Genomic DNA, 288,358 nt, shown 5'->3' with positions numbered 1-288,358 from the left:
ACCCAATTCTAAAGATGGAAAGAAGGAAATGCGGTTTTGTGTAGACTATAGAGGTCTCAACTTGGTAACCAAAACTGATGCTCACCCTATACCCAGGGCAGATGAGCTTATAGATACACTGGCATCTGCCAAGTATCTAAGCACTTTTGATTTGACTGCAGGGTATTGGCAGATCAAATTATCAGAAGATGCTAAATCTAAGACTGCATTTTCTACCATTGGAGGACATTACCAGTTTACTGTAATGCCTTTTGGTTTGAAAAATGCACCTGCCACTTTTCAGAGGTTGGTGAACACAGTCCTGCAAGGGCTGGAAGCTTTCAGTGCAGCATATGTGGACGATATAGCTGTCTTTAGCTCCAGCTGGGATGATCACCTGGTCCACCTATGGAAAGTTTTGGAGGCCCTGCAAAAGGCAGGCCTCACTATCAAGGCTTCAAAGTGCCAGATAGGGCAGGGTAAGGTGGTTTATCTGGGACACCTTGTTGGTGGGGAACAGATTGCACCACTTCAGGGGAAAATCCAAACAATTATTGATTGGGTTCCCCCTACCACTCAGACTCAGGTGAGAGCCTTCCTAGGCCTCACTGGGTACTACAGGAGGTTCATTAAGAACTATGGCTCCATTTCAGCCCCTCTTAATGACCTCACATCCAAGAAAATGCCTAAAAAGGTATTATGGACAGCAAACTGTCAGAAAGCTTTTGAGGAGCTGAAGCAGGCCATGTGCTCTGCACCTGTCCTGAAAAGCCTTTGTTACTCTAAAAAATTATATGTCCAAACTGATGCATCTGAATTAGGAGTAGGGGCAGTCCTATCACAACTTAATTCTGAGGGCCAGGATCAACCTGTTGCTTTTATTAGTAGGAGGTTGACCCCTAGAGAAAAGCGTTGGTCTGCCATTGAGAGGGAGGCCTTTGGTGTGGTCTGGGCTCTGAAGAAGTTGAGGCCATACCTGTTTGGCACTCACTTCATTGTTCAGACAGACCACAAACCTCTACTTTGGCTAAAACAAATGAAAGGTGAAAATCCTAAATTGTTGAGGTGGTCCATATCCCTACAGGGAATGGACTATACAGTGGAATATAGACCTGGGAGTAGCCACTCCAATGCAGATGGACTCTCCAGATATTTCCACTTAGACAATGAAGACTCATCAGGTCATGGCTAGTCTTATTGTCCTTCGTTTGGGGGGGGGGGGGTTGTGTAGGAAAGTACCATCTTGCCTGGCATGTTACCCCCATTTTTCACTGTATATATGTTGTTTTAGTTGTATGTGTCACTGGGACCCTGGTAACCCAGGGCCCCAGTGCTCGTAAGTGTGCCTGAATGTGTTACCTGTGTAGTGACTAACTGTCTCACTGAGGCTCTGCTAATCAGAACCTCAGTGGTTATGCTCTCTCATTTCTTTCCAAATTGTCACTAACAGGCTAGTGACCATTTTTACCAATTTACATTGGCTTACTGGAACACCCTTATAATTCCCTAGTATATGGTACTGAGGTACCCAGGGTATTGGGGTTCCAGGAGATCCCTATGGGCTGCAGCATTTCTTTTGCCACCCATGGGGAGCTCTGACAAATCTTACACAGGCCTGCCACTGCAGCCTGAGTGAAATAACATCCATGTTATTTCACAGCCATTTTACACTGCACTTAAGAAACTTATAAGTCACCTATATGTCTAACCTTTACCTGGTAAAGGTTAGGTGCAAAGTTACTTAGTGTGAGGGCACCCTGGCACTAGCCAAGGTGCCCCCACATTGTTCAGAGACAATTCCCTGAACTTTGTGAGTGCGGGGACACCATTACACGCGTGCACTACATATAGGTCACTACCTATATGTAGCTTCACAATGGTAACTCCGAATATGGCCGTGTAACATGTCTATGATCATGGAATTGCCCCCTCTATGCCATCCTGGCATAGTTGGCACAATCCCATGATCCCAGTGGTCTGTAGCACAGACCCTGGTACTGCCAAACTGCCCTTCCTGGGGTTTCACTGCAGCTGCTGCTGCCAACCCCTCAGACAGGCATCTGCCCTCTTGGGGTCCAGCCAGGCCTGGCCCAGGATGGCAGAACAAAGAACTTCCTCTGAGAGAGGGTGTGACACCCTCTCCCTTTGGAAAATGGTGTGAAGGCAGGGGAGGAGTAGCCTCCCCCAGCCTCTGGAAATACTTTGTTGGGCACAGATGTGCCCAATTCTGCATAAGCCAGTCTACACCGGTTCAGGGACCCCTTAGCCCCTGCTCTGGCGCGAAACTGGACAAAGGAAAGGGGAGTGACCACTCCCCTGACCTGCACCTCCCCTGGGAGGTGTCCAGAGCTCCTCCAGTGTGCTCCAGACCTCTGCCATCTTGGAAACAGAGGTGCTGCTGGCACACTGGACTGCTCTGAGTGGCCAGTGCCACCAGGTGACGTCAGAGACTCCTTGTGATAGGCTCCTTCAGGTGTTAGTAGCCTATCCTCTCTCCTAGGTAGCCAAACCCTCTTTTCTGGCTATTTAGGGTCTCTGTCTCTGGGGAAACTTTAGATAATGAATGCAAGAGCTCATCCGAGTTCCTCTGCATCTCCCTCTTCACCTTCTGATAAGGAATCGACTGCTGACCGCGCTGGAAGCCTGCAAACCTGCAACATAGTAGCAAAGACGACTACTGCAACTCTGTAACGCTGATCCTGCCGCCTTCTCGACTGATTTCCTGCTTGTGCATGCTGTGGGGGTAGTCTGCCTCCTCTCTGCACCAGAAGCTCCGAAGAAATCTCCCGTGGGTCGACGGAATCTTCCCCCTGCAACCGCAGGCACCAAAAAGCTGCATTACCGGTCCCTTGGGTCTCCTCTCAGCACGACGAGCGAGGTCCCTCGAATCCAGCGACTCTGTCCAAGTGACCCCCACAGTCCAGTGACTCTTCAGCCCCAGTTTGGTGGAGGTAAGTCCTTGCCTCACCTCGCTGGGCTGCATTGCTGGGAACCGCGACTTTGCAGCTACTCCGGCCCCTGTGCACTTCCAGCAGAAATCCTTCATGCACAGCCAAGCCTGGGTCCACAGCACTCTAACCTGCATTGCACGACTTTCTAAGTTGGTCTCCGGCGACGTGGGACTCCTTTGTGCAACTTCGGCGAGCACTGTTTCACGCATCCTCGTAGTGCCTGTTTCTGGCACTTCTCCGGGTGCTACCTGCTTCAGTGAGGGTTCTTTGTCTTGCTCGACGTCCCCTCTCTCTTCAGGTCCAATTTGCGACCTTCTGGTCCCTCCTGGGCCCCGGCAGCGTCCAAAAACGCCAAACGCACAATTTGAGACTAGCAAGGGTTGTTGGCGTCTTTTCGGCGGGAAAACACTTCTGCACGACTCTCCAAGGCGAGAGGGATCCGTCCACCAAAGGGAAAGTCTCTAGCCCTTTTCGTTCCTGCAGAAACCTCAGCTTCTTCTGTCCAGTAGAAGCTTCTTTGCACCCGCAGCTGGCATTTCCTGGGCATCTGCCCATCTCCGACTTGCTTGTGACTTTTGGACTTGGTCCCCTTGTTCCACAGGTACCCTAGATTGGAAATCCACAGTGGTTGCATTGCTGGTTTGTGTCTTTCCTGCATTATTCCTCTAACACGACTACTTTGTCCTTAGGGGAACTATAGTGCACTTTGCACTCACTTTTCAGGGTCTTGGGAGGGTTATTTTTCTAACTCTCACTATTTTCTAATAGTCCCAGCGACCCTCTACAAGGTCACATAGGTTTGGGGTCCATTCGTGGTTCGCATTCCACTTTTGGAGTATATGGTTTGTGTTGCCCCTATCCCTATGTTTCCCCATTGCATCCTATTGTAACTATACATTGTTTGCACTGTTTTCTAAGACTATACTGCATATTTTTGCTATTGTGTATATATATCTTGTGTATATTTCCTATCCTCTCACTGAGGGTACACTCTAAGATACTTTGGCATATTGTCATAAAAATAAAGTACCTTTATTTTTAGTATAACTGTGTATTGTGTTTTCTTATGATATTGTGCATATGACACTAAGTGGTACTGTAGTAGCTTCACACGTCTCCTAGTTCAGCCTAAGCTGCTCTGCTAAGCTACCATTATCTATCAGCCTAAGCTGCTAGACACCCTATACACTAATAAGGGATAACTGGGCCTGGTGCAAGGTGCAAGTACCCCTACAAGCCAGTCCAGCCTCCTACACTCCTATGTAAAATGTATGTGTAATTGATTTTCCATGATTGGCGTATTTGATTTATGAGTAAGTCCCTGGTACAGTGCACTAGAGGTGCCCAGGGCCAGTAAATCAAATGCTACTAGTGGGCCACAGCACTGGTTGTGCCACCCTCATTAGTAGTCTTGTAAACATGGCTCAGATCTACCACTGTAGTGTTTGTGTATGCAGTTTTAAACTACCAATTCGATTTGGCAATTGTACCCACTTGCCAGGCCTAAAACGTCCCTTTTCCTACATTTAAGGCACCTCTAAGGTAGGCCCTAGGTAGCCCCATGGGCAGGGTGCAGTGTATATTTAAAGTAGGACAAATACTAATGTGTTTTATTTGTCCTGACAATTAAATACTACCAAATTCGGTTTTCACTGTGTAAGGCCTATCTCTCTCACGGAGGCTGCCTTTATATATTATTAAAGTGCATATTCCCTTTGGGAGCAGATAGAAATGTGGAGTTTAGGGTCTCTGAACTCACAATTTAAAAATACATCTTTTTAGTAAAGTTTTTTTTAAGATTGTGTGCTTGAAAATGCCACTTTTAGAAAGTAGGCATTTTTTTGCTTAAGCCATTCTGTGACTAGTCTTGTTAATGGACTCCCTGTCTGGGTCAGTTTGACACTTGGGCTGTTTGCACCTCTCCTCTAGACAGTGACAAAATGGGAGCTGGGTTATAGTCTGCATATCCTGATGAGCAATCTGTGCTGGGAGGTAGGGGAGGTGTGGTCACTTACACCTGAATGTGCTGTGTTCGCCTTCATATAATGCAGTCTTCAACCCCCTGGTTTGTGTCTGGGGCCTGGCCTGGGCAAGCCTGGATATTACCAACAAGAAAGACTTTCCTTTGAAGTTTGCCTACTTCAAAGGCAGAAGGAAGTATAAGTAGTGGACCGAAAACAACTGAAAATTAGATCACTTCTGGAATCAATAGAAACCTCTGCCAAGGAGAAGAGCTGAAGAGCTGAGAAGTGCTGCCGCTGCCTGTGACTGTGCTTTGTTGGGCTATCCTGCAGTTGCTGCTTCTGTCTGTGAAGTGGACAAAGACTGGACTTTGTTGTGCATTCCTGCTTGAGAAGAATCTCCAAGGGCTTGATCTGAGCTTGCCTCCTGTTGTTGAAGTCTCAGGGCCATCAACCACTTCCCAGCACCTGGACTCTCTGCTGAGATTCCTGCCCTGCCAAGTGGTATCCTATCCAGCCCCTGGGTACTTGAAAGGTGAAGTTGGCAGACAAGAACTAATAATCCATGCGCAGAACTCTGTGCAGGGAAATTTTCAACACACCTTCCGCAACGCAGCTGATAAGTGACACATCACCAGCTTCGTGGCTGAAATCTACGCTCTATCTGCATCACTCCTAGGAGATTGACGCATTGCTTACTGAGGCTGATAACGGCACAATCCTCACTCAACAGGTTTTCTGATACTGTTCTACCAAATTTTTTTTGCATTATCCATGGACGTCAAAGTGAACCCGACTCTGCCTGGATCCAAGATGTCCCGTCTGGAAATCGACACATCGCTCTCTTGGGAGGGAGAAAAATGACGCATCGCTGATGCGACCGGAGAAGGAAATGACGCACGGTCTCACTTGCGAGTAAGGAATCGACACATTGCCAACTTTACAAACGCACGCTCGCCTGTGCGGCTTGATTTTTTATGCTAACCAGGTACTTTGTGTAAAAACATCATTCTTATTGTTTTCTAAGGATTAAGACCTATTCCTTTGAAAATTCATATCTTAACTTGTGTACTTTGGATTTTTGTCGTTTTGTTCTTGCTTGATTTAGATAAATATTACCTACTTTTTTAAACTGGTGTGGTGTTCATTTTGTAGTGTTTTCATTGTATTGCTCTGTGTGTCGGTACAAATAATTTACACATTGCTTTTGAAGTTAAGCCTGCCTCCTCGTGCCAAGCTACCAAGGGGGTGAGCGGGGGTTAACTGAGTGTGATTCTCCTTTACCCTGACTAGAGTGAGGGTCCTTGCTTGTACAGAGGGTAGCTTGACTGCCAACCAAAGACCCCATTTCTAACATCTTGCATGTGAAACTAACAATCAAAGTAATCCATCCTGAATGGTCCACCATTTAGCAGTTCATGGTAGTGACAGCTATGCAATGGCCCACTACCAGTTCAATTACAAGCAATTCACAGCTACAGCTGTATCCCATACCAAACTATGAAAAGCTCCCCAATAATGTCATATACTCACCTGGGGGGACACCAAAATGGCAAGATGGACCCACTTGCAGTACATGCAGACAGAGGCCCAGGTAAAATGTTAACACCTATATTCTATGCCTGCTCTGACACAATTTTGCATTGTTCAGCTTCTAGTTGACTCAATGATGCCATACACCTTACTAGGAGAAAAATGTACATTGCAGTGTCTTTATTCAGACAAGATATGAGGGTATTAGCAGCCATCCAAACACCAACATACTCCATGAGTTCGGAGCATGCTGTATGCAATTGCAAATCTCTGTGTCCCACATTGCACTAACCCAGATTAAGTAGCAGCAGTCATTGTCATTTCAGGGGACCATGTAAGGGCAATGTGTGCATCTCACATACCATGTTTAGCTGTCTAAATTATACATCCCTTGTTGCATCATTTACACCAACTGTGTGTTCCAGTTCTCCTATAGGTAATCTTGCCATCCCCAACATGAAGAGAACACCAGAGACTGACACTACCCCTATGGATGAAGGTCCCAGTGAGGAAAACACCCCTGGATGTCTAGACACTGAGGATGAAGCTGGCCATAAGGGACACCTGGTCAATCTACAAGTGTCAGCCTCACGCTGCCCACAATGACTCCTCCCAGCCCTGTTGCAACTACATCACAGGCAACCATTTGCCCCCAAACCTGTGTCCTAAGGTAAGTCTCTTCCTTGTGTGCCCTCCAGTACAGGTACCTGAGTCTCCTAATGCCACCCCTGACAATGATGGTCCTGCCACAAGTGGGCGTGGGCACACTGTACCAGGGGCACAGGTATACGAGGGTAGGGTGCATGGGAGGGATCATGTGAGCCAGAGGATGGGGGCTTTGAGGGACACAACTGTTCAGGAGACCATCTCCCAAGTCTTGGGAGCCTCCCAAAATCCCCAAGGCATGATGGATCAGGTACTGACCATAATGGGGGAGATCAGACAGCCGCAGAGGGACAACACCAGGAAGCCATGCAGCAGTGGCAGGCCCAAAATGCCATCCTGGTTTCCATTACTGGGGTGCTGAGGGACATGAACACTACCTTGAGTAGGTTTGGCACCCAACATCAGGCTTCTTTCACTAACAATGAGACATCAGGCCCTTCAACATCTGTGGCTGCTAGTGAAATTGAGGCCCTGCCAGGGGAAGGGAACGTCTCAGAAACCCCACCCTCTGTAGCAAAAGAACCCCTTGCAAATGTGGACACCCACCTACATATCCAGGAGGCACAGATGCCCAGACTAAACCCACTGCCAGGAAGCGAACCTTTCCTGATTAGTTCCCCTTGTGTGTCACTGATACGCCCTGTTGACTGTTCTGATACCTAACTCCAGTTTCCTATCGTACAAGGGCACTGGACTTGTGTTTCAAAATGGTGCAGCAGCTACCCTGGTGATTTCATCCACCATGACTGTAACCTTCACTGACTTTTTTGTCATTTCTGTTTAAAATCACTCATTTTGTTGTGCACTCTCCAATAAATGCCAGTTAATCACAGAGCCTGTGTAAGTGAGATGTATCAACCATAAACAATTGTCATGTATGACAACTATTGTAGCTCCTCTCCAATTTTATACCTTTGTTATGGTCATCACACATGTACATGACCACCAGGACACATACTGCATTGGGAGTGTAACATAGATATGACACAAATCACCTGTATTGTATATCTCCACATATTTATTTGGATAATGGCAATCAGCACATTGTGAAATCATGCTATAGACTTCAGTGTTTCAGCTTAGGTGTCATTCACTACCAACCCACAGAACACAGAAGTTAGGGACATGTCAGTCTAGCACCATCCAATGAGGCAGACAGATTGGTTCAATATATTATCAGCTAAAGCCTTATCATGTACCCATACCTTATCCTTACAATTGACCATACTCCATGAAACAGACAGAGGTGAGTACTAATCTCCCCAGTCATGAAACCTTCCACTTATCATGGTCAGACTTCAGACACATGCACATTGGTCTGCAATGAGTAAATACACTGACAGCTATGCACAAGTTAGGTCACATACAACACAAACCATAATGATGGTAGAGGGTCTAGATACCACATTATGACATATGTTAGACACAAATGGACACACACGGCACCATTTGACCCACCTCCAATACCAACCAGGTCTTTTTTTGTGGAAAAGTGCGCTTCCAAACCACTGTTCTGATAGTATGGGCATACAACTTACACACCACAACTCTCATGCTAAACCGTACCTGGTTTAATCCATGTCCACTTCTCATGTCAGTCTGCAAATCCCATCTGTCTGTGACACCATCTGAGATTGCCAAATGAGGATGAGCCAAACAGCTAATCTGCAAATCTCTCATTTACAAAGATAAGGTATAGGCCAGAGTGGAACACATACATCACATTGTCTATTCATAACTACAAATCTTACATTGATTGTGCATTTTCTAAACAATTGACTATGTACATAACAGTTCTGTACACAACTCCACGTAACATTCTGCACGCACATCTGAGCCATGGCCTTTGGAGCCACTTATGACCCAACTGATGGTGGTAAAAAAAACATTACATGGCATGCATAACCTCAACAATACCCCATGGAATCTCTATTGTAACATAACATCGCATAACTTGAGTCAGGTGAAGTACTGAATGATGACATCTGACCTGATGCCTCCAGCTTCATTCTCATCATGCTCATTTTCACTTAGCAAATCTGCATTTCCACCCACAGGATGTGCTGGTTCCCCCTCATCTGGTAGGAATGGTTTCTGACCTCTCAGGGAAAGGTTGTGGAGCATGCAATAATTATTTGACATACCTTGTACAGTGAGTAGAGGAGGTCTCCTCCAGATTTGTTTATGCTGAGAAATCCTGCCTTCAGGAGCCCAAATGTCCTCTCCATGACACGCCCTGTCCTTCCGTGGCCCTCATTGAAGCAGACTTCCTCTGGCATGGTTGGGTACCTCACTGGTGTCATTAACCAAAGACAGTTTGGGAAGCCAAAGCCCCCTCTAAGGTATAGTTACACCAATCCAAACTTTAATCTTGGACAGCCACATTTATGGTTGCTGGAAATAAAGATACAGACACACATGAAATATATGACTTAATAACCAGCCAGGCTCTCTCTTTGTATAGTCGTGTCATCAGCAGTGGGACTTTGCTTTTCCTTATGATGAAGGAATCACAGACTGATCCTGGATACCTTGCACACACATGTGCAATGTAGAGCTCAGTCAAACAGACCACTTGGGTGTTTATTGAGTGGAGGTTTTTCCTGCTCCTATATACCTGTTCATTAACACTTGGGGGAACCAAGGCTACATGGGTGCCGTCTGTGGCTTTAACTACATGTGGAATGTGTCCCAAAGCATATAATCTGCCTTTAAATGGGACAAGTCCTCAAGTTGGGGAAATATGATGTAGCTGTCCAGGTGTTTTAACAATGTAGACAGTGCAGCCTTCAAAACCAGACTGAACATGGACTGAGATATCCCTGCAGTTAGGGCCACTGTATTCTGAAAGGACCCAGTGGCCAGGAAGTGCAGGACTGACATGACATGAACAATGAGAGGTATGCTATTGGTATTGTGAATGACAGGCATCAGATCTGTCTCCAACTGATGCCATAGATCCGTTATTGTATGCCTAGCCAGGCGATATATTTGGATTACATGTCGTGCCTCCATGGTCTACAGGTCTGCTAGTGGATGGTACACTGGAGCTTGTCTTACTCTCCTCATGCCAGGATAACTGTGTGGAACAACACCAGAATGTATGTGAATGACTCAATCTATGCATCATGAGTAAGATCACAACACCATCACACATATATCTAAATCATGTCACATGAAACAGTGAATATGTTGTATTCAGCACATAGTGAAGCAAAATATGAAAGTGTACCAGATCCAAATCCCCTAAACCCATGCATGTTCTATAAATGGAGATACATGTCACTGACAGTGAAAGTTACATATATTTGAGGCACCTATACCATGTTCTGATTGTTATCTGTATATTGACAATATTGTTTCATGTACATAACCCAAAATACCTAATTTCGCTCCCTCTACTAATGACATGCACCTTGTTACTTGTAAACAGTAAGCAGGACGTAAGACATTGTCATAGATATACGTTTTCAGTAAATGACACAACTTTTATAACTTCATCATGCATATATGAGCCCTAAAATGGCAGCTGCCAGACCTACTGTACTGGACATCAGGAAGTGACCTGACTCAGCCAGCGGACGTTGTCATGGCGATAGGCGGCTACAACCGCGGTGGACATTGTCATTGGAACACATTGCTGCCTTTGGCAGGTTTGGGCCAATGATGACGTCCGCCGGTGGTGACGGTCCTGTACGTGGCTCACGTGACTGCCATTTTCTGCACAATCCCTCACTTGACTCCTGACACTGCTGCCAGCAAGGCCTCCATGGCCTGAGCCATTGTGTACTGTCTCTGCAAGCAATCATGCCACGTCCTGCAGGTGATAGGGCCCCTGCCTTTTCTCCAGAAGAGCTGGGCAAGCTTGTGGACGAGGTCCTACCATTGTATGAACAGCTATATGGTGCATCAGAGGAGCATGTGAGTTCAATGCTGTTACCCCTGATACATAGTAGGTAGTGTGTGATGTATGTATACCCTGATCCACATATGTACCTTACAGCATTTACATCAATGTTAGTGTGACAAATAGTTGTAAAGATGTACCGTTTTAAGGACATACTTGTGGTCTGGTCTTATGTTTCTAACCAAAACCTAGTACTGGGTATGAATTTTGTATGCCTGACTCCACTTCACGCATGGCTTGACTGCAAAGGGTGACTTGAAAAAGAGTTTGAAGTGTGAGGATAATTGCACTAACTTGATTGTTCACCATATTTGCTTTGTGATGGAGCATGTGTACAAGACTTTCTCCTCTTGTCTGTGTCATCCATGCAGACAAAACCCATCCGAAAAATGGGATCTACTGTGCCATCTCCAAGAAAGTGCATATCCTGGGGGTCCACAGCTGGTGGAGCACCAACTGTATAAAGGGGTGGGAGGACCTGAGATGCTGGGCCCGTAAGACCGCTGAGGCCCAGCTGGGGATGTCCTCCCAAGGAAGAAGGGGTGCCTATCAGACCTTGACCTACCCAATGGCCCGCATATTTGTAGTGGCAACATTGAGTTGTATGGGCATTTGAGGGCAGCAAAGCAGCAACAAGAGGGTGAGTACTGACTAAACTCATTTACATCCCTCTGCAAGGTCAGTGTATGATGTGAAAGACTCTGAGCTGTGACAATGTGGTAAGTGCGAAGGTTTAATGTCTCCTAGAAACACCTACATGTAGAGTCCTCAACATTGGTACATATGTGTGCACATTGTATTGTGTATAGGGAAATATAATTCACCTATGTCATCCCTTCTGTACAGTAGCATATGATGATGCAAATGTGACTGTGTCATATGTGTACCACTATACTGCTCTTAATACCCTGCTGGTTGTTTCTTGCTACCTACAGATCTACACTCCCAATATCCTGATGGTAAGTTGTCCTGCTCTTTGCCCTCTGTCCATTCAAATGCCCCTTGATCCACATCTATGTGAAAAATAGAGCCTAACAAGTTGAAAACTTTCCTACTATTTGTGAGGTTTCCAATGAGTGTCAACTTATTGTGAGGGTGTCTTCTCAATCTAACATTTCCCATGCCACACTTGCCACATTTGTTCAGACCTGTTAGGAGGTAAACATTTGTACTTGTGATATTTCATCAGAATGGACATCCTACATGTACTAAACCATGGTAGTGTAACTAGACTCCTAGCGCAACCCATTTATATGAGAGCCAAGAATATTAGTACCATGTATATGATCCCTGGATGGTAAGTGGCTACACAGCAATTTCCTATTCCAATGTGTTGTGGTCATGCTAAATAGGCCACATTATCTGAGTAGTAGGTGGAATCTACACTGTTTTTTTTTTTTGCCAACATCATGTACACATTGTTAAGTTCAGCCATATATCAACATTGTGATGCAACTAAAGACACTTACTTTTGCTATTGTGAGTATGTGTTGAAGGCTTTTGGTATGGAATCATATTGTTTGTACTGACTTAATTGTGTTGCAGGTGTGGTATGGTATGTGTAGTCAGTCATTTCTCTTCCCTCAAGGTGTATGTTTCTGTCATGCTAAGCTCAGAAGTGTGTAGTGGCATTGTAATGTTTATATACAGATATAAGATTGCTTGTGTCTGGAGTGTGGATAGTGATGTTGCCACTTGTATGATGGGCAATTGATGCTGCCACTCATCATGATTAGTTGTACTGTATGTGGCCTTCATGCACATGACAGGTGTACATTGTATTTAAGCTGTTGATGTGGAACCTGGGGTTGTCTGTGGGTAAATCCTGTGGGCTAATGTGGCCACTATAAGTGTACATGACTTTGTTTACTGGTGGAGAATGACTAAGATGAGTAGCTCCACAAAGTAGGTCTCATCCTTTTCTACATGACCACTGCGACATATGTTGGTTACATGAGTTTAGACTGTATCATACTCCAATTTATGAAAAGGCAAGTATAGTTGTGGCATGTTTGCAAATGTCAATTGTGAAGGTTGTGGATTATGTGACATGAAATGATTTTGGCTTGTATGCAACATGCTGTCTTGTGTTTGGCATATGATGAAGTTCCTTTCCTGGTACATTACATCACTAAAATGTAGGAATGTGTGGATTTTGTGGATTTGATATGTTGAAATGAATGTTAGCACTATTTCCCATTGCTTGGTTGTCGGTTGACTATGTTGTGAATAGGGACTCAGATTCATACTGGCAAGACAGGTTGTCATGGAATTGTTTGTTGCTGTGTTGTGTGGCTTGGTGTGTTTTGCCATTGTGCATGTGTGTGTTTAGTGCATGGTATGATAGATACGATGTGCTGTGTGTGATGTGTATGCTGATTGGTAAGTTGTTTATTTGTGTGATTGTGTGTGCTCATTGCCGGTTGGTTGTGTTGTATGTGTGAGGGGTCCCAGTGTAGTGTCTATTGTGAATGCTTGCCAATATATTGTCAAAGGTGTGGTTGCAGTGTTGTCGTGATGTTTTGTGTGTTATTATGGTTGGCTGGGTCTGTGCTGTCTTTACGTGCTTAAATGTGTGTTTTTGACATGTGTCTGTGTGTTGGTCATAGTGTGTGTACTGTGTATGTGCAGGTGTGTGTGGATGTATGTGAGTGTGCACGTCAGTGTGTAGTAACATGTGTTTGTCCCCCTCATACGCTCTTCCTGATTGTATATTGTGTGAGTGTACATACATTGACAATATAACAGTAACAGGTAAGTGTGTGTACTTACGATTCCTGTCCTCGGTGTAGGCGAAGATTCCTTAGTCTTTCTACAAGCAGAAACAGCTGGAATGACGTCTAGTTCTGGTTCAATGGTGGCTCCGGACGAGTATGGCTTCCTGAAGGTGAGTGTCTCCTTTAATGCAGTTTGTTTCCACCTGGATTTATGTGGTGGTGCGACCGCAGTGGAAATCTTGGTGGTATGTTGTCTCGTAATCTGTCCAGTGGAAACAAGTTATTCGTCGGCCTGCAGGTGCCTTCCGTTGTCCATTGCGGTCTGACTGCAGTGGCGGTGAAGGCGGTGCTTTGGATGTATTCTGTTGGGGATAGCGCCATGGTCATAATTTGTGGTCTTCTCTGCCAGCCTGGCGGTGCTGAGACCACCACACTCATAATGAGGCCCTAAATGTGCCTCAGGGTAGCTGATAGAAAAGGAGCAGAGCCTTGGTCCCAAGTATCTGGTATGAAGTTCCTCTCAGTCCTATCACACTGTGCTCTTAGTTTTCATAACATGCCTTCTCATTGTTAAACCCCATGAAAATAAAGCAGAAAGGCCCTTGGCACCCTTTCACTTACCTACATTCTGTGAACTGTGCTCTTTGTTTACTAATAATAATAAAAGAGAAGTGAAATTATTAGAACAGAAAACTCCATTCAGACGCAATAACACACACACACACTTATATGTGTATGTATGTATATATATATATATATTTAGATAGATAGATAGATAGATAGATAGATAGATAGATAGATAGATAGATAGATAGATAGATAGATAGATAGGTTCAGGCAGACTTTATTATCACAGTGGAATTAATTATGCCACAAATATATGTAAATTTTGTATTCATCATTTATATCTAAATAAATAACATATCTAATTGAAAAAGGGAGAACACTAAAGTGAAAAGCCATAAGTAATATTACAAAGATGCTGTAAATTCTCAATCTTTTAAAACAAAAACCTTCAAACAATTGTGCAAGGAATGTATGTTTCAGAGAAATTTTACTTATAAAATTGGCTACTGAGTTACTGGTATTATACAAAATTCATTAAATCTAGGTGTACAATTTCACATTGGCTATCATTTTTACTATATATGTATCTTCTTTGCATCTTCCAAATTCCACATCCTTTCTTTTGTCAACCTTGACAATTCTAAGTAGATTGTGAGTTACATTTTTAGGAGTCTGCATCTACTTAGAAGTGTCAGAGTGAACAAAATATACTAACTTTGCAATGAGCCAGTCAAAAGCGGGAGAACTAGTGGCATCTTACAGACTCAGCTAGAATCCTTACCAATCTATTTAAAAAAGACCTTACAAGATAGGAAAGAAGACTTTTTCTCCTAATCAGACATGCTCAGACATCACACAGCAGTAATGGAAATAAAATAAACTTATTTATCTAAAATATGGCCAAATAGGTGTTCAAATGCCACTCTGTCCAATGACTACATGAACCCACTCACCAGCATCATCTGCACCCTTTGTAATCAGTCTCATATTCTATTTTGACAACACGCAGCTCATACTCTCCCTATACAAAGAGCCAAAAAGCACCTGACCAATTTCCCCCGCAGCATGTCCAAAGTCACAAGATGGGCGAAAACCAACTGCCTCAAGCTCAACGCAGGCAATACGGAAGTGATAATCTTCTGCAATCACACCTTGCCTTAGAATGTCACCTAGTGGTCTGCTTAACGCAACCCATTACCACACAAAGAACCTGGGAAAACTACTCAACATCCAACTCACCATGTCTGACCAATTGAGCTCTGTTCTATCACCTGCTTCCACAAACTCAAGATGCTCAAGACGATCTTCAATGACTCCACATCAACACTTGAAGAAAAGTCACTCAAGCCCTCATCAACAGAAAGATATAGGAACACATGCTCTTCTGGAATTGACTTTCAACTGAAAGTATAAGCCAGCAACAATTGCATTAACAAGCACAAAACCTTCAACGATACTTCCAGACACCACCACTGAGTTGGAATCCTGCTCACACACAGTCCCCACAGTAGCAGAACCAGATATATCAGTTGATCAGACTTATACCTCGCTCCTAAAGCCTTGAGCGACCTGGCCCTGCATATCAGAGTCTCTCCTACAGTTATTGAAAACTGACAACCTGGCTCTTCACTTAGTCCTGACTCTGGCACAGTGAATACAGCTTCTGCTTCAGTGCCAGCATACCCTTCTGGCTGAGTTGTGTGCTATACAAATACACATAACTGTTGTATGATCTCTTCATTTATTTCTGTATTATGCTGATGTATTCCAAATATGTATAGCAGTGATGTGGCCGAGGCCCACACTGATGCACTACAACTTATTAACCTTGTACTTCACTAATGACAATGTTGTCAGGAGAATGAATGTTACAAATTCATCTCAGAAAACTATCGCTTTTAAAAACTACACTTTAATGCACTGATATAATCTGATGTACTAGGGTGAAACAGTTGTCCATGTTAATTAATTTCCCTGTTAGAATTTTGAAGAAACATTTACAAACTTCTCCATTGTTGGTGTTCTGTGGAACAACTCCCAGTTTTGGGCACTTCTTTCTCTCCATGAAACACAATAAAGTCTCAATAACTCTGTGGAAATGTCTCTTGTGGTGAATGCTTACTTAACAATAATATCACATAGCATGTCAAAAATAACAACCACAACAGTAAGTGCTCTCTGGTATTAAGGAATGTATATCAGCAGCAAGTCTGTCAAAAGCAACATGAATGAAAACTCAACCATCAGTTTTAATGAGCAGAAATGCTAATATTTTGCCTCAGAAGATGAGCTTGCAATATGTAAAAATGCACACATTCTGCTCTCAAATAAAGAGCTTTATTTCAGAAAACAGAAGCTTAATATCAACACAATTGCTTGTCATTCTCATGAACAAATCAATGTTTGTTTCCAGAAATGCCAGCTTTTCAGTTTCAGTAATACAACTTTGGCATCCACCTTATAACTAAGAACTAAAGTTCTCCTATACTACTACAACTAATGGACAGGTTCTGCCTACTTATCATTATCAAATTCTATGCATGTTCATCACATGACAGGGGTTTCCAAAACCATGATGCCAAGGATAGCCACACCTATGTTAGAAGTACACACACATTGTGAAGTATGTGTAAACACTATGACAGAGATAGACTGTTGATAAAGTGCATTGTATGTCAATCTCTGGCTACCATTATACTATTGATACCCAGAATGGTGTCAAAAATGTCCCCAATCTAGTGGTGGATGTGTGTGTGGCTGTTTGGGTGGTGTCTGTGGGTATGCCAGATGTGGTGGATATGTCTGTGTATGTTGGGGTGGTGTCTGCAGGCTGTATGAGTTTGGGTGATGTCTGTAGGTATAGTGAATGTGTCTGGGAATTTTGTGCTCGTATATGGGGTTAAGGTGTCTGAGGTATACAGGCCCATTGCTTGTGAGCTGTTTTCTGGGTAGGTGGGTAAGTGTGGTAGATGTGTCACTGGGTATTGTGGTGGTGTCGGTGGGTATGCTGGATGCGGTGTGTGGATCAGTGGAGGTGGTGGGGGTATCTGTTGAAGTGGTGGCTGATGTGGTTTCTGTGGGTGAACATTGAGTGCCTGTGTTTCGGTGTGTCTTCTGGTGTTTGTGTCAATGTATGCTCCTTGTGTGTGTTAAGGCAGGCACGTTTGGATGTGTCTGAGTGCTTGGGACACATGGGGGAATAGGGAATTTGGATTGGGAAGAGAAAGGTGGAGAGGGGAGGAATGTGAAGATGCTAGTTGCCTGCCATCAGTCAAGAGGCCAGAGCCAGAAAATATCTCTGTAGGCCAGGCATGTTACTATGAAAGCCTTCCAGGAAAGCACTGGTCTGATGAAGTTGGCTTGCCAACCCCTGGATGGCAGTCACAATGGCAGTCTGCCTCACAGAGATACTCCTCATGATACCAATAGCCTCCTTACTCAGGGCAACAGGAGTAATAGGCTGGGGCTGAGTTGCCTGGGGCAAAGGAGATGCTCTTGGGTGAGCGGGCACAGCCAACTGGGTGAGGAGCAACAGGGAGGGTGATGATAGAACTGGGGGTGGCAGACAAGGATGGTACAGGAGCAGGTTCTGATGGGTCCACCACCACTAGGGAGTGACCACTGGAGGGAGTGGCCCCTGGAGGTAGAATCCAATAATGATGAGTTTGATCCTTTTTCCTCCAGGCCACTGGGTTCCTCCGTGTCAGTGGTGTCATGACAAAAGGTACCGTGGCCAGATGCTTCCCCACTCAGTTGTGCCCTGTCTCCTTCACTGTCCTGGGCTGATGCTGCAAATACAAAGAGGAAAGTGTCACCACATGTTCCTGATTACAGCTGTGATTAGCAAACATTGCCATAACATCAAGTAGGCCCCAGCAACAAATACATAAAGTGGTCCTACATGTACCATACCATATGCATGCATGCCACATGAACTGTCAGCAGTTGTCCACAGGAAAATCAGGATCCCAGACAGCTAAAATTGCATTTGGTGAAGTTGTGCAACACAGTAACCATTGAATAAGTAGGAGACCACTCCACCTAAAATGTTTTGGCTCATGGAGCATACCTCAGTTACCTGTTATCATACAATAGTAGGCCAATGCCAAGTCCATTCCCACAGACCTCACACAAGGTCATGCAGACATCTATTTGTCACTAGACACAATAACACAACAATAAGAAATGATGCTGCAAAATCATGCAAAGTTGTTGGCAGCAGTACAGTAGCCTGAAGAAGATGATATGGAAATACTCATGTCACACTGGAAGCATATAATCAATTCACACTTCATCAATTTGTCTTAATGAAATTATGGAGGTAGTACTAATATTGCTCAGCTATACTACACATTTTGGCATGGAAATGTACACTGTTGAAAAAATGTGCAAATTATCAGGGAGATATGTCTCTAAAATCCACAACACGATGAATCAGCAAGCCCCAAGGAAATCACCACTACTGTCTGGCACCCCTTACAATACACATACTCTGGATGCATCAGTAGAAGCCATTAGTCCTTTGTATGATGGAGAGGCCCTGAGATTTGTACTTGAAGAAGGCCTTCAACATGTTGCCTAATGGAAGCTACACACTGTCTACATGTTTGTCCTGCAAAGTCAGATGTTCATGGATGAATGGTTGTACCCAACCATATGTGATTCGATCATAACTGCAAGTCACTCTATGATGCATGCCAACAGTCAGGTAACAAACCTTCCCCATTACACATGTGCAGTGCACATTTCCACGTGATGCCACATCAATGGCATGAAAATGCACATTTGTGTTAAAACTCTAGTCCTACCTGTCATTTCCCTCATTGCTACTGCAGTTGTGCATGCCAAAATACATGCAATAACGGGTGAGGGTATGTGTGAGCCAACAATCAATGGTGACACACTCCTGCGTGTGGCACCACTTGACATGTAGCCCCATTGCATATGTCCAATTCCAGACACAGGTTGGCATGCACATATATGTGAGAGAATACAGAAATCACCCCATGAACACAGGTAGTCCCTGCATGAAACAGCAGTTTACACATATTTTCTCAAAAGAGAAAGAGACACATGCTAACATATTGGCACAAGGAATGTTGGCAACAGTGATGGCACATAAATCATGTCAATTTCCCGCTTACCAAGGGGAGGTTTTGATCTGTAACTGCACCCAAATAACAATGTATGCTCTGTTACATGTATGATGGCCACCTTCACAAGACAGACCGTAGTGAGGCACCAGCACTCGATACACACTGAGTACAAGTGCCCTCAGGAGGCAAATGCCAATCTACTCATTTGACTGGACACATGGCTGATAACAGTGATCCATTACTTCTTTTTCTTTGGCCTGTAGCACTGAGTAGTAGTGGTCTGTAGTGTAGAATGTACATCTACTACAACAATAAACATAACTTGATTGATCACTGTACACAGCCATGTGTTGTCCCTGGACAGCAAAGGTTTTGTGGATTGTACCCAGTTGTGTTCTAGGTCCATGGGCTAATAAGCAAGGTACATCAGTATGCCATATTACATATCTATACAAACAGTTACTCATCTAAGCTGTAACACATAGCCCATCTCTAATGGTCAGGGGAGGATGTCAGAATCTAACACATCAGCTTGGCAATATGACAGGTATGAATATGTCCTTTACTTACCACTTTGTGGCTGCTGTGCTCCCCTTAAACGCCTATCAAGGTCCAGGTATGCCACTGCCAGAATGAGGCCCATTAGCGGGCTCGTGGTCAGACGTGCATCCCACCCACATTGAGAGGACAGCACCAGCTGCACCTCCATGATCTTCCAGGACTAGCATCTCAGGTCCTCCCACCTCCTGTGACAGTTGGTGCTCCACCAGCTGTGGACCCCCAGGGTCCGCACCTTTAAGGCACTGGCTGTCCTTCTTCTGATGGACATTGACCTGTATGGATGCAAGAGACAAATCAAGTGATTACAAACACACATTTTGCACAAATGGTTGTGTCACACACATTTCAGAAACAACAAGCACATTTTAAACTTGCCAACACACAACAAGTGTAAAACACACATACCATTAAGTACAGGGAAATGACTACACACTTTTGGATTCATCGGCAGACTAACCCACTACTCTTATCAAGGCCTACAATGACTAAACAAGCCTACTGACACAGGTAGCCTGTGCTCCAGCAACATCTACTCTGATCAGAGCCATAATGAAAAACTATACACCAATGTGATTTCTGGAGAGTAACCTCCTTAGACCTGAGTGGACAAACACATTTACACGCTGCAAGATTTATTCACTGCATACAGTACCAACAGGCAACTACCACAGTACAGGCTTCACCCTTACACTTCAGTGACAATGAAACGGCTAACATGGTGGGTACGGAAAGTGCCTTCCCTGTGTATGTGTGGATTGTGGCTTACTAAATGCAGACTCATGTCACTACAGGGTGGGCTTCTGTGGTATGTTCCTGTACCACAATACATTCCTTTGGACATATGTTTCTAACTCACAGAGATAGCACACAACATACCAAGGTATATGTTGTACAATTCCTGCTATATAACCAAACTACTGAGTCACATGCCATGACCTCCCAGGAATCTATACACTGTCTGCACTGTGGGTCTGGCATTTGTGCAATAAGCTTGTACAGGACAATTATGACTTCTGTGAAGGTGACAACAGAGCTGTGAGAGTAAGGGACCTGTAATGAGTCAAAGACACACAATGGCAATGATGCAAAATGCACATATGGACTAGTTCTGCCATTTACCTAAGTACCCATTCCTAATCTAGTCAATGGACTAAGGCATTCAAGGAAACTGTTACCACTAGAGCTGACCACCTGATAGAATCTGCAGGTCCATAGGGAGTGGGCACACAGCCACAGTTGCATAGCGACAGTGAATCTCTCACAGCCTGGATTATGTGCAATACTGGTCCATACATTTTACAGACCCTGGTCTACATGACACTCACATTTCCATCACTTCCATGCATGACAGGTCATCATCTGGCCATCATCAATGTGGCTTGTGTGGCAACCTAGAGGGCAGAGGGAGTCATGATTTGCCTTCCAGGGTCATAGTTAGTCCTGAGATGCCCACTGACTGCATTCTGGGGAATCAGTTACCCCTGATGGCAGGAGAACGGAAAGGGGTGACCTTTAAGGGTGCCCTGACAATTCAGTTATCTCGAAGTACCACTCCCCAGATGAGGGTACAGAGTCTCCCCTGATGTAGGGTCAAGGTGAGGGAGGACTCACCCTTGTCTCCTGTTCGGCCTCAGGGTACAGAACCTGGGTTGATTGAACTGTGTTGAGATACTACCCCTGACCTGGTGGGAGGTAGAGTGGAGAAGAGGTACAAGACCCCTGGGACTACCGTCCCCCATTTTGAGATGCCTCAGGAGCCCATGGGGAGCTCCCTGCCAGCCTCATGGCTGGAGGAAAGGCTTACCCAATTGCCCCACTCACAGCCTCCACTTAGCAGTGGATGGCCTGGGGCCAGGCTCCTAACACTGACAGCTGTCAGTGGCCTCTGTTGGTTAGTGTGCTTTTGGACAGAGTTTTCCCTGGGTTGGGGACAGAAGTCAGACCCAAGGAGTGGGGTGGGCCCCATCACTTTGTTGGCTATGGTGGTACGGTCTTCCTATTGGGATGCATCTATGAGCAAATTAAGGTTAGGAGGTATACAGATGGGGTTGCCAGGTGAGGAAAAGGCTTCCCCGTGGTTCAGTGCAGTGGCCCCACAGAGTATGGACAGAGAAGCCCGACTGAGCTCAGAAAGGCATAGAACTGACAAGTGTCCCTGCAGTAGTGGGCCATTGTCCATGTTCTATCACCTTCAGCAGGGAAGTTCATCAAAGTATTGATTACCCTACCCTGGCTTTAGGCTGGAAGGGGGATATGTTGGAAATGGCCTCTTTGCAGAGTCACACCCAAACGTTTTGCTTTCCTCTCATTCTTTTTCTGAACTCATTTTTGCTGGCATTAGGACTCAGGACACTTTACAACTGCTAACCAGTGCTAAAGTGCATGGGTTCTCTCTCTAAACACATGGTAACATTGGCTCATACCAAATTGGCATATTCGATGTACTTGTAAGTCCCTAGTAAAGTGTACTACATCTGCTCAGGGCCTGTAAATTGAATGTTGCCAGTAGGACTGAAGCACTGGTTGTGCCACCCATATAAGTAGCCCCTTAATCATGTCTCAGACCTGCCATTGCAAGGCCTTTGTATGCAGTTTCACTGCCACTTCGATTTGACATTTAAAAGTACTTGCCAAGCATTAAACTCCACTTTTTCTACATATCAGTCACCCCTAAGGTAGGCCGTAGGCAACCCATAGGGCAGGGTGCTATGTAGGTAAAAGAAAGGACAAGTACATGTGTGGTTTATCTGTCCTGGTAGTGGAAAACTCCTAAATTAGGTTTCCACTACTGTGAGGCCTGCTCCTTTCATAGGATAGCATTAAGGCTACTCTCAAATCCTGTTTGGGTTGTAGATTCTGATCAAAAGGGGGCAAACAGGTTGTGTTTAGTATGGCCAGAATGGTAATATAAAATCCTGCTTCTTGGTGCAGTTAGATTTAATATTACTATTTTAGAAAGGCCACTTTTAGAAAGTGAGCATTTCTCTATACCTAAAATCCATCTGTCCCTTACAGCCTGTCTCCAATCCACATCTGGGCTGGGCTGGTTGACAGCTCACTTGTGCATTCCACCCAGACAACCACAAACACAGGACACTCAGTCATACCTGCACTCATTTACATACTGAATGGGTCTTCCTGAGCCGGAAGGGTGGAGGGCCTGGCACTTATATTTTAAAGGCTAGTGGCCTGCCCTCACACAATGAATTGCCAACCCTGACAGAACTGTACTGAAAGGGGAACTTATGCACTTCAAAACCACTCTTTGAAGTCTCCCCCACTTCAAAGGCATTTTAGGGTATATAAACTGGGTACCTGACCCCACCAAATCAGACACTTTTGGACCTGAACCTGCAACCTGTCAAGAGGAACTGTCTGGCTGCCCAAAGAACTAATCTGGACTGCATTGCAGAGAAGGACTGCTGCCATGGTGTTGTTCTGCTGCCCTCTGACTTTGCAGAGAAGTGCTCTCCAAGGGCTTTGATTGAGCTTGCCTCCTGTTTTCTGAAGTCTCAGGGCCAACAAAGGCTTCAAGGAGCTCCTTGTGTACCGAACATTGATGCACTGCCTGCCGGAAACGACGCACAGCTAAGGTGAGACAGAGAAATTTCCGCACAGCCGAACTGAAGATGCAGCCTGACTTCCAGAGGGAAGAATGGATGCAGCGCCTGCCATGCAGCATGAAATTCGATGCACAGCCGTACTGGATCAACGCAACACCTGTGAATTCGTCCCACACGCCCAGGATTTCCCCACATAGTCCCTGGGTGTCAAAAAGAACCCTAGATCACAGTGAGGAACCAAGACTGCGTGCCAGAAATCGACGCAAACCCCTAGCAGCGTACAAAGAAACAAGGCATCATCTGTGTCGTGCCTGAAATTCAGATGCACACCCTATTTTTCCACTCATCTCCTCCTCTGTGGTCTTCGTGCGTTATATTTTTTACACAAACCAGTTACTTTGTGAAACCAAGAGACAACTGTTGATTTCTAAGATTTAAGACTCTTTGTAATCTTGCAAAAGTTTTAATTCAACTTGTGCTTATTGAATCTTTATCATTCGACCTTAATTTAACTAGATAAATAGATTAAGGGGCATATTTATACTCCGTTTGCGCCGAATTTGCGTCGTTTTTTTCGACGCAAATTCAATGCAAAACTAACTCCATATTTATACTTTGGCGTTAGACGCGTATAGCGCCAAAGTTCCTGGAATTAGCGTCATTTTTTTGCGTGAACACCTTCCTTGCGTTAATGATATGCAAGGTAGGCGTTCCCGTCTTAAAAAATGACTCCGATGCTATTGCGTCGGATTTATACTCCCGGGCAAAAATGACGCCCGGGAGTGGGCGGGTCTAAAAAACCCGCATTTGCGCCGGATTTTAGCGCCTGGGTCAGGGCAGGCGTTAAGGGACCTGTGGGCTCAGAATGAGCCCAGAGGTGCCCTCCCCTGCCCCCAGGGACACCCCCTGCCACCCTTGCCTACCCCAGGAGGACACCCAAGGATGGAGGAACCCACCCCAGGGACAGAAAGGTAAGTCCAGGTAAGTATTTAAAAAAAAAAAAAATTGTGGCATAGGGGGGCCTGATTTGTGCCCCCCTACATGCCACTATGCCCAATGACCATGCCCAGGGGACAGAAGTCCCCTGGGCATGGCCATTGGGCAAGGGGGCATGACTCCTGTCTTTGCTAAGACAGGAGTCATTTCAATGGGGGATGGGCATCGTAAAAAAATTGCGCAAATCGGGTTAAGACGTTTTTTTTGCCTCAGCCTGACTTGCCCCATTTTTAGACGCCCAAACGCCATTTTTCCCTACGCCGGCGCTGCCTGGTGTACGTGTTTTTTGTTCACGCACACCAGGCAGCGCCGGTCGGCTAACGCCGGCTAGCGCCATTCAATAAATACGGCGCCCGCATGGCGCTTCAGAATGGCGTTAGCCGGCGCCGGCGTTAGCGCAGTCTTGCGTCAAAAAGTATAAATATGGGCCTATATTTTTCTAAACCTGTGTTGTGTATTTTTGTTTTGTTTTCACTGTGTTACTGTACAAATCCTTTACACGTTGCCTTCTAAGTTAAGCCTGACTGCTCAGTGCTAAGCTACCAGAGGGTGGACACAGGATAATTTGGACTGTGTGTGACTTAACCTGACTAGGATTGTGGTCCCTATTTAGACAAAGGTAAATACCTCTGATGGTGTTGATCAGAGTCAATTGTGCACATAAAGTACTGACCTGCTCCTCTGGTGAGCTATAGAGCGGTCCAATTTGGGGAAGGACCTCTCTCACAAGCCTTTCCAGCTCCTCTGGATAGAAGGCAGGGGCCCTTTTACCTGCTGGACATGGTATGATTGCTATCAGAGGAGGCACACAGCAGCTAAAGTAGTCGAGGTGTTGCTAGCAGCAGTGTCAAGAGTCAAGTGACTGATTTTGCACAACGCAGGGGACACATACACCATGTAAGCGGTCATCACCGCAAATGGACACAGCCATTGAGCTGCGACCACCACAACCAACAATGTTACCCTATGGTTGTGTCTGCCATGGTTGGAACCACCTACCGTGCAGACGACTTCCTCTGGTGGCTGGAGGTAGTTCCTAATGTCCAGTGGAATAGGTCAGGCATATGACATTTTGGCGGTTTGAAATACTGTATATGGCCCTGTAAAATGCGTCACACCAACAATATATGTGTAGGATTATCACAAACATACTTATTCTATCTTGTTATGTAAGTCCTAATACACAACCACCAGTGTAGTGTGTTGCAGGGCATAGATGGTACATGACGGCGGTGTACTGTCCACCAAGGTTGATGGTATTTTTGGTGGTTGGAAAATACAGTCACATCTTGAGGGGCAATTGTGTAGAAGATAGCTGGGTGTCGCCTAAATTCATGATGTGGACACGTGCTCACAACTATGTGGGTCCCATTTTACCCTTGTATAGTTGTGTGCTGGATGTCATGCCTCTTCAGTCACAAATGCTTTATCAAATGATATTGTCGGCATGCATCATGTATGTGGCTGTGGACACAGTGACTGATGTTCAAAATCATGTCTTTTCACATATAGGTACCCTGGGAGAGGGAGGATGTGACAACCTCCTGTCTATCGTCCATTGCCAGACTTTCAGACCATGGAGGAATGCCACGACATTCAGCTGTACCATCTGAAAAGGCACAAAATAGTGGATTTATCCCATCAGTTGAAGCCAGACCTGATGCCAGCTAACAGTAATCCATACTGCATAAAACCCATTATAAAAGTCATTACAGTATTGCACTTCCAGGCCACATGGTCATTTGAACATACAGTGGCACTATCTGCTGGCGTGTTCCAACCTATGTTCAGTGTGGTGTTGAGAGATTTCCCATCAGCAATGTTGAAAGACATTGACGGCTGTGTCAGGTTCTCCCAACGTGAGGATTTAGCCAATGTGAAGGCTGACTTCTATGGTCTTGCCAGCCTCCAACATGTTGTGGGGGCAACTGATGGCACAAATGTTGACTTGGTGCCAGTGCAGGCCACTGAAGTAGTCTATAACAACAGAAAAAACTTCAATTCCATCAACGTGCAAGTTGTCTGTTTGGTGGATCTCTACATCTCAAATGTGTGTGCCCATTTTCCTAGATCAGCCAATGATTGCTTTACAATGCAGAACAGCACCATACTCCAGCTGATGTCACAACTGCAACCAGAGAGGGTTTGGCTGGTTGGTAAGTCATGTCTGTCCTGATTGTGTGCGTGCAATGTCAGGAGCCACAGTCATGAAGTTAGTGACTCATTGTTGCACTTATGTACTGTTAGACTATTGATCCTTGGCGTGGTCTCCCTTAACTTTTTGCCTCTGTTTCCCAGGTTGTTGATGTGTGCTGGACTCTGTTTTTGCTCTTTTCGTTACTCTGGGCACTTTACCACTGCTAACCAGTGCTAAAGTGCAAGTGCTCCTTTACAAAATCTGTATGTAATTGGCTTATCCATGATTAGCATATTTGTTTTACTAGTAAGCCCCTAGTAAAGTGCACTAGAGGTGCCCAGGGCCTGTAAATCAAATGCTACTAGTGGGCCTACAGCAGTGGTTGTGCCACCCACATAAGTAGCTCTGTAATCATGTCTCAGACCTACCACTGCAGTGTTTGTGTGTGCAGTTTTAACTGTAAATTTGACTAGGCAAGTGTACCCACTTGCCAGGCCTAAACCTTCCCATTCCCTACTTGTAAGACACTCCGAAGGTAGGCCCTAGGTAGCCCCAAGGGCAGGGTGCAGTGTATGGTTAAGGTAGGACATATAGGCCCTCATTACAACCCTGGCGGTAAATCCTGCTTTCTGCCGTGCAGAAGACCGCCAACATACCGCTGCGGCTGTGGAATTCCGCTACAGGTATTACGACGCACAGCTCGGAATCGGCCACAATACAGACACCCACGCAAGTCCGCCACACCAAAGGTCAGTGATAAACTGGCAATAACAAAACTGACACCGTCACGCCAACAGGAATACGGCCACAGTATCACGACCCACGAATCAACGCGACGGTCTTTCCACCGCGGTATTCCATTGGCGGTACACACCGCCGCGCTCAAAATACACACACATTTACAAAACACACCCACATTGGACAATTCGAAACACACACACCTGATACACATACACACACCACACCCACACACCCAATCCAATATAAAGCACACACCCACATCACCTACAAACCCTTGCAACCAAAATTTAGAAAGAAGGCCAGAGAGAGAGACTACCTAAAACAACACCAGCATCCACAGACACACAACACCATCACTTACAAAACATCCACGCACCTCAAACAACACACACCAACACATCCCCTCACACATCACAACAGACACTACCTCACACATCAACCACACCACATCATGGCACCTCAAAGACACCCCAGGTACTCTGAGGAGGAGCTCAGGGTCATGGTGGAGGAAATCGTCCAGGTAGAGCCACAGCTACTCGGATCACAGGTGCAGCAGAAATCCATTGCAAGGAAGATGGAGCTATGGCGCAGAATTGTCGACAGGGTTAATGCAGTGGGACAGCATCGAAGAACACGGGATGACATCAGGAAGAGGTGGTACGACCTACGGGGGAAGGTATGTTCTGTGGTATCCAGACATCAGATTGCTGTACAGAGGACTGGCGGTGGACCCCCACCTCCTCCCCCACAACTAACAACATGGGAGGAGCAAGTCTTTGCAATTATGCATTCTGAGGGCCTCGCAGGAGTAGTAGGAGGACTGGACTCTGGTAAGACATATCTTTACTACTCTATCCCCCACACCGCACCTACATGCCATCACATGCCCCCACCCTTACCCTCACATCCATCACCCCAGCAACCCACAGATACCCCACTAACACAACCCACAGATCCCAAAACCAAGCCCTGCATGTAACACCAATGCATGGACACCCATCACCAAAGCATGTCCAGTACAGAGATTCACTCATGCCCCAAAATCACCAATCACACAAGGACCAAGGACCAAGCCAATAATGGAAGCACAGGAGTAGAGGGTCACTCACCCATTGCACAAGATGGCACACACACACAGACACAATAACTATGCATTTACACCCCAACAGGACCCATACCCAACGTCACCGGACAGGAGGTGCCAGACATATCCAGTCCCCCCACAGAAGAGACCCATAGTGATGACAGTAGCTCTGCACGCCTGGATCAAGATGACCAGCCCCGCCTATCAGGGCCCTCGGGACAGTCGGTTCCCCTACCACTGTCACAAACCATCACAGAGCCTCCCCCCTCAGGAAACATCAGCACAGCACCCACCGGGCCCATACCTCTTTCCCCAGGACACGTCAATCAGCAGTGTGTCCACCACTAGAGGGAACACAGGACACCCCACAACACAGGACGATCAGGGACCTGGGGGCGGTGGCATTGGGCACATGGTTCAGGGGACAGAGGCACAGGATAACAGGGAAGCTGAGAGGACTGCTGTGTGACAGGGGGAGGACAGGCCCAGGGAACCCACTCTCCATGAGGCACTCTCAAACATCATGGGAGCTTACTACCATTCCCAGGAGACCATGGGCACGGTACTGGCCAAGTTTCAGGAGACCCAGCGGCTGCAGGAGGAACACTACCTGGGGATCAGGGAGGACTTGAAGTCCATCGACAACACCCTGGTCACCATTGCAGGGGTGCTGGCAGACCTTCTCAACACCAGGAGGGACACAGTGGCAAACCAACGGGCCCCTGACACTAACCTGCATGATGAACAGCCCTCCACCTCCGCTAGTGGACAGGAGGCACCGCCACAGGAACAACAGGACACCAGCACCCCACCCCCTGCAGATGGAGAACCACCCCACAAACGGTCCCTGAGATCCAGGAACAAGACAAAGAACATTGCAAAGACCCCCACCAGGAAATAAGACCCCCCTGAATATCACCCTTCTGTCCCACTATGTCACCCTGTCCATCCTTAATCTGCCATTGCTCCACTTACTATGCCCCTTTGGACAATTCACCTGAGAAACTAATAGACTGGACTCTGCCATGGACGTACCTCCACCATCACCCCAGCCCATTTTACAACCCCCTCCACTTATTTGCATAGGAATAAACACATGGGAATCACAAAGCAATCTGGAGTCAGTCTGTGCTTTCACTAATGTGTAATTGCAACATCTCTGAAATATAACAATGTCAATGTACTTGTGCACATACCAATGTTACACAGCTGTAGGCCAGGAGTAAACATGGCAGAGGGCACAAAGTGGGACCCAGATCTGTGAAATGGAAGGTCAAAGTGACAAGTCAGTGTCCAAAAACTGAGTGAAAATGACTGACTTATGCTAGCTCCAACAATAGTATGAGATGTGGGAAGCAGTGACATCTTCTTACCTGTGTCTCACTGGAAGTATTGCATGATGATGTTGTTTCGGTTGTTGATATCCTCTTCTTCTGCCTCCTCTTCTTCACTGTCCACAGGCTCCACAGCTGCCACAAGACCACCATCTGGCCCATCCTCCTGCAGAAAAGGCACCTGGCATCGCAAAGCCAGGTTGTGCAGCATACAGCAGGCCACGATTACCTGGCACACCTTCTCTGGTGAGTAGTATAGGGAACCACCTGTCAGATGGAGGCACCAGAATCTGACCTTCAGGAGGCCGAAGGTGCGTTTGATTATCCTCCTAGTTCGCCCCTGTGCCTCATTGTAGCGTTCCTCTGCCCTTGTCATGGGATTCCTCACTGGGTTTAGTAGCCATGACAGGTTGGGGTAACCAGTCACCTGCAAATGTCGAGGGACAACTGTTAGACACACACTAAGCCTTAGGGACTACCCCATACCCAGACACCTATGTCAACTGTATTGGGATCTTGGCCTCACCTATTAGCCACACACGGTGCCTCAGGAGTTGCCCCATCACATAAGGGATGCTGCTATTTCTCAAAATGTAAGCATCATGCACAGAGCCAGGATAATTGACATTCACATGGGAGATGTACTGGTCTGCCAAACACACCATCTGCACATTCACTAATTGTAGCTCTTCTGGTTTCTGTACATTTGTTCATTTATGCGGGGGGCGAGGGCAAATGCCACATGTGTACCATCAATGGCACCAATCATGTTGGGGATATGTCACAGGGCATAGAAGTCACCTTTCACTGTGGGCAAATCCTCCACCAGAGGGCAAACGATGTAGCTGCACATGTCTTTCAGCAGGGCAGACAACACTCTGGACAACACGTTAGAGAACATTTGCTGGGACATCCCTGATTCCATGGCCACTGTTGTTTGAAAAAACCCACTGGCCAGGAAATGGAGTACAGACAGGACCTGTACTAGAGGGGGTATCCCTGTGGGATGGCGGATAGCTGACATCAGGTCTGGCTCCAACTGGGCACACAGTTCCAGGATTTTTTCACGATCAAGTCTGTATGTGATTATGATGTGTTTCTCTTCCATTGTTGACAGGTCCACCAGGGGTCTGTACACTGGAGGATGCTGCCATCTCATCACCTGCCCCAGCAGACATGCCCTATGGAGAAAAACAGCAAGCAGAGAGTCATCCAACACTGAGGTATCACAATATGTTATTTGCAGAAACGTTGGTAATTCGCAATGTGCCGGTATCTGTCTGTATTCCCGGCCTAGATAGGTGTGATGCAGTTATTATCCATCCCATGCAGCCCCCTGAAATGGCGGCTGCCTGACCTGTAAGGTGGAACAAGGGGATATGAGGTAACTGCGATGGCTTTGTACACCGCCGCAGTAGGCAGTTGAAGACCGCGGCACAATTCAGCATTGGTTAACATCGGTCCCTATGGGTCCCAGGAGCCAATGACGATGTACGCCGGCGTTGATGGTACGCACCGCAGTGGACGTGACCGGCAGTTTCTGTCTATTCACTCACTTGATGCCTGACCTTCAACAGGAGAGGACATACACTGCAAGTGCTGCTGTGACCTGTGTCTGGAAGCGACGATGGCTACAATGTCTGGGGAAAGGGCCCCTGCCTTCACTTCGGAGGAGCTGGAGAAACTAGTGGATGGGGTCCTCCCCCAGTACACACAACCGTACGGTCCTCCAGACAAACAGGTGAGTACACTGTGAGCATGCTGCATGGGCAATGCCTGCTTTGAGTGGTGTGGATAGAAGATACATGGGGGGGCCTGAGGCCTGCATGTGCGGATGGTGAGTGTATGTGCGTCAGGGGATTGGTGGGAACTGGTGGGCAATCAGTATGACAGTCCGGACGGGTGAGTAATTTCCTTTCCCTCTGTACCATTCCTCTAGGTCAGCGCCCACCAGAAGAAGGGTGTTTTTGGCGTGCCATCGCCAAGGACGTCCAGACCCTCAGGGTCTACCACAGATGGAGCATCCACTGCTGTAAAAGATGGGAGGACCCGTACCACTGGAGCAAGAAGACGGCGGAGGTCCAGCTCGGGATGGCCTCCCAACGTGGAAGGGGTGCCCATCGCACCATGACCCCCCTGATGTCCTGGATCCTGTCGGTGGCGTATCCGGAGTTCGATGGGCGCTTGAGGGCATCACAGCAGCCACAAGGGGGTGAGTACACTCTCATTCAGCTGACTCTGCACGCATAACGAGGTGTCTGGGTGGGGGAGGTGGGAAGTGGGTTCCCCTAGGCCAGTCCGAACTTGGTAGGCAAGGTCCCTTGTGAGGCAGGCTATGTGGCACCCCAACCCCACTAGTGGTAAGAGACAACTTCACATCGTCAGGCTCCTGTGACTTCCAGTTGTGCAGCAATTGGGCTTAGGCCTCGTCCCCCATGGTCAGGTGAAATTTCAAGGAACTGTTAGTGCATGGCATAGTGCAGAGGGCTGCTCCATGTGTGTTGTGTCTGCCAACGGTAGTGGTGTTGCATGCACTGAACATGTTTTTCTTCTGTCTTTCCCCCCGCCCTTTTTGTGGTATCCCTGTTCTTGTGTGCAATAGCCTCATAAGGCGGAGGAGCATTGGCACCGGAGCAGGAGGGAGCTGCAACCCACTTGGCCCTGGAGGGTGAAGCAACTGAGTCTGAAGCCACCAGTGGGATGGAGGGCGAGGGGAGCTCCACGACGGGGACAGGACCATGCACCAGTGACAGTGACATCTCCTCTGATGGGAGCTCCCTTGCGGTGGTGGGCACCTCTGAATCAACAGGTACAGCCACCACCCTCCCTACCAGCACCGCCCTCCCAGCAGCCCCTCAGTGTGTGTCTTGTGCCCACTCACCCAGGAGGGTGGGCATCTCCTTCGCCCCAGGCACCCTCAGGCCCTGCCCCAGTCAGCCCTGCTGCCCTCAGAGAGGAGGCTATTGACCTCCTGAGATCCCTCACTGTTGGGCAATCTACCATTTTAAATGCCATCCAGGGTATTTAGGGGCATTTGTAACAAACAAATCCATGCCTGGAGGGCATTCAATCTGGGCAGGCGGCCCAACAGAGAGCATTTCAGGCCCCCCTCCAACTTCCTCCACCCAGACCCAATCCCCTGTACCTCAGCCTATCCCAAGCACACCATCAGACCAGCACGCACACATATCAACACACAAGAGTGGCTCAGGCAACATAAGCACCACACATCCCACAGGCACTCACACATGCACCATCCCCATGCAGAGACACCAACATCCACTACCTCCACTTTGTCCCCCTCCTCCACGTCCTCCTCCTCCCTCCCTGTCTCATCTCCACTCACACCTGCATGCACTACATCCTCAGCCACTACCTCCATCACCAGCACGCCCATCACCACACACTGCTCACGTGCAATCACCACCCCCACTACCATTCACACATCCCCTGTGTCCTCTCCCAGTGTGTCTGTGAGCCCTCCACCCAAAGTATACAAACACAGGCACACACCCACCCAACAGCCATCCACCTCACAACAGCCTCCGGTCAATGCACCTTTACCCAAATTCAGCAGACATACACCTCCTACAAACACTACCTCTTCCTCCACTCCCAAACCCCTCCATCTTCCCGTTCCAGTGTGTCTAAAAAACTTTTCCTGGCAACCCTTGACCTCTTCCCTTCCCCTCCCCCCCATCCTTCCCCTAGGGCCAGGCTTTCCAGGTCCCAGCACAGCACCTAAGCCACCAAATCCCCAGGCACAGTGGTGCCAGCAACTGCGGGGTCATTGAGTGTGCCACCCATCAGGGCTGCCAGTGTGCCACGTAGTGAGGGCAAGGACATTCCGCCACCTGCCAAGGTGAAAAAGGTCCCCACATCCCGGAGGGAGAAACTGAAACTACCAGCCACCAAGGGCTCAGCAAAAACAAAAGGGGGATAGTGGCAAGACAACTGCGGCACCATCAAAGGTAGGGAAGGGCCAAAAGCAGAAGAGCAGGTCAGGAGAGGGCATGGTGGCATCAACTGATGTACCAGTGGCACACCTTCTTTCCAGGACCACACCAACCTGTACGGCGGCGAACACCGCTAGCTGCCCTGCCACCACAACCGCCACCTGCACCGCCACCGGCACGTCTACAGCATCAGCGACAGTCCCCAGCCTCTTCCCCACTGGGCAGCCGTCCGAGGCTGCACGAGACGTCCTGCTGCGTCCCTCAGCCGGTGCTGACCCATGCACCGCCGCCACAGACACTGCCGCAAGCACCGCCACCGGCCCTGCGACGAACTAGGAAAGTGGCACCACCGCTGACTTGGCTACCATCCCCATTGGTCAGTTGTCTGAGGCTGGAGGAGAGTTCCTGGACCCTGGGCAGCTTCCATGAGGCATGACTTCCATCACTGTTTGCACCTGTAGGTGGAAGGCGAAGCATCAGCAGTGTGGGGTATGTCGCTGCCTCCATGGCGTATCATGCTACCTGTACCTCTACAATCTCGTGGCACGCACACCCAGGTGAGGGAATTGTACCAGCCACTCTGCACATGGAGCACTCTGGGCACCATGCCCCCTCCAGAACAAGTGGATAGATACATCCACTACCTCAGTCCTTGACAGGATGAAGCACTCTGGGCACAAGGCCTCCTCCAGAACCAGTGGAGAATGACATCCACTACCTCAGTCCTTGGCAGGATGAATCACTCTGGGCACAAGGCCCCCTCCAGAACCAGTGGAGAATGACATCCACTACCTCAGTCCTTGGCAGGATGAAGCACTCTGGACACAAGGCCCCCTCCAGAACCAGTGGTGAATGACATCCACTACCACAGTCCTTGGCAGGATGAAGCACTCTGGGTACAAGGCCCCTTCCAGAACCAGTGGAGAATGACATCCACCACCTCAGTCCTTGGCAGGATGAAGCACTCTGGGCACAAGGCCCTCTCCAGAACCAGTGGAGAATGACTTCCACTAACTTAGTCCTTGGCACAATGAAGCACTCTGGGCACCATGCCCCCTCCAGAACCAGTGGAGAATGACATCCACTACCTAAGTCCTTGGCAGGATGAAGCACTCTGGGCACAAGGCCTCCTCCAGAACCAGTGGAGAATGACATCCACTTGAGAGACTGTGGCTTTGCACTCCCCAGGATACAGCAGTGGGCAAACCACCCACTAGAGAGACTTAAGAGACTGTGGCTTTGCACTCCCCAGGATATAGCAGTGGGCAAACCACCCACTGGAGAGACTTGAGAGACTGTGGCTTTGCACTCCCCAGGATAATGAAGTGGGCAAACCACCCACTGGAGAGACTTGAGAGACTGTGGCTTTGCACTCCCCAGGATAATGCAGTGGGCAAACCACCCACTGGAGAGACTGTGGCTTTACACTCCCATGATACAGCAATGGGCATGGAGCCCCCTCGTGCAGCAGTGGCGTCGTGCGTTCATCTGGCTGAGGTGCCCCCCCTTTCACTCCCCCTGAGGTGCCTGTATATTTTCAATCTGATGCCCCAGCAATGTTCTCTCCGTTTCCAGTCAGGTATCTAGTGTGGGCTTCTCCCATGCATTTTGGGCCCAGTGGTCCACTGACAATGATTGGTACACTATCTGGACTTGTGTAGTTGGTTTACATATTTGAATATACTGAATTTTGGCTATCTGATTTTTCATGATTACACTGGTTACAATAATTTCCGTTTGTCCTTGCATTCTTCCAGGGGGTGGGGGGGTGTATATGTAATGTTGCTGCATGTGTTTGCGTGTATGGTGTATGGTGTTGTGGGTGAGGGTGGGGGTATTGCGTGTTGCATGTGTGTGTCACTCTCTTCCCCCCCTCCCCTGTGTTGTAGGTGCAGTACTCACTGTGGTCGTCGCCACCGCCTTTCGTACTCCTGATAGATGAGAAGATACACCAACATGGGCAGCACCTCTAACTCGGGCTCCATGGCATCCTGGTTCCTCATTGGGGGTCGAGAGGTGAGTGTTTTCCATTCTGTGTACTGTTTTCGCCGTGCTTTTGATCGCATTGGTTCCGCCCTGGAAAAAATGGCGGATAGGCGTCTTGAAATACAGTGGGTGGTACTTTGTCCTCCGCCTGTCTGTTGACGGTTACCGCCGCGGTGTTTGTTTCTACCGCCGTGGTGGTCGGAGTGTTAAACTGGCTGTCTATGTGGGCAATTTTCGCCATGGTCGTGATCCCATTTTTTTTTCCGCCGGCCTGTTGGCGGTATTACCACCGCTTTAACGCCGACTGCCAGGTTTGTAATGAGGGCCATAGTAAGGTGTTTTATATGTCCTGACAGTGAAATATTGCTAAATTCATTTTTCACTGTTGCAAGGCCTGTCCCTCTCATAGGTTAACATGGGGGCTACCTTTAAATCTGATTAAAGTGTAGATTCCCTTTGGGAGCGGATGGACATGTGGAGTTTGGGGTCTCTGAGCTCACAATTTAAAAACACATCTTTTAGTAAAGTTGATTTTAAGATTGTGTATTTGAACATGCCACTTTTAGAAAGTGAGCATTTTCCTGCTTAAACCATTTCTGTGACTCTGCCTGTTTGTGGATTCCCTGTCTGGGTCAGTTTGACAGTTGGGCTGGTTGCACCTCACACTAGACAGTGACACAAAGGGAGCTGGGGTGTAGTCTGCATTTCCTGATGAGCTATCTGTGCTAGGAGGGAGGGGAGGAGTCGTCACTCACACCTGAAAGAGCCGTGCCTGCCCTCCCACAATGCAGTCTCCAACCCCCTGGTGAGGTCTGGGGCATGGCCTGGCAAGGCAGAATTTCACAATCAAGAGAGACTCTGCTTTGAAGTAGGCCTACTTCAAAAGAGAAAATGGGTATAAGAAGGGCACCCAAAACTACAGACTTTAAAACACTTCTGGAAACCAACAGAAACCTCTGCCTGGAGAAGAGCTGAAGAGCTGAGGAAGAAGAGCTGCCCTTCCTGTGCTTTGAGGAGCTATCCTGCAGTTGCTGCTTCTGCCAGAGTAAGAGGGCAAAGACTGGCCTTTGTGTGGCTTCCATCTTGTTAAGATCTCCAAGGGCTTGATTTAGAGCTTGCCTCTTGTTGTTTGAAGTCTCAGGGACAGCAAAGACTTCTCTCTGCCAGCACCTAGAGTCTCTGGAGAAAAGATCGATGTAACTCCAATCTGTTGCTGAAAAATCAACATGCCATCGGCTTCCCGGCTAAAAATCGATGCTCGCCTGCAACGCAACCGGAAGATCAAAGCCCAGAGCTGGGGAAACAATGTGCATCGTCGCTGACAGAGGTTGGAGAAATCGCAACCTGTGTTGTGTGGTTTTCGGATCATCGTGGGGCCAGATTTCCGACGCAAGTACCGCTGGGTGTGCTAAAACAACGCAAGGCCTGTCCGGACCCGAGAGTGCAGACCGGATTGATGCATGCTCTCCTGCGGAGAGAAGAAACAACACATGCTGACCCGACTAAAGTAGAAACGACGCAAGGTCTCACTCATGAGTGATATCAACGCATCGCAAGCCCTTTATGATGCGCACTCGCCCGTGAGGGGTTTATTTTTTAAAACACCCAAGGTACATTTTCACGCTAACAGCGTTAGCATTGTCTTTAAAATTACATGAAGACTCTTTTTGCATTTTTTGTGATAACTTGACTTGTGTATTGTGAATGTTTGTCATTTTGGCCTTGTTTTGTTTAGATAAATATTCTAGATTTTTCTAAACCTGTGTTGTGTCATTTTGTAGGGGTTTCATTAAGTTACTGTGTGTGTTGGTACAAATACTTTACACATTGCTTCTGAAATTAAGCCTGCCTGCTTGTGCCAAGCTACCAAGGGGGTGAGCGGCGTTAACTGAGGGTGATTCTCCTTAATGCTGACTAAAGTTAGGGTCCTTGCTTGGACAGGGGGTAACCTGACTGCCAACCAAAGACCCCATTACTAACATGTACCATTCCTTAACATTTGACTCAAAATCATGTATTTTCACATATAGGTACCCTTGGAGAGGGAGGATGTGACAACCTCCTGTCTACTGTCCATTGACAGACTTTTAGACCATGGAGGAATGCCATGACATCCAGCTGTACCATCTGAATAGACAAACAATAGTCGATTTATCCTATCAGTTGAAGCCAGATCTGATGCCAGCTAACAGTAATCCATACTGCATATACCCCATTGTACAAGTCATGACAGTATTGCACTTCCAGGCCACATGGTCATTTGAACATAAAGTGGCCCTATCCGCTGGCGTGTTCCAACCTATGTTCAGTGTGGTGTTGAGAGATTTCCCATCAGTAATGTTGAAAGACAATGACGGCTGTGTCAGGTTCTCCAAACGTGAGTATTTAGCCAATGTGAAGGCTGACTTCTGTAGTCTTGCCAGCCTCCAACATGTTGTGGGGGCCATTGATGGCACACATGTTGACTTGGTGCCAGCACAGGCCACTGAACTAGTCTATTGCAACAGAAAAAACTTCAGTTCCATCAACGTGCAAGTTGTCTGTTTGGTGGATCTCTACATCTCAAGTGTGCGTGCCTGTTTACCTAGATCAGCCAATGATTCCTTTTTAATGCAGAACAGCACTATACCCCAGCTGATGTCACAACTGCAACCAGAGAGGGTTTGACTGGTTGGTAAGTCATGTCTGTCCTGATTGTGTGTGTGCAATGCCAGGTGCCACAATCATGAAGTTAATGACTCATTGTTGCACTTATGTACCATTTCTTAACATTAGACTCAGCATATCCAAACCGTTCTTGGTGATTGACGCTGCTGAGGAATCTAGCTATGCCAGGGGAAGTCCACTTCAATGAGGCACATGGAAGAACACAGCGGGCAGTGGGTGGTGCAGGCTTTTTGGCTCCTGATTGCCAGATTTCGGTGTCTGGACAGGACTGGTGGAGCCCTATTCTACTCACCTGGGAAAGTGTGTCAGATAACTGTGGCATGTTGCATGCACCACAACATCACCCTGCAGAGGAATATCCCATACATCCCAGAGGAAGGTGAGCCTGCAGTGCCACTGGGTAAGAATGCTGAAATGCCAACTGATGATGACATGTGTGAAGAGGAAGGAGCTAACTTGGGAGAAGATTTCATTCACAGCTACTTCTCATGAGTGTATGTATGTCATGTGATGTCATGACTGTGATTGTACAATGACCTTTAGCTGTGAAAATGTCTGGAGTTTGGTCCTTCCAAACAGCTAGGGAGCTGATACACTGCAAAAATCAGCAAAAGGCTGATTGATAAGATAGATTTGGCACATCCCCACCTTGATGATGTTGCTTTATTTATGTCAGAATTATAGCAGTGTACTTTATTTTCCAGATGCTTGCTTTGTAACATGTGTCGTGTGTATGATTTCACACATATACTCCTTGTGTTGCTCTTTGTACAGGTACCTTCAACATGACATCTTCATTTGGGTTTTTCAGAGTTGTGACATTGGCAGGTATGTGATGCTGTTCTGACATATGAAGTGGACATGGATTGTTGCAGGTAATGTAGGTCTCATAGTTTTGGTGTATGAGACCTGTGCCAGGACAGCTTGCACCGTGTTTGAATGGAAATTCAGAAGTGCCCATTGGACTTGTTTTGTGTCCTGTAGTGGGCCTGAAACTTCATGTGTGTCATCACTTGGTCATAAAATATGTAGTCCTAGCTTACGAACAAGTCATTGTCCAATCACATTGGATAAACACTCTTTTTGTATGAACTGCATAATACCTGTGAATGTGTTTCATCACTGTAGGCCCCAGTGCCTGTGCCAAAACACTGACAAATGTTTGTGTCATACCACCTGATGAATGAGCATTGGATTATAATGATCCTGTGATCAGGAACTGTTCCACTACCATTTGTCTGAATCTTGAATAATGTGATGTTGGAGTACATTGCTGTGCCATATGATAAAGCTCAAGCAGATGATATTAACCACTTCAATGCTTGCCTATTCTACAGGGCAATGTCTGACAAATCACTTCCTTCCATAGTCTGGAGGTCTGTGCCTGTAAACATGTTAATTTACTCAGTATGAGACAATCATTTAAGTTTCCACTAGTTCAGACATATTGACAGTCTATGTATTGAACACTGCAATAAATTGTTCAGTTTGACCAGATACTTGTATAAATGTGTTCGTGTGGGATGGTTGTAAGCCTGAGCTGGAATCTGTGTATATGCAACATAACACATCTTGGTTCAAATGGTCTGACATGTCTATGTGGCTCAATACGAAAGCAAAATCAGCAGACAACGAATCAGTGATCGATGATTTTATTGTAAAGCTACAAATAAGAAAAAATATATGTCATGAAGCAAGCAAAAACAATGTGAAGAAGTCAGTCATGGTGAATTACCTCATTGAAGTAGATGCCACACCATTGGAAGTCCACACCCTAAAGTGCTCCGCTCATTGGAACTGGGATGTAGTTCAGGATTGGTACACAGAGTGAATGTATGGCACACCAAGGAGGACATTAAGGCAGAGGTCACTTGCTATCAGTGATGGAAGTCTCACTATCTGCACCTCCTGGATTCTCTGCTTACGGTGGGTGATCAGCTCCTGCAGAGGCAGGGATGTCTGTGCCTGGTTCTTCCTTTGGCAGGGTCTCCCTTCCTGTGGCTGGCATAAATGTTAATGGGCCTGCTGTTGATGAGCCAAAGGAAGGGCTACGGTAGTTTTAAAAAGCCGTGCTCAGGGTGATATGTATGTCCCTAAACACCCCTGTTAGGGAGATCATGTTGGAATTGTGGGCCTTCATCTGTTCATGAATGTTCCTCTGTAGCTGTTTGATTTCCCAGAGTTCGGTCAACACCTGACCCATCACGCCTTGGGACTCCTGATAGACCTCCAAGACATGGCTGATGGTGTCCTGGCCAACAGCAGCCCTAGTGGATTCTGTCTGTCCGCTGGCCCATACTATCCCCCCATGCACCCTACCCCCACTGGCCTGTGACCTTGACACAGGGTGCCCTATCCAACTTGTTCAAAGGCCCCCATTGTCTGAAGTATTGCTCTGAAACTCAAGATCCAGGATTAGGGGCACAAGATGGTGTACACTGTGCTAGGGACACAGGTAGGGGAGCAAGTGGTTTCCTGTGATGTTGATGGAAGGAGGCTAGGAGGTGACTCTGTTGCTACTGTGAGACTCACTGTTGCCACCTGACCAGGTTGCCCAGATGGTCCAGAACCATCCTCCACATCCAGAAGTCCAGGAGTGTCATCGTCACTGAGGGCTTCATCCAGGTGGCTAGTGATAGTCTGTTCGCTGCCTCCATGTGCCGAGCGCCATCTCAACCTGTTGATGAAAAACTTTCATTGTTACTGCCTGAATTGTGACATCTACCTCCAAAGGTTTGGTGTTACCTTAAGCAGAGACCTTGGACAAAGTTAAGTTGTAGGAAATCCAATTGTGCCAAGTAACCATGGTATGTGGTGATTTGACATGACGTGTGCAGCAAGCCAATCCAATTTGACTCAAGCAGCTGATGAGATATGCCAATCAGTTGCACTTTGGAAGATGGCCTGAAAATGAAATTTTACCACCAGTGCAGGCAACACAGTGGAGAGGCAAGATATGGCCTTGACCTTTTGGAGAGCTAGTTGTGTGGGATGCAGACAAACACTGTACTACGTGGTATATGCAACTCTAGTCATCATGTGCAAAGTGCTGCATCAAAGTGTCTGCTGCTGATACAAGTCTGGTGATGCATTTTGAGGTCTTAAGAATACTTATTGTAAACAGTGCGTAAGGTGTCATTCCTATTCTCAAAAGTTCCATCTTGGGTTAGCAATTCAAGATGGAGCTAGGTAGACGCCCATGTCTCTAAGTTGAACATGATCTGTATCTTGATCACTCCCAGGTGAGTACACTTAAATTGAGATTAGACAGACAGGTGTATTTGAGCAAGTGAACACTGTGCTTGTGGCTGGAGTTAGAGAAACAGGGCCTATTGGACTTTGCAGTCAGGTACCTCCCTCTGCTTCCCAACATCTGACAAATGGTATGCTCCCAGGTGAGTAAAGAGCACTAGAGATATTACAAACAGGTGTATTTGGGCAAGTGACTACCGGGCTGGTGGTTGGAGTTACAGAAACAGGGCCTCCTTGGAGTTGCAGTCAGGCCATTCTCTCTACCACACGCACTATACAAAGGGTATCTTCCCAGGTAAGTACATTACAGTTTACAGTTTAGGAACAGGGGTATTTGGCTAAGTGAACACTGGGCTGGTGTTTGGAGGCACATACACAAGGCCTCCTGGGACATGCAGCCAGGTCACTCTCTCTACTACACACATTATAAACATGGTATCCTCCCGGGTTAGTGTACTTCAATTGAGAGTTAGCAAACAGGGATATTTAGACAAGTGAATATTGGGCTGCTGCTTGGAGTTAATGAAACGGTGCCTCCTGGGGGTTGCAGTCATGTCTTTCCCTCCACTAAACACACTATACAAATGGTATCGTCCAGATGAGTAACTTCAATTGAGAGATTACAAAAATTAGTTTGGCAAGAGATCACGGTGCTGGTGGTTGGAGGTCAACAAACAGGGCCCCCTGGGAGTTTCAGTCAGGTAACTCTCTCTACCACACACATTAGACAAATTTTGGGTATTACATATCGGTATGCCAGCTGCATTTAGGTTTGCGTATACATTTTCATGTTGAGACATATCAGGAGTGCTGGGATGATTTTTTGGTGTTGTAAGACTTAAAGGTACCATGTGGACATATGGCATATGCTAGGCCTTGGTAGCTGTGGTGTTGGCTCCAACAATACAGATCAACAGTGTTAGCACTCACATACTCTGGGTATTGAATGCTGGTGAAGTACATGTACAAGACAGTGGCAAAAGCTGACCTGTGAGCATGCATGACATTGTAGTTTTGTGACAGTTTGTGTGTTGTGACTTACCAGACTCCACTCCCCCAGGTGTTCCTGTCAAGCCCTCAGGATGCAGAATGGCCAAGACCTTCTCCTCCCAGGGCAAGAGTATTAATGGGGCACTAGAAGGTCCACTGCCAGTCTTCTAGATGGTACCAAGAGACCAGGGAATGTACCTTGCCCCTGAGGTCATTTCACCTCTTCCTGATATCCTGTCCCACATTTCAATTTTCCTACTGAGAGGGGTGTGCTGAACTTGGACTCCAAACAATTGTGGCTCTACTCTAACCATTTCATCCACCATGACTCTCAACTCACTCTCTGGAAAAATTGATTTTTGGACCGTGACATGACTGAAAAATAAAGGGAGTGACTAACTAATTAAGACAAGTGAATATGGGGAAAAATATAGACGATGTGTGTAGAGGGTGTAAAATGTGATGGTGGAAAAAAGGGCAGCCTTATAATGAAAAATGGATGACAAGATGTGTGGTCTCTCTTGCAGTGAAAATGTAAAGGATTGTGGTCTGTGGAGAGATGTGTTTTATAGTGTGATGTGCAGGTGTGTCCACTTGGCCAATGTACCTCAGCTGTGGTGTTTTTTAATTCATCCAATGTGTACTTCTCTGTTACTTTGGTGGATGCGGATTGCTTTGTTCAACTGCCATTGGCTGACCACTGCATGGAGACTGCCACAGAAACTATGTGTTTGTAATATGCTCGGTGGTTGGATGCGGCGTTGGAGGTCAGACCATCTAGTTACAAGCCACTGCACCTCTGGCAGTCTGCATTTTTTGCTTGGTGCATGGCGGTCCTGTCTGTGTAACCTGTAATATGGTGGTCTTGGGAATTCTGATGTTGCTGTTTTTATAGGACCGCTGACATGGTGGTCTGTCGGTCCTACCGGCAAACTCATAATCAGGCTCCCACTATTTATATGTAAAATCTTTTCTCTGAAGGTATACCACAATTTGACCCTATCAAACTGAACATTCAATAGAGAAATTTTTGTTTTAGAGATTAGTGTCTGCTGACACTAATGCGTATTACTGTATTCGACTGACATCTCTGTGTTCGACCGCCATTGGCTTATCGCTGCTAGGGTACCGCCACAGAAACTGTGTGTTTGTAATAGGCTTGGTGGTTGTCGAGGCACAGGAGGTCAGACTGCCTAGTTAGAAGCAAAAGCACCTCTGGCAGTCTGCATTTTTTGCATGGTGGATGGCGGTCCTGCCTGTATAACCCACAATATGGTAGTCTTGGGACTTCTGGTGTTGCTGTCTTTTTAGGACCGCCGACATGGTGGTCTGGGGGTCCTACCACCAAACTCGTAATCAGGCCCACACTATTGATATATAAATTATTTTCTCTCAAGCTATATCACAATTTGACCCCATCACAATGAACATTCAATAGAGGCATTGTCGTGTTAGAGATAAGTCTCTGCTGACACTAATGCGGATTGCTGAGTTCTACCGCCATTCCGGTGTTCGATGTCCATTGGCTCACCGCTGTGTGGAGACTGCTACAGAAACTGTGTGTTTGTAAAAGGCGCGGTGGTTGCCTGTGGCCTCTGGCAGTCTGCATTTTTTGCTTGGTCAACGGCGGTCCTTCCTGTATAACCATAATATGGTGGTCTTGGGACTTCTGGTGTTGCTGTCTTTTTAGGACCACTGACATGGTGGCCTGGTGGTCCTACCACCAAACTTGTAATCAGGCCCATACTAATGATGTATAAATTATTTTCTCTGAAGCTATATCACAATTTGACTCTATCACAATGAACATTCAAAAGAGGTTTTGTAGTTTAAGATTAGTGTCTGCTGACATGCAAAAGATGAAAAGCATACAATACCTGGGTCTAGCCCACATTAAGGGTGATATTTGACCTTTGTGAATTTTCCCTATGTTTGTCCCCTGTACTTTGTAAGATAAGTCATTGTTTGCTTTGTTTAGCTTTTTTTATTGCCATCTTGTTCACATTTGGAATTGTGTATTTAGTATTTACTTTTATGTGTATTGAAGTATGTTAATTTTTTAAAGAAAAAGCAGTGGCTGAGTACTAATTTTTTGAGTTTTGTCTTCTGCACTGCTGATTTCCGAGTCTCTAAAATCAGCACATCCCTGAGTAAGACTTATCAAGTGCTAAAAGGCACACCTAGGGGCATATTTACAAGCCCCTTTGTGTTGCCGGAACATTACTTTTAGTGATGGTCCGCCGGCTCAAATTGCAGGTCCATATTTACAAGGCCACATAAAATCACCCTGCTACAGGGAGGCGTGCCATGGGTGTTACACCTCCCCAGGTAAGGCATGTGGGGGGCGCAAAGATGAGAACTACCGCTATTTCTCCTTATTTACCCTTTTTATGTGTGCTGTGTTCTGCAGCACACACTGAAAGAGAAAAAATCCTCTTGTTATTGTTTTTGTGCAGCAAGATGTCCCTTCCTGGATAAAAACAATCATCCCTGCAAAGCAGAAACCCTTGCACCTTGGTGCAAGGGTGCCTGTATTGGTACATGGCATCCCATTGTCCGCAAGCACAGGAGAAAAGGATAGGAATGCACTGTATCTTATATATACAGAGCGTTCCTGCCCTTTTGTTTTGATGCAGAACAGCACAGAAAGAACGCTTGCGGCGCTGCCCTGCATCAAAATATTGCAAATATGCCCCTAAGTTTCCAGTTTAGGCGTCCAGAGCATGGGTGGGTCAAGGAAACCAGAAAGGAAATACCCTGGTTGTAGAAATTGGTGCAAAGTAGTTGCTGTTCGCCCTTGGAACCTATTACCTAAATATCTCACAGGAGTGATTAAACCTGTCACCTTAGAAAATGCTTCCAATTACCACTTGTTTGGAAGAATTTGTAAGGTGTAACAATATAACCTTGATATTAGGAAAGGTATTGATTGAACCAAGAAAATAGACCAATTATTTTAAAGGAGAGAGTATATATTTAGGGACAGATTTAAGAGAAAATGAGGGTGCACGTTGTTGCGCCAAAGTTGGCAGCGTCACACACCATCATTTTCAAAATCCAGAGATGTGCTGTATTTACAAGAATACGGTGCACCCCTGTGTTTCCCCCTGCACTGGCGCTAAATATGCTGCCATGTGCCAACGAAGCAACCCTTGCACCATAGTGCAAAGATGGCTACGTTGAGAGGGAGATTGTTTTGTGCAGGAAGGAACACCTTCCTGCACAAAAAACAATCTTAAATGGCAATTTGCTCTTTCTATGCAACACACATAGAGCAAAAAACAAGGAGAAAATAAATTATTTCACCTCGTTGCGCCATGCTAACGCCACCCCTGGGGTGTTGTTAAGTTTTGGCGCTGACTCAGGTTTAAGAAAACTCATGAATAGGGGGCAGAGTAAAAATGCAACGGATGTTGCTATGGCACTCCCACAGCAACACCCATTGCACTCCAATTCAACTGAAAGTGCTGTGTGTGAAGGGGCCATATTTACAAGGTGGTGTTAAGCCACAAAAAGTGGCTTAGTGCCACCTTGTAACTGCAATGCAGTGCATAGGGCCACTATAGCATCACTGAAAGTGACGCTCCGGTGGCGCTAGGAGCTTTTACATATACACCCTTTAGTTTTCAACTGATAGAATAGTCACAAATATAATGTAAATGTATGCTTTTCAGTAGAACACACATTCAGTGAGGATCCTGAAAGAGGGACAAGACCACACTCATGTTTCGTAGATGATGTCGCTATTTTTTTGTACTTGACTAGGAAGTTAGTTTACTTGATATTGGACTGCTGAGTAAAATACATGGAAAATATTTACTACAATTTAAAACTCACAATGCACATTGGGGATGTCAAAAAGAAAATAAAAAAGCTGTGTTCAGCAGTTTCATCCCGACATGATGAATGAAGCACCATAATGGGAGCAGATATCAGCTGCAAAACTCTATAATTTGCAAAAGTCAAACCTTCTTACCAATACAAGTAGGAAGTGTAGAAAAAATACTTTGAAATAAAATGAGAAAAAAACAAGTTATTTGATTGCAAAATGCCCATAACGCCCACCCTGTTGTCAGTCATAACAATACCCATTCATGATGAAATAGTTGAAAATATAAAAAAAACTACTTGATATGTTCTCTTAGACCTAGTAATACTACTCAGCCTGCCTGCTCATCCCATATCCCAGCATGGGTGTGGGGCAGTGTAATCTCCCTAAACACTACTAGTATAATTTACGCTGCCCTGTTGCTGTGCCCACTAATTGGTCTTTGGATCTTTGGAGTAGCTGTTAGGTATGCAATATGCTGCAACATCAACATTGTTAATCACAATTAATTCTATGGGAGACAACGAAGAGAGTTTAGGATAGTATAATATTTATTTAGAAATAAAGTGATACATTTTATTAATCAATTCAGCGTACAGAACAATTGCCAGTAGCATTTCCTGAAACTGTTCCTGTTCTATTTGTCGAACTCTATTTGACAAATTATCCCAGCGCTTATGCCAAGTATAGCTGCAGTTTGGTCTAGTCTCATTGAAGAAGTCTGGGAAAGTACAGTAAAGAATTAAAGAAAGTTATTCTTCAATCTATCTCTAAAACAGTCCTCACAGCAATCAGCTCAGTAAGATTCAGTTATGGTGCTATTCTGCAACAGTCTATCCAGCTCCCAAGCAAAATAGATAAAATTACTAAGTACAATTTGAGTGAGAAAGAGATGCCATGCACAACGAACCCAAGCAGCACCCTCTTGTATCTGTCTTGCTCTGCCTTGGGTGCCCCTACTATTTCCCTTGGACACCTTTTATAACTAAAATTAATCTACAATCTAACAATTTAACATAAATGTAATATCTCTTGGCGTGTTGAAACTTTCAAAACACTAGGGGCCTGATTATGACCCGCCAAGGTACCGCCGCTGAATGACCGCACTGCGGTCAAAAGACCGCGACGGCCATTTAGACATTTCCTCTGGGCCGGCGGGCGCTCTCCAGAAGAGCGCCCGCCGGCCCAGAGGAAATGCCCCTGCAACGAGGACGCCGGCTCAGAATTGAGCCGGCGGAGTTGCAGGGGTGCGACGGGTGCAGTTGCACCTGTCGCGTATTTCAGTGTCTGCTTAGCAGACACTGAAATACTTTGCGGGCCCTCTTACGGGGGCCCCTGCCGTGCCCATGCCTTTGGCATGGGCACGGCAGGGGCCCCCAGGGGCCCCGCGGCACCCCCTACCGCCATCCTGTTCCTGGCGGGCGAACCGCCAGGAACAGGATGGCGGTAGGGGGTGTCAGAATCCCCCATGGCGGCGCAGCAAGCTGCGCCGCCATGGGGGATTCTAAGGGCAGCGGTAAACCGGCGGGAGACCGCCGGTTTGCCTCTTCTGACCGCGGCCGAACCGCCGCAGTCAGAATGCCCTGCGGGGCACCGCCGGCCTGTCGGCGGTGCACCCGCCGACCCTGGCCCCGGCGGTCTTAGACCGCCGGGGTCAGAATGACCCCCCAGGTTTGTTCAATTTCAGAGGTGAATGGCACATTTTTTCAGGTTCTCATGCATTGTTTACTTAAGAAAGAATAAGGAACATACATGAATACAACTGGCATCTCTCTTCCCATAGCTGTCACACTATAGATCCATTCATAAAAGAAGCAATTCGGTAAGTATGCGCATTCCAAAGCAGGTTAGCAAGTAAAATATTATACATAATACTGCTTCCATAGTTTAAGATTGAAGAAGTTTGCAACATGCATAGGACATGCATGACAGACGCAAAATATTTGTTGAGCAAAGAAATGTGTTAACGTTAACAGTTTTTCCTCAGCACATCAAGCAGCATAGGTAACACAGAGTTTAAAATGAGTTTATGACTATGAAAAGCAACTGCAATTAGACCTAGCTTGATTCTCTCATTTTAATAATTTCATATTGATTTATTTTCTATTGGAAGCTGTAGCAGGTGAATTATGTACAAGTCAGAAAAAGAGTTAAAGGCTTTGGTATTAATCATATTTTTCTCATGGTGCTAGAAGACTGAAGAGATTAAAAAAAAGACACATGACTGGGCATATTTAATATGAGGTACTCTACAGTATTCCAAATGTGATATAAAAAAATTGAATTTAAATTTGATTGGCAATTTCAAAGGTTACGTATGTGTAAAATGAAAGAATCAGTTGTTTTAAGAAGATGGAACCTATAATATTACATTTCATAGAGGGGTTGGGGTCCTACATAGTTGATCATATGGAGCACCAACAACGTCTAACAACACACATGTCCTTTTAGTTGTGGCTCATGGTGTGTTTGTTGTGAGGTAATATGGTACTATCTGGACTATGTGCTCATCACAGGGTATTGTGACATGAAAAAGGGTATGAGTACTTGTAGGAGGCTGGCCTGGCTTGTAGTGGGTACCAGAGGTACTTACACCTTGTGCCAGGTCCAGTTATCCCTTATTAGTGTAGAAGAGGTGTTTCTAGCAGCTTAGGCTGATAGAAGGTAGCTATGGCAAAGCAGCTTAGGCTGAACTAGGAGACATGTAAAGCTCCTACTATACCACTGGTGTCATATGCACAATATCATAAGAAAACACAATACACAGAAGTACTAAAATGAAAGGTACTTTATTTTTATGACAATATGCCAAAAGTATCTCAGTGACTACCCTCAGTATGAGGATAAGTTATATACAAAAGATATATTTACACAAACCCAAAATTATGCAGGCAATAGCAAGAAAAGTAATGCAACCAGTGTAGAATTACAATAGATTGCAATAGGAGCACATAGGCATGGGGGCAACACAAACCATTTACTCCAAAAGTGGAATGCGAACCACGAATGGACCCCAAACCTATGTGAGCTTGCAGAGGGTCGCTGGGATTGTAAGAAAACAGTGAGGGTTAGAAAAATAGCCCACTCCAAGACCCTGAAAGGTAGGTGTAAAGTGCACCTACTATCCCCAAAGAGCACAGAAGTCGTGATAGGGGAATTCTGCAGGAAGAACAAACACCAGCAATGCAACAGCAGTGGATTCCCGGACCTGAGTACCTGTAAGACAACAGGACCAAGTCCAATAGTCGCGACAGTGTCGAGAGTGGGCAGGAGCCCAGGAAATGCCAGCTGAGGGTTCAAGGAAGCTGCCACCTGTTGGAAGAAGCTTGGAGTTCTACAAGAAAGAAGAGAACTAGGAACTTCTCCTTTGGAGGATGGAGGTCCCACGTCACTACGAAGCTTGCAGAGGTATTCCCACGCAGAAAGACTGCAAACAAGCCTTGCCAGCTGCAAGGGTCTCAGTAGAGGTTTTTGGGTGCTGCTGTGGCCCAGGAGGGACCAGGATGTCGCCACTTGGAGGAGCAGACAGAGGGGGCACCCAGCGACTCAGGGAGTCCTCACAGAAGCAAGCAACACACACAGAAGTACCTGAACAGGCACTTGGGAGAAGAGTGAACCAGAGTCCACACCAAGTCACATAAGGGAGTCCCACAACGCCGGAGGACAACTCAGAAGGTTGTGCACTGCAGGTTAGAGTGTCGGGGAACCAGGCTTGGCTGTGCATGAAGGAAATCCTGGAAGAGTGCACAGGAGCTGGAGCAGCTGCAAATCATGCGGTACGCAGCAATGCAGTCTAGCATGGGGAGGCAAGGACTTACCTCCACCAAACTTAGACTGAAGAGTCACTGGACTGTGGGAGTCTCTTGGACAGAGTTGCTGAGTTCCAGGGACCACGCTCGTCGTGCTGAGAGGGGACCCAGAGGACCGGTGATGCAGTCTTTTGGTGCCAGCGGTTGCAGGGGGAAGATTCCGTCGACCCACTGGAGATTTCTTCAGAGCTCCTGGTGCAGAGAGGAGGCAGGCTCCCCCCAGAGCATGCATCACCTGGAAACAGTTGAGAAAGCCGGCATGATGAAGCGATACAAGGTTGCTAGTAGTCATCTGGCTGCTTTGTTGCAGTTTTGCAGGCATCCTGAGCAGTCAGCGGTCGATCCTTTGGTAGAAGGTGAAGAGGGAGATGCAGAGGAACTCTGATGAGCTCTTGCATTCGTTATCTGGTGAGATCCCCAAAGCAGAGACCCTAAATAGCCAGAAAAGGAGGTTTGGCTACCTAGGAAGGAGGATTTGCTAGCAAGAGAGGTAAGAGCCTATCAGAAGGAGCCTCTGATGCCACCTGCTGGCACTGGCCACTCAGAGCAGTCCAGTGTGCCACAGACACCTCTGTTTCTAAGATGGCAGAGGTCTGGGACACACTGGAGGAGCTCTGGGCACCTCCCTTGGGAGATGCAGGTCAGGGGAGTGGTCACTCCCCTTTCCTTTGTCCAGTTTCGCGCCAGAGCAGCGCTGGGGGATCCCTGAACCGGTGTAGACTGGCTTATGCAGAGATGGGCACCATCTGTGCCCATCAAAGCATTTCCAGAGGCTGGGGGAGGCTACTCCTCCCCCGCCTTCACACCTATTTCCAAAGAGAGAGGGTGTTACACCCTCTCTCAGAGGAAATCCTTTGTTCTGCCTTCCTGGGCCAGGGCTGCCTGGACCCGAGAGGGGCAGAAACCTGTCTGAGGGGTGGCAGCAGTAGCAGCTGCAGTGGAGACCCCGTAAAGGCAGTTTGGCAGTACCCGGGTACTATGCTAGAGACCCGGGGAGTCATGGAATTGTCCCCCCAATGCCAGAATGGCATTGGGGTCACAATTCCATGATCTTAGACATGTTACATGGCCATTGTTCGGAGTTACCATTGTGACGCTGTACATAGGTATTGACCTATGTACAGTGCACGAGTGTAATGGTGTCCCCGCACTCACAAAGTCCGGGGAATTTGCCCTGAACGATGTGGGGGCACCTTGGCTAGTGCCAGGGTGCCCATACACTAAGTAACTTTGCACCTAACCTTCACCAGGTGAAGGTTAGACATATAGGTGACTTATAAGTTACTTAAGTGCAGTGGTAAATGGCTGTGAAATAACTTGGATGTTATTTCACTCAGGCTGCAGTGGCAGGCCTGTGTAAGAATTGTCAGAGCTCCCTATGGGTGGCAAAAGAAATGCTGCAGCCCATAGGGATCTCCTGGAACCCCAATACCCTGGGTATCTCAGTACCATAAACTAGGGAATTATATGGGTGTACCAGTATGCCAATGTGAATTGGTAAATTTAGTCACTAGCCCGTTAGTGACAAATTTGGAAAGCAGAGAGAGCATAACCACTGAGGTTCTGGTTAGCAGAGCCTCAGTGAGACAATTAGGTATCACACAGGGAACACATACAGGGCACATACTTATGAGCACTGGGGCACTGCCTGGTAGGGTCCCAGTGACACATAGACTAAAACAACATATATACAGTGAAATATGGGGGTACCATGCCAGGCAAGATGGTACTTTCCTACAGTACTTCATTCCGTGTTTTAATAGATTTGAGTAATAAACAGTGCAGAGATATCCTCCCCATTACACATTAACACGTTCATCTATCAAAGGTTTGGGTGATGTTCTTGGTAAATTCTACTGTTTTCTTATTGAAGATGTGATGAGCTGTGACTGCTCTGCAGTACAGAAGTATCATCAATGTTGGTGCTAAGAATGTGTGCAGTGATAGTTTCCACATGGAGTCGATGACATGTCATAATGAAAGTACTACTAACTACATTGAACAGCCTCTATTCTTTAAACTCGTTAAAAATTTGGTAACTCTCTGCTATGACGTAGCAAAAGTTTAATACAAAACTCGTCATTTATGTCTTCCATGCCAGGCAGACAGCTTTCTCTGAGAGCTTGTCAGTGCACCGGTGCTTGTTTGCTTTTACTGAAAGCAGTACGTACAGCTGCAGGAGGGAGAAGGAGAGCAGGGAAGGTGTTTGCTGTTCATTAAGGGTGGGAGGCAGGTATTTATATGTTATGTATGGCTCCTGCATTGCTCCTCTGTCCCTGTGTAGTGGTTGAAAACAGGGACAGGTGATTTTGGGGGCCAAACATACCATAAAATTATAGATGGATAAAAAGTGAAGTGAAGTACAGGGATGTTTTTCACCTCAGGGTTCTGAGTACCATCTTCATACACAATTTAAGCTACACTCTTGTTGTATATTTAATGGCACTCAGAACCCCTCAGTGAAAAACATCTCCATAATTCACTATTACCCATCTATAATTCTATCAGTTTTCTCTGATCCGTGACCCTGGGTGAGAGATTACCTAGATGGAAATGAAAATGTGTGCTGCCCCCATCCAGAGAAGCCTTTGCTGATGGAGTACAGGCTTATTCTGGTTGTTGTATGCATAGGAAAGTGTAGTTGTTGCAGTATGGCTAAAGTTGTGTGATTGAGTGATCACTGGCCCCCTTTAGTCTGTGGAGAGAAGAGACCAGTGGGTTCTCAAGCCTTAGTGGCTGTGAGATGATGTGGTGGTGGATGTGTAGAGAAGACAGGGTGGGCTAAATGGTAGACTGAGCTTTCAAGTTCTAGTAGTATTAGCAATTCTAATTCAAGAGTTTCAGGTCTGGGTAGGGTTGGTTCATCCTTCTGAGGTGGATGTTTTCAGATTGAACCATGAACATTGTTGAACTGCAGCAGTTAGAAACAACAAACAAGAGAGGTATTTATAAGCAGGGGACTAAAAACAAGGTCTTCACGGTGCTGTGGTAACAGAGTATATCAAATGAACTAGTGTTGTTCTGGGCTGCCCCATATGACTGACGGAATTATGGCCCTCATTACAACCCTGGCGGTCGGTGATATAGTGGTGGTAATACCACCAACAGGCCAGCGGTAATAATTATGAAATTATGACCAAGGTGGAAACCGCTCAGGCAGACAGCCACTATAACACACCGACCGCAAGGGCGAAATCAACAGGCACCCCGGCGGTAACCACCTACAGCCAGGCGGAAGACAATGTTCTGCCCACTGTATAATGACACACCAATCCCCCACCTTTTCTGGGGCGGTACCAAGGACATCAAAATCCTGGCAGAAACACTGCACAGAAGGGAAATGACTCACCCCAGGATACTCAAGGAAGAACTGACTGCAATGGCGAAATCAACAGGCACCATGGTGGTAACCGCCTACAGCCAAGCAGAAGACAATGTTCTGCCCACTGTATAATGACACACCAATCCACCACCTTTTCTGGGGTGGTACCAACGACATCAAAAGCCTGGCAAAAACACTGCATAGAAGGGAAACAACTCACCTCAGGAGACTTAAGGAAGAACCATGCCGCCATGGAGCCCGAGGTGCATGTGTTCCCCATGCTCTTCTAAGTTCTGCTCCACTACGAACACCAACGCCAGCGAAGACGACCACGGTGAGTACTGCCGCCTAGCACACGGGGTGGGGGGCAGGAAAAAGAGAGTGACACACACACACGCAACACCCCCCCCCAACACCATACACACAAGCAGATGCAGTAACATTACATATTCACCCCGTACCCCTCAGGAATAATGCAAGGACAACTACTATAGAGTAAAAAGAGTGTAATAAAATAAATATAGTAGTAACACATGCATCCAAATCAAAAAGTATATACATATTCACAAATCAAGGGACACTGCCCAGTTCTTAATGTCTGTGGGCCACAGGGCCACATCACAAAGTCGAAGGCGCCACCTCACTCCTGCAACAACACAGAGAGAACACTGCAGGGGCATCAGGTCGAAAATAGGCACCTCAGGGGGACAGGGAATGGGGGGGCACCTCAGCCGGAAGATGGTACAAAGACACTGGTCCTGGAGGTAGCACCATGCCCATCACTGTCCTTAGGAGTGTAAGGCCACAGTCTCTCAAGTGGGTGACTTGCCCACTGACTTGTCCTAGGGAATGCAAGGCCACAGTCTCTCAAGTGGGTGACTTGCCCACAAGCTCTGGAGGGGGCAACATGCCCATTACTCTGTCCTGGGAGTGCAAGGCCACAGTCTCTCAAGTGGGTGACTTGCCCACATGGTCTGGAGGGTGCAACATGCTTGGACATGGGGAGTGCAAGGCTACAGTCTCTCAAGTGGGTGAGGTGCCCATTGGTCTGGAGGGGGCATCATGCCCTGTGAGCTTCATCCTGGGAAGGACGGGGTGAGTGGATGGCTTCTCCACTGGTTCTGGAGGGGGCCTCGTGCCCTGTGAGCTTCATCTTGGGGAGGATGGGGTGAGTGGATGGCTTCTCCACTGGTTCTGGAGGGGGCATCGTGCCCAGTGAGCTTCATCTTGGGGAGGATTGGATGAGTGGATGGCTTTACCACTGGTTCTGGAGGGGGCATCGTGCCCTGTGATGCAGATCTTGGGGAGTGCAAGGTCACAGTCTCTCACCTTGGTGTCATACCCACAGGATTTGCAGGGGCCAGGCCGCACAACAGCCCATGGATGCAGGACTACACAGTCCGCCGGCAGTGACGGCTGCTCATTGGAGGCAGTGGTGCTTCTGCTGGTGGAGCTGGCAGTGGTGGGCGAGGTTCCAGCCCATTCCCTGCAGCCTTGGATGGCTGCCCACTGGGGCTGCTGCTGCTGGTGGCGGTGCTGTCAGTGGTGGGAGGAGGCTCAAGCCCATTCCCTGCAGCCTCGGACAGCTGCTCATTGAAGCTGCTGCTTGTGGTGCTGGTGGGGGTGCCGGCAATGGTGGGGGGAGGCCCCAGCCCATCACCTGCAGCCTCAGATGACTGCCCACTGTGGCCGCTGCTGCTGATGGCAGTGCTGGTGGCGGTGCTGGCAGTGGTGGGGGGAGGCTCCAGCACATCCCCAGCAGGCTCGGACAGCCACACCACCATGGTTTGTGGTGGTGGCTCCGACTGAGTTCCAGCACCAGGCCCCTTGTCTCTACTGCCTGCTGTTTTAGGCCACTTGCCCTTCCTCCTGCAGCTTGGACTGCCACCTTGCTCTTCCTTCCAGCAGCTGGGGCTGCCTCCTTGCCCCTCCTTCCTGCAGCTGGGGCTGCCTCTTGCCCTTCCTTCCAGCAGATGGGGCTGCCTCCTTGCCCTTCCTTCATGCAGCTGGGGCTGCCTCCTTGCCCATCCTTCACGCAGCTGGGGCTGCCTCCTTGCCCTTCCTTTCTGCATATGGGCTGACTCCTTGCCCTTCCTTGATGCACTTGGGGCAGGCACCCTTTTCAGCTGGTTGGCTGGTGGCCGGGATCCTTTCCCACCGGGAGCAGCTGGGGACACTACTGTGCCCGTGGACTTTGTGCTGAGGTGCTTGCCTGGGTTTTGACCACCCTGGCCTGATGTGAGGGACGTGTGGGAGGGCTAGGGAAGAGGTCAATGTTGACGAGGAAAAGCTTCTTAGGGACTTTGGGGCAGAGGTGTCAGTCTGCTGTGTTTGGGTGCAGGTGCATGGGCTGGATGCTGTTGTGAGGTGGATGGCTGTTGGGTGTCTGAGTGCTGGCGTTTGTGTACTTTGGGTGGATGGGGCACAGACACATTGGGAGAGGACACAGGGCACGTGTGCATGGATGTGGGGATGGTGACTGCCAGTGAGGGGTGTGTAATGATAGGTTTGCTGGTGATGGTGGTAATGGATGAGGATGTGGTGCATGCATGTGTGAGTGTAGATGCAACTGAGGTGGAGGATGAGGAGGAGGAGGAGACAGTGGAGGCAGTGGATGTTGGTATGTCTGTTTCTGGATGTTGTTTGTGTGAGTGCCTGTGGTATGAAATGTGGTGCTTGTGTTTGCCATGTCCACATTTATGTGTTGTCCTGGGTGCCTGCTCATCTGCCTATGTGCCTGGAATAGGTTGGGTTTGTGGGGAATGGTATTGGGTGGAGGAAGTTGCATGGGGCAGGGTGGAAACAGGGAAAATGGCTTCCATCAGAGAAGAGGCCAGAGCCTGGATTGATCTCTGTTGGGCCCCCAAGCCAGTGTGAATGCCCTCCAGAAAGGCATTGGACTGTTGCATTTGGGCTGCCAGCCCCTGGATGACATTCACCATCGTTGACTGCCCAACAGAAATGGATCGCAGGAGGTCAATAGCCTCCTAACTCAGGGTTTCAGGGCTGACTCGGGCAGTGCCTGAAGTGCCTGGGGCGAAGGAGGTGAGCGGGCACGGGAAACCCACTGAGGGGCTGCTGCGAGGGTGGTGCTGGTACAGGGGGGTGGTGGCAATACCTGTAGCTGGGGTGGGCACAGTGTGTCCGCCACCACCAGGGAGCTTCCATCAGAGGAGTAATCCGTGTCCGAACTGTCCCCTCCAGTCTCCAACATGGTGCTCCCCTCACCCTCTGTTCAACTGGTGCCTTCATCCTCGTTGGATTCGGCCTCCTGGGTCCAGTGGGATGCATCTCCCTCCGTCGCCAGTGCCTCTGCTCCTCCGCTAGATAATGCTAATGCACATAAGGACACAGTGACAAAACAAAAAGGGGGGGAGGAGACAAAGGATACACTCTGTCAATGGTGGAAACAACACCACCGTTGGTGTACACAACACTCTCACACACAGGGAACAGCCCTACGCATTAGGCAATGGACTACTAGTCACAATGCTAGTCACCAGCCCATGGAGAGGAACATCTAACGCAAATTGCAGCATACCTGAGACCACAGACCCCTGCCCAGTAATGGATGCCTACTAGCTTGGTTGGAGGACTTTCACATCAGAATCCTGCACAACATGGGACCTACTCTGCAATGACAGGCCTAGCCTAGGGGCATCCACAGGGCCCACAGCCCCCACCTGTATACCAACCCCCTAGGTGTAAGTTGTAAATTAGGGCACTGTACTCTCCCCCTTCTGGCTGCTGTGATGCCCCCAAGTGCCCAACTAGGTCCGGATAGGCCACCGCCAGTATGCGGGCCATCAGTGCGGACAGGGTTTTGACAGGCACCCCTACCTCGTTGGGAGGATATCCCCAGCTGTTCCTCAGCCATCTTCCATGCCCAGTGTCTCAGGTCCTCCCACCATTTCTGACAGTGAGTGCTCTGCCTACCGTAGACCCCCAGGATCCGCACGTCCTTGGCAATGGCACGCCATATACCCTTCTTTTGATGGGTGCTGACCTGCAAGGAAATAGACACAGGGAAAGGTATTAGTCTGACCGTCCTGCCTGTTACACTCATGGCCCACCATGCCCCTTGCCATCCCCATTAGAACAGACATGGCCCACGGTACATGCTCTACGCTGCCCAGGGCCCATCCACCAACCCTACCCTACATGAGGCCTTCACACACAGCACTTCATGCACTCATGCCCCATGCATCGTACTCACGGTGTACTTGCCTGTTGGTCTGGAGGCCCATACATGAGTCGGTACTGGAGTAGGACCCCATCCACCAGTCGCTCCAACTCCACTGAGGTGACGGCAGGGGCCCTTTCCCCAGTAACACGAGCCATGGTCGGTTCCAGACACAGGTCACAGCAGCACTTGCAGTGTAGGTACTGTCCTGTTGAAGGTCAGGAAGCAAGTGAGTGCACAGATAGAAAATGGCGGTCACGTCCACAGAGGTGCGTACTTTCACCACCGGCGTACATTACCACTGGCCACTGGACCCCATAGGGCCCAATAATAACCAATGAGGAGCTGCACAGCGGTTCTCGACCGCCTCCCGCAACGGCGCACAACATCAGCAGAATTACCTAATTTCCACCTGTCCCTTCATACAGGACAGGTGGATGCCATTTCAGGGGGGGGGGTGCAGGCCATGGATCCTAACTGCGTCTCCGTACACAAATGCACTATTTGGACATCTCCAACAAAATAATGTTACAATCACAATATGCACTGAACTGTAATGGTTGGAATGAAGAGATAATGACCAGCTGCTCACTCTTTTGCCCCATAGATTACAACCCCTGGGGATGAATAGGAGATGTAGACATCCCCTGTGTACAGACCCCTGGTGGACTTGGCAACAATGGAGGACAGGTACATTATCCTCACCTATAGACTTGACAGGGTCACAATTACAGAGCTGTGTGCCCAATTGGAGCCTGACCTAATATCTGCTATCCGTCAACCCACCGGGCTCCCCCTCTTGTGCAAGTCCTATCAGTGCTCTATTTCCTGGCAAGTGGCTGTTTTCAAGTGACAGTGGGCTTGGCAGCAGGAATGTCACATCCAATGTTCTCAATAGTGCTGACTAGAGTGTTGTCTGCCCTGATTACACACATGTGCAGCTACATCGTTTTTCCCCAGGTGGAGGATTTGGCCACAGTGATAGCTGACTTCTATGCAATGGGACATAGCCCCAACATCATTGGGGCAATAGATGGAACACATATTGCATTTGTCCCCCCGGCGAAATGAACAGGTGTTCAGAAATTGAAAGTTTTCACTCCATGAATGTCCAGATGGTGTGCCTGGCGGACCAGTACATCTCTCACATCAACGCAAAGTATCCTGGGTCTGTGCATGATGCCTTTATCCTGAGGAATAGCAGCATCCCAAATGTGATGGCCGAACTCCAGAGGCACAGGGTGTGGCTAATAGGTGAGCCCTGGTTCCCACCAAGTGGATGTTGGTTTATGGGTATGGTATGGGCCCTATCGGTGCATGTGTGGCTAACAGTTGTCCCTTGATATTTCAAGGTGACTCTGGTTACCCCAACCTCTGTGAGGAATCCTAGGACAATGAATGCCAGGACAAGGGTAGAGGAACCCCTGAGAGGAATGCCAGGACAAGGGTAGAGGAACATTTCAATGAGTCACATGGGTGAACAAGAAGGATCATAGAGAGGACCTTCGGCCTCCTCTGAAGGCCAGGTTTTGTTGCCTCCATCTAACAGGTGGATCCCTGTGCTACTCACCCAAGAAAGTCTGCCAGATCATCGTCGCATGCTGTATGTTGCTCAACCTTGCCTTGCGTCACCACGTGCCTTTTCTGCAGGAGGAGGAGGCTGGAGATGGCTGTGTGGTAGCAGTGGATCCGGTGGACAGTGAAGATGAAGAGTCAGAGGAATGAGGATGAAGACAACAGAAGTGCAATTATTTGTCAATATTTCCAATGACACACAGGTAAGACAGTGTTAATACACATGAAACTGACAATTTGATATATGACATTGTCACTGGCAGGCTGTGTATTCCTACTTCTATGCCCACTCATTGTACCCTTTGGCATCTCTTTTTGCAGATGTTGGTGCGCCACTATTGCTCCTGGTGTGTTCAGTGCAGCCAACTACAGGTCTTTCCATTGTAAACATTACTGTACAGTTGAATTGCAAAGTTTGAACCTGGTTAAACAAATACATTTTGAAACCATTTGACATACACCATAATTGCATTTGCTCCAAGTGTGTTTATTGCAGTGTTCTGAAGGAGAGGTGGTAGTGGAATGGGCTGGGGTGATGAAGGAGGAAAGTCCAGATCATAGTCCAGTCTATTTGTATCACAGGTGCATTGTCAAAGGGGGCATAGGAAGGGGAACAATGACAGTTCAAGGTGGACAGGGTGACAGAGTGGGACACAAAGGTGACAATCAGGAGAGTCTCATTTCCTGGCGGGGGTCTTGGCAATAGCCTCTGTCTTCAGGCTGGATCATTTGTGGTTCTCCTTCTGCAGGGGTAGGGTGTAGGAAAGTACCATCTTTCTTGGCCTAATGTGTGTGTCTGTATAGTGCTTAACTGTGTCACTGAGGCTCTGCTAATCAGAACCTCAGTGCTTCTGCTCACTCTGTTTTTAAATTCGTCACTATAGGCTAGTGACTTAATTTACCAATTTCAATTCGCACACTAGACCCCCCTTATAAGTCCGTAGTATATGGTACCTAGGTATCCAGGGCATTGGGGTTCCAGGAGATCCTTATGGGCTGCAGCATTTCTTTTCCCACCCATAAGGAGCTTAGACAAACCCTTTCACAGGATTGCCATGCAGCCTGCGTGAAATAACGCACGCATTATTTCACAGCCATTTTCACTGCACTTTAAATTATAAGTTACCTATATGTCTAACCTTCACTTGCTGATGGTTAGGTGCAAAGTTACTAAGTGTGAGGGCACTCTTGCACTGGCAAAGGTGCCCCCACATAGTTCAGGGCCATATTCCTGGACTTTGTGAGTGTGTGGACACCATTACACATGTGCACTACATATAGGTCAGTACCTATATGTAGCTTCACAATGGTAACTCTGAATATGGCCATGTAAGGTGTCTAAGATCATGGAAATGTTCCCCTATTCCAAAATCTGGTATTAAGGAGCCAGTTCCATGCATCCTGGGGGCTCCACTGTGGACATCCTGTACTGCCAAACCAGCTCTCTGAGGCCTGCACTGCAGCTACAGCTGCTGCCACCTCACAGACAGGGTTCTGCCCTCCTGGTGTCTGAGCAGCTCAGTCCCAGGAAGGCTAAACAAAGCACTTCCTTTGTGAGGAGTGTGTTACACCCTTTCCCTTTAGAAATAGGTGTTACAGGCTGGGGAGGGGTAGCCTCCCCCAGACTCTGGTAATGCTTTGAAGGGCACAGATGGTGCCCTCCTTGCATAAGCCAGTCTACACCGGTTCAGGGACCCATTGTGCCCCTGCTCTGGCACGAAACTGGACAAAGGAAAGGGGAGTGACTACTCCCCTGTCCATCGCCACCCTTAGTGTGGTGCCAAGAGCTCCTCCAGTGTGTCCCAGACTTCAGCCATCTTGCTTTGCAAGAGGTGTGGGCAGCCTGGAGGGCTCTGAGTTGGCAGTGCCAGCAGGTGTCGTCAGAGACCCCTCCTGATAGGTCCTTATCTAATAAGGTAACCATTCCCCCTCTCAGGGCTATTTAGGGTCTCTCCTGTGGATTCCCTGCAGATTCTACTTGCAAGTTTCCATCAGGAATCCTCTGCAACTACTACTTCATCCTCTGACCTCGGATCAACCGCAGCCTGCTCCAGAAACCACTGTAACAGCAACAAAGTATCCACAAGGGATACTTTTCTTCTGCAACTTCAGCTCCAGCCAGCAACTGCAACAGTTTCCACAGTGTGCATGCTCTGAGAACTCCCTGTCTTCACCCTGCACCAGAAGGACCGAAGAAATCTCCCGTGGGGTGACAGAGTCACTCCCTTGCTCATGTAGGCACCTTCTAAGTCTATGACCGGTTTTCTTGGACTCCTCTCGCAGTGACAAGCGTGCTCATTGGAACACAGAGGGTGGACCCCATCGACACAGACTGTCCTAAGGTCCTGCTGTCACAATTTGGAGGAGGTAACACCTTGCCTTCTCCCAGAACGACAGTACCCCTGTGCACCGCATCTTCTTCACCTACTGAGGCCTCTGTGTGCTATTTTCAAATGTCCTTAGTGCATAGCCTGGCTCAGGTCCCCGGCACTCTATCCTGTGACCCTCAACTCACAACTGCGGCGGTGTGGGACCGTCCTTTCTAGTGCTGCACCAACCACATTTTGCACCTCCTTTGTCCCCGTGTCTTGGAACACCTGTGGTTGATATCGTGTGCTCCAAGGGCTCTCTGAAGTGCTGAGAGCCCCCTCTTCCTCCTCACACAGAGTTGAGGCCCCCAGGTCCCTCCTGGGTACAGATAGCTCCTAGTTGATGCAAAACGGGACTTTGCTGGAACCAAGGCTTGTTGGAGGAATCCAGCTCCAAAACACACCTGCATCCAACTTCACGACGTGGGACATCCTTTGCATCATGCAGGAACCTGCTGGCATCATTATGGGTTGGCAGGGGCTCCTGTTCTTCCTGGAACTTCTTTCGACTTCTGGACTTGGTCTCCTTCTTTTGCCGGTCTTTTGGTCCAGGAATCCACTGTTTTTTGTTTGCAGACATGGTTGGTTCTTGCAATGATTCCAATCACAAGGTGTAGTGCGTCCTAAGGAAACTTGCAGTATTTTACTACTGCTTTTCTGAGATCTGGGGTGGGGTAATTTACTTACCTTTACTGTAATCATACTCTCCCAGCAATTCTGCACAAACTACACTTGTCTAGGGGGGGATTCATGATTCACATTCCACTTTCTTAGTGTATGGTTTGTGTTGCCTCTAGACCAATTTTCTCCCATTGCATTCTATAGCATTTCCTATTGTTTGCACTATCCTATGTCTAATTACTTGCCTTATTTTAGTGTCTAGTGTATATATTGTGTATAATACTTACCTGCAGAAGGAGTATTGCCTCTAAGATATTTTCGGTACTGTGTCACCCAAATAAACTACCTTTATTTTTGGTAACACTGAGTATTGTCTTTACTTGTGTAAAAGTACTGTGTAACTATAAGTGATATTGCATGAGCTTTGCATGTCTCCTAGTTCAGCCTAAGCTGCTCTGCTATAGCTACCTCTATCAGCCTAAGCTGCTAGAACACTACTACATTTCACTAATAAGGGATAACTGGACCTGGTATAAGGTGTAAGTACCCAAGGTACCCACTACAAACCAGGCCAGCCTCCAACAGAAGGGTGCTGGTGGCCTGTCGGTCCTGTGGCGGGGCCTCCTATCTACTAGCGGCAGCGGAGTTGGAGGGCTGATCAGTGGTTTGGCTAGTGTTAGGGGCCATGTGGTGTGCCACTGCCTCCCTCATACTGTTGACCATGACTGCCAGCACCACTGCAATGGAGACCAGGGTGGTGTTGATGGCCTTCAAGTCCTCCCTGATCCCCAGGTACTGTCCCTCCTGCAGCCACATGTTCTCCTGCAACTTGTCCAGGATCTGGCCCAGCATATCCTGGGAATGTTGGTATGCTCCCAGGATCGCGGTGAGTGCCTCCTGGAGGATCGCTTCCCATGTCGCACAGCACTCCTCCCATCTTCCCTGTTGTCCTGTGCCTCTGTCCCCTGAACCGTGTGCCCACTGTCACTGACCCTAGGTCGCTGATTGTCCTGTGTTTGTGGTGTGTCTTAGGGTCCCTGTAGTGGTGGACACACTGGCTGTATAGTGACGGATTGGTATGTGTGTGTCATAATATGGTTGGTGGATATCCGCCGCAGCAGCAGTATGTTGACGGCAGTCGGCATAGTGGTAAGTGGGATTTACCGCCAATGTCATAAGGAGGGCCTAGGTGTGCCATCCAGTTACATGTGTAGCATCTATTCAAAGGAGCATGTGGTGGAATGGCAGAATGGTAGGGGATGAAATATCAGGAAGGGAAATTGGTTGCCATGCTATAATACTTTGTAATACAACATGCTGTTAGCACTTTACATGTGCATCTTGTTATTAGCACCATCCACAGGACTTTGGGCTTGCTTACCTGCAGCTCTGCGGACTCCAGATCTGCTACCGCATGGCCTCCCAGGTAAGTGAATTGACTTTACTTGCCTACCCTGGCTGCTGGGTGTCCCAGAATCATTTTTGTTTGGGGCAGTGTCAGCGGTTGGGTTGGTGGCAGGCGGTGTGGGGATAGGGGGAAATTATGGTTGAGAGACAGGTTCTGTGTGCCTCTCATTCATATCTCAAGACCAGTTAGCGTTTCGCTGGGATTGGGTGGCAGTGGTGTAGAGCCTTTTTGTAAGGATACTGTGTGGCATGTGGTGATCACATTATGTCACAGCTCTGGCAGTTGTGGCAGTTTGGCTTCTGCACTGGTGTTGGCATTGGCATCACTGTTGGCCCTTAGCTTGAGCACGCAGAGGACATCTTGGTGTCCTTGTCTGTTTGTTTCTGTGCCACACACCATGTAGGAAAATACAACTTTTCTGTATTCACATGTTTATTTACACTTTCCTGCTTTGGTTTACTACTGGTTACTGGTAACTTGTAACCCCAACCTGTCCACATAGTTGTAATCAGTGTTTTTGAGACCTAATTCTGACTGATAGCCAAGATAAGAGTTGATCATGAAAACCCACAACCAAACCTTGAAACGCCAGGAATTCCTAGAGTCCCTGTACTCGAAGAAAATAAATCAGTCTTTTTCTCAATACCACCCAAGAACCGGTCTGACTCAAAATATGGATCTTTTGTTAATGTTTTTGAGAACATTTTGGAAAGCCAGGAAAAGCTCAATTTCCAGCTTTACCTCTCTCAATCAATAATCACACGTTGTAGCTTCTATCTGCCCTAGCTTCACCAATCTCTGGTGACACTGATCTTGTCAAGGTGAATGTTATTTGTAACACTGTTTCTGCTCAGAAATCCAGCACGCAGCAACTCATTAGTAACTGTTTTGAGCCTCTTATCAAACTGTGCGCACTTTCACTCTTAAATCCAGGTGATATGCCCACCACCTCCAGTGCTCCTTTTAAATACTTTCTCACCACTGTTGAATTCAACTTATCCCCTTTGTCTTTCTCTGGAAAGTGACTCTATTTGTGGTTGTGAGGGTGTTGAAGATGAAATTCTGGAGGACATTGCCAGCACAGAATATCTCAACAGGCCTGTTAATGCTGTGAGAATAATTACAACAGTTGATATGTTGGTTAATTCTCTTGACAATTTTGATAATTGAATAAAACTAGACCATCTCTCTGCCAGAGTACTAGGCCAGCATGCATTATTCGTAAATAATCCATTTAAAGAAACATTATAGTTGAATAATGCTATCTGACACATTGATGAACCTTTGACTCCTCTGCCCTATCAAGCACCTGAAATGCTGGGAGCAATCAGCTTCACTCTAACTAAGATCTCCATACATTAATCAACTAGTTTCCCTTGCATGCCGAACAGGTCTCGTTCTTGAGACTCTGAAACTATCACTTTGAATAAAAAATCAATAGTACTAAACTATTTCCTCTCTTTGCTCAATCAGTTACTCATACTCACATTGCATTGACAATTTATGCTGCCATTTAAAGTATCACCATTTTGAACTCCACTTCTCCAGAAGCGTATGTCTTGAACTGACCGATATCACCTCCTCTAACAGTTTCGAATAACCTTCCTGTAACATTTCCTCAGATGGTAGGTTAGGGCTGAATTTTAGACTGAGTGAGACCTAATGCAGTGGAAATTCGGAAGAGTCTGAACTCAGAGGACAAGTCTAATAATCAAACCCTGACTCACTATACATTATCTTCGTCCACTGTTAACAAACCATCCATGTCCTCTGCAGTGACTAACAGCGACTTGAATAATCCTATATGCTCTTCACAAGCCAACTCACATGTATGCCTAACCGTTTGTCTACATTCCAAAGCTGGGACCAATTTGATGAGAGTTTCAGACACTTCTGACATATGTAATTGGAAAAATCATGCAGCCTTCACAGAATCCATGCAATATGGAAGAAGGGACTATCATGAATTCCCTACAGAAAATCAACTGAATGTGGATCCACTAGTAGCTCGGTCTGAAGATAACCTTAACACCAATATTCTTCCTTTTAAAAACTCTCATGATCCATTTACTCTGGTTTTCTCTCCCTTGTACTCCTCAGAAGGCCCATGACATCCTGGATAATCAGAACATCCTTAAGCTTCTGAGATGTTACCCAGAAACATGTGAGATCAAATTTATTGACTTACTAAGTGATAAATTCCTTAATAGTAACAAAACGTATAGGTATACAACTCACATGTGCTGGACATAAAGGCTTATTGCTAATTGTATTTAGGAAAGAAGAGAAAACATTTTATCAAGGGGTAACCTGTTTTTTTCATCCACCAAAAGCTAAATACCCTGACATTTTAAGGACTGTGGCTGCTTTTTATTCTTTTTAGTTTGATAAAACACAACTTGCATAAAACCTCTCATGATCCATTTACTCTGGTTTTCTCTCCCTTGTACTCCTCAGAAGGCCCATGACATCCTGGATAATCAGAACATCCTTAAGCTTCTGAGATGTTACCCAGAAACATGTGAGATCAAATTTAGTGACTTACTAAGTGATAAATTCCTTAATAGTAACAAAACATATAGGTATACAACTCACATGTGCTGGACCTAAAGGCTTATTGCTAATTGTATTTAGGAAAGAAGAGAAGACATTGTATCCGGGGGTAACCTGTTTTTTTCATCCACCGAAAGCTAAATACCCTGACATTTTAAGGACGGTGGCTGCTTTTTATTATTTTTAGTTTGATAAAACACAACTTGCATAATAACAGTCATTTCAAAGGTCCAGATTACCCCAGGTTTACCAACCAGGGACATTTTGAATTTGTCCTTGAATTTAGACTCTGATAGAAGCATCAGACAAAGACAAATTGTGTGTTCCAGAGATTCCTCCTTGTAACCAGAGAGTCTTCAGGTTTGGGACTTGGGGCCTTTAAAACTCCATGATTTGCCAAACCCCAAGAGTGGAATATATGAGAACCTACAGCTCATATACTTGTGTTTTATATGTAGTTTTACAACAGAAGTTAAATAAGCTTGGAAACCAGAGCTATAGGTATCAAGTATTGAATCTGTGTTTTTCCTATTTTAAAAAGGCAAGTAAGTTGCTAAGGTGATCCTTGTATTTCAAGGCATTCCTTATGCAATGTTTATGTTCCTGCCCGTGCCCTCTTCAAAACTTGCATTATCCCCTTCCATTCACTCATCACCTCAGGAACTAGGGGGCATATTTATACTTTTTGACGCACAACTGCGCCAATGCAGTTGTGCGTAAAAAATGTTACTGCCGGCTAACGCCATTCCAACACGCCATGCGGGTGCCTTATTTAAGGAATTACGTTAGCCGGCGTAGGGGAAAATGGGGGTTGAGCGTCAAAAAATGGTGCAAGTCAGGTCTGAGGCAAAAATCATGCCTCAAACCAGACTTGCACATTTGTTTTGACGCACAATCCCCATGACATGACTCCTGTCTTAGCAGAGACAGGAGTCATGCCCCCTTGCCCAATGGCCATGCCCAGGGGACTTCTGTCCCCTGGGCATGGTCATTGGGCATAGTGGCATGTAGGGGGGCCCAAATTAGGCCCCCCTATGCCACTTTAAAAAAACTTTAAAAAATACTTACCTGAACTTACCTTTACTTACCTGGGATGGGTCCCCCCATCCATGGGTGTCCTCCAGGGGTGAGCGAGGGTGGCAGGGGGTGTCCCTGGGGGCAGGGGAGGGCACCTCTGGACTCCTTCCAAGCCCACAGATCCCTTAACGCCTGCCCTGATCAAGGCCGTTTTTTAAGGCCCACCCCCTCCTGTGTGTCAAAATGTCGCTGGGGTATAAATAAGGCGCACAGGCCTTGAAGTCATTTTTTGGGCGGGAACGCCTACATTGCATATCATTAATGCAAGGCAGTTTCCCGCTCCATAAAAATGCCGCACATGGTGGAATTTTGACGTCTGCGGGGTCGGGCGTCATTGTTTAAATATGGGGCAAGGTTTGCGCCGAATGTGCGTTAACATTTTTGATGCACATTCAGCGCAAACAGAGTATAAATATGCCCCTAGAGGTCTTCCACCAATTTGCTCTCACTGGGGGATGGGAGATGCCAGGGAATCACCAACACAGTTGAATCCCATGACTACAATCATTGGCTGAAAATATTGCCAGAAATGCATCAGGAGAACAAACTGATACTCTGCCCACACAAGGACTTAATTGCAGGCCTAAACCAAACAATTTATCTGTACTTTCTTCATGTCAAAGTTTGACTAACAACCGTTGTACTAAGCCAGGATTACTTTATTGATTTTTCCCTTCATCTAAATGAATGTGATGTGATTGAGCACATGTTGTCCTATCCTTTAAAAAAATATTTCGGAATACCTTTGCAAAATTGTCAATGCTAATAAGGTGTATTAGACCTTCCAAAATATAGCATTATTTAAAGCATTTACTATTTGTCATTCACAAAAAAGCAATGTGAACTGTATTCAATAGAACTGTCAGTGTAGTTACATAGTTATGCTAAAGTTGAACATCTGAGTTAACTGCTTAATTAGACCTGGTGGTTGCAGGTTGGGCCCACCAGCAGTCATTTTTGGAGACTGGCACTTATTTTTCCTCATAACACTTTGACCCACAGCCAGAGAGACATAAAAACATAATGGGAATGAAGAAAGAAGAGAAAGATATAAAAACCTGTGACAAAGGGAGAAAGCAGGAAAGGTGGTGCATGATATAATCATGAGGTGAAATCAAGACTACACCACAGCAATGATATTTGGCACCACAATGCTGAGTAGTGCCGGCTGCTTCCTTCTAAGAAAATCTTTGGGTTCCAGGTAGGCCTGGGCAGAGCTCTTGGAGTTCTGCTGTGCGGAATTCCAAAGAGTGGAATAAAAACTCTGCAAGCTTACATGAAATTTAAAGCAACGGGTCGAATTGCTCAATGTGCCTGTTTATGCTATGTTTTCTATGTTTAGGAGTGTGATGCATATTCTTATGCTGAAATATTGCCCGAAAGGCACCATGCCATTTGCATATGCACATCCATTTTCTTTTCTTCTCTTTTTCTGTGCATGGTGCTGGGCCTAACTTAATACACCCTTAATGCTTCCAATCCCACTCTCATGTAATTCATCTACCCCTCATTTTTCTTTATTAAATTCGTATGTTTCTTTATGCTTGTGTATTTTACGTTTTTGTCATTTTTTTGTGTTTTTCGTGACGTTTGATACTTTTTTTGCTTTTCCCTTTACTTCTTCATCTTTTCTTTCTTCATTCCTTTCTGTCTTCTATTTCTTCCCCTTTTTTTCACCCAGTGCCATGGCAGACCAGGTGGGCAGAGAGAGTGTCAGCTCCGGTGTGGCTGCTAGCTTTACACCTTGAGGTCATTGGCGCCATCAAGGGGTGCAGCCCGACCGATTTTTACTGAGGTGCAGGTGACAGTTTTTTGTGCAGCACGATCTCCCCTTCATGCTGGCAGCAGGCGGCAGACCTGGGAGCGGTTACGCCCTGGGGGAGTGTCGACTGCTATGAGAGAGAGTGTGCCAGTATGTGCGTCGGCACAGTGGGGTCCACTGCATCCAGCTGCAGTTGACGCACCGTTGGGCAACCATTCTGGACCACAAGTAGGACCTGCTCAACCTGCTGGGCATCGAGGTGCCAGGGCTTAGTGAGTAACTAATGATATATTTGTTGTGTGTGTTATACAAAGGCATTTTATTCAAATAGCAGTACTGACTCTGGGAGGTAAGTTAAGTTTATGTTACGATCAATATTACATGATCCAATTTGAGCTACACAGGAGCTCAGCGCTACCTAATTGTAGTGATTTTCACTCATTTGGGCTTACTATTTAAGAAGCCATACAGACTGTGACTTCTCTGTACTGTCACTAAGATAGTTTTTGTTGTAATATGTAATATCAGTGAGTTAGCATTCTCGTCTCTGTGCCTTACTTTATATAGCTTATGCATTCCCAATCACAATCTCACAGTGATGTGTAGCATGCATCTATGCATTTAAAAGGGAGACTGAGTTGGCCGATCTAAGGCGGTTGAGGAGCAACGATCATTCATTGTAATGCATCAGTAGCTGTAAATGTAGTTTAAGTTTAGGAAATTTTGAATAGGGCTTAGTTTTTTTTTATTAATAGGTCAATTCGATAGTAGTAGAATAGGCAATCTGATTTAGAAAAGTACAATGCCGCTGTGTTTGCCTTTTCCTCTCAAAATATTTTTGGGGAGATTAATTGTACGACTAATCTTTTTATTTTAACTTATTTATTTCTTACCTCAGCACCCAAGGGGAAGAAGAGGGCAGGTTTTGAAGTGGGTCCTACGAATCTTAGTTCTATCTAAGCTTTGTTAAATTCTTTCTGAGTTATCCTAATTCTTCCTAAATTATCCCTACATTGTACTGTTTTGTCTCTATATTTCATGTTTCTGTGGCTGACTTCCTACTGTCTGCACTAGTAAGTAGCTTTCTTCTGTTTTGTTAGTAAGCTTAGCGTTCCCCTCTCCCCTTATATGTCTACCAAGAAGATTGAATGCCCAATTAAACTTTTTTACGCATTTGTATTGAGAAAGCTTTCCTTTCTTTGCTCATGCTCAAACAATAAAATGAGAGAGTGGCAATTGTCATGATGGCCCCCATGTTGGGTGTATGTATTATTTATTTATACAGTAGTATACCATTTCATATGAGGGTTATATTATTTATATCATAAGTTTAGAAAGACTGGGACCAGACTACCATGATGATGACATACAGCAAAGAAGACCTGATGTCATTACAGAAATTAGTAATATCAACGTTTTCTGACAGGGGAGCTATTATTCAATGAAAACAAAACTTATCAAACGAAATCCTTGAGTCCAGAGAACTGGGCTCAGATTCACGGGTGGATTGAACAAGGTTAAGGGTTTACGCAACACAACCCGAATGATAATGTTGACAAATGATGTGTGGTAAATGGGGCCAGTGTGGGCTATTGCTCAAGTAAAAGAAGATCATGCAGTGAGTTGGAGTTGCTTTCACCATGTCTGTCCCAGCAACTGTGTGATCCATTTATGGTGTAAAAATAAGTCACCCCTCAATAAATCAAATAGGCTGGGGAAGAGGGTTATGGTTGTGATGAATGGATGCAAAAGAGAATCAGGTGAACGGTGTGACAAAGACAAACACTACACAAAACGACAACAATATTCATTGGGGCGCAGAGCAGTACACCATCATCAATTTGTTGTGGAAGGAAATGAAGGCATAAGTAAGACACCGTTCTGTTCAATGCATTGCGAACAATTCTTCAGCCTCAGAGAGACCCAAGATAGTATATAACTAAATGTTTAACCATCTAGGTTTGTAAAATGCAAAATATGGAGGAGTGAAGTGAACCAACCCAGTTCTAAAGATTATGGCCCTGATTCTGACTATGGCGGGCGGCGGAGGCCGCCCGCCATAGTCCCGCCGACAAATGACTGCACCGCGGTCAAATGACCGCGGCGGCCATTCTTACATTTCCGCTGGGCCGGCGGGCGCTCTCCAAAAGAGCGCCCGCCGGCCCAGCGGAAATGCCCCTGCAACGAGGATGCCGGCTCCGAATGGAGCCGGCGGAGTTGCAGGGGTGCGACGGGTGCAGTGGCACCCGTCGCGTATTTCAGTGTCTGCATGGCAGACACTGAAATACTTTGTGGGGCCCTCTTACGGGGGCCCCTGCAGTGCCCATGCCATGGGCATGGGCACTGCAGGGGCCCCCAGGGGCCCCGCGGCACCCCCTACCGCCATCCTGTTCCTGGCGGGAGACCCGCCATGAACAGGATGGCGGTAGGGGGTGTCAGAATCCCCATGGCGGCGGAGCGCGCTCCGCCGCCATGGAGGATTCTGTAGGGCAGTGGTAAACCGGCGGGAGACCGCCGGTTTACCCTTTCTGGCCGCGGCTGAACCGCCGCGGTCAGAATGCCCTTGGGAGCACCGCCAGCCTGTTGGCGGTGCTCCCGTGGTCGGTGACCGCCGCCAGGGTCAGAATGACCCCCTATGATTGTTAAAAAATGTGAGTTACCAAAGAGGGTGATGCATTTGCATTCTTCTTGGAATGTCTGTCACTCTTGGGTGCCTGGCTGACCCTTACAGGTGGATAAGCAGAAGTGTTGAGCTTTCACCAAGTTTTGCTTGTGCAGGAGATGAGAAGGGTAGGCATAAAGTGGATTCAATGGTCTACAAAAAATACACAGAGGTGGAACAAGAGAATAAGAGGAGTTTCATGTTTGAGACAGCAATGCAGCAAACACACTCAACAGCATCTTCCAAATAAACACACCTCTAACCAGTCCACAGATTTGAGTGAGTACTAGGTGTCAGTCACCATCATCATCATCATGATTTCTGCTTGAAGTCGATAATTTCCTTCTTCTAGCTGTTGAGGTAGTCCACCCTGAGTTCCTCCATCCTCCTCCTGACTCCGAATAACTCTGTCCCACTCACAACCTGAGCAAGATAGACCTGTAGTGTACTCCTGCTGAAGAACAAATAGACAGACAGAAATGGAGTACTTTGTGTAGATTTATGTTTGTTAACTAAAGTGACTTGTCTGGTCTTTTACGAAACAGAAGAAATGAGTGGACCCTGCAGGTAAATTTTGTTAAGTTTGAAAGGCCAATCACCTTCAGGAAAAATCATCATCCATTAGGCCCCAACCTTGCGAATCATTGAAATCAAGTTTACAAATAAACACCATCCCTCACTGATGTTCAATCCTCACTCACAATCACTCAATAATAAATCATCACTCATTGGTGCAAGAGTGAGTAGTTACCTCTTCAAAACCAAGCATGGTAGTTGATAAAAAACTGTATCTCCTCGTTGATGCAAGCAACATTTTGGAATTTGGCACTAGCATTGGCAGTCTTGAAAATCAATGATCTTCTGGCACAGCTAAGTGATTCAAAAAAAGGATAGGAAATGGTATGCGAGGGAGGCAGGCATTGGCTCAAAGGTCCTGAAAAGAATGTGGAGGCTTCTTCACTGTATAGTAATCTAAATCCAATCTGGCTTTACATGTGACTAAAAAATAGTGGAGCAGGTTCAATTAGACACAAACATAATGATCCACTAGCTAGATCTTTTATTTTGGTGAGGGCAGAGAAAGAAGTTCAACGATAAATAATTAAAAGGTTCTATGATGGCATACTCATTCAGGGAAGTATAGTTCATCCTCAGACTCAGGTGGTTTGCCCAGAAGTTGATCAGCTAACACACTTGATTCTGACCAATCATTCACCTCCTCTACCAGTGCTGTTTCAAGAATAATATAATGACAATAATGTCAGAAATGTTGGTTCAGTTTGATCAGAGTCAATCACTCCACATTTGAGGTAAGAGACTGTTCATTTTCAATGTGACAATTGTGCCAGGTACATTGATCACACACTCAGTAGACATATTAGCTTAAGGACAAGCCAGATACTTTATTGCCTGTCTGCTAAGTTGTGGCCGTTGGTGTATCCTCCCCTACCAATACTCAAATAGGTTTTGATTCACATAGACATCTTTTGGATCATCCTGATACCCCTGGAACATCATCTGAATGGTCTTTGTTGCCGTCACTCACATGACCTCTCTTCCCTTCGCTTCTGTAGTGGACTTAAAACCTGACACTTGAAACCAAGCCAATGCAGAGGTTGGATCCAATTCTTCTGTTGCTATTATTGCCGGTCTTCTTGTTGCTGGTGTTGGCTGCTGTGAGACAAGACATCCCTCTCTGGAAGTTGAAGGCAGCATCCCAGAACTGCAGAGAGGGACTCTGATTTCCAGCCGTTCTACTTTCAGGTCTCCAGCTTGCTCACCAATCCCTCTCTTAAATTTTGAAGTACCCCTTTCAGAAAAAGAAATGAAAGTGGGCAGAATTTTTCATACCATGGATCAAGTAGAGTGGCACAGATGTACTCTTTGGATGAGATTATGTGATTTTGCAGACTTGCATTACAATCCAAGCAAAATATTAAGTTCTCAATTAAGGCATAAACTTCTGAGTTTTCATTCAAACCTGAAACTTCTAACCTTTCAGACACCTTCTTCAGCTGGTCCTGCAGCAAATGCAACAACGGGATAGCTTGGCCCATCATACTGTCCTCCTTGCCAGCTTCCCATGTGAAAACCACAAAAAGGAGTAGAATCTGTGTCAGGCATTTGACTAGGCACCATTTGCCCTCATCCATTGTCATAACTTTCCAAAATACATCCTCTCCTCTTTGAGTGACATAGTCATTGATCTGGCTTTACTGCTCAAACAGACATTGCAACACATAATCGGGCAAGTTCCAAATATGTTTGCACCTCTTGTATCAGGCCATTAGCTGGTATATTAGCATGCTGCATAATCTGCAACTGTTTCTGGGATTTAAAAGAATTGCTGAAATCAGTGCAGATTCTTCTGCAGGTGGTCAGTATGTTGCTGACTATGTCTTCTTTTTTTAGAAACTCTCATACAACCAGGGTGATGCAATGTGCAAAACACAGGACCCCGAAATAGCCACCATCTGCCACGGCCTTGACTAACTTAATGCCATTTTCCGTGCCAACTAATCCAAACTGGAGACCTCAAGGTGCAGCCATTCAGACACCTTGCTGGTAAATTTGTCCAAGATGATTGCAGCGGTATGTGATTTGTCCATGGCAAAGATGGCTATTGTTGCATGCCGCCAAATGCTCTTAAAACATTCCTCTGGGCTAAAAGATGTGGGTAGCTGTTACCTTACCTCTGCAAAAGAGATCCAGTGTGCAATGATGCACATGTAATCAGACACCTGACAACTGATCCTCATGTCTGCCGTCAGGTGAAGTGTGAACAGTACCCTTCTGCAAAGCTTGTCCAACCAATTGCAGCACATCTTGATGCAGCACTGATACAGCAACTCTGGCAAAAGAGGTTCAACTTAGAACCTTTCCTTTTGGCCAGATAATGAGTACAAATTCTAAAAATCCTACTCTATCCTGAAAAGAAAAAGGGAGGAAGTCCAGCGCTAACATTGTTTTCTGCATTTCACCATACAAACAAGTAGCTTAGAGCGTGCTGTCACAGGGCCCCTCCTGCCTAAACGTGCCCACAATAGCCTGGGTTTTCTGCTTTTCTCAGGCCACTGACACAAGTAACTTTTGAGAAGTAGGAGGTCGTAGACTCAATGTGCGTTGTAGTGCAGTCACTGCATGCTGTTGTGTCTCCATCAGACTTTGAGTCTTCCTGTGCCATTGTGAGGTCGCTGAGGCATTTGATTCTAGTGCACTGCTGGGGTAAAGGCTGCTATGCATTAGGAAATCACCCTGTTCTTCCTCATAACCTCCCACTGTGATTAGGTTTGTAGCTGAAGTTTCCTGGCTTTCCTCAACTTCCCCACCATGACCACATTTAGCAATGTTTGAAAGATGCTTCTTCCATTAGATTGTTCTTGCAAATAGGTGTTTTGACTTCTACAACCATAATGTGTAACAGGCTTAACTTAACAAACATATGTATGGCAAATGGAGCCTCTTGCAATGGTCTCCTCCTGTTTACTGAGCATATAAAAGTCCCAAACTGGAGAGAAGTACTTTCTAAAGGAGAACTGGAGGTTGGTGGGTGTGTCATTGATTGCCTCTCTGCAGTGCATACTTATACTGAGATAGGAGTTGGTGCAGGTGTCAGCTGGGGCTTTCCAAATATGGAAGCCTGCAGTGGTATCTGTGCCACATCCCTAGGAGCAGGTTGAATAGGAGGAATAATGTTGGACTCCTCGTGCCAGCTTCCACAATGACTGGCTCATTGTCGTCATCCTCCTCATCACCCCCTTCCATAATTCTAAGGCTTTAAGGAACTTCTATTTTCCCTTGTTTCTACTGGCATCTCTCACACTCTGTCGGGGCTCACTCATAGTCTTTATCATCTTATTCAGAAGCTGTAGTTGGAGAAGATGGTGGAGTACTTTTCCTTTTCCTTGCTGGAGATCTGACAGCAAATGATTCTAATAGAGGTGGTTCTTGTTCAGAAGGAAGCTCAACCTCCTTTTCTGCTCCATCTTCAAAAAGATCTACTATTGCTGACTCGGCTGCTGTCCACTTTTCTCTGTTTCCTGAAATGATTGGGTACTATTTTGCGAAAGGGACAAATTCAAATCAGCGTCACTGCTTGTCAGCGTCACCATGATTGCATTGTCTGTCTCACAGACAGACATAATCTTGGGTTTAGGTTGGGGTGGTGCTGTGGCCGGTGCAGCAGGCATAGGCCTCCTGAAAAAGGTTGTGTTTGGAACAGCACTGTTGGAAAGTTGCTTACTCTACTGACCACTTTCTTGGGAGCAACTTTCTTTGGGCCCATCTTAAAGCTCTCAGTTGGCATTGGCACTAAGCTGCACAAGAATAAGAGATTGGAGGATTGACATCACTGTACAGGCCTTCTGTTTAGTAGCACTGCTGGTGATATCTCTTCTTCTCTTGTGCACCTAAAAGCAAACAAGCAAGAAAAACAGTTACTTAGTGAGACATGGCATTGTTACAGTTTGAATTAGTAAGACAAGAGATATTAGTGTAGTTGGTTACTTAGGCAATAAATAACAATTTATCCAAACATTTTAAAGTCAAACCACACCACCATACAGTAAAATGTAAGTTCTAATCAGGATAAGAGAGCATACATATATAGCTCTTTGCTTTATATTTATCTATTCTAAAGGAGGCACCTGTGACAGTCAGGGGGATGCATTGGTAAATGGAATACACCTTAAAAATAAAGTTTAGTGTGTGCCTATGGCAGACAAGGTGGTCTGGGGAAAACAGAATGAATATTTTTAAAAAGAATGATGCTGTTGTGTCTGCTGTGCGCTTACTCAATGGCAGGCAGGGTGTCCAGGAAGAAATGGAATTAAATCTAAAAAAATGAATGCAGTTGTGCACCTATGGTGGATGGATGGATAGGGGCAAAATGCATAAAAAAGCCAAATTAAATAAATACATAAAAAATAAAATAAAAATGGAAGCATAAAAAAATATAAAAATATTAATTAAAAAAGTTACTTTCATCTATTCAAGCCTTTGGCAAAAGCACACTGGCTGGATGCACAAAATGACTGCCAGCCATATGGTCAAACAACAACGCGATCAGGGAGACATGAGGAACATAGAAGACATGCAAGCCTCTGGCAAAAGCACACTGGCTGGATGCACAAAGTGGCTACCAGCCACATGATCAAACAACAACAGCAAACAAGGAGGCATGGAGAACAAAGAACACATTCACATACCTGACCACCTGCCACCCACCATCACCACTTCCGCAGCACATCTAATATGACCATTGCCAGGGCAGGCATGAAGCACAAATGCTGCTGATCCCTATGACACCTCAAAAAACATATCAGTGCAGACGTTTCTAATGAAAATCTTTTATTGAACATGATATAAGAAAGAGGGTTTTAGACACAAAAGTAATAGTAGATTTGCAAATATTACACATTTTATGAATAGATAAACAAAAAATGTTTTGTGTTATGTGCACTGATCCAAATATTGTAAAATAGTAGATTGTAGGAATTCACTAATCCCAAAAGAAAGCAGCCACTGAATGAATTGTTAAACTTCATGAAGACATTTAAATCCACAGAAATATTAAGGACTAACTGCAAAGCCAACAGGAGGCCACAAAGTGAGCTCCGTTATTAACTCATTGCCATCCTTGAAAAGAAACACTAAAGGATAAATCACTGACAACAGTGAAGGACACCGGAAGTATTAGAAGATTTCCACAGAGGAAGACTGAACATTTTTCATCGAGGTGGTGTCCAAAGAAAATGACAAAGTTTATTGCAACAGCCTATTGAAGGTCCCAGAGAGCACTGTAAACGCCCTTCTGGACCAGTACGGAGAGCAAAGTTAATACCCTCATTGTGAGACAACATGAGGTGGACAAACTACTGCATAATTTGGGGTGTAAGCTGAAATCTTGCACAAAGAAGAATGGAGTAATACACCTGCTGTGCTGGTGACTGACTAGGGGCCACACCCTCCATAACCCCACTGTGAGCCCAGGAGCAGGAGCTACTTTGCTTAAAAGCCTGCTGTTAAAACGAGGGCATAGGGCGCTGCTGCTTCTGTGCTGGTCACAGGCTGGGGGACCACAGCCTCCACAGTCCCACTGTGAGCCCAGGAGGAGAGGCTACTTTGCTTAAGAGCCCGCTGGAGACCTATGAGCACAAGATGCAATTGGAGTCAAGACCGGGCCTAGGGTGGGCCTGTCCGTGCCTGTCAGAACCCAGATAAGGCTGGTTTGGGCCCCTTCTCACTGGCCTGCATTTTGGAAGGTAATCTCTCTTCATCCTCTATAGTTTGTGGTAGAAGCGTTATAGTGCCAGATGGGAAAAGAAGATCACTGGTGTTTGAATGACTTTCCTGCTAATAGCACTTCCAACGGCAAGATGTTGGAAAAGGCTGTGGGGGTTATTAGCATGGGACTTGGCCTCACAGAGTGATGGCTCTCTCTGAACTCTGGTGCAGGCATACCTCCCATTGTGGACCTAGCACCCTCTTCTAAGTTGCTGTCACCTCCTTGTACTCTTGCAAATGCACCTGTTAAGGCCACATTGCAAACCAAAAGCTTGGCTTAGGCTTCCTGTAAGAGCCCCACGCAGACAGTCACTAACAAGAGGTTACAATGGGGCAGCCTAACCCAGCCTAACCGACAGAGGCTAAAAACTAAACTAACCATCAACATCTTCTTCCTGGTAATGAGCACTTTATGAAGGGTTGCATCAACAAAATCAAAGAGCTGGTACACACTGAACTTCCCCCTCAATTCTCTGATTAGAATCACAGCTCACTCTCTTATTGTTGGTGAAGCCTCCTCCTTATAGTGCTGGTGTTGGGATTCTCAACAATATTTATTCCCTGTTGCAACTTCAGGCTAACCCTAACAGCATGAATGTTCTGAGTGAGGCAAAGGGTGTCTCAATGACCAATTTCCAGGCAAACTCATAACCCTAGGAGCCTGGACTTATTCATTATGTGACTGTGCAAGCGACAGCCACAGTCAGGCAAGTCCTTACTAGCCAAAGAGGGGGGTTAATTTCTGGACCAAAAAGGATTGGGTAAGCTCAGAATGTAAGAGGCAGCAACTCTTTCCTAGCCAAGAGCATATTAACCTTCTGCCTGCTGCTTGCCCTTATGTTACCATTCTCATAGGAGTGCCCCCCACCTTCAGGAAAATCAGATGGAATCCCAAAAGGAGCTTTTTAAAAAAGACCATTCCTGGTATGTTCATCTCAAGGGTTTCCCTTCACATCAGGCACAGAACATCTTGTTAACCAGGAGGATTTGCTGGATTGGCCTCGGACCTACTGAACTTTGGGACGACTTTGTTATCATGAATTTTAGATCTTCACAATTGTTACAAAGGCTGCTGTTTGGCAACTTGAGCAATAGTCTTGTGAGGAGCTCTATCACCCTGGTTTGACTTGGCTTCTTTTATAAGCCCCGCCACTACCAACACTCACATCAAGATCTAAGGCCCTCATTATGAACTTGGCGGTCAAGAACCCCCCATGCTGGTGGTGGCGGAAATTGCCACCGCCGGCATGGCGGTCTCCTCCGCCACATATTGAAGGCAGTGGGGACCACCACAGGTGGCCTTCCACCACCACCAGGCTACCGCCGACAAGCAGCACTGCCATGCGGATAAAGAACCCTTGTTCCACCAGCCATTCCCTCATGGGTTTACCCACAAGGGAAAGCCTGGAGGAAGGGGAGCTCTGGGCCCCTCCAGGATAGGCAGTGCAGGGGCCCCCGTGCAGTGCCCTGTTGCGCAGGTCACTGCCTGATTTACGGGCAGTGATCTGCACGACCAAGTGCTTCTGCACCCGCCGCACATTGGCATTGACGACGGCTCCATGTGCAATGTCAGCAATGTCCCTGCCCAGCAGAATGTCTATTATTCCGCCGGCAGGGTCTCAAGGGGGCTGGCGGTTTGTGATAAAACTGTCAGCATGAACACAGCGGGGATTCCTGCCGTGTTCATAATGACCCCCTAAATCTAGTGGCAGAGGCCTTACTAATCTGCGGAACCACCTTCTGGGACCATAGCTCCACAGCAGCCAGGTCCACTTATTACCCTTGTGGATCAAACAAGGGATTGGTTTATGGTGCTAACTGATTTGATGCTCTATCTAATATTGACTGACCAGCACCAAGTTTCCCAGCATCTCTGCCTTTGGTGCACAGTAAAGGGTCTGTGGTCTCAGCAGGGGCTAACTCTTTGGTGGCATTATGCACCAGGTGCCTCTTTTCTTTTTGAGTTAGAACACTGCAGATCTTAAGGTCAGGATTACTGACTCATATTGGCTCCATTTTATAGAAAATTATGATGTTGTTTCCCTTCAGGAAACTTGGGCCACTTTACCACTCTCCTGTCCCAGTTTTGACTATTAATGAATTAATGAAGCCCAACTGTACCATCTACACGGGGAAGAGCTAGGTGTGGACTTTCATTTAGTTTCAACTGAATCTTAATGTAAAAATGTGACAGTTATCAACATGTGTTTTGTTTCTTTTCATGCTCCCTGTAGGAAGGACAACTTGAGCCATTTTTATTTTTAATTGATTAATTTCTATGACAATGATTTCTCTAACTCTGTTTGTGTTTACTTTAGGGAACTGTTTAGTTTTTTATGTAATTTGAACTTTACATCGTCTGTAGCTACTTTGTAACCAAAATACATTCTTTGCTGAGATTTTAATGCCAAGTTCATAGCAAGTACTTAGGTGATTGAAACCAAGGGCCCTCTTATGTACAAGGGTTTAAGAGAGTACAGAGGGAAAGAGTTGAGTCATTACCTAGCTGAGAATGATTTGGTGGATATGGTTCTCTTTTTTTAATGGGGATGGTCTGAATTTACAATGTTTTCAAGGTAACAGGTGGGCCTAGATTATAGATTTTATCTTTGCTATCAGAGATTTTTTGTTCCCTGGTTTTCCCAGAGTACATCTTAGAGACCCGGTGGGGGACCATAACGCACTCACAGCAGTTGGGAATATCCCAGTTTGACAGGATAATATCTGGTAGTAGCCTTTGAGATCTCCCAATAGTCAGGTTATGGATTAATATATGGTTTCTAAAGAAACCCAGAGTAACCCTTTGTTTTCTTGTAAATACATTTTTGCCATCCTTATTGGGCTCTTTAGCGGAGAAGAGTGGGAAAGTACTTCTGGCCCGCTATAGTTCTCTATGTACTAGTATCAAGAACTATCTGATGAAACCTATTAGACCAGCTCTGAAATGTCCCCAGTGGTTTTATGGAGCTTGCTCGGCCGCAAACCACAGGTTGAAAAGGGTTCTTGCAGCTACACCATGGAATCTCAAGGAAGTCTATGAGGCAATGAAATCTTATAGATACACTCTAAGGAGCAGGATGAATTTGTTGATTAATCAGGACTGGTAACAGCTTGTGTGGGGAGCTAAGAGAAACTGTGGCAAAGTGTTCGGAGACACAGTTAATAAGGTATGACCGAGAGACACCCCACTTTTAACTTATAAAATTACACATTCTGCTAGGGTCACACACTTTTGTTCCATCTATCAACTAGCAGAAAATATGACACTATCAGAACTAGTGATGGTTAGTCTGAGTGATATTCTTCCACTGCAAAACACTCTGGCCCTCATTCCAACCCTGGCGGTCTATGACCGCCAGGGTGGAGGGCAACGGAAGCACCGCCAACAGGCTGGCGGTGATTCCAGGGCCATTCTGACCGCGGCGGTAAAGCTGCGGTCAGAAAAGGGGAACCGGCGGTTTCCCGCCGGTTTTCCCCTGGCCCAGGGAATCCTCCATGGCGGCGCTGCTTGCAGCGCCGCCATGGGGATTCCGACCCCCTTCTCGCCAGCCTGTTTCTGGCGGTTTACACCGCCAGAACCAGGATGGCTGGAACGGGTGTCGTGGGGCCCCTGGAGGCCCCTGCACTGCCCATGCCACTGGCATGGGCAGTGCAGGGGCCCCCTAACAGGGCCCCATGAAGATTTTCACTGTCTGCTTTGCAGACAGTGAAAATCGCGACGGGTGCTACTGCACCCGTCGCACCCCTGCAACACCGCCGGCTCCATTCGGAGCCGGCTTCTATGTTGCAGGGGCTTTCCCGCTGGGCAGGCGGGCGGCCTTTTGGCGGTCGCCCGCCGGCCCAGCGGGAAAGCCAGAATGGCATCTGCGGTCTCCTGACCGCGGAGTGGGCATTTGGCGGTGACCGCATGGCGGGCGGCGACTGCCGCCCGCCGCGGTCAGAATGACCGCCTCTGTCTGAGGTGGAGGAAGCGTTAAGGAAACATCCGGCAGTACAGCTCCAGGGCCAGATTGGGTTCCCATGGAACTTTTCAAATGTAGCAGCAATCTCTGGAGCCCCTTGCTTACGAATGTATTTAACAACTACTTTAGCTGTAAGATTCCAAGGTCTTGGGTGCTTTTGATCATTATCCCTATCTTTATGGAAGAGATCATATTTTGGCAATAAGTCACTGCCCAATCTCCCTTATTGATAGTACAGTTAAGATTATTGGTAGGGCAATATTCAAGGGTAGAAGAACCTGGTCACATTGGAATAATTTCTTATCTCCCTTTCAATATGGCTTAAGCGCTGGGTTTGGCATGGAGGAACAGTGACTGATCTTGGGTAAATATACTATTGTCAGACACTACCCACTTTATGTAGATTTCATGGATCTATCTACAGCTTTCAATCCTGTTAATAGGATAAAGCTGTGGCTAAAGTTGCCTAATATGGAAGTTGAAATAACTCTTTTAATTTTTATTCACATTCTGCATGGGGACCTAGCAGCTAAGGTGCACTATGGTCCAGCTGGTGGCACCTCTGACGTTTTTCCTCTAGCCCATGAGGTACGATTTATTTTATAACTATATTGAGTTATGTCCTCACCTAGGAGTTTCTACTGATGGCTAGGACCCAGAGACCCTTGTGTAGATTAGTGGAATGTTTGCTTTATTAAAGGAGAGTATTGACCCAGCAACGACCTTCAAGAAATCCCATATTATGGCGTATAGCCCATGAGTAGTTTTTGTCATCTTGGGGTCATTTTCAACTCGGCCGGTTCTGGCATTCAAAGATCAATGTCTCACATATGAAATTAAGTAGGGCAGCATGGGCCATTTGGAATGTCTCACAGCCTACCTTGAGAGGCTCAGTTTCACCTTTTCTTCAAATATATAACCCATCTGCTTTACAGATTAATGAAAATTTTATCTGCAGTCCTACCAGCTCTCTTTTTATTTTACACTCAAACCTCCTGTATGTTTTTGAAAGGGTGAGTTTGGCCTCCCTTTTCTGTGGCTCAGTGTTTAGATTAACAAAGAGACAGGTTTTAATAGGGAGGTAATCTCAGATTGAGTTAAACTTGAAAGAGGCCTCTCTATCCCTTGGTTGAATTATGTTAACAGGGCCTTTAGTGAACTTAAGGGCATATGTATGGAAAGTGGCACTGCACTTACTGCAGCGCTACTCTCCCTCTGCCCCTTAGCACCCCCCTACCTCCACCATGTCTGCACAATATTTAAAATACGGCACACCATGGCGCAGGGTAGGGGGCAATAGCATAATTTCTCATGACGCTATTGATGTACTATTCAGGAGTAGTGCCAAAATATTGGTGCTAATCCTGCAGAGTACATAGGGCCCTATTCTAAAGAATGGAAGCCCTCTTTTAACACCTGCTCTTGAGCAAGTATTAAAGGTGCCATAAAAAATGGCGCAAGGAAATCTCATAGATTTCCTTACATGATTTTTCCGGCTCCCCTAATGGGGGTACACCCCTTTGCATACATTATGTCTGCTGCAGGCGCCACCCTGTAAAACCTGGTTGGGGACTTTGGCCTTGTTGGGCCACATTAACGTAAAAAATAATGACATTAATGTGGCGCAGGGTGGCACTAGGGCATTCTAAATATGCCCCTTAGATTACCTGAGTTTTTTTTTTCACACTGGCTAAATCATATAAATTACTGGTGAAGACCAGTTTTAGGGATTCTTGTTTTAGCCATCAATTGGATTTGGAATATACCCAAGGCTCTGTTAGGGACTATTTTGTAACCTTAGCATCATCATTGTTATCATTTTAACTTACCCTGGATTTCACCAGATGAGAAGGAGCACTTCTTTTCTGTCTTATGACTGGTACAGTGCGGAGGCTACTATTCTTTCAGGGTGAAGCGCACCCATGGGGAACCACTTTGCTTGCCTGCCCCTGTGAAGGGACCTCTTAAGCAATCCTTGCTGCACTTTTTGTTGTTTTGTTGATTTTAGCGGCACTATTTTGTTCTACTTGTCAAACTAATTTTAAAACATCTAGCATTTGTGAAGTGCTGCGAAGCCCTACTAAAACTGCAGCCTTTTAGGAAGCCCTTAGATGTGTTTTAATATTTTTCTTTTCTTGAATTGCCAATAGAGAGCAGGAAGACAATAAAAGGATGATAAGATGGTTTGATGGGTGTGTGTAATTCTTGCTGATGGGATTTACCTTGGTATGAGAATCTCTTTTCTTTTCTTTTTATGAGAGTTAATTGAATGAATACACTTTAAAGGAGATATGTATTTTTAGTGCTTAGTATTTATTATTGTGCTAACATCTAGTTTGTATTATCATGTTTTAGTGCTAATACGTTGCACTTGATTTTTTTATCTTTTATGGTTTGCTACAAACCAAATAAAGATTGTTTTGACTTTGACCTTGAATTGAACTATGGGCCTGATTTAGAATTTGGCAGTCTCCTGCAAGCTGTGTCGGTGGCGGACCCAAGAAGACCATTAAGTCAATGGTGTTCTGCTTGCCGTATTTAGATGTTACAGAACAGGTGGTGATTGGGTGACAGAGGGAGTACATCAAAGGGCCCAATGGACAGCAGACAACAGCAGTGGCTGTGGAATAGAGGTAGGAGGCACACACACACACACTGTACCTTTGCCATATGTGTCAACACACAAAAAAACACACAATTATCCATTGTCATTCAGCTACAACACAACACGTACATGCATACATTCACCATTGACACTGCACCTACACACAACACAATCTCAACAACCAACACATTATACACTCAGCTACACAAACACAGGCATACACAAGCATACCTACACACATGACGAAAATGACAAACACATAACATCACTCACCAGACTATTGCACGCAGCAACATAATACAACACAAACATAAACAACAACATCACAGCAATATGCATGTGGCACACATACTGACACAGCCTCAACACCCACTCCAGCTCCCTCCCCATCACCCAGCCAATCGCATTGCATGCACACACATGTACTAACTCACACACACTACTTGCAGCACAACATGACAGGTACAGGTCCCCTGGCAATGTGTACAGATTGACACAGCTAACAGGTGTGAGTGTACTGTCATTGTGGTTGCAGTATTCATTTGCCAATGAATACTGGCACCATAATGACAGTTGGGTATGTGTATGATATGTATTCTGTACCAGTGTGTCCCCATGTGTGTCTGACCCACTTGTGTTCCCGTCATATGCATATCACAGTAACTTTAAAAATATACTTGACATGTATATGCCTGCAGTGGTCCTGACCTCCAGTGCAGTGCCTACCGAACGTATCCTGGCAAGGCGGTATCACTACCTTTGGGTCTGGCGATGGGGAGGAAGTGTTTTTTTTCTGTGGGTCACTGGCAGCAGTGACAGCAAACATTGTCCAGTCATGTCCAGTTGGAAACAAGGGTTTAGAGTGGGGAGAAAAAGTGAGTGTTCACCCCTTTTCATCTCCAATCCTCCAATTCAGAAGTGTAGGTAAGATTGCCACTTTTTTCCTTTTTGATAAGGCACATCCAGATTTTCACAGTGGATGGCATTTCTTGGCAGAGACAGCTGTTTATATGTGAGCTTTCATCTATGTCACTGGCAACATCTAAGTACGGCAAGGGGATTGCCACAGTGGCAGACAGGTTTCCGGTCAAAACGTTGATGGCTGAACCATTAACACCAACATCTAAATCAGGCCCTTAGTCTGAGAGGCTCATGGATATGTGGTGGGTCTCTAAACAAGTTCCGTTAATATTTATAAGGACCTTTTAAAGGTATGCCTTAGACCTGAAGCTGTGCATGGACAACCTGGCATGAACTAAACTGCAATTAAAGTTGTGGAGGGGATAAAGAATTCAGATGGTAAGTGTGGATGTATATAACCCTTTGTGCTTTGTATTGCTCATCATATCCTTCCCATCCCCTCAGTGAATTCTCATTGCCTCTTCTCTCTTTTCCCCATTTTTATTAATGACTGCTCATAATGACGTCTCTATATCCTCCCTTCTGTTTGTCCCTATATCACCTCTTTTACTTTTACTTCCACCTTTCTCAGTACTCTCATCTTCTTCAAATGTATAATCATCAAGTTCCTTCAAGTAACAAAGAATATGTTTATTTTGCTCTCTAATCCAGTCATGATTTCCATCTCAGCTGTGATTATGGTACCTGGTACAATGTAGGAGAGATTTCTCTCAGTTGCTAGCTATCTCTGAAGTGCAGGGACACCACTGTAGTTATGCTGAGGTATATAAAAATGTAAAATAAATAAATTAGCAGTGAAAACACACAGAGTTTGGATGCAAAGCATGATCTCAAGCAATCAAGAAAATTAATGTTGTGAATGCAAACAAAATATTATTCGAAGATCCATTAATATTGTCTGCAAAGTACAATTAATCTACATATGAGTGCACATGGGCCCTCATTACAACAAGGTTGATCCACCGAGTGGCCGCTATGTGGCTGCAATCCTGCCGGCTGCATTACAACATCCCCGCTGGGCCGGAGGGCAGAAACAGAGTTTCCACCCGCCGGCCAAGCGGGGATGTCAGCCGTAACATTGGAGCCGGCTCCTGATGGAGCCGGCGGTGTTGTGGCTGTGCGACGGGTGCAGCTGCAGCTGTCGCGCTTTTCATTGTCTGCTGTGCAGACAGTGAAAAGCATGGTGGGGCTGTGCCTGGGGGCCCCTGCAATGCCCATGCCAAGTGCATGGGCAGGGCAGGGGCCCACAGGGGCCCCGCAACTCCCCTTTCCACCAGCCTTTCCATGGCGGTCTCTACCGCCATGGACAAGCTGGCGAGAAGGGGAGTCATAATCCCCAGGGCAGCGTTGCCCAAGCGAATTAAAACCACTGGGACAATGATGGTGGGAAACCACCAGTCCTGGCGGTGGGCCACAGACAAAATATGGCAATTTGTACCACCAACCTGTTGGCGGTATGATCGCCAAAACAACCCTGCCGGTCATTGACCGCCAGGGTTGTAATGAGGGCCACAATGTGTTAAAGACTTTATCCAATCTGGGATGTAATGACATCAGAGCAAAGCATTATAGCACATGAAATTCCAATTATATCCATGTCATTAACCTTCTGCCTGTATTAACTATTTGTATCTTAAATTTTGATAACCCAATACTTGCATTCTGTATTCACAGTAAACTAAAAATATTGGTGTAATGTAAACAGCACTTTACATCTCCTCAGGACCAATGTAGCATGAGGTGCACAGAAGGATGAGACTTTGGCTATGGTGAACATACAGGTGGAGAAGATCACTTCATCAAAAGCAGGCCCTGGCACTGCAGCCATTAACCAAACATATAAATCACAAAATCATTATCATTACACAGTGGCACACATCTATGGTGTGTTTGTCCAACACCCACGTCATAAAACAATGTGTGCCTACACTTACACCAATTTGTGTGTTTGAAAAATATATTAAATATACGGAAGCTGAATTAGCGAGCCATGAACTTCATTGGCCATTAGAAAGGTGAATTTGCAAGTACCTTTACAGAGGTAAGTTGTGACAAGAAGCATTAGGTGCATGAAGGCAAGCAGGGCATAAAGTAAGCTGTTGCCCCGATGACAGAGAACAGTGTTCACATATGCCCAGATAGGCGCATGGCTTAAAATGTGGCACAGCCACAAATGTGACAGTGAGTGAGTTAGATGGCAGCACTACCTCATACTATGCACATTCAGACTTCATGAGTACCTTGTCAAGGGCAATGCAGATGTAGCAAGGGAGCTATTGTAGTTTCCACCTGCACGTTTCAGCCACAGCTGAATTTCTACCATACATACTGGAAGGGAGTCATCAAGTATTGATAATGTGCTATCTTTCACATGCTCAAGCACTATGGGCCACAAAAGAGTATGCAAAGAAAGCCAGAGAAGTGATGTTGGCCCCTTGGAACATTAATGCATAGGCATTGGTTAATCATTGGCAATCTTTACTGTGCAATTTGCACATGGTTAAATTTGTTGATGTTCATTTCAGTTATAGTAAAGATGTGTTCATTAAAGTGAAGAACGTTTAATAATGTATCAAAAGATTATTTGTTGCTTGAATTGCTAAACTATTGGTTATGTATCCCAAAAATAAGTGTGAGTAACTTAATTCTTCCCGGCACATCCTTCCAGGGCTTTATTGCCTTTATACATCACACTACTAAGAATTTCACGGTACTGGCTGGATGAAAACTCTTCACTTATAAAGGCTGGTACCTTGCGAAAACACCATACAAGTATCGTGCAAGTATAAGAAAATCTCCGGGGAGTAACCATAAAAAAACATTTTCCCCAATCCTAGCTTTACCATTTTCTTGCAGATCATCACTACCCGTTTCAGCTGATTTATATTCGGCCCCAAGTGAGGTCTAGCTGTGTTAGTCAGTTGTGATGCATGTTAGCCTTTATTTATAGTTTGCAGTTGGCCTAACTAATACAAAGCTTGATCATTTTACTCACAACTGTGTACTAGTTAAAAACATTGGGGGCATATTTAACAGCCCCTAGCGCCATTACAATGACACATTAGCGTCATTTATTTTACTATAATGTGTTGTTAGAAGGCCAAAATTGCTGCACCATAAAAAGGGGTCGTTGCCCCAATAGGGGGTCCAAAAAAATGGGTTCTCTGTGCTGTTTTTTCGGCACTTTAACGCCTGTTTCCATTGCTTACAATGGGCCTCTGGGTGCGTTGCAGGATTAGCATCAACATTTTTTACGCTAATCCTGCAAAGTGCTGAACTAGCGTCCAAAATTCTGATGCTAGTCCCCTAACTACCGCCATGGTGCGTGGTATCTTAAATACAGCCAACACATGGTGGTGTTAAGGGGGTGCAAAGAGGTGCAAGAAAAGTGGCGCTGCACTGTGTTCAGCGCCACGTTTCTCAAATATGCCCCTTTGTATTCATATGCATGCCCATGGTGATTTGTAAAATGGATTTCCCGTCACTATTTTCTTCACATTTTCGCTAACGAGGTTGAAATGCAATCAGATGCTATGTGCTGTGACTTTATAAAGCATTTTGCACGTCCTGTGGGGATTATAAATTTCCTTTGCATTGTTGCAAAGCCATTCGCGAGTTTTAGAAAATTTGCAATGATTTTGTGCATCAGGAATAGTGGTTATAGTAGTGACATATTCATGGGCATCTCATAATTTGATCCAGAGTGAGACTTTGTGTGCTGTAATTTATGTGTTCTCTTTTTATTGCCATGTTATGGGCATTCGTATGCAAGAAAAATATAAACAAACAAATTAGCTTTCAACCCTGGTCCCACAGCTGCTGCTAGATCATTCACCTGATTAGCAATTAGTTTCCTTTTAATTATCTTCAATATTTTGGTAATAGAAGATTTGCTGTAGCTAAGATTATTTTATATTGGAACATTCGCTGAGAACATTATTCTTTAATCAACCATTAACATTTGAACTATTTCCAATGTATATATATATAGCACTGAAATTCAATTACCTTTGTATTTTTAGTTATTTAATATTTCAATCACTTAATGCTTTGTTACCAAATACCAAGACAGGACTGGTGACATAGTGGGCATCACAAGTTTCCCTGGGAGACTTAAAGGCTAGGGGTCACTTTTGTTAAAGGGGGACAGCTTCTGTAGTGTAACAGTTTTAAAAGCATTGCAGCGTTCCTTGTACATCCAACAGTTTTCAGGCTACAATAAAAGTGCCAAGATAACTCAGGGTGATTAATGTTCCTGCTGGAGAGAGATCAGTGTTTTGTCTAATGGCAGTTTTGACTGATCTGAGGTAGCTCAGAGAGTTAATATTCCTGCTGCAAAGAACGGTAACTATGCAGGTTACAAGACAGTATTTTATGTGCATAGCTCAGATGGATGCTGCTTTTGTCAGCTCATGTTACAATCATAATGTAGCACAAAGAGCTATGAACTGCCATCAAAGAGGTCCATGCAAACTGAATGGTACAGGTTAGAAAGTTAAGTTTATTCCCAGTCCTTAATTTTGTTAAAAAGGTTCATTTGAGCAGAAATAAACTGCTTTTAGTAAAGTCAACCCTAACTCCTGTTACAGTCTGAATCCTAAGTTTATACTTCCCCAGATCAAGCACTCTTAACAAATGCCTTCCAGTATGGACCGCATGTGAATCCTATAACGTGTAGTCCCTTTTGTCTTATATAACATTTTCTTTTCACTGATTTACAAATGTATGATTAATTGTCTCTGTATGTGTGTGTGATGTAAAGGGCTCCAAAACATTACACTGGTAAGAGAGGTGCCATAAAACAAATTGTAAGAAGACAGGGCTGATTGCAGAGGTCCGCTAACTTTTTGGCCCCATTCTTCACTTTTTGCTAGTGTTTTCCTGACTATGATGGTGCTCTGGGTACTGCTAACCAGTCCCAGGGCCTGTGTTCTGTAAAAAATAAGAATGCAAATTAGGCTAATTATAATGGCTATGTCTACCTCCCTATATGTCCCCCGTATATGGTAGAGCATGTAGGTTTAGGGACATTAGCATTGGTGGTGCACCCATAGATGAGGTGCCCAGGGTCATTTTAAAGGCAGGCCTGCCTTGCTTGCTGCTTTTAAACTACAGTTATATGCAAATTCAGCTTTGGAATGAAAAGTACTTCCAAAGTCTTAAACTTTCTTATTTTTACATATGTTACCTTCAAGGTATGCCCTAAGTGCCCCTAGGGTTGGGTACCATGTAACTATAAGCAGGGATCTCATAAGCATATAAGCCCTGATGAGGTAAAATAGCCACACTTGTTTTCCCCTCCCTGTAGTGAATAAGCTCCATAGGCTAAAATGGGGAGACTCTATTTTAATTAGTAAAGACTCCAAAGGAGCAAGATATGGCAAGTTTGGTCTCAAGTAAATTTTTATAATAAATCCCACAACTTGCCATTGTTGGATTTAATGTAACTAGTTAAGGGAAGTTACCAGTTTCAGCTCTGTAGTGCCCTTCTCTGATTGGCCAGCCTCTGGCAGCCGGGCCATACTGCCTTGATGAAGTGTGAACTGGCCTTGACTGAACACAAAGGACGTGCTGGAGGAGGAGATCTGCCTCAGTAGATGGTGAAACATGATGGGGAGGACAGCTAACATGGTCTTCAAATGAGGGAGAGATATTTGGAGCAGCTCAGGACCTCCCCCTTTTCCTGCAAACCCAGACAACCAGGTGCCCTCTTGATTAGATTAGGGGAGGGCAGGAGAAGGGTGTGTTTAGGATTTTTAGCCACACCAGTGGGTGGGCCCAGCCAGGCCCAACCTCCAAAAATCTGTTTCTGCCATTTTTGAGTTTTAAGGAATGTTGCTCCCTGGGATTGCTTTTTGCCACATTCCCAGGAAGTGATCATCCAAGGGGGTAGTGTCCTACCTGTGACTGGACAGTCAGCCCCTCTTGCTTTTCACCCCGGAAGCAAAGATAAATATGGCGGAGCTGTACCCATCCCTCAGATCCCTACAAGGAACATCATCATCAGATGAAGGACTGCCCTGCTGGACTCCTGACCTGCACTTGGACAATGCACTCTGAAGGACGCCCCAGCTGCACACTTGGACTTTACCACTAAACGGACTTTGCCTGTCTTCATCTGGTTCAAGAAAGGACTTGCAAAAGGTAAAATATAGCTAACTAGAATCCCCTGCATCAAAACCTGAAGGAACTCACCAGTGGCTAGTGGTATTTTTTGGATTTGAACCAGGTGAACCAGGTGCATTCTGGGAGTTGGAGTCCTAACTCTCAAGGAGCAACTCAGAGCCTCTGGAACCTTGGGGTGAGTTGTAGACTCCTAAAGGACCATCTAATACCTTCTGGAAAAAGCTCAAAAAGTTTGGAGAAGTTTGGAGAACTTTTGGAAGAAAGCTCGATATAGGGACCGACCCACCGTGGTGAGCAGCCTTACTTAAACAGTGACCTGGCCTGACATGCAGATTCGTCCCGCTGAAAAGCTCCGGAGCCCCAGAGTTCCAGGATTTCAACAGAGGCTCCTGGAAAGGTGATCTGATGACCTTGCATCAAAATCGGCTTGCTGAGGGTGGTTGACCCCCATCAGAAGTAAAAAGCTCAGTAAAAGTGACAAAGGCTGAATGAAAAAAGTTGACCAGGACTTCCCGCACAGCGTATCCAAAGAGGGCTCCAAGGACATCGGATCAAGATTCAGCTTTGGCCCAGATGAAAATTTCCATTCTGAAAAATCATCTAAGTCCGAAAGTAGAATTCTTCACTGAGGTCTTCTGCAGTGCGTAACTGAAGAGGGATCCAGGGAGGTCGGATCGGATTGGTTACCTTGTCACTCTGAAGAAAATCTTCAAGAAAAAGAGTAAGGCCCTCATTATGACATTGGCGGTAAATCACGCTTACCCTCGCGCTGATGGCCGTCAACTTACTGCCGTGATGGCGAATATCTGTTCACCATATTATGACACACACACACCAATCTGACAGAAGACAGCCACATACACAAATCTGCCAGACCAAAGGTCAGTGATAAACTGACGGTCCCAAAACCCATACTGTTACAGGGGTAAACCATTGGTGGTGCATACTACCGTGCTCAGAATGGACACCCACATACAAAACAATACTACATTGGACAAAACTAAAGACACACTCCTGACACTCATGCACATACCACACACACCCACCAAAACCACTATAAAACACCCACCCACATTACCCACAATCCCTTAAGTACAACAATTGCCACTAGGAGAATGAGAAGGAGAGCACAGAGACAACTAGACACACACACCACATAAACCCATACACCCGTCACGCACTCCACATCACACACCCCACCGCATTACCCAATACACCCTCACCAACACACATCACACAACACCCATGGCACTACAAAGGTACCCCTGTTTCACTGAGGAGGAGTCAAGTGTCATGGTTGAGGAAATCATCAGTGTAGAGCCACAGCTCTTTATAGCAAGGAAGATGGAGCTATTGTGGAGAATCATGGACAGGGTGAACGCCGTGGGACAGCATGCAAGAACAAGGGACGACATCAGGAAGAGGTGGAATGAACTACAAGGGAAGGTATGTTCCATTGCAGCAAGTCATGAGCTCGCCATACAGAGGACTGGTGGTGGACCTCCACCTCCTCCCCCACAACTCACAGCATGGGAGGAGCAGGTACTATCAATACTGCATCCTGAGGGACTCACCGGATTTGGTGGAGGACTGGAAACTGGTGAGTCAACTTTCAACAGTTATAACCCCCCCATACCAGCATGAAATCACAAACCCTCACTCTCACAACTCCATCACATCCCATAAACTCCACCAACACATCTCACTAATCCCAAATCCAGGCCCTACATGCTGTACCAATTCATGGACACCCCGCCCAACCCTGCATGGGCACTCATCACTAAAGCATGCACAGCATAGGGAAACTAACATAACCACAATACACCAACATACACAAGCAAAAGCTGGCAGGGCAACACCAATCATAGAGGAGAAGCTACAGAAGTACAAATGTCATAAACTTGAAGCTTAATACATCATTTACATCACCACAGGTCCCCCAGCCAATGTCACTGGAGAGGAGGTGCCACCACTATCCAGTCCCCCAACAGAAGAGGCCCACAGTGATGAAAGTAACTCTGGACTTCTGGATCCGGACGACCTACCTGGCCCATCAGGGACCACTGGACAGCCAGTCACCCATGCCCATACACAAACCACCACAGAGCCTCCCCCAACAGGAACCAACACCACAGCACCCACCCAGCGCACCCACGCATCTGTCCCCAGGACACGTCAATCAGCAGTGTGCACACCTGTACAGGGATCCCAGGACACACCTCGCACACAAGACAATCAGAGACCTGGGGTCAGTGGCAGTGGGCACACCATTCAGGGGACAGAGGCACAGGCCAACAGGGACACTGGAAGGGCTGCTGCGGCCCAGGGGGAGGACAGGAGCAGGGAACTGACTCTCCGAGATCCTGGGAGCCTACCAACATTCCCAGGACACGATGGGCCAGATCCTAGACAGCGTGCAGGAGAACAGGCAGCTGCAGGAGGGACAGCATCAGGGGATCAGGGAGGACTTGCAGGCCATTAACAAAACCCTGATCTCCATACCAGGGGTGCTGGCAGACATGGCCAACATCATGAGGGAGGCAACAGCACACCAGCAGGCCCCTACAGACTAGCCAGACATCTGAACAGCCCTCCACTTTGGCTGCTGATAGTGGCCAGGAGGCCCCACCACAGGACTCACAGGCCACCAGCACCCCTACCCCTGCAGAAGGTGAACCACCCCACAAACATTCCCTGTGACCCAGACAAAAGCCAAAAGCCAAAGACTCTTGCCAAGACAACCGCCAGAAAATCAGACTCTCCTGATTGTCCCCCTTGTGTCCCATTCTATCACCTTGTCTACCTTGAACTGCCAGTGCTCCCCCTCCTACGTCCCCATGGACACTGCACCTGTGCTACAAGCAGACTATAACAATACCCTGGACCTCATCACCCCATTCCATTGCACTTCCCCTCAATTTCTTAGTACTAAAATAATCTTCAACTACTAGTATTTCATGTACTGCAAATTTGTAGTGATTGAAACAGCTACAACCATTGCAAATGAACTGTACATAGTAAGGGCATAGAATAAATGACCTATTGCTGGCTGTTGTGATCACATAAGGACATTGTTCTCATATCACCAACATCTGTAAAATGACAATCCATAGGTAACAGCAAGTAGGGGAAACAAGTGGGTAACACCAGCATGCCAATGGCACACAGAACACAACAATAGTCATAGAAATGTGAAGTTGCACTGTCTCACCTGTGTGTCATTGGAAATACTGATGGATCACAAATGTTCTGTTGTCCACATCCTCATCCTCTGCCTCCTCATCTTCACTGTCCTCAGGGTCCACTGCTACCACAGGGTCATGTCCAGTCTCCTCCTCCTGAAGAAAAGGTACATGGCGCCTGAAGGCCAGGTTGTGTAACATGCAGCATGCCACTACTATATGGCAAACCTTCTCGGGTGAGTAGCACAGGGATCCACCTGTCAAATGGAGGCACCTGAACATGGCCTTCATGAACCTGAAGGTTCTCTCAATTATCCTTCTGGTTCACCAATGTGCCTCATTGTAATGTTCTTCTGCCCTTGTACTCACAGGGGTCAGCAGTCACAATAAGTTTAGGTAACCAGAGTCACCTGCAAATATTGAGAGAACATTTAGCCACACTCTATTCTATTTGGTCAACAGCATAGGCATACACCAACATACACCGGGTGAGGACCAAGGCTCACCTATAAGCCACAACCTGTGCCTCTGTAGTTGGGCCATCACATTTGGGATGCTGCTATTCCTCAGAACAAAGGCATCATGCACTGACCTAGGATACTTAGCAATGATGTAGGAGATATACTGGTCCGCCAGGCACACCATCTGCACATTCATGGAGTGGAAACTCTTGCGATTCCTGTACACCTGTTCATTTTTGCAGTGGAGAACACCATATGTGTACCGTCAATCACCCCAATTATATTGGGGATATGTCCCATTGCATAAAACCCGGCCTTCACAGTGGCCAAATCTTCCACCTGGGAGAAAGCAATGTAGCTGCCCATGTGTTTTATCAGGGCGACAAATCACTTGCCAGCACTATTGAGAGCATTGGCTTTGACATTTCTGCTGCCAAGCCCACTATCACTTGGAAAGAACCAGTTGCCAGCAAATGGAGCACTGATAGAACTTTCACAAGAGGGGGATCCCAGTGAGATGACGGATAGCTATGATCAGGTGAGGCTCCAACTGGGCACACAGGTCTGTGGTTGTGGTCCTGTCCAGTCTATAGGTGAGTATAATGTGCCTGCCCTCCAGTGTAGCCAAGTCCACCAGGGGGATGTACACAGGGATATGTCTCCATCTCCTATTAATCCGCAGCGGTAGGTATCTAAGAGACAAAATAGTGAGTAGGCTGTCACAATTTGAACAACTATACCACAACAGAAGTCCACATCGTGCAATCATGTTTTGGGACAGTGGAATTTCAAAGTATGTGCGTTTTATCGTGCAGCGCAGCAATTATCGATAGTCCTGTCCCCCCCTGAGATGGTGACTGCCTGTCCTGTGTGGAGGAACAGGTGGAACTGAGGTAATTCTGCACACGTTGTGCACCGTCGCAGTCGTGAACTGCCTTGTAATTCTTGATTGCATAATATTGGGCCCTATGGGGTACAGTGGCCAATGCGAATGTACGCCGGCGGTGACGGTATACACCGCCGCAGACGTGACCGTCATTTTATTACTCAATCATCACTTCCTTCCTGACCTTCCACAGGAGAAGACCTACACTGCATGTGCTGCTGTGACTGTGTCTGAAACCTACCATGGCCCGTGTGACCAGGGAACAGGCCCCAGCCTTCACTTCTGAGGAGTTGGAGTGACTGGTGGATGAGGTCCTACCACAGTACGGACTACTGCATGGGCATCCAGACCAACAGGTGAGTACACTGTGGGCAGGATGCATGTGGCATGAATGCATGGAGTTCTGGGTGAAGGCATCGTGTAAGGGTGGGTGGGGGGGGGTTCTTCCCTCTTGGCATTGTACATGTTGTGAGCTGGCCTATGTGTTTTTCCAGTGTTGATGGGATTGGGTATCGTGGGCCATGTGTGTGACAGGCTAGACTGTTCGTTTAATGGAGTTCTCCCATATGTATTACCTCTGCAAGTCAGCGCCCATCAAAAGAAGGGATTATGGCATGCCATCGCCAAGGAGGGGAAGACCCTGGGGGTCTATAGCAGGCAGAGCACCCACTGTCGCAAACGGTGGGAGGACCTGAGATGCTGTGCACAGAGGACCACAGAGGCCCAGCTGGGGATGGCCTCCCAATAAGGAAGGGGTGCCCATCAGACCCTGAGCCCCCTGATGGTCCACATACTGGTGGTGGTCTACCCTGAGCTGGATGGGCGCTTGAGGGCATCACAGCAGCCACAAGGGGGTGAGTACAGTAGTTTATTTTTACAACTTATGGCTGGTGGGGTGGTATCCAAGTGGTGGTTGTGTGTTAGTGGGTGCCGTTAAGGCCAGGTCAGACATAACAGTGTAGGTCCTCTGAAGGGTCAGGGTTGCATGGAAAATACAGGTAACTTAGCTTATTAGTATTCACTTCTAGGCAGGGCTGCATGGGTCCCAGGTGTGCTGCAGTTGGCGGTGTGTGCTCCTCCTCATTCCTTGGTGACGAGCCATATCACTGGTAGTGCAATGCATAGTGCGTAGGCCTGTTCCCTGTGTGTGAGTGTGCTGTGAATGCCAACAGTGGTGTTGATGCTGACTCTGACCCAGTGTATCATTTGTCTCTCCCTCCCCTCCTTTCTTGTTTTGTCATCTTGTCCTTATGTGCATTAGCATCATGTGGTGGAGGTGCAGAGGCACTGGCAAAGAGGGAGCTGCATCCTACAGGACCTAGGAGGCAGAGTCCACCAACGATGAACCAGTGGGATGGAGGGTGACGGGAGCACCACGGCGGAGACAGGAGGGGACAACACAGACTCAGATACCTCCTCTGATGGGAGCTCCATGGTGGTGACAGACACCTCTGTGACCACCCCAGCTACAGGTACAGCCACCACCCCCATCCCAGCACTGCCCTCCCAGTAGCCCCTCAGTGAGTTGCCCATGCTTCCTCTCCTTGGAAGGTGGGCATCTCCTTCACCCCAGGCCCCTCAGGCCCTGCCCCAGTGAGCCCTGCTGGCCTGAGTGAGGAGGCTATATACCTCCTGAGATCCATCTCTGTAGGGCAGTCTACCATTGTGAATATCATCCAGAGGCTGGCATCCCAGATGCAGCGATGCAATGTGTTCCTGGAGGGCATTCACAGTGAATTGGCAGCCCAACAGAGATCGATTCAAACTCTGGCCTCCACACTGATGGCAGACACTGTCCCTGTTTGAACTGTCACCCCACCAACTCCCATTATCCTCAACCCCAACCCATCCCAAGCATACAAACAGACAGGCATGCACACAAGACAACACCCAAGAGTGGCACAGGCAAACACAAACACCATACTTCATCCAACGGGCACTCACACAAACACCATACTGTTGCATACACAACAACATCCACAGCCTCCACTGTTTCCCACTCCTCATCCTCTTCCACCTCCTTCCCAGTTATGTCCACACGTGCATGCACTACAACTACATCCACCACCAGCATCACCACACCAAGCAGAACACACACCTAACTGGCAGATACCTCTGTAACATCCATGCTTGTGTCCCCTGTGTCCTCTCCCACCTTGTCTGTCCACCCTCCTAAAGGACACAATGCAAACACTCAACACCACAGCCATCCACCGTACATCAGTATACAGCCCATGCACCTGCACCCAAATCCAGCAGACATACATCTCCGACAACCACTCCCTCATCCTCTACTCCCATTACTCCTCCCTCCTCCTGCCCCAACGTCCCTAAAAGGCTTTTCCTTGCCCAACTTGACCTCTTCCCTACCCGTCACCCAATCCTGCACGTATGGGCAGGGTACCAAAGTCACAGCCCAGCACCTCAGCCAAACAGTCCACGGGGACAGTGGTAGCACCACCTTCTCGTGGTGGTAAGGTTGTAAGACCTACAACACTGAAGGGGAAGGAGCCAGTACCACCAGGGATGAAAGGGAAGAGTCCTGCTCCAGCTGTGAGGAAAGGGAAGGGGTCTGCCCCAGCTGTGAGGAAGGGGAAGGAGCCAGCACCAGCTGTGAAGAAGAGGAAGGAGCCTGCATCACCAGGCAGAGAGGGGAAGAGCCCATCCACCCCTGCCAGGAACGGTGAGGGCTCCCCGACCCATGAACAGGAGGAGAAGAGGCACTCGACGCCAGCGGAAGCTGTCAGGCACACACTGCCACCACCACCAGCTGTCACGGGCACCCACTGCCGGCTGTGGATGTGCAGCCATCAGTGAGTATAGGGGCTGCCCAGGAGCCTCTCCCAAACACCACCACCATGCAGCCATCACCGCTGGCTGATGCAATGCAGTCCACACTCCAGCGGCTGCTGTGCGGGCTGCCCCCTCCAGAACCAGTGAGCAAGTCAGCAACTCAAGAGACTGTGGCCTTGCACTCCCCAGGACAAAGCAATGGGCATGTTGCCCCCTCCAAAACCAGTGGGCTTGTTCCCGCATCGGGCTGAGGTGTCCCTCCCAGGTGAATGCCTCTTTGCAAACTGATGCCCCTCTAGTGTTCTATCTGGATGTGCTCGGGATTCGAGTTGAGTTTTAGATTGTGCCCTTTGGCCATGTGGGCCCTTTGAACTTTGGACTGGGCAGCACCCCTTTTATGTACATGTGTACATATCTGTTTAATTGCCAAGTCAAATTATTAATTTTGATGTTGATCTGATTACAATCACTTTAGTCAATTCCCGTTGTCCTTGCATTATTCTGCCATTTTTCGGGGACAAATAGATTTTCTTGTGCAGCTGTTGTGTGTATGGTGTGTGTGTGTATCAGGTGTGTGCTGTGCGTGTGTGTGTAATTCTTGTTTGCCTCCCACCCTCCCTTGTATGCTAGGCGGCTGTACTCACCGTCATCATCTTCGTTGGCGTGGGTGTTTCAGGTGTAGCATAGAAGATCATTAAGAAGACTTGCAGTTCAGGTTCCATGGTGTTGTGGTTCTTCCCCGTGTGTCCAATGGTGAGTCCTTTCACTTCTGAGCTCTGTTTCCGCCAGGATTTTGTTGGCATTGGTACCACCCCAGAAAAGGTGTCGGTTTCCTGTGTCAAAATATGGTGGCAGTACTTTGTCTTCTGCCTGACTGTTGGCAGCTACGGCCGTGGTGGCTGTTGTTTCTGCCCTGGCGGATGGAGTGGTATATTTGCTGTCTATGGGAGATATCACAGCCATGGTCATAATTTGGCAGTAATTACCACCAGCCTGTTGGATGTATTACCGTCACTTTATCACCCAACGCGAGGGTCATAATGGGGGCCTTATTCTTTAAAAATTCATATCTCCGGTTCCCCTTATCTGATTTTCATTGTTTTGGTGTCATTTTAAAGATAAAAACATACTCTTTGTTTATAAATTGGTGTTGGAATTTTATTGTGTTTTATATTTTACTTAATTACTGTTTTGTAATTTTTGAATGCTTTTACACACTTCCTACGCTAAGCCTTGTCACTCATTGCCAAGCTACTAAGGGTTGAGCTGGGTTTAATTTATTGAGACGTAACTGGACCTAAGTGGGGGTTAGTGGCCTATTGCTAAGTGTAGCAACTTACCTCCCCTTGCGAGTAATCCACTTTCAAACACAAATGAAATACATGTGAGAGAGAGGCTATGGAGAGATGTGAGGCACTGTTAGATGGTGATAGTGAGGGAATCATTGAAGAGTCCCAATAAAGATTGATGTATCCCGGTGCTCTGTAAAGTCATCTTTCCTAAGATTTAAAAACGAATACAATTGAAAATATAACAAAAAATATGTTGTAGAATGCACAGTTTTTACCATTTCTTTTTGCATTTTATTGGGGGGAGAACCCACTAAAACCGTGTGTGGTGGTCAGGGTCGCTTGTTATGGGTGCTGATCTAACAAAATTTGCCAGGGCTGCTTTGGGTTCCCAATCCAGCCCTTCTAAATACAACTGTACACACAGAGGTACAAACACTAATTGCTGAGTAGAAGGAAAATCACAGCAAAGGTTGAAATATTACAATTCACAAATTATTCTTCAGATGTGAGTAACATTTTTAATCTACAAATATTTTTTCGAAGCCCCGTCTGCAGAGTATCATTTGAAGCATTGCCAACTAAGTAACTCCAGAGAAATGTTCAGATAAAAGTTAATCCCCATAGTTCAGTCAAAGTCAATTTGACTTACATTGCTCTTAGAAGACAAAAACAACACTTTAAACAACGTGATGGAAGAGCTTAGAAAACTTAACCCATACAACGGAAGAGCACAATTTGTTTTACTAAAGGGTTAACAACTATAATATTCAGCATGGTTCCCCTATAGCTATCTTCTCATCACTTAGGACTGTGCCCACTTCTTAGACTAATGTAAAATTCTAGTAACATTCTCTACAAAACTAAGGATTCCTCTAAACATATTTACTTTTTGCTGATTATCTCTGTACACAAGTTTTTGGCAAACATGGAAATCATATGAAATTGTGTTAATTGAACTTTTTCCTATAGTGACCAGTATTTTGCTCTGTCACAAAGTGTTGCAAAGTCATGCAAAGAAGTTCATTGTTTTTTCTGCTACAACTTTGCCTTCCTTTTCAGCAAGTGGGTGTTACTGGGACATTCAGTGCTTAATTTGTGAAAGCAAATATGTGCCAGGGCATTGTCAGGATACCACTGCTGCTTCAACCACCCATTGCCCAAACTACCACTGCCAAAGACAGTACCAACACAACTACTAATCATCACACTCCTACTAGTGTGACTAATCTGTCCATTTCAGGCATCCAAAGCTAATAAGAAATGGATAGGCAGCATGTTATAGTTTTAGTAATTTGTTATGGTTCTTATCTCTAGATTAGGTGATAATCTCTAAATTAACAAACATCACCATCATGTGAAAACCCGCTTTAATTGTTGGTATTGACAATTAAGTGCCTCTTGAAGGTTCAATAATTCCATAGTTTCAGATGCCTCTTTTCTTACTTCCTATACTGCTTTCATTAAGGAATACTTCCAGTTCAATGATAATAATCAATCGCCACTCCACTCTGCTTGGGATGCCTTAAGGCGGTTCATCATAGGTTTTGTTCATTCTAAGAAGTTTGTGCAGCACAAATCTGCTTCTATTCTTCCACGTATAATTCCCTGAAACATTATTGTTCTACTCATAGAACCAATAACCTAGATCCTGACGTCTTAATTTAATTACAGCTAAATTAGAATTCAACAAGTATACAACTGAAGAAATTTGTGGTACATTTCTTAAAGTTAACACCAAACATTACGGTGGAAACAACAAAGCTGGTTCTCTTTCAGCTCTTTCTTTAAAATGCACATGGGAAAAAACAACTATAAAATCAATTTTTGACAACAATGGCGTTAACCTGTTCAGGGATGCAGAGATTGTGACACGCTTTGCTTCTTATTATAAGGATTTATAGAGTCCTGAACACATAATAATTTCTCTAAACTTAAACCTAAAACATTGCCACTAGTTGGTCATTAGAACAACCACTTCAAATTGCAGAACTTTATACAACCTTAATGTCTCTTCCCAAAGTCAAAGCACCAGGTCCAGTTGGTTTCACAGTTGAATTCTATCTCCACTTTGTAAAACTCCTCTTTCCCAAACTCTTTAAACTAGTTAAGTACTTCACAACTTGAAACTCAACTTCTAGCTCCTTTGCAGAGGCTATGATGTGTTTAATTCCTAAAAAGCATCATGATCTGACCCAATGCAAAAACTAGAGACCCATTTCCATAATCAATCAGACTGTAAAATATTTGCCAAAGTCTTATTTATTCGCTAGCTCCCTTTCATGTCTGATCTCCCAGAAGTAACCCAATCTGTCTTAATTCCCTATAGATATGTTACAGATTATTCTCAGATTTTTTAAACATCATTAATAAAGCTTATAATATGAAGGATCCCTTAGCTGCATAATCTTATTATCTTTAGATGCAGAAGGGCATTTGACAGGGTGATTTGGAGTTTCTCAGTAAATGTTTTAAAATGGCACAGTCTTGTTCCTAATTTTCAAAACCTTATTTCATTGTTGTGCTCCTAATCACAGTCCTCGGTTATAACAAAAAGTATTTCATCGCCCTTTCTTCCTCCTAATATGGGGACACATCTGTGATGCCCCTCATTTCCCTATAATTTGTTTTTGTTGTCGTACCTTTTCTTCACCAACTGAGGACTTTGGATGAATTTATAGGTTTCAAAATTAACAAAACTCACATTCAGATTACTGCATATGCTGATGATATTGAGTTTATGTTACATCCAGAGGGTTCCCTTCCTGCTTTCTTTCATGAAATGAATCTCTATTCTACTATAACAGGATGTAAACGTAATGTAGATAAAACAGAGAAATTAATACTTAATAAACACTGTTCTAAATATGTATTTGTCAATGCTGGCCTCTCTTCGAACTCTTCCAAAATTCAATGTTTGTGTATATGGTACAGCAATACCCTTAAGGGCACACTTAAGATTAATTCAGATGTCTTATCAGACAAACTCCTAACTTTCTCTTGGTCCCTGCTGCATCTCTCCTGGTGGGGTTGCCTACCCACTATCAAAATGATGTCCCTTCCTATCTTCAACTTCTTTCTCATGATGCATCCTATGAAGATACCCAAGTCCATTTCTGGCTTACTTGATAAGATCTGTTCAGATTTCTATGGCAGGGTAAACCCACTCAAACCTCTCTCTTGAAATTAACACTACCTAAATCCCTGGGTGGAGTTAACTTTCCAGATTTTCTCAACTATCATAAGGCTTTTGGCATCAAATGCCTACAATTATACCTGCCTACACCATCTTATGTTCCATAAAAGTTGTGTTTGTCTCTGGAGCAAGCTTTGCTTTCACCCTTTCTCACAAACATGGTCTTTTTATGTTTAACCCCCAAGCCTATGCTTACCTAGCACTGTCTCTTATGCATGTACTATACTGAAATCTTACTTTATTTCACACCTCACCCTAACAATCAATTCTTTAATAGTGCCAATTGACAAGTTTCAAGTTTATTTTTATTTATGTTGCAGAACTTTGTAAAAGTCCACATAAAAATCATCAAGGCATAAATTTACAGAAGAGATAAACAATTGTCATTTGTATGGTGCAATAAAACGACCTTGATATATTTGTCCTAAAAAAGTCTTTAAAATATCCCATAATAAAAGGAGACATCTTATCAATTACATCCTCTCCATTTCATCTTATCAATTTTATGGTGTAGCCAAACTAATGCACATATGGAATAGATAAAGTAACTATTGTGCACAGAATAGAATGACATGAGCCTTATCTGATTACAGGCAAACACTAGTGAATTACATCTTATCACTTCCACAGTATGATCAAACTTTTAAAAAATAAAATAAGTTTAAAAAAAATAATATCATACCTCTGGATAAAAAAACGGCATACACCTTATCCGATTACAAACACTTAATAAATCAAAAAAGGATGCCTAGTATCCTCAGTTTCTATTATGTCAAAACATCAACAGCATCAATACTACATCTTTAAAAATCACTTTAAAATGTTTTAAAGTCTATAACAAAACATTTCATTATTAGAGACACAGAGGACATTTAACAACATTGGGGCAGAAAGAATAGACAATTGCAGGCAAATAGGCCTCAACCACTTACAGGTTAATAAAGCTGGGTATAGAAAGAGAACATGATTGAGCCATTTTGCCACAAATTAAAAATCAACGAAGTACATACCACTTAGCCAGCAAAGGGTTTAGTGAAAGGATACCATGCCTTAAGAGACACCAAACACTTCTCAATCCATGAGGAAAATTCCAAGAAATATAAGGTTGCACTTTATTTATCAATCGAGGAATCTATTTCATTTTGACAGCCTTCATGTCTAGACAAAAACTCAAGGACCATGTAGCTTGTTTTAAACTAGCTTTTAATTACTGAAGTGATAATAAAAGAACCAAAACAGGATCCAATTGCAGCATTTCAATCACAACAACAAATTCCTTTGAATCAATGATTTATCTTTTAGACCAGTCAATATTTTTTTCTTTACACATAACCTTAAGGAGCCTTCATCGCTTTTTACAAGGTACACAACCGAACGCACCCCCTTGACAGACCCTGGACAAAAGCACTTCTCGGGCCAAATTCTAGCATTTGGGCTGCTGCAGAGAGGTTGTGTGCACTGAAGCTAGGTTTCTAAAAACACGACCTTCCGACACATTTAGAAAACTCCTTTTGGCGATATAACTCAATTCTAAGCCGTACAGCAGGGAGGCAGAGATTTTAGCTGGTTAGAACGGCAGCAAAAATGAGAAATGCTTCGCCCTACAGCCTTACATAGCACACCTAAGCCTTTAGTCTGAGAGAGGGCTTTGATCTTATTATTTCCTATATGTGCTTTCTCACTTAGATTTACGCATACTGTCTTACCCAGAAAACCATACGATTTTACAGTTTCAAATTCTTGGGCACCCTGGGATCATATATAATTTCCATATTTCGACTTCTTGCTTCAGTGAAAACACATGGTTTTACTTTTGGACACATTGATCTTCATGAAATATGTACCAGCAAATTGTTGTAATGCCTGCAGATGACTATTTAATCCTTTTAGGGTAAGATCAAAGATTACGATGTCATCTGCATAAAGCAAGCAAACAATAGGATCCAATAGGATCCAAGTAATGGAGCCATACCCTTTTTTCGAGACAAGTAGTTTAGAAAGTCGGAGGTATAAAGGGTAAAGAGGAGCGGGGCTAATAGACAGTCTTGCTTTATTCCATATAAGGTGGGAATAGCTTAGGACAAAACCCCTATCCCCACCCAGAATCACCCTACACCAAGTACCCCAATGAAGGGAAATAACTAAGGCGGTCATTACAACCTTGGCGGTAAAAGCCGCTTACCGCCGTGCAGAAGACCGCCAACACACCGCCGCGGAATTCCGCCACAGCTATTATGACCCACAGCACTGAATCTGCCAAAATTCAGACACCCACACAAGTCCGCCACACCAAAGGTCAGTGATAAACTGGCGGTAACAAATCCTCCACCGTCAAGCCAACAGAAATACGCCAACGCTATCACGACACACGAATCCATGCGGTGGTCTTTCAACTGCAGTATTCCATTGGCGGTACACATTGGCGCGCTCAAAATACACACACATTTACAAAATACTACCACATTGGACAATTACAAATACACACACCTGATATACATATACACACAACACCCCCACACACCTAATACAATATAAAACACACACCCACATCACCCACAAACCCTTACGACCAGAATCACCGAGAGAAGGCCAGAGAGAGACACTACAAGCTACTACCAAGCATCCACAGGCACACAATACCCTCACCCACAGAACTTCCCCGAACCTCACACAACACACCACTACATATCAGCACACTTATCACCACACACACCACCCCACACATCACCCACACCACCCCATGGCACGGCAAAGACACCCCAGGTTCTCTGAGGAGGAGCTCAGGGTCATGGTGGAGGAAATCATCCGGGTAGAGCCACAGCTATTCAGAGCACAGGTGCAGCACACCTGCATAGCTAGGAAGATGGAGCTATGGAGAAGAATAGTGGACAGGGTCAACGCAGTGGGACATCACCCAAGAAATCGGGATGACATCAGGAAGAGGTGGAATGACCTACGGGTGACGGTGCGTTCCGTGGTCACAAGAGACACCACCTTGCGGTTCAGCGGACTGGTGGTGGACCCCCACCTCCTCCCCCACAACTAACAACATGGGAGGAACAGGTCTTGGCGATCCTGCATCCTGAGGGCCTCGCAGGGGTAGATGGAGGAATGGACTCTGGTAAGTCAAAGCTTTACTATTACATCCCCCACCCTACCTGCAGGCCATCACATACACCCACCCTCACCCTCACCCCCATCACTCCAACTCCTCACAAACCACACATCCCAACACCAAGCCCTGCATGCAACAACAAAGCATGGACACCCATCACCAATGCATGCCCACTGCACATACCCATACACACCCCTAAACCACCATCACACAAGGTCCCACACAGGAATGCAAGCACTGGGGCACACGGTCACCCACCTATTGCACATCATGCCACACACAGATGTAATAAACATCCTTTTATACCCCTGCAGGACCCCTACCCAAAGTCACCGGATAGGAGGGTCCACACAGGTCCACACCACCAACAGAAGAGGCCCACAGTGATGACAGCACCTCTGTCCAACTGGATCTAGATGACCAGCCCGGCCCATCGGGGACCTCGGACAGTCGGTTCCCCTCACACAGTCACAGGCCACTACAGAGCTTCCTCCCTCTGGAAACACCAGCAGAGCACCCACCCAGCGGTCCCATACCTCTGTCCCCAGGACACGTCAATCAGCAGTGTGTCCACCACTACAGGGAACCCAGGATAACCCACAACCCAAACAACAACAGGGTCCTGGGGGCAGTGGTAGTGGGCACACGGTCCAGGGGACGGAGGCCCAGGAACACAGGGGAACTGGGAGGGCTGCTGTGCGATGGGGGAGGACAGGCCAAGGGAACCCACTCTCCACGAGGCCCTCTCTTCCATCATGGGAGCCTACCACCACTCCCAGGAGACTATGGCAATGGTACTGGCCAAGTTTCAGGAGACCCAGCGGCTGCAGGAGGAACAGTATTTGGGCTTCAGGGAGGAACTCAAATCCATCAATTCCACCCTGGGCACCATCATAGGGGCGACCTCTGACCCTGTTCACCAGGCAGGTCGCTCCCCTCACCGCCACGCAGCCCCTGTGTGACCGCTGACCGCTGCTCCTTACCTGTGTCCTGTTGCCGCCTTTTTCGCTTCCTCACCTTCTTTGGTCCTGTTCCTGGGTCCCTGCGCCCAGCGTCTCCCCCTGTTTCCTGCCGCCGTTTCCCGCCACCGCGACCCGTAGCTCCGCCCCCCTCGCTCCCCATTGGCCGCCTCGCTCCCACCTCCCAGCTGCTCCTCCCTCCCTCTCCCACTCTTATGGAGGCCGCGAAGCAGTAGAGAGAGCGACCTCTGACACTGTTCACCAGGCAGGTCGCTCCCCTCACCGCCACGCAGCCCCTCTGTGACCGCTGACCGCTGCTCCTTACCTGTGTCCTGTTGCCGCCTTTTTCGCTTCCTCACCTTCTTTGGTCCTGTTCCTGGGTCCCTGCGCCCAGCGTCTCCCCCCGTTTCCCGCCGCCGCGACCCGTAGCTCCGCCCCCCTCGCTCCCCATTGGCTGCCCCGCTCCCACCTCCTAGCTGCTCCTCCCTCCCTCTCCCACTCTTATGGAGGCCGCGCAGCAGTAGAGAGAGCGACCTCTGACCCTGTTCACCAGGCAGGTCGCTCCCCTCACCGCCACGCAGCCCCGGTGTGACCGCTGACTGCTGCTCCTTACCTGTGTCCTGTTGCCGCCTTTTTCGCTTCCTCACCTTCTTTGGTTCTGTTCCTGGGTCCCTGTGCCCAGCGTCTCCCCCTGTTTCCCGCCGCCGCGACCCGTAGCTCCACCCCCCTCGCTCCCCATTGGCCGCCCCGCTCCCACCTCCCAGCTGCTCCTCCCTCCCTCTCCCACTCTTATGGAGGCCGCGCAGCAGTAGAGAGAGCGACCTCTGACCCTGTTCACCAGGCAGGTCGCTCCCCTCACCGCCACGCAGCCCCTTTGTGACCGCTGACCGCTGCTCCTTACCTGTGTCCTGTTGCCGCCTTTTTCGCTTCCTCACCTTCTTGGTCCTGTTCCTGGGTCCCTGCGCCCAGCGTCTCCCCCTGTTTCCCGCCGCCGCGACCCGTAGCTCTGCCCCCCTCGCTCCCCATTGGCCGCCCCGCTTCCACCTCCCAGCTTCTCCTCCCTCCCTCTCCCACTCTTATGGAGGCCGCGCAGCAGTAGAGAGAGCGACCTCTGACCCTGTTCACCAGGCAGGTCGCTCCCCTCACCGCCACGCAGCCCCTGTGTGACCGCTGACCGCTGCTCCTTACCTGTGTCCTGTTGCCGCCTTTTTCGCTTCCTCACCTTCTTTGGTCCTGTTCCTGGGTCCCTGCGCCCAGCGTCTCCCCCTGTTTCCCGCCGCCGCGACCCGTAGCTCCGCCCCCCTCGCTCCCCATTGGCCGCCCGCTCCCACCTCCCAGCTGCTCCTCCCTCCGTCTCCCACTCTTATGGAGGCCGCGCAGCAGTAGAGAGAGCGACCTCTGACCCTGTTCACCAGGCAGGTCGCTCCCCTCACCGCCACGCAGCCCCTGTGTGACCGCTGACCGCTGCTCCTTACCTGTGTCCTGTTGCCGCCTTTTTCGCTTCCTCACCTTCTTTGGTCCTGTTCCTGGGTCCCTGCGCCCAGCGTCTCCCCCTGTTTCCCGCCGCCGCGACCCGTAGCTCCGCCCCCCTCGCTCCCCATTGGCCGCCCCACTCCCACCTCCCAGCTGCTCCTCCCTCCCTCTCCCACTCTTATGGAGGCCGTGCAGCGGCCGCGCCGAAGGCAAGCCCGTCCGCGCCCATCTGCGCCCGTCCGCGCCTGGCCCGCGCCCAGCGCCAGATCCCCTGGCCCCCACAGAGGCCAGCCCACCCGCAAGACCTACAGCGCCACCACCCTCCTCGCACTCAACACCGGCCGGATCCCCGGGTGCTGCCGTGCCGCCCCAAGACGCACCCACGGACCCTTCACCTGCCAATCCTGCAAGTTCTCCTGCATCCAGACCCGCACCGCGCCCGCCAAACCAAGCACCAGCAGCAACCCCCTGAAGTGCATCCTGCTCAACACCCGCTCCATCCACAGACACGCCGTGGAACTCTGGAACCTGCTCGACACCACATCTCCAGATGTCGCCTTCCTCACAGAAACCTGGATGAACGCCTCCTCAGCTCCCGACGTCGCCATCGCCATCCCGGACGGATACAAGATCACCCGGAGGGACCGCGTCAACCAGACAGGAGGAGGCATCGCCATTGTCCACAAGAACACCATCCGCATCACGACCAACTCCGACGACACCCTCACAGCTGCCGAACATCTCCACTTCCAGATTCACACCGACCCCAAGACCACACTCAGAGGCACCCTCATCTATAGACCCCCAGGACCCCGCACACAATTCAGCGAAGACATTGCAGACTTCATCAGCCCACACGCCCTCCCCTCCGCTGACTACATCCTCCTAGGGGACCTCAACTTCCACCTGGAGAACAACAACGACAACAACACCACCACCCTGCTGGACAACCTCGCCAACCTCGGACTCAAGGAACTGGTGAACACCCCCACCCACTACGCCGGACACACGCTTGACCCAGTCTTCTCCTCCAGCAAGTACATCTCCTTCAGCCACTCCACCGGACTCCACTGGACAGACCACAGCTGCGTCCACTTCAGCTTCAGAAAAACCACGACTCACCACCACCCACAACAGGCTCCCCGCAGGAGCTGGAACAAGATCACCACCGACCAGCTCTCCACATCACTGAGCCAGAACCCTCCCGCCAGCTCAGCGGACCCCAACCAAGCAGCCAACAACCTCACAGAGTGGATCACCAACTGCGCTGACAACCTCGCACCTCTGAAAACCCATCCCATCAGGCCCAACGGCAAGAAAGCCTCCTGGTTCAACAACGACCTCAAGAACTCCAAGAAGAACTGCCGCACCCTCGAAAAAGCCTGCCGAAAAAACCCGACTACAGACAACATGACCGCCCTCAAGTACGCGTCCCGTAAACACCACCAGCTGATCCACACCACCAAGAAGACAGCATTCAAAGAACGACTAGACAACAACGCACACAACAGCAAGGAACTCTTCAGCATCGTCAAAGAGCTCTCCAACCCCAGCGCCGGAAACAACAACATCACCCCCTCACAAGACCTCTGCGACTCACTCGCCTCGTTCTTTCACCGCAAGATCACCGACATACACAACAGCTTCGGCGCACAGACCACGCCCCCAACCACCAAACCGACGCCCCTCAACACCACCCTCCGCGCCTGGACACCGGTCAGCACCGAAGACACCATCCATACGATGAACACCATCCATTCCGGATCACCAACCGACCCATGCCCCCACCACGTCTTCAACAAGGCCGACTCGGTCATCGCACCCCATCTCCGGGACATCATCAATTGCTCCTTCAACACCGCCACCTACCCGGAGAGCTGGAAGCATGCCGAACTCAGCGCCCTCCTGAAGAAACCATCAGCAGACCCCACCGACCTCAAGAACTACCGCCCCATCTCGCTCCTCCCGTTTCCTGCCAAAGTCATCGAGAAGACCGTCAACAGACAGCTGCCCGCCTTCCTCGAGACTAATGGATCCCTCGACCACTCACAGTCCGGCTTCCGAGCCAACCACAGTACCGAGACCGCTCTCATCTCAGCCACTGACGACATCCGAGCCCTGCTCGACAACAGGGAAACAGCGGCCCTCATCCTCCTGGACCTCTCCGCAGCGTTCGACACTGTCTGCCACCGCACCCTAGTGCAGCGCCTCAGCAACATCGGAATTCAAGAGAAGGCACTAGAGTGGATCATCTCGTTCCTCACCGGAAGAACCCAGAGAGTCCGCCTCCCCCCGTTCAGATCCGAGGCCACCAAAGTCATCTGCGGCGTACCACAAGGATCATCACTCAGCCCCACCCTCTTCAACGTCTACATGAGCCCCCTCGCAGCCATCGCACGCCATCACAACCCCAACATCATCTCCTACGCCGACGACACCCAGCTGATCCTCTCCCTCACCAACGACCCAGCCACCGCCAGAACCAACCTGCACGAAGGGATGAAAGACGTAGCCGAGTGGATGATGAACAGCCGCCTGAAACTGAACTCAGACAAGACGGAAGTCCTCATCCTTGGATCATCACCCCCTGCCTGGGACGACTCCTGGTGGCCCCCTGCCCTGGGCAGCGCACCCAAACCAACGGACCACGCACGCAACCTGGGCTTCATCCTGGACTCCTCCCTCTCGATGACCAGACAAGTCAACGCCGTCTCATCATCATGCTTCAACATCCTACGCATGCTCCGAAAGATCATCCGATGGATCCCCACCGAAACCAGGAAGATGGTAACCCAGGCACTCGTCACCAGCCGACTGGACTACGGTAACACCCTCTACACCGGAACCACGGCCAAACTACAGAAAAGACTCCAACGCATCCAGAACGCCTCCGCACGCCTCATCCTTGACATCCCCCGACACAGCCACATCTCCGAACACCTGAGAGACTTGCACTGGCTCCCCGTCAGCAAGAGAATCACATTCCGCCTCCTCACCCACGCACACAAGGCCCTCCACGACCTGGTTCCCAGGTACCTCAACTACGGCCTGACCTTCTACACTCCCACCCGCCAGCTACGATCGACCAGCCACGCCCTCGCCGCCGTGCCACGCATTAGAAAAGCCACCATGGGAGGAAGATCCTTCTCCTACCTGGCAGCCAAGACTTGGAACTCCCTCCCCATCCACCTCCGTCTGACCCAAGACCACCTCTCCTTCAGGAAGCAACTCAAGACCTGGCTGTTTGAGCAGTAGCGGTCCCCCCTCCCCCAGCGCCTTGAGTAGCGCGCTATACAAATTTCTTGATTGATTGATTGATTGCTGAAGGAAGTACTCAACACCGGGAGGGACACTGTGGCACAACAAGGGGCCCCTGACACTACCATGGACGATGAACTGCCCACCACCTCCGCCGGCGCTAGTGGACAGGACGCCCCGCCACAGGACCACCACACCAGCACCCCACCCCCGCAGAGGGAGAACCCCCCGCAAATGGTCCCTGAGATCCAGGACAAATATAGAGAATGATGCAAAGACCCCCGCCAAGAAATGAGACCACCCTGAATGTCATCTTTCTGTCCCACTTTGTCACCCTGTCCATCCTCAAACTGCCCCAGCTCCACTTCCTATGCCCATTTGGGCAATGCACCTGTGAGACGAATAGACTGGACTCTGCCATGGACATTCCTCCACCATCCCCCCTTACCATTTTACAACCCCCTCCAATATTGAGCACTTAAATAAACACCCTTGAAGCACAAAACAATCTGGAGTCAGTCTGTGATTTCAAAATAGTATATTAGCAATTATAGTGACAAAATGCTCTTTCAAATGTAATGTCAACATACCTATGTCACACAGCTCTAGTCCATGAGGAAACACAGCAGATGTCACACAGTGGGACCCACATCTGTGAAATCGTAAAGGGAATTGACAACTCAGTGACCATACACTGGGTGAAAACGACAGACAGTAGAGAGGTAGTAGTGTAGGCAGCACTGTATTCTTACCTGTGTCTCAATGGAAATATTGCAGGATCACCGAGTTCCTGTTGTCCATGTCCTCTTCTTCTGCTTCCTCGTCTTCACTGTCCACAGGCTCCACCGCCATCTGGACCATCCTCCTGCAGAAAAGGCACCTGTTGTCGCAAAGCTAAGTTGTGAAGCATAAAGCAGGCCACGATGATCTGGCAAACCTTCTTTGGTGAGTAGAATAGAGATCCACCTGTCATGTGGAGGCACCGGAACCTGGCCTTCTGGAGGCCGAAGGTCCGCTCTATAATCCGCCGAGTTCGCCTATGGGCCTCATTGTAGCGCTCCTCTGCCCTTGTCCTGGGATTCCTCACTGGGGTCAGTAGCCATTACAGGTTGGGGTAACCAGAGTCACCTGCAAATGGCGAGGGACAACTGTTAGACACACACTAACCTGTAGGGATATCCCCAGACCCAGACAACCATTCCCAATGTCTTGCTCCCAGGTGCTCACCTAATAGCCACACACAGTACCTCTGGAGTTGACCCATCACATAAGGGATGCTGCTATTCCGCAGGATGTAGGCGTCATGCACTGAGCCAGGGAACTTGGCAATCACATGGGAGATGTACTGGTCTGCCAAACACACCGTCTGCACATTCATGGAACAATAACTTTTCTGGTTTCTGTACACCTGTTCACTCCTGCGGGGGGTACCAAAGCCATATGGGTCCCATCAATGGCACCTATGATGTTGGGGATATGTGCCAGGGCATAAAAATCACCTTTCACTGTCGGCAAATCCTCCACCTGAGGGAAAACGATGTAGCTCTGCATGTGTTTCAGCAGGGCAGACAACACTCTTGACAACATGTTGGAAAACATAGGGCCTGATTCTGACTATGGCGGACGGCGGAGGCCGTCCGCCATAGTCCCGCCGCCAAATGACCGCACCGCGGTTAAAAGACCGAGGCGGCCATTCACACATTTCCTCTGGGTCGGCAGGCGCTCTCCAAAAGAGCGCCCGCCGGCCCAGAGGAAATGCCCCTGCAACGAGGACGCCGGCTCAGAATTGAGCCGGCGTAGTTGCAGGGGTGCGACGGGTGCAGTTGCACCCGTCGCGTATTTCAGTGTCTGCAAAGCAGACACTGAAATACTTTTTGTGGCCCTCTTAAGGGGGCCCCTGCAGTGCCCATGCCATTGGCATGGGCACTGCAGGGGCCCCCAGGGGCCCGCGGCACCCCCTACCGCCATCCTGTTCATGGCGGGTTTCCCGCCATGAACAGGATGGCGGTAGGGGGTGTCTGAATCCTCATGGCGGCGGAGCGCGCTCCGCCGCCATGGAGGATTCCCCCGAGCAGCGGAAAGTCGGCGGGAGACCGCTGACTTTCCGCTTCTGACCGCGGCTGAACCGCCGCGGTCAGAATGCTCATGGGAGCACCGCCAGCCTGTTGGCGGTGCTCCCGTGGTCGGTGGCCCTGGCGGCCACCGGCCGCCAGGGTCAGAATGACCCCCATAGGCTGGGACATCCCTGATGCTATGGCCACTGTTGTTTGAAATGACCCACTTGCAAGGAAATGGAGTACTGACAGCACCTGCACTTGAGGGGGATTCCTGTGGGATGGCAGATAGCTGACATCAGGTCTGGCTCCAGCTGGGTACACAGTTCCTAGATTGTAGCACGGTCAAGCCTGTAGGTGATGATCACATGTCTTTCCTCCATTGTCGACAGGTCCACCAGCGGTCTGTACACCCGAGGATGCCGCCATCTCCTCACATGTCCCAGCGGACGGTGCCTATGAAGGACAACAGCGAACACAGAGCCAAACAACTTGGAGGTACGTACCCACAGCTTACACAGAACACGACTCATAATCTGAAAAGTGGCCTGTATATGTGCTGAGGCTAGGCCTAGGTATGTGTGACGCAGATAAAAAATTAAGCAATGTGGGCCCCTGATATGGCGGCTGCCTGACCTGTAAAGTGGGACAATGGGATGTGAGGTAACTGCGCTGACGTTGTACACCGTCGCGGTAGGCGGTCGAAGGCCGCAGCGCAATGCTGCATTGGTTAACATTTGACCCTATGGGTCCCAGGAGCCAATGACGATGTACGCCGGCGGTGATGGTATGCACGGCCGCGGACATAACCGCCATTTTCTATCTGTTCAATCACTCTATACCTGATCTTCGACAGGGGAGGACCTACACTGGAAGTGCTGCTGTGACCTCGGTCTGGAAGAGACAATGGCTCGGGGAAAGGGCCCCTGCCTTCACATCGGAGGAGTTTGAGAAACTCGTGGATGGGGTCCTCCCCCAGTACACGCTACTCTACGGTCCTCCAGACAAACAGGTAAGTACACTGGGAGCATGCTGTATGGGCTATGCCTGTGTGGAGTGGGGGGGTGAAAGTTGGGGGGGGGGAGATTGAGTCGTGCATGAAACGATGATGAGTGCATGTGCCACATGGCAAGGGTGGGGATGGGGGCCAATCACTGTGACAGTGCAGTTGGTAATAACTTTTCTTTTCCCCCTGTACAATTGATGTAGGTCAGCGCCCACCAGAAAAAAGTTTTTGGGCGTGCCGTCGCTGAGGACGTCCGGACCCTGGGGTTCTACCACAGATGGAGCACTCACTGCCGGAAAAGATGGGAGGACATTCGCCGCTGGAGGAAGAAGACGGTGGAGGCACAGCTGGGGATGGCCTCCTAACGTGGGAAGGGTGCCCGTGCACCATGACCCCCCTGATTTTCAGGATCCTGGTGATGGCTACCCGGAGTTGGATGGGTGCTTGGGGGCATCACAGCAGCCACAATGGGGTGAGTACAGTCTCATCCTGCTGATTTTGCATGCAGTGGAGGTGTCTGGGTGGGGGAGGTGGGCTGTGGGTTTCCCTAGGCCAGGGCGAGTTTAGTAGGCAAGTTCTCTCCACAAGGCAGGCCATGTGGCACCCCACCTCTGTAGAGTGCCAAGTACACCTAGTCATGCTCCTGTGTCATCCATGTGTGCAGATGTCGTCCATAGCCTTGTAGGCCATTTCCCAGGGATTGAACAGTGGAGCCCAAGAGCGCGGTATAGTGCAGGGGGCTTCCGTGTCTGTCGTGTCCGCCAACGGTAGTGGTAATGCATGCACTCAACATGTCTTTCTTCTGTCGTCTCCCCCCTTTTTGTGGTCTCCCTGTTCTTGTGTGCATTAGCATCATCAGGCGGAGGAGCAGTGGCACCGGAGCAGGAGGGAGCTGCATCCCATATGGCCCTGGAGGGCGAGACAACAGACTCGGAGTTCACCAGTGGGACGGAGGGCGAGGGGAGCTCCACAGCGGGGACAGGAGCTGACACCAGTGACACAGACTCGTCCTCTGATGGGAGCTCCCTTGTGATGGGTGCAACATCTGTGCCCCCCGCATCTACAGGTACAGCCGCCACCCCTCCTACCAGCACCGCCCTCCCAGCAGCCCCTCAGCCTTTGCCCGTGCCCGCTCACCCAGGAGGGTGGGCATCTTCTTCGCCCCAGGCACATCAGGCCCTGCCCCAATCACCCCTGCTACCTTCAGTTCAGGTCCCTCACTGTTGGGCAGTCTACCATTTTGAATGCCATCCAGGGTGTAGAAAGGCAGTTGCAACAAACAAATGAATTCCTGGAGGGCATTCATTCTGGTCAGGCGGCCCTTCAGCAAGCTTTTCAGACTCTGGCCTCAGCACTGATGGAAGCCATTGTCCCTGTCTCTAGCCTCCCCCGTCCAACTTCCTCCAAGACCTCCTTCCAGACCCAATCCCCTGTACCTCAGCCTATCCCAAGCACACCTTCAGACCAGCATGCACACACGTCAACACACAAGGGAAGCTCAGGCAAACATAAGCCCCACACATCCCACAGGCACTCACGCAAGCATCACACACATGCAGACACACCAACATCCACTGCCTCCACTGTCTCCCCCTCCTCCTCATCTCCCTCCTCCCTCCCAGTCTCGTCTACACTCACACTTGCATGCACTACATCTACAGCCACTACTGCCATCACCAGCACACACACCACCACACCCCGCTCACGTGCACTCACCACCCCCACTACCATTCATACGTCCCCGGTGTCCTCTCCCAGTCTGTCTTTGACCCCACCTCCCAAGATACACAAGCGCAGGCACACACCCACCCAAGAGCCATCCACCTCACGACAGCCTCCAGCGTATGCACCTTCACACAAAGTCACCAAACAAACACCTCCTTCAACCACAACCTCTTCCTCCACTCCCAAACCCCCTCCAGCTACCCATCCCAGTGTCTCCCAAAAACTTTTCCTGTCCAACCTTGACCTCTTTCCCACACCTCCCCCACCCCGTCCATCTCCTAGGGCCCGACTCTCCAGGTCCCAACCTAGCACCTCATACACAACATCTCCGGGACCAGTGGTGCCTGTAGTCACCGGAATATGGAGTGCACCGGGCACCAGGGCAGTGAGTGTGGCACGGAGCCACAGCACGGACATTCCCCCACCTGTCAAGCATCAAAAGTTGGCCAGTGCCCGGCGGGAGGGGTAAGACTCCAGCCACCAAAGCCGCTGCCAGGGGTCCAGGTGGGAGTGTGGAGTCAGCTGCGACACCTTCCAAGGTGGGGAAGGGCCACAAGAAAGTCAGCAGGTCTGGGAAGATCAGCACGCCGGAGAAGACCGCCATCATCTCCGCTGCCCAGGAGGCCACCACCATCATCCCTGCTGCCCAGGAGGCCACCGCCATCATCCCCTCTGCCCAGGAGGCCACAGCCAGCACGTGCCCTGCTGCCCAAGAGGCCACCGCCAGCACAAGCCCCGCTGGGCTAGAGAGGACCTCCAGCACAAGCCCCGCTGGGCTAGAGAGGACCGCCAGCACAAGCCCCACTGGGCTAGACAGGACCGCCAGCACAAGCCCCGCTGGGCTAGAGAGGACCGCCAGCACAAGCCCTGCTGTGCTAGACAGGACTGGCAGCACAAGCCCTGCTGGGCTAGACACCGCCGCCACAAGCACCGCTGCCAAGGACACTGCCGCTACAAGCACCACTGAACAGGGCACCGCCGCCACAAGCACCGCTGAACAGGGCACCGCCACCACAAGCACTGCTGCCAAGGACACCGCCGCTACAGGCACCGCTGAACAGGGCACCGCTGAACAGGGCACCGCCGCCACAAGCACTGCTGCCAAGGACACCGGCGCTACAAGCACCGCTGAACGTTACACCGCCGCTACAATCACCGCTGAACAGGGCACCGCCGCCACAAGCACCGCAGGCCCATGAGCACCAAAAGCTCTGACGCTACTGAGGCCAACACGAGCAGGATGAAGCACTCTGGGCACCAGGCCCCCTCCAGAACCAGTGGAGAGATACATCCACTACCTCAGTCCTTGGCAGGATGAAGCACTCTGGGCACAAGGCCCCCTCCAGAACCAGTGGAGATTGACATCCACTACCTCAGTCCTTGGCAGGATGAAGCACTCTGGGCACAAGGCCCCCTCCAGAACCAGTGGAGAGATACATCCACTACCTCTGTCCTTGGCAGGATGAAGCACTCTGGGCACAAGGCCCCCTCCAGGACCAGTGGAGACTGTTATCTACTTGAGAGACAGTGGATTTGCACTCCCCAGGATGGAACAGTGGGCAACCCACCCACTGTAGAGACTTGTGAGACTGTGGCTTTGCACTCCCCAGGATGGCACAGTGGGCAACCCACCCACTGTTGCCCCTCATGGATTTGGTGTCGTACACTCAACCGGCTGAGGTGCCCCCCCTTTCCCTCCCCCTGAGGTGCCTGTTTTATTGGTATCTGATGCCCCTGCAGTGTTCTCTCCGTCATGGTCGGGGATCTTGTGTGGGCCTCACCCATACCGTGTGGGCCCAGTGTTCCACGGACTTCAATGGAGCACTACCTGGACTACTATTGTTGGTGTATATATTTGTTTATAGTGTGTATATATATTTTTGCGTACTGGATTTTAATATATTACAATGGTTACACTAATTTCCTTTACTCTTTGCATTTTTCCGGGGGGGGGTTAGGGGGTGTAACTGTGATGTATCAATATGTATTTGTGTGTGTTGTGGTGGGTGAGGGTAGGGGTGTTGCGTGTATGTGTCCCTGTTTTTCCCTCCCCCTCCCCCTCCCCCCGTAGGTGCAGTACTCACCGTTGTCTTCGCCGCCGGCATTCATGCTCCTGGTAGATGAGCAAGAAGATAAGGGCTGGCACGATATGCAGCTCTGGTTCCATGGCGTCCTGATTCCTCGTGGGGTGTGTAGAGGTGAGTGTTTTCCCTTCGAAGTCCTGTTTCCGCCGTCTTTTTGTCCGCTGTGAATCCGCCCCGGAAAAGGTGGCGGATTGGCCTGTTGTGATACTGTAGGTGGTACATTGTCCTCCGCCTGTCTGTTGGCGGTGACCGCCACGCTGTTTGTTTGTACCACCGTGGCGGTCGGAGTGTTAAAATGGCTGTCTTTGTTGGCGGTTTCCACCAGGGTCATAATTCCCTTTTTTTTACCGCCGGCCTGTTGGCGGTCTTACAGCCGCTTTAACACCGTCCGCCAGGGTTGTAATGACCACCTAAGTCTAAAAAAGTTTATGAACCACCTAGTTACAGCATATTGTTCAACTAATACCTGAAAGGCAGTTAAGCTATCAAGAATTCCATGTCTACTCTTAAACCCTGTTTGCTCCACTGGGATAACTTTATTCTTTTCCACCCATCCATTGTGAACGGCAATACACATTTAGCAAAGACTTTGCTCACAACATCAAGGAGGGTAATCAGACGATAATTTTCCAGCAAATTACGGTCTCCCTTCTTGAAAAGAGGGACTATAACACTTTCCGTCCAAGATGAGGGAATCGCCTAGTACTGATATAGGGATTCCACTGGGCCCCAATGCTGCCGAGGTACACATTCCACGGATTCCCTGGGTCTAAACTTGTAATGTAGGTGGGGCCACACAGCCCCCCCACAACTTTGGGGAACTCCACCTTCCTGGGGCTAAAAAAAAAAAATTAGTGGGGTCCCTGGGGCAATATACATTAGAGTAGTCAATGATGGCCTGGGGGACTGCCAACCACCGGGAATGGCTGCTGGTATGTCCTTGGGTGCCCACCCCTGGGACACAACAGTTTGCTCAGATTTGTCAGGAGCTTTGAGTCAGAGCAAAAACTTGACTTTCTGCAAGTGAGAGCTGTCAAACAGAAAGTGAAGTTTTCATCTGTGTCCCTGCACGCAAATATGTATGCAGGGATACAAATGAAAACATTGCTCCTGCAAGGAGACAGCTACTATTTAAAGCAGCTCCCTGCTTTTGGGAGCAATGCTGGCTCCCTCAGGATGCAGGGAGCAGGCAAGGACCGCTCCTCCTGCAGTCCTGTCACTCTCTGTCTTCCATCCCATAATAGCTACCTCCGTGGGGCTATAAATTGAAGGGAGTCTGTGTGGACCCCCTCGAGGAGCCACAGATGGCCCGTGGACCGCCACCCCCCAGGGACAGCTTCTGCTATGTCCTGGGCTGCCCATACCAGGACATAGCTGTTTGCTCTGACTTGGCAGGAGCTTTGACAGCTCCCACCAAGTCGCAGCAAACACTCTGCTCACAGCGAGGGAGAGCTGTCAAACCTTTTTCTTGGCCCACACAGGGACATGTGGCAGGGGTTCCTGCAGCTGAAATCAGCCTAGAGAGGCTTATTTCAGGAGTAATTGGGCCTAGGGAGGTGGTGGACCTGGGGGCCTGGGGATTCCTTGCAGTCCCCATACTTATTTTTAAAATAGCCCTAGGGAGGTAGTGGTCCCTGGGGCCCATGGGGGTCCTCGCAGCCCCACTATATATATTTATAAAATCACCTAGGGAAGGTGGTGGTCCCCAGGACCCAGGGAGTGTCCGTGCTACCTCCCACATATTGTTTTAAAATGGGGCCTTGGAGAGGTACAGGTCCCTGGGGCAGGGGGCATCAATGCAGACCCCCATATATTTTTTTTAATGTTGACCCGGAGTGGTGGTGGTCCCCAGGACCCAGGGGGTCTGCGCAGCCCCCCTAAGATTTTTTACTATGTCACCCCGGGTAGGTGGTGGTCCCTGGGGCCTTGATGATTCCTTGCAGTCCCCATACCTATTTTTAAAATAGCCCTGGGGAGGTACTGGTTCCTGGGGCCCAGAGACTCCTTGCAGCACTACTATACATATTTATAAAATAGCCAAGGGGAGGCGGTGGGCCTCAGGGCCCAGGGAGGGTCCGTGCGACCTTCCACATATTCTTTTAAAATGTAACCCTAGAGAGGTAGAGGTCCCCAGGGCACGGGGGCATCCATGCATGCCCCCATATCAGTTTTTTTAACGTTGACCCCGGGTGTCCACAGGACCCGGGGGTCTGAGCAGCCCCCCTACGTTTTTTTTATTATATCACCTCGGGTAGTTGGTGGTCTCTGTGGCCCAAGTTGGGTCTGCGTGGCCCCCAACAATTTTTATTAGGTGGCCCTGGGAGGTGCTGGCCCCTGGGGGACTCTGAGGCCACCCTAAATATATATATTTAATGTTGTCCCTTTAAGCTCCAAACCCCTTTGGCCGTGCAGGGTGTGGGGTGTTAGCTGCAGGGCCTGGCTGAGTGTAGCTCTGGTTTGATTAAGGTATCATAATAAAATTACTTTAAGGTGAAAAACATACACATTTACCTAAAAAACAAAGGTTACAGAAACAATATAGTTAGGAAATACAATTAAAATATAGATATTCACTTAAAAAAACAAATCAAGGACATTACAGTTGGGCTCACATTTTAAACATACAAAACCTTAGAAATTCATCATTGTAGAGTTATTTCAAGTAACTATAACTTGTGCCCTAAGGTAACTATAACTTGTTCCCTCGCCACACACTGCTAATTACCCAAGCTATTACAGAACTCATAAAATCTTTTATAGTACCATTGATAATGTCACATTAACATTTGCAGTAAAATTATTGAGAAGATAACTGTGCATGGGGGGTCACAAGTTATAGTTACCTTATGACACAAGTTATAGTTACTTGAAATAACTGTAACTAAAACAAATTAATTTCTATGGTTTTGTACATTTAAAATGTGAGTCTATATAACTATAACTATGGCTGGGCAGAGTGCATGGAGTCACGCTACTCAGAAGTCCACAAAGTTTAAAAAATACTACACCATGCTACGCGGAGTTCTGCGAATGGGCGGATTTCTCTGTAGCACCCATTCGAGTTGCGTTTGATATCAAAAGCAATATGACATACGTATTCAAGTTGAAATTTGCGCACAAACAACACCATGCTGTTCACAAGGTCACGGTCATCTTGTTTTTCACTCTGCTTATGGTGCTGGGCCTGTTTTTCTATCCCTTTGTTATCCAATTAATCCACCCGCCTCCTAAACTATCTATCCCCATTTTTATTTATTTTATTATCCTCTCTTATATTTAATCTATATTTTTACATTTTTTAACAAACATTCCTGTTTTTTCTGACTTTTTGTCCTTTTGTTTATTTTTACTATTTTGTCCTTCCTTCATTCTCTTATCTCTTTATTCCACCCCACCCAGCATCATGGCAGATTACGGCAGCAGCAGCGGCCTACCTTGTGGGTGGTGGCGCCACCAAGGGGTGCAGCATTGCCCCATCTTCATTGAGGAGGAGGTGTTAGCACTAGTCTTTTTGTGCAGTGCTACCTCCCCTCCATGCTGACATCAGGCAGCAGGCCTAATTTGGTTGCGCCCTTCGGGAGCCTAGATTGATGTAGGGGAGGGTGGACCTGCTGATTCGTCTGCACACTGCGAGCCAGGTCTCCCAGCAGCATTTGATAAAATGTAGGGTGGACATCATCGACTGTGAACAGGACCTGCTCGACCTGTTGGGAGTCAAGGTGTTGGGGCTTGGTGAGTAATAGTTATTTCTTTTTATTTATTGTTGTGTGTGTTGTTCCACAATGCTGTGTTGACTCACCCTGCAACAGGGAGGCATGGAATGGTTGTTGTGGTGAAAAAGTCATCTTGAAATTGTTTTTTCTAGTAAAGTGTCCCTTCTTGGACACAAACAATCATCCCCTCAACTTATCCAGCCCTGCAGCATGGTGCAGGGTGCCTGCATTGGCTCATGGCAGCCCACTGTGCAACTACACAGTAAAAAAGGAGGACAGGAATGGGCCATACCTATTGTAGGTGCAGCACATTCGCACCCTATCCTCTTGACACGGGGAAGCACTGCAAGAAGGCTTTCGGCGCCATCCTGCATTAAAAGTTTATCAATAATTATATGACTTGTAGTTTAGGAAACATGGAGTAGGGTTTAGGTGTAGTAATTAGGAAAGTAAAAGTAATAGGTCAACTTGAGTTGAGTCCATATTTTTGGGGATATTAACTGCACCACTAGGGCCAGATGTAGCAAACGTTTGCGAGTCGCAAATGGCCCGAATCGCTATTTGCGACTCCGCAAAATCGGAAATGGGATGCAAAAATCCCATTTCCAACTCGCAAAAAGCGATGCGAGCCGTTTCCGACTCGCAAAATTTGCGACCCCTTTTTGCGACCCGCAAATAGGAAGTCGCAATTTGCGAGTCGCAAACCATATGCAATAGCAACACGCAAATTGCGACTAGTCGCAAAAAGCCCAGTTTGCATGTCCAATTTACCACTAACTCAGAGCTGGTGGTAATCATTACCAAAGTATAAAAGGAGACCCAGAAGCCATCTGGGTTACCCAAGATGGCGGAGATATACCTGATAGCAGTGAGGATGAGAGCCCACGCAGCCCAGCAGAGGAGGAGAAGGAGCCAGAGACAGGAGAAGATTTACAGAACAAGGCAGACACTCTTCCAGCAAACTGAGGAGGAAATATACGATAAATATAGACTTAGCAGCGCAGCTATACTAGATTTAATTGAATTACTCAAACCACAGCTAGAATGCCAGACTCTGCGCGGCTGCGCCATCCCTACGCATGTGCAAGTGCTATGCTCACTGCACCTCTTGGTCTCGGGAAGCTATCAGGGGGCCATTGCTGTGGCAGGTGGGGTATCCCAAAGTGCACTATCAAGGTTCCTCAGGGCTTTCCTAGATACCTTACTCACACACATGTCCCAATACATATACCTACCCAGGAATGAGGCAGAAATCAACAGCACCAAGTTGGACTTTTACCGGATTACCAACTTTCCCCATGTCATAGGGTGTGTAGATGGGACACATATTCAAATATGCCCTCCTGCAAACCTGGAATATCTGTTCTGCAATATAAAGTGTACCCACTCACTCAATATTCAGGTTGTTTGTGACGCCCATTATGTCATCACTGACATTGTAGCTAAATTTCCAGGCAGTACTCATGACTCCTACATTTTTAGGCACAGTGGGATACACCAACGCCTGGAACGTGGGGAGTTTGGAGACGGATATCTATTAGGTAGAGCTGCATACACCTTGTAGACATGCACACAGATCAATGTGTACACCAACCAGGACTTTCTAACAGTGTACTTTTTGTGCCCAACAGGTGACAGTGCATATGCACTACGGCCATGGATACTGACTCCGTACTAAACACCCAGCAATGAATGCGAGAGGCGATACAACAGTTCACATAAGAAGACCAGGAACCTGATAGAACGAACCTTTGGATTGCTTCACCGAAGTGGAGGTGCCCTCCAGTATACCCCCATAACGGCATTCAAAATAGTTGTCGCATGCGCTATCCTGCACAACATTGCCACCCGACGTGGGCTACTTCTCACCCCTGCAGACCCAGATTCTGAGGATGAAGAGCAAGAGCAACCACATCGCCATCATGGGGATAGGAGCATCGCAAATCAAGGCAGACTGAGACGGGAACACATTGCAACACAATACTTTGGCAGGTACGTGCCAACTTCTACCATACTCACCAATTGAACAAACACTCCATTTGTTAAGTGGAACAAAAAACGTATTTAAAATGTGCAAAAACCGAACTATATACAATGAAAAACTGTTCAGGGACTTCAAAAAGCCCACCTGGCATGGGACACATTGCCATCATGTGCCCCAACATCAGGGACAGTGTTTAGTTTACAGCCTATGGTGGCCTCTGCCAGCCTGGCTGGTACCAGGTTGCTCAGCAGTGCTCTGCCTCGTACTCCCACTCCGGAGCACCCTGGTGTCACCAGCAGAGACACTGCTGACAGTGGAGCCCTCCTCGCTGTCTTGTGGGGTGTCACCTGTACCCCTGGACACCTGCCGTGCCTCCATGAGGTCTATCACACGGGTGATCCGGCCCAGGCCCCTTGCCACACCACCCGCAAAGTGGCCCATTTCGACCTGGAGGCCGACTGTTCTCCTTGACAGCCCAGTAGTGTTCACTGCCAGTCTGCAAATAGAGGAGGCCATCCTGTCCAGCCTTTGGAGCAGCTGGCGGTCCCTGCGCCGCCCTCCCTCGCTCTGTGTAAGCAGTCCAGCCACCAGATCACGCATTGACAGGGCTAGGTCACCAGTGTTGTTGCCAATTACCTCCAGTTGTGCATGAACCTGCTGCATGCTGTTTTCATTGTGCCTTACGAAGCGCTGCAGAACCCCACTAATCCGCCCTAACATTTGATTCTGCAGCCGCTGACCACATAGCAGTTGTGCCTCTGTCAGTGTGGTGGATGGAAGCCCTGACTCTGCCTGCAGCCCTGCTCTCCTCATCCTGCGTCGCCTGCGCAGCGGTGGATGCCCTGTGATGTGTGCTGTGGCACTCCTGGTTGTTGCTGGTGCAGGCTCCGAAACCACTGTTGCAGCGGGTGTTACCATAGAGGGGATGGTGTTGGTGGTGCAGGTGGGAGTGGTGGCTGCTCCTGTTGTCTCCTCATGGGGCTGGCTGACCAATGGCACCTGGCTGCTGTGGCTGGTGGTGGGGTCTTGTGGGAGACCTGTGGGACATGGGGAAAACACTGTCAGTGTCTACTATCTGTTGCACACTTCCTAATAAAAAATTGCCTATTAACTGCCTACTTAACTACATTGCCAATAATGCATCATGCTGGTATCTGCTACTCTAAATGGAGCTATCTTGGTTGTGCATGCCCCTGTGTACATGGTGGGTGGGGGTATGGCATTGATGGGGGTACAGGCATATCACATGGTACTCACCAGTTGATGTTCTGGGCTCAGAGGTGTCCAGTTCTCCAAATCCTGTTACAGACTCCGGCTCCAGGGTCTCCTCCACCCTTTCCTCCAGGGGTGTGGGTGGTGGTATGGAAGATGGTCCCCCTCCTGTGCCTCTCATCTCCCGGAGCCTTTCTGACACCCTCTCCTTGGTCCGGAAGCGGAGGTCATACCACCTCTTCTTTATCTCATCGACACTCCTGTGGCTGACCCCCAGGGAGTTTACCTTCTCCTGAATTTCCTGCCAAATTCTTTTTTGGCAGAGTCTGGCACATTGAGGGCTGCCTTCCCAAATAGCTCATCATGGTGCTGACAGCATTCCTCTGTGAGCACCTCCAGCTCCTCTGCAAATTTCAGCTTTCTCTTTCTGGGAGTGTAAGCCATGGTTTCTGTTGCTCTGTTAGCTGTGCAGCAGTTAAAAAGGGTGTGGTCCTCCCTCCTCCCAGGTGTATTTGTAAACTTCCTGGCTGTGATGTCATCATCATGTGCCAGGAAGTGTTTCCAGAGTGTTCTGGAGTGGTTTCTGGAGTGTTCTGCAGCACCTGCAATCAATTTTCAGAAAAGTTGCAATTTGCGACACCCACTCGCAAATTGCAAGTCCGTTTTTTGCGTGGTCGCAAAAAGCAACCTCGCAAACAGCGGACTCGCTATCTGCGGTGCGACTCCGGGTGCGAGTCGCAATTTGTCCCCGCAAATTGTACCTGCATTCCAGTTAGCGACACGCAAATTGCGAGTCGCACATGCTTGCAAATTGCGAGTCGCTAATTTTTGTGTACCTACATCTGGCCCTTAGTCTTTTATTTTTATCTTCTTTATTTCTTACCACAGCACCCTGAGGGAAGGAGAGGGCAAAAGCATCCAGGGGTCTAGAAGGAGAGAGTGCCAGTACTTCCATTGCCACCACCAGTGTGGATGCTGGCAGATCATCTGGTCCCAGTAAGGCTTACTGTTATATCATTTTTATTTCTCTACTTTTATTTTTAACCTCTCCTAATTTCAAACCATTTTTTACTGTGCCTGTCTATTTTTATGAACTTATTTTTGTTCTATGTAAGCTTTGTTAAATTCTTGTTATCCCTGCATTTATGTTTTTATTTACATGTTTCTTCTGTACCTGAATTTCTCCTGTCTGCAGTCTATATTAGCTTTCTTCTGCTTTGTTACTATTTACTAAGCTTAGCTTTCCTTTCTCCACTTATATATCTTGGACTGGTACTTAATGCTAAGAAGACATATTTTTATGACAGGTACCCTACCAACAAGATTTCATGCAAAGTCAGCTTTTCTACACATGTTTGTTAAGGTTTTCTTTGCCTCGCTCAGGCCCATTGCATTTGCCAACCAAGACCTCATCATAGGTTCTCCTGGACTGACCAAAGTATTAATGGTGCTGTTAGGAGGCTGGAGGCACTGGCAGCTGGCTGGAGGAGCTAGGGCTGGCAGCCATAAGTGCTGCCTAAGTCTCCTCATCCTCCTCCTGGAGGTCTACCAACCACTAATATTCATTCCTGATGCCCTCTAGCCTTTGTTGATGGAGCCGTGCTGCTATCTCCTGGCAAGTTGGATGATAATGTCCACCAGGACTAGCTATAGCAGGAAGGAAAAAGGAAATGACAAATTATGAACCGTGCTCTGGACAAACAATTTAAAAGAAAAGTACAGTGGCACAGTAGCAGTAAGTTGCTGGGTCCTAACCCCATCCCAGTTCCACCACTGCTGCCCCCCATCCCACACAAGGCCCAGGACCGCTTATCCCAGTGCTGCATCCTACAACACCTTGCGTGACTGGCTTCTAGGTGGAATGCATTGAGGCAGCCCTCAATAATATCCAGACCTTACTCTAGTGAACTTGGATGAGCCCTCTTCGGACCCTTTTTTAGATTTTATGTTTTAGTGGGAGGGACACTCGTTGTGGGTAGAGAAAGTGATGAGGGAGTTGGCACAGGACTTACTTGGACTTTTCGTTGTACTTTTTAGGGACAGGGCTATTTGGGGAGAGGGGTGGCCTGTTGTGGGTGGAAATGGTGGGTGTTGTTCTATTATTTATGCCTCAGTCCAAAGTTTATTTTGGTGTCTTTTAGTATGATCTGTCTTTTAGAGTAGCCTGTCTTTTTAAATCTGCTAAACAAAGTATATGGCATTTATTTACACGGTTACCCTTGCTCTATTGCCCTCTGCAACTGAATTATATTGATCATTAGTGGATGATTGCCAGTGCCTATTTTGCCTAACAAAACTTAGATACACATAGGCAGGTAAGATAGCATTTTTAGTAGGAGTTAAATTACTAACTAAAGAAACTAACTACTTCAATCTATAGTTCTTTTCTTACCTGAATAGATAAAGTCAGGGAATCGTCTTCTTATTGCAGGGTGTTTCCAAAGATATCATTGTAACTCTTAAGGGGGTGGTAGGAGGCTAGCATGCTAACAGAGAAGAACTTCACAGAAGGTGCCACTCCCACTACAGGATTAATTAAACGGTTATGCATCACTGTCAACTCAATTGAAAGAAAAGTAAAACGGTGAGTGAGTCATCATATCATATCTTTAAGAAGTCTGAGACCAGACTACCACAATGCCAGTATTTGACACAGAGCAAAGAAGAGTCAGACCTGATATGATAAAAAAAATCCAGCAATATCAATTTCTTCCAAGCAATGATCGGAGGCTATAAAATCTAAACGTAGGAAATTAAATCAATGAGTCAGGAGAAGTGGGTTCAGACTCACGTGGCTGGACCAGGTTAAGCATTTACAGAACACACATAAAAGGCTTGAATGATTATGATTTGATTGGGCTAGTGTGGAATATTGCTCAGGTAGATGAATGCAGAGTTTCATACAGCAAGTGTGTGATTCATTTACGGTGTGAAATTAATTCACATCTCAATAAATCACAAAGCCCAGAGGAAGAGGTTTAGGGGCTCGATGATTGGATGGGAAAGGGAATTTGTGGAAAGGTATGACAAAGAAAAACACTACACAAACCCACATCAATATTCTTTGGTGCACTGAGCAGCACACCATCATCAATCTGTTGTGGAAGGAAAGTGGAAACAAAGGGATAAGAATGACACAGTTCAGTTAAATGCATGCAGCAAGCTGCCCTTCTGCCCAGAGAGGCACCAGATAGTGAGCCTCATTTAGAGTTTGGCAGATGAAAAACTCCATGAAAATGCTGCTGAAGAACAAGGTCATAATCAATAGGGCATCCCTGGCGGATTAGGATCCCAGCCATCACCGGGAACCAAGATCCTGGCTGAGCTGGGGGTTCCCAGGCAGTCGGACCGTCAGTGTTGTTATGTGGCGGTCGGACCGCAGCATGTGCAGCAGTCCAGACCGCTATGCAAGTGTGGCGGCCGTAAGACAGCCACACTCGTAATGAAGGCCATTATATCCTAAAAGTTATGTCTTCTATTTTTGAAAAATTTAAATTATGGAAGATTAAAGTTAACCAACAGAGTTCTAAAAATCATGATTGTTGAAAGGAAAATGATACTGTATTGCCAAATTGGGGTGATGCATGTCTCCATTCTTCTTGGAATGTCGGTCACTCCTGGGTGCCTGTCTGAAGTCTGAACTTGTGCAGTAGGTGAGTTAGGGTCTTGAGCTTTCCACAAGTTCTGTTCATGAAGGTAACAACTAGAAGAAGACTTGCATATTGAGAAAAAACAGCAGCTGTATTATAGAGTGAAAGAGAAGGACAAAAAGAAGCAAGGTAAGCTTCATTAGGAGTCAGGCTTGTACCAGGAAGACTTAAAGGCACAGCAAAAATATGAAGAGTTTCACGTTTGAGCCAGCAATGCAGCAAACACATACTACAGCATTTTCAAATCAAACGCACCTCTCTCCAGTTCACAGAACTGAGTGAGTGAGTACTAGGCCTCAGAGCCTTCGTCATCATCATGGTTTCTCTTTGAAGTCAATATCTTTCTCCTTCTAGCTGTTGACATAGTCCCACTCTGAGTCCTTCAATCCTTCTCCTCCAGATTCTGAGTAATTCTGTCCCAGTCCCAAACCGAGCAAGGTAAACCTGTAAATGTGCAATGCAGTTGAAATGAAGATTAAAACAAATAGAGAAACAGAGCTGAAGTATTTCGTGTAGATTTGTGTTTGGTAACTAAAGTGGCTGGTCTATTCTGAGGAACCAGAAAACACTAAGGAATGGATCCTTCAGGTAAATTATACTAAGTTTGGAAGGCCAATCACTTCCAGGAGAAAATGATCACCCATCAGCCCCCAAACATTGCAAATCCTTAGAAAGAAGTTTACAATTTTCTAGAACTCCCTCCCTCAATGTCAGGCACCACAAACATCAGTCATCACTCACAAATTTAAAAAAAACACTTAATATATCACCACTCTTTGGAGCAAAAAGAGTTACTTTAGTAATAGTAGTAGTTACCTCTTCCAATCCGAGCACAGTGCTTGAACAAAATATCTCCTTTTTGATGGCAACTCAACACATTGTTGACACTGTCACTGACAGTCTTTTGCTGTATGTTCTCCTAGGGCAGCCCTGCTAGGTGATGTAAAAACAAATAGCATATGCAATGGCATGAGAGGGAGGGAGGCATCGTCTCCAATGTCCTGAAGGGTATGTAGGGGCTTCTTCACAGCACACGTGTCCAACTCTAATCTGGGCTTCAGATATCGGACTATAAAATGGTGGGGCAACATAAAACAGACCCATATATAATGTTCCACTTTTTTTTCAAATAGGGAAAGACAAAAATATTTGACACAGACATTTTCAGTCCGGGAAGTTGAGTTTGTCCTCAAACTCTGGTGGTTTACCCCAGAAGTTGGTCAGCTCACACACTTGATTCTGACCAATCATCTACTTTCTCCTCCTGTGGTGTTTTGGGAACGGTGTAATCAGGTAATATAAAATGCTGGTCCATTTTAATAATGGTTAATCTCTACACATATTGAGGTGAGAGACTGGTCCTTCTGACTGTTACAACTGCACCAGCAACACCGAAAAAAGTCCAGTAGATGCGCTGGCTACAGGACAAGCTAGATACATTATTAGCAGCCTTCTGAGCTCTGGCCATTGGTGCATCTTCCCATCCTAATACATCGATGGGTTTTGATCCACATACATCTGTTTCCGATTATCCAAATACTCCTGGAACATGCGCTGAATGGGCATTGGTGCTGCCATCTTCTCAACCGCATTTTCCTTTGCCTCTGCACTGGACTTAAGATCTGCCACTTGAAACCAAGGCAGTGCAGATATTGGGTCCTATTCTTCTGTTACTGTTGTCTCTGGTGTTCTTGTTGGTGTGGTTGTCGTATGTGAGACAAGACTGCCCTCTATGGAATTTGAAACAGCAGCCCACAACTCTGGAGTGGGACTCTAAGTTCCAGCCATTCTTCTTCCATTTCTCCTGTTTGCTCAACATTCCACCTCTTCTATTGTGAAACATCCCATTCAGAAAAAGGAACAATAGCAGAAAGAATTTGAAGCATAGCTCAAGTAGGCTGGCACAGACGTATACCTTGTACAAGTTGATGTAATTTTGCAGCCTTGCATTACAAGTCAAGCGATAGCTTAGGCTACACTTCTGGGTTTTTGTTCGCACCCCCGAATGTGAACCTTTGAGACACCATCATTAGCTGCTCCTGTGGCAGATGCAATTACAGGATAGCTTGGCCCATTGTATTGTCCTCCTTGCTAACTTCCCATGTGAACACCTCACAAGGGAGCAGCATCTGTGTAAGGGATTTGACTAAACCCCATTTGTCCACATCCATGGTCAAAGCTCTCCCAATTGCATCAGCTCCTCTTTCAGTGGCATAGGGGGTCATTCCGACCCCGGCGGGCACCGCCCGCCGGGCGGAAACTGCCAAAAGACCGCACCGCAGTCAAATGACAGCGGCGGACATTCTAACTTTCCAGCTGGGCCGGAGGGCGATCTCCAAAAGATCGCCCGCCGGCCCCGCGGGAAAGCCCCTGCAAAGAGGAAGCCGGCTCCGAATGGAGCCGGCGGGTTTGCAGGGGTGCGACGGGTGCAGTGGCACCCGTCACGAGTTTCAGTGTCTGCAAAGCAGACACTGAAACTCTTTGAGGGGCCCTGTTTGGGGGCCCCTGCACTGCCCATGCCAGTGGCATGGGCAGTGCAGGGGCCCCCAGGGGCCCCACGACACCTGTTCCCGCCAGCCTGGTTCTGGCAGTGTAAACCGCCAGAAACAGGTTGGCGGGAAGGGGGTCGGAATCCCCATGGCGGCGCTGCAAGCAGCGCCGCAATGGAGGATTCCCTGGGCCAGGGGTAAACCGGCGGGAAACCGCCAGTTCCCCTTTTCTGACCGCAGCTTTACCGCCGCGGTCAGAATGGCCTGGGAAGCACCGCCAGCCTGTTGGCGGTGCTTCCTCTGCCCTCCACCCTGGCGGTTTCAAACCGCCAGGGTCGGAATGAGGGCCATAGTCATTGATCTGTTTGTACTGCTCAAACAGATTTTGCAACATGTAATAGTTTGAGTTCTAATATGTTGGCACCTCCTGTATCAGGGCTTTAACTGGTTCTCTGTTATGGCGCTAAGTTATTCACAGCTGGATTCAGACTTTAAAAGAATGGCTGAAAAGGGTGCAGATGCATCTGCTGGTGATCAGTATGTTGCTGACTGTCTTCTTTTTTAAGAAAGTCTTGTCCAACCAGGTTGATGCAGTGCGCAAACAACAGGGCCCTGCAATAGTCACCGTTTGTCATGGCGTTGACTATGTCATTGCCATTGTCCTTGGCAACAAATCCAACTCAAAGACCACTGGGTTGGAGCCATTCAGACACCTTGCTATTAAATTCCTCCAGGATGTTTGCAGTGGTGTGTAACTTCTTCACGGTGAACATGGCTACTGTTGCATGCCGCTGAAAACCGGTAAATATTTCTTCAGGGCTAAGACCTGTAGATAGCTTTTGCTTTACCCCCAAAAAAGAGTTCCAGTGTGCAGTGATGTACATATAATTAGTCACCTGACAACTGATCTACATTTCTGTTGCCACATGGATAGTGTGGACAACACTTTGCTGAAAAGCTTGGTAACCAATTACAGCACATCTTGATGCAGCACTGGAACATCAACTCTGGCAAAATAGGTCTGGCTTGGAACCTTCCATTTCAGACAGAGGGCTGCCACAAACTCTAAGAATCCCATTCCTTCCACAAAAAAAGGGAGGAGGTCCAGTGCTAACACTTTTGCCTGCCAGCTTGCCATTTTACAAATGTGCCAATGGGTGGCTGCGATCATAGGGCCCCTCCTGCCTAAATATGCCCGTAATTGTAGTCCGGATCTTCTTTTTTTGTGGGGCCACTGCCCAGGTGACTTTTCAATTCACGTCGTAGTGTAGTCACCATACACTGTGGTGTCTCCATCTGACTCTGAGTCTTCCTGTGCCATTGTGAGGTCGCTGAGGCAGGTGATTCTGGTGCACTGCTGGGGACAGGGCTGCTTTGCATGAGGATGATGTCACCCTCTTCTTCTTCACCTTCCACCGTGATTTGACTAGGTGTAGCAGATATTTCTTGGCTCTCCTCTCCTTCACAACCGCAACCACATTGAGCCGTTTTGTTTAAGGTGCTTCTCCCACCAGATTTCTTGTTGTTTTTCATATGGGTCATCTGGCCTCCAGTACCATATTGTGAACAAAGCTTACCTTGATGAACACTTGCATGGCAAATGGAACATATGGCAATGTTCTCCTCCTGTTTGCTAATTGTAAAAAAGTCCCAAAAATGGGAGGAGTACTTTCTTGTTGGGCCATTGCCAATGCATGAAGAAGAACTGGATGTAGGTGGTCATGTGTGTGTTCATTGCCTCTCTGCAGTGCATACTTGTACTGAGGTAGCGGTTGTTGCAGGTCTCTGCTGGGGCTTTATAAAGTTTGGAGCTGGTAGTGCCTCCTGTGCCACAACCCTTGGAGCAGGTTGGATAGTAATGTTGAACTCCTCTGTGCCAGCTCCCACAATGACTGTGTTGTCTTCATTCTCATCATCCCCTTCCATGATTCTAAGGCTTTCTGGATCTTTTCTTTATCCTTGCCTCTCCTGGCGTCTCCCGGAATCCGTGGGTGTTCACTCCATGTCCTTATCATTGTCATCAGAAAAGCTGCTTGGAGAAGATGCTGAAGATCTGGAAGCCCTTGATTTCAGAAGAGGAGGTTCTTGTTTGACAGAAATCTCAACCTCCTGTTCTCCTCCAACTTCAGGAAGATCTGGCTGCGGCTGCTGTCCACTTTGCTGTTTCCTGAAAAGATTAGGTGCTACCTTGCGAAAGGGACAAATCCAATTCAACATCACTGCTCCTCGGTGTCGTCATGATTGTAGTGGCTGCCTCACTGACAGACATGAGCTTGAGTTGGGGTGGTGCTGTTCATGTGGAAGTGCTACCTGGTTCCTCCCAAGAGGCCGGTGTGGCAGCAGACACATGTTTCACAAAAAAGGTTGTGATTAGCATGCCACTGGTAGAAAGCTGCTTCTTCTAACTGTCCACTTTCTCTGGAACAACTTTATTTGGGGCCATCCTAACTAACTCTAGGTTGTCAGTGGCACTAAGATGCACAAGCAAAGACATTTGGTGCCTGTGGACCAAAGAAACTATAAGGCCTTCTCTCTGGTTGTACTGTTGGTGATGCAGGGTCTCTTCTCTTGAACACCTAAAAGCAACCAAGTCAGAAAAATATGTAATTATTGAAATGTGGCATTGTTGCAGCAGGTTTAAAATAGTACAGAGAAATGCAATCTTTGTGTGGTTGGTTACTTATGTAGTACCTAGTATTTATTCAAACATTGTAAAGGCAAACCACTCCACCACACCATAAAAAATACATTTCAAATCAGACAGTACAACAGGCAGATCTAGCTCTTTGCTTTGTTTCCATCTCTTTTTAGTAGACACCTGGGGTACTCGGAGAGAGGTGCATGGATAAATGGAATAATCCTTTAAATAACCTAGGGGAAATGGAATTATCACTAACAAAATTAATTATGCTGTTGGTTTGTCTCATAGCCAGGGTGTCCTGGAGAAAATGGAATTACACCTAAGAAATGGAATGCTGTACTGCAGCTGTGCATCTTTGGTGGATGGATGCTTGGATGGAGAAACAGAATGCATCAGATGGATGGATCAAGGCAACATGCAAAATTTAAAACAAATAATATTACAAATACTAAATTATAAAACATAAAATAAAACCAAAATATAACAAAAAAATGTAAAAATCAAAATTACTTTTTTTTTAAATTAAAAAAGTAAAAACAAATATAAAAATTAAAATACAAAATAAATTAAAAAAATAAATTAAAAAAATGAAACAAATTATAAAATATAAAACTAAAATGTAAAATTTAAAATAAAAAAATAACCTCCCAAGAGCTCTAAAGAACTATAATGCGGGGGCCACTTGGCCCCCAAACAACTCTGGAGAACACCACCTCTCCAGGGCTGTGTGACATTGGAGGAGGGTCGTGTGGCCCCCCCTGAGGTACCACTTATGGCCCTGGGGACCGCCATCAACCAGGTCACACTCCTGCTATGTCCGGGGGTAACCACCCATGGGACATAGTTGCTTGATTGTGCTTGGTGGGAGCTGACAGCTCCACCCAAGCAAAAGCATTCAAAGTCTGCTTTATGACAGCGGTAGCTGGCAAACATCTCCCAACTTCCGAAAGCCAAGTTTTGCAGGGAAGATAGATGAAAACATTGCTCCTGCAAGCAGGAGCTGCTATTTAAAGCAGCTCCCTGCATTTAGGAGCAATGCTGACTCCTGCAGGTTGCCGGGAGCTGGGTAGGACTGTGATGTTAGTCGTCAGATTGTGCTTTTGTGATCAGGTGTAATCCCGTTCAGAAGCTTTATAGAAATTAAGGGTCACAAATGTTTGAATATCTGGATGGTTGGGTGTGCAAAAGACTTGAGGAACTCACATAGGAGTGACAGTTCAGAAATAGAGTGTTCATATTGGCTCAGGGAGCTTTTGTACCTTAGGCCAATTTGTTCCCACAGGAGACAGACATTGTTAGCAATACAGATATCAGGGTGCAGAGTAGGGAGCTCTGCCCACTCAGGCGCCATCGGGTGATCCAGAGAGACCAATTACTTGAGCCATTTTTTTTTTAAAAGAAGGTAATTTTTGCTGCGAACCTACAGGATTCCTATGAGATCAATAAAAATAATAAACCACAATGGTGGCCCAGGGTTGCATTGGTAAATTAAGGGAGAGGGTGTGTGTGTGTCCCTAACATGAGAACATGCATATACCAGAAAGCTCACCCCAGAAAGCTCATGGCAGGGGTGCACGTTATAGTTAGTTCGGCTAACGGCAACTATTAAATTTCTTTTTTTTTTTTTTTTCAAGGCGTTAGCGTTGTCACTAAAAAATTCACCTAATGTTACTTTAACCTTTGTTTTTTTCAGTGAATTTCTAGTTTAAAAAAAAAGTAAATTAGTTATTTTTGTGAATTTATGTATGATAGAACAAATGAATAATATATAAAAAATTAACATGTTGTTTAAGGTATGAAAATCAATTGTGTATTGCTCTATAGAAGATATAAAGGAAGCATTTTTTTCTCACAGTCTGCATCACGTCATAAAGGAAAACTACGTTAACGTGGCAAAAATGACCGTGAGCCGGTACACGGGGATGCAAACCGGATACATGCCGTTTTTTTACGCAATTGCGTCAAAAAGTGCCGCAAACACTGCAAAATGTGCATAGGAGAGCCAAAATGGATCACAGATGCTTGCACAGACCCCAGAAAGATGACAACAGACCAGGAACCAGCCAGGAGGACCCACACAAGACCCAGGACAGGGAGAAGAGAAAAGAAAGTGTTGCTTCAGTGCAGAGGAGCAGGAAATTCTGGTTAAAGAGGTGACGGAACACCAGCACCAACTGTTTGTCACCTCAAAGTTGCCAATCAGTAGGAGAGAGGCAATATGGCAATCAATTGTTGACAAGATCAACAGTGTGGCAGAATTATGGAGAAAAGTCATCGAGTGCAAGAAACGCTGGCATGATTGCAAGCGCAGGACCAAGGAAAAAATGGCCAGGAACAGGAAGGCATCACTGCAGACTGGAGGTGGGAGTCCAGCACACAAGTAGACCCTGGACCACATGGATGAGATGGTCGCAGCCGTCATCCCTGAGGAGATCGTCACAGGGATTCCAGGACAGCGCCGACTACCAGGAGACAATGCACATGCAGGGTAAGTCGCATGGGGAATTAAGATGCACAAATGTTAACTGTAAGCAAGGGGGGTGGACATACCTACTACAAAATGCATGTGAGTCATGATATTCAGGGAGTGGAATAGGTAAAGGGGCACGGCACGGGGCATGGCCTGTTCTGAGGAAACCTGGGGCACACTACTACACAACACCAATGACCTTTGCATGGGGGTATACTACCATGCCAAGGATGTTGCTAAGGTAAAGCCAGGCCAGGAGGACAGGGTTCAACGTAAAACTGGCAGCCCGTCACAAGTCAGCCAGTATTCTCCCTACAGTAAATAGGGCCCAATTAACAACCTCTGGCCATACCTGCAAGTGGAATGTAACAATGACAACAGTTGCCACTACCACCTCTTCTTTGTGTGCAAGTCAAGTAGCTAATGGCAGTAACGTACCCATGGATCAAACACAACCAAATTAGAGGATTCAGGATGACAATGTTATCAATTCCCTGAAATCAAGACAAATGTTCCAATCCAGTCAAATGTGATTGTCCAAAGTTGCTGCAAACATCAGCCATTGTCAATAACATTTGGAGGTACACAGCACTAATGTCATACCCATGCTGCATATGTCAGGGTCCACCCTGTGCCTGGGTCACAATAGCTCCAATGACACCATGCAACATCCCAAAATATCATACTGCTCAGACAACAGCATTCAGGGGGAGGACACATGTAACTGGTTACAGAAATACACCTGCACAGTCAGAGGCAGAAATAGAACACTGCCACAACTATCAGAGCAATCCAATGTACCACACATTCCCCAACATCAGCAGTACACATTACCAATGCTGACATCCATATTGTGCCATAACAAAGCTAGACATAGTATATGCTACATCTCAACTACATATAGGTGGATGTGAAAGATCAGAGACTGGGGCAGGTCCAGATTGTTAAGTGTGGTGCTAGTACCATCAGACCACCCAGCCAGTGAAAGGCCTCACCATGAGAATGGAAGTAGACGGAGGGTTGAGTAGGACAAGAAGGTGGCAAATCACAATTTGGCCTGAACCAACACCTAGAGGATGTGATGCTGACAAGTCCACAAACTGACCACAATACATGTGACATGCAGGTGGGGCATAGACTGGGGAGAATGCTAATATGAAAGACAGAAACAATGAACAGGAACCAAGATCACAATGTTAAAATAATCGGAAGGCAGGCACGTCACATTACAAAGCCCATAACACAGATACACTAATTGTACCGTATCTCATTGCAGAGGACGATGGCTCTCCTACGGATATGCCTGTCCTTCCCTGATGACATGGATGACACGCTGACAAACATCAGCCAGCAGCCCATCCAAGATGTCCTTGGAATCCTCTAGACCCCACCTTCAGTCACAAGGAGGAGCACAGCTACAGCAGCCATCACAGAGGACTCACCCACCACCCCAATTGTACGCCCTGCCAGCTCCAACCCAGCTGAGGACTCTGACGACCCTGGCACCAGCTTTGAGCGAACTGTAGTTGGAGTACAGCGGGAGCTGGCCAAGGAGGTACGGGTGGGAATGCAAACTATGGCAGCCAGGCTAGAGGGGGTGCGTTCGTGCATGATGTCAACTGAAGAGCAGGCAGCAGCTATGCAAGGGTGAACAACAATCTTGCAGGAAGTTGAAAAAAGGTTGAAGGAAATCAGCACAGCTGTAATAGAGTTGACCAAACACCTACAACAACAATCCTGTCAACCGGTGCACAAATGCAATATTGAACCCCTCGGGGCCGACCTGGCTGACTACCACTGCAATTCTCAAGAACCAGCCGCTCCTCCTTGCTGCAGTACTGCCCTTAGGACCCCCAGAGTTAGCAGCTACCGGGATGTCTGACTCCACGTCTTCAAACACTGAGGTGTGTGTTTCCCCTTCACTACCACCACCACCAAGGGCAGAGGAGACTACACACACATCAGAAGATGAAGTCGTGGAGCAGATCACCTTCACCCGTAAGAGTACCCGGTAGCACTAGTCCCTGCCACATGGCCACCTATTACCAAGGTCTAGTGCTTTGTGACATGCCAGTCTTGCAACAACTGTACTTAAGCACTGTTCTTCAACCCATTGTTTATCTTGTCAGCCTGCCCTGTGATTCTCTCTCACTAACTGATTGGCAAATCCTGTCCCTCTGCACTGTCTGACAATTCACCCCAGCCTTTCCAAGGACATGTCCTTTTGCACTTGTGTAGGATCACAATGGAAGATGTCACACTAATGGACTCACAATCATAGACAATGTATATATAGCACTACAGCACTTTTAAATAAATAGCACTTACACAACAACTTTGTCTCTGTGTAATGTGACACATCAACCGTGATGGCCATCAGTGATGTCAACCTCAGGTCAAGGATCATTGATTGTTTATACACCTGACCTGAATGATTCTTGGCTGATAACTATGCACAGTGGCCTGGATTGTACCATCATCTGCCCTCCCTGAAGGTTATTTCTGAGGAAAATATTAACTATCCACCAAAATGCTGTGTTGTACAGAATAACGCCTCCTCAAGGGATGTCTAAGCCAGAAAATAGTGCCTTCGATTGTTACTGAAAGTCAAAACTTACGTATGTGACATTTTCACCAATTTTTACCTAACACATACCAAACAGCATGAAGGGATGTGTATGAGTTTCCATACAAATAAGGAACCATGCTGAACATTGTAACAAATGAAATGTGTAAGTTATGTATACCATACTACATGAGAGCATACTACCACTCACCTTATAAGGATTTGCTTGGACATCAGGCTGCAGGGAGACTTAACACAGTGTCCCCAATACCAAATCTGGTAGCAAAGTATGTGACATTGAAAACATACAGCCCAAAATAACCACACTTTGGAATCCTTAGTAACCGTGAGTGGTGGGTGCAATGGATGGCCGAATCTTAGCTAAGAACCTTTGGTGTAGCTGCCAATGTAACAGCTCAGTTTGGATATGGTTGCAGCATGGGACACAAAAGCTAATACAAAAGAGACACTGTTCACTCATGGCAAGGCCCTGATCTACAAGCATTATGACACAGACTGTAAAGGGTTACCTAGATATTTATTAAACTGTAAAAACAGAAGCTAAAACCAGGGGAAACACCTAACATAACCTAATCTACTCTAACTACACATTACCCACAACTGTCCCTAACTAACCTAAGCTAAACTTACTTATCACATTTAACTAAACGATCTAAACATCAACCCCCCACCCCTCTTATAAGACGGGACACATGGAGGACAACAGATACTAACCTAAACACATACTATCTAATACTAAACAAATATATATTTTTTTGTATTTTGTATTTGTTTTCTCCATTTTTTTAAACACCAAAACCCCAACATTGCCCACACACATAATAAAAAACAGTTGAAAAAAGAATGCAACCTCCACCCCCACCCACTACTACTAACTAAACTAACAGCCTATACTAACCTAACACTAAGCCCCCTAAACCCACTAAGTTAAAGGACCAGGAAAGAGGAGGGAGGGGAGGGAATCATGTCTGAGTATAAGCCTACAAGTTGGCCCTCCTCAGGGTCTTTTTGATGGCATGCACCCTCCCGTTAACTTGTGCCACCTCCGGCTGCAGTCTGGTCATTTTCCGTAGGACACAGTCCAAGTTCCTTTGCATCTGGGCAAAAGCTGCAGGGTCTATGGCTGCAACAGGGGTGGTCTGGGTGCCAGTGGATAAAGTATGGGCCCTTGTCGGTGCCATGTCCGTAGGCTGAGGTGCAGGTGGTGCTGTGACTGGTTCTGGAGCTGTTGCTGTAGATGGTCTAGCAATGGTTCCAGCTACTGTTGGTGTCACCTGGGTTGTAGTAGTGGTGCTGGTGGTGATGGCTGTGGTGGACACAGAAGGGCCCCCTTGTGCAAATGCCCTCCCATTTCGGAGGCTCTTTCATGGTGATATCGTCTTGCCACGTTGCGGTACCCAGAATCCACATCCAGAATGTGGCAGTAACGCATTGCCCTGTGCTGAAACTCTGGAAGCTGAATGGGAGTCATATTGGCAGCTGTTAAGACAAATAGAAAACCAAACATTAGGTACTGCATTGTGTGAAATGGCTCAAGAAGTAAATCAGACAATGCATCTAATGTACCTGTAACAGCCCACATCATCATACAGATCACTGATAGTCCCAGAGTAAGTACATGGCAAGCCAGCCTACACATGTCCTATCATCAAATAGCACATCCAAACCCTACAAGATGGGTAACAACTGGAATGACTTTGACATCATTGTTCTGCCAGTTGTCAGTTAAAAATCATGCTGCACATCCTCCACCACTGACAGGCCAACAGATTTCTATGTTCTGGATGGCAATCTAGGGCCGCAAGATCTGTGAGTTGTAAATGGAATTGCCAGTATAGACTGCAGGTGCTAATCATGAGTGGGTATCCTAGGTTTGGACAAGTGATTTACTGATTTACATGTCTGTGTACCAAACATGGATCATCAGTCCTAAGTACACTATTCATAACCCTACGCATGTGTCTGAGGGGGGGTGGACAAGCAACTAATAATTTCTAACAACAAGGACACCCAGGAAGCTTTGGAAAGCTGTACATGGGTTTGGCCAGCACACCACAGGTAAGGAGGAACTCCAAATAGGATACACCCAAACCTTGGACAATCCCATCAACACTTATATTTGGAAATGCAGTCCATTGTCTACATAATTTCCTACCAGTAAGCCATGACTTACAAAAAACAGATAGATGCAAGCACACCTCTGGTCATGAGCTGCATGCACACCTAGGCCATTGTACCCAAGTGCCTCATACTCTCAGCACAACATGTGGAGCTACATGCTGTTAGGAAGTTAAACATACAGTCAAACATGTTCATTAGTGAATAGGGAAGCTGAAGTCCCTGGGTAAGACTTTGGCAACCCTATTCTGGGAGAATCAGGGTCTGACTGGCTGACTAATTAGCTAATATGACCACTGCTACATTTTCTGATTTCAAGTTTTATCCACATAACTCATCCCTATTCACATTGCCGTGCCTACAGGACTGACCTAGAATCCCAAAATATGACAATACAATAAGGATTGGCAAACTCAAAGATGGTGATAAAATAATACTCCACTCAAGGAACAAAACAAATGATTGACCAGCGCATCACACCTTGCTATGTGCCCAACATGCAGGAGTCAATCACACATCATCAGCAAACACAACACAGAACAGAAATATCAGCACGTACTGGAGATGTCTGGGTCCGCAAATCGAGCCACCCCTCCAATAGTGTAGGGTGCACGTCCACCTGTAAGGCATGAAAGGGAGAAATGTGCTCAATGTCCGTGCACTGTACAACTCTTCAAAATACAAAAACTATGTGTAATATTGACTCAGAAAGTAAAGCCTCTCAGACATGATGATACTGCATCCTACAAACAACTGCAAACATGTACAGACCCGGGGACTCCGGTGAGTGATACACACATATCCGCACACATGCAGTGGCCCTCACTATCATGTGGTGGCAAACATGCTCCTTCATTAGTGAGCAGACAAAATCATGGAGTGTATTCCTCTCATCATGTGTATCCATGAGAGACATCCAAAGCCACCTTCTGTGAGGACTGCAATACCAGTCACCCAGACATTGTGACTAGGACCAATTTTAGACACACAGGTACAATGTACAGAGGGCCAGGGACAGTTGTTAGCCCTCAATTTGTTTCATTTTCTTCATTTGATGTGCCACAGCTATGGTGAGTTGCACCAACGATAGAGATATGAACCTGTGTGCATACCTTTTGCCAGCCATCCCTAATTTAAATGTTGCACTACAAACTCAAAATATCAGTCTAAGATGTTACCTGAGGTAAGCTATAACTTGTTACGTATATGTCAGAATCCAGTTCAGACATGTATCCGAAAACAATTGAGGGACACAATATTTTTGGAAACTTTCTGGATTTCCAAGATATGTTTCATGATACACTCACCGACCACACATGAAACATATGTTTGAGGCACATTGCCATCATCAATTGATGTGAAGCCAGCACTAATTTTCAGTCTCCTGTTGTGTTTAGAAAGTTAGTCTGGCTGTTGCGTCCTACGGTAATGTGTAGGAAATTTGTATACCTCACAGGCAACTGTGGCCCATATCTATACATATTTTGCACTGCATTTGTGTTGCTGTTTGACACAAAGGCGGCGCAAACTTACAAATTACAATTGTATTTTGTAAGTTTGTGCCGCTCTTGCTTCAAAACAGGTCGCAATTGCGGTGCTAACAAAGTTGAAATATGGCCCTGTATGTTTCACTAGCATTCCACTTCTTCAAAAACATTGCCAGCATAATATGAAAAAATCAGCTACTGTCACTAGAGAGCATTTAAACATGCACATTACTCTGATTTGTACTCACCAACAGGGCCACCAATCACAATCCCCAGGTGGTCCAGCAGGCAACAAGTTTAGCCCAGCGGTGCTTCAGCTGGTGGTCATTTCGCGGTGTGTTGTATATTCTCTGCAGATGATACAACACCTTTGCCCACCGGAGTCTCCTTGCCTCTGTGTGATAGCCTTGGATCACACGACCACCTGCCTCTATCATCAGGGGTAAGAAGTGGCACACCAGCCAAATCAACCCACCCAGTTCCTCCTCTCCCACCCTCCAAGACGAGGCCTACCCAACATTATTGAACCAAAAATAAAGAGGGAATAAAAGGGTACAAAGGAGAATAGAGGGAAAGTAGGACAGGAAAATGCAAAATAACTACGAACACAGCCCAACTATACCCATACTACCACTACTCACAGCAGACTCCCAACAAAACAAAGACAAATGTTGACAACACAAATGACCTCAAAAACACAGGATACCACAGACAGTTATTATACACAAAAAAGACAATTTAAAGACCACACTGGAGACAAAATCACAAAATGCACAAAGAGACAAGTCTATACAGAGCCACACAGTCAGGAAATACCACAGATTGTAAAGTGAAAGTACACCTACTGTACCAAATCTGTAAACAGGATATCCTATTACATCACTTCCTGCCTCAAATGCGGTGCATTTTTCTTGTTATGCGTCAAAATATTATGCCAACTGTGGCTCAATGTTGCACAGCAGCTGCTGAATGGCTTGCCAGTTAAGCCTGTACCTCTGAATGATGTCTTGTTGGCAAAGTCCCAGAAGGGTTGTCCTGGTGCAGAATATCCTCTCCTGCCTTCTGCGTTGCCTATGGGGTCCCTGCTGGTGTTGTGGAAGCTGCTGTTGTTGGTCCTGTGCTCTGCGTCTGCGTGCATGCTGGATGAAAAGCACCTCCATGTCTTCCTTTTGGAGCTCTGATGTTGCTTCTGTGTGTTTTCCTTAAGTAGGGATGTGTTTACCCCATTTTAACGCCTGCCCTGACCCAGGTGTTACTTTTTGAACCAAATCGGGTTGTGCATCATTTTCTGACTCCACCTCCCGACCGTGCGTCAGTTTTGAGCTGTAGCATAAATAAGGCGCACAGGCGTTTAAGTCATTTTTTGGACGGGAACGCCTACCTTGCATGTCATTAATGCAAGGCGGTTTCCTGTATCCAGAAAATGATGCACACAGCGGGATTTTGACATTCGCGGGCTCAAGCGTCAAAGTTTAAATATGGTGCACGGTTTACGACGATTGTGCATCAAAATTTTTGACACACATTCGCAGCAAACAGAGTATAAATATGCCCCTTAGTGCATATGCAGGGGTGCCTGTGTTGGTGTTAGGCAGACAAAATGGCACCAGCGCACAAACAAAGACAGGAATCCACCATAACCTTTAAAGTACAGCACATTCCTGCCCTTTCCCTGTGACACAGTGCAGTGCAGCGGGGTGACTTTCTGCAATGCATCACAATCCTATCAATATGATCCTACATTTATAATCTCGCCACTCTTTTGTCTCTCCTCACATAACTTCACGTAGCTCCTGAACCTTACTCATTGTGCTGAGCACTCCTCTTATTACTGAGATCTCCATACAACACCATGTGTCTCCTCTAGATGTTGGGACACAGCTTTATACACTGGCATTAATTAACATGCCATTAATTGTGGTACTGACAAAAAATTTGGATTTCCAAACATAGCCATTAGTTGGATTGTCCATAGAGTTCTGAAGCAGCATCAATTTCTACAAATGGTTGAGAGCATTTTGGATTGTGAGTACCCAGACCTGATGATAGTGCATTGTGGTGGCAATGACCTAGGCACAATCACAGGTGTTGCAGCTGAAATCCAAATGGGGACCTTTTCACAATTGATGTCTCTCTTTCTTCAAACTGCCTTTGTATATTCAAACATATATATGACAATGGCAAAAATGGCAATGGTCAAAACTTTTCATCGAGATCATTGAGAAATCTCGGACGCACATCAATAAAACCGTTTCTGCATGTCTTTGTGACCATGGCATGGGCTCTACATATCACAACAACATTTGGTTTGATATGACAGGTTTATAGGCAAGATGGTGTGAACTTTACTGCAGAAAGGAAAAGAATCTTCCTTAATAACATCAAGTAATGCATCCAGTAACTGAACATTACACACTATAAACACAAAAGCTCTTGCCAGAGCCACGCTATTGCAACGTTGTATGTGACTATTTCATAGTATTATCCCATTTGTACAATTCTGACATCCACGAGAGTCTTGCGAGACAGGGAGCACTTAAACACCTGGTCTTATTTGTATATTTGTCCAGCTCTTGTGAAAGTCTCACAAGCATAAACAGTCAAATTATGTTTAATGCATAATAGTTCTTTATCGTAGGATGTGATTATTAGACTGTGCAAACCCACAAGCCTCTGTTCTGTAACCTTTCTCCTCAGAAAGGTTTTCTATACCCACTACTTTTTTTTGATCCCACAAGAGTCTTGTGAGTTTTTAAGAAATAGTTCAAAGCAATGTATATTTACAATCTTCACAATAGTTATCCTTAGACACCTCCTCTCTATAGCTAGGGGGACAACATGGCCTTCTACGGCCTTCTAATATAGCTTTTTTAACTTCATTTCCACAACAGATCCAATTTTCCACAATAAGCAGTAATGGTGACCCTTTCATTTCTAACATTTGAAAAGCCAGCCATTCAGAGAACTCGCTCTTGCGAGACGCGTGGGAGCCACTTGTGCCCCCAAGACTGTGAAGGTTCACAGGAAAAGCAGGACTCTCAACCAATCACAGGACTCCATTTTGGATTTTGCTCTCTTGCAATATACCCCCGACACTATTGTGAGCCAAACTGACAAAATATACAATTATTCTTGAATCTTAATTCCTCAAAACCTACTGAATGGATTTACATCAAATCACAAAAAGCACAATCTACGCACCAAGATCTAGCTTCCTGGTGTAATTGCGTTCAGCAGCAACCCACCATGGACAGTTTTCTCATCAATAATTTCACTTCAAATGTTGCAGTGATATTATCAATGATGTCATAGAAGATGTAATGACTGATGTAATGTGTGCAGCAATTAGCAATGCATGGCAAGGGCATGAGTTATAACTACCTTAGATCATGAGTTGTAGTTACTTGAGAAACTATAACTATACCTGCTAAATTTCTATGGCCTTTGTTTGTAAAATTTTAACCTAACTGTATCATCCATGTAACTTTTGTTTTTTTAGTGAATTTCTAAGATTTTTTTTCTATTTCCTAACTATAACGCCCCTTTAATCTTCATTTATTTCAGTGATGTTCCATGTTTTTTAATACTATTTCCTAACTACAACATCACTCCAACCTTTTTTCAGTAAAAGTCTAGGTTTCTTTAATGTGAAGTAATAATTAATTACCATACTTTAATGCAACCCTGTGCCCAACCCCAAAAATGCAGCCAACCCCACGCTGTGCACAATCTCTGACCATGTGCAGAGGGAGGTTAGCTGCAAGGCCTGGCCTGTAGCAAGGCCCTGTGACCAACCTCCCACATAAATCCATGTATACTTATATGTATATGCATCTATATATGTATATCCATAAAAGTAAACAAAATAAAAACTGACATAACTTATACACACATATAATCACATGACACTTCATAAGTTGGTACTATGTAAAAAAGTCCCCTCTATATAAATTACCATATGTGCACAGAAGTAGTAATATTTACATGGTATGAGGTGCACATTTTATCTTGTCATTTTTTAGAGTTTTATTAATAGACATAAACCCTTCTATTTATGCACCTATACGTACACAGAAGCAGCACTTATGACATTGTCTGATTTACACAAGCCTCTTGTGGTGTAATGCACAATTTTTCCTTATGTGAATGTATCTGATTATGACAGGAAGCATAGTTCAATGTACAATGATATGTATAACAACAACTTCATCTGTATACTGTCAGAAACATAGTTGGTCATGGCTGAGTATACTGTTGTGGCACACTGTTGTGTTGAGAGTAAGGTTGCCATGTGAGGAGAGCAAGCTTTTGAGTAACGTTCTTAAGCTACGATGGTTGTGAGCGGATCTTATAGGCATAGGCAGTGTATTCTAGCTGGATGCTTGAACAGTGAAATATGTTTCATTCATGTTTTTTCTTGTATGCAGGAACGCTGAGGCAGGGAGATCAAAATGCACCACATGCTGTGGTACAAACTGGATTCTTATGCCTGAGAAACGTAGTTCAGCACTGAGGACAGAGGTCCCTAGAAAGTCTTCATTTCCCTCCATTCTCATGTTATTGAGCACAGAAACAATCACAAGCTGTCCATATGTCTTGTCTAAAGCATGCTCACACATACACACATATTGTGAGAGAAAAAGCTTTACCTCATAGCCACAAATTGCACGCTTGTGATATATCCAAACATCCAGGTAGGATGTATGTCGGAACAAAGCATGGTGGGAACGGCACATGCCTGAACAGCGCGGTCGGAACAATGACAGTGTTGTTACCACTAATGCCTTTACCACAAATGCCTTAACAATGAGGCATTCATGGTAAAGGCATTAGTGAACAGCATGCATGGTTCCAGCATGCGACCACCATGGCCCCCACCCTGCCCCTAAAATTACCGCGACCCCCACCCCCGCATCTAAAATCTAAAAACACCCCACCCACCACCCCTGCCCATGAAACTACCCCGACCTCCCACACTTCCCCTAAAATTACCGCAACCCCCACCCTGCCCCTAAAACCTAAAACATCCTCAACCCCTCACCCCACACCCAAAAACCTAAACTACCCCAATGCCCCACTCTTACCCCTAAAACTACCGCAACCACCCACCCCAGCCTCTAAAACCTAAAGCCACTAATATTACTGTGACCCACCACCCCGCCCCTACAACCGAAAACCACCCCAACCCCACCCCACCCCTAAAATTACTTTGACTCCCCACCCTGCCCCTAAAACCACCCCAAACCCCCACCCTGCCTGTAAAACTTAAAACCACCCCACCCCCACCCCTAAAATTACCACGACCCCCCTCACCTCAAAAACGTAAAACCACACCAACCCCCCCACCCTGCCCTTAAAACCTAAACTACCCCAACCCCTCACCCCTCACCCCCAAAAAGCAAAAATACCCCAGGCCCCCCGTCCCCACCCCTAAAACTAGAAATGCCCCGACCCCTCTCCCCCACCCCTAAACCTAAACCAACCCAAACCCCACCCCCAAAAACAAAAAATGCCCGAACCCCACCCCGCCCCTAAAACTAAAAATGCCCCGACCCCCCTCCCTTGCCTCTGAATCTAAACCGCCCGACCCCCCACCCCTAAAACTAAAAATATCCCAACCTCCACCCCAGCCCTAAAACTAAAAATACCCCAACACCCCTGCCCCCACCCCACCCCTAAAACAGCTCCAGTCCCAGCCCCACTTACATGATCACGTCCTCCTCCTCAGCTGACTCCCTTCTTCTGTGCCTTAACCACGCATGTGCGTGGTTTAGCATCTGCGTGGTTAAGGCACCGAACAAGGAAGTTGTGGTTAACAAAAGCGTTGTTCCGCTTTCATTGTCCACGACTTCGTTGTTCGGGCATCGTGGTTTAGGCCTCTTCCCATCCAGGTAGGATCACTTCCAAAAGTGGAGGGTCCCTAGCAAGTAGGAAAATCTATTGTAATGGTAATGTTTCTATATTGTGCTCCAGTGACAGGATGCAGCACAAAGAATTTCATGCGAAACCGTTTGGAATACATAGGAAAATACAAAGATGACCCTTATGTACGATACTTCCATCCTGTTAACCATATTAATACACAGGCACAAGCAGCTTTGGTATGAAGGTGACAGAAATCAAGTTCATCCTTTCTGCTGAGGACATAATTCCTATGATGTCTTTAATTGAGTGCTCAATGTTAATTTGACGGTGGGTGGAGTTGTGCCAGAGGACACAGTCAGGGGACGCCCAAGGAAATATCAAATATTTTTACATAAACTTCATAGAGAACTAGAAAACGTAGAATGTGTTGATGCCCCTGTGGGCCACGCTACAACTCGAGCTCAAGAGAAAGTTAGAGCGACTATTCTGATAAGGATACAAACTAGGGTGAGTATAATGCACATTTCCATTCTATCCCCTAACAAATACGCCAAAAAAGCAAGAGCTTGTCGCACAAATAGCTAAGTCTGATGGCTCAGATGACTAACACATCCATATCAGATTCTGTATTTCACAGCATGGTTAAATTCATTGATCCTCGTAGGTTCACCAAACCTTTCATCCTACTGAGATTAACAAAAAATGACTAACATTAAGTTGGATGTCAATATACATTTGCTATTCAGCAATAAGAATAAATAAATGTGCACTTAATATGGTTCTTTTATAAGGGAATATAATAATAGTGACAATTTACACTATTATTTTTTTCTATTGGTGTCTGAAATTCATATTTTTAAACCTTATAGCTATGCGACAGTGACGTGAATGAGCATACTCAAGATGTGATGTAATTGTAGAGCAAGCACTCTCATAATAAATCTTGTGGTAGGGGCTATGGGTAGTGAATCTTGATCAAACAAATACGTTTCCCATCTTTTACAGGATGGTAAATGCAAACAACGATCTACCAGTGGATGTGAATTCAGTACTTTGAATCGCATTTGCCGTAGATAGACACAGATGTGTATTGAAACTGAAATGAGTGAGTGAGTTATGCTGGGAATACATGTGCTGTATAAACCTAGTGAACCAAAAGCAAGCTGTGGGCATAACTTGATTTGATTATGATCCTATTCATATAGAAAGCCCGATCAAGTTAACGGTAGACTGTTGTATCAAATATCAGTTCCTGCAAACTGAAACAACGCATTTTATGCAGATAAAAGATAGGATATGCAGGTATTTTCAGAGACTTCAATAGGTGGCCATGGAGCGCAACATATCCACCAGGCAGCTAAATTAAATTCAAGATTGGACTGTGGAAAACAGTAGTACTGACCAGATCCTAAACAAGGCCAACAGTAAACGCTTGTGTTATCTCCCAAATATATGTGTTTTTAAATTTCTGTTAAAGTTGTGTTTTTTTTCTAGTTTGTTCATATTTCTATGTTTGTGTTTTTGCGTACTTATGTTACCCTCCATATAGAAGACGTATTGTCCAGTCATCAAGTGATTTATAGTTTGATACTCTGTGGTGGAAGGGTTTCAAAGTCCTCAAATAACATTAACTTCCTTTCAGGAAGCCTGCAAAGTGTGCACGTCTTTGATGCGGCTCAATTAATATTCATTGCCAATTGTCATATTGGCGTTGCTAACCTGTTTAATCCTCTGCTGCATCTCATAGAAGAAGCCTCTATAGGCAATTAATATTTGGTTATACTCTAGTGATATGCTACTGACCCTTTCATACTAAGGGCTGTATTTATAGGCCGCTAGCACCACAGGAGCGTCACTTTTTGTGACGCTTCTGTGGCGCTAAGCACAGCGCCGTATTTACAAAGTGGCATCAAGTCACTTTTTGTGGCTTAACGCCACCTTGTGAATACAGCCCCTTCCCACTAGCACTCTGCGTGGAAGGGGCATGCAATAGGTGTTGCTGTGGGTGTGCCACAGCAACACCAATTGCATTTTGATGCTACCTCAGATTTATGAAATTTTGTAAACCTGAGGCACCGACAAAATCAAATGCCACCCCCAGGGGTGGCGTTAGCAGGTCGTAACGAGGTGGACTACTTTTATTCCTCCTCGTTTTTTGCTTTTACTATGCGTGCGGCATTCTGCTGCACGCATAGAAAAAGGCAAAATGCCAGAAATTATCGTTTATGTGCGGGAAGCTGTCCCTTCCTGCACATAAACAATCATTTGAAAATGACGCTTCGGCACTTCTGTGTGTGCTGCATTGTGCAACACACACAGAACTGCCAAAGCGCCATTAGTGATTGTTTATGTTCAGTAAGGGACACCTTCCCGCACGTAAACAATCACACCCCTCAACACAGACATCCTTGCAGGATGGTGCAAGGATGCCTGCATTGCTGCTGGCAGCTGAATTTAGCACTAGCGCAGGAGGAAACGCAGGGGTGCTCCATATTCTCATAAATATGGCACATCCCTGCATTCCTAAAGTGATGCAGCACCGTGATCCCAATTTTGGCACAGCACTGCTCTGCGCCACTTTTCTTTAAATCTGGCCCTAATTCGTGGTCTATAAAGATTATATTGGTATTAAGATGTTATCCAGTATTATAATGGTGCATACACGAGTAATTGATGACATCTTGTATAAGGGAGCTTCAGCAACTAATTGAATACTTCACAAATATAAAAATGTGTGCCTTCCATATTATATATTAAACCTGAATCGTCAAGTGTTTCATTATGTTTTTATATTTATTGCACCTACTTTAGAACTATATTGCAGGATGCTGTGGGAAACAATACATTTCTTGCCTAAAGCAATGATTACAAATAACGCTTGCTTTAAAAAATCATTCAATATTCCTCTAAAAATACATAAACTGGGTGTGACAAACAATAGGAATACAAGTGAAAGAAATGGTGGAAACACTGGCAGTAGGGGTATAATTTGTTGATAAAAAGGAAAGAAGTAATTGCTTTGAAATTTAGGATTGATTTTGTCCCCCAGCTCCTGAGATTTGAAAATTGCGTCTTAGCACGCTAAGGCCCTATTTACTATTCTACTGTACTGGCATCCAGGGGCCTTATCACACAAAGTGCCCGGGGGTGCAACAGGCATTTGTACCCACTTTGCACATTCCCGGGAAACTTTAGTATTACAGGAGGGACTGCAAACACTTGTTTGGCACTTTCTGTAATATAGATAGCACTGGTGCACATATAGCACCAGTACTATCATCAGAGGGTGTTCCCTCATTTGCATGCAGACCTGGACCTGTGCAAATTAGGGAATCCCTTTGCCTCTGCTCCCCTGCAGTATTATAGCCTCAGGTGCAGAGAAAAAGAAGTTGTCAGGAGGGGCACTGTCAGTGTTCCCCTCACGGCAGCCCTCTGGACCACCCCAGACATCACCTTGCAGGTGGATCCCACCTTTAATCCACCTTAAAAGTGCAGTCGGGTTGCCGCCTGCACAGTGAAACACAGAACAGCTGCTTCAAATCTGCTCTGTTTTTCACTTGAGTGCACTGCCCGCAGGGCAGGGCTAGTTTGCAGCTGCCCAGGGACAGTGCTTTCATGAAAAGGAATACCCGGCACAAACAAAGAAAATGTGCTGTATGTGTGATACGGCCCAAGTTAGGTAAAGAGGCAGTGCATGATGGAAAGTAGATCAAACAGCAGGTCAATCGAATTCCATGAGCAAAAGTATTTTGCAACAAATAGTTGACATTAATTCACCGCAAAACAATTGTGTCACATAGAGTCAGGCCTGGTCAATGTATAAAAAGAAGTGTAATGGAGTGGGAACAGCAAAAAATAACATACCATTACCTTGCTTTGCACAACGTCATACTTTCAAAATAAAGTAGGTGCAAATAACGGGCAAAATTAAACTGTAAAACTTTTCCTATGCAAAATATATGTAAATACCCTGAGTACAAAAGTCACAGAAGGCAACTTTGTGATGTGTACATACAACACTTAGCATTGCATACAAATTGTTCTACTTGACCAAGCACTGCTGATGACATCATCAGCATGTGGCTCCATAAATATGCCGCTGCACAATACTTTTACCTTTTAGGCAGCTACTCACTTTTTAGGAAAAATGTTCATTGATAATGTAGCCTTCTCAACACATATTTGGATGTGGCTGCTTTCTTGTTGTGTTCAATGCACACTCTGCTGAACTATCTACTATAACTATGGGGGTCATTCTGACCCTGGCGGTAAAATCCGCCAGGGCCAACGACCGCGGGAGCACCGCCAACAGGCTGGCGGTGCTCCCTTGGGCATTCTGACTGCGGCGGTACAGCCGCAGTCAGAAATGGAAAACCGGCGGTGTACCGCCGGTTTTCCGCTGCCCTGGGGAATCCTCCATGGCGGCGCAGCTTGCTGCGCCGCCATGGGGATTCCGACCGCCATCCTGTTCCTGGCGGTTTTGGCCGCCAGGCACAGGATGGCGTTATGGGGTGTAGTGGGGCCCCTGGGGGCCCCTGCAGTGCCCATGCCAATGGCATGGGCACTGCAGGGGTCCCCATAACAGGGCCCCACCAAGATTTTCAGTGTCTGCCATGCAGACACTGAAAATCGCGACGGGTGCAACTGCACCCGTCGCACCCCTTGCACTCCGCCGGCTCCATTCGGAGCCGGCATCCTCATGGAAGGGTGTTTCCCGCTGGACTGGCGGGCGGCCTTCTGGCGGTCGCCCGCCATCCCAGCGGGAAACCCAGAATACCCGCGGCGGTCTTTTGACCTCGCAGCGGTATTCTGGAGGTCCCAGCCAGGCCGGCGGCTTCCGCCGCCGCCCGGGGTCAGAATGACCCCCTATGTGTCTATATCATTCCTATGCCTTCATGCAGGCCTAGGTACCCGAACAATACAAAGATGGTTTGCAGGTTGGACCCTGAATGTATGCTGGCTGTATGCTGGCTGCAGCTCTGCTGTTCCTCATATAAGTGAAGTGTAGCCCAGGTCTAAGGTACCCCTGCACCTGCTGCCAGCACAACAGCACCTGAAAGCAGTGAAAGAGGGTGAAGTACCACCTTCAGCACCACACTTGAGGGGCCTCCACACAGCTGATTCTCACTGTAAGAGGGGAGAAACCCCTGCACTCCTGAAATGCCCATGTGGAAGAAGAGACTGCACTCACAGTGAGGTGGCTGAAGTGCCCGGAGATGAGAGGTGCGGAGATTGGTCATGCCACATCCACTAGGAATGTTGCCCACTGCAGCCATGAGTACGCAGCCCTCATAATAAGGCAAGGCAGGCAGCACTGGGAAGGCTGCCATGGTCTATACTTGAAGAGGGACCATTTACCAGAATGACTTGAGGAGGTGGCCCCCACCGGTGCTAACTTTGTGAGAAGAGCTGCCCACATTGTCAGCCTCCATCTCTAGATCCAGCCCCGTGCAGCCTATATCTAGAGAGAGACTGCAGCCGTGGTGAAGGAGTAACAGCAGCACCATCTAGTGGAACCCACTGCAGCGCACCAGGGTCCAGTAAGGGACTACAAATGAAGGTGGCCCTGACCAGCTATATGAGGGGAAAAGGATGAGTTGCACAGACATCACATGCCCCAGCTCCTGCATCTCCGGCACCTCATGTCCTGAGGCTTCAGGAAAGACTGTCACAGCCTCATGCAGCAGAGCCACTTAACGATTGCTCATTAAATTGCACCAGGCATTTGAGGCAGCTTTGCACTCAAAATGGCTTCAACTTGACCCACATTACCGGCACAGCAGGTTCAGGGAGGCTGCCATGGCCAATGAGAGAAACTGCACAGAACCTAATGGCTGTTAACAGTACTGCACCTGACTACACCTAGGCCTCTGCCTAACTGGATAAAGCAAAGGAAATTAATGCCTACAGTGTACCCCTTAATTCCATTTGTATACGGCAGCGGCCAGGCTTCCCTTTCAGTGCTGAGGTCTGCAATGAGAAGTCAAAACATGTGTTGTGTGCTCAGCTCAACTTCTAGTGGTAACAGGCCACTACAGCTCTGCCACCACAATAAAAAGGCTGCTCAACTGAGTGCCACATGCCCCATGTGGGCTGCCTATCATTTTGGAGGGGAGAGACTGATAACCCCCACAAAGCCCAAAGCTACCCACCCAAGAAAATTGAACCAAAAGCAGTGAAACCCCAAGTAGTAAAGCCAAAGGCAGCAAGCCTGGCTAGTCAGCCAGCAAGCCCACTAAAGGCATGAGGAGCACTGTGTTCTGTGGGTGCACCCCGTAGAAGCCATCTGCCACCACCGCAATCAAGAAGACAGCTCTGCATGCCCCCTAGTGATGAACGACTAGCCTGGCAAGCAGGAAGAGCAGACATGCAAAGAGGCAGCAGAGGGCACAACTTCAAGGGGCACAGAGACAATATACCTTTGCACCGGAGAGCCCCACTTGAGAATCTAACAGCAAGGGCAGGATTCCTGGAAAGAAAGAGCCCTCAGAGAGTGAGAGGTAATGCTGCATGACAGAAGTTGCGCCAGCTTGCCACCGCAGAACAAAAAGGCCACCATTGGCCTGCCATTGAAAATGTCATAGGAAGTGACTAACACTTCCAAGCATGCTAGAATTTAAGGAGGACAAAGCAGCGCAACAGCGCAACCTTGAGGCACCTTGAGGCACAAGCACTATGCCTGTCAGAGAACCTGTGAGAGTTCGACAAGGAGAGAAGAGACAAGTCCTACTGACAGGTCTAGGCCTGTGAGAGGTCCTTGGTGAAGTAGGATACACAGCCCTCTGAACAGGACACGACCAGCGAGAGGTCCATGTGAAGCCCACATGTGACACATGGCAGGATGCCACATCACAGTGAGAGACCTGGTCAGAAGAGAGAAGAGTGTGTCACAACACCGCATCAAGATTAGAATGGGAAAGGAGAAGAGAGTGGCATGATGCCATGTTGTGAAGGAGATGTGAAGAGGAGAGAAAGGTGTGTGAAAGACTTATCACGCAGAAATTCCTGACACCCACAGGTGCACAGGAGAAATGAAGAAACATGACAAGATTAAGGACTTGTGCCACTACCCGAGAGTGCATCTATCAACTCAAGCCAGCCAGTGGAGTGGAGCGACGTCACTGGAGCCAGTTCAGCGGGAGCACTGAAAGAAGGACACGTTAGTGTGCATATTGCGTATCTGCCCCATTCTTCACAGTGCAACTATCCAGCCACCTGTCACCGGATGCTTGAGGCAAATAGCATGCCTGCTCACAACCACACAAGCCAAAGAAGGAAAGAACCACACCAAAGATGCAACAAGTCAAGTGGCCACGAAGTCCCTGCAGTCATCTACACTCCAAACAAGTCAGCACCACCTGTCATACGAGTTGTCAAATGGTTCAATGTCATCATTACACCGTGCATCACCACAGACAACTAAGGAGCATCACACCACCAGAGTGGAGTCTTATGCCTTCGAACAATCAGGAGACCGATGATGTGCTCCTGGCACTATGGACGACGAATCGTCCTAGAGACCATCTAGTAGACCCAACGTGGACTTGAGTCCTACTGGCAAGAGCTCACCGGACCATGACTCACCTATCCTTGCGGTTGCATGAGCAATTTGGCCATAGCTCTGTTGGTGGCTCTGCAGTGACCCCTTCATGCGGGCTATGAGAGGTCCTGCACAGTCCATGCGGTGCTGTGGCAGCCCAGCAAGAGTAGCTTCAAGGGATTTCCTGCAAGAGGGAATCCCGGCAAGACTGTGTGGCATGCCCAGGTGAGGAGATGAGATGTGTTGTCTTCTCTCCAACTTTCAAGCTGAGACTCCAATGGATCCAACCATTGGGACATGTGCAGTCTTCAAACCAATCAATCAATCAATCACTAGTTAAGAGCGCTGCTCACCCGTTAGGGTCTCAAAGCGATGGGGGGGGGGCGCTACTGCTCGAATAACCAGGTCTTGAGACATTTCCTGAAGGTTGGGAGGCCCTGGGTCAGACGTAGGTTGACAGGGAGAAAGTTCCAGGTTTTGACAGCGAGGTGGGAGACGGATCTGCCGCCGGTTGTGGTACTGGCGAGGGCGAGGTTGGCGGAGCGAAGCTGGTGGGTGGGAACGTGGAAGTTGAGATGCTCATTGAGGTAGGCCGGGCCTGCGTCATGGAGAGCCTTGTGAGTGTGGATCAGGAGTTTGAAGATGATCCTCTTGCTGACGGGGAGCCAGTAAAGGTCTCTGAGATGTGTTCGAGGTGTGGGAGGTTGAGGATGAGGCATGCAGAGGCGTTCTGAATGCGCTGAAGTTTCCTCTGGAGCTTGCCCGTTGTTCCCGCGTAGAATTCATTGCCGTAGTCCAGTCTGCTGCTGACGAAGGCGTGTGTGACTGTTCTTCTGGACCGTTCTTCTGGTTTCTCCTGGTTTCAGATATCTTCTGCTCTCTGATGCTTCAGCACCCAGGTGCAAGGAGCAGAGGTCAGAGAGTGAAGATGTCTTGACAGTCAGAGGAGACTCTCCTGAGGAGAGGTCAGTGCCATGTATTCCCTCCCACCTCTAAGCATTGTATTAAAATGTATTGCAAAAGCACTTTGATAGTGTTAGTTTCCCGGGCAAGCCAAGAGACTACAATCACGCTGGACTTGTGAGTTAAAATCTGCAATAAAGATATTCTGGGCCCTGTATTCCCCACAGGCATCAGGGTCCCATTGGGTCTAAAGAAATTGAGCAGCCAGTAGAAATACAAACGTCTCTGGCACTGATGGCTCAATTCAATTTTTTTCCCTTTATGCTTTTGGTGGTGCACTCCAGCCCCCAGAAATGCTAACATAAGACCTCCTGACTACTACAATTTTGGTTGTTTCACTCTTAATGCTTTGTACACAGATGTTTTCTCTCTCTTAGCAGAAGGGACTGTAAGGCTTGATACCCAGCTTCCTGTTCTAACCCTTGGTAATCCCCTGACCTGGGGTATTCCTGTAGCAGTAGCCCATAGTTCCCATGTCTTCAGGCACATTATTCTCCCTAGCTGCACTCCGAGGCACCTCAGGCCTTGCACCACTCCAAGAGTGTCTATATGTCCAGCAGCAGCCTGAAATACTTCGTCCCAGGGCTCCTCCTACAGTGACCAATTTTTGGTCGTCCAAAAGGACCGCCTTCCTTTAGGTTCCCTAGCATATCCATCTCCTACTTTCCCTAGAGGTAGTGTGGGAGCCAGGTTTATTGGCTATTGAGGCAGAGTTTAATAGGATTTTATGAGGTACAAGTCCAGAGTACTTGCTCCCTACACAGGAGTCATCATCAAGCTGGACCATCCTTCTTCTGTTTCCAGACTCTCCTCAAAGTCTCTTCTCTTGTACAGAAATTGAAAAATGGAGATGGAAAATTCTAGAAGTAGGGAGTCCCTACCCAATAAAGAGAAGCCATATCATTTATTCACCATTGGCTGTAATTTGTATGGAGCAGCCCATCGGCTTTAGACCATCCTACACAAGAATTCAAACATGATTGTTTCAACTAAGGTTTAAGAAGAACAACCTGGTTTCTTCAAAGGGAAACTATTGGGTGACGTGTATGCCTGTCTTTCCTATGTCACTCTGAGAATAACTTACTCAGGCTTGCCTGAGGGAGGCAAAAAATCAGGATATGACGATATCTACCATGCCTCCTTTTTCTCAGAAAGGAAGGCTAATCCAACCTAATGAGCCCAGTTTTTCAGGCAGGGACTAGGACTGCCAGCTTGCCAACTGAAGTTAATTTGGCTTAAAGGAGAGCAAAACCAGAGTCTTATTAATTCTGTCTCTGGGAAACTCTGCAAATTTTAAAATAGGAAAATGAGAGTATATAGGTCAGATTTGATACTGAATATGCTTTTGGGACCCAGGAAAATAGATGAAAGGTCATGTTAATGGCTTTTATAAATGTTGCCAACCAATACCTGCATTTTAGCCTTGTTTTGGTCAAAGCATTATTTTAAAAGGAGGGCACTATCTGTGACAGATAAGGTCCAAGTACACTACCTGTAGAACTACGCAGCATGTCATCCCCCTCCAGCAGATAGGCAATACATCCAAGAAGGCGATTTCCATGTAAACTACAGCTTGCCATAAACTATGTCTGGGACTTCTATCCAATTCATAGAGAAATGGAATAAGACTGATGTGTTTTTCAATGAAGAAGGAAGGAAATGAGCAACAGTAAATATTTTACATCAATTGGAATTCAGTTACACTGACTACCATGTGTTGTAGATAATTTCATGGATTGAGAGTTACATATTGGAGGGGATAGTTGTAGGAAAGTACCACCTTGTCTGGCATGTTACCCCCATTTTACTTGTATGTCACTTGTGTTTGCCTGTCTCACTGGGATCCTGCTAGCCAGGACCCCAGTGCTCATAGTTGTGGCCTGAATGTGTGTTCCCTGTGTAGTGCCTAACTGTGTCACTAAGGCTCTGCTAATCAGAATCTCAGTGCTCATGCTCTCTCTGCATTTAAAATTGTCACTGCAGGCTAGTGACCATTTTCACCAATTCTAATTGGCACACTGGAACACCCTTATAATTCCTTAGTATATGGTACCTAGATACCCAGGGTATTGGGGTTCCAGGAGATCCCTATGGGCTGCAGCATTTCTTTTGCCACCCATAGGGATCTCAGACAATTCTTACACAGGACTGCCACTGCAGCCTGAGTGAAATAACGTCCACGTTATTTCACAGTCACTTTACACTTCACTTAAGTAACTTATAAGTCACCTATAAGTCTAACTCTCACTTGGTGAAAATTAGGTGCAAAGTTACTAAGTGTGAGGACACCCTGGCACTAGCCAAGATGCCCCCACATAGTTCGGGGCAATTTCCCGGGAATTTGTGAGTGCGGGGACACCATTACATGCATGCACTACATATAGCTTCACAGTGGTAACTTCGAATATGGCCATATAACATGTCTAAGATCATGGAATTGTACCCCCCCATGCCAACATGGAACCCAGGTACTGCCAAACCAGCTCTTAGGGGTTTTCACTGCAGCTACCCCTGCTGCCAACCCACAGACAGGCTTCTGCCCTCCTGGGGTCTGGGAAGCCCAGTCCCAGGAAGGCAGAACAAAGGATTTCCTCTGAGAGAGGGTGTTACACCTCTCTCTTTGGAAATAGGTGTTAAGGGCCTGAGAGGAGTAGCCTCTCCTGGCCTCTGGAAATGCTTTGAAGGGCACAGATGGTGCCCTCCTTGCATAAACCAGTCTACACCAGTTCAGGGAACCCCCAGCCCTGCTCTGGCGTGAAACTGGACAAAGGAAAGGGGAGTGACCACTCCCCTGTCCATCACCACTCCCTGGGTGGTGCCCAGAGCTCCTCCAGTGTGTCCCAGACTTCTGCCATCTTGAATCCAGAGGTGTGAGGGCACAATGGAGGCCTCTGAGTGGCCAGTGCCAGCAGGTGATGTCAGAGACCGCTCCTGATAGTTGCTTACCTGACTAGGCGGCCAATTCTCCTCTGAGGTCTATTTAGGGTCTCTCCTATGGGCTTTTCCTCAGATAACGAATGCAAGAGCTCACCAGAGTTCCTCTGCATCTCCCTCTTCGACTTCTGCTAAGGATCGACCGCTGACTGCTCCAGGATGCCTGCAAAACTTCAACAAAGTAGCAAGAAGACTACCAGCGACATTGTAGCACCTAATCCTGCCGGCTTTTTCGACTGTTTCATGGTGATGCATGCTCCTGGGACTGTCTGCCTTCACCCTGCACTGGAAGCCAAGAAGAAATCTCCCGTGGGTCGACGGAATCTTCCTCCTGCTACCACAGGCACTAAACATCTGCTTCACCGGTTCTCCGGGTCCCCTCTCATCGTGACGAGCGTGGTCACTGGAACACAGGAGCTGGACCCAAGTGACCCAGACAGTCTAGTGTTCAATCTGTCCAAATTTGGTGGAGGTAAGTCATTACTGATGCAACACCACACTACTTGGTTATTCTCCTTAAATTAACTGAGCCACATGATGTTTTGTTGAATATTTATTATAACAATGTTTTTGATTCCTCAGACATTAACCTAATCAACGGTCTTGAGACAAGGGTGCATAAGCTACAGAAGAAGGAACCTTTGATTATCTGGGTTGAAGATTTTAACACCCATTTGTGTGAAACTAAATGTTTATACTGTTGCGGGATCCCTGATGAGTATGATTGTCCCATACAGCACTTTAAACATTCCCCCCATGGGAATGCACTCAACAGAATGCTGGCTGCAACCCTATGATCTTTCCATCCCCAGAAGTCAAGGGGGTCCCTATGTTTTGGGTGGAAGTGCTGAAATCCAAAATTGACTTTATAGTTGATTCAAAAGATTTAACCCCCTCTGTAGGAAAGTTTAGTGTGACGCTAACTTATATGAGTGATTATAACCCCCCTAACTCTGGAAACTAGGATGGGTTTGGATGAGAATTCTGGCGTTGAAGTCCGGCAACCAAAGTTTAGGCTCAATGGATAGAAAGGGCTGACCATCAAGTGGGAAAACATTGATAAATGTAGCTTTTATAGAGACCTGATGAAATCAAATAAGAAGGAAGAGGTCATGGCTGCTCTGGGGGACAATACTTCTGAACATAAAATTATTGAGGCATTTTCTGCCTCAACAAGCTGTATGGCAGATAAGTTACAGCGAGTAGGTGTCAATAATGATAGGAGCCGTTGTTGGCTCAATCATGCATGCACGCCCGCTCTCAAAGCCTTAAAGAAGGCTATTAGCACTTCCCCACGTAATCAGACCGATATCAGATTGGCAAGAAAGACACACAAGGACACCCTTGTTGCCTGAAAGAAAGAACAGAGGGAGAAGGCTTGGAACAAGTTAATCAAAGCAAGTAATAATAAAGATATGAAGACTTTTTGGCGAGTGCTTGATTCCACCCCATTGGCTGACAAGGATAGTGCTGTAATAGATACTGTCATCCCAGCCCAAGTGTGGGTGGAATACTTGGTTTAAAATGTTTAAAACCGGGGATAATACCTTTCAGGAAGCAGTGAATGGCCCTATTGATGGGATTAATGTCTCTCTAGCCAAAGCCGTTAGTAACTCAATTGAGGTATCTGACGTTCTTCAGGCCATTCAAGATTGCCCTCCTGACAAAGCCCCGGGACCTAATAGAATCCCTGATGATGTATATAAAACTATACCAGAATTTTGGGGGCCACTACTTACCAATGTTTTCAGATCTGCTGTGATAGGCCCCCTGATAGACACCCAATAGTACAAAAATTTACAAAGGGCCAAAAAAGACTGGTCCATCTAGCCTTTATGGATCTGTCCTATGCTCTTAACACAGTTGACTGTGGGCTGTTATGTCAGACATGGGGGTGGATAAAGGTATAATTTATCTTCTCAGCAGCCTCGATGTCTATACTGCTGCTAGGGTCCGTTTCAGTCAGGGGGGCGATCTGACAGTGGAATTTCCCTCTTTAAAGGGCGGTAGACAGGGATGTGTGCTGGCACCTTTCCTTTTCCTTCTCTATATAAATGGTCTGGATTATTTTTTGTGTGAGGTGGGGAAGGATTTGCCACTTATTAATGCCCAGCAAGTCCCAGTCTTACTCAATGCTGTCCTTATTTCAAACACTGAGTGCACTTACATGCACTCAGGCACACCCATGCAAACGCTCACACGCACACGAACACCCCCATTCATGCGCACACACACACGCACACATACATTCACATTCACTCGCATACACACACGCAGACACTCTGCCCCCCATCCGAATACACATACTCACGCACTCACACATGCAGACACCCCTCCCCCTGCATTCAATACATGAACACACACACTCACACACACAGACCCCCCCTCCCCCACATTCAATACATTCACACACGCACTCACACATGCAGACACACACACACATAGACACCCCCGTTGGACGATCACTTACCTTATCCAGCGAGGAGGCAGTCCAGGAGGGGGTAGGTCTCGGCGCTTCCACCGCCAGCATCGCACCACCATCAGGACACCGTTGTGCTATATTATGGGTCATAATACAGCCGGTGGAGTCCTTTTGGTGTGGCAGTCCCAGCAGTGGAACTGCCTCTCCATCGCCATAAGCCAGGCCGACTGCTGTCGAATTTCCACCTCAAATCAGGCAGAAATCTGACAGCAGTCATAATATGGCAGTCTTTCAGCGCCCGCGGCTTCAGTGGTCTTTGTAAAAGACTGCTGAAGTCGTAATGAGGGCAAATGTCTTTTATGGCTCTTTTGAGTTGAATAAAGTATGATTGACTGAATGACTGAAATTGTAACATTTCCTGCCAAATACATTTTAGATATATACAATGCCTCATGGGATTAAAACATGTTGCATATATATACTTTAGATTATAAGAAGGACAGAAAAGACAGAAAAATAAAAAAAGAAAGAAAGAAAGAAAGAAAAAGGGAGGGATATGGGAAAGTGTCAGAATATCTATTGGAAAGAAGGAAATAGGAGACTGAGGAACAACAATGTGTAAATATCAAGGCACTGGCAGCATTTCATCAATAAAAGTATTTAAAAGAGTACACATATATAAAATGGATATTAGTAAATTTACAGAGGTTTGGAAACTTCTTCCAAACGAGGATGATGTTTTGCTTTGAAGTTTGGGCACAAAGTAAAAAGATAGCAACAGGTTACCAGTGAAGGAGTGAAATTGGAGTAGCACGTGATCCATCTAATCGATGATTATAATATACACTATACTTCCATTCTTGAAAATAAATTTGTGAAGAGTGTTTCGAGTTTTTTCTAATCTGCTTAAAAATGCAACTGCAACTAATATGTCTAGTATAATAGTTTTAGGATCAATATTTTGCCAAACTTCTGAAAGACTTCCAAAAGAAACATTTGAGAAGGAAAATGGTATGGATGTACAAAGAATAGCATTGATTTGGACCGTACCTTTAACTAAAATTGGTAAGTATGCGGGCAAGCTAAAAAAATATGGTCTATAGCTCTGCTCCGCCGACCTCGCACTCACTGCTGTTCCACACTTCCAAAGTGCCACAGCCAGAGGAGGATCCTTCTCCCACTACACCGCCAAGATCTGGAACTCCCCTCCCATCCACCTCAGAAGATCTCCCACTCTGTTGCAATTCAGAAAGGACTTCAAAACTTGCTATTCACCTGATCATCAACAGCCTCTCACTTACTGCCCTCCCCCAGCGCCTTGAGAACCTAGCGGGTGACCAGTTGTGCTTCACTAGTATTATGATTGATTGATTGATTGATCTTTGCAGAAGTAGTTTTACATGACCAACATTTAGATAAGAATTCTATGTTCAATTTATGCAAATTAGCTTAGCTAAAAATAAGTCTATTATAGACAAAAATAGAGTTTGCGTAGTGGAGGCAGATTTTGAAATTTTGAGTGTTTTCAACCACAGTTTAGCTCAAAAGTCAGTGGTCCATGAAGCCTGGAAATCACATTCCCATTGTTCTGATTTGTCCCTGTATTCTGGAGTTTTGGTAAGTATTTTGTAAATGGATGAGGCAGTAGTATGAAGAGATAATAGAAGGATAAGACAAAGTATTATCAGCTAGGGTAGGATTGTGTGATGTTAATGATGCTAAGATGTGAGCAATGGTTTCGATTAAAGTATTACATTTATTGTTATATTATTGTGGAAAGTTGAAGAGTAATTGTGCCTGTGGAAATGTAAAAAATGAGTTATTTGAGTATAATTGGGGAATCCAAAGTAGACCTTAATCTCTCCCTGCTTTCCCAAAAATTGATCTATTAGTGATTTTTAGAAGATTGTTGTGCAAAACAGAAGAATGGAGGATTTCTTCTCTTGCTGAGAGATGTGAGAAAATTAGTAGATTTATGAAATGGGTGAAGATAGAAAACATGTTGTGCTAGAAAAGATGGAAAATTCCCTGAATGAAAAGGTGATTAAAAGGGATAATTCAGTATCTTTCCAAAGAGGAGAGAATTCTGTTGAAGATTCAATTAGGCATTTAGGAATCTATTTCAGCAGAAATGCTCTATGATAAGATTTTAAATCAGGAAAATTAACACCTCTTTGTTCTTTACTACGTTTAAATTTGAGGGAGGATATACAGGGCTTTTTGTTATTCCATAAAAATGTGGAGAGTATAGAGTGCATTTTAAAAAGAAAAAGTAATAAGGAATAGTAAAAGGCAAAGTAGAAATGGAAAAAACAAAATAACAGGGGCAACCATAATTTTCATTGTATCGAGTCTTGGCAGTTAAAGTGGATTAGGTAGTGATAACTGCATTAAGATTTAGTAATAATGTATTTTTAAGAGTGGGAGAAAACCATTGCCCCAAATATTTAATTTTATGAGGACTCCATAGAAAGTTAGAGTGATAGAAGTCAGGTTTGAAACAACAAATGTTGAGTGGCAGAATCTCTCATTTATTGCAATTCATTTTATAACCACAAAGAGTGGAGAAAAAATCAACTTCAGTAAGAAAAGCTGGAAGAGAGGAATCAGGTTTGGACAGCAACAGTGTAAACCCTAAGTTTAATTTGAGTATTCCCATTTTGAAAACCAACTATATTAGGGTTTTGTCTAATCCTTGCAAAGGAAAGATTCCAATGTAAGAATAAAAAGAAGTGGGGATAGGGTAAATCTTGCCTCACTCGCCTTTGTAAAGAAAAGGAAGAAGGAATTAGATTGTTTGCAAAAATGAAAGATTTCGGAGTAGAATATAAGAGGGATATCTTTGAAGTAAAGTTAGGGCCAAAATCAAACCAGGAAAGCGTATGAAAAATAAAAGTCCAATCCATACGGTCAGAAGCTTTTTCTGCATCCAGAGAAATAGCTGCTAGTGAATGTGGGTATTTATTAGATTTACTTAGTATATTAAAAAATACTCTAGTATTATCCAAAATATATCTACCTTTGCTGAAATCTGATTGTTCTTTACCAATAAGAAGTCTTCAAAAGGGGTCCATACAAAGGGCAAGAATTGTATATATTTTATATTATATTTTATAATCAGAATTTACTAAGGAACTCGGTCTGTAATTTTGATGCATGTGTAGGTCCCGGCCCTCTTTAGGAATGAGGCAAATAAGCGCCTCTTGAAAAGTGCATCTGATGTTTTTGGAGATATAAAATGATTGAAAAGATCATAAAGTTTTGGTAGTAAAACATTGAAAAAATGCAAATAAAATTCAATAGGAAACCAGCTGGTCCTGAAGCTTTTCCTTTTTTAATTAGCTTCATAGCTTGAAAGATATCTTTAATGGATATATCGGCCTCTAATGAAAAAAGATCTGATTGGTGTAAAACTCTTTCTGAACATTGGATAGATAATAAAGTATGTTATCTGGAGTGTGAGTGGATCCAGGGGTATAAAGAGTAGCAAAAATGATGTGCATTCTTCTAAGATTTCTGTATCTTTAAAAAACAAAAGGGGGAATTTGGTTTCAAAATGAATTCAAATTTAGTTTGCTCTTTCTTTATTTTAAGGTAAGTAACAAGTAGTTTGCTTGGTTTTTTTTGACCCTCATAGTACTGAGCAGTACAATTGAGGAGGTAGGAGGCAGCATTTTCTATGGAAAGTTTATTATATTTGAATTTTTCAACAACGAGGTTATTAAGGTGAGTGTTAGAATTTGATATAGTATAATGAGTTTCCAAATATTTAATAATTTCATAATATCAATTGCTTTTCAAGAGTTTATTTCTTTCTTTTTAGAGTCATAAGAGAAAATAAAATCTCTAGCCAAAGCTTTAAATGAAACCCAAACAATGTGAAAGGGAAGACTGGAAGATAAATTAATAGAAAAAAAATGGTAATGAAAGATTGAAATGTGGAGGTAAAAACCAGGTCAAGTAACAAAGAAGTATTAAAACACCATCTTCTATTGCCACTGACATGAGGGAGTAGCTCCAGATCAATTATTACTGGAGCATGGACTGATATCATTATAGGATCAATATCTGCATGTATAATGTGTTGTACTAGTGGATTGGGGACAAATAAATAATCAATTTGCGACTGAGACAGGTGTGTGGGAGAGAAAAAGTATACTCACGTAGTAATGGATTACATCATCTCCTGGAGTCAATGAAAGGTTGATAGTTGTGAATTATTTATGCACAGTAGATAGAACAAAAGTAGTCTGAGATGTCCGATCTATTTAAGGAACAAAAAACAAATTGCAATCCCCTCCAAATATTACATATTCTGTGGATATAGACATTAGTTTGGTGGAAATAGCAAGCCAAAATAAATAATCAATTTTATTGGGGGCATATATACTAAATAAATAAACAGGAATATTATTAATCTGAAGATGTGTAATCACCCATCTTCCTTCATTATCTTACTTTTGGGAAGGGAGTGTAATTTAAAGTATTTTGGCAGAGTATAATAACTCCATCACTTTTCCAAGATGCAGGGGAGGAAAAACATTTCCTACACACTGATCTTTAAGTTTTGAACTTTCTGAAGCAACAACATGAGTTTTATGCAAAAAACATCTTTGTCTGCCTTAAGTTTGGATAAATGAATATGTACTTTTTGTCGTTTAATAGGTGATCCATGAGTTCCATGAGATAATGTCATTTAGTAAAGATTACATTTCTTAAATATACTTTGTATTTATTGTGCAAAACTGAATCAATATGATAATATGAAATGACACTCTACAAAGAATATCAGATAATGAGTAAATGATAGATGTGGTGAAGATATATACAAGGACAAAAAAGAGAAAGAAGAGTATGAAGAAAGAAAAAGAAAAATAGAAAGAAAGAGGAGATGATATAATCTATATAGAGAATAAACAAAATGACATTCCAAAAACTCAAATAAAAATCAAGGGTGATGAGGCCACATTAGTGATATGACATGACTGGGTCGAGCTCCAGGGCAGACCAGAAGGAGGACGGACCATTCCAACAAATGAAGAATGAATGATTGATCAAACAAGAAGACATCACCTAACGAAGACAAAGGAAAGAACATGATGAATTTTGTTCAGGACAGCTTACGAGTATATCAAACAAATAAAACCTTTGATATTAGAACTTTACCCAACATTAATAAAGACTATATAGGCCATGAAAATTGTCATTTATCAAGCAGCAGAAACTCTTGTAAAATCCATTTCTTCCTCTCTGCAGTTGTCTAGGAAACAGTGTAATAATGCAGGATCTTCATAGGTCATACTTTTATTTTTGTCTGTAACTTTAAAATGACAAGGATTAAAGAGAGCAAGGGGCTCATTATGAACATGGAATGGCAGTTCAGACCGCCATACTGGCGGTGGCGGAAATCACCACCACTGGCATGGCCGTCTGGACCGCCATATTACTAACAAAGGCGGCCCTCTGCCACTGCCAGGCTACCGCCGACAGGTAGCCTGACGATGGCTGATTTCTTTATCTGACAGGGCAGCGCTTCAAGAAGTACGTGAACTGTGACATAATCTGTGTGCCTGCTGAATATTTAATACTGGTGATACAGGAAGATTCAAAACATTTTGGAGAAAAGATTGAACAAAGGAGATAGGTTTGGAGCCTTCCAAACCTTCTGCTAGGTCATAAATAAGTACATTATGACATCTATTGTGGTTTTGAATTTCCTCTACCTGTTTCTTAAGATGTAATATTTCCATTAATAGAATTGAAAGTTGATGAGCAATGACTTGAATAGATTGCTGTTTTTGTTGTATATTCGCAACTTCAATGTCAATAGTGGACCATTTGTCATCAAGATTTTGAATGCAGAGTTTCGTCTCTTCCACATACGACTTAAGGGCTCGTATTTCTTCAAAAAGAAGTTCCATGGATAGTGGCAGAGGTGATTTAGCGGACGAAAGGGGATCTTTTTTGAAACTTTTATTTGAAGAAGCTGCTGATTTTGAAGATTGTTTGGTAGCTAGGAGTGGTATACTTAATACAGAACCTCCTGCGGACGAATGTTGATTACGAAGTTCCAAGTCTTCCATGACTTCTTGTAATATAGAGAACTGATTAGATTTTAACAGAATATGGGACGTAGGAAGTTATATCCAAGAGGCTTTGGCCTTCATTTCGACCCGAGCAGCGGGTGACAAAGTGGCGGCAATACTGCCAACGGGCTGGCGCAAGTACTGCCAAATTATGACCATGGCGGTGATATCTCCGATAGACAGCCAATGTACCACACCAACTGCCACAGCGGAAACAACAGCCACCATGGCGGTAGCCACCTTCAACCAGGTCGGAAGACAAAGTTCCACCCATCATATTAAGACCCTGCAAACCACCAACTTTTCCGGGGCGGTACAAAAGCCTGGAGGAAACAGAGCACATAAGTCAAAGGACTCACCATTGGAGACACAGGGAAGAACCACACCACCATGGAACCCTAACTGCAAGTCTTCCCAATGATCTTCTACGTTGTGCTCCACATGGAACACCAAGGCAGATGAAGATGATGATGGTGAGTACATCCGCCTTGCACACAAAAGTAGGGTGGAAGGAAAAAGAAAGTGCCACACACACGCACCACAAGCCGCTTACCGCCGTGCAGAAGACCGCCAACATACCGCCGCGGAAAACCGCCACAGCTATTATGACGCACAGCACGGAATCCGCCAAAATCCAGACACCCACACAAGTCCGCCACACCAAAGGTCAGTGATAAACTGGTGAATACAAAACCTCCACCGTCACGCCAACAGAAATACGTCCACACTATCACGACACACTAATCCACGCGGCGGTCTTTCAACCGCGGTATTCCATTGGCGGTACACACCGCCGCGCTCAAAATACACACACATCTACAAAACACAGCCACATTGGAAAATTCAAAATACACACACCTGATACACATACACACACCACTCCCACACACCCAATACAATATAAAACACACACCCCATCACCCACAAACCCCTACAACAACAAAATCACAAACGAAGGCCAGAGAGAGACACCACCAATAACAATACCAGCATCCAAGGCACACAACACCATCACCCACATAACTTCCACGCACCTCACACTACACACAACTACATATCAGCACACTTATCACACCACCCACACCACCCCACACATCACCTACACCACCCGATGGCACGGCAAAGACACCCCAGGTTCTTGGAGGAGGAGCTCAGGGTCATGGTGGAAGAAATCGTCTGGGTAGAGCCAAAGCTATTCGGATCACAGGTGCAGCACACCTCAATTGCAAGGAAGTTGGAGCTATGGCGAAGAATAGTGGACAGGGTCAACACAGTGGGACATCACCCAAGAAATCGGGAGCACATCAGGAAGAGGTGGAATGACCTACGGGGGAAGGTGCGTTCCATGGTCTCGAGACACCACCTGGCGGTTCAGCGGACTGGCGGCGGACCCCCACCTCCTCCCCCACAACTAACAACATGGGAGGAGCAGGTCTTGGCGATTCTGCATCCTGAGGGCCTCGCAGGAGTAGGTGGCGGAATGGACTCTGGTAAGTCAAATCTTAACTATTACATCCGCCACCCTACCTGCAAGCCAGGACATACCCCCACCCTCACCCTCACCCCATCACTCTAACTCCTCACAAATGTTCCAACATCACAAACCACACATCCTAACCCCAAGCGCTGCATGCAACAACAAATCATGGACACCTATCACTAAAGCATGGCCACTGCACATACCCATACACCCCCCTAACCCATCAACACACAAGGTCCCACACAGGAATGCAGGCACTGGGGTACACGGTCACCCACCCATTGCACACCATGGCACACACAGATGTAATAAACATCCTTTTATACCCCTGCAGGACCCCTACCCAACGCCACCGGACAGGAGGGTCCACATATGTCCACAGCACCAACAGAAGAGGCCCACAGTGATGACAGCACCTCTGTCCAACTGGATCTAGATGACCAGCCCGGCCCATCGGGGACCTCGGGACAGTCGGTTCCCCTCACACAGTCACAGGACACCACAGAGCTTCCCCCCTCTGGAAACAAGAGCACAGCACCCACCCTGCGGGCCCATACCTCCGTGCCCAGGACACGCCAATCAGCTGTGTGTCCACTACTACAGGGAACCCAGGCTAACCCACCACCCCAACAACAACAGGGACCTGGGGGCAGTGGTAGTGGGCACACGGTCCAGGGGACGGAGGCCCAGGAACACAGGGGAACTGGGAGGGCTGCTGTGCGACAGGGGGCGGACAGGCCCAGGGAACCCACTCTCCACAAGTCCCTCTCCAACATCATGGGAGCATACCACCACTCCCAGGAGACGATGGCAACGGAACTGGCCAAGTTTCAGGAGACCCAGCGCCTGCAGGTGGAACAGTATTTGGGCTTCAGGGAGGAACTCAGATCCATCAATTCCACCCTGGGCACCATCGTACGGGTGCTGAAGGAAGTACTCAACACCAGGAGGGACACTGTGGCACTACAAGGGGCCCCTGACACTAGCCTTGACAATGACCTGCCCACCACCTCCGCCGGCACTAGTGGACAGGAGGCACCGCCACAGGACCACCACACCAGCACCCCACCCCACCCAGCAAGCGGTCCCTGAGATCCAGGACAAAGACAGAGAACGATGCCAAGACCCCCACCAAGAAATGAGACCACCCTGATTGACATCCTACTGTCCCACTTTGTCACCCTGTCCATCCTTAAACTGACCCAGCTCCACTTCCCATGCCCAATTGGGCAATGCACTTGTGAGACTAATAGACTGGACTCTGCCATGGACATTTCTCCGCCATCACCCCTCACCATTTTGCTACACCCTCCAATTTTGAGTACTAAAATAAACCCCCTTAAAGCACAAAACAATCTGGAGTCAGTCTGTGATTTCGAAATAGTGTATTAGCAATTACAGTGTCAAAATAATCTTTCAAATGTAATGTCAACATACCTATGTAATACAGCTCTAGTCCATGAGGAAACAAAGCAGATGTCACACTGTAGGACCCACATCTGTGAAATCGTAAGGGAAAGTGACAACTCAGTGACCATACACTGAGTGAAAAGGACAGACAGTAGAGAGGTAGTAGTGTTAAAGTACATGTAGTAGGCAGGTTTGTATTCTTACCTGTGTTTCACTGGAAATATTGCTGGATCACTGAGTCCCTGTTGTCCATGTCTTCTTCTTCTGCTTCCTCGTCTTCACTGTCCACAGGCTCCACAGCTGCAACAACACCGCCATCTGGACCATCCTCCTGCAGAAAAGGCACCTGTTGTCGCAAAGCCAAGTTGTGAAGCATACAGCAGGCCACGATGATCTGGCACACCTTCTTTGGTGAGTAGAATAGGGATCCACCAGTCATACGGAGGCACCTGAACCTGGCCTTCAGGAGGCCGAAGGTCCACTCGATTACCCTCCTAGTTCGCCCATGGGCCTCATTGCAGCATTCCTCTGCCCTTGTCCTGGGATTCCTCACTGGGGTCAGTAGCCATGACAGGTTGGGGTAACCAGAGTCACCTGCAAATGGCGAGGGACAACTGTTAGACACACACTAACCTTGAGGGATAACCCCAGACCCAGATAACCATTCCCACTGTCTTGCTTCCAGGTTCTTACCTAATAGCCACACAGGGTGCCTCTGGAGTTGACCCATCACATAAGGGATGCTGCTATTCAACAGGATGTAGGCGTCATGCACTGAGCCAGGGAACTTGGCATTCACATGGGAGATGTACTGGTCTGCCAAACATACCATCTGTACATTCATCGAATGATTACTCTTCCGGTTTCTGTACACCTGTTCACTCCTGTGGGGGGGTGGACCAAAGCCACATGTGTCCCATCAATGGCATCTATGATGTTGGTTATATGTCCCAGGGCATAGAAATCATCTTTCACTGTAGGCAAATCCTCCACCTGAGGGAAAACGATGTAGCTCCGCATGTGTTTCAGCAGGGCAGACAACACTCTGGACAACACATTGGAAAACATAGGCTGGGACATCCCTGATGCTATGGCCACTGTTGTTTGAAATGACCCACTTGCAAGGAAAAAGAGTACTGAAAGCACCTGCACTTGAGGGGGTATTATTGTGTGATGGCGGATAGCTGACATCAGATCTGGCTCCAACTGAGTACACAGTTCCTGGATTGTAGCACGGTCAAGCCTGTATGTGATGATCACATGTCTTTCCTCCATTATCGACAGGTCCACCAACGGTCGGTACACCGGAGAATGCCGCCATCTCCTCACATGTCCCAGCGGACAGTGCCTATGAAGGACAACAGCGAGCACAGAGTCAAACAACTCAGAGGTACATACCCACAGCTTACACAGAATACCAATCATAATCTAAAAAGTGGCCTGTATGTGTGTTGGGTCTGGGCCTAGGTATGTGTGACGCAGTTGAAAATGAAGCCATGTGGGCCCCTGAAATGGCGGCTGCCTGACCTCTAAAGTGGGACAATGGGATGTGAGGTAACTGGGCTGGCGTTCTACACCGTCGCGGTAGGCGGTCAAAGACCACCTACAGCAATGCTGCATTGGTTAACATTGGACCCTATGGGTCCCAGGAGCCAATGACGATGTACGCCGGCGCTGCCATTTTCTATCTGTTCAATCACTCGATACCTGATCTTCGACAGGAGAGGACCTACACTCCAAGGGCTGCTGTGATCTCGTTCTGGAAGAGAAAATGGCTAGAGTGTCTGGAGAAAGGGCCCCTGCCTTCACATCGGAGGAGTTGGAGAAACTCGTGGATGGGGTCCTCCCCCAGTACATGCTACTCTACGGTCCTCCAGACAAACAGATTAGTACAGTGGGAGCATGTGGTATAGGCTATGCCTGTGTGGAGTGGGGTGGATGAAAGATGGGGGGGTTGTTTGAGGCGTGCATGAAACGACGGTGAGTGCATGTGCCACATGGCAAGGGTAGGGATGGGGGACAATGACTGTGACGTTGCAGTTGCTATTAATTGTCTCTTCCACCTGTACAAATCATGTAGGCCAGCGCCCACCAGAAAAAATATATTTGGCGTGCCATCGCAAAGGACGCCCGGAACCTGGGGGTCTACCACAGACGGAGCACCCACTGCCGGAAAAGATGGGAGGACATTCGCCGCTGGAGCAAGAAGACGGCAGAGGCTAAGCTGGGGATGGCCTCCAAACTTGGGAGGGGTGCCCGTCGCACCATGACCCCCCTGATGTTCAGGATACTGGCGGTGTGCGTACCCGGACTTGGATGGGCGCTTGAGGGCATCACAGCAGCCACAAGGGGGTGAGTACACTCTCATTCTTCTAATTTTGCATGCAGTGGAGGTGTCTGGGTGGGGGAGGTGGGTTGTGGGTTTCCCTAGGCCAGGGCGAGTTCCGTAGGCAAGGTCCCTCCGTAAGGCAGGCCATGTGGCACCCCACCGCATCTCTGTAGAGTGCCAAGTACACCTAGTCATGCCCCTGTGTCATCCATGTGGGCAGATGTCGTCCATAGCCTAGTAGGCCATTTCCCAGGAATTGAACAGTGGAGCCCAAGAGCGCGGCGTAGTGCAGGGGGCTTGTGTGTCTGACGTGTCCGCCAACGGTAGCGGCTATGCATGCACTCAACATGTCTTTCTTCTGTCACCCCCCCCCCCTTTTTTGTGGTCTCCCTGTTCTTGTGTGCATTAGCATCATCAGGCGGAGGAGCAGTGGCACCGGAGCATGAGGGGGCTGCATCCCACATGGCCATGGAGGGCCACACTACGGACTCAGACTTCACCAGTGGGACGGAGGGCGAGGGGAGCTCCATGGTGGGGACAGGAGCTGAGACCAGTGACACGGACTCGTCCTCTGATGGGAGCTCCCTTGTGGTGGCGGCAACATCTGTGCCCCCCCATCTACAGGTACAGCCGCCACCCCCCCTTCCAGCTCTGCCCTCCCAGCAGACCCTCAGACTTTGCCCCGTGCCCGCTCACCCGGGAGGGTGGGCATCACCTTCGCCCCAGGCACCTCAGGCCCTGCCCCAGTCACCACTGCTGCCCTCAGTGAGGAGGCCATTGACCTCTTCAGGTCCCTCACTGTTGGGCAGTCTACCACTTTGAATGCCATCCAGGGCGTAGAAAGGCAGTTGCAACAAACATATGCATTCCTGAAGGGCATTCATTCTGGTCAGGCGGCCCTTCAGCGAGCTTTTCAGACTCTGGCCTCAGTACTGATGGCAGCCATTGTCCCTGTGTCTAGCCTCCCCCCTCCAACTTCCTCCACCCAGACCCAATCCCCTGTACCCCAGCCTATCCCAAGCACACCTCTAGACCAGCATGCACACACGTCAACACATAAGGTAAGCTCAGGCAAACATAAGCACCACACATCCCACAGGCATTCACGCAAGCATCAGACACATGCAGACACACCAACATCCACTGCCTCCACTGTGTCCCCCTCCTCCTCGTCTCCCTCCTCCCTCCCAGTCTCATCTACACTCACACCTGCATGCGCTACCTCTACAGCCACTACGTCCATCACCAGCACACCCACCACTACACCCCGCTCATGTGCAGTCACCACCCCCACTACCATTCACACGTCTCCTGTGTCCTCTCCCAGTGTGTCTGTGACTCCCACTCCCAAGATACACAAACGCAGGCACACACCCACCCAACAGTCATCCACCTCACGACAGCCTCCAGTGCATGCACCTTCACCCAAAGTTAGTAAACGAACACCTCCTACAACCACAACCTCTTCCTCCACTCCCAAACCCCCTCCAGCTACCCGTCCCAGTGTCTCCCAAAAACTTTTCCTGTCCAACCTTGACCTCTTTCCCACACCTCCCCCACCCCGTCCGTCTTCTAGGTCCTGAACTAGCACCTCAGCCACATCTCCGGGACCAGTGGTGCCTGTAGTCACCGGAATCTGGAGTGCACCGGCCACCAGGGCAGCCAGTGTGGCACGCAGCCACAGCACAGACAGTCCCCCACCTGTGAAGCATCAGAAGTTGGCCAGTACCCGGCGGGAGAGGGGGAAGACTCCAGCCACCAAAGCCACTCCCAGGGGTACAGGTGGGAGTGTGGAGTCAGCTGTGGCACGTTCCAAGGTGGGGAAGGGGCACAAGAAATTCAGCAAGTCTGGGACGAGCAGCACGGCGGAGAAGACCGCCATCATCCCCGCTGCCCAGGAGCCCACTGCCAGCACCAGCCCAGCTGCCCAGGAGGCCACCGTCAGCACCAGCCCTGCTGCCCAGGAGGCCATTGCCAGCACCAGCCCTGCTGCCCAGGAGGCCACTGCCAGCACCAGCCCTGCTGCCCAGGAGGCCACCGCCACCAGCCCAGCTACCCAGGAGGCGACCGCCATCATCACCGCTGTGCCAGAGAGGACCGTCAGCACAAGCCCAGCTGGGCCATGAAGGACCGTCAGCACAAGCCCAGCTGGGCCATGAAGGACCGCCAGCACAAGCCCAGCTGGGCCATGAAGGACCGCCAGCACAAGCCCCGCTGGGCTAGATAGGACCGCCAGCACAAGCCCCGCTGGGCCAGAGAGGACCGCCAGCACAAGCCCCGCTGGGCCAGAGAGGACTGCCAGCACAAGCCCCGCTGGGCTATGAAGGACCGTCAGCAGCTGAGTCACTGCAAAGGAGCCCGCCGCTCCAAGCACCGCTGAACAGGGAACTGCCGTCTCAAGCACCGCTGAACTGGGCACCGCCGTCTCAAGCACCGCTGAACAGGGCACCGCCGTCTCAAGCACCGCTCAACTGGGCACCTCCATCTCATGCAACGCTGGCCCATGAGCGCCAAGGGCACTGACCCTACTGAGTCCGTCACAGGCAGGTTGAAGCACTCTGGGCACCATGCCCCCTGCAGAACCAGTGGGGAGGTCCATCCACTACCTCTGTCCTTAGCAGCATGAAGCACTCTGGGCACCATGCCCCCTCCAGAACCAGTGGAGAGATCCATCCACTACCTCTGTCCTTAACAGGATGAAGCACTCTGGGCACCATGCCCCCTCCAGAACCAGTGGAGACTGTTATCCACTTGAGAGACTGTGGCTTTGCACTCCCCAGGATTGAACAGTGGGCAACCCACCCACTGTAGAGACTTGAGAGACTGTGGCTTTGCACTCCCCAGGATGGAGAAATGGGCAACCCACCCACTGTAGAGACTTGAGAGACTCTGGCCTTGCAATCCCCAGGATGGAGCAGTGGGCAACCCACCCACTGTAGATGGATCAGTGGGCAACCCACCCACTGTAGAGACTTGAGAGACTGTGGCTTTGCACTCCCCGGGATTGAACAGTGGGCATGTAGCCCTCTCGTGGATTTGGCATCGTGGACTCAACCGGCTGAGGTGCACCCCCTTTCCCTCCCCCTGAGGTGCCTGTTTTGTTGCTCTCTGATGCCCCTGCAGTGTTCTCTTCGTCATGGTCGGGGATCTTGTGTGGGCCTCGACTTAATTGGAGGACTACCTGGACTTCTATGCTTGGTGTACATTTTGTTAATGGTGTATACATATATTTTTGCCTACTTGCTTTTAATATATTACAATGGTTACACTCATTTTCTTTGGTCTTTGCATTCTTCTGGGGGGGTTGGGTGTTGTAACTGTGATGTATCAAGATGTATTAGTGTGTGTGTTGTCGTGGGTGAGGGTGGGGGTGGGGGTGTTGCGTGTTGCGTGTCCCTGTTTTTTCCCTCCCGCTCCCCTGTGTTGTAGGTGCAGTACTCACCGTGGTCTTCGCCGCCGGCGTTCATGCTCCTCGTAGAGGAGCAGGAAGACTATCGCAGGGAGAATTTGGAGTTCCGGATCCATGGTGTCCTCGTGGGGTGTGTAGAGGTGAGCATTTTCCCTTCGGAATCCTGTTTCTGCCGTGTTTTTATTTGTGGTGAATCCGCCCCGGAAAAGGTGGCGGATTGGTAGGTTGTGATACTGTGGGCGGTACTTTGTCTCCCGCCTGTCTGTTGGCGGTGACCGCCGCGCTGTTTGTTTGTACCGCCGTGGCGGTCGGAGTGTTAAAGTGCCTGTCTTTGTTGCCGATTTCCGCCATGGTCGTAAATGCAAAAATTTTACAGCCGGCCTGTTGGCAGACCACCAAAGTCTTTCTTTATCCCTGCGAATATAGAGTTGCTGCCAGAACTACCACGGGGAACTCAGTTGGAGTCTATCATATCAGAAACCCCTGCCAATTTTAAAGAGAGCCCCAATCTGAGCATGTCTAACCAGCAGGATAGCGCGTCACCTCCCATGAATTGTTCTAATCGTTTCCTACTCCTTGTCTCCCTGACAACCTCTAGTATAGAGAAGAGCGCACCAAGGGAAGCTGAGGAGGAATTAACACACTTAGTCACTCAGGGGGAACGCCCTGTTGAGGTACAGCTAATACAAATAAGAGCAGAGATAGTGAGCCTAAGAGAGTATCTTACATCCTTCAGTTACATGATACATGAGAAGCTGGACGACATAACCGCCGTAATTGGGGACATAAGGAAATCCTCTTCTAAATCTGAGTTTAACTCTCTATCTATGCAAACCCAGCAAATTGAAATATCTACGGCAGGAAAACATAGGGAGAAGAGGGCTGGAGTGACATCACAAAACTGCCAATGGGATGATTGTGTAGGCTCCGAAGCGGCTAATTTAAACAAACGTGATACCAACTTGATAAGAGGGGTAGACTATGAGGTGTATAGAAATAAGCCTTTAGATAACAGCAATAAAGACCCCCCCATGGAGTACTTTGTCAAGTCAGATCAAGCATAGTCAGTATGATGTATATATGATGAATATTCTAAAGTTAAACTTCGATTCAAAGGAACAAGGAGACTCACTCAAAAACAAAGTAATTCACTGGATAAGGGGTGTAAAGAAATGCAGGTCCGTTATAAGGAATTACATAGTTACTGCCCTGAGATATTCAAGTGACAGCTCAGAAACGGACCTCATAGGGCTGAAACTGAACAGCCAGAGCCTAGTAAAGGGTTTTCTAGCGCTTGAGCAAAGATTGAGACCTGGTACTTTATCCCAAGTGATTCTTACCCAAACGATCCCACCACTAATGGCTAACTTGTTTTTTAGAGGCCGCCCTAACAACCCACTGCTTTCCAGTATATGTACCTCAAGGTGGGGCCATAGGAGTAGCCCAACTTCAACTGTGGATTGACGCAATGCCCCCAAAGCGAAGGCAGGGAGGGATGATGTACTTATTAAAAGGGTTCTGGAACCCTGTGCCCTAAGCAATCTGTCACTGGGCATTGTGGGAACAGAGATAGGAACGCATTGCAATGACCAAGCAGAAGGGAGGGACCGTGGACTAGCATCCTCTATAAATAAGACCAATGAGAGATTGCAAAATACCGGGGATGGTAATGATCCCCTAATTAAATTCTTATCCTGGAATGTGGCAGGTGTCCTATCAAAAACAACCAACCCAGAGTGGTGCAGTTTCATAGACCAACATCATATCATTCTACTACAGGAGACATGGGCCCCTTCTATGATCTATAGAGCAGGTTATTGGACCTTCCAGAAGGTTGCTCTCCCATCGCCATCTGGGAGGGCATCAGGGGACCTGATAACTTGGCTAAAGCACGATCTGCTCCCCAAGGCAAAGGAGCTTTTCACCCCAACCAGGGATATATTAGCTGTGGAGGTTGAATTTAGCAGTCCAAGGGGGCCTATTCTCATAGTATTTGTAAACATATATATTAGACCTGGCCCACAAAGCACTCAGGGGCTAAGAATAGTAAATGGAAACACGGAGTCGGACACTCCGGCGTTGCCTACATATAGAAAAGGACCATACTCGAGCCACCTAGATTATATCTCAGTAGATGATATACTCTGGAACTCTCTTATTGATATGGCTGTCTCTCCAACAGACGATAGTGACCACAAAGCTCTCTGTACAGCCTTCTAAATTTCTGCATTTAATTGTAACACACTGACTAAATGGGTGAAGGGTAACGTTTTAATCGCGACAAACGATTATAAAAACGTGAGCTGGGAAATGGTGGCAGAAGATGTAAATTTTCAGATATCAATATATAAAGTAGTTATATCAACGCTTCTCCCCCTGAAGTAAACTGATTTTGTACTGGTTGACCTGATTTATTTGCATGATACCTTGGTCAACCAATTAAGACCATATTTTCAGGTAGCAAGGAGGCGGATAGAAACTAGGGACAGATCACTGAGATGGTTCTCTAGCACCTGCCGACAGGCCAAAATACAGCTATTGGGAGCATTGAAGGCAGGGAGTCGCCAAGAGATAAGAGCAACCTGGACTGCATATAAAACAACACTGAAAAATGCCAAAAAAGAGTGGGAAACCAAACATTGGAATGCTTTGGTAGATGCTCTCCATGAGAAGGATACAAAACTGTTTTGGAAATTAGTGGCAGAAAAAGACATTCCCAAAACGTGGAGAGCTATCCAGCAATCCAGCCAGAAATCTGGGTGTCACACTTTGGAAATTTGTACAGAGTGGCTCAGACTAGCTGCATTACTGTTCCTCTATCAACACCAGAGGGGTCTCCTATTTCTTATACACCAACCTCTGGGGTAGCTATTTCATCTAATTTTGATTTGGACTTTTTCTCCCTTAAAGAAATAACCTTTGCTCTTCACACATTACGCGAAGGAAAGGCTCCTGGGTTAGCTGGTATCCCAGGTGACTTGTAATTGTCTCGACCCAGAACTTGGTCTTTATATCTAAATGCACTTAGTAACGCGATTCTGAGGGGTGGTGGGCTTCCCCCCACATGGCAAGGAGAAGTCATAGTTCCTATTTTTAAAAAGGGGTCTAGGGAATTACCAACTAACTACAGACCAATAAGTTTAATTGATGTGAGCCAAAAAGTATTCTGCAAGCAGGTCCTGACCAGACTGCACACATGGATAGAGGACTTTCAGATCCTCTCCAATTTTCAGGCAGGATTCAGGAAAGGAGTGAGTACAGTAGACCAGGCGTTCAGGTTTAACCTCCTTTGCTGGAAATACCTGATACTCAACAAGAGCCACTTGTATGTGGCCTTTATTGATTTACAAGCCGCCTTTGATATGGTCCTACGGGACTTATTGTGGAATGTCTTGGAGTCTTACAAACTTGATAAAGAACTGCTGAGATTGATAAAGTATATCCATGAGGGTACTTATGCTCAGGTACGCTGGTCTCAAGGTGGAGATCTTACAGAAGCCATACCCATTGATAGGGGGGTCAGACAGGGGTGTGTCTTGGCTCCAAAACTGTTTAACCTCTTTATCAACGGTGTGGTAGATCAGCTGATGCATTGTAACCATGATGCCCCGAAGCTAGCAGGAGTCCCTGTCCTTATTTTAATGTTTGCGGACGATACTTTACTGATTTCAAGAACCCCAATGGGCCTCCAAAATGAACTTGATGCTTTTTAAAATTTCTGCAACGAGAGGGGCCTTGAAATAAATCCAACTATGACCAAGTTTATGGCCTTTAATCCGCATAAGCCATTCAGGGGGAAAATGACCATAGCTGGACAATTGGTAGAGAGAGTTAGCCAATTTGATTATTTGGGGATCAGACTAGCGGGTGACCAACAGTGGTCGGCACAGATTGGAAAGAGTTTGTCTGTCCTTCGTCAGAGGTCATCAGTGATAGGGAGGAAAATTGCCAACATCTCGGAAGGGGAAATTTCACCTGCCATGACAGTATACAGTGTGCAGTGGCTGCTTCAATTTATGGTGCCGAGCTATGGGGGTATTATAATTCCAGAAGTTTGACAATGGTAAAAAATTGCTTTATGCATAACTTTTTGCGGTTGCCGATGAGCACTCCTCTCACACCCCTCAGATTTGATCTAGCTCTAAATGAGATTCATAATGAAATTGCCCTAAGACCTCTTTTGTACTGGGTGCGTCTTTGGACATCTGAACACCTGTCCAACTATCAAGCAGCAGCAGCTGAGCTTTTAGCGGATGGTGGTGCATTAAAAATTCCTTGGTTTAAATACATTAGAGACAAGAGTCAATTCATTAAAATGGAGGAGGTGCGGAGAGATCCTTGCAATTTAACCAAGGAAGTAAAAGCATGCTTAAGGCGGTGCTACTGGGAGACTATTTTGGTGCAGACTTGGACTAAAAAGGCTTAAGGTAGTAGGACACTACAGTTTTTAGATCATAAATGCAGTCCCAAGTTTGAGGCCTTATGGACAACATAAATCCTCCCTACACCAAAAGCCTTTTTATTAAATTCAGGCTAGGGATTTTGCCACTCAAGACATTCACTGCAAGGTGGAGTAAGGAGGACAACAACTCAAGTTTTTGCCATTTTTGTCATGAGCAACCAGAGACACTTGCACACTTTATGTTTTTTTGCCCTAGACATTTGGCTTCTAGGAAGAAGTGGATTATTCCTCTATGTAGATCAATGGGGATAAGGAAATACAATACATCCTTACGAATTTTGATAAGCGATACAAGTGATAATGTAATTTTCACAGTCGCAAGATATCTCCAAAGGGCATGGGCTATAAGAACTAGAGAAAATCTTGCTGACTGATTGGCAAAACCAAAAAGTACTCAAGGCAGAAGTAGATTATTAAGTGAAATCAAGATAGAAAGGTTCTTGTGTTTTAATAATCTATTTTAGAAGAAACTGTCAGGGCTTTTTAATGTATTGTGTGGCACCCTTCTTTTTTATTCTTAATTATTTTATTGTACGATTATGGTATGTTGTTTTGTTGGATACTTTTATGGCTTTCAGCCGAAATAAAGTTATTTATTGATTATTGATTGAACAGGACTTGATGAAAGTGATTGGAATCAGTTCAGAATCCAAATTAATAATCAGATTTCGCCATGAAACAGATATGTACATTTGTATAGAAAAGGGACACTTTCCAGTCCAAAGTTCAAAGGGCCCACATGGACACAGGGCACATTCCAGGGCCAACTCAAAACTTGAGCACATCCGGATAGAATAGTGCAGGGGCATCATTTTGCAAATAGGCAGGCACCTCAAGGGGAGGGGGCGCACCTCAGTTGGATGCAGGAACAAGTCCACTGGTCCTGGAGGGGGCAACATGCCCATTGCTTTGTCCTGGGAAGTGCAAGGCCACAGTCTCTCCAGTGGGTGACTTGCCCACTGGTTCTGGAGGGGGCAGCCCGCACCATAGCCCCTGGAGGGTGGACTATATGGCGTCTGCAGGCAGTGATGGCTGCATGCTGATAGTGGTTGGGGGAGGCGCCTGGGCAGCCACTGCACTCACTGATGGCTGCATGCTGATGGTGGTTGGGGGAGGCTCCTGGGAAGCCCCTGCACTCACTGATGGCTGCATGCTGGTGGTGGTTATGGGAGGCTCCTGGGCAGCCCCTGCATCACTGATAGCTGCATGCTGGTGGTTGTGGGAGGCTCCTGGGCAGCCCCTGGACTCTGTGATGGCTGCATGCTGGTGATGGTTGAGGGAGGCTCCTGGGAAGCCCCTGAACTCTGTGATGGCACCACATCCACAGCTGGCGGTGGGGGCCCAGTCACAGCGGCTGGTGGTGGCGGTGTTTGCCTGACAGCTTCCACTGGCGTAGAGTGCCTCTTCACCTCCTGGTCATGGGTTGGGAATCCCTTACCCTTCCTGGCAGGGGTGGATGGGCTCTTCCCCTCTCTGCCTTTGTGGTGTAGGCTCCTTCCCCTTCTTCACAGGTGGTGCAAGCTCCTTCCCCTTCTTTCCAGATGGTGCAGGCTCCTTCCCCTTCTACCCCGCTGGTGCACGCTCCTTTCCCTTCCTCACAGTTGATGCCGGACTCGTCCTTTTCATCCCAGGTTGTCATGCTTCCTTCCCCTTCAGTGTTGTTGTTCTGGTATCCCTACCACCACGAGTAGGTAGTGCTACCACTGTCCCTGTGGACTGTTTGGCTGAGGTGCTGTGTTGTGTCCTTGCTACCTTTCCCATATGTGCAGGGCGGGGGGAGGGGTAGGGAAAAGGTCAATCTGGGAAACAAAAAGTTTTTCCGGGACGTTGGGGCAGGAGGAGGGAGGAGTAAAGGAAGTGGAGGATGAGGGAGTGGTTGTCAGATGTGTATGTCTGTTGGATTTGGATGCAGGTGCATTGGCTGTATGCTGTTGTGAGGTGGATGGCAGCTGGGTGTTTGAGCGCTTGCGTTTGTGTCCTTTAGGAGGGGGGGACAGACACACTGGGAGAGGACACAGGGGGCACGTGCATAGATGTTGTGGAGGTGTCTGCCAGTGAGGTGTGTGTTCTGCTTGGTGTAGTGAAGATGCAGGTAGTGGATATTGATGTAGTGCATGCAAGTGTGAGTGTGGACGTAACTGGGTGGGAGGTGGAGGAGGAGGAAGGGGGGAGACAGTGGAGACAGTGGATGTTGTTGTGTCTGCAACTGAATGGTGTTTGTGTGAGTGCCTATGGGATGAAGTGTGGTGCTTGCGTTTGTCTGTGACACTCTTGTGTGTTGCCTTGGGTGCATGCTTGTCTGTCTGTGTGCTTGGGATGGGTTGGGGTTGAGGAGTATGGGACTGGGAAGTGTAAGTTGGTGGTGGGACAGTTGAAACAGGGACAATGGCTGCCATCAGAGAGGAGGCCAGAGCCTGAATCGATCTCAGTTGGGGCGCCAGTCGACCGCGAATGTCCTCCAGGAATGCATTGCATTGCTACATCTCGATGGCATTCACAATGGTTGATTGTCCTACAGAGATGGATCTCAGGAGGTCAATAGCCTCCTCACTCAGGGCAGCAGGGCTTACTGGGTTAAGGCCGGAGGTGCCTGGGGCGGAGGAGATGCCCAGCCTTCTGGGTGCGCGGACACAAGCAACTCGCTGAGTGGCTACTGGGAGGGCGGTGCTGGTATGGGGATTGGTGGCTGTACCTGCAGCTGGGGTGGTCACAGAGGTGTCCGCCACCACCATGGAGCTCCCAATCGGAGGAGGTATCAGAGTCTGTGTTGTCCCCTTCAGTCTCTGACGTGGTACTCCCCTCGCCCTCCGTCCAACTGGTTCGCTCAGCGTCAGTGGGCTCTGCCTCCAGGGTCCTGGGGGATGCAGCTCCCTCTGTCACTTGTTCCTCTGCTCCTCCACCAGATGATGCTAATGCACATAAGGAAAGGATGACAAAACAAGAAAGGTGGAAGAGAGACAAAGGATGCACTGGGTCAATGACTGCACCAACACCACCGTTGGCGTACACAGCACCCTCACACACCGGGAACAGGCCTATGCACTGTGCATTGCACTACCATTGAAATGGCTAGTCACCAAGGCATGAGGAGGGGCATGCACCGCCAACTGCAGCACACCTGGGACCAACGCAGCCCTGCCCAGAAGTGAATACTAACAAGCTAGGAAAGCAGTATTTTCCAATCAACCCTTAGCCTCCAGGGGACCTGCACCGCTATGTCTGGCTTGGCCTAGGGGCACCCAATGACACATAACCACCTCCCGGATACCACCCCAACAGCCGTAAGTTATAATGATAGCCACTGTACTCACCCCCTTGTGGCTGCTGTGATGCCCTCAAGCACCCATCTAGCTCGGAGTAGGCCACCACCAGTATGTGGGCCATTAGGGGGATCAGGGTCCAACGGGCACCCCATCCTCGTTGGGAGGCCACTGGGCCTCCGTGGTCTTTCGTGCCCAGCGTCTCAGGTCCTCCCATTGTTTGCAATAGTGGGTTCTCCACCTGCCATGGACCCCAAGGTCTGCACCTCCTTGGCGATGGCACGTCATATTACCTTCTTTAGATGGGTGCTGACCTGCAGAGGTAATACAGACAGGAGAACACCATTAGACAAACAGTCCAGCCTGTCACACAAATGGCCCTCCATACCCGTTTGCATCACCATTGGCACACACTTAGCCCAGGGCACAACATGTACACCGCCTAGAGGACATCCACCCACCCCCTTACACGATGCCTTCACACACAACTCCATGCAGTCATGCTACATGCAATGTGCCCACTGTGTACTCACCTGTTGGTCTGGAGGCTCATACAGCAGTCTATACTGGGGTAGGACCCTCTCCACCAGTCGCTCCAACTCCTCAGAAGTGAAGACTGGGGCCCTTTCCCTGGACACACGGGCCATGGTAGGTTTTCAGACACAGGTCACAGAAGCACATGCAGTGTAGGTCCTCTCCAATGGAAGGTCAGGAAACAAGTGAGGAATGTGAAATAAAATGGCAGACACGTCCGCGGCGGTCCATACCGTCACCGCTGGCGTAGATCCCCATTGGTTACTGTACCCCATAGGGCCCAATATGAACCAATGAGGAATTGCACAGCGGTTCACGGACACCTACCGCCATGGCACACAATGTCGGCAGCATTACATCACTTCCACCTGTCCTGCCACAAAGGACAGATGGTCGCCATTTCAGGGAGGGTGAACAGGCCTATCTGTAATTGCTGAGTCACAGGATAAAGAGGCACATACATTTTAAATTACACTGTCCCAAAACATGTTTGAATGATGTGGACTGCTGTTGTGGTATAGTTGTTCAAATTGTGACAGCCTACTCACTCTTGTGTCCCTTAGATAGTTAACGCTGTGGATGAATAGGAGATGGAGTCATACCCCTGTGTACACCCCCCTGGTGGACTTGGCTACACTGGAGGATAGGCACACAATACTCACCTATAGACTGGACAAGACCACAATCACAAAGCTGTGTGCCCAGTTGGAACCTGACCTGATGTCAGCTATCCGTCATCTCACTGGAATCCCCCATCTTGTGCAGGTTCTATCAGTGCTCCATTTCCTGGCAACTGGTTTTTTCCAAGTGACATTGGGCTTGCGAGTCTTCCCTGATAAAACACATGTGCAGCTACACTGCTTTCCTCCAGGTGTAGGATTTGGCCACTGTGAAGGATGGCTTTTATGCAATGGGACAGATACCCAGTATAACTGGGGCGATTGACGGAACACATATTGCAATTGTCCCCCCTCCCTGGCAAAATGAACAGGTGTTCAGGAATCGTAAGAGTTTCCACTCCATGAATGTGCAGATGGTGTGCATGGCGGGCCAGTTCATCTCCCAAATCAATGCTAACTATTCAGTGTCAGTGCATGATGCCTTTGTCCTAAGGTATAGCAGCATCCCAAATGTGATGTCACAACTACAGAGGCACAGGGTGTAGGATGCTGGCCTAGTTTGTAGTGGGTACTTTGGGTGCTTACTCCTTATACCAGGTCCAGTTATCCCTTATTAGTAAAGTAGTAGTGTTCTAGCAGCTTGACTGATAGAGGTGGCTATAGCAGAGCAGCTTAGGCTGAACTAGGAGACATGCAAAGCTCATGCAATACCACTTATAGTTACACAGTACTCACACACAAGTAAAGACAATACTCAGTGTTACCAAAAATAAATGTATTTTTTTGGGTGACACAGTACCAAAAATATCTTAGAGACAATACTCCTTCTGGCGGTGAGTATTATACACAATATATACACTAGACAGCAAAATTAGACTTGTAAATAGCAATGCAAGCAATGGGAAATGCTATAGAATGCAACAGGAGAAAATGGGTCTGGGGCAACACAAACCATATGCTAAGAAAGTGGAATATGAATGACAAATTCCCCCTAGACAAGTGTAGTGTGTGCAGAATTGCTGGAAGAGTACGAATATAGTAAAGGTAAGTAAATCACCCCACAGCCCAGAAAAGTAGGAGTAAAGTACTGCAAGTTTCCTTAGGACACACTACACCTAATTTTTGGGATTTTGCAGCAGCCAACCAAATCTGCAAAGAACAACTGCTGGATTATTGGACCTGAAGACCTGCAAAGGAAGGGGACCAAATCCAGAAGTCGAAAGAAGTTCCAGGAAGGACAGGAGCCCCTGCGAACCCAGAGGAGGGTGCAAAAGAAGAGGCCCCGGTTAGTCAAAGACTGCAGAAATGCACCCTAGGAAGATGCCAGCGGGTTCCTGCAAGATGCAAATGTTGTTCCACGGCGTGAAGATCGTTACAGATGAGATTTTGTGTTGGAAGGCGCCAACAAGCCTACGCTACGACAAAAGTGCATTTTGCCTCATCATTTCACTGGAGGGACCTGGGGGCCTCAACTCTATGTGAGGAGGAAGAGAGGGCTCTCAGCACTTTAGAGAGCCCTCAGAATGCAATCTAGCACCCCCAGGAGCCACAAAACCTGGGTACACGGTTGATGAAGCACAACAAAAGAAGGAGCCACGCCGCTGGAGAACAACTCAGCGAGTTGTGCGATGCAGGATGGAGTGCTGGGGACCTGGGCCAGGCTGTGCACAAAGGAATTTTGCAAAGAGTGCACAGAGGCCTCAGAAGGCAAAGAAGACGCAGTACACAGGGTTACTGTCACTCTCAGGGAAGGCAAGGTATTACCTCCTCCAAATTGCATCAGCAGGACCTCAGGACAGTCTATGTCAATGGTGTCCACCCTCTGTGTCCTTAGGAGCATGCTTGTCACTTTAGGAGGAGTCCCAGGGTACCAGTCATCATCTTGGAAGGTGCCTGCTTGGAGCAGGGGAGTGACTCCATCACTCCACAGGATATTACTTCGGTCCTTCTGGTGCAGAATTAAGACAGGGAGTCCCCAGAGGGTGCACACCATGGAAACTGTTGCAATTGATGACTTGGAGCTGAGGTTGCTGAAGACAAAAAGGTCTCTTGTAGACACTTTGTTGCAGTTACAGCGTTTCTTGGAGCAGGCTGTGGTTGATCCGAAGTCAGAAGTGTCTGAGGTTGTTGCAGAGGATTCCTGAAGGAAACTTGCAAGCAGAGTCTGCAGAGAACCCACAGGAGAGACCCTAAATAACCCTGAGAGGGGGATTGGCTACCTTATCAGCTAAGGACCTATCAGGAGGAGTCTCTGACGTCACCTGCTGGCACTGGCCCCTCAGAGGCCTCCAGCGTGCCCCCATACCTTGCAAAGCAAGCTGGCTGAAATCTAGGACACACTGGAGGAACTCTGGGCACCATCCCTGGGGTGGTGATGGACAGGGGAGTGGTCACTCCCCTTTCCTTTGTCCAGCTTCCCACCAGAGCAGGGGACAAGGGGTGTCTGAACCGGTGTGGACTGGTTTATGCAAGGAGGGCACCATCTGTGCCCTTCAAAGCCTTCCTAGAGGCTGCCTTCCCAGAGGCTGGGGGAGGTTACCCCTCCCCAGCCTGTTACACCTATTTCCAAAGTGAGAGGGTGTAACACCCTCTCTCAGAGGAAATCCTTTGTTCTGCCTTCCTGGGACTGGGCTGCCCAGACCCCGGGAGGGCAGAAGCCTGTCTATGAGGTGGCAGCAGCTGTAGCTGCAGTGCAAGCCTCAGAGAGCTGGTTTGGCAGTACTGGGGGTCCCCAGGATGCATGGAATTGGCTCCCCAATACCAGATTTGGAATGGGGGGACACTTCCATGATCTTAGACATGTTACATGGCCATATTCAGAGTTATATTGACCTATATGTAGTGCATGCGTGTAATGGTGTCCCTGCACTCACAAAGTCTGGAGAAATGGCCCTGAACTATGTGGGGGCACCTTTGCTAGTGCAAGGGTGCCCTCACACTCAGTAACTTTGCACCTAACCTTCACCAAGTGATGGTTAGACATATAGGTGAATTATAAGTTACTTATGTGCAGTGAAAATGGCTGTGAAATAACGTGTGCGTTAATTCACACAGGCTGAAATGGCAGGCCTGTGCAAGGGTTTGTCTGAGCGCCCTATGATTGGCAAAAGAAATGCTGCATCCCATGTGGATCTCCTTGGACCCCAATGCCCTGGGTACCCAGGTACCATATACTAGGGACTAAGGGCCAGATGTAGCAAATTCCGATTTTGGGAATCGGAAATTGCGAGTCGGTGCGACTCGCAATTTCCGATTCGCGAAATGGGATGCTGTACGGTGTCTCAGACACCAACTGTGAGTCGCTATGGTGTCGCAATGACCCACCTCATTAATATTAATGAGGTGGGTCACATTTTGCGACCCCATAGCGAGTGCCTGCACTCACAGGGATGGTGGCCTGCTGAAGTCAGCAGACCTCCATGTCTGTGACTGCTTTTTAAATAAAGCAGTTTTTTTTATTTATTTTGCAGCCCGTTTTCCTTAAAGGAAAACGAGTTGCAAAATAAAAAAAATAACGAAACCTTTTGTTTTTGATTTCTCAGAGCAGGCAGTGGTCCATTGGACCACTGCCTGCTCTGAAAAACCCTTATTGGCAACATTCACAAAGGGGAAGGGGTCCCATGGGGACCCCTTCCCTTTTGCGAATGGGTTACCACCAGTGTGACACTGGTGGCAACTGCGAATTGCTTTGCGACCGCATTCGCGGTCACAAAGCAATTTAGCATAGCGATGCAAGTCGCAAATAGGAAGGGAACACCCCTTTCTATTTGTGAGTTGCATTCACAATTTGCGAGTCGGTACTGACTCGCAAATTGTGAATGTGCATCGTAAAAGGCTTTTTGCATGGCGCAAACTGCGATTTTCGCCGTTTGCACCATGCAAAAAGCTTTCTACATCTGGCCCTTAGTTCTAGTATGCCAATTGAAATTGGTAAATGTAGTCACTGGCCTACAATGACAAATTTAAAAGCAGAGAGACCAAAAGCACTTAGGTTCTGATTAGCAGAGCTTCAGTGGCACAGTTAGGCCACAAACACAGGCATACAAATTCAGCCACAAACTACGAGCACTTGGGTCCTGGCTAGCAGGATCCCAGTGAGACAGGCAAAACACACTGACATATAGGTTTTTATCTATGAGCAATGGGGTCCTGGGTAGCAGGATCCCAGTGACACAGTAAAAACACACTGATACACACTCACAAACAGGCCAAAAGTGGGGGTAACCATGTTAGAAAGAGGCTACTTTCCTACACAGGGTGTGGCTAATAGGTGATCCCTGGTTCCTACCCAGTATATATTTGTGTATGCCTATGCTGTTGGCCATATAGGATAGTGTGTGGCTAAATGCTGTCCTTCAAACTTGTCATGGCTGCTGACCCCTGTGAGGAATGCCAGGACAAGGGCAGAAAAATGATATTATGAGGCACATGGGCAAACCAAAAGGATCACTGAAAGGACCTCTAGCCTCCTGAAGGCCAGGTTCAGGTGCCTCCATCTGACAGGTGGATCCCTGTGCTACTCATCCAAGAAGGTTTGCCAGATAGTAGTGGCATGCTGCATGTTGCACAACCTAGCCCTCAGACGGCATGTACCTTTTCTGCAGGCGGAGAAGACTGGAATTGACCCTGTGGCAGCAGTGGACCCTGAGGGCAGTAAGGATGACGAGGCAGAGGATGAGCATGTGGACAACAGAACATTGGTGATACGTCAGTATTTTCAATGACACAGGTGAGACAGTGCTACTTCACATTTCTATGACTATTGGTGTATTCTGTGTGGCATTGGCATGCTGGCATTACCCACTAATTTCCCCTACTTACCGTTACCTATGGATATTCATTTTACAGATGCTGGTGATATGACAACATTCTCCTTATGTGATCACAACAGCCAGCTACAGGTCATTAATTCAATGCCCATACTATCTACAGTTCATTTGCAATGGTTATAGCTGTTTCAATCAATACAAATTTGCAATACATGAAATACCAGTAGTCAAGTTTTATCCAAGGGTGTTTATTGTTGTGTTAAAATATAGAGGGAAATGTGCAATGGAATGGGGTGATGATGGAGGAGAGTCCAGGGTATTGTTCCAGTCTGTTTGTAGAACAGGTGCATTGTCCATGGGGACAGAGGAAGGAGAGCAATGATGGTTCATGGTCGACAAGGTGACAGAGTGGGACAATCAGGAGAGTCTCATTTCTTGGTGGTGGTCTTGGCAAGTGTCTCTGGCTTCTGTTTGGTTCCCAGGGAAAATTTGCGGGGTGGTTCATCTTCTTGGCCACTAGCGGCAGCGGAAGTGAAGGGCTGTTTAGATGACTGGCTAGTGGTAAGGGCCCGCTGGTATGCTGTTGCATCCCTCATGATGTTGGCCATGTCTGCCAGCACTCCTGCTATGAAGATCAGGGTGTTGTTAATGGCCTGCATGTCCTCCCTGATCCCCTGATACTGTCCCTGCTGCTGCCACTTCTTCTGCACGTTGTCAAGGATCCGGCCCATCGTGTCCTGGGAATGTTGGTACGCTCCCAGGATCACGGAGAGTGCCTCATGGAGAGTCTGTTCCCTGCTCCTGTCCTCCCCCTGGCTCACAGCAGTCCTCCCAGTGTCCCTGTTGGCCTGTGCCTCTGTCCCCTAATGATGTGCCCACTGCCACTGACCCCAGGCCCCCGATTGTCATGTGGGTGAGGTGTGGCCTGGGGCCCCTGTACAGGTGGGCACAGTGCTGATTGACGTGTCCTGGGGACAGAGTTGTGGGTACGCTGGGTGGGTGCTGTGGTGTTTGTTACTGATGGAGGAGGCTCTGTGGTTGTCTGTGAGTAGTCTTGGATGACCGGCTGTCCAGTGGTCCCTGATGGGCCAGGTAGATCGTTCTGATCCAGAAGTCCAGAGTTACTGTCATCACTGGGGCCTCTTCTGTTGGGGGGCTGGATAGTAGTGGCACCTCCTCTCCAGTGACATTGGCTGGGGTACCTGTGGGTATGTAAATGATGTATTATGCTTCAAGTGTATTACATTTGTACTTTTGCAGCTTCCCCTCTATAGTTGTTGTTCCCCTGTCAGCTTGTGCTTGTGTATGGTGGTGTATTGTGGGATTGTTAGTTTCCCTGTGCTATGCATGCTTTAATGATGAGTGTCCATGCAGGGTCGGGAGGGATGTCCATGCATTGGTACAGCATGCAGGGCCTGGCATTGGGATTAGTGAGATGTGATGGTGGAGTGTGTGGGATGTGGTGGAGTGATGGGAGTGAGGGTGAGGGTGTGTGTTGTCATGCAGGTTTGGGGGGTGATAATTGTTAAAAGTTGACTTACCAGTGTCCAGTCCTCCGCCAACTTCGGCGAGTCCCTCAGAATGCAGTATTGCCAGTACCTGCAACTCCCATGCTGTAAGCTGTGGGGGAGGAGGTGGGGGTCCACCACCAGTCCTCTGTATGGCGAGCTGATGTCTTGCTGCAATGGAATGTACCTCCCCTGTCGGTCGTTCCATGCCTCCTGATGTTGTCCCTTGTTTTTGGGTGCTGTCCCATGGCATTCACCCTTTCCACGAATCACTGCCATGGCTCCATCTTCCTTGCTATAGATATTTGCTGCACCTATGCTCCAAAGAGCTGTGGCTCTACCCTGACGATTTTCTCCACCATGACCCTTTACTCCTCCTGAATGAAACGGGGGTGCCTTTGTGGTGCCATGGGTGTTGTGTGATGTGTGTTGGTGAGGGTCTGTTGAGAAATGTGGTGGGGCGTGTGATGTGGAGTGCATGAGGGTTGTGTAGGTGTAAGTGGTGTGTGTGTGTAGTTGTCTCTGTGCTCTTCTTCTCAGTCTCCTGGTGACAATTGGTGTTCGTAAGGGATTGTGGGTATTGTGGGTGTTTTATAGTGTGTGGGTGTGGTGTGTGTATGGGTGTCAGGTGTGTGTTTTTGTTTTGGTATGGGCCAATGTAGTGTTGTTTTGTATGTAGGTGTCCATTCTGAGCGCAGCGGTATGTACCACCAATGATTTACCGCTGTTGTATGTCCGTCATGGTGACTCGTGGGTCATAATGTGACAGGTGTTTTCTTGTTGGTGTAACGGTGTGGTTTTGGGACCGACAGTTTATCACTGACCTTTGGTCTGGTGGATTTGTGTATGTGTCTTTATTCTGTCGGATTGGTGTGTGTGTCTCATAATATGGTGAATGGATATTCGCCAGGGTGCCGGAAAGTTGGCAGCCGTCAACAGGATTTACTGCCAATGTTATAATGAGGGCCTTTGTTTTCCCCATAAACACAATATAGGGTAGCAATAACTTCCTATATTTTTGTATCTAATGGCAATGTTTTTAAACTCCCAGCATCATTTAAAAGATGGAGAGGCAGAAATAGAGATGCAGTAATTTCATGAAGAGTCACTAACGTAAATTAGAACAGTGTCCATTTCTGATAATGAAGAGGTAAAAGTCATGGGTACCTGCCCGAAGGTTTTGCTATGACTTATATATTAACATGAACTGAAAGAGACCAAATTGCTAATACATTAGAAACAAATCTGATATATTGAAGAGGGTGTCTTTGAATACCATTAGACTGAAGTTAGAGGCTTATTCATGTGCATTTGCTGGTATTTAATTAGTTATTTTGTTTTGTTTTAGTTTCTTCATAGCATGTCACGAGGAGACATAGGCCCTCATTATGATTCCGGCGGGCGGCGGAGGCCGCCCGCCAGAATTCCGCCCTCCATAATACCGCTCCGCGGTCAGAAGACCGCAGAGGGTATTATGAGTTTTTCCCTGGGCTGGCGGGTGGTCTCCAAAAGACCGCCCGCCAGCCCAGGGAAAAACTCCCTTCCCACGAGGATGCCGGCTCGTAATAGAGCCGGCGGAGTGGGAAGGTGCGACGGGTGCTGTTGCACCCGTCGCGTATTTCAGTGTCTGCAAGGCAGACACTGAAATACTTTGCGGGGCCCTCTTACGGGGGCCCCTGCCGTGCCCATGCCATTGGCATGGGCACGGCAGGGGCCCCCAGGGGCCCCGCGACCCCCCCCTACCGCCATCCTGTTCATGGCGGCTTTCCCGCCATGAACAGGATGGCGGTAGGGGGGGTCAGAATCCTCATGGCTGCGGAGCGCGCTCCGCAGCCATGGAGGATTCACACGAGCAGCGGAAAGTCGGCGGGAGACCGCTGACTTTCCGCTTCTGACCGCGGCTGAACCGCTGCGGTCAGAATGCTCGTTGGAGCATCGCCAGCCTGTTGGCGGTGCTCCCGTGGTCGGTGGCCCTGGCGGCCACCGGCCGCCAGGGTCAGAATGACCCTCATAGTGTATCAAGCGGTGTCGCTCGAAGAGAATAGCAGAGATCAGACGCAGCAGAAGAGAAAATGGCTGGCGCCACTCCTGAAGTGAGTGCCCGGTCAAAAGAACAAAGAATAGCACAGTGTTTACCGCTTACCAGACAAATGTCACCAGATATTCATATCTGGGCAACATTGGCACAACATACGGGCACATTGTAAAGCTGCAGAAGCATCTTGTCCGGAAGGAGGTTGACAATCTCCTTGAGCCTCAGTGGGGCTGCAGAGTCAAGCGGCCATTCCAATCAGCGTCAAGCCACGCCCTCCCCCATATGGACTTAACTACTCACAGTTTAAACTGCTTCAGACTCACATACATTCTGTGAGTCATGAGCCAAAATGTTATAATTTTCATGTTATCTGCATCTCACTTATGCTTCGAATTTAGTCAGTGGTAGAATTATTTTCTCCAATTTTGATAACAGTCCTGTATCCATCTGTAATGTACAAAGACTCTTCAATATTTGAGGAATGCAGCAAGATTGCAAATATGATGTGTAACCATTAGAGCTACCAAGGGGAGAAAAAAACTGTGGGGACGTGGAGTGGCAAGAAGCTAACAGTTTTCTTACAGCTTCATCATCTACTTATAGGTTTTCTGAAGCATGGCCATCCTTACTAATCTTACTGATTCTTGGAAATGTGCAAATCTACAATAAAAATGATTCCAGAGGACCTTAGGTTAGCCATTACAATCATCCCATGGTAAATTATTTTAATCTATTTCAGTTCAGAGACATTTTCACACATTCCACATATGAAGATTATGTTGCAGTTCACTTTGAAATATAGTAATGGTGTTAAATGATAAAACATTATTTTAATGTATTATTTTAAAACATAACAATTAAGGGGCATATTTAGACTCTGCGCTGAATTAGCATCAACTGTTTTTGCGCTAATAGAGCGCAAACTCAACTCCATATTTATATTTTGACGCTAGACCCATCTTCATTTTTCAGATGTGTGAAGCCTCCTTGCGTCAATGAGATGCAAGGTAGGCGTTCCAGTCCAAAAAATGACTCAAACTCCCATCACCATATTTATCCACCCATGCAAAAAAGACGCATGGGTGGGAGGTGGACCCAAAAAATGATGATAACACCGATTTACATCAAAATGTAATGCCTGGGTCAGGGCAGGCGTTAAAATGAGGCAAACACATCACTACTTAAGGAGAGCTCACACAAGCAACATTACCAACCCACAGGAGAAGATGGAGGTGATACTGATCCAGCTTGCGAGACGACGCCGAGGACAGCAACAACTACAGCAATCACCACCACTACAACACGGCCCACAAAGTCAAGGCAGAAGGCAGGAGAGGGTCTTCAGACTCAGGACAACCCTCCTTGACCTCAGGGACCAGGACATAATTAGGACCTACAGACTGAACCAGAAATCCATACTACACCTACTGCACCTCATTGAGACAAAAATTACAGCCAGCTTGCAGACTCCACACAACATACCACCAGTGATAATGCTGATATCTGTCCTGCACATGCTGGCAAGTGGCTCCTTCCAAACAACAGGTGCCCTGGTTGCTGGGGTTTTACAACCATAATTCTATGCAGGTGTTAGATGCTATCATCTCTGACACCCCGCCACATCAGCTTCCCCAACACCGAGCAAAATCAGCAGGAGAACAAACAGGGTTCCATGAAATCCATGGCTTCCCACATGTGCTCGGTGCAATTGACTGCACCCATGTCCGGCTCCTACCACCTGCAGCAACAGAGCACATATACCGGCATCGCAAGCACATGCATTGCATTAATGTGCATGCCATAGTGAACCACAGGGGACTATTCATAAGCATTTTATTCAAGTATACCGGGACTGTCCATGATGCCTACATATTCCGGCACAGCAGGATCAATGAACAATTCCAGGATGGACAATTTGGAAAAGGCCTTCTTGTGGGTAAGTCAACAAACCTAACAATATACACACAACACACAAACCCTGTTGGACACACAAGACATACATCAATACATTAATACATGGCCCGGGTAACACAGGTGTGGAACTAACAACACATATGCACCATGCTGCAGTACAGCACAATCAGTGCACACCACAAACATGCACCCACATGTACATAACACACCCACAACTTGACAGGCACACCACAGGAAGTACAGGTGCAGACATGTACCCTTTGTTAAAGAACAACTACGCAGACCTCTACAAGAGCCCATAATTTGCTTACTACCTATACTTCTCACACAGTACACCAAAGAATAGCACAGACATGTCAATGGCATACACCATGTCATGTAAGTTCCATATAGGCACAGATCCCTCAAGTCATGCCATGCAAATTACTGCCAGAACAAACATCAAATACCAGACAACCTGCGCCTATACCAACTACATCACATTAACACATACCTGACTTACCTGTAGTGTGCAGAGACATCTGCCTGACGCATTGGCTCAAACACATAGGAATACAAAATGAATGCCCATCACATACCATGTGCCAGATGTGTGATAAGTAGTACCACACCTACTGTAGTGCCACCTCACATGCAACACTCACTGACTCACAACACCATCATGTCTGTACCAGATACAATAAATGGCTAACCATGGGGCAGAGTCTCTGTCAGACAGTGCAGATCAGGGATGGCATAGTGGGACCCTCTAGGAGAAAACAGAAAATCACTGACCTCACATGCACTGTGCCAAGGGACACATTTGCTAAGTAACTGAGCTCCGTCCCATAGCCTGCACTGTGCATGTGTCGCCAGTATAAATGCTGATTCATGGGTTGGAAGATAGGAGAGACACTGGTAGTTACGTTGATCATCCTGTAACAATGGGCTACACACCCTTGGATACCCCTCATGGCTGTCACACACATTAGCTGCCAATCTTGATCACCAAGGGACCTATGTAAAAGCGAACAGTGCCATTGTCATGGCCTGCACTGTATGTTCAACTTGGCAGATGACCATTTCTTAATGACTTTAAGTCACATTGTAAAAAGGCCACCCTCCCATGCTGTATGTAGTGTGGAAGTGGGGTGCAATGTGTGTCGCTGCAGGTCTGTCACCACACGATCCATAGCATGATGATGCTGACTCAGATGTAGCTGTCACCTAAAACCTGAGGCAGTGCCAACAACAAACATCACCCCAGGGGTGCTGTATGCAGGTTGCAATAAGGAAGTAGACTGTGCTTTGAACTCAGATGATTGTGCCGCCAATGCATGCTGCATACTGCTGCACACACAAAAAGAGCCAATTGGCCATCAACACAGCATATGTATAGGGTGGTGCCCCTGCCTGCACAGATACATATACCTCCACAAGACAGCTAGCCAAGTACCCTGGTGCGAGGTAGGTAGTGTAGGTGCATGGCTGCATATGAGCAACTGGCTCAGAGGACAACAAAGGGTTGCCTAGCAACATGCAACACATGGTGCATTCTTGCATAGTCTAAATGTTGCAGGACAGTGCAGCCAATTTTAGAGACGTGTTGTGCATTGTCAATTACCAATTTCAAAATTCCTAAGTGTCACACATCATCGCCAATGACACATGTTAAAATGGATGGGATGTCCAGGCTCTGTAGTGCTACCATGTTGCCACCACATCTGACCCCATTGTGTTGTGAGGATGCGTCATGTCCCCTCTAGTGATAGCACACTGATACAAAGGTGCACTACACAAAGCATGGTACATACATTATGACAATCAGTTTGAAATCCAAATCATATGTCCCAGGTCCATGAGCCAAACACAAGATTATCATGTCCAACAACCCAGTGCTGAGGAGACATTACACAAGGATAGGAACTCACAGCATACCACAAACATATATGAGTCACAACCAACTCAAAATATCAACTGCCATGCTACATGACAAACCTGTTGCAAGCCCTAACAACAACTTACTCCTTTAGGGGCATATTTATACTCCGTTTGGGCCGAATTTGCGTCGTTTTTTCGACGCAAAACTAACTCCATATTTATGCTTTGGCGTTAGACGCGTCTAGCGCCAAAGTTCATGGAGTTAGCGTCATTTTTTTGCGTGAACACCTTCCTTGCGTTAATGATATGCAAGGTAGGCGTTCCCGTCTTAAAAAATGACTGCGATGCATACGCGTCGTATTTATACTCCCGGGCAAAAATGACGCCCGGGAGTGGGCGGGTCTAAAAAACCCACATTTGCGCTGGATTTTAGCGCCTGGGTCAGGGCAGGCGTTAAGGGACCTGTGGGCTCAGAATGAGCCCAGAGGTGCCCTCCCCTGCCCCCAGGGACACCCCCTGCCACCCTTGCCCACCCCAGGAGGACACCCAAGGATGGAGGGACCCACCCCAGGGACATTAAGGTAAGTCCAGGTAAGTATTTTTTTTAATTTTTTTTTGTGGCATAGGGGGGCCTGATTTTTGCCCCCCTACATGCCACTATACCCAATGACCATGCCCAGGGGACAGAAGTCCCCTGGGCATGGCCATTGGGCAAGGGGGCATGACTCCTGTCTTTGCTAAGACAGGAGTCATTTCAATGGGGGATGGGCATCGTAAAAAAATGGCGCAAATCGGGTTGTGGCGATTATTTTGCCTCAGCCTGACTTGCACCATTTGTGGACGCCCATACGCCATTTTCCCCCTACGCCGGCGCTGCCTGGTGTACGTGGTTTTTTTTTAACCCACACCAGACAGCGCCGGTGGCTAACGCCGGCTCACGCCATTGAATAAATACTGCGCCCGCATGGTGCTTCAGAATGGCGTTAGCCGGCGCAAATTTTTTTGGCGCAAAACTGCGCTAACGCAGTTTTGCGTCAAAAAGTATAAATATGGGCCTAAATCTTTTGCAGCAGATCAGTGTTATGGCATACAACCATGAATAATGACCCCATTTCCCAACCCAAGCACAGCAGCAGAGCGTGCATATAATGAGGGACATCAGAGGTTACGGACTATTGTGGAGAGGACATTTGGCATCCTGAAGTCCGGATTCAGGTGCCTGGACATCACAGGAGGCAGACTCCTATGTGCCCCACACATTGTCTGCAAGATTATATTGACGTGCTATCATTATATGAGCAGCTTGATGACCTGCCTGAGGAAGAGGAGGAGGATGGTGGAGAAGAAAATGAGCGGGAACAGCACAACACAGCTGCTGGGATACGCTGTAGACTGCACATTGTTGAGAACTTCTTCACTTAATAATTAGATAACTCACCTTGAGCATTTTCTCAATAAACACCTCACTTATTCACACAATTCGGGTTCGGTCTCTTCGATCTTTACAACATGTACTTCAGGATTGTGAGTCTAACCTCTGGGAGCATTTTACAAACACTAATATGAAGAGTAATGTAGCAACATCACATGTGATTTGTAAGATTGAACTGCTACTATCACACACATCACCAATAGCCTCATCACTTGAATATGACAACTGAAGGACACAATCTATGGACCACAACATATTATTTACATCCACGTTGCCAACTTGTACAACAGCAGCTCATCACACAAAACTACAACATGTTCAAATAGGAGGTAAACAATGGGCCCACACATGAGCCAGGTGATGTCAAAATATGGTGAGACTGTAATGTTTGAACAGACCACTGACCCCAACTCAGTGTAAGAGTTGCAATGGCTGCATGGCGCATGTGTGACAAGAGGAGGACATCATTGGTGACGATGGTCATCATGATTAGCCCAGGAATGACAAGCAGTGGAAGAAGTTGAGGCTGTGAAGTACATCCATGGAAATCAGTCCTGTCACTGCCATAGGGCCCAATCCTGACACAGGTACACATGACCTCACATTTTGCACGAACACGCCTGTGGAATGCAAGTCAGAATGGATAAGAAAATATACAGCTAGGGCTGCAGGTCCACCACACAAAAACAACAACAACTGCTAAATGTAATTACTTTAATCGGACTAGTGTGTTCAAAACATGATATGGGTAGAATGTAGGCAGAGTGTGTCAATCACAGTATGTACCAAATATGTACACGTCAGTCATATGTGTATTCCACACACAAGTCACCATATACTCAAGATCAACATGTGGAGACAGTTATCGGGTAACATTTTCTAGATAGCATTCATCAGCAATCATCACCAATGCCGTAGCTGTGTATGCCATCTAAAATGTTATGATCTGTAAGACAAGTAGACACATCACATAAGTAAACACAATTCACAATGACATACCACAACTGTTGCATAGTGCTGATTGCCATACATATATGGAAAAATAGACACTGTTGTCACACATGCATACATATACATGATGTGAAAATATTTGCATGTGTTGATTCTGTAACACATGGGTACTCACAAACTTTTTCTCGGGGGCCAAAATTGCAGTAGGGTTTGCGGCCGAGGGCCGCACTGAAGTGACAGCGGGGGGCGGGGCTTAGAGGGGGTGGGGCTTAGAGGGGGAACAACCACCCCACCCCCTTTTTCAAAACAATGCCCCTACCCCAGTAACACACACAGCGCGCACACATACAGCGCCATCTGCTCTCACCCCTACCCCAGTAACACACACAGCGCGCACACACACAGCGCCATCTGCTCTCACCCCTACCCCAGTAACACACACAGCGCCATCTGCTATCACCCCTACCCCAGTAACACACACTGCGCCATCTGCACACAGCGCCATCTGCTCTCACCCCTACCCCAGTAACACACACGGCGCCATCTGCACACAGCGCCATCTGCTCCCACCCCTACCCCAGTAACACACACAGTGCCATCTGCTCGCACCCCTACCCCAGTAACACACACTGCGCCATCTGCACACAGCGCCATCTGCTCTCACCCCACCCCAGTAACACACACACACAGCGCACACACACAGCGCCATCTGCTCTCACCCCTACCCCAGTAACACACACAGCGCGCACACACACAGTGCCATCTGCTCTCACCCCTACCCCAGTAACACACACTGCGCCATCTGCACACAGTGCCATCTGCTCTCACCCCTACCCCAGTAACACACACTGCGCCATCTGCACACAGCGCCATCTGCTCTCACCCCTACCCCAGTAACACACACAGCGCCATCTGCTCTCACCCCTACCCCAGTAACACACACTGCGCCATCTGCACACAGCGCCATCTGCTCCCACCCCTACCCCAGTAACACACACAGCGCCATCTGCACACAGCGCCATCTGCTCTCACCCCTACCCCAGTAACACACACTGTGCCATCTGCACACAGCACCATCTGCTCCCACCCCTACCCCAGTAACACACACAGCGCCATCTGCTCTCACCCCTACCCCAGTAACACACACTGCGCCATCTGCACACAGCGCCATCTGCTCTCACCCCTACCCCAGTAACACACACACACAGCGCACACACACAGCGCAATCTGCTCTCACCCCTACCCCAGTAACACACACAGCGCGCACACATACAGCGCCATCTGCTTTCACCCCTACCCCAGTAACACACACAGCACGCACACACACAGCGCCATCTGCTCTCACCCCTACCCCAGTAACACACACTCACAGCGCAATCTGCTCTCACGCCTACCCCAGTAACACACACTACATTAAAAACAAATAAATAAATAACCAAAGAGCCTTACCTGACTCAAAGCACTGTAAAGATGCCACAAATGTGGAACAGCAGGCAGGCAGGCGGGCAGCAGACGACCAAAGCCCCATAAAAGTTAGCTGCAAGCGCTGACTTTTATGGGGCTTTGGCTTCCAGGATCGTCAGGGCAACGCCATAAACAATGGCCGCCGTATGTAAACATAGAGGAGGGCCGCGGGAGCATGCTCCCGCGGCCCTCTTCTATGTTTACATACTGCTGCCATTATGATGTGGCGTTTGGTGTGCGTCTCGCGGGCCGCCAAGCTAGGTCCGTGGGGCCGCTGGCGGCCCGCGGGCCGTACTTTGAGTACTGTTGCTGTAACACATACATCGATGTAACAGACTAATCACACCCAAATCACATTGCTGTATGGACTACCACATGTGGCCATACACAAAATGCCACTGCAGCCCAGTCCATTCCATTTGTATGTTGATAGAGGGTGCATCCATAGTCAATGGAACAAAATCACGCAATCAGAAATAGAGTTAAAAAAAATATGCAAAAGTGTCAAAAACATCTGCAAAGTATATGACCCATGGGCCCTTAGTGTGAATTCCACCTTCGCACTCATCTCAGTGCTGATTTACAGTTAAATCGATGCATAAAGGTAATGCATCAAAATAAAAGACGCATGTAGGTCACGCACCTGAAATACTCACGTAACTATCAGATGTAATAAATAAATTCATGCATGACAGAAAACGTGACGCACGGGGTCAAGACGTGGTACAATAGGAAATCCTTTGTACAGGCATGGTACAGTGGATGTACTTTTACTTTCTCTTTACGGTCTGTGCCTCATTTGATTGTGTGGTTGTGTCCTGGAGTTGGTGGTGTGATCTTGCTCTGTATTGTATTTTGTGGTGTCCCTCCTGTTGTGTTTTTTGTATTTTTGACTGTACTTTGTCCGATTGTTAGTACATTTGTGTGTTTTTTTGTATCTGTCACTGAACTTGTACTGTGGGGTGTCTGTCTGGGATAATTGTTAAGTTGGGTTAGTTGGGATTATTTTTTTGGGCCTTAAGTTTTCTTTAATTTAATTTTGTTTATAATCATAATTGTTGTCAACCTGAACCTAAGAGATATGTCTGGCAGGGGGAGTCTGACAAGGACGGGGAAGGAGGAACTGGGAGGCTTTGTGTGGCTGGTAGCCCACTACCTCCCATTAATGTTAGAGATGGGGAACGTGTGATCCAGGGCTACCAGATGTGAGAAGGTAGCCTCCACAGGGAAGTAACCATATAGTGGATGATAAAGGGAGTAACCAGTCTATTGCAGAGCTACTCTCTACTTATCACCACTTAGACAATAAAGTCTCAACTGGCCAAGGTTAGCCTTATTGTCCTTCGTTTGGGGGGGGGTTGTGTGAGAAGGTAGCCTCTTTCTAGCCTTGTTACCCCCACTTTTGGCCTGTTTGTGAGTGTATGTCAGGGTGTTTGTCACTGTTTTCACTGTCTCACTGGGATCCTGATAGCCAGGCCTCAGTGCTCATAGTGAAAACACTATGTTTTCAGTATGGTTATTATGTGTCACTGGGATCCTGCTGGTCAGGACCCCAGTGCTCATAGGTTTGTGGCCTATATGTATGTGTCACTGGGACCCTGTCACACAGGGCCCCAGTGCTCATAGGTGTGCATGTATATGTTCCCTGTGTGGTGCCTAACTGTCTCACTGAGGCTCTGCTAATCAGAACCTCAGTGGTTATGCTCTCTCATTTCTTTCCAAATTGTCACTGACAGGCTAGTGACCATTTTTACCAATTTACATTGGCTTACTGGAACACCCTTATAATTCCCTAGTATATGGTACTGAGGTACCCAGGGTATTGGGGTTCCAGGAGATCCCCATGGGCTGCAGCATTTCTTTTGCCACCCATAGGGAGCTCTGACAAATCTTACACAGGCCTGCCACTGCAGCCTGAGTGAAATAACGTCCACATTATTTCACAGCCATTTTACACTGCACTTAAGTAACTTATAAGTCACCTATATGTCTAACCTTTACCTGGTAAAGGTTAGGTGCAAAGTTACTTAGTGTGAGGGCACCCTGGCACTAGCCAAGGTGCCCCCACATTGTTCAGAGCCAATTCCCTGAACTTTGTGAGTGCGGGGACACCATTACACGCGTGCACTACATATAGGTCACTACCTATATGTAGCTTCACCATGGTAACTCCGAATATGGCCATGTAACATGTCTATGATCATGGAATTGCCCCCTCTATGCCATCCTGGCATTGTTGGTACAATTCCATGATCCCAGTGGTCTGTAGCACAGACCCTGGTACTGCCAGACTGCCCTTCCTGGGGTTTCACTGCAGCTGCTGCTGCTGCCAACCCCTCAGACAGGCAGCTGCCCTCCTGGGGTCCAGCCAGGCCTGGCCCAGGATGGCAGAACAAAGAACTTCCTCTGAGAGAGGGTGTGACACCCTCTCCCTTTGGAAAATGGTGTGAAGGCAGGGGAGGAGTAGCCTCCCCCAGCCTCTGGAAATGCTTTGTTGAGCACAGATGTGCCCAATTCTGCATAAGCCAGTCTACACCGGTTCAGGGACCCCTTAGCCCCTGCTCTGTCGCGAAACTGGACAAAGGAAAGGGGAGTGACCACTCCCCTGACCTGCACCTCCCCTGGGAGGTGTCCAGAGCTCCTCCAGTGTGCTCCAGACCTCTGCCATCTTGGAAACAGAGGTGCTGCTGGCACACTGGACTGCTCTGAGTGGCCAGTGCCACCAGGTGACGTCAGAGACTCCTTGTGATAGGCTCCTTCAGGTGTTAGTAGCCTTTCCTCTCTCCTAGGTAGCCAAACCCTCTTTTCTGGCTATTTAGGGTCTCTGTCTCTGGGGAAACTTTAGATAACGAATGCATGAGCTCAGCCGAGTTCCTCTGCATCTCTCTCTTCACCTTCTGATAAGGAAACGACCGCTGACCGCGCTGGAAGCCTGCAAACCTGCAACATAGTAGCAAAGACGACTACTGCAACTCTGTAACGCTGATCCTGCCGCCTTCTCGACTGTTTTCCTGCTTGTGCATGCTGTGGGGGTAGTCTGCCTCCTCTCTGCACCAGAAGCTCCGAAGAAATCTCCCGTGGGTCGACGGAATCTTCCCCCTGCAACCGCAGGCACCAAAAAGCTGCATTACCGGTCCCTTGGGTCTCCTCTCAGCACGACGAGCGAGGTCCCTCGAATCCAGCGACACCGTCCAAGTGACCCCCACAGTCCAGTGACTCTTCAGCCCAAGTTTGGTGGAGGTAAGTCCTTGCCTCACCTCGCTGGGCTGCATTGCTGGGAACCGCGACTTTGCAAGCTACTCCGGCCCCTGTGCACTTCCGGCGGAAATCCTTCGTGCACAGCCAAGCCTGGGTCCACGGCACTCTAACCTGCATTGCACGACTTTCTAAGTTGGTCTCCGGCGACGTGGGACTCCTTTGTGCAACTTCGGCGAGCACCGTTTCACGCATCCTTGTAGTGCCTGTTTCTGGCACTTCTCCGGGTGCTACCTGCTTCAGTGAGAGTTCTTTGTCTTGCTCGACGTCGCCTCTCTCTGCAGGTCTAATTTGCGACCTCCTGGTCCCTCCTGGGCCCCAGCAGCGTCCAAAAACGCCAAACGCACGATTTGCGTGTAGCAAGGCTTGTTGGCGTCCATCCGGCGGGAAAACACTTCTGCACGACTCTCCAAGGCGTGGGGGATCCATTCTCCAAAGGGGAAGTCTCTAGCCCTTGTCGTTCCTGCAGTATTCACAGTTCTTCAGCCTAGTAAGAGCTTCTTTGCACCAACCGCTGGCATTTCTTGGGCATCTGCCCATCTCCGAGTTGCTTGTGACTTTTGGACTTGGTCCCCTTGTTCCACAGGTACCCTCAGTCAGGAATCCATCGTTGTTGCATTGCTGATTTGTGTTTTCCTTGCATTTTCCCTCTAACACGACTATTTTGTCCTTAGGGGAACTTTGGTGCACTTTGCACTCACTTTTCAGGGTCTTGGGGAGGGTTATTTTGCTAACTCTCACTATTTTCTAATAGTCCCAGCGACCCTCTACAAGGTCACATAGGTTTGGGGTCCATTCGTGGTTCGCATTCCACTTTTGGAGTATATGGTTTGTGTTGCCCCTATCCCTATGTTTCCCCATTGCATCCTATTGTAACTATACATTGTTTGCACTGTTTTCTAAGACTATACTGCATATTTTTGCTATTGTGTATATATATCTTGTGTATATTTCCTATCCTCTCACTGAGGGTACACTCTAAGATACTTTGGCATATTGTCATAAAAATAAAGTACCTTTATTTTTAGTATAACTGTGTATTGTGTTTTCTTATGATATTGTGCATATGACACTAAGTGGTACTGTAGTAGCTTCACACGTCTCCTAGTTCAGCCTAAGCTGCTCTGCTAAGCTACCATTATCTATCAGCCTAAGCTGCTAGACACCCTATACACTAATAAGGGATAACTGGGCCTGGTGCAAGGTGCAAGTACCCCTTGGTACTCACTACAAGCCAGTCCAGCCTCCTACACCAGACGGAGGTGAGGCAGCTGCGGTGGGGCAAGGCACTCCACCACCTGAAGAGGGTGTCCCGCAGCAGCAGCAATGAGACCAGCTGAAGCATCGCTGGCAGATCTGGTGGCCAGAGAGCAGGATTTGCTTGACCAGCTAGGTGTGGTGATCAGTGGCCCTGTTGGTGAGTCTCCCATTGGTATACTATTTACTGTTCACTGCTCTTGAATGACAGTAGCAGATGTGTTGGTGTGCTGCTTGCAATGATTGTGGACAGGTTGCGTACAACCAGAATGAAGTGCAACTGCACCAGTATGGACATGGAGTTCATCTGTCCTACCATTTTACCAAAGGAGATCATATGTTTGGTGAGTCTTGTACAACCATCACTAAATCACACATTTCAGCGGCCATGGAAACATCTGTGCCCCAGCATTTGTGTCATGTATGATAAGCCAAGACACCGCCAGCATACCATATGTAACTGAATTGTGATGACAAAGTCGGGCAATCCATGTATAGCGCTACATTGTCATCATTTCACACACATTATCCCTGCCATTATGTTAGCAAAGGAGCATACCCGCCTTAGGGGGCACTGGCAATGGGGAATTTGATACCATCAAACAACTTTGACACATCAGACATGGATTACTCAATGCATGTTCATTGCAGACTAAAAATTGAGCCACTTGTCCATCACAAAGTGCCTCTGTGTGCCTTGCAGGGTAAGCTAGATTACCTGAGTCAGTTGTTTTGCAGAGCACCAGGGTAGTGTCATGTATCTGTCACCCAACTCCCCCTCATACCATCGAGTTCCATTTTTTATAGATTGCTCACATATGGTTGTTGCAGGGTGTAGCACTACATGAGTCTCAGGCCCAGTGTAAGTATACAGATGTGTGGCTCCCACTCACCTGAGTGTAAGTGTCATCATGAATTTGCAATGGTGTGTCTGTTGCACTGTCTTCAACCTGGATAATTAGCTCACTCCTCTAAAATAGTACACACTGTAATATGTTGTCCACTAGTAGTGACAGTGATATGGCACTAAGCATGGTTTTCCATCCATATCTTACTAATGTACAGGTGGACCTGCCCCCTACACCATTGGCGAAGTGGCAAGATTAGAGGACCCAGATGTATCCAGTAAGTGTGATAATGTCTGTCCTGTTTAGTGAGTGAGGTTTTTGTGTGAGTGTGTCATGTGTGGTGCACACAATGCTAGAAGTGATGAGCTGTCAGATGATCAGATATCAGAGTAGACTGGATGGTGACTTTGTGTCCCATGTAAGGGTTACCCATGCACGAGAAGAGAGTTACAGCTTGTTAGGCTTGTGGTTCTCAATTGGCAGCATCGTGTAAACAAGGTGATGACAAGCCACATGTAGGCCCATGTGTGACTTAGAAGTGCATTGCTGTGAGAATATTGGCACTGGGACACACCGCCATTCTCACTATACAGTGATGCACCATTTTGAACACAAATTGGTGCATCCCTGTATTGTAATGTACTTGTGGGACTAGGTGGGCAATTGTCCCCCCGCATGGTGCCCCATATTTTGTACTCCATTTATGTGACACATATATAGAATGTAATAGGCATGCATGCAGGTCAAGGCCAGACGTGTGCTGGCATGGATATGGGTGTGTATGAAATAGTATTGGCTGATCAGGAATTGATGGGTGTCTACACCTGGACACATGAATGTAGATGTGAACGACTTATGGATACCAGCTTCCTAGTTGTCAGCCCCCCTTTAATATGGTCTACTTCCTGACTCCATTTATGAGTGGGCATGCATTGGTGGATGACCTGGACAGTTCAGATGATGAATTGCAAGGCCAGCCCCCCTGCGGCACAGGGGGTGAGGAACAACAAAGTTGGTAAGTAGATGTGATGCTCACAGTGTAGGTGACAGTCCTTTTGATCGGGCTTGCATGTCTACCTATCATACATTGTTACACATGGAACAAAATCAATGCTCACCTAATTTGGTTTGGTTCCTAATCTTGTTGTGAATGGCTTTGGTGTCAATAAAATTATGCTAAGGCAGCATTGTCATTTCATTCATCGGGCCATTCTTTTATCCGGAATGTGAGTTGCAGTACATGTGCAATTCGATGTAGAGTGTAAGCTAATAATCTGGTCATACTCCACACAATGCTGACACTGATGGTTGCCTGTCTCAATTTAACAGCTGCCAACATGAACAATGAGGAAATATCTATCCTGCTAACCTGCTAAACTGACCAGTGGCAATTACAGATGAGGTTAAGTACCTTTGTTTCACACCAATGTGTTCTACTGGTGCTCCCAACTGATGATAATGCCCGAGAACGGTTTCACAGCCATTCCTGCCATATGTAGTGGGTGAAGCATACATGTATTGAACATTTTTGACATACTCATGCAGGCATTCATCATGTAGGTACCTTTTTCATAGATATGTGCCCCCACATTCCAGTACCCTTGTACTGACACTCTGTGACTAAAGACATATTACACACATCACAATTCATAAGCCTAGTAGACGTGTCACAATACACAAAGACATGCTGGTTGTGTAGGTGGTGTTTAATTAAAAGTGTCGTGGTACAATATTTACAATGTCCAGGTCTGTGATCACATTAGTGGAATCCATCCAATTGTCACACAACACAAGTCCAGGGTTGAGGGACATGTCATGGGACATGCTTGGGTAAAGTGTCTTTCAGTGCAGGGGAACAGAAATTGCCAATTGAAAAGGTACAGGCAATTGCAGCCCATAGCAGAAAGGTCAACAGTGTGTCAGTGAAGAGTGCATATCTGCATCAGTGGTAACACTGGCATGATGTCAAGCACAGGACAAAAGAAAACACTACCCATGCGGCATGGGCTGGTGCTACCGGGAACTCCTAAGGGTGAAGATGATCTGTTCTACATATTCATCCTCCGATGTGTATGGTGTCTACTCTGCCCTTGATGGTGGTAATGGGAAGGTAGAGGGAGCCAAACACACTTCAGTGTTTGGCGATGTGGACTCCCAATTCCCAGCAGCTGAGATCTATGGAACTACAAATGGCTTCACTGCAGCAGGAGGAGCTTCTGTTTTTTGAGTATAGCAGCAACATCCCTGTGGTAAGCAGCCATGTCTGCCCTGAGTGAGACCATTTTCCGTTGCATGGAGTCCATTTGTCCTCAAGAATGCTGATGCTTGTTTGGGAGGGCAGTTGTTGTGGCCTCCCCCTCATGGCAGCAGTTATGTCCCTCAGACACTTCTGGACCCCAAGTATTGGGGAGTGCGTTCCTCGGTTGGCTGCAGTCTGTTCAGTAGCCATAATCATGCACGTGCGCATACCCTCCAGGCTGACTGCCATAGTTTGCATCCTCACCTGCACCTCCTCGGCCAGCTCCCGCTGGACTCCAACCACTGTCCTCTCAAAGCTGGTCCATGGGTCCTCAGAGTCCTCAGCTGTGTCGGTGCTGGTAGGTCATACTATTGAGGTGCTAAGTGGGGCATGTGGGATGTCTGCTACATCAATACTCCTCCTTGTGACTGGAGGTGGTGTCTGGAGGTTTCCAAGGACTTCTTGAATGGTCTCTTGGCTGATGGTTGCCAGTTGGTCATCCAGATCATCAGGGTACTCCAGGACAGGCAGATCCGCAGGAGAGCCATCATCCTCTGCAATGAGATGGTGTAAAATCCATCTGTCTGTGTTGTGGCAGTTCATATGTCACGTCAGTGACTTGATATTTGAGGCTCATTGTCATCTTAGGGCCAGATTTATGGAAAAGTGATGCAGCGCCAAAATTGCCAGTGCTGCGCTGTGTCACTTTAGAAACGAAAGTTATGTGCCATATTTAAGTGAATACGGTGCACTCTTGTGTTGTCCCACGTGCTAATGCAAAATTCAGCTGCCAGTGCCAACGCAGGTATCCTTGCACCATCATGCAAGGATGTCTGCGTTGAGGGGTGTGATTGTTTATGTGTGGGAAGGTGTCCCTTCCTGCACATAAACAATTACTAATGGTGCTTTGGCACTTCTGTATGACTTGTAGAATGCAGCACACAAAGAAGTGCCAAAGCGTCATTTTCAAATGATTGTTTATGTGCAGGAAGGGACACCTTCACGCACATAAACAATGATTTCTAGCATTTTGATCTTTCTATGCGTGCTGCAGAATGCAGCATGCATCGGAAAAGCAAACAAAAGGAGGAATAAAAGTATTCTTCCTCGTTGCACCCTGCTAAAATCACCCCTGAAAGGTGGCGTTAGATTTTGGCATTTGCCTCAGGTTAATAAAATTCCATAGAACTAAGGCAGCATCAAAATGGAATGGGTGTTGATGTGCCACCCCCACAGCAACACCCATTGCATGCCCCTTCCATGCACAGTGCTGCATGGGAAGGGTCCATATTTACAAGGTGACGTTAAGCCACAAAAAGTGGCTTAACGGCACCTCGTAAATACGGCACAGTGCTTCCCGCCACAGGAGTGTCACTAATAGTGACGCTCTTGTGGCAGTAGAGGCTTATAATGTGCCCCTTAGTTCCAAAGCATTGTTCCTGTACATCATGGCTGCAGTCTACAGCCCTATGCCCCACCTGTATGTAACATGAGGGAAGCCAAGTTGGCACAATTGGCTGTGTCATATCTTCTAGGTGTGATGTCTATCCTTTTAGTGGCTTGACACCAGCTTGTCGTTGTCAACTCTCCCTATGCATCCATTTGCATAGTGAAGCCTTGCAATGGATGTTGCTATGCTCAGACCACAGCACCACAAATGACAATTTTCACCGGTCATAGTCTTACATGTTTCACATACACCCATGCAGTGCTGAGACTTTTCACCACCCCAGGGATGGTATTGCCAGGACACTATGCTCTTGTTACCATTGATGGCTTCTCATGTTGCTGTTTGTGTATATGTCCTACATTGCATGGCACTCATGGACCTTGCAGAGTTCAATTTAATCTTATGTCTGTGTACGTGTGTTTACCTTCCTACACACCGATGTCCTCTCCCTCAATGCAGCCCTCCTTGCACTATAATACATGAGTGCTGCATGGTGAAAGTGCAGCTAATTTGACACAAGCACAGGGTTAGACCCAGGGATGGCCAGGATGGGTATGATATTTCTGCTGTGTACATCATTCTGTATGTGACAGTGCCTGATGGTAAATGATTCTATGGACATAGCCAGTTAAGAGGAGTTGTACTTAGGTCAAGGCCTGAAGCTAGTTTGAGGTGATTCTGGAGGTACTCATACTGGTCCCTCATTTCAAGTGCGTCAGTCCTATGGGACCTGACTGCCATTCTGTATTTGACCACCTCAGCAGCACAGGTGGTGGCAACTGTTGTCAATGTGGAATGCCCCATGGGACAATGGGCTGGCACTGCCAGGTGTCCAGCAGCTTACGGACTGGCAATGACATCTGTCCTGTGACAATAGACCAGTATTATGTTGTCGCATTTCCACCAGCCTTTGCATTGTGGTGAAACCCCCATGCAAAGGTTGTTGGTGATACGGTGTGGTGTGCCCCTGGGTGCCCCCTCACAGCCCATGCACTTGGCATGGGCAGTGTAGGGGTCCCATGCCCTGGCCCTTTGCCCTTTTTACTGCTTGATTTGCAGGGCTGAGCCCAAAACTGTTACTGAATCTATTTGATCCATCAAGAATGATGTAGTAAGTGCCTCACAGAGTTACCATGAGCAGACAGATTTCCAGCCGCCATCCCAATGTGTGACTCATACTGGCAACTGCAAAGAGTACACTGCACTGGCACTCTTACCAACACTGGACTTGCCCATGCACCATCCCCCGCCCATCGATGTGGAATTATACACCATAATGTTCACAGTCATACCCCATGTGTTGTATGTGTGTGTTTATTTCCCCATTTACAGGTGTCTGACATGGTTGTGTCAGAGTAGTTGTGGGCTCAGCCTGTGACTGTTGTGACCTACTATTTTCTATCTGTGGTACATATTTTCTGTAGTAGCACATTTCAGTTCAGCATCAAGATGTGTGGTTCAACACAACTTCAGTTTAGTTGGTCTGGGTAGTGGCATGTTACCAATGATACAGGTCCAGCCTGCTATTCCCCCAGCGCCTGTTCAGTGCATTGTTCCATGCACCCAGGGGACACCCTGACTGCATGATGGAGTGGTGGCTGCCTCAGGTGGATCTGTTGTCAATGTGCAGTGTGGGAGTGCTACCAGCACATTGTCAGGGTACTGTTGGGATAGTTGCAATGACTGGTGTGCTGTGAGATGCAGCACACATGCATTTGGGCAATGAGGCAAGGCAGTTGCAAGGTGTTACTGCAAGGGACTCCACTATGACGTAACCCCAGGAATGGCATTGACTGTCTACCTAGTCTCTGAGATCTTGGTCGTGTTGGTGATGTTCAAATGAGTAAATGCAAGGGATGTTGTGATGACACAACCAGTGGCACAGTGTTTATACATGCAATCCATCCCATGTGCTGCATATGCACATGTAGGATTCAAGCCCGGTGTTCAACAAATGTCCAGGTTGTGTATGTGTTATCGTGCATGGCACTACCAAGGCGTAGGTACATGTGCAGCTTATATCAGCATGGTGCAACTTGCTTAGTGTGCATTGTGTCCCTCTGCGCTCCTTTGACATGTATTGTGTGAGTCCTATGTGCCTCTCTCTTCTTGCACTTAACATTTTAGCATAGATGCCCCGCATGCAACTTACCCTGCATTTGTGGTGTTTCCTGGTAGTCTGCGCTGCCATGCGATTCCTATGATGATTTCCTTTGGGATGACTGCTGCAACCATCTCCACCATCTCGTCCAAGTCCTCTTGTGGTGCTGGACTCCCACCTCCAGTTTTCAGTGCTGCTTTCCTGTTCCTTGCCATTTTTTCCTTTGTCCGCTTGCAGTCATGCCAGCGTTTCCTGCACTCAGTTACAGTTCTCCTGACCTCTGCCAATCTGTTAATCTTATCCACTATCTGCTGCCAGAGAGCCTCTCTCCTTTCAATTGGCAATTTTGAGGTGACGAAGAGTTGATTTTGATGCTGCGTCACCTCTCTCACCAGTATTTCATGCTCCTCTGTACTGAAACAACACTTTCTCTTTTTCTTCTCCCTCCCCTGGGTCTTGTCTGTGTCCTTCTGGCTGGTTCCTTGTTGGATGGGGTCTCCCTGGGGTCTCTCCTGGTTTCCTGGCTCCATTTTGCCTCTCCTTTGCACTGTTTTCTCCGTTTGCATCTATATTTGATGCTATTGTGGGCAAAAATGGTACATTTCCGCTTTGAAATGTGTTTACATAACGTAAAGCGGATTAGAGTCATTTTTCCTCTGTTAGTGTAATTTTGCCTTACGACAAGGCGCAATAGTTAACATCGGGAAAAATTACTCTAACCTATTTTTAGCACCACCCAATGTAATAGTATAAATATTATGCTTAAAAAATGGCGCTAGTCAGAGCTAAACTTTTTGACACAAAACTGCGCTAGCACAGTTTTGTGTCAAAAAGTATAAATCAGGGCCGAAGTGTGTGTATTGTGCTGTGTATTTTAAAATGTACACAAATATAGGCACTCATTACAACCCTGGCGGTTGGTGATAAAACATGCCGGAGGTAAAAAAAATGGAATTATGACCACGGTGGAAACCGCCCAAATATACAGCCACTTTAACACACCGACCGCCAGGGCGGTAGCAACAAGTACAGTGGCGGTAACCGCCAACAGGCAGGTGGAAGACAATGTACCACCCTCTGTATTAGAACAGGCCTATCCGCCACCTTTACCAGGGCGGTACCGACGACATCCCAAGCACAGCAGAAACAGAACACAGAAGGCAAAGGACTCACCTCTGTACACTCAAGGAAGAACCACGATGCCATGGAGCCACAAGTTGCACATATTTTCCATGGTTGTATACCTCCTAATACACTACGAACATCAACGCCGGCAAAGACGACCACAGTGAGTATTGCCGCCTAGCACACAAGGGAGGGGGGAGGAAAAAGAGAGTGACACACACACATGCAACACACGCAACACCACCACCCCAACCCCCAACACCATACACATAAACAGATGCAGTAACATTGCATAAACACCCAATAACCCCCCAGGAATAATGCAAGGACAAAGGGAATTGATTAAAGAGAGTGTAATAAGATACAATACTAGAAATTTGTGATTCAAAATCAAAACAGTTTGCACATATATGCAAATAAAGGGACACTGCCCAGCCCTCAATGTCCATGGGCCACAGGGCCACATCAGATAGGCCCACAGCCCCACTTGACTCCTGCAACAACACGGAGAGAACACTGCAGGGGCATCAGGTTGAAAATACACAGGCACCTCAGGGGGACAGGGAATGGGGGGCGAACCTCAGCCGGAAGATGGTACAACACCACTGGTCCTGGAGGGGGCTACATGCCCTGTGCGATGTCCTGGGAAGTCCAAGACCACAGTCTCTCAAGTGGGTGGTTTGACCACTGCTTGGTCCTGGGGAGTGCAAAGCCACAGTCTTTCTAATAGGCGGTCTGCCCACTGCTTGGTCCTGGGGAGTGCAAAGCCACAGTATCTCAAGTGGGTGGTTTGCCCACTGCTTGGTCCTGGGGAGTGCGAGACCACAGTCTCTCAATTGGGTGGTTTGCCCACTGCTTGGTCCTGGGGAGTGCAAGGCCACTGTCTCTCTAATGGGTGGCTTCTCCAATGGTTCTGGAGGGACCCTTGTGCACTGTGTGCTTCATCCTGGCAAGGAGGGGGTGAGTGGATGGCTTCTTTCACTGGTTCTGGAGGGGGCATAGTGCCCTGTGTGCTTCATCCTGGCAAGGAGGGGTTGAGTGAATGGCTTCTTCCACTGGTTCTGGAGGGGGCATTGTGCCCTGTGTGCTTCATCCTGGCAAGGAGAGGGTGAGTGGATGGCTTCTTCCACTGGTTCTAGAGGGGGCATTGTGCCCTGTGTGCTTCATCCTGGCAAGGAGGGGTTGAGTGGATGGCTTCTCCACTTGTTCTGGAGGGAGCCTTGTGCCCTGTGTGCTTCATCCTGGCAAGTAGGGGTCAAGTGCATGGCTTCTTCCACTGGTTCTGGAGTGCATTGTGCCCTGTGTGCTTCATCCCGGCAAGGAGGGGGTGAGTGGATGGCTTCTTCCACTGGTTCTGGAGGGGGCCTTGTGAGCTGTGTGCTTCATCCTGGCAAGGAGGGGTTGAGTGGATGGCTTATCCACTGGTTCTGGAGGGGGCCTTGTGCCCTGTGTGCTTCATCCTGGCAAGGAGGGGGCAAGTGGATGGCTTCTTCCACTGGTTCTGGAGGGGGCATTGTGCCCTGTGATGCAGATGTTGGGGAGTGCAAGATCACAGTCTCTCACCTGGGTGTCAGACCAACAGGATTTGTAGGGTCCAGGACGCAGTACAGCCCACGGAGGTAGGACTACACAGTGCCCACCGGCAGTGACTGCTGCTTAGTGGTGGTGGTGCTGGTGTTGGGCTGGCAGTGGTGGGGGAAGGCTCCAGCCCTTCCCCTGCAGCTTCGGACGGCTGCCCATTGGGGCTGCTGCTGCTGGCAGTGGTGCTGGTGGTGGTGCAGGCTGTGGTAGGGGGAGGCTCCAGCCCTTCCCCTGTAGCCTTGAGGGCTGCCCAGTGGGACTGCTGCTGTTGGCAGTGGTGCTTGCAGTGGTGGTGGTGGTGGTTCTGGTGGCGGAGCTGGCAGTGGTGGGGGGAGGCTCCAGCCCTTCCCCTGCAGCCTCGAAAGGCTGCCCACTGGGGCTGCTGCTGCTGGCAGTGGTGCTGGCAGTGGTGCTGGTGTTGGGGATGCCAGTGGTGGGGGGAGGCTCCAGTCCTTCCCCTGCAGCCTCGGACGGCTGACCCACCATGGTTGGTGGTGGGGGCTCAGAATCAGTCCCAGCACCAGGCCTCCTGTCCATCCTTCCTGCAGGTGCAGGCCCTTTACCCGTCCCCTTGACAGCTTGTGGTGCCTCCTTGACCTTCCCCTTGGCAGCTGGTGGTGCCTCCTTGCCCTTCCCCTTGGCAGCTGGTGGTGCCTCCTCACCCTTCCCCTTGGCCGCTGGTGGTGCCTCCTCGCCCTTCCCTTTGGCAGCTGGTGGTGTCTCCTTGCCCTTCCCCTTGGCAGCTGGTGGTACCTCCTTGCCCTTCCCTTTAGCAGCTGGTGGTGCCTCCTTGCCCTTCCCCTTGGCAGCTGGTGCAGGCACACTGTCAGTGCTGATGGTTGGTTAAATGGAGCCTCTCCCACCTGCAGTAGCTGCCAACACTACTGTGGCTGTGGACTGGGTGGTGGAGGTGCTAGCCTGGGTTCTGACCACCTTGGTCCGACATGAAGGATGGGGGGAAGGGGTAGGGAAGTGGTCAACGGCAGAGAGGAAAAGCTTCTTAGGGGCACTGGGAAGAGGGTGAAGGTTTGGGAGTGGAGGAAGAGGGAGTGGTTGTTGGAGGTGTCTGCGGTGTTGGGGTGCAGGTGAATGGGCTGGATGCTGTTGTGAGGTGGATGGCTGTAGTGCGTGCAGGTGTGAGTGGAGATGCCATAGGGAGGGTGGTGGGGGACACAGTGGAGGCAGTGGGTATTGGCATGTCTGCATCTCGATGGTGTTTGTGTGAGTGCCTGTGGGATGATGTGTGGTGCTTGTGTTTGCCTGAGCCACTCCTGTGTGTTGTCTTGGGTGCATGCTGATCTGAATGTGTGCTTGGGATAGACTGGGGTTGAGGGGAATGGGACTAGGCAGAGGAAGTTAGAGGGGGAGGCTAAAGACAGGGACAATGGCTGCCATCAGGGAGGAGGCCAGAGGCTGGATTGATCTCTGTTGGGCCGCCATGCCAGAGTGAATGCCCTCCAGGAATGCATTTGTTTGTTGCAAATGGCATGCCAGCCCCTGACTTGCATTCACTATGGTTGACTGCCCAACAGAGATGGATCGCAGGAGGTCAATAGCCTCCTCACTCAGGGCAGCAGGGCTAACTAGGGCAGGGTCTGAGATGCCTGGGGCGAAGGAAATGCCCACTCTCCTGGGTGAGCGGGCATGGGAAACTTGCTGAGGGGCTGCCGGGAGGGCGGAACTGGTAAGGGAGGTGGTGGCTGTTCCTATAGTTGGGGTGGGCACAGAGGTGTCCGCCACCAACAGGGAGCTTCCATCGGAGGAGGTATCACTGTCCAAACTGTTCCCTCCTGTCTTCGCAGTGGTGCTCCCCTCGCCCTCCATCCCACTGGTACCCTCACCGTCCGTGGATTCGGCCTCATGGCCCCTGTGGGATTCAGATCCCTCCGTCGCTGTTGCCTCTGCTCCTTCGCAATATGATGCTAATGCACATAAGGACAGGGTGACAAAACAAAAAGGGGGGGAGACAAATGATACACTTATCAATGGCAGCAAAAACACCACTGTTGGTGTACACAACACACACACACACAGGGAATAGCCCTACGCACTAGGCAATGCACTACCAGTCGCAATGCTAGTCACAAGCCCATGGACAGGAATACCTAACGCCAATAGCAGCATACCTGAGACCCACAGACCCCTGCCCAGTAGTGGATGCCAACTCGCTTGGTTGGACGTGGTGTTCATCAGCCCCTGCCCAACATGGAACCTACCCTGAAATGTCCAGACTGGCCTACGGGCATCCAGAGGCCCACATCCCCCACCCGGATACCACCCCACCACGCACAAGTAGTATTTTTGAAAACTGTACTCACCCCCTTGTGGCTGCTGTGATGCCCTCAAGCGCCCATCCAGCTCCGGATAGGCCACCGCCAGTATGCAGGCCATCAGGGGGTCAGGGTTCGACGGGCACCCCTTCCTCGTTGGAAGGCCATCCCCAGCTGGGACTCCACCGTCTTCCTTGCCCAGCTTCTCAGGTTCTCCCTCCGTTTGCGACAGTGGGTGCTCCACCTGTCCTCACATCCTTGGCGATGGCACGCCATATACCCTTTTTCTGATGGGCACTGACCTGCAGAAAAAGATACATAGAAAAAGGTATCAGTCATACCGTCTGGCCTGTTACACTCATGGCCCACCATTGCCCTCACATGCCCTTACGCACAGACATTGCCCAGCATACATGCATCAGGCTGCCCAGAACCCTTCCACCAACCCCCCCACACGAGGCCTTCACACATACCACTCCATACATTCATGCCCCATGCATCGTGCTTACAGTGTACTCACCTGTTGGTCTGGAGGCTCATACAGCATTCGGTACTGGGGTAGGACCCCATCCACCAGTCTCTCCAACGCCACAGCGGTGAAGGCAGGGGCCCTTTTCCCAGTGACACGAGCCATTGTCGGTTCCAGACACAGGTTACAGCAGCACTTGCAGTGTAGGTCCTCTCCTGTCGAAGGTCAGGTAGAAAGTGAGTAAACAGATAGAAAATGGTGGTCACGTCCACGGCGGTTCGTACCATCACCGCCGGCATACATCACCTTTGGCCACTGTAACCCATAGGGCCCATAGACAACCAATGAGGAGTTGCACGGCGGTACTCGACCGCCTTCTGCAATGTTGCACAACGTCAGCAGAATTACCTCATTTCCACCTGTCCCTCCAAACAGGACACATTGACGCCATTTCAGGGTGGTGCAGGCACTTGGCACCTAAGTGTGTCACAGTACACATAGACACTATTTAGGCCTATCCAATGACATATTATTACAGTCAGAACATGCAATGCAGTGTAGTGCTTGGAAATGTGGAATACTGACCAGCTGCTCCCCGTTTTGCCCCTTAAATTACACCCACTGCGGATGAATAGGAGATAAAGGCATTCCCCCATGTACAGACCGCTGGTGGACTTGTCAACAATGGAGGCCAGGCACATTATCCGCACCTATAGACTTGACAGGGCCACAATCACAGAGCTGTTTGCCCAACTGGAGCCTGACCTGATATCTGCTATTCGTCACCCCATCGGGACCCCCTCTCTTGCGCAAGTTCTATCTGTGCTCCATTTCGTGGCAACTGGCTCCTTCCAAGTGACAGTGGGCTTGGTAGCAGTAATGTCACAGCCAATGTTCTCAATAGTGCTGACCAGAGTGTTGTTTGCCCTGATTAAACACATGTGCAGCTACATTGTTTTCCCCCAGGTGGAGGATTTGGCCACAGTGAGAGCTGAATTCTATGCAATGGGACATATCCCCAAAATTATTGGGGCAATTGATGGCACACATATTGCATTTGTCCCCTCCCAGAGAAATTAACACGTGTTCAGAAATTGAAAGAGCTTTTACTCGATGAATGTGCAGATAGTGTCCCTGGTGGACCAGCACATCTCCCATGTCAATGCAAAGTATCCTGGCTCTGTGCATGATGTCCATATGCTGAGGAATAGCAGCATCCCATATGTGATGGCTCAACTCCAGAGGCACTGTGTGTGGCTAATCGGTTCCTATCCAGTGGATGTTGGTGTATGGGTATGTTGTGGGCCCTAAGGGTCAGTGTGTGTCTAACAGGTGTCCCTCAATAATTGCAGGTGACCCTAGTTACCCCAACCTCTCATGGCTACTGACCTCTGTGAGGAATCCCAAGACACAGGCAGAGGAACCTTACAATGAGGCACATGGGCGAACAAGGAGAATAATTGAGAGGACATTCGGCCTCCTGAAAGCCAGGTTTCAGTGCCTACATCTAACAGGTGGATCCCTGTGCTCCTCACCCAAGAAGGTGTGCCAGATAATCGTGGCATGCTGCATGTTGCATAACCTTGCCTTGAGACGCCAGGTGCCTTTTCTGCAGGAGGAGGAGGCTGGAGATGAGCGTGGGGCAGTAGTGGACCCTGTGGATAGTGAAGATGAGGAGGCAAAGGATGAGGATGAGGACAATAGAACAGCTATTATACGACAATACTTCCAGTTACACACAGGTAAGACACTGTAATTTCACTTTGCAGTGACAGTTTTGTATTTGACATTGTACATGGCAGGCAGATTCTCCCACTTCTATGGCCACTTACTGTACCCTTTGGCATCTCTATTTTCAGATATCTGTGCCCCACTCTGGCGCCTGGTGTGTTGAGTGCAGCCAACTACAGGTCCTTCCTATGTATACATTACTGTACAATTGTATTGCAGTGTTTAAACCTTTTTAAATGAACTCATAGTGAAATCATTTGACATACTCCATACTTTTTTATATTTTTTCAAAGGGTGTTTATTTAAGTGCTAAAAGGTAGAAGGGGATGTGCAATGGGCTGGGAGATGATGGAGGAAAGCCTGGGATAGAGTCCAGTCAATTTGTATTACAGGTGCATTGTCCAAGGGGGCATAGGAAGGAGAGCAATGGCAGTTCAAGGTAGACACGGTGACACAAGGGTGACAATCAGGAGAGTCTTATTTTATGGCGTAGGTCTTGGCAATGTTCTCTGGCTTCTTCCTGGATCACAGGGACCGTTTGTGGGGTGGTTCTCCTTCTGCAGGGGGAGGGGTTCTGGTGGCTTGTTTTTCCTGTGGCACGGCCTCCTGTCCACTAGTGGCAGCAGAGGTGGAGGGCTGTTGATCTGTTTGGCTAGTGTCAGGGGCCTAGTGGAGTGCCACTGCCTCCCTCATGGTGTTGGCCATGTCAGCCAGCACCCCTGCAATGGTGTCCAGGGTGTGTGTGGATGTTCTTCAGGTCCTCCCTGATCCCCAGGATTTGTCCCTCCTGCAATCGCTTGGTCTTCTGCAACTTGTCCAGTATCTGGCCCATCATCTCCTGGGAATGGTGGTATGCTCCCAGGATGTTGGTGAGTGCCTCGTGGAGAGTTGGTTCCCTGGGCCTATCCTCCCCCTGTCGCACAGCAGTCCCCCCAGCTTCCCGGTTGTCCTCTGCCTCTGTCTCCTGAACCAGGTGCCCACTGCCACTGACCCGGGTCCCCTGACCCTCCGGTGTTTGTGGGGTTGCCTGAGGTCCCTGTGGTGGTAGACACACTGCTGATTGACTTGTCCTGGGAACAGAGGTATGGGCCCACTGGGTGGGTGCTGTGCTGGTGTTTCCTGAGGGGGGAGGCTCTGTGGTGGTATGGGACTGTGCCTATGTAACCGACTGTCTGGAGATCCCTGGTGGGCCAGGTTGGTCATCCTGTTCCAGGTGAGCAGAGCTGCTGTCATCACTGTGGGCCTCTTCTGGGGTACTGGATGTTGCTGGCACCTCCTCTCCGGTGACGTTGGGTGGGGGACCTGTGTGGATGTAAATGCAGTGTTATAGTTTCTGTGTGTGACATCTTGTGCATTGGTGTGTTGCCCTGTATAGCTGTGATTGACTTGCGTGAGTAGTGATTTTGTGGGCTAGGTGATTCTCTCTAATGTGCATGCTTTAGTGATGGGTGTCCATGCAGGTCTGTGATGGGGGTCCATGCATTAGTGTTGCATGCAGGGCTTGGTATTGGGATGGGTGGGTTGTGATGGTGGGGTATATGTGAGTTGGTGGAGTGACGGGTGAGGGTAGGGATGGGAGTTTGTGATGGCATGCAGGTGGGGGGGTGATAGTAGTAAAGAGTTGACTTACCACAGTCAAGTCCTCCTGCTACTCCTGCCAGGCCCCCTGGATGCAGTATTGCCAGGACTTGCTCCTCCCATGTTGTTAGTTGTGGGGGAGGAGGCGGGGTCCATCGCCAGCACTCTGTAATGCTATCTGGTGTCTTGCAACAACGGAACATACCTTCCCCGTAGGTTGTTCTACCTCTTCCTGATGTCATTCCTTGTTCTTGGGCATTGACCCTGTCCACGATTCTCCCCCATAGCTCCATCTTCTGGCAATGGATGTCTGCTTCACCTGTGATCCAAATAGCTGAGCCTCTACCCAGATGATTTCCTCCACCATGACCCTTAACTCCTCCTCTGAGAACCTGGGGTGTCTTTATGGTGCCATGGGTGTAGTGTATGTGGTGTGTGTGAGGGTGTGTGGGGTGATGTGTTGGGGTGTGTGCTGTGAGGTGCGTGGATGGTGTATGGGTGATGGTGTTCTGTGGCTCTGGTTCTGTGGGTGCTCTCTGTGTTTCTCTCTCTCAGTTGTCAATATTTTTGAGTTCTAAAGGGTTGTGGGTAATATGTGTGTGTGTTTTATAGTGGTGTAGGTGTGTGGGTGTGTATGTGTGTCAAGTGTGTGTTATTCAAATTGTCCAATGTGGTATTGTTTTATATGTGTGTGTATTTTGAGTGCTAATGGTTTACCGCGGTTGAATGTTCGCCGCCGTGATTCGTGGGTCAAAATGCTATGTAGTTCTGTTGGCGTAACGGTGTGGGTTTTGGTACCACCAGTTTATCACTGACGTTTGGGCTGGCGGACTTTTGTGTGTGTCGGGTATGGGTAGGGGTAAACCGTTGTGGCGATGGTATGTTGCCGGCAGTCAGCATGGCAGTAAGCGGTACTTACCGCCAATGTCACAATAAGGGCCATAATGTCTTAATTACTTACTGGTAATTCCTATGATCTTAATTCATCTTCCATGTCTGAATAACTGCTGTGATGAGATTTTTGTCTTCACCTCAAACCACCCCACGTCAGACCTAAAACAAAAAAGCTGTCCTGAATCCTCAGGCACTATATACACAGAGCCTTTCCCACCACAACTCATGAGTGGTATTCTAAACTCTAAACAAAAAAGGCCTTACGTCTACTCCAGGGCTGTGTCAGTATTTGTTTTGTACACATTAGTTTAAGGAACATGGAATGAGAAGGATTTTATTATTTATGGGAAACTTAATTATAGTACATATATATGTGAGGATATAATCAAGAGTTATCAGTATAAACCACCATATTAGGAGGCAGAATGCACATAGCAAAATCAAAAAATTGAACTACTAAGCATCACCACAAATAACAACACACATGAACCAATGATCCCTGTGCCTGCTTCCACAACAATGCTCTCATCAGCCTTGTGTGTGAACAAATAGAAGAGGAAGAATGCCCAGCAGCAACATCACAGACGACTAACAAAGAGCCATTAATAGCTGTTACCTGGAAGATATTCAAACTCAAAGAGGAGCACTCCAGTACACAGAAGACAAAACCCAAGTACCTTACGTTATGGGGCTGAGACTGCTGGATTTGTGCTGCAGCGCCACCTAGAATGGGGATCTGAGTCTTATCCCACACCATCTAATAGCTGTCAGCCTAACCCTTTTGCCACACTAAAACCCAGAAAAAAAAGTAGATTTGTGGCAGTCTGACGCATGACACTCTATGACTTCTCAGGGAAGTTGTGGTGGAACAGGTCTGACCCCTTTCCCTCAATGTAACATTCAAAAGAGAGACAGAAGCAGGATTTGGTTTCATACATTTTACGGAAGCAACTGCGTTCTAAGCATGGATTGCGATTATTAGGGCAATGAAATACATAGCTATTATTACGGTGACCAGATAGAAAGTCCCAACAGCCTGTGACATTAATGAATCTAAAATCTCTACCTGCACTGCAACACATCTACATGAGAGTGATAGCAGAGTTAGCCCTTATCTGCCCACACTAGTCTCTGAAAGGAAGCCCCATCCCCCATTCCTCAGCAATGTAGGGATTTTGCCTATTGGTCTTCTGGCAGTCCTACCAAGTGGATGGAGTGATGAGGCCAAGCTCAGCATAGCTGCTATGACATGTTACAGCAGAAGATGGCTGGCTGGCTGGCTGGCTGGAATACTTCCTTTCTAACTTAGTTTCTGGCATCGTCTTGTTTTATAATAAAACATGTTGTGGTTCTGAGAACTGCCCTGACATCATAATGCGTCTTTCCTCTGTAAGGTAGACATTGTACTCTTTGGACCATCAATACTCAGTAAATAATCAGATGGAACCTTCTACAGCCTTGGGCTGAGCACCAGAAATAATGTTGTGTAACAGAACTAATAACAAGTTCTGCACAAAAAGGCAACAGATAAAAATAATAAAACATCATAGCTAAAAGGATGCTTTTGCTAAAATAATTAAAAAGGAATAAACTAAATGAACTAGGTAATATGACACATGCCACAGGCCCAGAGCTAAAATAAATATGCCAGTACAAATCACTAAAATAACCCCATGATGGCCTCCCCATTGCCGGCGGAAGAATGCAGAAGTCTATTCTAAAAACTCTGCACTAAAATCACTATTCCTACATTATTATTTACAGCAGGCTAAAATATACATAAAAGAGATTAAAATGTGCATGTTGACAAGCAGGACAGACCGAAGTCAGGCCAAATGAAAACATAGACTTTGATTATAAGTGAATGAAAATTAAGGCCAAATGTCAATGTTCAGCAATAGTTGTGATTCTAAAAAAATCACCAATATCATCAACAGTGATGGAATCCAGGAAAGATCCCACTCTGACAGTTGATAAGTTAACCAGCTCGTTAGCAAGGAAAACGAGGGAACACTCAAATTCTGGTGCCTCAGCCATAGGTCCGGCAGAGGAGGCAGCATTAGGTGCAGTGGCAGGTGTTGTAGCACCAGGAACCACTAGATTTACATAGGGCGGCTCATCGAAAGTACCCCACACCAACTACAATCTCAATGGACAAGTCTGGCAGTGAACTCTCAGCAAGAACACAATCAGAACTGCTTCCAAAGAAAGTACACACTGCATAGCTTCTGGTGCATGTTTGAATGGGCACTACAAACACTGATAAATGGGTTCCATGTAATTCAGAACTGGCCTGAAAGACAATTATCAGTTCAACTCCAGCTCTTCCAGGAGTGGCACTTCAAAGTACCGCATCATACAGTCGCAAAACAGTTGGGATGGTGGAAGCACATTCATTTGCGTCTTTTTTTTTTACGCAAATCCGACGCAAAACTAACTCCATATTTATACTTTGGCGTTAGACCCGTCTAGCGCCAAAGATCTTGGAGTTTGCGATATTTTTTAGCGTGGACACCTTCCTTGCATTAATGATATGCAAGGTAGGCGTTCCCGTTTAAAAAATTACTCCGAGGCATGTGCGCCGTATTTAAACTCCCGGGCAAAAATGATGCCCGGGAGTGGGCGGGTCAAAAAAAATGCCGTCCAGCCGCTTTTGCGTCATTTCTTAACGCCTGGTCAGGGCAGGCGTTAAGGGACCTGTGGGCTCGGAAGGAGGCCAGAGGTGCCCTCCCATGCCCCCAGGGACACCCCCTGCCACCCTTGCCCACCCCAGGAGGACGCCCAAGGATGGAGAGACCCATCCCAGGGAACTTAAGGTAAGTTCAGGTAAGTATTATTTTATTTTTTTTGTGGCATAGGGAGGCCTGATTTGTGCCCCCCTACATGCACTATGCCCAATGACCATGCCCAGGGGACAGAAGTCCCCTGGGCATGGCCATTGGGCAAGGGGGCATGACTCCTGTCTTTGCTAAGACAGGAGTCATGTCAATGGAGGGTGGGAGTAAAAAAAAATGGCGCTAATCGGGTACAGGCAGATTTTTTGCCTCAGACCGATTTGCCCCATTCTTTGACGCCCAAGCTCCATTTTCCCCTACGCCGGCGCTGCCTGGTGTGGGTCATTTTTTTTTACGCATACCAGTCAGCTCCGCCGGCTAACGTCATTCCATAAATAAGGCGCCCGCATGGCGCTTTGGAATGGCGTTAGCCGGCGTTACATTTTTTGACGCACAACTGCGTTGGCGCAGTTGTGCGCCAAAAAGTATAAATACGGCCCCATGTGTTTTTTAAAACAAAAAAGCCTTCAGTCTGCTCAGCTTCAAAATTTACATTAGAAGTAGAAATATGAAGTCATAGGTCTGCTACGTTTATCTCCTGTGTGGGGGGAAAGCACATTTCCGAGACAAGTCCCAAATCAGGATACCAAAATCAGCCTGCATCCCACAAAGCTTTCATCGTTCAGATTAAAAAAAACTCCTACTTGAGAGCACCTGGAATGCTGAGCGATAACAAGCTAAGTCTGCTACTGAAGCATTACATGCTCCATGCAAGGACAGCTGTTTACAAATCATTGATTGGCGCACAGAACTCTCATATTCACTGCCCCAAAGAAATACCTTCTTCATCACATTGAAACATTTGCATGTAAAGGGTAGCCCCTACACCTCATAAATGTAATTATCTCCTAGCCGCTCAAATCTGCTTACTGGAAAGTGTTTCAAACATGAGGTAAACTGAAACATTCAAATGGCCAAATTAATTACCCTCTATATTAACCTAAGGGATGATGGTTTTTCCCCCACCTTAAAAGGCATTTGTTTAGGGGCGTGGCCAAGGCGTGAAGATGGCGGACACACTTCTGTAGTGCTCCAGACCCGTCCATCTTCCTCCTTGAGTCCACCCAGAATCCTTCCTCATAGATGACACCCTCCTGCCGGGAAGACCTTGCAGCTTTCCCTTCCCGGGACTGGTGGCGAAGATCGGAGCCTGGACCCGGCAGAGGGGCTTGGCGGTGTCCGGAAGATTCACAGCCCAGAATCGGCCTCGAGGCGCGGCAGACGATATTGGGAGCGCTGGAGGCCCCGGGAGCGGCGCTGGTCTTGGTGGGGCTGCTCCGGAGATGGGGGTCGCCGCCTGCCTTTCTTCCTCCCCCCCCAGAGGACGAGGAGCCGGGCCGGATTCCTGATCGAGACCCTCGCTAAAGATGGTGACCGGGCAGGCGGCAGGGCAGGAGAAGCCCGATAGGAGGGCCGGCCCTGGTCGCGGCCGCTGAGTGAGAACACCGGAGCTGCTGGAAGTGGCGCGTGACTAGGGGAGAGCGACTCGCCGCTTGAGCGGCCGCGAACAGAGGTATCGAAGCTGGGGCCCCTGGGGGTCAGGGATGTGATGGAGAATCTGGCACTGACCCTCGTGAGAGAGGGGCCCCTTTCCTCAGAGGCAGGCCCTTCCTCTGTCCCCCTCCGCCCTCCCTTGGGGCCCCCTCTCTTTTTCTTCCCCCTGGGGGGCGACGGGGAAGAAAAGGTCCAACGCCCAGTGCCCAGTGGGGCCAAAGGATGGAACACATAGTGGGGTGCTGACCCCCCCTCTGCTTCTCCTTCCTCTCCTGCCCCCCTTGCGATCCTGCACTTCCCAGGCCAGAGCGGCGGCTGGGGCGCGGTGGGGCCCAGAGACTGCGCTGCATTAATAGGACGTCTGGACGCCCCCCCGGCGAATAGTTGGAGGAGGGGGGGTCGGTGGCCCTTGAAGACACATCAAACCCCGGCCTGGCACCAATGGATTTCACCCCCGGGCCCGGACGGTGAACTGCTGGAGACAGACAGGTGGAAAGGGCGGGGACCTGGCTTAGACTGTTGCCGAGGCGGTGGGCGTCCGGGGTCCTGGCCCGCGCCCAGAGAGAGGCCCCAGCTAAACTCCGACCCAGATCCCGGCAAAGAGGCACAGTAGGACAATGGGCAAAGATAAAGCAACGTGACAATCACCAGCCCAAACGCGCATAGAACAATTTGGCCGAGCGCAGCTGGGCCCTGAGCAGAGGCCTGTGCTCCGGGCGAAAAGGAAGATCAACCGACATCTGGAGATTTAGAGATGATTCTTCGAGCCATCCATACATCCCAGGCCGCAGTGGAGGCCAGGGTGGGAGAGGTCAGGGAAGAGGTGTCCCTGGTCCGGCAGGGCTTCGCAATGCCTACGGAGGCAGAGACCAGGATATCCGCAGTGGAGGACGAGGTGAGGGCCCTCAAGGCACAGGTATCCACACTCACATCCCGTACGTCGGAGCTATACCGAAGGGCTGAAGATGCCGAGAATAGGTAAAGACGCAACAATCTCAGCGTGGTCGGACTTCCGGAGGCCACGGCTGCGGCTTCCCTTGCCACGTTCTTGGAGGAGTGGTTTCGCTCCTGGATCCTGGTGGACTGTCTCACCCCATGGTTTGCCATCGAGCGGACCCATAGAGCTCTACAGATGAAGCCCCCGCCAGGATCTCCGCCAAGACCAGTGATACTCCGCCTTTTTAACTTTAAAGACAGAGACATGATCCTACAAGAGGCCCGCTCTAGAGGGGACCTCCTTTGCAACAGGGTTAAAGTCCTCCTCTTTCCCGACTACACACGAGATGTACAACAATTGCGGCGCTCATTTCTTGAAGTCAAACAAAAACTGAGAGCAATGGATATTCAATATCGTCTACTGTTCCCCGCAAAACTACGAGTGGTCCTTGGGAACAAAACCTACTTCTTTGTGCAACCGACCGCGGCATGGACATGGCTGGCGGAGGAACTGCCGCTTGGACCGACTGGTAAGCAATCTGTTTGGTCACAGAGTGGAAACCGAGCCAACACCCGGCCAAAATGACTAAATACTAAGGGACACCGCACGCTGTCGAGGAGGCGCAGGGGAGGCAGCGGTTCACGCTCAAACTCCCCACTATTGGCCGCATCTGATAACTCGAAGGACCACCGGCCGCCACAGAAACCTGAAGAGGATGAGAGAGACTCGGAGCAGCGGAGCCTGTCTCGGGCTGGGGCTAACTCATCAGGGACCACAGATTTATCATGCAGCCCGGCAATATAACTTGATACCCAGAGAGAGGTCTACGGGGGGATGTATGCTACATTGAAGTATTAATGTTATAGATAACTAATCATCATTAAGTGCTTTTATTTCAGTGATCCGTCACTATGGAGGGGTCCACCACTGCTCAATTAGTTACAGTTACTGTTACCATCCCGCCAGGTTAAGGGGCACGATGTTCATGGGTAAGGGCAACAGATGCTTCTGGGGGAAGTATGGGGTGGGGTGGGAGTTGGGGGTAGGAATGTTAAGTCCTATAGTAGGGGGTATGATACTGTTCAATGTCAAGTTGACATGCTTGTTGGTTTTGGGTTTTGTTAAAGTACAAGACAAACCACAGACAGACCTAAATGTCACAATAAAGCTCTCAAATCTAAACATGGGGAATAGGAAGGGAGACACCTCAAACCCAGAGCAACTGCACCCGAGGGGCAGAACCAAGACGGTTACTTACACAGATCTTGATGAACCCAGTACAGGCCATCTTTGGAATGTCAATGGACTCTTAGATAAAATCAAGCGCACTGCAGTGTTTACCTTCATACATAGATACCGACCCGAGATGCTCCTACTGCAAGAAACACACCTTGCCGGGGAACGATGCCCCTTCCTGGAGCGAAGAGTGTTTGACAAAGTCTACCATGCGGGGTTCATGCGAGGCTCAAGAGGTGTTGCGATTCTCCTGCACCGCTCTTTTCCTTTGAAGGTAGTGCAGATCTGGAGAGACAGTCAGGGTCGGTTTGTGGCCATTACTGGTAGAGTGGAAGGGGTGACGATCAACATAGTCAGTGTGTAAGTTCCCCCAATGCTACAGCGTGGAACCACCAAGGAGCTGACTCAGCTTCTCCTGGGCCTACCTCCGGGGCTCACTATGCTGGGGGGTGACTTTAACGCAGTCCCAGAGTCCACCTTAGATGTAGAGGGCCCAATAACTACTCACAGGTGCGAAATGGCGACAGGCCTTGCGAACTGGTTGACGGCGACGGGGCTCTGCGATGCATGACGGCTGTTGATCTGATACTGCTGCCTAGCACAGACTGCAGCACCCTAACTTACATTGAGATTCTAGCGAGAGGCATATCTGACCACGAACCACTCGGCTTTGTTATAGGCCATACCCGACTGGCGAACCGCCCCATGTGGAGGCTTAACGCCTGGTATTTGCAAGACGAAGAGTTTGTAGGGCAAATACAACAGGTGCAACTCCACTATCTTAGCCTTAATGATGGATCAGTGTCCTCTCCTGGCACCTTATGGGCTGCAGGTAAGGCTGTACTGATAGGGTCAGCCTAGGGCCTAATAAGAGAGATAGAGCACCTAAAAACCCATGGTATTGAATTACTAGAGAAGCAGGCAGCAGAGCTCAAGCATGTACAGGAGAAAGAACCCAGCGAGAAAGGGGCACAACAGCTCTCCCTAATACGTGAGGAAATCAGAGACCTTTCCCTAGAAGCAGCAAAAGCCCTATGGTGAGCGAGCACTGCGAGAATATATGGGTGAGGGGACAAGACACGGAAATTACTCCACCGGCTGGTTTCCCACCATAAAGCCTCGGGCATTATTCCCAAAATTTGGGATGAAGACCATGGTAAGGTTGAGAGACACCAAGACATAGCAGAGGCCTTCGCCCGCCACTACAAAGCGTTATATAGGGCCTCAGAATTAGTTGATCCGGTCCATGCTCACAGGCTATTGGATGACATCTCCCTGCCCCGGTTGCCCCCTTCAGAGGTACAGATCCTGGACGAACCTCTGAGTGCAGAAGAGATAAATGGAGCTATCTCGGGGCTGAGAGCTGGGAAGACCCCAGGCCCAGACGGCTTCCCATCAGAATACTACAAGAAATATAGGAAAGAACTGGTACCCCATTTGATGGACCTCTTGGTAGAGGTGGAACAACGTGAGTGCTTTCTGAAAGGATTAGACGAAGCCACTATAGTGATGATCCCAAAATCACAACCCCCATCACTGCATTGTGCGGGCTATAGGCCGATCTCGCTGATCAACTGCGAGGTCAAAATCCTTGCCAATATTCTTGCAACGCGCCTTAAAAGAGTCTTACCGCAACTGATCCACTCAGACCAATGCGGATTCATGGCAACCCGAAGCACCTGTCATTGTATCCGTTGACTTCACGTGGCTCTGATGAGTGACATAGGTTGCCCCAGGATTTAGCACTGCTCTTTATTGACTTCAAAAAGGCCTTTGACTCAGTGGACTGGAGCTTCCTCTCCTTGGTGCTCCAGAAGGCAGGCTTCGGACCGAGGTTCTGTCGCCTAGTCCGAGCGCTGTATGCAGATCCCTCGGCCCGGGTGCAGGTCAATGGGACCATGTCATCACTTTTTGAAGTCAGAAGGGGAACAAGACAGGGCTGTCCACTGTCCCCCCTCCTTTTTGCTCTAGTTATAGAGCCCCTGGCCCAGATGTTCCGGCAGACCTGGAGTATTGTGGATGGAAATGGGGACACGCCAGGGAAGATAGAATATCCCTATAAGCGGATGATGTGCAACTCTACATGGGCACACCAAGCATATCGGGCCCACGTAGCCTCCAACTCCTTAAAAGCTACGCAAGGGCATCAGGCCTGAAAATGAACCCCATGAAGTCAGTGCTGGTTCCCTTGACAAACAACCATGACTGTTTTGACTGGCAGGACACGATACCCCTCAGCAGACTGAGTTTTAAATATCTTGGCATCTGGATGACACTCCTACCGGAACTGACCTGGGCAAAGAACGTGGAATCGCTACTGACACGGGTTAAGGCAGACCTGCAAAGTTGGCAGATACTGCAGTTGAATATAATGGGTCATGTCGCCTTGTATAAGATGAGGATTCTACCCAGATTACTGTATGCTTTCCAGAACTTCCCTTTTCCAATCCCTCGCTCGTTGTTTCGGACCTTGGAAGCAGCCACAGCACAATTCCTCTGGGGAGGAGCCAGACATTGAGTGGCAGCAAAGTACTGTAGGAGAGGAATATATGAGGGAGGCCTGGGGGCGTCCGATCCATACCTATACTATCTTGCGACACAGTTACTGGTAATTCATGACTGGTTTAATGGAGGGTGGTCAGATCCAGCATACCAGGTGGAATTAGGTATTCTGGGTTTCCCACATATCCTTGACACGCTGTATGGTACACCTCTCCCCCATTGCATGGGCGGTATTACTAAAGAAGTTTTTCTGGCATGGCGAGCAGCGTTACGATACACCTACTGGAACGCTGTAGTTACTCTGCAGACTCCGTTGTGGAGGGGGATATGGATGAGCGCTACCGCTGCGCTGGAGGGATTTGTGGAATGGAACTTATTGGGGATTTCTTAGGAAGGTGATGTGTGGAAAGGAGAAGCACTAAAGTCCTTCCAGGAACTACAGACAGAATTCCAGTTATCCCTAACATAGTTCTTCAGATACCTCCAACTTAGGCATTCCATAGGAACACATCTCTCGAAGAACCCACTGCCAGAATCCAGCCCCCTCGAAGCTAAACTACTAATGGGGAACCTGGGAGGGAAAGGGGTTTCACAGATTTATAAAATGCTAGGTAACAACACACCAGAGGGCACGGATCTGACAAGGACGGGGTGGGAGACATGGGTAGGAGCCCTAGACGACTCAGAGTGGTCAGAGGCACTAGAGGCCCCCAGGACCCTAGCCATATCGGCGAAACTACGCACCATACAGTTTTACTATTTTCACAAAGCATACCTAACACCTGTCAGACTCCACCGAGCTGGACTGTGGACAAATAGCCGTTGTCCTCGCTGTAGCTGGGACCACGCAGATTTCTTCCATATGGTCTGGTCATGTCCAACCTTGCAGATCTACTGGGGAAGGGTACTGTTCGACTTAAACAAGACATTGGGTACTGGGCTACGGCTTTCTGCCAGCACGGTACTACTAGGGGTCATGGAGGGGGTAGTGAGATCATGGACTAACAGTGCTTTCATTGGAACGGCCCTGCTAGTGGCAAAACAAGATGTTGCTGCGGCTTGGACCTCCTCCTCTGGCCTGTCCCTACAAAAATGGAGAACAGGAATGGACTGGTGTGCAAATCAAGAGAGACGAGTATACAAATCGAGAGAATGTCTCAGGAAATATGAAAAGATATGGGGTCCATGGCTTGGGCCGTTGTCATAGGCCGGACTGAAACAATCTCTTCTCTACTGTGCCTGGTTGAAGCAACACATACACTCCCCGAGAAGCTACGTATACAAATGTCACTAATGCATTAAATTGAACTGCCTCCTTCTGTCTGTACTAAGGCCCATATTTATACTTTTTGACGCAAAACTGCGCTAACGCAGTTTTGCGTCAAAAAAATTAGCGCCGGCTAACGCCATTCTGAAGCGCCATGCGGGCGCCGTATTTATTGAATGACGTTAGCCGGCGTTAGCCGCCGTCGCCGTCTGGTGTGCGTTAAAAAAAACGACGTACACCAGGCAGCGCCGGCGTAGGGGAAAATGGAGCTTGGGCGTCAAGAAATGGGGCAAGTCAGGTTGAGGCAATTTTTGCGCTTCACCCCGATTTGCGCCATTTTTTTTTCACTCCCAACCCCCATAGAAATGATTCCTGTCTTAGCAAAGACAGGAGTCATGCCCCCTTGCCCAATGGCCGTGCCCAGGGGACTTCTGTCCCCTGGGCATGGTCATTGGGCATAGTGGCATGTAGGGGGGCACAAATCAGGCCCCCCTATGCCACAAAAAAAAATAAAAAAAATACTTACCTGAACTTACCTTAATGTCCCTGGGATGGGTCCCTCCAGCATTGGGTGTCCTCCTGGGGTGGGCAAGGGTGACAGGGGGGGTCCCTGGGGGCATGGGAGGGCACCTCTGGGCTCCTTCAGAGCCCACAGGTCCCTTAACGCCTGCCTTTTTTGCAGGTGCTAAAAAACGGCGCAAAAGCGGCCGTATGTCATTTTTTTTGACCCGCCCACTCCCGGGCGTGATTTTTGCCCAGGAGTATAAATCCGACGCACATGCCTCAGAGTCGATTTTTTAGACGGGAACGCCTACCTTGCATATAATTAACGCAAAGTAGGTGTCCACGCTAAAAAATGACGCTAATTCCATGGACTTTGGCGCTAGACGCGTCTAACGCCAAAGTATAAATATGGAGTTAGTTTTGCGTCGAAATTGCGCCCAAAAAAATGACGCAATTCCGTCGCAAACGGAGTATAAATATGCCCCTAAATGTTTGAAAATATATATTTTGGAAAACAATAAAAAAAATGTATAAAAAAAAGGCATTTGTTCACATTTTTCACTGTTAAGCATGATATAAGTAGTTTATTTCTTAGCCTATATCTGTTGTTTTTGTGGTAAATTAAATGTGGCAAAGAACTCCTTGGAGTTAACTTACTGCCAGGGTATTTGACCCTTTTTAAGGACCTGTAACATCCAACTTACTGTAAAATGGACCTAAGTTGACTCTGTCCATGATGTAAAAATGACATATAGTTTTGAATAATGTAAATTGCAGATGATACAACGATATTGAGGCCCATATTTATACTTTTGTTTTGCCTCATTTATGTCATTTTTTCACTCAAAAGCGGTGCAATTATATTTTGTAGGTTTGCGCCGCTTTTGCGCCGGAAAAATGATGCAAAAATGGTGCAAAACACTATAAATATGGGCCTTAGTGTGTAAATGTGGTTATACAATGTGTTCATACCATTATTGACAGTGGCTAGAACTTTCTGCAAGTTTTCCTGATCTATTTGCCTTAGCCGGGCACCAACTTTGTTTTTTGGAAAGGTTCCAAATTTCATTATTTATTGCATATAAGAAATGTTTTGTGCATTGTTTTCTAGGACCTAACAAGTAATCTTCTGAGTCTATATCTTCTGATAGGAGACTAAGGCGTTCTTTAACTGTTGTTTGCATGCAAGACTTGAACTATTATTTACATATTTTGTCCACGCTATATGTGGTGACAATACCAGAGCGTTGTGTGGTAATGTAACGAGGATCAGGCGGGCTCGCTCTAAAACCCTGGGTGGCGTTAACAAAACATCTATGACAAACATTTGTGTCCACTGGCCACAATAACCACCAGCTGGGGATGGAAAGTGTTGAATTAAAAGTGCCATTCTGGACACACCCATTGAACAGTTCTTCATAAAATAAAATCACAATTTTTCAAATTTGGATGGTGAGAGAATACTGGGCGCTTTCAATTCTTAATATTTTGCCATGCTTTAACAAATTGTTTGTTGTACAATTTCTTTAGGAAATATAATTTGTAACAGATTAGGAATGCAGTAAATACAGTTTCCCTACCCTGTATTTGCCAAAACCTTGTACACGCACAGTTTTCATTTCAAACCAATACTCATAGCCTTATGTGGCCAACTGGGAAACAAAGGAATCAGAATAAATCAATTTGGTATCAGTTAGCAAAAAGTCCCTCAATTTTGATGGTGGCAATTTGAAATAATAAGACTCAGCATTTTTAACATCATGCCCAGTGAAACATGAAAATGTTTTTACATATGTGGTGGCTATCCCTACTTTCAGAGTCGAACAATGTTCCCATTGTATGTAATTATAAACAGTTCTCGGGTACTGGATTTGTACAGAAAATAATGTCCATAATGTGTCACGATTTGTCTTTGGCTTACCATCCAGGCCAGATGGGGATGGCATGCGGCCTTTGTTCTTGCAAGTCCTACTCTGGCCGAGGTAGGGGTAACCCCTTCTGGTAGCCACTGTGCTGCTGACAGTAGTACGCCACCACAGTCCGTGCCCTCCAGAAGGAGTCCCATAGGAAAAACCCCATAGGGAAAAAAACCTCCAGACCGGAACTCCCTGGAACAGAAGGAGGACACCAGAAAATTAGAACTTTGATGCCAGGAATATCACTGGAAGAACAGAGGAAAAACAGGAGGAAAAACTGGAGTCCAATAGAAAACCAGCGGGAGCGTGACCACCACAGGAGAAGTGTTGCAACGCAAAGAGAAGAAGAATCTATCCCTTTCTATACCTCTGGACAGGAAGTGACATGCAGGAAGAAGAGAACTGCCATATTGGATTGGGAAAGGGTCTATCGAACAAAATAGGAAAGACACCATTATGGTAAGGGGAACAGATGCATGTAGGGAAGGTGAAGGAGAATGGTATGCTGGGAAAGAGAAATCATGGCTCGTCCAAGAAAAAGAAGGAAAAAGAGAAAGCCCTAGAATGGGGTACCAGGTAAGTGGAAAGACCGAGGGGGATCCCGGGCACCCCGCGACAAGACCCGGCTGAGCATTATGAGCGGCGAGGACCGACGCCCAACCCTGGGCCACCGGCTCGCTGCGGCAGAGAAAACAGAGCGTGGCCGGAAAAAAGGCCTGCGGTGGGCCCCACTACCCTCAACACAGACCGCGGCCCCCACCGCAGCCCATGCAGGAGATGCAGCAGAAGCCTGCAACATAACAGTAGGCCCCCTCGAGCCCCAGGTTTGTGAGGGAAAAGTCAGAAAAAGCGACAGACCAGTCGAGGAGCATGAACTGAAGAGTTGTCCTCCCAGGAGCATTCACTCATAGGATATCCTTTCCAATGGATGAGTGTGGGGGTAACCTGACTGTCAACCAAAGACCCCATTTCTAACAATGAGGAACTGAAGATCCACGGAAGAACCAAGAGTCACAAATCTCCTGAACCTCGTATTCAGGCAAATCATCAACACATTGAGGAGGAGGACAGGAGAATTGTCTGTGAAAAGGATCATAAGGTTTTAGCTGAGACACATGAAACAGGATGTATTTTCCAAGTCTGAGGCAAACGAAGACGAACAGAAACAAGAGTGATCTTTAGAAGAATTAGAAATGAACCATAATACCGGGGTTGGAACTTATTTTGGGATAATCGGAGAGGTCAGAATTTAGCGGAAAGACAGATTTTATCATTGATTTGATAAGACGGGCATCACACAGTCTTTTGTCAGCCATTCTTTTCATGTGTATCTTGGCGGCTTGAAGATTAGAATGTATCACACGTTGGATACCGCATAGTCGTCAGACAGATGTTGTGATGGCAGGGAGTGTAGATGATTCTCTGAGAGTGACAGGAAACGCCTTAGGATGGAACCCATACAAGCAATAAAAAGTAGAAACCTTTGAGGCGCTATGCACTGCATTGTTATATGAAATTGTGGCATGTGGTAAGTACATAGACCAATTACTCTGTGTAGCATTGCAGAAACTTTGTAGATATTGTGCAAGAACTTGGTTTAGACGTTCTGTCTGTCCATTTGTTTGAGGATGGAAGCCAGATGACAGAGCCACGTCGATCTTGAGTGTTTTTCAGAATTGTTTCCAAAAGCGTGAGATGTAGTGGGAACCAAGGTCAGAGACGATGACTTGAGGGATGCCATGAAGCCGAAAGATCTCCTGACTAAAGATTTGACTTAATTATTTTGCAGTGGGTAACTTTTTCAATGCAGGGAAATGAGACAATTTAGTGGATGAGTCAACTGTCACCATTACTACTCGATTCCCAGCAGAGGGAGGCAGAGAACACATGAAGTCAGGTGATATAGTGTGCCACGGACCCAGTGGAACAGGTAAAGGATGGAGCAACCCTCCTGGTCTATTACGAGGTGTGTTCGCTGGTGCACAGATGGGACAAGAAGTCTCATAGCTTTCAGTGTCTGCTTTAAGTATGGGCCACCAAAAGGAGTGAAGAAGGAGATCTTTGGTGGTTTTAATACCACGATGACCTGCGATTGGGGAATCATGGCACATTCGTAGGGCCTCTGTCTGGACTATTTTAGGAGGCAGGAACAAGGCTTACTTGTGATAATAGTATTCCTTACCCTTACGTTACTGTGGATGTCATTTGTTCATTTCAGTTTTATCGAGATTAGAATACTCAGCTTTGACTTTGTCAAGAAAGGATTGTACTAAACCAATGATTCTATCAGGTTCAATTAAGTTTTGTGTAGTAGAATCACTACATTCAGGATAGCGTTGTGATAGAGCATGTGCCAAAATTTTTGGGGAACCAGGGATATATTTTATATAGAAGTCATATTGACTAAAAAAGCAAGCTCATCAAGCTTGACGACTATTTTGGCATTGGAAGATTCTTAAACACTAGAAATTCCTTTGATCTGTTCTCGCCTCAAAAGGTTTTTAGATCCCATAAGGAATTGTCTCCATTCCATACAAGCCATCTTCAAAGCGAGCAGTTCTAGTTCTAAAACTGAGTAATTTTGTTCAGAGTCAGACAGTATGTGGGAAAGGTAAAATACAGGATGTTGTAACCCATCATCACTTTGTTTTTTCAGTAAAGCCATTTCTGAGGCATCTGTGACAACAATAAATTATTTGGTGGTATCTGGATGCCATAAAATGGGAGCTTGCGTGAAGCAGTTTCCGCTTCTTTGGTCCATCGTTGGTCCAACTAAAACCTTTCTGTAGGTTTTCTTTCTTAAGAGTTTGCGTGAAATGACTGGTCTGCTGGGTGAAGTCAGCTATGAATTGGCGATAGAAATTGGCCAATCCTAGAAAACACTGGGTTTCTTTGATGGAGGAGGGGGATGGCCAATCCAGAATGGCTTGGACCTTGTCTGAGTCCATAGCTATACCTACTTGGTTGATGTAATACCCTGAGTATTTCACTTCAGTCTGATCAAATTCACATTTTTCTGGTTTGCAGAATAGAGAATGTTGCCTAAGTCTTTCTCTAGTTCTTGCAGTACATGTTTAGTGTGATGTTCTGGATAAGTGGAGAATATAAGAATATCATCCAAATAGACAACCACTGTTTGGTGTAAAAGATCAGAAAAGATAGCGTCCATAAATCTCTGAAATATGGAGCGAGCGTTGGTTAGTCCACAGTGCATTACCCGATACTCCTAATGGCCAAAAGGAGTTCTAAAGGCAGTATTCAATTCATCACCCTCTTTTATCCTTAAAAGATGGTAGGCTCCCCTAGGATCTAATTTGGTGAATCTGTCTGCTCCTCTGACGGCTTCCAAAATATCTTTAATGAGGGGCAGAGGATAGCGATCCTTAGTGGTGATCTTAATTTAATACGCGGAAGTCTATGCAAGGACGTAAGTCCTTCATCTTCTTTGGTATGTAAAAGAGGGGAGCCCCTGCAGGTGAAGAGGAAGGGGCAATCATACCACTCTGTATGTTCTCCTCTAGATATTCTTTGAGATACTTCTTCTCAGGCTCGGTAAGAGAATACATTCTCCCAAAAAGAACTACATCATCAGGTTCCAAAGGAATGGCACAACCATATTCTCTATGAGGTGGCAGTACTGGTTTATCCGGTCTTTGAAATACATCTGCATATTCACAGAGGGGGTCATTCCGACCCTGGCGGTCATGGACCGCCAGGGCCGGGGACGGAGGAAGCACCGCCAACAGGCTGGCGGTGCTTCTGGGGCAATTCTGACTGCGGCGGTAAAGCCGTGGTCAGAAAAGGGAAACCGGCGGTTTCCCACCGGTTTTCCCCTGCCCCAGGGAATCCTGCAAGCAGCGCCGCCATGGGGATTCCGACCCCCTTCCCGCCAGCCTGTTCCTGGCGGTTTACACCGCCAGGAAGAGGCTGGCGGGAACGGGTGTCATGGGGCCCCTGGGGGCCCCTGCAGTGCCCATGCCACTGGCACTGACAATCGCGACGAGTGCCACTGCACCCGTCGCACACCAGCAACTCCGCCGGCTCCATTCGGAGCCGGCTTCATCGTTGCTGGGGCTTTCCCGCTTGGCGGGCGGGCGGCCTTTTGGCGGTCGCCCGCCCGTCCAGCGGGAAAGTCAGAATGACCGCTGCAGTCATTTGACCGCGGTACGGTCTTTTGGCGGTCTCCGCCCGGCGGGCGGCGCCCGCCGCCCGCCGGGGTCGGAATGACCCCCATAATCACTGGGTTACTCCTTGGCAGAGGTTAATGGAACAACCTACTTTAGTTGGTATTAATAACGGTTTCTTTGGGGACCAATAAGTTCCTGATAAATAACAGTGCTGTTGACAAAATTGGGAAGAAAGTGAAATTGTTCTGGTTTCCCAATTAATATAGGGATTGTGCCGGGTTAGCCATGGAATGCCTAGAACCATAACATGATTCAGTGAAGATATCAGATCGAAAGAGACATATTCCTGATGTTTCCCGAATTGTAAACACAAGGTAGGAGTGGTATTAATGACAGGTCCAGGGGCTAGAAGAGAACCATCCGCTGTATGAACTTGCTCTGGTACATCCTTGGTACCCAAGGGATTTTTCTTTCCAGAGCCCATGTTTCATCTAAGTATATACCACTGGCTCCACAATCCAATAAGGCTAATGCTCTTTCTTCTCGGCCATCGGCTACTTGTAAGGTGATAGGTAAAAGGAAAAGAGCTGTTACTTCTTCTCTAGAGGAACAAATGGAAGGTATCTTGGAAAATCCTGTCTTCTCCCTTCTCACAGGGGAAGGGAGTTAGCGTTTCCCAGGAGCTTTGACAGACGTATTGGACAGGTATGGATTAGATGACCCGAAGCACCACAATAAAGATATAGGGGGTCATTCTGACCTCGGCGGTAAAAGCCTTTTACCGCCGGTCAGAAGACCGCCATTCTACCGCCGCGGTAAACCGCCACGGTCATTCTGACCCACAACTGCCAAGCTGCCAAAAACCCGACATCCACGGAAGGCCGCCTCATCAGCGGGCAGCGATAAACTGGAGATGACCAAACCTCCACCGCCACGCCAACACAAACACGCCCATGCCATTACGACCCACGAATCCACGCGGCGGTCATTCAACCGCGGTATTCCATTGGCGGTACACACCACTGCGGTCAAAATACACACCCAGCTCCAAAACACAGCCACATTGGACAATTTGAAATACCCACACCTGATACACATACAAACACCACTCCCACACATCCAAGCAACTATAAAACACACACCCACATCACCCACAAACCCCCACTAGTAGGAAATCGGAGAGAAGGCGATAGAGAGAGAGAGAGAGAGAGCACAGCAATCGAAAACCCCAACACACACAGGAACCCAACATCATCAACCACACCACATCTACGCACACATCACCACACACCACCACTCACATCACCACAAACACCACACCACCCCATGGCACCCCAAAGACACCCCAAAGACACCCCAGGTTTTCAGACCAAGAACTCAGGGTCATGGTGGAGGAAATAATAAGGGTAGAGCCCCAGCTCTTCGGCACACAGGTGCAACACACCACAATAGCCAGGAAGGCGGAGCTATGGCAAAGGATCGTCGACAGGGTCAACGCTGTGGGACAGCATCCCAGAAACCGGGAAGACATCCGAAAGCGCTGGAACGACCTACGGGGGAAGGTACGGTCGATGGTCTCAAGACACAACATCGCTGTGCAGAAGACTGGCGGCGGACCTCCACCCACTCCTCCCGAATTCACAGCATGGGAGCAAGAGGTCTTGAACATCCTGCATCCTGCGGGCCTTGCTGGAGTAGGCGGAGGAATGGACTCTGGTAAGTCTAGTCTCAACTACTCCCCCCCCCAACCACCAGCATGCCAACCCACACCCCCACCCTCACCCCCAACCCCCCAGCACACATCCTCCCTGCCAATGTCTCACCAGCACAACCCACCCAACCCAAAACCAAACCCTGAATGCCAACACAAACCATGGACACCTATCACCTATGCATGACCACTGCACATACCCATCCCCCCCACAAACCACCCTCACAACTCCTGCCACAAGGGAATGCCAGCACTGGGGGACAAGGGCACCCACAAATCGCACACCATGGAACACACAGAAGCAATAACCATACTCTTTCACCCCTGCAGGGCCCGAACGCCAACACACCGGCCAGGAGGGTCCAGATATGTCCATCCCACCCCCAGAACAGGCCCCCAGTGAGGACAGCAGCTCTGTCGACCTAGAACCTGATGACCAGCCCAGACCATCGGGGACCTCTGGACAGTCGGTTCCCCACACACAGACACAGGCCACAGCAGACCTAACCCCCTCTGGGAATATCAGCACAACTCCCACCCAGCGGGCCCATGCCTCTGTATCCAGGACAGGTCAATCAGCGGTGTGTCCGCCACTACAGGGCACCCAGGCTGACCCAACACCCCAACAACAACAGGGACCTGGGGGCAGTGGTAGTGGGCACACCATCCAGGGGACAGAGGCCCGGGGAAACAGGGCAACTGGGAGGGCTGCAGTGTGACAGGGGGGGGAGGACAGGCCCAGGGAACCGACTCTCCAAGAGGCCCTCACCACCATCATGGGAGCATACCACCGCTCCCAGGAGACGATGGCGACGGTACTGGCCAGGTTCCAGGAGATCCAGGCACAGCAGGAGGAACGGCCCTGAACCTGGCCCTGAACCTAATAGTCACCACATTGCGGGACCATGTGGCACCCCAAAGGGCCCCTGTCACCAGCCCGGACCAGGAACAGCCTACCACCTCCGCCTGCGCTAGTGGACAGGAGGCCCCCACACAACGACGGGACACCAGAACCCCACCTCCTGCTGAAGATCAACCACCCCGCAAGAGGAACCTGAGATCACAAAGGAAGACAGAGTAGGATGCCAAGACCCCCACCAGCATAAGACCCCCCGGATGTCATTCCATTGTCCCACATCGTCACCCTGTCCAACCTTGAACTGCCCCTGCTCCATCCTTCCACAGGCATATGGACAATGCACCTGTGCGACCGAGAACTGGACTCTGCCATGGACATCACTCCACCCCCCCCCATCACCGTTTTACTATCATGGACCTATATGTAGCACTTTAAATAAATCACTAATTGCACTTAAAACACTCATGAGTCTGCTTGTATTCTTAACAAATGTATTACACATAACGGTTCAACAATGTTCAGTTACATTGTGATGACAACATACCAATGTCAATGTGCTTTACTCCATGGGCGAACAAACCTCCTCTTCACTCTCCACAGGCTCCACAGCTGTTACAACACCACCATCTGGACCCTCCTCCTGCAGGAAAGGCACCTGGCGTCGCAATGCAAGATTGTGAAGCATACAGCAGGCCACGATGATCTGGCACACCTTCTTTGGTGAGTACATTAGGGATCCCCCTGTCATATGCAGGCACCTAAACCTGGCCTTCAGGAGGCCGAAGGTCCTTTCTATGATCCTCCTAGATCGCCCATGGGCCTCATTGTACTGTTCCTCTGCCCTGGTCCGGGGATTCCTCACTGGGGTCAGTAGCCACGGCAGGTTGGGGTAACCAGAGTCACCTATTAGCCACACACGTTGTCTCTGTAGCTGTTCCATCACATAGGGGATGCTGCTATTTCGCTTAACATACGCGTCATGCACTGACCCAGGGAACTTGGCATTTACATGGGAGATGTACTGCTCAGCCAAACAGACCACCTGCACATTCACGGAATGGTAACTTTTTCTGTTTCTGTACACCTGCTCATCGTCTTTTGGGGGTACTAAGGCCACATGGGTTACATCAATGGCACCAATGATGTTGGGGATATGTCCAAGGGCATAGAAGTCACTCTTCACAGTGGCCAAATCACCCTCCTCAGGGAAAATAATGTAGCTCCGCATGTATTTCGTCAGGGCAGACAACACTCTGGACAAAACCTTAGAAAACATAGGCTGAGACATCCCTGATGACATGGCCACTGTTGTCTGAAAAGACCCACTTGCCAAAAAATGGAGGACTGACAGAACCTGCACCAGAGGGGGAATTCCTGTGGGTTGGCAGATGGGGGACATCAGTGCTGGCTCCAGCTGGGCACACAGTTCATGTATAGTAGCTCGGTCAAGTCGGTATCGAAGTATTAAAAGACGTTCCTCCATTGTCAACAGGTCCACCAGCGGTCGGTACACGGGAGGATTCATCCTTCTCCTCGCAAGTCCCAGTGGACGGTGCCTAGGAAGGACAACATGGACCACAGAGTCAAGTAACCCACAGGTACGTAACTACAGCTTGCACAGTACACGATTCTCAATGCATTGAATGGCTTGTATGAGTGGCAATGCAAGGCCTAGGCCTGTGAGACACAGTAGAATTTAAGCCATGTGGGCCCTTGAAATGGCGGCTGCCTGACCTGAGAAGTGTGACAATGGGATGTGAGGTCAATGCGCTGGCGTGACACACCGTGGCGGTAGGCGGTCGAAGACCGCGGCGCCAAGCCGCATTGGTTAACATCGAACCCTATGGGTTTCACGAGCCAATGACTAGGTGCGCCGGCGGTCGCGGAACGCACCGCGGCGGTACGCACCGCCACGGGCGTGACCGCCATTTTCTATCTGGTTAATCACTCGAGACCTGATCATCCACAGGAGAGGATCTATACTGCAAGTGCTGCTGTGAACTCGGTCTGGAAGAGACAATGGCTGCTGCGACTGGGGTACGGGTCCCTGCCTTCACTACAGAAGAGTTGGAGAAACTTGTGGATGGGGTCCTGCCCCAGTATGCGCGACTCTACGGTCCTCCAGACCAACAGGTAAGTCCACTGGGTGCACGGTGAATGGGTTGTGTATGGTGGATGTAAGATGGTGGGGTGGGGAGCGAATGAGGAGTGCAAGGCACGACAGATGAGAGCATGTGCCACATGGCAAGGTTGGGGAGGGGGGGCCAATCGCATCTATCATGCGGAAAATTGATGACATTTCAAATTCCACCCTGTACATGTCAAATAGGTCAGCGCCCATCAGAAAGTCGTCATTTGGCGTGCCATCGCCAAGGAAGTCCGGAATCTGGGGGCCCACAACAGACGGGGCACCCACTGCCGCAAGAGGTGGGAGGACATCCGCTGCGGGACCAGGAAGACCGCCGAGTCACTGCTGGGGATGGCCTCCCAACCTAGGAGGGGTGCCAGTCGTACCCTGACCCCCCTGATGTCCCGGATCCTGGCGGTGGCCTACCCCGATTTGGATGGGCGCGTGAGGACATCACAGCAGACACAAGGGGGTGAGTACCAGCACATTCAGCTATCTTTACGCGCAGTGGAGGTGCCTGGGTGGGGGAAGAGGGCTGTGGGTGACATTAGGCCAGGGCGCTTTCTGTAGTGTAGTACTCTCCTTTAGCCATGTCCCTGTGCCCCCGCCCCCCACCTCTGTAGGGTGTCAAGTACAGCTATCCATGGTCCTGCATCACCCATGTGAGCGTTTGTTGTCCCTAGACCTGTTGGCCTAGTCACAAATACTGAGTAGTGTACCCCGATTGCGCGGCTTAGTGCATGAGGCTCCTGTGTCTGTCCTCTCTGCCAACGGTGTTGACAATGCATGCACTCAACCTGTTTTTATTTCTCCCCCCACCCTTTTTCTTTATCTTCATGTGCATGTGTGCATTAGCATCATCAGGCCGAGGAGAATTGGCACCGGAGCACGAGGGAGCTGCAACTCACAAGGCCCCGGTGGGCCATGGCACAGATACCGAGGCCACCAGTGATACGGAGGGCGAGGGGAGCTTCACAACGGGGAGCCGTGGTGACACCAGCGACACCGACATGTCCTCGGATGGGAGCTCCCTAGCGGTGGCGGCAACATCCGTGCCCCCCGCCTCTACAGGTACAGCCGCCACCCAGCGCAGCAGCTCCGCCCTCCCAGCAGCCCCTCAGCCTTCGCTCCGTGCCCGCTCGCCCAAGAAGGCGGGCGTCTCCTTCGCCCCAGGCACCTCAGGCCCTGCCCCTGTTACCCCTGCTGCCCTCAGTGAGGAGGTCATTGACCTCCTACAGACCATCATTGTTGGGCAGTCTACCCTTTTGAATGCCATCCAGGGGGTAGAGAGGGAGGTGCATCGTAGCAATGCATACCTGGAGGGCATTCATTCGGGTCAGGCTGCCCATCAACGATCGTTCAATGCTCTGGCCTCAGCACTGACGGCAGCCATTGTCCCTGTTTCCAGCCTCCCTCTTCTAACTGCCTCCAGCCTGTCTCTGTCTCCTGTTCCTCTGCCTATCCCACCCACACCATCAGACCAGCCTGCACACACCTCAACACCCAAGGGCAGCTCATCCAGACATAAGCACCACAGATCACACAAACATTCACCCAAGCAACACCCAGATGCAGACATGCCAACAGCCACTACCACCTCTGTGTCCCCCACTTCCTCGTCTCCCTCCTCCCTCCCTGTGACGTCTCTACTCACACCTGCATGCACACCACCAACAGCCAGTACTTCCATCACCAGCACACCCTCCAGTCCAGTCCGCACACGTGCAGTCACCACCCCCACTGCCATTTACACGTCCCCTGTGTCCTCTCCCACTGTGTCTGTCACCCCCTCTTCCAAGACACACAAACGCAGGCAGCCACCCACCCAACAGCCAACCACCTCACGACAGCCTCCAGCCCATGCACCTTCACCCAAGGACAGCAACCTGACTCTCCTACAACCACCTCCTCTTCCTCCACTCCCATAACCACTGCACCTACCATTTACCTTGGTCCTAAAAAACTTTACCTCTCCACTCTTGACCTCTTTCCCTCACCTGACCCCCCCCCTCCATCTGCTAAGAGTCCCAAGAGCGCCTCAACCACCACCAGCCCGGCTTCAAGGGTCACCGTAGTGCATGGATTTTGGAGTCCCCCCTTTGCCAGCAGTGATACATCGGTCAGCAGCAAGGGGACAGCCAGCCCCCCCCCTTGAAAGAGGACCCGTAAAGTAAGGGGCCGCCGCGAGAAGACTGACACGGCTGCCCCCAAGGACCAAAGTTCTGCCACTTCACCTGCCACAACATCCAGGGGAGGCAAGGCCCAGAGAGCCACATCGAAGGAGGGCAAGGGCAGCAGGGCCGAGAAGTCAGCCAGCAGGAGCGCGGACCAGGAGGGCCCCACAAGCCCCATCCCGGGTGTGAGGGAGGACACCCAAGGGCCCAGGACACCGTCACCGAAGGGTCCAGCAACTGCACGGTCGGAGGGCGACTGAGCAGGGAGTCGTGGCCAGGTCTGACTCCCTTGACTTACAGAACAAGCACCGCTGAAGAGGGCCCCGCCGTGCAGAAAGGCACCGCTGAACAGGGCCCCGCCGTCCAGAAAGGCACCGCTGAACAGGGCCCTGCCGTGCAGAAAGGCACCGCTGAACAGGGCCCCGCCGTCCAGAAAGGCACCGCTGAACAGGGCCCCGCCGTGCATAAAGGCACCGCTGAACAGGGCCCCGCCGTCCAGAAAGGCACCGCTGAACAGGGCCCCGCCGTCCAGAAAGGCACCGCTGAACAGGGCCCCACCGTGCAGAAAGGCACCGCTGAACAGGGCCCCACCGTCCAGAAAGGCACCGCTGAACAGGGCCCCGCCGGGAGGAGCACCGCTGAACAGGGGCCCTTCCTGTCAAGCACCGCTCCGCTGGGCCCCGCCGTCTCAAGCACCGCTCCGCTGGGCCCTTCATCTCAAGCACTGCTCCGCTGGGCCCCGCTGTCTCAAGCACCGCTCCGCTGGGCCCTTCCTGTCAAGCACCGCTCCGCTGGGCCCTTCCTGTCAAGCACCGCTCCGCTGGGCCCCGCCGTCTCAAGCACCGCTCCGCTGGGCCCTTCATCTCAAGCACCGCTCCGCTGGGCCCCGCCGTCTCAAGCACCGCTCCGCTGGGCCCTTCCTGTCAAGCACCGCTCAGCTGGGCCCTTCCTGTCAAGCACCGCTCGGCTGGGCCCCGCCGTCTCAAGCACCGCTCGGCTGGGCCCCGCCGTCTCAAGCACCGCTCCGCTGGGCCCTTCCTGTCAAGCACCGCTCCGCTGGGCCCTTCCTGTCAAGCACCACTCCGCTGGGCCCCTCCGTCTCAAGCACCGCTCCGCTGGGCCCCGCCGTCTCAAGCACCGCTCCGCTGGGCCCTTCCTGTCAAGCACCGCTCAGCTGGGCCCTTCCTGTCAAGCACCGCTCCGCTGGGCCCCGCCGTCTCAAGCACCGCTCGGCTGGGCCCCGCCGTCTCAAGCACCGCTCCGCTGGGCCCTTCCTGTCAAGCACCGCTCCGCTGGGCCCTTCCTGTCAAGCACCACTCCGCTGGGCCCCTCCGTCTCAAGCACCGCTCCGCTGGGCCCCGCCGTCTCAAGCACCGCTCTGCTGGGCCCTTCCTGTCAAGAACCGCTCCGCTGGGCCCCGCTGTCTCAAGCACCGCTCCGCGGGACCCCGCCATCTCAAGCACCGCTCCGCTGGGCCCTTCCTGTCAAGCACCGCTCCGCTGGGCCCTTCCTGTCAAGCACCGCTCCGCTGGGCCCCGCCGTCTCAAGCACCGCTCTGCTGGGCCCTTCATCTCAAGCACCGCTCCGCTGGGCCCTTCATCTCAAGCACTGCCTCGCAGGGCCCCGCCGTCTCAAGCACCGCTGGCCCAATGACAGTGCCAGTTCTGTGTCGTGCTACTGTTCACGCTGCACTCGGGCCACCCTGCCTCCTCCATTGCCTGTGGAGACTGTTATCCACTTGATAGACTGTGGCTTTGCACTCCCCAGGATATGCCAGTGGGCAAGCCACCCACTGTAGAGACTTGAGAGACTGTGGCTTTGCACTCCCCAGGATATGCCAGTGGGCAAGCCACCCACTGTAGAGACTTGAGAGACTGTGGCTTTGCACTCCCTAGGATTGAACAGTGGGCATGGTGGCCCCTTCTTGGATCTGGCGTCGTGGACTCATGTGGCTGTGGTGCCCCCCCCTTCCCTTCCCCCTGAGGTGCCTGTAGTTTTATCATCTGATGCCCCTGCAGTGTTCTCTCCAACGGACTCAGGTCTCCTGTGTGGGCTTTGCCCATGTGTTGATACACTTTGGCCCACGGACAGTTGAGATTTCAGTGACTGTGCTGGACTTATTGCCTCTATTTATCGGTTACGCAATGTTTATACTTGAATTTTTTTGATTCATTTTCCTATTTTCCCATGACTTCAATGAACCTATTTTATACATAAATTTAGTTTCTCACTTTAATTATATCTTTTCATTATTCCGGGGGGTTTGGGTGGGGTCACTTTGACTTGGTGCTCTGCATTGGTGTGTAGATTGTTGGGGGGTGTGTGTATTGCGTATGTGTGTGCCCGTAACCCTTCCTCCTCCCCCCCTTCCCCTGTGTCGTAGGTGCGGTACTCACCGTTGTCGTCTGCGCCGGAGTTCGTACTCGTGGTAGATGAGCAGGTAGACGAGAGCAGGTAGGATGTTCAATTCGGGCTCCATGCTGTCCTCCGTCCTTGTGGAGTGTATAGAGGTGAGCGTTTTCCCGTTCGTAGTCTGTTTCCGCCGTGTTTTTATCGGCGGGGCTCCCGCCCCGGAAAAGGTGGCGGATTGGTGAGTTGTGATAGGGTGGGCGGTACATTGTCTGCCGCCTGCCTGTTGGCGGTGACTGCCGCGCTGTTTGTGTGTCCCGCCGTTGCGGTCGGAGTGTTAAAGTGGCGGGCTCTGTTGGCGGTTCACGCCAGGGTCAGAATTCCATTTTTTGGACCGCCAGCCTGTTGGCTGGTTGGCCGCCGCTTTATCACCGACCGGCAGGGTCAGAATGACCCCCATAGGCCCTTATTACAACATTGGCGGTAAATCCCACTTACCGCCATGCAGAAGACTGCCAACACACCGCTGAGGCAGCGGAATTCCTCAACAGCTATTACGACCCACAGCTCGGAATCCGCCATAATCCAGACACCCACACAAGTCTGCCACACGAAAGGTCAGTGATAAACTGGCGATAACAAAACCGACACTGTCACGCCAACAGGAATACGCCCACACTATTACAACCCTCGAATCCACGTGGCGGTCTTTCAACTGCTGTGTTCCATTGGCGTTACACACCACCGAGCTCAAAATACACACACATTTACAAAACACAACCACATTGGACAATTCAAAATACACACACCTGATATACATACACACAACACACCCACACATCCAATCCAATATAAAACACACACCAACATCACCCACAAACCCTTACTACCAAAATTTTGAAAGAAGGCCAGAGAGAGACACCTCCAGAAACAACACTAGCATCCACAGACACACAACATCATCACTCACAGAACACCAACGCACCTTAAACAACACACAACAGCACATCCCCTCACACATCACCCACACCACATCATGGCACCTCAACGACACCCCAGGTTCTCTGAGGAGGAGCTCAGGGTCATGGTGGAGGAAATCATCCGCGTAGAGCCACAGCTATTCGGATCACAGGTGCAGCACACCTCCATTACTAGGAAGATGGAGCTATGGCGCAGAATCATCAACAGGGTCAATGCAGTGGGACAGCATCCAAGAACTAGGGATGACATTAGGAAGAGGTGGAACGACCTACGGGGGAAGGTGCGTTCCGTGGTCTCCAGACACCAGATTGCAGTAGGGAGGACTGGCGGTGGACCCCCACCTCCTTCCCCACAGCTAACAACATGGGAGGAGCACGTCTTGGCAATTCTGCATCGTGAGGGCCTCGCAGGAGTAGCAGGAGGAATGGACTCTGGTAAGTCAGCTATTAACTATTATATCCCCCACCCTACCTGCATGCCATCACAGACCCCCACCCTCACCCCATCACTCCAACACCTCACATATGTCCCACTATCACAACCCACCCATCCCAACACCAAGCCCTGCATGCAACACCAAAGCATGGACACCCATCACCAAAGCATGTCCACTACAGATACCCACACAGAACCCAAACCAAATATCACACAAGGACCTAGACAAGAATGCAAGCACTGGAGTACAGGGTCACTCACCCATTGCACACCATGGCACACACAGATGCAATACTCATGCCTTTACACCCCTGCAGTATCACTCCCCAACGTCACCAGACAGGAGGTTCCAGACATATCCAGTCCCCCCACAGAAGAGGCCCACAGTAATGACAGCAGCACTGCACAACTGGATCAAGAAGACCAGCCCCGTCCATCTGGGCCCTCAGGACAGTCGGTTCCCCTGACACTGGCACAAGCCACCACAGAGCCTCCCCCCTCATGAAACACCACCACAGCACCCACCCAGCGGGCCCATCCCTCTGTCCCCATGACACGTCAAGCAGCAGTGTGTCCACCACCACAGGGAACCCAGGCAAACCAACCGTCCCAAGAAAATCAGGGACCTGGGGGCAGTGGCAGGACTGCTGTGAGACAGGGGGAGGACAGGCCCAGGGAACCCACTCTCCACGAGGCCCTCTCCAACATCATGGGAGCGTACCATCATTCCCAGGAGACAATGGCAATGGTACTGGCCAACTTTCAGGAGACCCAGCGGCTGCAGGAGGAACACTATCTGGGGATCAGAGAGGAACTGAAGTCCATCAACACCACCCTGTTCACCATTGTAGGGGTGCTGCAGGACCTTGTCAACACCAGGAGGGACACTGTAGCACAACAAGGGGCCCCTGACACTAGCCTGGATGATGAACAGCCCTCAACATCCGCCGGCGCTAGTGGACAGGAGGCACCCCCACAGGACCACAACACCAGCACCCCACCCCCTGCAGATGGAGAGCCATCCCGCAAACAATCCCTGAGATCCAGGAACAAGACGGAGAACAATGACAAGACCCCCGCCAGGAAATGAGACCCCCTTGAATGTCACCCTTCTGTCCCACTATGTCACCCTGTCCATCCTTCAACTGCCCTTGCTCCACTTCCTATGCCCCTTTGGACAATGCACCTGTGAAACAAATAGACTGGACTCTGCCATGGACATTCCTCCACCATCACCCCTGCCCATTTTACAACCCCCTCCACTTGTTTGCACAGAAATAAATACAATTCAATCTCAAAACAATCTGGAGTCAGTCTGTGCTTTCACAAATGAGTAATTGCAATAACTATGGAATATAGCAATGTCCATTTAATTGTCCACATACCGATGAAACACAGCTGTAGGGCGGGAGGAAATATAGCAGAGGTCACAAAGTTGGACCCACATCTGTTAAATGGAAAGGCAAAGTGACAAGTCAGGGTCCATACACTGAGTGAAAATTACAGACTTATGATAGCTCAAACAATAGTATGAGATGTGTGAGGCAGTGACATCTTTTTACCTGTGTCTTACTGGAAGTATGGCTGGATAACATTGTTTCTGTTGTCGATATGCTCTTCTTCTGCCTCCTCTTCTTCACTGTCCACAGGCTCCACAGCTGCCACAAGAACTCCAGGTGGACCATCCTAATGCAGAAAAGGCACCTGTCGTCGCAAAGCCAGGTTGTGCAGCATACAGCAGGCCACGATGATCTGGCACACCTTCTTTGGTGAGTAGTAGACAGAACCACCTGTCATATGGATGCACCAGAACTTGTCCTTCAGGAGGCCGACGGTCCATTCGATCACCCTCCTAGTTTGCCCATGTGCCTCATTGTAGCGAACAATGCCCTTGTTCTGGGATTTCTTACTGGGGTCAGTAGCAATGACAGGTTGGGGTACCCAGAGTCAACTGCAAATTTCAAGGGACAACTGTTAGACACACACTAACCCGTAGGGACAACCCCATACCCAGACAACTATTCACACTGTATAGGGTCCTTGTCCTCACCTATTACCCACACACGGTGCCTCTGGAGCTGCCCCATCATATAAGTGATGCTACTATTCCTCAGAATGTAAGCGTCATGCACTGAGCCAGGAAATTTGGCATTCACATGGGATATGTACTGGTCGGCCAAACACACCATCTGCACATTCATCGAATGGTAGCTCTTTGGGTTTATGTACACCTGTTTACTCCTGCATGGGGGTACCAAGGCCACATGTGTCCCATCAATGGCACCTATGATGTTGGGGATATGTCTCAGGGCCTAGAAGTCACCTTTCACTGTAGGCAAATCCTCCACCTGAGAGAAAACGATGCACATGTGTTTCAGCAGGGCAGACAACACTCTGGACAGCACGTTAGAGAACATTGGCTGGGACATCCCTGATGCAATGACCACTGTTGTTTAAAAAGACCCACTTGCCAGGAAATGGAGTACTGACAGGACCTGCACTAGAGGGGGGATTCCTGTGGGATGGCGGATAGCTGACATCAGGTCTGGCTCCAACTGGGCACAGAGTTCATGGATTGTTGCACGATCAAGTCTGTAGGTGACTATTACGTGTCTCTCTTCCATTGTCAACAGGTCCACCAGCGGTCTGTACACCGGAGGATGTCCCCATCTCATCACCTGTCCCCGTGGACGTGCCCTATGGAGGAGAACAGCAAGCAGAGAGTCAGACAACATTGAGGTATCACAAAATGTCATTTGCACACATTTATTAATCAACAATGTGCCTGTTACTGTGTGTATGCAAGGACTATATAGGTGTGATGCAGTTATTTTTAATGGCATGTGGCCCCTGAAATGGCGGCTGCCTGACTTGTAAGGTGGGACAAGGGGATATGAGGTAACTGCGCTGGCGTTCGACACCGTCGCGGTAGGCGGTCGAAGACCACGGTGCAATCCTGCATTGGTTAACATCGGACCCTATGGGTCCCAGGAGCCAATGACGATGTACGCCGGAGGTGACGGTACACACCACCGCGGACGTGACTGCCATTTTCTGTCTGTTCACTCACTTGATACCTGACCTGAAACAGGAGAGGACCTACACTGCAAGTGCTGCTGTGACCTGTGTCTGGAAGGGACGATGGCTCATGTGTCTGGGGAAAGAGCCCCTACCTTCACTTCAGAGGAGATGGAGAGACTAGTGGATGGGGTTCTCCCCCAGTACACACAACTATACGGTCCGCCAGACAAACAGGTAATTACACTGTGAGCATGCTGCATGGGCAATGCCTGTTTGGAATGGTGTGGATGGAAGATGCATGGGGGGAACTGAGGCCTGCATGAGCGGACGGTGAGTGTATGTGCATCAGGGCAAGGGTGGGAACGTGGGCCAATATGATGGCCGTCCAGACGGGTAAAGATATTCCTTTTCCCCTGTACTATTCCTCTAGGTCAGCGCCCACCAGAAGAAGGATATTTGGCGTGCCATCACCAAGAACGTCCGGACCCTGGGGGTCCACCACAGACGGAGCACCCACTGCCGGAAAAGATGTGAGGACCTTCGCCGCTGGAGCAAGAAGACGGCAGAGGCCCAGCTGGGGATGGCCTCCCAACATGGGAGGGGTGCCCGTCGCACCATGACCCGCCTGATGTTCCGGATCCTGGCGGTGACGTATCCGGAGTTGGATGGGCACTTGAGGGCATCACAGCAGCCACAAGGGGGTGAGTACAGTCACATTCATCTGACTCTGCACGCTTTAGGAGGTGTCTGGGTGGGGGAGGTGGGCAGTGGGTTCCCCTAGGCCAGGGAGAGCTTGGTAGGCAAGGCCCCTTGTGAGGCAGGTTCAGTGGAACCCCAACCCCACTAGTGGTTAGTGCCATCTACACCTAGTCAAACTCCTGTGACTTCCATGTGTGCAGCAATTGGGCTTAGGCCTTGTACCCCATGGGCATGTGAATAATCTAGGGGCTATAAGTGCATGGCGTAGAGCAGAGGGCTGCTTTGTCTGTAGTGTACGCCAACGGTAGTGGTGTTGCATGCACTGAACAAGTCTTTCTTCTGTCTCTCCCCCCCCTTTTTGTGGTCTCCCTTTTCTTGTGTGCAGTAGCATCATCAGGCGGAGGAGCAGTGGCACCGGAGCAGGAGGGAGCTGCATCCCACTTTGGCCCTGGAGGGTGAAACAACAGATTCTGAAGCCACCAGTGGGACGGAGGGCAAGGGGAGCTCCACGACGGGGACAGGAGGTGACAGCAGTGACAGCGACTCCTCCTCTGATGGGAGCTCTCTTGCGGTGGCGGGCCCTTCGGTGCCCCCCGCATCAACAGGTACAGCTGCCACCCCCCTACCAGCACTGCCCTCCCAGCAGCCCCTCAGCGTGTGTCCTGTCCCTGCTCACCCAGGAGGGTGGGCATCTACTTCGCCCCAGGCACCTCAGGCCCTGCCCCAGTCAGCCCTGCTGCCCTCAGTGAGGAGGCTATTGACCTCCTGAGACCCCTTACTGTTGGGCAGTCTACCATTCTGAATGCCATCCAGGGTGTTGAGAGGCATTTGCAACAAACAAATGCATACCTGGAGGGCATTCATTCTGGCCAGGCAGCCCAACAGAGAGCATTTCAGGCTCTGATGGCAGCCATTGTCCCTGTGTCCAGCCTCCACCCTCCTACTTCCTCCACCCAGACCCAATCCCCTGTACCTCAGCCTATCCCAAGCACAACATCAGACCAGCATGACCACCTCAACACACAAGGGTGGCTCAGGCAAACATAAGCACCACACATCCCACAGGCACTCACACAAGCATCACATCCATGCAGACATACTAACATCCACTTCCTCCACTGTGTCCCCCACCTTCACGTCTCCCTCCTCCCTCCCAGTCTCGTCTCCACTCACACCTGCATGCACAACATCTTCAGCCACTACCTCCATCACCAGCACACCCATCACCACACACCGCTCATGTGCACTCACCAACCCCACTACCATTCACAAATCCCATGTGTCCTCTCCCAGTGTGTCAGTGAGCCCTCCTCCCAAAGTACACAAACGCAGGCACACACCCACCCAACAGCCACCCACCTCAAAACAGCCTCCATCTACCCGTCCCAGTGTGTCTAAAAAACTTTTCCTGGCTAAGATTGACCTCTTCCCTACAACACCCCCCACCCCCGTCCGTCCCCTAGGGCCAGGCTTTCCAGGTCCCAACCCAGCACCTCAGCCACCACATCCCCAGGCACAGTGGTGCCAGCAACTGCGGGCTATTGGAGTGCGCCAACCATCAGGGCTTCCAGTGTGCCACGGAGTGAGGGCAAGGACATTCCGCTACATGCCAAACTAAAATAGTTGCCCACATCCCAGAGGGAGAAGCAGAAAACACCTGCCACCAAGGGGTCAGGCAAAACGTAAGGGGATAGTGGCAAGACAGCTGCGCCACCATCAAAGGTGGGGAAGGGCCAGAAATTGAAGGGCAGGTCAGGAGCGGGCATGGAGGCACCGACTGAGGGACCAGTGTCACACCTTCTTTCCATGTCAAAGCCAACCTGTACGGCAGAAAAGACCACCACCTGCACCGCCACCAGCACTGCTGCCCCAGAGCCCGCAACCAGCACTGCCGCCACAGAGCCCGCCGCCAGCACTGCTGTCACAGACCCCGCCACCAGCACTGCTGCCACAGACCCCGCCGCCACCACCGCTGCCACATAGGCCGCAACCAGCACCGTCGCCACAGAGCCTCCCGCCAGCACCGCCGCCACAGAGCCCGCCGTCAGCACCGCCGCGACTGACACTGCCGCAGGCACCGCCAGCAGCCTGCGACATCCTGAGCCAGTGGCACCACCGCAGACATGGCTGCCATCCCCAGTGGTCAGTCGTCTGAGGCTGGTGGTGAGCTCCATGAGCCTGGGCAGCTTCCATGAAGCATCACTTTCAGTGGAGAAAGGCATTCACTACCTCAATCCTTGGCAGGATGAAGCACTCTGGGCACAAAGCCCCCTCCGGAACCAGTGGAGAGATACATCCTCTTCGTCAGTCCTTGGCAGGATGAAGCACTCTGGACACAAAGCCCCCTCTAAAACAAGTGGAGAATGACATCCACTACCTCAGTCCTTGGCAGGATGAAGCACTCTGGGCACAAAGCCCCCTCCAGAACCAGTGGAGAGTTACATCCACTTACTCAGTCCTTGGCAGGATGAAGCACTCTGGGTACAAAGCCCCCTCCAGAACCGGTGGAGAGATACATCCACTTCCTCAGTCCTTGGCAGGATGAAGCACTCTGGGCACAAAGCTCCCACCAGAACCAGTGGAGAATGACATCTACTACCTCATTCCTTGGCAGGATGAAGCACTCTTGGCACAAAGCCCCCTCCAGAACCAGTGGAGACTGTTACCCACTTGAGAGACTGTGGCTTTGCACTCCCCAGGATAAAGCAGTGGGCAACCCACCCACTTGAGAGACTTGTGAGACTGTGGCTTTGCACTCCCCAGAATAAAGCAGTGGGTAACCCACCCACTGGAAGGACTTGAGAGACTGTGGCTTTGCACTCCCCAGGATAAAGCAGTGGGCAACCCACCCACTTGAGAGACTTGAGAGACTGTGGTTTTGCACTCCCCAGGATAAAGCAGTGGGTAACCCACCCATTGGAAGAACTTGAGAGACTGTGGTTTTGCACTCCCCAGAATACATCAATGGGCATGGAGCCCCATTGTGGAACAGTGGCGTTGTGCGTTCATCAGGCTTAGGTGCCCCCCTCCCCCTGAGGTGCCTGTATATTTCTGGTCTGATGCCCCAGCAGTGTCTTCTCCGTTTCCAGTCAGGTATCTAGTGTGAGCCTCGCCCATGCATTTTGGGCCCAGTGGTCCACGGACAATGATTGGTGCACTATCCAGACTTGTGTAGTTGCTGTATATAATTGTATTTTATTGGATTTGGTGTTTTGACTACTGGATTTTCATTGATTACAATCGTTCAAATCATTTCCTTTTGTCCTTGCGTTTTTCAAGTGGGGGTGGGGGGATGTATATGTAATGTTGCAGCATGTATTTGTGTGTAGGGTGTTGTGGGTGAGGGTGTTGCGTGTGTGTCACTCTCTTTTCCCTCCGCTGTGCTGTAGGTGCAGTACTCACCGTGGTCGTCGCCGCCATCGTTGGAGCTCCTGATAGAGGAGCAGGAAGACAATCACTGGTAGGATCTTCATTTCTGGCTCAATGTCGTCCTGGTTCCTCGTGGGGTGTGGAGAGGTGAGTGTTTTCCCTTCTGTGTACTGTTTCTGCTGTGTTTTTATTTGCATTGGTACCACCCCGGAAAAGCTGGCGGATCGCCGTGTTGTGATATGGTGGGCTGTACATTGTCTTCTGCCTGTCTGTTGCCGCTTACCGCCGTGCTGTTTGTTTCTACAGCAGTGGCGGTCGGAGTGTTAAAGTAGCTGCCTGTGTTGGCAGTTTCTGCCGTGGTCGTAATCCCATTTTTTTCCCGCCGGTCTGTTGGCGGTATTACCGCCACTTTAACACCGACGGCTAGGGTTGTAATGAGGCCCATAGTCCTTTTCGTCGTCTTGTTGCACGCTCACTAGTCGATAATGGTCAATGGGCCATATCAATTTGCATAGGTTCCTCGTCGGTAGATCCTTTAGATTCAGACCGAGTCTCCTCAGAACGATGAGGAATGGCACGTTAAGTTTCTGAATGTGCTGGTATACGGTTCTTTTTCTTCTCCATCTACCGCTCATTAAGACGATACTCTATGGGGAGAGTCAAGTCCATCAAACCCTTAAGGTCCTCCACTCTAGCGGAATGCACAAATTCGTCTTTGATTTCTTCCCGAAGACCTCTTCGGAAAAGGGTAACAAGGGTATGTTCTACCCACGAGGTTTCAGCTGCCAATTGCCTAAACCGTGTGATATATTGTAAGATGTCTTGACTTCTTTGTTGGATATCGCATAGGGCTTCTTCTGCCAAGGATTCAAGTCCAGGACACTCAAACATCTGCGTAAAGCCAGCGTCAAAGGCTGGAAAGTTAGACAGACGGGAATCATTGGAGGTTACCAGAGGAGTTCCCCAGGCTAAGGCAGGACCAGACAGGGCCCTGATCAAATATTCAACCTTAGTCTTGTCCTGCATGAATTGTGAAGGTCGAAATGCAAAGTAGACTGTCTGGTCATCTAGGAATTCTCACAACTTATTAGGATCCCCAGAGAAAAGAGGTGTACTGGCAGAGATGGTGGGAACATCAGTGGTCCTAGAGGCTAAGGCTTGTTGTAAGGCCGCATTTTCGGTTCGTAACTGTTGTAGTTCCTGGGTTTGTTGGTGGGTCGTCAGGAGCAATGTTTGGCTTGTTGGTTCCATATTTGTTGAGGGCTTCTCCATGATCCCAGCCCACGACTGGAGTTTTGGGCGTTGCAATCTGTCACGATTTTTCTTTGGCTTTGGGGATGGTGTGCGGCCTTTGTTCATGCAAGTCCTACTCTGGCCGAGGAAGGGGCGACCCCTTCTGGTATCCACAGTGCTGCTGACAGTAGTACGCCACCACAGTCCGTGCCCTCCAGAAGGAGTCCCAGAGGAAAAACCCTGCATGGAAAAAACCTCCAGACAGGAACTCCCTGGAACAGAAGGTGGGCACAAGAAAAATAGAACTTCGATGCCAGGAATATCACAAGAAGAACAGAGGAAAAACAGGAGGAAAAACTGGAGTCCAATAGAAAACCATCCGGAGCGTGACTCCCACAGAAGAAGTGTTGCAACGCAAAGAGAAGAAGAATCTATCCCCTTACATACCCCTTGACAGGAAGTGACATGCAGGAAGAAGAGATCTGCCATATTGGATTGGGAAAAGGTCTATAGAACAAAATAGGAAAGACACCATTATGGTAAGGGGCACAGATGCATGCAGGGAAGGTGAAGGAGAGTGGTATGCTAGGAAAGAGAAATCATGGCTCCTCTAGGAAAAAGAAGGAAAAAGAGAAGGCCCTCAAATGGGGCACCAGGTAAGTGGTAAGACCGAGGGGGGGCGTGGGCACCCCGCGACAACACCAGCGCTGCCCATTATGCACAGAGAGGACCGTTGTCCAATCCTGGGCCTCCGGCCTAACCGTGGCAGAGAAAACAGAGCGCAGCTGAAAAAAAGCCCACGGTGGGCCCTACGACCCGCAAGACGGACCGCGACCCCACCACAGCCCAAGCGGAATTACATAATGATGGTAACAGTACATTTCCCTATAATTTGTTTGATAAATATCTTCAGTTTCAAATACAGTGTAATATTCAAGTCTGGGGCATAGAATTAACTGTTTTTATGACCCAGTCATCAGAAACCCCTGGTGTTATAATATAATTTATGGAAATTTTCAATACACATGGACTTTGAATCATTTCTCTAGGCCCTTGTTAGACCTGTCAGACCTAGGCATAGTTTCCCCTTCCTTTTTTACATCTGACATCCTGTTTTTGATCCTGTGCTGAATTTTCTTTTTGCTTACATTAGGATTCTGTGCTCTTTACCACTGCTGACCAGTGCTAAAGTGCAACTGTTCTGTTTAAGTTATATTGGTAATTGATTTACCCATGATTAATCTTATACTTATATTAAGTATAAAATGTACTCATTTTGGCCTTTGAAGTAGGCAAATTTCAAAGGAAAGTCTTTGTAATGCACAAAATTCTGCCTTTCCTGCCCTGACCCAGATACACTACAGGGAGTTGGAGATTGCTCTGTGCAAGGACAGGCACAGACCTATTCAGGTGCAAGTGTCAGCTCCTCCCACCACTCTAACCCAGGAAGGCCCATCAGGATATGTGGGGAATACCTCAGTTCCCTCTGTGTGACTGTTTAGAGTGAATTCACTAACAGCCTGACTGTCATCCTGGCCCAGCCATGTATTCCATAGTCAGGCAAAGGCACAGAATGGTTAAGCAAAAAAATGTTCACTTTCTGAAAGGAGCATTTTCAAACTTACAAATTAAAACCAACTTCATCAAAAGATGTATTTTTGAATTGTGAGTTTAGAGACCCCAATCTCCTCATCTCTATCTACTCCCATTGGGAAATTACACTTGAAAGATATTTTAAGGCGATCCCCATGTATGGGAGAGATAGGCCTTGTAATAGTGAAAAACAAATTTAACAGTTCTCTATCAGGACATGTAAAACACACCAGTACACGTCCTACCTTTTAAATACTCTTCACCCTGCTCATGGGGCTGCCTTGGGCCTACCTTAGGGGTGTCGTACATGTAGAAAAAGGGAAGGTTTGGGCCTGGCAAGCGGGTGCACTTGCCAGGTCGAACTGGCAGTTAAAACTGCACACACAGACAATGCAGTGGCAGGTCTGAGACATTTTTACAGGGATACTCATATGGGTGGCAAAATCAGTGCTGCAGGCCCACTAGTAGCATTTGATTTACAGGGCCTGGACACACATAGTGCACTTTACTATGGACTTACTAGTAAATCAAATATGCCAATTATGGATAAACCAATAACCAATACACTTTAGACAGAGCACTTGCACGTTAGCACTGATAAGCAGTGGTAAAGTACCCAGGGTCCTAATGCCAGCAAAAATTAAATTCAGCACAGGATCAAAAATGGGAGATCATAGGCCAAACAGAAGTGAGTCTCAAACAGGTAGGGTCTTAGCTTCTTCAGTGCCCAGACCACAGCAAAAACATCCCTTTCTATTGTGCTCCACCTCTGTCCCTGGGAAAGCAACCTCCTACTAATGATGGCTACAGGTTGATCTAGGCCCTTTTCATTTAGCTGTGAGAGCACAACTCCCACACCATGCTCTGATGCATCTGTCTGCACCACAAATTCTGTGGAGAAGTCAGGAGCCTTGAGCGTGGGTTCTGTGCACATGGCCTCCTTCAGGGTGTCAAAAGAGGTCTGGCATGCCTCTGTCCAGCTCACCTGACGGGGCTGCTTCCTGAAAGTCAGCTCTGTCAATGGGGCAACAATGGTGCATTACCTCTTGATGAAAGTCTTCTAGTACCCCGTGAGTCCTAAAAAGGCTCTCACTTTTCCCTGGGTCTTTGGGGGGGTGCCCAAGCCAGAATGGTGTCAATCTTGACTTGTAAGCGTGCCACCTTGCTGCTCCTTACCTGGTGTTCCAAATAGACCACAGAGCCCTGCCCTATGTGGCACTTACTGGCCTTGATAGTGAGGCCTGCACTCTGCAGGGCCCTCAACACTTCCTGGAGGTAGTACAAGTGGTCCTCCCAGCTAGAGCTGAAGACAGCAATGTTGTCCAGGTAGGCAGCACTGAAGTTCTCCAACCAGCCAGGACCTGGTTGACCAGCCTCTGGAATGCGAATGGGGCGTTTTTCAAACCAAAGGGCAGAACGCAGAACTGGTAATGCCCCTCTGGCATTGAGAACACTGACCTCTCTTTGGTCCCCTCGGTAAAGGCATTCTACCAGTACCCAGAGGTTAGATCAAATGTGCTGAGAAACCTGGCAGCTCCCAACCGGTCAATGAGCTCATTAGCTGGGTGGATGGTGTATGCGTCAGACTTAGTGATGACATTGAGCTCCTGGTAGTCAATACAGAACCTCATTTCTGGTGTGACACCTAGTAGCGCAGCCTTAGGGACCAGAACCACTGGGCTGGACCAAGGACTGTTGTAGTGCTCAATTACCCCTCACTCCAGCATCAGAGAGACTTCCTCTTTTATACTGTTTCTCACTGTTTCAGGCTCTATGTTAGACTTGTGCTTAACAGTTATGCTGTACCCAGTGTCAATGTCATGAGTACACCACTAGGTGACTCCCGAGGTGAGCGAGAAAATAGAGGCAAATTGTTTCAGTAACTGCCAACAGTCCCTCTGCTGCTCTAGGGTCAGAGAAGGGGAGAGTTTCAGACCCTCCACTGACCCATCTTGCTCTTTGGAAGACAGGAAGTCCAGGAGATGTTCGCTCTCCTCATTCATCCCATCATCCATAACCAAGAGCATGGTCAACTCGAAGGACTTCCCGAAGTGTAGCTTTAGGTGGTTAACATGCAGAACCCTCTATTGCACTCTACCTCTGTTCTGTAGACTACATGTCCACCAGGTAGGTGACATTACTCTAGTGCTCCTTCATCCCAAATGGCCCAGACCAACAGTCTTGGACTGCATGGGGTTCTACCATGGCCATCACCCTCCCCTCAAATTTTGGCCCAGCTGAAACTGAACCAGAGTGTATTCTGGTCGTACCAGAGTTTCATATCCTCCTGGGTAGCTTCCAGATTCTCCTGGGCGAGCTGCCAAAAGTGTGCTGTCAAGTTTCTGAAGGACAGCATGCAACTGAATACATCCTGGGGTGGCTTTTTTGGAGCTTGTTCCCAGCCCTCCTTCACCAATCTGAGAGGCCCACTCACAGGGTGCCCATACAGAAGCTGTACAACCCCCTTCTGCTGTACCTCATGTAGGCAAACCATAGGCATGGTAACAGGGCATCCCACTTTCACCTCAAGGGTTCTGAGAGACCCCTAATAATGCTCTTTAGGGTACAGTTGAACCTTTCAACCAATCCATTGCTTTGGCGGTTATAAGGCATAATGAATTTGTAGGTAACACCACACATCTTCCACATGCCTTTCATGTATAACAACATGAAATCGGTACCCCAGTCAGATACCACCTCCTTGGGGAAACTCACATGGGTAAAGATTCCCAGAAGTGCCCTGGCCACTGTGGGCACAGTCACTGTCCTCAGAGGGATAGCTTCTGGATACTGGGTGCTATGGTCCACCAAGACCAGGATAAACCTCTTACCCATGGCTGGCTTGGGATCCAGAGGCCTCACAATGTCAATGCCCACCCGCTCAAAAGGAGTACTCATGACAGGAAATGATTAAAGTGGAGCCTTGCACCTCTTCCCAGATTTGCCACTCGCCTGGCAGGTGAGACAAGTCCCGCAGAACACATCTGAGGTCTTCCTCAGTTGGGGCCAATAAAAGTGGGTGATAGGCCTGTCAAAGGACGTGTCCTGCCTCAAATGACCTGCCAGAGGCACCATGAACCAGACCCAGTAGAAAGGCTCTGAAACACTGGAGTACCACCAGCGCACAGGCTGCCCCAGGCTCAGCAACATTAGGCTCCTTATACAGGAGATCATTATTTCAGTAAATCAAGTGATATCTAGGGCCAGCACCAGCTGTCTCAGAAGACCCTCAAGAGTGGGGCACACTTTCTGCACTGCATAGACCTCCTCCCTAGTGGGGCCTCCTTCCTGCTGCCAGTGGGTCAGCTCAGACAGGCAGGTCCCCCAGTTTGGTCACTTTTACATTGTAGGTTCAGAGGCGTCCCCCTCAGGTTCAGCCTCCTCCTGGACCATGGGAACCTCAGGAGTGGGTTTCCTGCCCCCTTACCCTTCCTCCTTCTGGCAGGGACTTGGGCCACTGTTTTAGGCTCCAGGTCCTTCTGATCAACCTCTCTGGTGGCCATGAACTGTGTGGCGATGCACACCCAATCTGACAATCCTAACATCTCCAAGTGAGACCTGAGCTCCACCTCCTTCCAGTCAGTATGCTCTAGGTCGTTCCCTAACAGACAGTAAACAGGCATGGATGGACTCACAGCTACCCTCAAGAAATCTGAGATACCCCCATTTAAAGGGACCCTAAGCTACCAAACATTGGTGCTCGCTGCTGTCTACTGCTACTACCTGGTGAACCACATTAGGGATCACCTGCTTCTCAGATACCAGATGACAGCAGACAGTTGTCATACTGGCTCCTCTGACTCTCAGATCATCCACCTGCTTCCATTGATGGTAACTCACTGGCTATAATTTGCAGTGTTGTTAGGCATGAGGGTTCTCTGAACTACCTCACCCTCACCCAGAGACACTAGGGTTAACTCAGCCATCTTCCCATCACTAACTGGGGCCAACTCCTTCCCAATCACTACACTCACCACCCCTAGTGTCTGTCCACCGGTGGGACACTTGGGACTCTCCCTGAAATGCCCTTTCTGGCCACTCTATCACAAACAATCCCATCAGGTATTGGATCAGCTGATATGTTCACTGGGGACAAGTCTCTTTGGACCTTATGAGAAGACAGGCAAGGTTTTAAAACCTCATCCACCAGTTCAAGATCAGAGCATTCAGGAAGATAATGACCATGTATCAGCAAAGTAAACAGTGACAAAACCAATCCAAAGAGAGAATGCAAGCTAAGTCAAACATATCCACAAATAGTACCATGGATGAATCACATAGTTGTTTTTAAGCCAGCTGAAAAGCTTATGTGCTCTTGATACAGATGCTGCAGAAGATGTTGAAGAATTTGAAAATGAGTCATTGATGTGGGCAAAATAACCAGAAGCAGTTTGTGCAACTACTGGAGCTGGTGCAGATGAAGGCGAATTGGCAGACGTATCTCTTGGTGGTTCATAGTAAACAATACCATTTATTTGAGTTGAATTTGAAGAAAATAAATCAGCATTTTGGACATTTCTTGTCGTTGATGTGGTGATAGGAACCAATGAAAGTTGATTTTCCACTCTCCCCAAGCTCAGGGAAGTATCATCATCAATGTTTAGTTGTTGTAGTGGCAAATGCTTCTTGGCAGTGAGAGGGGTATGGTAACTACCCAGGAGTCCTCTTGGTCTACTGTGTAGGACTGGCCACATGGTGTAGCTAAATAGTGTCAAATGAAATGAAACAGTTTTCTTTAGAACCAGGCAGTGGTGATAAAATGACAGTTCTGGTACCGTGTATTCTCAGGACTGGAGCAGGTGCTCTATGTGCTAAGCCACCTTCTTTCTTTACAGCAATTTTTTCTCACACTAGATCCCCAACTTTAGGAATCCAGATGGTGGATGTTGTTGACAAATCCCTCATTACCAAGGTGGTGGCATGTGTACATGAATTTTCATAACTGAACTGTTGTAATTCCTGCAAGAGAGGGACACGTTAATTTATGTCAAAAGCCGTGCAAGAGCCATAATGAACTGGGATATACATAGGTATCCCAAACAGGGCTTTGTATGGAGTAAGTCTCCCCATTACCTTATGGGCAGAATATTTAGTACTCTCTGGAACCAATACAGGTGGTTAAGCCAACTACAACCCATACCTAATAATCTTGCTGTTAAGGATTGCTTTAAGTCTCAGATTTTCTGCTCCACAACATCATTTTCCTGGTTATGGTATGGAGATGAGAAATTGAGTTGAACACCCATCATCGCCATGGCATCCCTAAATGTCCTGGAGGCAAAGCCAGGGCCCTCGTCAGATAATCATTGTGGAAATACCCACAGAAATATGGAACATGAATCAACAGTGACCAACATATATTTGCTTGCATCATAAGGTTGTAAGGGACCACAATGGTTGAGCTACACACATTGAAGTGGTTTGCTGGAAATTAGGAAGGGTGTCTGCAGTGGGCGCTTGATGGTGGACCCTTTAATTTGCTGACAGATGTCACAACAAAGGACATACTGTTTGGTCTGTTTGTGTAGACCTGGCCACCAGTAGCATTTTTGAAGTAATGAAATAGTAGCCACCACATCAACATGGACAGAAGCAGCCCATGTGCTACAGCAGCCAGTGTTTCATCATACAACCTTTTACAGAAAGAAGTAAATACAGCAACAGAAGCCGTGGCTATTGCTGATTTAGCTGCCTCATCAGCCAAAGTGTGTCCTGCAAAGTGTATTCCAATACATTGGTGACTCAAAGTATGAACTAAATGGGTCTTTGGTAGCTTGTCTTTAAGATCTTGTACCTCTCCCATCTGTGTGTTCCAGTGCCAAGATTAGAGCCTTATGCTCTGCAAGATGTGCAGTGCAGTCCCTATGGGTCTGCGTGCAGGGATTTTGCCGGAGGAATTTACCATCCCTCATTACCCCACTCACTGCTGCGTAAGCGGTGGGGTATTGGTGTTTGGTACCGACAGCTGGTTGAACTGAACCACCAAGGTAAATCATGATTTTTAAGTGGTAAAATGTTTTTAGGCATTGGGTATTTAAGTTCATATTGGAGAAATTCTTGGTACCGAAGTTTTGGATCAAAAACATAGTCACCATCAGTGCCCATCAGAGATGTTGCCCATTGGATCCAACGTGGATGTAATACTTTTGGTTCAGAACTGGCTTTTGTAACACCTTCAAGGGTTGATATTTAGGTAACAACATTAATGCATTTCCCCTGGGCTAACGGTCTCTCTTTTATGAAATCCATGTGAACAGCAGTCAGAATTTTTTCAGTGGGAGCAAAATGTTGTTCAGCAGCGGAGTACAAATGTGATTTGTACGCTATTGGTACAGTGTCACCCTCATTGAATGTTACATAGGTGAACCCAATGGCACCACCGGGAATTATTCTGATGACCAAGTTTGTTTTGGTGTCACATGTATGTAATTATTTAGCTTTAAGCATATTCTGTTGCAATGCTATACGCATGCATGTATGTTCAAGTGTTCAATGTTTGCTTGAAAAATCTAAGGGGGTTATTCTAACTTTGGAGGAGTGTTAATCCGTCCCAAAAGTGACGGTAAAGTGACGGATATACCACCAGCCGTATTACGAGTTCCATAGGATATAATGGACTCGTAATACGGCTGGTGGTAAATCCGTCACTTTTCCGTCACTTTTGGGATGGATTAACACCTCCTCCAAAGTTAGAATAACCCCCTAAATGTGTTAAGTCATAAAGTGGTTTTATGTGTTGTGCATAATCTGGAATGCATTTTCTACCAAAATTGAAATAGCCCAACAGAGATTGGAGCTTTCTGATGGTATTAGGAGGTAGTAACTGAGCACACTTTTCTAGAAAGTGGGGTGCCAGACTCTTTCTATCATCCGATAATTCGTATCCCAAAAATAGGACCCTCAGAAAAGCAATTTTAGTTTTCTTTAAAGTAAATGTATAGCCTAATTCAGCAAATCTCACAACATTGCAGTCCACCAGTTTTAAGTGTTTTCTGAGGTCGTCATCTGTGAGGTAGATGTCTACATCGAATGTCGTGGAATCAATATTATGAAATGTTGATATTACATGGGCTGAGAACAATCCTAGACTATTCTTATATCTTTGAGGGAAGCACACTGAAGGCACTAGAATTCTGACTGTCAGGCACTACATTTTGGCATAAAAAAATGTTAGAGATATCCACGGTTTTTGTATTTTCTGAGCACTAAATTGTTAATAAGTGCTGTGCTGAATGTGTTTTGTATTGCAAATGTGCATGTGTGATTGTTAAGGCATCTGTAATCTAAGACTATTCTGTATGAATGGTCCGGCTTAGCTACAGAAAACAAAGAGTTATTCAATGGTGATACATAGGGTTCTATTACTCCCTGGTACTCAAGCTGTGAGAGTATTTCTCTCACTGGTGCTTTAGCCTCATGTTAATGGGGTATTGTGGTTGGCCCTGGGGTGTTGACCTAATTGGTATAACATGGTAGGAATCTCTATCCCATCCGTGTGGTTGAGGTACAGCACTGGAGCCAACGCCAATGTCCAATCTATGGCGTAGGCTTCTTTCAGTGTATCCAGAATGAGGACTGAAAAAGAAAGCATAATGACCTCTTCCCTTCGTGGGGGATCACGGACAAATTCAGGTTGCCAATCTTTTTCTGTCAGGAGGATGTCATAACTAAGTGTTAGTCTTCCCCAAAATATAACTGTAATTGTGCGCTCTGTGTCTCCTTCAATGTGTATTTTCACTTTGTAAACCCTGTCGGGTGGGAAGTCGTGCCTGTCCACTGTGTCGACTTCAAGAAAGTTGTTAGATTCTGTGACAGTCAGAAGCTCTTGAAGATTATGCCAAACTACTGTGACTTCTGCTGCGCTGTCTAGCAAAGTCACTGACATATTCTGTTCTTCAGCAAAGTTATCAATATGTCTGGCCATTTTCAACAAGATGGCTGCAGCCTTTTCTTTTTAAATTGGGGCACTTGTTTGGGAAGATTCTCTTCCATTTTTATTCAAACTTCAGATTAGAGGAAAGAATCTTTTTTGGTTTCACATACTTGTTTCAGTGTTCTGACCACCCTCCTCTCTCACTACATTAGTCGGGTGAGTCCTAAACAAAACAAGAGTGGTGAGAGTCAGTATATCGGTATCGACTGAGAGTTTTTAATGTTTCCCTATTTCTAAGATTGTAGCATTTCTCAGAGGTCCCGAATGCAGAGATTCTACTGTTTCTTTTTTAATATTGTTATTTTCTTTTTGCTTATCCCAGCCTTTTTTAGAACCCTCACATGCTTGCTTGGTTAAATGGTTAAATCCTTATTGGATTTACCTTGTAATCGTGGATTACTTGGTTTGGCTCCCAGACTATCCCTACCGACACTAGTATAGGTTTTGGCGATAATCTTAGGCAGCTTGCATTCTTGGTTCTATTGAGGAATGACCCAGAGCCAATGGTGTACTGCCAATGCTATTGCTTCTGCTTTTAAATTACTTAATATTATTGAGGATACTGTGGCAAAATGATCCATAAATTGCATCCCCATGTCTGGGGCTAGGGCTGCCCCATATTCAGCATGAATCTGTTTTAACACTTGCAGGAGATTCACAAGTGTTGGTGTACTGTCTGTGGTTTTGTATGGAGGAGCAAGTACTGCAACCCATTGAGCACAGTTGTCCATGGAGGGAGCCATCCAAAATACCAAGCACATTGTGAGAATTTGGTGCAATAGATTTCATTGAAGCAACTGGGTTCTATGTAAAAAAGGATGAATTATGATTATTAGGATAATGAAACAAAAAACAATGAATGTGGTGACCAGAAAAGTGAACCAGATTAAAAGTCCCAACATTCTGTCACACTAAAGAATCTAAAATTCCTACCTGCACACTTAAAAATCTACATGAGTGTGATAGAAGTGTTAGACCTAATATACCCGCACTAGTCTCTGGAAGGAATCCCCATCCTCCACACATGAGCAAGGTAGAGATTTTGTCTGTTGTTCTGCTGGTAGTCCTTCTAAGTGGATGGAGTGACAAGGCCAAGTTCAGCAGAGCTCCGAAAACATGTTACAGTGTAAGATGGCTGGCTGGAATGTCCTCCTTTAACTTAGTTTCTGGCAGCGTATTGTTTTTATAAAAAAACATGTTGTCATTTTGAGAACTGCCCGACTTGATAGTGCGTCTTTTCTGTGTAAGGTAGATGTTGTACTCTTTGGACATGCAATACTTAATAAATAATCATGTACAGACTTGTACAGCCTTGGGCTGAACACAAGATGAAATGTCATGCAAAGGAACTAACCACATATTCAGCGCAAAATGGCAACTGACAAAAATAATAAAACATAATCACTGAAATGGAGCTTTTGCTAAAATAATAAAATGGAATAAATTAAATGAACTAGGTAAAAGTGCATAGGTTGCAGGCCCGAGCTAAAATAAATGTACCCATGCAAAGTGCTAAAATTACCCCACTACAGTAGATGGCAGAATGAAGTCACGTCTAGTGATCCAAAAGAGCCCCAATGATGCAAGATGATCTGAAACAAGGCAACAACCTGGCATACATTCAGGAAATTAAAAAATCGCCTCTAGAAAGTACGAAATAGGAATAAGGATTGGCACAAAAATGCTTTAGAAAGCGAGAAGTCACCTGTCAAAAGCACATCAGGGCACGGGTGCACGCCCTCGACACCACAAATCCTCACTAGTTGAAATGGAGAGGCAATAGTAGAGATGGCCCTCAGCAACAGAAACAGAAGGGGAAGAAGCCAAAGAGCATGAAATCCAAACAGTGGGCTTTGCACACAAATAGAAACAAAGACATACATCAGAGGAGGACTGCAGTTGAGGAAGGATTGAGAAACTCCTGCAAAAAAATTCCAGCGAATGTCTTCACCAGCTTGAACCTGAGGAGGGTGCACAGGTGACAAAGAAGGCCCTGCACAGGACTCAGATGAGTTAGCTGTGAAATCCAACTCAAAACTATCCAGTGGGAAAGTGAAAGGGGTGCATGTCCACCCACAGATCCCTTTCTGTGCTTCCAAAAATGGAATAAAGCCCTTAGGGTAACACAAGGTGCAATTACAATAGCAGAGAGATTTAATCAAGAGTAGACTGGGGCAGGAAAAACCTTTCATTAATAGCCCCTAGTCAAGAAGGCTTCCACTGAAAACATCCAATGCAGACTCAATTTATACAGAGCAAGAATGGCTAGATCCAGAAGAACCAATTGGTCCCTTTTGAGCATATCATCTGTAAGCAAAACCAAACAAGTTAACTATGGAGGACCAAAAAGATAGGAAGGAAGGCTCTGAGAAGCAGAGTCTGAGGTACCCACAGCTATAGGTGAATGCCAGAGACCTCAAATCAAAGTAGATATTCACAAGATGTCACAAAGACCCATGTAATCTAGAGTAAGAGACACAAGCAGGGAGCAGAAAATGAGACTATGGGCCTGATTTAGATCTTGACTGTGGGGAATACTCCGTCACAAATGTGACGGCTTTCCCATCCACCATATTACAATCCCATTAAATCTTATTGGGGTCATAATACAGTAGATGGGATATTCATCACATTGTGACTGAGTATTCCATCAGCCAAGATTTAAATCAGGTCCTATGTTCCCAAGAAACTCAAATCAATTATCTTGCCCTGAAACCCCACAGGCCATAATGAGCAAGGTGCCAAAAGTAAAAGATGAAGTGTGGCCTCAACCACACAACCCCAGGCACAAGCAGAAACTGCATTCCCAAGTCCATCAAGAGCCTGAAACTAGTCAACCAGTGGCCCCGTGAAGGATAAGGGTGAAGGGAAGCATGAGGTGGAATGAGAGAGCAGCACCCTGTAGAGTCCAGATGAGGCCACTCTCACAGGAGAACCAGAATAATGATACACTGAATGACAACCATGCTTGCTGTCGGCTAATGAGACAAGGAGAATTACATTTTTGAGGAGGAGAATTGTAGTGAGCCACTCTAGGACCCTACCGGGGTCACAAAAGAGCACACATACATCCCCCTCTCCTGGAAGGAACAGTCCCGGGGCATAGCTGGAATGTCAGGACTGCTTGAAATAGTGATTTCAATTGATGATTCAAAAGAGAACAGTCCTCAAATGTCATTACAAGACGCACCATCTCTTTGAAGGCAAAGGCAGAGCAGTCGTGTCCCTGGATGAAAAATTGGCTTTGAATGCAAACACACATTCCAATGGCATGAGCAGCATGCTAACAAAGGGCTGGCCAATATATGTAGATCCATGGTGTGAATCTACATAATTGCAGTCATACAGACACACTTTGTAGTCCAGTTCCCAGCACAAACGTGAAGGCAAACCTCGACAGAAGCACAAGAATAAGTACCAAAGGCCAGAGTCCAATGAAGAAAAGGGTGAGAGCAAGCTGGCTAGGATAACAATTATCACCAGAAGTGTAGTAGAAACTGTGCTCCCTAGGATCAGGAAGGATCCACAAAGCCCTAGAATAGATTAATTTGTGCTAACCGTAGGCAAGATGTTTGCTGAATAGCGTCACTGAGGAATATCAAAGGTAGTTTGAAGAAACAAGATACTGGATCAGTAAGATCATGCTCAGAAAAGTATGAATATGTTTTATAACTCCCCACTGGTGAAGTCGGACAATGTTCCTATTATGTGTAGTTAAAATTGTAATTGAAAATTGTATGTAAGTTGCGAGCTCTACGTAGGTAATAGTGTGCATAATGGTGATAACAAAACATTTCTCAATAGTCTGCGGAGTTTATGTACATATCTTCACTTTCAAATAAAGTATACCATTCAAGCTCAGAAACATTGAAGAAACTGTTTTTACATCCCAATCATCGAACATAATCCCATGTGTGATGACATCGCCCATAGACATTTTGAAAACATTCTGAATAGTTTCTGTAGGACTAAAAATATCACATGGAACTTTATTCCAAACAGTCTCTTCAGGAACTGGAACAGCAGAAATGTTCACAGGGGACAGTTCTTTTCACACTTTATGTGGAGACAAATGAGACTTCAGTACCTTGTCTACCAGCTCAGCAGCAGAGCATTCAGGAAGATAATGCCTATTTATAAGCAAGAAGAGAACAGTTACAAATCAAATTCCCAGGAAAAGAGCAAGCAAAGTCAGTGTAATCCACAAACAGGAACATGGGCGGATGAGATAACAGTGTTTAATACAATACAAAAGCGTATGATTGCCATGCAGAAAAGTGGTACTCAAATCTGAGAAGTCATCAATGTTGATAAAATACCCAAAAGCAGTGTGTGTGAAGACAGGAGCCGCTGCAGGTGAAAGGGACTGGTTGACTCATCCATTGGTGGTTCATCATAAACAACTATGTTGTATTGAGAAGTAATTGAAGAATGTATATCTACTTCTAAGTTATTCTGGTGTTTCTAGTAGTGATTGGAATCAACAAAAGTTCATTCTCTACTTAAGGGGAAATAATTTCAGCATTGATCTAAACTTGAAAAAGTATTTTTTGTATGGTGGTGAGAGACGATAGGAAACTACCCAGGAGTCCTCGAGGCCTTCTGTGTAGGATCGGCAACATGATGCAAATTAACTTGATCAATGGGGATAAAGCCTTTTTCTTTATAATCTGTAAGCAGTGGAAAGATCACAGTTCTGGTACCTTGATTTCCAAGGTCTTGCACCTGTCTACATTATGATGGGCCAAATTATTTTCTCACCGCAATCTTTTCTCAGGCTAGATCCCCAACTTTTGGAATCCAACCTGTACATGCTGGTATATCCCTCATTCCCATAACAACAGTATGTGTGTTAGAACACTCATCTATGACATTTTACAGTTCCTGTAAGACAGTGAGATGTTTAATGACATAAAAACGGAGTTTATGCCACCACAGTGCAAGGACCATCAATATCTGGGACAGAAATTGGGATGCCAAACAGTACTTCATATGGGGTAAGGCCACGCAAAGATCTTCTAGGAAGATTATTTAATGCTCTCTAGACCCGATATATGTGATAGATCCATCTACAACCTGAACCTAATACTCTAGAAGTAAAGGATTCCTTTAAGTCTAGATTCTTTCTCCCCATCTTTGAATTTCATATGGGATGATAATGGAAAGAAAAATGCACAGCTACACCCAGGATTCCCATGGTGTCCCTGTATGCTAATCTTTAATAACAGTGCTAGAGTCAGCTGATCATTGTAGTCATATCCAAGGGAATCAGGAGCAAGAATCTACTGCTAGCAGAATGTATGCACCATAAGAATTCAAGGGACCACAATTATCAAGGTACACACACTGCACAGGCTTGCTTTAGACCAAGAGGGGTGTCTGCAGTTGGCACTTAATAATAGAGCCTTAAATTTGCTGGCATGTGTCACAAATAAGGACATACTGTTTTGTCTGTTTGTACAGACCATGCCGCCAATAGCATCTTTGTAGCAGGGAAATGTAGCTGCCACACCAGCATAGGCAGGAGCAACACCTTCATGTGCTGCTTGAATTAGTTCTAGCTTACGGTCTTGGTAGGGGCACACATGATCACTCATCCCTGGAATAATTACATGAGGAATGTTTTGGGCACATACAGCGAAATGTACACACCATTTGGGCCTTTTGGGGCTGGAAAAAAGCTTTTTCAACTGTGCAAAAGGCAAAATGTGATTCTGTAGCTTGTTACCAAATTGCATTTTGCTTTTGCGATTCGGTATTTGGAAGGGGCATGTTTAAGGCTTCCCTTCCAAATACCGAATCGGTATGGTATGTATTATTGTTTTGCGACTAAATTCCAGTTGCAAAACAGTACTACTTTACCACCAGTGAGTTTCAAACCGCTTGTAACCCATGTGCATAGGGGAAGTGGTCCACAAGATCCTCCTTCTCCTTTGAGAATGTAAATAATAATGGCGGTCATTACAACATTGGTGGTAAAAGCCGCTTACCGTCGTGCAGAAGACCGCCAACCCACCGCCGCGGCCGCGGAAAACTGCCACAACTATTATGACCCACATCTCGGAATCTGCCAAAATCTAGATACCCACACAAGTCCGCACACCAAAGGTCAGTGATAAACTAGCGAAAACAAAACCTCTGCCGTCACGCCAACAGAAATACGCCCACACTATCACGACACACGAATCCACGCGGCGGTCAGCACCCAAGAAATCGTGAGGACATCAGGAAAAGGTGGATTGACCTTCAGGGGAAGGTGCGTTTCGTGGTCTCAAGACACCACCTGGCGGTTCAGTGGACTGGCGGCAGACCCCCACCTCCTCCCCCACAACTGACAACATGGGAGGAGCAGGTCTTGGCAATTCTGCATCCTGAGGGCCTCGTAGGAGTATGGGTGGAATGGACTCTGGTAAGTCAAATCGTAACTATTATATCTCCCACCCTACCTGCATGCCAGCACATTCCCCCACCCTCACCCCCATCACTCTAACTCCTCACAAATGTCCCAACATCACAAACCACACATCCCAAGACCAAGCCCTGCATGCAACAACAAAGCATGGACACCCATCACTAAAGCATGCCCACTGCACATACCCATACACCCCCTAAACCATCATCACACAAGGTCCCACTCAGGAATGCAAGCACTGGGGTACACGGTCACCCAACCATTGCACACCATGCCACACACAGATGTAATAAACATCCTTTTATACCCCTGCAGGACCCCTGCCCAACGTCACCAGACAGGAGGGTCCACACATGTCCACACCACCAACTGAAGAGGCCCACAGTGATGGCAGCACCTCTGTCCAACTGGATCTAGATGACCAGCCCGGCCTATCAGGGACCTCGGGACAGTCGGTTCCCCTGACCCAGTCACAGGCCACCACAGAGCTTCCCCCCTCTGGAAACACCAGCGCAGCACCCACCCAGTGGGCCCATACCTCCGTCCCCAGGACACGTCAATCAGCAGAGTGTCCACCACTACAGGGAACCCAGGCTAACCTACCACCCCAACAACAACAGGGACATGGGGGCAGTGGTAGTGGGCACACGGTCCAGGGGACGGAGGCCCAGGAACACAGGGGAACTGGGAGGGCTGCTTTGTGACAGGGGGCGGACAGGCCCAGGGAACCCACTCTCCACGAGGCCCTCTCCTCCATCATGGGAGCCTAAAACCACTCCCAGAAGAAGATGGCAACAGCACTGGCCAAGGTCAGGAGACCCAGCGCCTGCAGGAGGAACAGTATATGGGCTTCACGGAGGAACTCAGAACCATCAATTCTACCCTGGGAACCATCGTAGGGGTGCTTAAGGAAGTACTCAACTCCAGGAGGGACACTGTGGCACTACAAGGGGCCCCTGACACTAGCATGGACGATGAACTGCCCACCACCTCCGCCAGCGCTAGTGGACAGAAGGCACCGCCACAGGACCACCACACCAGCACCCCATCCCCTGCAGAGGGAGAACCACTTCGCAAATGGTCCCTGAGATCCAGGAACAAGACAGAGAATGATGCCAAGACCCCCGCCAAGGAATGAGACCACCCTGATTGTCATCCTACTGTCCCACTTTGTCACCCTGTCCATCCTTAAACTGCCCCAGCTCAACTTCCTATGCCCATTTGGGCAATGCACCTGTGAGACTAATAGACTGGACTCTGCCATCACCCCTCACCATTTTACAACCCCCTCCAATATTTAGCACTTAAATAAACACCCTTAAAGCACAAAGAAATCTGGAGTCAGTCTGTGATTTCGGAATACTGTATTAGCAATAAGTGTGGCAAAAAGCTATTTCATTTGTAATGTCAACATACCTATGTCACACAGCTCTAGTCCAAGAGGAATCAAAGCAGATGTCACACTGTGGGACCCAGCTCTGTGAAGTCGGAAGGGAAAGTGACAACTCACTGACCATACACTGGGTGAAAACGACAGACAGTAAAGAGGCAGTAGTGTTTAAGTACATGTAGTAGGCAGGTCTGTATTCTTACCTGTGTTTCACTGGAAATATTGCTGGATCACTGAGTCCCTGTTGTCCATGTCTTCTTCCTCTGCTTCCTCGTCTTCACTGTCCACAGGCTCCACAGCTGCAACAACACCGCCATCTGGACCATCCTCCTGCAGAAAAGGCACCTGTCGTCGCAAAGCCAAGTTGTGAAGCATACAGCAGGCCACGATGATCTGGCACACCTTCTTTGGTGAGTGGAATAGGGATCCACCTGTCATATGGAGGCACCTGAACCTGGCCTTCAGGAGGCCGAAGGTCCGCTAGATCACCCTCCTCGTTCGCCCATGGGCCTCATTGTAGCGTTCCTCTGCCCTTATCCTGGGATTCCTCACTGGGGTCAGTAGCCATGACAGGTTGGGGTAACCAAAGTCACCTGCAAATGGCGAGGGACAACTGTTAGACACACACTAACCTGGAGGGATATCCCCAGACCCAGACAACCATTCCCACTGACTTGCTTCCAGGTGCTCACCAAATAGCCACACACGGTGCCTCTGGAGGTGACCCATCACATAAGGGATGCTGCTACTCCGCAGGATGTAAGCGTCATGCACTGAGCCAGGGAACATGGCATTCACATGGGAGATGTACTGGTCTGCCAAACAATCCATCTGTACATTCATGGAATGATAACTCTTCCGTTTTCTGTATACCTGTTCACTAGTGTGGGGGGGTACCAAAGCCACATGTGTCCCATCAATGACACCTATGATGTTGGGGATATGTCCCAGGGCATAGAAATCACCTTTCACTGTAGGCAAATCCTCCACCTGAGGGAAAACGATGTAGCTCCGCATGTGTTTCAGCAGGGCAGACAACACTCTGGACAACACGTTGGAAAACATAGGCTGGGACATCCCTGATGCTAAAGCCACTGTTGTTTGAAATTACCCACTCTCAAGAAAATGGAGCACTGACAGCACCTGCACTTGAGGGGGGATTCCTGTGGGATGGCGGATAGCTGACATCAGGTCTGGCTCCAACTGGGTACACAGTTCCTGGATTGTGGCACGGTCAAGCCTGTATGTGATAATCACATGTCTTTCCTCCATTGTCGACAGGTTCACCAATGGTCGGTACACCGGAGGATGCCACCATCTCCTCACATGTCCCATCAGCGGTGCCTATGAAGGACAACAGCGAGCACACAGTCAAACAACTCAGAGGTACGTACCCACAGCTTACACAGAACACCATTCATAATCTAAAAAGTGGCCTGTATGTGTGTTGAGTCTAGGCATGTGTGACGCAGTTGAAAATGAAGCCATGTGGGCCCCTGAAATGGCAGCTGCATGACCTGTAAAGTGGGACAATGGGATGTGAGGTAACTGCGCTGGCGTTGTACACCGTCGCAGTAGGTGGTCGAAGACCGCGGCGCAATGCTGCATTGGTTAACATTGGACCCTATGGGTCCCAGTAGCCAATGACGATGTACGCCGGCGGTGACGGTACGCACCACCGCGGACGTGACCGCCATTTTCTATCTGTTCAATCACTCGATACCTGATCTTCGACAGGAGAGGACCTACACTGCAAGGGCTGCTGTGACCTCAGTCTGGAAGAGACAATGGCTTGAGTGTCTGGGGAAAGGGCCCCTGCCTTCACATCGGAGGAGTTGGAGAAACTCGTGGGTGGGGTCCTCCCCCAGTACACGCTACTCTACGGTCCTCCAGACAAACAAGTAAGTGCACTGGGAGCATGCTGTATGGGATATGCCTGTGTGGAGAGGGGTGGATCTAAGAAGGACGTCAGGGACGTCCGGACCCTGGGGGTCTACATCAGATGGAGCACCCACTGCCGGAAAAGATGGGAGGACATTCGCCGCTGGAGAAGACGGCAGAGGCTCAGCTGGGGATGGCCTCCCAACATGTGAGGGGTGCCCGTCACACCATGAGCCCCCTGATGTTCAGGATCCTGGTGGTGGCGTCCCCGGAGTTGGATGGGCGCTTGAGGGCATCACAGCAGCCACAAGGGGGTGAGTACACACGCATTCTGCTGATTTTGCGTGCAGTGGAAGTGTCTGGGTGGGGGAGGTGGGCTGTGGATTTCCCTAGGCCAGGGTGAGTTCCGTAGGCAAGGTCCCTCCGTAAGGCAGGCCATGTGGCAACCCACCGCACCTCTGTAGAGTGCCAAGTACACCTGATCATGCCCCTGTGTCATCCATGTGTGCAGATGTCGTCCATAGCCTAGTAGGCCATTTCCCAGGAATTGAACAGTGGAGCCCAAGAGCGTGGCGTAGTGCAGGGGGCTTCCGTGTCTGTCGTGTCCGCCAACGGTAGCGGTTATGCATGCACTCAACATGTCTTTCTTCTGTCGTCCCCCCCTTTTTGTGGTCTCCCTGTTCTTGTGTGCATTAGCATCATCAGGCGGAGGAGCAGTGGCACCGGAGCACGAGGGGGCTGCATCCCACATGGCCATGGAGGTCCACACTACGGAATCGGAATTCACCAGTGGGACGGAGGGCGAGGGGAACTCCATGGCGGGGACAGGAGCTGAGACCAGTGACACGGACTCGTCCTCTAATGGGAGCTCCCTTGTGGTGGCGGCAACATCTGTGCCCCCCCATCTACAGGAACAGCCGCCACCCCCCCTCCAGCACCGCCCTCCCAGCAGCCCCTCAGCCTTCGCCCCGTGCCCGCTCACCCGGGAGGGTGGGCATCACCTTTGCCCCAGGCACCTCAGGCCCTGCCCCAGTCACCCCTGCTGCCCTCAGTGAGGAGGCCATTGACCTCCTCAGGTCCCTCACTGTTGGGCAGTCTACCAGTTTGAATGCCATCCAGGGTGTAGAAAGGCAGTTGCAACAAACAACTGCATTCCTGGAGGGCATTCATTCTGGTCAGGCGGCCCTTCAGCAAGCTTTATAGACTCTGGCATCTGCACTGATGGCAGCCATTTTCCCTGTGTCTAGCCTCCCCCCTCCACCTTCCTCCACCCAGACCCAGTCCCCTGTACCCCAGCCTATCCCAAGCACACCTACAGACCAGCATGCACACACGTCAACACCGAAGGGAAGCTCAGGCAAACATAAGCACCACACATCCCACAGGCACTCACGCAAGCATCACACACATGCACACACAGCAACATCCACTGCCTCCACTGTGTCCCCCTCCTCCTCGTCTCCCTCCTCCCTCCCAGTCTCGTCTACACTCACACCTGCATGCACTACCTCTACAGCCGCTACTACCATCACTAGCACACCCACCACCACACCCCACTCACGTGCAGTCACCACCCCCACTACCATTCAACCGTCCCCTGTGTCCTCTCCCAGTGTGTCTGTGACGCCCCCTCCCAAGATACACAAATGCAGGCACACACCCACCCAACAGCCATCCACCTCACGACAGCCTCCAGCGCATGCACCTTCACCCAAAGTCAGCAGACAAACACCTCCTACAACCACAACCTCTTCCTCCACTCCCAAACCCCCTCCAGCTACCCGTCCCAGTGTCTCAAAAAACTTTTCCTGTCCAACCTTGACCTCTTTCCCACACCTTCCCCCCCCCGTCCGTCTCCTAGGGCCCGAACTAGCACCTCAGCCACAACATCTCCGGGACCAGTGGTGCCTGTAGTCACCGGAATCTGGAGTGCACCGGCCACCAGGGCAGCCAGTGTAGCACGGAGTCACAGCACAGACAGTCCCCCACCTGTGAAGCATTAGAAGTTGGCCAGTGCCCACCGGGAGAGGGGGAAGACTCCAGCCACCAAAGCCGCTCCCAGGGGTACAGGTGGGATTGTAGAGTCAGCTGCGACACCTTCCAAGGTGGGGAAGGGGCACAAGAAAGTCAGCATGTCTGGGAAGAGCAGCACGGCGGAGAAGACCGCCATCATCCCCGCTGCCCAGGAGGCCACCGCCAGCACCAGCCCAGCTGCCCAAGAGGCCACCGCCAGCACCAGCCCAGCTGCCCAGGAGGCCCCTACCAGCACCAGCCCAGCTGCCCAGGAGGCCACCACCAGCACCAGCCCAGCTGCCCAGGAGGCCACCGCCAGCACAAGCCCCACTGGGCCATGAAGGACCTCCAGCAAAAGCCCTGCTGGGCCATAAAGGACCGCCAGCAAAAGCCCCGCTGGGCCATGAAGGACCGCCAGCAAAAGCCCCGCTGGGACAGAGAGGACCACCAGCACAAGCCTCGCTGGGCCATGAAGGACCGCCAGCACAAGCCCCGCTGGGACAGAGAGGACCGCCAGCACAAGCCATACTGGGCGATGAAGGACCGCCAGCAGCTGAGTCACTGCAAAGGAGACCGCCGCTCCAAGCACTGCTGAACAGGGCACCGCCGCCTCAAGCACCGCTGAACAGGGCACCGCCGCATCAAGCAACGCTGAACAGGGCTCCTCCGCATCAAGCACCGCTGAACAGGGCACCGCCGCCTCAAGCACTGCTGAACAGGGCATTACCGCATCAAGCACCGCTGAACAGGGCACCGCTGCGTCAAGCACTGCTGAACAAGGCACTGTTGCATCAAGCAGCTCTGAACAGGGCACCGCCACCTCAAGCACCGTTGAACAGGGCACCGCCGCCTCAAGCAACTCTGGCCCATGAGCGCCAAGTGCACTGACGCTACTGAGTCCGTCACAGGCAGAATGAAGCACTCTGGGCACCATGCCCCCTCCAGAACCAGTGGAGAGATCCATCCACTACCTCTGTCCTTAGCAGGATGACGCACTCTGGGCACCATGCCCCCTCCAGAACCAGTGGAGAGATCCATCCACTACCTCTGTCCTTAGCAGGATGAAGCACTCTGGGCACCATGCCCCCTCCAGAACCAGTGGAGAGATCCATCCACTACCTCTGCCCTCCCTCCTCCCCTGTGTCGTAGGTGCAGTACTAACCGTGGTCTTCGCCGCCGGCGTTCGTGCTCCTGGTAGAGGAGCAGGAAGACAATCGCAGGGAGAATTTGGAGTTCCGGGTCCATGGTGTCCTCGTTCCTTGTGGGGTGTGTAGAGGTGAGCGTTTTCCCTTTGAAATCCTGTTTCTGCCGTGTTTTTATCTACGGTGAATCCGCCTTGGAAAAGGTGACAGATTGGCCTGTTGTGATACTGTGGGCGGTACTTTGTCCTCCGCCTGTCTGTTGGCGGTGACCGCCGCACTGTTTGTTTGTACCGCCGTGGCGGTCGGAGTGTTAAAGTGGCTGTCTTTGTTGGCGGTTTCCGCCACAGTCGTAATTGCAAAAATGTTACCGCCGGCCTGTTGCCGGTCTTACTGCTGCTTTAACACCGACCGCCAGGGTTGTAATGACAATCAATGTTATTTAAGAGCAGGCTAAACTGACACTTCAAAGTTTCTTTTTCTTCTTTTTAAATGCATCCCATTTTCCTTTAAAGAATTTGAGCTGCATTTAAAAAAAGTGCTTTATTTAAAAGCAATAACAGGCATGGCAGTCTGCTGACCTGAAAAGCCACCAATCCTATGATGGCTGAGATTCCTATTGGGTTGCAAATTGTGACTTAACTCATTAATATTGATGAAGTAGGTCAATTTGCAACTCACAAGGAATCACAAAATAATCTAAAAAGAGTTTCATATATTGAGAACACTGATTTCCTAATTGCGATTCAGAGAGAATCACAATGAGCAAATTGGCATTCCTAATGGTAAAACATCTAGCCCTTAAATGGTGGGAATATTTTACTGGCAATGCTTTTAGTAAAGGGGCACTGTCAGCCTGGGCTTTCACAGCAGCCAGCATTTCTTCATTCACCCTCGTCTGAGAACGAGTAATCACAGGTACAGTTGCCAAAACAACTGCAAATTTGGCTGCTTCATCAGGCAATGGATTCCCTACAACGTGCATTCCAACACGTTGATGGACCAATACATGTATTCCATGAGTCCATGGCAGTTTGTCTTTAAATTCTGCCAACTTTTCCAAAATCACTTTATGCTTGATAATGTTTCCTTTAAATCTCTGAATCCATTAAGGCACCAGTAATGCAATTTATTTTGAAAGACTGCAAAGACAAAGTAGAAGGAATCACTCACTATAAGTGTGGGTAATTTGAGTTTGCTATGTTCCAGTGCCAAAATCAGAACTTTTAGTTCATCTGGTTGTGCAGTGCAATTTCTCAGCGACTGTGTAAAGGTTGGTTGAGGGTGGAACTCTCCATCCCTCATTACTCTATAAACAGCTGAGCAAGCCGTGGAGTATTGATGTTTAGTACCTACAGCTGGTTGAGCTGAACCATCAGTGTAAATAATATATTTATACCGATCAAGAGGCATAATATTAGTGGAGATGAGGTACTCCAGTTCATACTGGAGAAACCCATGAGTTTGTAATTTTAGGTCAATTGCATAGTCAACATCTGTGGCAGTCAAGGAAGTGGCCCACTGTATCCAACTCAGATGTAAGGCTTTTGCATTTGGAATGCTAGCATTTGTGACAGCGTCTAAGTCTGGGACTGGAGTGATGGCAATGATTTATTCTACATGAGCCAGTGGTCTTTCATGAATGACAGCCATCTGAATTGCAGTCCATATTTTTTCAATGGACGCAAAATGCATCCCAGCATTGGAATGCAAATGATATTCAGATGTGATCGCCACTGTCACCTTCATTAATTGTGACATAGGAAAGCCAAAGGCACCTGGAATTATCCGTATGACCAAATCTGTTTTGTTTACATGTGTATATAGGTGTTTTGCTCCACGCATGTCAGTCTGTAATGATCTGAGTATTTCTGTGTGTTCATGTGTCTAATAATTACTGGATCTGGATGCTTTAAGTCATAGAAAGGTTTTATGTAATTGCGCATTATTCAGGTATGTATGTACTGCCAAAGTTGAAAAATCCTTACAAGGATTGCTATTTGTCAAAGTTATTTGGTGGTTGTAATTCTGCACACTTCTCAAGGAAGTATAGTGTCAGGTTCTTTCCCTCATTTCATAACTTGTATCCTAGGAGCAAGAGACTGAGAAAGGCAATGTTAGTTTTTGCTAAATTTAATCTGTAGCTATGTTTAGCAAATCTCAAAACAATGCAAGCTACTCTGGCTAAATATTTGTCTAAGTCTTCATCTGTCAAATATATGTTATTAACATGGGACTATGCTTCAGGATCGATATCATGCAGTATTAATGTTACACGAGCAGAGAACAACCCTGGAATGTTCCAGTACCCTACAAGAAGTCAGCAAAATTTGGCGCTGGGAGCTGAGCATGTAAAAAAGCAGTTAAATACCTGATTTCAGGTACTATATTTTGGCAGAAAAAAAACTGTTTGAAATATTCAAGATTGTTTTGTATTTTTTACTTACAATATTGTTATTTAATGCCATTTTGTGTGAATTTCGTAATGCAAATGTGAGTGTGTGACTATTCAAATTTCTGTAATCTAAGAATATTCCATGGGAACGTTCTGGCTTAACTACACCAAATAAAGGGTTATTCATAGGGGAAATGCAGGGTTTCATTACTCCCTGGTACTCACGCTGTGAGAGAATTACCCTCTGAGGTGCTTTTGCTTCATGCTTTATAGGCTACTGTGGTTGCACTTAATGACGTTATGGGTATTACAATATCCCTATCCCAGCCCATATGATTGTGTTGCAGAGCTGGGGCTTGTGCAAGATCCCAATCTGCAGTATATATGCTTGTTTTACTTGCTCTGGAACTAGGACACAGAAAAATTGTAAAATCACATCTTCCTCTTGTTAGAGCACTCTGATACACTCCGGTGGCCAGTCCTTCTGAGCCGAGAGATTGTCACGGCTCAATGTTAGTTTTTCCCAAAATATTACCTGAATTGTGCGAGTTATGTCCCCTTTGCATTAATTTTCATTTTATAGATGTGGTCTGAAAGGCCGACTCAACTGTGTAGGGTTGCGACTTCTACATTGTTGTTAGTTGCTCTCACATCCAGAAACTCTTGAAGATTCTGGCAAACTATTGTGACTTCTGCTGCATTGTCCAGCATAGTCACTGTTCACATCCTGTTCTGTCATAATGTTCTCAGTATGTGTGGCATATTTTGCCAAATTTCCATCAACCTTCTTCTTTTTTTAATTGGGGGTTTTGTGGAGGAAGTTTCTTATTTATTAAAATGTCTGACAAAGGTTGTGAATCCTTTTTTGATTTCATGTACTTCTCTTGTCTGCTGTCTGACTGTTCTGCTTTTTTTGAAAGCTTGTTGAATGAATCCTGAAAGGAACAAGAATGGCATGTATAAGTATACTGATTACTGCAGCATCTTGTGTGATTTAGAACAGGACCTGTATGGCTCCCAGCAGATTCCATTTCAGTGTGATGTAATCACTAGAATAAAATGCAATGAATGCTTGGTTTAGAATATGGGAGTTCACAGGTACACACTGAGGAATACAGATGTGTGATTTACAGCTCAGTTTGTGGCCTAGTCACACACCTCAGTGTTTGGCCTAGTCGTTTAGCAGGTACCAGGCTGGGGAAGATGCTACAACTGGCAACGAGATAGGGGATAAGTAACCAGAAGAAGAAAATGCTCTCCTGGAGGGTTTGCTGTGGTTCAAGCAAGCTGCTTGTCCATGCCACACGTGCATTTGTCAAAGTGCAGAGTCAACGGTTGGCATATGTGGAGTCAAAGCACAGCTCCAGCTAGTGTGAAGCGTGTGAATGAAAACAGAGCTTCACTAAGAAGTCTAAGCATCATTGGTCATTAAACTATGAGCAAAATCCTGCAAACAAAGCTCTGTGCTGCCATGCAAAATTAAGTTAAACAGTGAATGGAGCATTAATGCTGAAGGCGTATTCAACCAGATTTACAAAATGCAGTTAAAGACAATTATCAGATACAAAATAATGCTGGAAGACAGGGAATAAACCAGGTGCACCTAAATACTAGTTGAAGTGTAAAAAGGATAAAGTAGATGGCTCTGAAGAGAGTTGTTGTACCGCAGTAGTCAACAAAGTATCTTTAGAAGAAATGCTCCAGGTTGTTCTTACAGAGCTGTCCATACCCAAAACAGTTGCTCATGAAGCTGCTGAGTGGGGCTCAGAACAACGTCATAGGTCTCCAAAGAGTTAAGTACTGAAGGCAACAGTTGGGTCTGCGAAGTTTGAGGATTGCAGCTAAGAAAGAAGATGCCATTCCAATTAATAATAAGGATGATCCTGTGGCTCATACGTACAAAGATTTTAAAGAGATTTGCACAAACTTAATCATCTTACAGCATCAGGCTACACCTTGCTCTTAACATCAGTAAGTTCCACATTGGTCTAAAATGCTGCTGCATTCCTGAAACCACCACCACCTTTCGATATCAGCAAAAATCAACAAATTGGCAATAGATGGACTGCATGGATAGAGACCTTTGAAGATTTCATTTCTTAGGTGTGTCTGACATATAGATAGGGCAGTGCATGGGACTATGCCATAGTTTTGAGGACACCATAGCAATGTTGCCCATTAATGTCATCCTCAAATTCAGGGCAGGGGCAGCACCGTATTCAATTTGTAGCTGTTTTAACACCTCTGGTAAAGCCACAAGAGATGGTGTACCATTAGTTATGGTATATTTTGCAGCAATGAATGTGCCACAGGTAGCACAATCGTCTATAGAGGAGACCATCTCAAGTGGCAAGCACATTGTGGGAATTCTATGTTTATCCTAGGGTGTTCTGAATGAGGAAATACTGCTTCCTTCTGATCTGTTTTTTGAGCAATCCAAAATGGAATTTTCTCCTATTTGGTGGGTACCTTACCTATAATAGTATTAATAGTCACTGAGTTTATCTTAGATGCAGCCAATTGATGTTGACCAGCTGGAGCAGCTCTTGCTGGGACATTATTATTGTGCGCATCACAAATTGTGTTAAGCGTCTGCATAATATAAGTAGATTATTGTATAGTGAGTGAAGATCAAGTGCTGCTAAATTGTGTATATTTGAATATGGCACACAGGCAGCCAGAACTGGTCATGTGGCCCTGTTTTTACCAAGGGAACCCAATCTAACGTGTTCAATAGCGTGTGGTAGGGCACCTTGGAACTAATTTTGATATTCCTGATATGTCAGAGGTAGTTCTAAATTGTTGTATGCACTGTATTGTGGTAGAATATTGGCTGCAGTGTATGTATGAAATATAGCCCCAAACCTACCGAGGTGGGAGGTGATTATGGCAACTTGAACATGACGCTCAGACACCCCAAGAAGCTGTGGAAAAATATCTTGGCACTTTCTGTTGCTACTCATGCATGTCAAAGTGATAAAAAAGCAAGATAGGTTTGCAATGTATTTATTGAAACAGTTGCAATCTGGTATATATACAGGGTGAACTGCTATAATTAGGCAGATGAAACAAAATACAGACATAAGCACTATACACATGGTGAAGAAGAACATGAACAGTTCAACCATGATGTATGGAGTTCTAGATGTTCTAGAGTTTCCTACCTGACCCTGAGTCTACACTGAGTACATAGGGGGTATACCCTCTGTCTGGCCTGAACTAAGAGATTATCAGCAAACCCATACCTGGAGACAGTGCCAGGAGTCGGTTGGTGATGTAGATGTCAATCCTTGCAGCAAGCTGGAAGATCAGCACCAGCTGAGTGATATGTCAAACAGTATGTGTCCCTGGATAGTCATGTCTGGAATGCTCTCTTCCTCCTTGGGTCACTGTTCTGTTTAGATAATAAACCATACTGTATTGTTCCTCATATTCCTAGAATAAAAGTAGGCTGAAACAAATATGTAAAAATCATCGCTAAAAAGCAGCGAAACTAAAATGAATACAACATGAATGATAAAAGTGAAGCTAAAACAGGGGAGACCCATGCAGGTCCACGAGGTCTTCACAACTGTATTGACTGCAGGAGACATGACAAAGTAATGGTAGAGTACCTACCTAACAACCTTCAGAAAGACAAAGGTGACCAGGAAGAGAAGAAGAAAGAGGCCGATATTTGGGGGATAATGATTCTTTTTTTTTTTTTATATCTTTTATTGATTCCAGTAAATTCCCCAATTCTCGCTAGTAACCCCCCCCCCCTTATTGCACTTAAATTAGCACATTATTTTCCTGAGCTGACAGTTCCTGATGGACTAAGCAGAGCATCGATCGCCCTCAAAGTTCTATGTTGTAGATGTGGGAATTGTTTCTGGTTCGGAGTCTGAGGTCGTCGGATCGTTTTCAGGTTCCGGGGAGTCTATGGCTTTCAAACTTTTCAGTATTGAGTCCCATTGTATAGTGCCATCTCTTGGCCTCCGTCCCTGTAGCGCTTCTCTTAATAGTGCAGACCCCCTCAGATTCAGCCCATTTTTCTATTGCTTCTTGCCATCTCTTAACCTGCGGACCAGCTGAGTCTTTCCATTGTGAGGTAATTTCTCTTTTGGCCAGGACTAGAGCCAAATCAATACCTTTATTGGACATTTTGTGAGCTGTGGGGCGGGGGAAGTCTCCCAGCAGGGCCACCAGCGGGGACAGGGTGATCGTTCTGCTAGTACTGTTGGAGATTCTCCTAAA

The sequence above is a fragment of the Pleurodeles waltl genome, chromosome 6, assembly GCF_031143425.1.
Source record: "Pleurodeles waltl isolate 20211129_DDA chromosome 6, aPleWal1.hap1.20221129, whole genome shotgun sequence".
Classification (NCBI taxonomy): domain Eukaryota; kingdom Metazoa; phylum Chordata; class Amphibia; order Caudata; family Salamandridae; genus Pleurodeles; species Pleurodeles waltl.
This window is presented reverse-complemented; position numbering follows the sequence as displayed.